This window comes from Pseudophryne corroboree, chromosome 1 (genome assembly GCF_028390025.1).
Source record: "Pseudophryne corroboree isolate aPseCor3 chromosome 1, aPseCor3.hap2, whole genome shotgun sequence".
Taxonomy (NCBI): domain Eukaryota; kingdom Metazoa; phylum Chordata; class Amphibia; order Anura; family Myobatrachidae; genus Pseudophryne; species Pseudophryne corroboree.
Window position 1 is genome coordinate 203953415 of NC_086444.1, and position 288358 is coordinate 204241772.

Sequence of the window (288358 nt, forward strand, 5' to 3'; positions counted from 1 at the left end):
GCCTTTGTCAAGCTGTAATAAGTAGGGGTAAGGACGTTAACCACCTCGGAACATCCTCCCTTATACGTCACCTGCAGCGCATTCATCATAAGTCAGTGACAAGTTCAAAAACTTTAGGCGACAGCGGAAGCAGTCCACTGACCAGTAAATCCCTTCCTCTTGTAACCAAGCTCCTGCAAACCACACCACCAACTCCCTCAGTGTCAATTTCCTCCTTACCCAGGAAAGCCAATAGTCCTGCAGGCCATGTCACTGGCAAGTCTGACGAGTCCTCTCCTGCCTGGGATTCCTCCGATGCATCCTTGAGTGTAACGCCTACTGCTGCTGGCGCTGCTGGCGCTGCTGTTGTTGCTGCTGGGAGTCGATCGTCATCCCAGAGGGGAAGTCGGAAGACCACTTGTACTACTTCCAGTAAGCAATTGACTGTCCAACAGTCCTTTGCGAGGAAGATGAAATATCACAGCAGTCATCCTGCTGCAAAGTGGATAACTGAGGCCTTGGCAGCCAGGGCGGTGAGAAACGTGGTTCCGGTATCCATCGTTAATTCAGAGCCAACTATAGACTTGATTGAGGTACTGTGTCCCCGGTACCAAATACCATCTAGGTTCCATTTCTCTAGGCAGGCGATACCAAAAATGTACACAGACCTCAGAAAAAGACTCACCAGTGTCCTAAAAAATGCAGTTGTACTCAATGTCCACTTAACCACGGACATGTGGACAAGTGGAGCAGGGCAGACTCAGGACTATATGACTGTGACAGCCCACTGGGTAGATGTATTGCCTCCCGCTGCAAGAACAGCAGCGGCGGCACCAGTAGCAGCATCTCGCAAACGCCAAATCGTTCCTAGGCAGGCTACGCTTTGTATCACCGCTTTCCAGAATACGCACACAGCTGAAAACCTCTTACGGCAACTGAGGAAGATCATCGCAGAATGGCTTACCCCAATTGGACTCTCCTGGGGATTTGTGACATCGGACAACGCCAGCAATATTGTGCGTGCATTACATCTGGGCAAATTCCTGCACGTCCCATGTTTTGCACATACCTTGAATTTGGTGGTGCAGAATTATTTAAAAAACGACAGGGGCGTGCAAGAGATGCTGTCGGTGGCCCGAAGAATTGCGGGCCACTTTCGGCGTTCAAGCACCGCGTACAGAAGACTGGAGCACCACCAAAAATACCTGAACCTGCCCTGCCATCATCTGAAGCAGGAGGTGGTAACGAGGTGGAATTCAACCCTCTATATGCTTCAGAGGATGGAGGAGCAGCAAAAGGCCATTCAAGCCTATACATCTGGCCACGATATAGGCAAAGGAGGTGGAATGCACCTGTCTCAAGCGCAGTGGAGAATGATTTCAACGTTGTGCAAGGTTCTGCAACCCTTTGAACTTGCCACACGTGAAGTCAGTTCAGACACTGCCAGCCTGAGTCAGGTCATTCCCCTCATCAGGCTATTGCAGAAGAAGCTGGAGACATTGAAGGAGGAGCTAAAACAGAGCGATTCCGCTAGGCATGTGGGACTTGTGGATGGAGCCCTTAATTCGCTTAACCAGGATTCACGGGTGGTCAATCTGTTGAAATCAGAGCACTACATTTTGGCCACCGTGCTCGATCCTAGATTTAAAACCTACGTTGTATCTCTCTTTCCGGCAGACACAAGTCTGCAGGGGTTCAAAGACCTGCTGGTGAGAAAATTGTCAAGTCAAGTGGACCGTGACCTGTCAACAGCTCCTCCTTCACATTCTCCCGCAACTGGGGGTGCGAGGAAAAGGCTAAGAATTCCGAGCCCACCCGCTGGCGGTGATGCAGGGCAGTCTGGAGTGAGTGCTGACATCTGGTCCGGACTGAAGGACCTGCCAACGATTACTGACATGTCGTCTACTGTCACTGCATATGATTCTCTCACCATTGAAAGAATGGTGGAGGATTATATGAGTGACCGCATCCAAGTAGGCACGTCAGACAGTCCGTACGTATACTGGCAGGAAAAAGAGGCAATTTGGAGGCCCTTGCAGAAACTGGCTTTATTCTACCTAAGTTGCCCTCCCTCCAGTGTGTACTCCGAAAGAGTGTTTAGTGCAGCCGCTCACCTTGTCAGCAATCGGCGTACAAGGTTACTTCCAGAAAATGTGGAGAAGATGATGTTCATTAAAATGAATTATAATCAATTCCTCCGTGGAGACATTCACCAGCAGCAATTGCCTCCATAAAGTACACGGGGACCTGAGATGGTGGATTCCAGTGGGGACGAATTAATAATCTGTGAGGAGGGGGATGTACACAGTGAAAGGGGTGATGAATCGGACGATGAGGAGGAGGTGGACATCTTGCCTCTGTAGAGCCAGTTTGTGCAAGGAGAGATTGATTGCTTCTTTTTTGGTGGGGGCCCAAACCAACCAGTCATTTCAGTCACAGTCGTGTGGCAGACCCTGTCACTGAAATGATGGGTTCGTTAAAGTGTGCATGTCCTGTTTATACAACATAAGGGTGGGTGGGAGGGCCCAAGGACAATTCCATCTTGCACCTCTTTTTTCTTTCATTTTTCTTTGCATCATGTGCTGTTTGGGGAGTATTTTTTTGAAGGGCCATCCTGTCTGACACTGCAGTGCCACTCCTAGATGGGCCAGGTGTTTGTGTCGGCCACTTGGGTCGCTTAGCTTAGTCACACAGCTACCTCATTGCGCCTCTTTTTTTCTTTGCATCATGTGCTGTTTGGGGACAATTTTTTTGAAGGGCCATCCTGTCCAGTAGCGTCACAAGGCGGGTGCGGGGGGTGCGGCCCGCACCCGGGTGTGACACCTGGAGGGGGTGACACCAAATGTCAGCTCCTCCGCAGTGACAGGAGCTCCGAGCCAGGTGCTGCAGTGTGAAATTCCGTTACAGCACCCGGCTCCTGTCATAGCAGAGGAGCCGACAGCACACTGAGACCGTCTCTGGGGGAAGCCCAGCATCTCCGGAGATGCTGGGCAAGCCCCCAGAGTGACGATCCCGGTATCCCCGCGAAGCCACGCCCCCTAGCTGTAAGGCCACGCCCTTTTTTTGCCGCGATCGCGGCAGTACATCAGGGGTGCGCACCGGGTGTCACCACACCTGGTGACGCCTCTGATCCTGTCTGACACTGCAGTGCCACTCCTAGATTGGCCAGATGTTTGTGTCGGCCACTTGGGTCGCTTATCTTAGTCACACAGCTACCTCATTGCGCCTCTTTTTTTCTTTGCATCATGTGCTGTTTGGGGAGTATTTTTTTGAAGGGCCATCCTGCGTGACACTGCAGTGCCACTCCTAGATGGGCCAGGTGTTTGTGTCGGCCACTAGGGTCGCTTAGCTTAGTCACACAGCTACCTCATTGCGCCTCTTTTTTTCTTTGCATCATGTGCTGTTTGGGGACAATTTTTTTGAAGGGCCATCCTGTCTGACACTGCAGTGCCACTCCTAGATGGGCCAGGTGTTTGTGTCGGCCACTTGGGTCGCTTAGCTTAGTCACACAGCTACCTCATTGCGCCTCTTTTTTTCTTTGCATCATGTGCTGTTTGGGGACTATTTTTTTGAAGTGCCATCCTGTCTGACACTGCAGTGCCACTCCTAGATGGGCCAGGTGTTTGTGTCGGCCACTTGGGTCGCTTAGCTTAGTCACACAGCTACCTCATTGCGCCTCTTTTTTTCTTTGCATCATGTGCTGTTTGGGGACAATTTTTTTGAAGGGCCATCCTGTCTGACACTGCAGTGCCACTCCTAGATGGGCCAGATGTTTGTGTCGGCCACTTGGGTCGCTTATCTTAGTCACACAGCTACCTCATTGCGCCTCTTTTTTTCTTTGCATCATGTGCTGTTTGGGGACAATTTTTTTGAAGGGCCATCCTGTCTGACACTGCAGTGCCACTCCTAGATGGGCCAGATGTTTGTGTCGGCCACTTGGGTCGCTTATCTTAGTCACACAGCGACCTTGGTGCACCTCTTTTTTTCTTTGCATCATGTGCTGTTTGGGGACTATTTTTTGAAGGGCCATCCTGTCTGACACTGCAGTGCCACTCCTAGATGGGCCAGGTGTTTGTGTCGGCCACTTGGGTCGCTTAGCTTAGCCATCCAGCGACCTCGGTGCAAATTTTAGGACTAAAAATAATATTGTGAGATGTGAGGTGTTCAGAATAGACTGAAAATGAGTGGAAATTATGGTTATTGAGGTTAATAATACTATGGGATCAAAAAAAATGACCCCCAAATTCTATGATTTAAGCTGTTTTTTAGGGTTTTTTGAAAAAAACACCCGAATCCCAAACACACCCGAATCCGACAAAAAAATTTCGGTGAGGTTTTGCCAAAACGCGTCCGAACCCAAAACACGGCCGCGGAACCGAACCCAAAACCAAAACCCGAAAAATTTCCGGTGCACATCACTAGTAGGTAGCCAGCACTGTCCATGGCAGATAACCACACATTTGTGTTGTCAAAGACACTGGGTTGATATCCTATAACATGGAAAGCTCTATGAGGATGGTTGATGACGCAGTCCACACTAGTACCTGAGTGGAAGCAGGAAAGTGTGAATGCTCCAGCTACTGATGGTCGTACGTAATATATTGTGGTGTAGATGAATTGCAGGTGGTTTCAAAAGCGCAGGGCCGGTTTAAGGCCCTCATAGGCCTTGGGCTAAAAATGTTCAAGGCCTATTAAGAAAAGCAGAAGAGGTGAGGCAAATGCCATGTAGGCATGTAGATCTCTTACACTATCTACCCCAATGTCTCCATAAATATGTAAAATGACAAAAAAAAACTTGTTTGGAAAACAGAAATGCAATTTTAATACTGATTTAATATGATTTATGGCCGACTCTGTGGACAGCTGGTGGCTGATCATCATCGTCATGACAATGGACCTATTTTGATGTGGAGGCCCTATTATTAATTACTATAGAGATGCGCAGGGTGACAGGGGAGAAAGTGAAGGGTACTATAGTGATACTGGGTGATGGGGGAAAATGACAGGTACTATAGAAACGCACATGGTGATAGGGTGACCGGTACTATAGGGGCACAGGGTGGCAGAGGTGACAGGTACTATAGGAGCACAGGGTGGCAGGGGAGAAGGTGACGGGTACTATAGGAGCACATGGTGACAGGGGAGAGAGTTACAGGAGAGAGAGAGTGACAGGTACTATAGGGGCACAGGGTGACTAGGGAGAGGGAGACAGGAGAGAGGGTCACAGATACTATGTTCTATATGTGTTGTATTTTGTCTGAGAGCTGTGGTTATCGGAAACAAATTCCTTGTGTATTATGTACTGATATACTTGGCAATAAAACGATTCTGATACTGATACTATAGGGGCATTGGGTGACAGGGGAGAAGAAGACAGGTGCTATAGGGGCACAGGGTGACAGGATGAGGGTTACAGGCACTCAAAATTCTACACACAATACCCCATAATGACAACATGAATTTTGTTTTTGTTTTTTACAAATTTATTACAAATTAAAAAACTAAGAAATCAAATATACATAAGTATTCACAGCCTTTGCAATGAAGCTCAAAATTGAGCTCAGGTACATCCTGTTTCCACTGATCATCCTTGAGATGTTCCTACAGCTTAATTGGAGTCCACCTGTGGTAAATTCAGTTGATTGGACATGATCTGGAAAGGCACACACCAGTCTATATAAGGTCCCACAATTGACAGTGCATGCCTGAGCACAAACCAAGCATGAAGTCAAAGAAATTGTCTGTAGACCTCCGAGACAGGATTGTCTCGAGGCACAAATCTGGGGAAGGGTACAGAAAAATATCTGCTGCTTTGAAGGTCCCTATGAGCATAGTGGCCTCCATTATCCGTAAATGGAAGAAGTTCGGAAACACCAGGACTCTTCCTACAGCTAGCCGGCCGTCTAAACTGAGCGATCGGGGGAGAAGGGCCCTAGTCAGGGAGGTGACCAAGAACCCGATGGTCACTCTGTCAGAGCTACAGCATTCCTCTGTGGAGAGAGGAGAACCTTCCAGAAGGACAAATATCTCTGCAGCAATCCACCAATCAGGCCTGTATGGTAGAGTGGCCAGATGGAAGCCACTCCTTAGTAAAAAGCACATGGCAGCCCACCTTGAGTTTGCCAAAATGCACCTGAAGGACTCTCAGACCATGAGAAACAAAATTCCCTGGTCTGATGAGACAAAGATTGAACTCTTTGGCGTGAATGCCAGGCGTCATGTTTGGAGGAAACCAGGCATCGCTCATCACCAGGCTTATACCATCCCTACAGTGAAGCATGGTGGTGGCAGCATGATGCTGTGGGGATGTTTTTCAGTAGCTGGAACTGGGAGACTAGTCAGGATAGAGGGAAAGATGAATGCAGCAATGTACAGAGACATCCTGGATGAAAACCTACTACATAGCGCTCTTGACATCCGACTGGGGCGATGGTTCATCTTTCAGCAGGACAATGACCCTAAGCACATAGCCAAGATATCAAAGGAGTGGCTGCAGGACAACTCTGTGAATGTCCTTGAGTGGCCCAACCAGAGCCCAGACTCCCCCGATTGAACATCTCTGGAGAGATCTGAAAATTGCTGTGCATCGACGCTTCGCATCCAACCTGATGGAGCTTGAGAGGTGCTGCAAGGAGGAATGGGCAAAACTGCCCAAAGATAGGTGTGCCAAGCCTGTGACATCATATTCAAAAAGACTTAAGGCTGTAATTGCTGACAAAGGTGCATCAACAAAGTATTGAGCAAAGGCTGTGAATACTTATGTACATGTGATTTCTTAGTTTTTTATTTTTAATAAATTTGCAAAAATCTCCCAAAAACTTTTTTCACTTTGTCATTATGGGGTATTATGTGTAGAATTTTGAGGGAAAAAAATAAATTTATTCCATTTTGGAATAAGGCTGTAACATTACAAAATGTCTGAAAAGTGAAGCGCTGTGAATATTTCCGGATGCACTGTCCCTGTCTCTTTGTACCTATCACATATTCATCACATCAGCCACCTAAATACTACATTATATGGAGTGTGTTTTATTAAACTCAGGCCAAATAAGACTATATTGGACAATGGGGGATATTTGTCAAATCTTGGAGAGAGATAAAGTACCAGACAAACAGCTTCTAACTGTCCTAACACAGCCTGTAACATGGCAATTAGAAGCTGATTTGTTGGTACGTTATCTCTCTCTACTTTATCTCTCACCAAGCTTTGATAGATATCCCTTAATATAGCCAAGTTATTTAATATGTGTGCTTGTCAGAGAATATAAGGCATTTTTATTACAGATTATAAATTGCACATTGATCTTCATCACACAAATTGGAATATATGTTTTTATAACATTATAGGTCGGATTCTATTGCATGAAAAAAAATGACCACAATTTGGGCCTGATTCTTAGGGGCTGATTTATCAACAAGTGATAAAATTTGTGTCAATGATAAAACTATTACGTGGGATAAATTGTGCTCCAGGAAATCAGCTCCCAGCTGTCATTTTCCAAACACATGACAATTAGGAGCTGAACACATGATAGTTTGGAGCTGATTGGCTGGAGCACCATTTATCCTATGCAACGAGTTTTATCACTCTTTAATAAATGGGCCTCTAAGTCGGGCGCACTGCAGATGCATACCTTCCCACATCCGGACCCTCTAAAGCGGGACTCCTTTGCGCTACAAAGACGCACGTCTGAAAAGGTGGTGTAAATAGGGGGCGTGGCTTTGCAGGGAGGCCACGATCGCAAGCCACACCTCCCATTTTCGTCACTGTGGGGTCACTGTGGGGTCATGTGAGTGACAGGAGCTTCCCAACTGCCCCCTCCCTGTGTTCCGAGGGTGGGCCTTCTGGACAGTCCGAAAAAAACGTGACTGTCCCGCGAAAATTGCTATTTTTTACTAAGCCTTGGAGAGATATAACGTGGAGAGAGATAAAGTACCAGACAATCAGCTCCTAACTGCAATGTTACAGGCTGAGTTTGAAAAATGACATGAGCTGTTTGGCTGGTACTTTATCTCCATCCATTTTATCTATCTCCAATCCTTAGTACATAGACCCCTCAGTCTAACTGCGCATGCGTCTGGCTTGTAGATGTACTGTATTTGCACAAAGTGACAGAAGCAATAGTGGCTGCAGCGTCCCACTCAGAATCAGGCTCTTTGTCCCCAAACATCCACAGAAGTTCATATAAACCAGCTCTATAGATCAGAAGATCTCACAATATCTGCAAGTCTTTATAAATATACAGAGTTCATCTACAAATACTGGTTTCAACTTTTAACTGTTCTTACCATTAAGGCTTAGAAAGGGACAAAAATCAGTAAACTCTAAGGTACAAATCAACTAATAAAACATAACAGTCATCATTAAATACATGTCTATCAATGTACGCTGACAAATGGGAACACTAGAATGATAGACTGCTATTGTATGTGCAACTAAATAAGTTTCACATTCCTGTATCCTAGTAACTGCTGTAAACACGGGCAGCCTACTATTGAGAAAGGGGTGTGAAAACTGATGCTGGTCAGGAGAAGGCGAGCCAGTGAATGACATGCTTCCATACAGTATACAGAATCTGTCACCTGAGCAGAAATAAGGGTAAATGTAATTTTGTGCTATTGGAGAACTGTAACTTTTAGAATAAATGACTGTCAGTAAGAGCACTGTCCTTATCTCTGATCTCTAGATAACAGTTCTGCAAACTGGTTAGTTGTGATAGAGATTAGCCAAAGTTTCAACATACAGGGAACATGTTTGGTTACTCTGCTGTCTCTAGGATATCAGTCTGTAAAGAGTGCAGGTAAGGCTCAGTAGGCTGCTGTCAGTGCTACAGTAAGGTAAGACTGTTTAACTATGTAAGTATGTGTAAGTACAGTATGTTTCCTGATAACTGTAAATAATTGTTCTATGGCTATTTTATAAAAACTATGCATGTCTGACTAAAGGCCCATATTCACGGGCAGATGTGGGGAGAGATGTGTGCTGAGCGAACCGTTGAGAACACATCTCTCCCCCCGCTCAGCACAGCGCGATGTGTGGTGAGCGTGCAGGGGGGACGGGGGGATGCTCATTTCACCCAGCGGGTGAAATGAGCGGCCTGCTAGATTGAGCCTGCATGCAGGCCAATCTAGCACCAGCGATAGCGACGCGCGGAGCCACGCTTCACTATCGCTGTGGGCGGTACACACGGAGAGATCATGCTTAAAATCTAAGCAATCTAGTCAGATTGCTTAGATTTTAGGCTGGGATCGATCCGTGAGTACCCCCCTTAACAGTTAGGGGGACATTTACTAAGCAAAGTGGAGAAGTGAGCCAGTGGAGCAGTTACCCATGGCAACCAATCAGCATTGACGTAACATTTATAATTTGCATACTATAACAGTATACAGAGCAGCTGATTGGTTGACATGTGCAACTTCTCCACTGGCTCACTTCTCCACTTTTATCACTGCTTAGTACATGTCCCCCTAAGTTCTTTAAGAGATTTGGGGGTCTATGTACTAAGCCTTGAAGAGAGATAAAGTGGACGGAGATAAAGTACCAACCAACCAGCTCTTACCTTTCATTTTTCAAACACAGAATGTAACATGGCAATTAGGAGCTCACTGACTGGTACTTTATCTCCATCCACTTTATCTCTCTCCAACGTTTAGTACATAGGGCGGGATGTAATGCCGCCCGAGTTTGTCACTCGTGCGGGATGCTGGCCGAACTCGGATGTTTTTAAAAGTTACCTTGTAAGTGACTGCCCCTTTATAAACACGTCCGAGTTTGGCCGGCATCCCGCACGACTGCTGAACTCGAGTGGCATTACATCCCGCTCATAGGGGGTAGTTCTGAGTTGATCGCAGCAGCAAATTTGTTAGCAATTGGGCAAAACCATGGCCCTCATTCCGAGTTGTTCGCTCGGTATTTTTCATCGCATCGCAATGAAAATCCGCTTAGTACGCATGCGCAATGTTCGCACTGCGACTGCGCCAAGTAACTTTGCTATGTAGAAAGTAATTTTACTCACGGCTTTTTCATCGCTCCGGCGATCGTAATGTGATTGACAGGAAATGGGTGTTACTGGGCGGAAACACGGCGTTTCAGGGGCGTGTGGCTGAAAACGCTACCGTTTCCGGAAAAAACGCAGGAGTGGCCGGAGAAACGGTGGGTGTGCCTGGGCGAACGCTGGGTGTGTTTGTGACGTCAACCAGGAACGACAAGCACTGAACTGATCGCACAGGCAGAGTAAGTCTGAAGCTACTCTGAAACTGCTAAGTAGTTAGTAATCGCAATATTGCGAATACATCGGTCGCAATTTTAAGAAGCTAAGATTCACTCCCAGTAGGCGGCGGCTTAGCGTGTGTAACTCTGCTAAATTCGCCTTGCGACCGATCAACTCGGAATGAGGGCCCATGTGCACTGCAGGGGGGGGGGGGGGGGCAGATATAACATTTGCAGAGAGAGTTAGATTTGGGTGGTTTATGTTTCTGTGCAGAGTAAATACTGGCTGCTTTATTTTTACACTGCAATTTAGATTTCAGTTTGAATACACCCCACCCAAATCTAACTCTCTCTGCTCATGTTATATCAGTCCCCCCTGCAGTGCACATGGTTTTGCCCAACTGCTAACAAATTTGCTGCTGCGATCAACTCAGAATTAGGCCCATGGACCCCAAACTTCTGCCTTGTAAGCAAAATCTTTGTAGTTTCAGGTATGATTGGCTCTCATCTGTCATGTAAGCTTTTGTTTATTGCGATAGTGATAGAATACACTAACATTTTATCCGAAGAGAAACTGTGTCACATTATAGGTATTTATATTAAGTCTGACTTTTAAAAATATTTTAAACATTTTTTGTAAATGGGTGTAAGAGCCCCCTGACAATCAGCACTGGATTCTTCCACTACATCAATTTATGTTAACAGTATTCACTCATTGGGGGGAATTCAAATGTTTGAATAGTCGGTTGGGTGTCTGTTTTTTCCTGTATATTAGATAGGAAAAAACACCCACCCACTTTTCAAACAATTGAATATCCCCATTATGTTAACATTAAGAATGTCAACATGGGCAAAATTTTGATATTCGCAAAGTTGACATGACATAATGTCAACACACAGAATGTCAACAGTCAGGCTGCAGTTAGAGCTATGGTTAGCTTTAGATTGTGGTTAAGGTTAGGGATGGAGTTAGGGCTAAAATCACCTGAAAATGCTATATCAGCTGTCTGTTGACAATCACAATGTCGGCATAATGTCCATAATGTCAACATTTTGCAGCACACCCCATTCAACATTAGTGGAATGGCTTACAGTTTAGTGATGTTCGTTAGTCAGAATAAGGATTATAATTTCTGAACAGGAAAAATCTGGACTCTCAGACTTTTTATTTGCCCAAATTAATAAATGCTTCTTCCATGTGACCCTCCCACAAAAAGCTTTTTTGGGGCCGGTTTGGATACTGTTGCCCCATGTACACTAACATCCATCGTTGCTGGTGATTTTCACACTAGTCCAGGCATTCCCAACCACGGTCCTCAAGGCACACCAACAGTGCAGGTTTTAGTGATATCCAGGCTGCAGCACAGATGGTTAAATCAAAATAACTGAGCTACTAATTAAGTCACCTGTGCTGAAGCCTGGATATCACTAAAACCTGCACTGTTAGTGTGCCTTGAGGACCGTGGTTGGGAATGCCTGCACTAGTCACTCAGCAGCATCTGTGTAAGTGCTACTCTATCCATCAGCTAGCTTTAGGACAGAGGTTCTCAAACTCTGTCCTCGGGAGCCCACACAGTGCATGTTTTGCAGGTAACCCAGCAGGTGCACAGGTGTATTAATTACTCACTGACACATTTTAAAAGGTCCACAGGTGGAGCTAATTATGTCACTTGCGATTCTGTGAGGAGACCTGCAAAACATGCACTGTGTGGGCCCCCGAGGACCGAGTTTGAGAACCTCTGCTTTAGGAGGACAACCTGATGTATGCTGCATGGCTGTAATAGTATGCGTCTTCCACTTGTGTACGCTGAGCTGTACGGGATGCTCAGTGTTGTGGACCTTTCCCCAGATTTGTACCTCTCTACAGGTGACACCAATGTGTTTGTCTTTTTAAGTAATGTATTTGTATAGGAATGTATGGAACTCAGTACATTGTGGCTCATCAGCACATTGTGGCTCATTTTCAAGGCACGCATTATAGATAGAGATGAGCGGGTTCGGTTTCTCTGAATCCGAACCCGCACGAACTTCATGTTTTTTTTCACGGGTCCGAGCGACTCGGATCTTCCCGCCTTGCTCGGTTAACCCGAGCGCGCCCGAACGTCATCATGACGCTGTCGGATTCTCGCGAGGCTCGGATTCTATCGCGAGACTCGGATTCTATATAAGGAGCCGCGCGTCGCCGCCATTTTCACACGTGCATTGAGATTGATAGGGAGAGGACGTGGCTGGCGTCCTCTCCGTTTAGAATAGATTAGAGAGACACTTGATTTACTAATTTTGGGGAGCATTAGGAGTACTCAGTACAGTGCAGAGTTTTGCTGATAGTGACCACCAGTTTTATTTATAATCCGTTCTCTGCCTGAAAAAAGCGATACACAGCACACAGTGACTCAGTCACATACCATATCTGTGTGCACTGCTCAGGCTCAGGCCAGTGTGCTGCATCATCTATTATCTATATATAATATTATATATATCTGATTATCTGTCTGACTGCTCAGCTCACACAGCTTATAATTGTGGGGGAGACTGGGGAGCACTACTGCAGTGCCAGTTATAGGTTATAGCAGGAGCCAGGAGTACATAATATATTATATAGTGAGTGACCACCAGACACACAGTGCAGTTTATTTAATATATCCGTTCTCTGCCTGAAAAAAGCGATACACACAGTGACTCAGTCAGTCACATACCATATCTGTGTGCACTGCTCAGGCTCAGGCCAGTGTGCTGCATCATCTATATATATTATATATCTGTCTGACTGCTCAGCTCACACAGCTTATAATTGTGGGGGAGACTGGGGAGCACTACTGCAGTGCCAGTTATAGGTTATAGCAGGAGCCAGGAGTACATAATATTATATTAAAACAGTGCACACTTTTGCTGCAGGAGTGCCACTGCCAGTGTGACTAGTGACCAGTGACCTGACCACCAGTATATATAATATTAGTAGTATACTATCTCTTTATCAACCAGTCTATATTAGCAGCAGACACAGTACAGTGCGGTAGTTCACGGCTGTGGCTACCTCTGTGTCGGCACTCGGCAGCCCGTCCATAATTGTATATACCACCTAACCGTGGTTTTTTTTTCTTTCTTTATACATACATACTAGTTACGAGTATACTATCTCTTTATCAACCAGTCTATATTAGCAGCAGACACAGTACAGTGCGGTAGTTCACGGCTGTGGCTACCTCTGTGTCGGCACTCGGCAGCCCGTCCATAATTGTATATACCACCTAACCGTGGTTTTTTTTCTTTCTTTATACATACATACTAGTTACGAGTATACTATCTCTTTATCAACCAGTCTATATATTAGCAGCAGACACAGTACAGTGCGGTAGTTCACGGCTGTGGCTACCTCTGTGTCGGCACTCGGCAGCCCGTCCATAATTGTATATACCACCTAACCGTGGTTTTTTTTTCTTTCTTTATACATACATACTAGTTACGAGTATACTATCTCTTTATCAACCAGTCTATATATTAGCAGCAGACACAGTACAGTGCGGTAGTTCACGGCTGTGGCTACCTCTGTGTCGGCACTCGGCAGCCCGTCCATAATTGTATATACCACCTAACCGTGGTTTTTTTTTCTTTCTTTATACATACATACTAGTTACGAGTATACTATCTCTTTATCAACCAGTCTATATATTAGCAGCAGACACAGTACAGTGCGGTAGTTCACGGCTGTGGCTACCTCTGTGTCGGCACTCGGCAGCCCGTCCATAATTGTATATACCACCTAACCGTGGTTTTTTTTTCTTTCTTTATACATACATACTAGTTACGAGTATACTATCTCTTTATCAACCAGTCTATATATTAGCAGCAGACACAGTACAGTGCGGTAGTTCACGGCTGTGGCTACCTCTGTGTCGGCACTCGGCAGCCCGTCCATAATTGTATATACCACCTAACCGTGGTTTTTTTTTCTTTCTTTATACATACATACTAGTTACGAGTATACTATCTCTTTATCAACCAGTCTATATATTAGCAGCAGACACAGTACAGTGCGGTAGTTCACGGCTGTGGCTACCTCTGTGTCGGCACTCGGCAGCCCGTCCATAATTGTATATACCACCTAACCGTGGTTTTTTTTTCTTTCTTTATACATACATACTAGTTACGAGTATACTATCTCTTTATCAACCAGTCTATATATTAGCAGCAGACACAGTACAGTGCGGTAGTTCACGGCTGTGGCTACCTCTGTGTCGGCACTCGGCAGCCCGTCCATAATTGTATATACCACCTAACCGTGGTTTTTTTTTCTTTCTTTATACATACATACTAGTTACGAGTATACTATCTCTTTATCAACCAGTCTATATATTAGCAGCAGACACAGTACAGTGCGGTAGTTCACGGCTGTGGCTACCTCTGTGTCGGCACTCGGCAGCCCGTCCATAATTGTATATACCACCTAACCGTGGTTTTTTTTTCTTTCTTTATACATACATACTAGTTACGAGTATACTATCTCTTTATCAACCAGTCTATATATTAGCAGCAGACACAGTACAGTGCTGTAGTTCACGGCTGTGGCTACCTCTGTGTCGGCACTCGGCAGCCCGTCCATAATTGTATACTAGTATCCAATCCATCCATCTCCATTGTTTACCTGAGGTGCCTTTTAGTTGTGCCTATTAAAATATGGAGAACAAAAATGTTGAGGTTCCAAAATTAGGGAAAGATCAAGATCCACTTCCACCTCGTGCTGAAGCTGCTGCCACTAGTCATGGCCGAGACGATGAAATGCCAGCAACGTCGTCTGCCAAGGCCGATGCCCAATGGCATAGTACAGAGCATGTCAAAACCAAAACACCAAATATCAGTAAAAAAAGGACTCCAAAACCTAAAATAAAATTGTCGGAGGAGAAGCGTAAACTTGCCAATATGCCATTTACCACACGGAGTGGCAAGGAACGGCTGAGGCCCTGGCCTATGTTCATGGCTAGTGGTTCAGCTTCACATGAGGATGGAAGCACTCAGCCTCTCGCTAGAAAACTGAAAAGACTCAAGCTGGCAAAAGCACCGCAAAGAACTGTGCGTTCTTTGAAATCCCAAATCCACAAGGAGAGTCCAATTGTGTCGGTTGCGATGCCTGACCTTCCCAACACTGGACGTGAAGAGCATGCGCCTTCCACCATTTGCACGCCCCCTGCAAGTGCTGGAAGGAGCACCCGCAGTCCAGTTCCTGATAGTCAGATTGAAGATGTCAGTGTTGAAGTACACCAGGATGAGGAGGATATGGGTGTTGCTGGCGCTGGGGAGGAAATTGACCAGGAGGATTCTGATGGTGAGGTGGTTTGTTTAAGTCAGGCACCCGGGGAGACACCTGTTGTCCGTGGGAGGAATATGGCCGTTGACATGCCAGGTGAAAATACCAAAAAAATCAGCTCTTCGGTGTGGAGGTATTTCACCAGAAATGCGGACAACAGGTGTCAAGCCGTGTGTTCCCTTTGTCAAGCTGTAATAAGTAGGGGTAAGGACGTTAACCACCTCGGAACATCCTCCCTTATACGTCACCTGCAGCGCATTCATAATAAGTCAGTGACAAGTTCAAAAACTTTGGGTGACAGCGGAAGCAGTCCACTGACCAGTAAATCCCTTCCTCTTGTAACCAAGCTCACGCAAACCACCCCACCAACTCCCTCAGTGTCAATTTCCTCCTTCCCCAGGAATGCCAATAGTCCTGCAGGCCATGTCACTGGCAATTCTGACGAGTCCTCTCCTGCCTGGGATTCCTCCGATGCATCCTTGCGTGTAACGCCTACTGCTGCTGGCGCTGCTGTTGTTGCCGCTGGGAGTCGATGGTCATCCCAGAGGGGAAGTCGTAAGCCCACTTGTACTACTTCCAGTAAGCAATTGACTGTTCAACAGTCCTTTGCGAGGAAGATGAAATATCACAGCAGTCATCCTACTGCAAAGCGGATAACTGAGTCCTTGACAACTATGTTGGTGTTAGACGTGCGTCCGGTATCCGCCGTTAGTTCACAGGGAACTAGACAATTTATTGAGGCAGTGTGCCCCCGTTACCAAATACCATCTAGGTTCCACTTCTCTAGGCAGGCGATACCGAGAATGTACACGGACGTCAGAAAAAGACTCACCAGTGTCCTAAAAAATGCAGTTGTACCCAATGTCCACTTAACCACGGACATGTGGACAAGTGGAGCAGGGCAGGGTCAGGACTATATGACTGTGACAGCCCACTGGGTAGATGTATGGACTCCCGCCGCAAGAACAGCAGCGGCGGCACCAGTAGCAGCATCTCGCAAACGCCAACTCTTTCCTAGGCAGGCTACGCTTTGTATCACCGCTTTCCAGAATACGCACACAGCTGAAAACCTCTTACGGCAACTGAGGAAGATCATCGCGGAATGGCTTACCCCAATTGGACTCTCCTGTGGATTTGTGGCATCGGACAACGCCAGCAATATTGTGTGTGCATTAAATATGGGCAAATTCCAGCACGTCCCATGTTTTGCACATACCTTGAATTTGGTGGTGCAGAATTTTTTAAAAAACGACAGGGGCGTGCAAGAGATGCTGTCGGTGGCCAGAAAAATTGCGGGACACTTTCGGCGTACAGGCACCACGTACAGAAGACTGGAGCACCACCAAAAACTACTGAACCTGCCCTGCCATCATCTGAAGCAAGAAGTGGTAACGAGGTGGAATTCAACCCTCTATATGCTTCAGAGGTTGGAGGAGCAGCAAAAGGCCATTCAAGCCTATACAATTGAGCACGATATAGTAGGTGGAATGCACCTGTCTCAAGTGCAGTGGAGAATGATTTCAACGTTGTGCAAGGTTCTGATGCCCTTTGAACTTGCCACACGTGAAGTCAGTTCAGACACTGCCAGCCTGAGTCAGGTCATTCCCCTCATCAGGCTTTTGCAGAAGAAGCTGGAGGCATTGAAGAAGGAGCTAAAAGGGAGCGATTCCGCTAGGCATGTGGGACTTGTGGATGCAGCCCTTAATTCGCTTAACAAGGATTCACGGGTGGTCAATCTGTTGAAATCAGAGCACTACATTTTGGCCACCGTGCTCGATCCTAGATTTAAAGCCTACCTTGGATCTCTCTTTCCGGCAGACACAGGTCTGCTGGGGTTGAAAGACCTGCTGGTGACAAAATTGTCAAGTCAAGCGGAACGCGACCTGTCAACATCTCCTCCTTCACATTCTCCCGCAACTGGGGGTGCGAGGAAAAGGCTCAGAATTCCGAGCCCACCCGCTGGCGGTGATGCAGGGCAGTCTGGAGCGACTGCTGATGCTGACATCTGGTCCGGACTGAAGGACCTGACAACGATTACGGACATGTCGTCTACTGTCACTGCATATGATTCTCTCAACATTGATAGAATGGTGGAGGATTATATGAGTGACCGCATCCAAGTAGGCACGTCACACAGTCCGTACTTATACTGGCAGGAAAAAGAGGCAATTTGGAGGCCCTTGCACAAACTGGCTTTATTCTACCTAAGTTGCCCTCCCACAAGTGTGTACTCCGAAAGAGTGTTTAGTGCCGCCGCTCACCTTGTCAGCAATCGGCGTACGAGGTTACATCCAGAAAATGTGGAGAAGATGATGTTCATTAAAATGAATTATAATCAATTCCTCCGCGGAGACATTGACCAGCAGCAATTGCCTCCACAAAGTACACAGGGAGCTGAGATGGTGGATTCCAGTGGGGACGAATTGATAATCTGTGAGGAGGGGGATGTACACGGTGATATATCGGAGGGTGAAGATGAGGTGGACATCTTGCCTCTGTAGAGCCAGTTTGTGCAAGGAGAGATTAATTGCTTCTTTTTTGGGGGGGGTCCAAACCAACCCGTCATATCAGTCACAGTCGTGTGGCAGACCCTGTCACTGAAATGATGGGTTGGTTAAAGTGTGCATGTCCTGTTTTGTTTATACAACATAAGGGTGGGTGGGAGGGCCCAAGGACAATTCCATCTTGCACCTCTTTTTTCTTTTCTTTTTCTTTGCATCATGTGCTGATTGGGGAGGGTTTTTTGGAAGGGACATCCTGCGTGACACTGCAGTGCCACTCCTAGATGGGCCCGGTGTTTGTGTCGGCCACTAGGGTCGCTAATCTTACTCACACAGTCAGCTACCTCATTGCGCCTCTTTTTTTCTTTGCGTCATGTGCTGTTTGGGGAGGGTTTTTTGGAAGGGACATCCTGCGTGACACTGCAGTGCCACTCCTAGATGGGCCCGGTGTTTGTGTCGGCCACTAGGGTCGCTAATCTTACTCACACAGCTACCTCATTGCGCCTCTTTTTTTCTTTGCGTCATGTGCTGTTTGGGGAGGGTTTTTTGGAAGGGACATCCTGCGTGACACTGCAGTGCCACTCCTAGATGGGCCCGGTGTTTGTGTCGGCCACTAGGGTCGCTAATCTTACTCACACAGCAACCTCATTGCGCCTCTTTTTTTCTTTGCGTCATGTGCTGTTTGGGGAGGGTTTTTTGGAAGGGCCATCCTGCGTGACACTGCAGTGCCACTCCTAGATGGGCCCGGTGTTTGTGTCGGCCACTAGGGTCGCTAATCTTACTCACACAGCTACCTCATTGCGCCTCTTTTTTTCTTTGCGTCATGTGCTGTTTGGGGAGGGTTTTTTGGAAGGGACATCCTGCGTGACACTGCAGTGCCACTCCTAGATGGGCCCGGTGTTTGTGTCGGCCACTAGGGTCGCTTATCTTACTCACACAGCGACCTCGGTGCAAATTTTAGGACTAAAAATAATATTGTGAGGTGTGAGGTATTCAGAATAGACTGAAAATGAGTGTAAATTATGGTTTTTGAGGTTAATAATACTTTGGGATCAAAATGACCCCCAAATTCTATGATTTAAGCTGTTTTTTAGTGTTTTTTGAAAAAAACACCCGAATCCAAAACACACCCGAATCCGACAAAAAAAATTCGGTGAGGTTTTGCCAAAACGCGTTCGAACCCAAAACACGGCCGCGGAACCGAACCCAAAACCAAAACCCGAAAAATTTCAGGCGCTCATCTCTAATTATAGACTCCACCAGCTGAATGTGCCATTCTATCTGAAGCACAGATGTATCATGTGTTATCATACTTGCCTACCTGAGCCTCTCCATGAGGGAGAAAATGGTCTGCTCCTGGACTTTCCTGATAATGTATGATTGCCATCACCTGTGGTGAGCTAGTTAATTGATAAGAAATGTGTTTCACCACAGGTGATGGCAATCATACATTACCAGGAAAGTCCAGGAACAGAGCATTTTCTCCCTCATGGAGCGGGTCAGGTAGGCAAGTATGTGTGTTTATTAAACTATCACTGGACACTGGAATTCTCCAAGAATTGTCTTTTTTGTATCTTACACGTTGCTTCTATTGGGTAGAAGGATGAACCATTATTTGTCTCTTGCAGGTTAAAGGAGGAGAAATGTCAAGAGAAAACTCTGTACAGCTCATTTCTTACCCCGACAGGTAAGATGTCTTGTGATGTAAACTTTCTGGGTTTGACAGTTGTATATAAATGTAATTGAGCACTGTAAAGATGCATTGTGCTGCAAAGTGACAGACGGTATTATGGGCCTGATTTCACTGTAAGTCAGATGCAAAGTCGCCCCATGTGCAGACATTCAATTCATGGCAGCCAAATTTACTACCTTACGCTTCCCTCAAGGAATTGGTTAGGGAAGCCCTTTCACAAAGATGCAATAGAATATCAGACATAAATGTGGATAAGCACCTGGGATCCAGTGACCATTAAGCAGTATGGTTTAGTCCAGTGGTTCTCAAACTCGGTCCTCAGGACCCCACACAGTGCATGTTTTGCATGTAACCCAGCAAGTGCACAGGTGTATTAATTACTCACTGACACATTTTAAAAGGTCCACAGGTTGAGCTAATTATTTCACTTGTGATTCTGTGAGGAGACCTGCAAAACATGCACTGTGTGGGGTCCTGAGGACCGAGTTTGAGAACCTGTGGTTTAGTGCATACTTGCCGACCTGACCCTCTCTATGAGGGAGAAAATGCTCTGTTCCTGGACTTTCCTGGTAATGTATGATTGCCATCACCTGTGGTGAAACACCTTTCTTATCAATTAACTAGCTCACCACAGGCGATGGCAATCATACATTACCAGGAAAGTCCAGGAACAGAGCATTTTCTCCCTCATGGAGAGGGTCAGGTAGGCAAGTATGGTTTAGTACACAGGTTCTCAAACTCGGTCCTCAGGACCCCACACAGTGCATGTTTTGCAGGTCTCCTCACAGAATCACAAGTGAAATAATTAGCTCCACCTGTGGACCTTTTAAAATGTTTCAGTGAGTAATTAATACACCTGTGCACTTGCTGGGTTACCTGCAAAACATGCACTATGTGGGGTCCTGAGGACTGAGTTTGAGAACCACTGGTTTAGTATAAAGACAGGGAACGAATCATGGGGGTCATTCAGAGTTGATCGCAGCAGCAAATTTGTTAGCAGTTGGGCAAAACCATGCGCACAGCAGGTGGGGCAGATATAACATGTGCAGAGAGAGTTAGATTCAGGTGGGTTATTTTGTTTCTGTGCAGGGTAAAAACTGGCTGCTTTATTTTTACACTGCAATTAAGATTTCAGTTTGAACACACCCCACCCAAATCTAATGGGCCCTACACATGTAAAGATCCGCCGCCGAGCTGCCCGACTGCGGATACGGCCGACGGGGGGGCAGTGATGGGGGGAGTGAAGTTACTTCACTCCCCCCGTCACACGGCTCCATTGAAGTTCAGGCAAATATGGATGAGATCGTCCAATGTTGGCCTGCATGCACAGCCGACGGGGCACCAGCGATGAACGAGCGCGGGGCCGCGCATCATTCATCGCTGGTGCCTCCACGCTCAAAGATATGAACGGTATCTCGTTCATTAATGAACGAGATCGTTCATATCTTTGACGCTTATCGGCCAGTGTGTAGGGCCTATAACTCTCTCTGCACCTGTTATATCTGCCCCACCTGCAGTGCACATGGTTTTGCCCAACTGCTAACAAATTTGCTGCTGCGATCAACTCTGAATTACCCCCCATGTCCCACAAAAACAATGGTGTTAGATTTTAGGAAGGCTGATTTTGCAGAGATGGGGAGATGTGTAAGCGATTAATCGGCAGAGTGGAAGAACTTGGAAGGAGTGCAGGAGAGGTGGAAAAAATTTGAAAGTGCAATACTAAAGGCAACAGACTTTTGTATCAAAAGGGTTAGGAAATGTACCAGGAAAAGGAAGGCGGTGTGGTTTATGAAAAAAAAAGTAGAAACTAGTGTGAAAGCAAAAAATATGGCATTTAGGAAATATAAGCAAACTCAAAGTAATGAATCCAATTAGATGTAAAGGGTGCAAGTTGTCTTTGCCGCAGCGTTTCATCGCCAGCAACGGCACCCAAATTAGCACCCCTCACAGACCAATTATCCAAATTAATTCAAAAGTACTCCCAAGCACTTAGGGGGTGATTTCAACCCATTCGCACTCTGCTTTTTTTCGCAGTCGTGCGAACGGGTCCGAACTGCACATGCGTACGGCCGCCAATGCGCAGACGCGTCGTTGGCCGGCACCAGGCAGCAATGACAACTACGAGGGAAGCGTTCGCAGTGGCGAACGCTAGAAGATTGACAGCAGGAAGTCGTAACTGGGAGGCAACTGCCCGTTTTCTGGAAGTGGTGAGGCAAACACAGGCGTGTCACGGCGTTTGCAGGGCGGGCGTCTGACGTCAAATCCGGGACCTGACAGGCAGAAGTGATCGCAGTGACTGAGTAAGTTCAGAGCTACTCAGAAACTGCACAAACAGTTTGTGCACAGCTCCCCTGCAAAGCATTCGCACCCTTGCTAAGCTAAAGTACACTCTCCCATAGGCGGCGACTATCTGATCGCACGGCTGCAAAAAACTGCTACCGGAATGACCCCCTTAGGGCCATGAAACTGCAAACACTTTTGTGTGAATTCAGGCTGCTGTAAAGTGTGTCTGTTGCCACGCTGACCCGCACATTTTTCGTATTTAATTGGATTGACCCCAACAAAGTGTATCTTGTCAGATGGAAAGAGACTAAAATAGTGATCAGAAGTGTAAAGGCACCAGCTGAAGAGTAAATGGCCCAGTGTGTAGGTAAAGGGGGCAACACTTTTCTTTTTATGTGTAGGGCCAGGATGTAATGGGAGCCGATAATGCTGCCCGGAAAAGTATTGCGCCGTATCGGACAGTACAAACGTGCATCTATTTACCTGAACTCAGGCAATGTAATGGCGTGCATATATTTCCCGTCTTCAGCGTCTCGGATCCGAGGTGTCACGGTTTTTAGACTAGAAAACTTCCGATATTTATGGACCAACCAAAATGTGTCCATAAGTACAGATGGACCAACGCTAGTCATGGCTCTGTCTGTGTGCCTGGGTGCGCCTAACGCAGAGAGCGTCTCTGTCCGGCTGGGTGCGCACGCCCGTGACGGAGACGCGCCCCATTCACTAGAATGGGAGAGTGTCTCCGTTGCGTGCCCGAATGGAGACGCTCACAATGGAAGCATCTCTGTGCACTCCCGGCGTGACTAGGCGGACGGATTGCCTAGTCAAGCCCGGAGTGCACGCCTGCGATGGAGCCGCCTCAGATGAGCACGGCTCCATCTGTATATTAGGACCATAGTGTCAGAGAAAGTCACCCATTGTCCCCCAAAAGTCCCATGATTAAAGCAGCGCACACCCTAAATAATCCCCAGTCCTCCAGGAAGCACAAGCAGTTTATGCTGATTTAAATGATATGCGGTATGGCTATATTCAGTGTGTAATTGAGACTGTATCTAATTATGTTACAGTGTTTGGCTATTGCACACAGAATATAGGCATGCTGCATATCATTGTTTGTGCGTTCTATTTGCAGCACTTCGTTTTAGAAGCAAAACGATGTGAATAGGACGCACAAGCAGCACCTGCTGTTTAAAATTATATGCAGCATGCCAGTGTGTTGTAGCAACTGTATTTGCATACAAAATGTTATTCTACAATGTATTCCAGCCATACACTGTAACATAATTAGATACATGCCACATATCATTTAAATCCGCATAAGCTGCTTGTGTAACTTAGTACATTCATTTGCGTCTGACACATTTGTGTTTAAATTTTTTTTTTAAACAAGTACAGTACGTGTAATATTTGGAAATTATACACAGAATCAGTGGCGTCACAACGTGGGTGCGGGGGGTGCGGCCCGCACCCGGGTGTTACCCTCTGAAGGGGGACACCAAAGTGCCGGCTCCTGCTCAGTGGCAGAAGCTGGATGCTGCAACCCGGCTCCTGTCACAGTGCAGAAGCCAGCACTGCAGATTCAGCAGTCTCCGGGTGAAGCCCGCATCCCCCGGACCCACAATGTGCCGAAAACGGGGTCGGGACGCGAAGCCACGCCCCCTTCCGTGAAGACACACCCACTTTTCACCCGCGACCGCACCGGGTGTTTTAAAAGTAAGTGACGCCTCTGCACAGAATATAGGCATGTCACATATAATTGGATTCAGCTAGAACTGCTTGTGCAACTTAGTACATTTATATGTGCCTCTAATGCACATTTCCCGGGAAAAATAATGTAAAAATGACATGTGGAGCATTTTTACAGATCAAAGATTTTTTTTTCCAAGAGTCAGAATGTATTGAAAAATGTTTAATTATTACAACTGTGCTTGAAAGGTGTACTTATAATTGATTTCTAACATTTTCATAACAAACTCTAAATTCTTTGAGAGTTTTAGAGCTGTTTTGTGTTTGACTTGCAATATCGGACTTCATTACATTGGCCGAGTTGTATACTTAACACGGGCAAAACATCTGGATCCAACTTTTTATCGTGCTCTCTACTTTAGAGCCGAAAGCATCCGAATAACCGCAAACAGGCATTTTGCCATTATCGGCTCCCATTACATCCCGGCCCATAAGTGAAATGAGAAAAGCAGATGGGGGGATAATAAGACTTAGGGGAGAGAATGAAAGTTTGATCGACGGAGACAAGGCAATAACAGATCATCTAAATTATTATTTTTGCTCAGTATTTATCACAGGAAGAAAAATGAGGTAGATACAAGTATATTTAATTACAGAGGAGAAGGTCCTAACAGAAGTCTTAAAACTGAAACTGGAGAAATCAATGGGGCCATATGGGATACATCCAAGGATACTAAAAGAGCTTAAAGGGTGCTGGTAAACCATTAACAGAAATGTTTAACCAGTCACTAGCTACAGGAGTAATGCCAGAAGAATGGGAAAGAGTGCAGGTAGTACGACAGCACAAAAGCGGATGCAAGGAAGAGGCAAGCACCTACCGACCAGTGAGTCTTACATCTTGGCAAGATCTTGACAAACAGATCTTACTGAATTTTTAGACTGGGTGACTAAAATAATAGCTCAAGGAGGGGCCGTCGATGTAGCATATCTAGACTTTATTAAGGATTTTGACACTGTCCCATATTGCAGACTGCTAAATAAATAACTCAAAAGCATGAGATTGGATTCTAAGATATTTGAATGGATAAAAGCCTGGTTTTGCAGGACAGGAAGCAGCGAGTTGTAGGAAATGGAGTGCAGTCTCGGAAGGGAAAGGTTACAAGTTGTGTAACCCAGGGATCTGTACTTGGACCATTGCCTTGTTGGGGACATAGCAAATGGTAGGTATGCCTTTTATGCAGATGACACAAAAATATGCAATAGGGTGGACACACCAGGAGGGGTGAAACAAATGATTGAGGATCTAACGTAAAAATCCAAAAGCTAAATATAGTATTAATGGCATTATAATGGAAACTACAGAGGAGGAAAGGGATCTAGGAGTGACTATTTCAGGTTTAGATGAGCGGTTAGGGTTCCCTGGAATCTGAACTGTTCAGAAGTTCAAGCCAGACGCGAGTCTGAACATTACCAGATACCAGATCGAGTCTGAACATTATCCTTCCAGAGTTGGATTCTTGCAGGTTTTGAATTCCATATAATTGAGCCGGATCTGGGAATCGGCGACATTTCACTACAGTCATGCTCATAGGAGCCGATTCTGTGAATGCTCCAAGCCCAAGCGCCCACGGACAATCAGGAGCACCCACGGAACAAGCCGCTGCCCCAGTTACCGCTAGCCGCTGCAGCCTTTGCAGTGGATTGAGATGCCTTGGGGGCTGCGTAAGCCCTTTCGTACAGTGCAGTGTCAAAACCCCAATAAAAAATGACCGCCACATTTGACCTCTAGCGCCTATTTCCCCGACCGCGGGCATTTTAAGGTTTTTTTACACTGTTATGTACGGAAGCGCTTCCGCAGCCCCCAGCGCCTCTCAATCCACTGTGGGAGGCTGCAGGGGCTAGCAGCAGTGGCGGAACGATCAGCACTGATTGACTCATTAAAGTACTGATTGACTCATTAAAGTATTGTCCACCAGGCAGTCACTGTGGGCCCATAACGAAGAGGGAGGTGGTCCAGCCGGAGCCCGGAGGAGAGGAGGGGGAGCCCTCCCCTTAGGTGACAGCTTCTTCGGGACCAGTACTGCCCCCTTCATTCCCTGTACGCTAATGCAGCGCCACTTTCCTTCCCCTCTAACGTGATTCCCTATAGTCTATGGTGTTTCTCAAACTGCGCCGATGCATCTTAAGGGGTGCTGCAGCCAGGGAGTACAGTCATCATCAGTGAGCATGCCTCTCATGACCAGTTAAATGTACTAAATTTAATGTTTTTTCTTTTTTATAAAACTATAACGCCGGCTGTATGGCTGCCTGCCAGGCAGCTGCGGGGCTGGAGAAAGATGCAGCTTATCACCCAAAGTGCTGCACTGATACCTTAGTGGAGATCAGTCAGTGTATACACGTGGTGTGGAGCTGTGAGTGCTGATGGAGATGGGATGAGCCCCACAGCTGGCCGCTTTCTACACTATGATGAGCCTGGTAATAGTTTCTGTTGCCCCTTCAACCTAGGCCCCAGAGTATGTGCGTGTCTGAATTAGAGATGAGCGGGTTCGGTTCCTCGGGATCCGAACCCCCCCCCCCCCCCCCCCGAACTTCACCCATTTTACACGGTTCCGAGGCAGCCTCGGATCTTCCCGCCTTGCTCGGTTAACCCGAGCGCCCGAACGTCATCATCCCGCTGTCGGATTCTCGCGAGATTCGTATTCTATATAAGGAGCCGCGCGTCGCCGCCATTTTCACTTGTGCATTGGAGATGATAGCGAGAGGACGTGGCTGCGTTCTCTCAGTTTCTGTGCTCAGTGTGCTGCAAATATCTGTGCTCAGTGTGCTGCAAATATCTGTGCTCAGTGTGCTGCAAATATCTACGTTCTCTGCCTGAAAAACACTCCATATCTGTGCTGCATTGTAGTATATAGTAGGAGGACAGTGCAGAATTTTGCTGACCATCAGTATATATATCAGTACGGTACAGTAGTCCATTGCTCTACCTCTGTGTCGTCAAGTATACTATCCATCCATACCTGTGCTGCATTGTAGTTGTGCGCAGTATATAGTAGGAGGACAGTGCAGAATTTTGCTGACCACCAGTATATATATAGCAGTACAGTAGTCCATTGCTCTACCTCTGTGTCGTCAAGTATACTATCTATCCATACCTGTGCTGCATTTTAGTTGTGCGCAGTATATAGTAGGAGGACAGTGCAGAATTTTGCTGACCACCAGTATATATATATATAGCAGTATGGTACAGTAGTCCATTGCTCTACCTCTGTGTCATCAAGTATACTATCCATCCATACCTGTGCTGCATTTTAGTTGTTTGCAGTATATAGTAGGAGGACAGTGCAGAATCTTGCTGACCACCAGTATATATATAGCAGTATGGTACAGTAGTCCATTGCTCTACCTCTGTCGTCAAGTATACTATCCATCCATACCTGTGCTGCATTGTAGTTGTGCGCAGTATATAGTAGGAGGACAGTGCAGAATTTTGCTGACCACCAGTATATATATATATAGCAGTATGGTACAGTAGTCCATTGCTCTACCTCTGTGTCATCAAGTATACGATCCATCCATACCTGTGCTGCATTTTAGTTGTGCGCAGTATATAGTAGGAGGACAGTGCAGAATTTTGCTGACCACCAGTATATATATATAGCAGTACGGTACAGTAGTCTATTGCTGTACCTCTGTGTCGTCAAAGTATACTATCCATCCATACCTGTGCTGCATTTTAGTTGAGCGCAGTATATAGTAGGAGGACAGTGCAGAATTTTGCTGACCACCAGTATATATATAGCAGTATGGTACAGTAGTCCATTGCTCTACCTCTGTGTCATCAAGTATACTATCCATCCATACCTGTGCTGCATTTTAGTTGTGCGCAGTATATAGTAGGAGGACAGTGCAGAATTTTGCTGACCACCAGTATATATATAGCAGTACGGTACAGTAGTCCATTGCTCTACCTCTGTGTTGTCAAGTATACTATCCATCCATACCTGTGCTGCATTGTAGTTGTACGCAGTATATATAGTAGGAGGACAGTGCAGAATTTTGCTGACCACCAGTATATATATATATATATATATATAGCAGTACGGTACAGTAGTCCATTGCTCTACCTCTGTGTCGTCAAAGTATACTATCCATCCATACCTGTGCTACATGTTAGTTGTGTGCAGTATATAGTAGGAGGACAGTGCAGAATTTTGCTGACCACCAGTATATATATATAGCAGTACGGTACAGTAGTCGAATGCTCTACCTCTGTGTCGTCAAAGTATACTATCCATCCATACCTGTGCTGCATTTTAGTTGTTTGCAGTATATAGTAGGAGGACAGTGCAGAATTTTGCTGACCACCAGTATATATATAGCAGTACGGTACAGTAGTCCATTGCTCTACCTCTGTGTCGTCAAAGTATACTATCCATCCATACAGTGCCAGATTAAGGTCCAATTGGGCCTGGAGCTGAAATTTATTTAGGGCCTATTGTATGCTGCTTCAGGGGGTGTGAGCAGTGATGTGGAGGCGTGGCCAGTTCTGTGTGCGCGTGGTCAGCACAGTGGTGTGTGGCCTGTGCCATGGGGTCCGACTTTCACAGAAAACACCTGCAGAAGGCTAATTAGTGCTGCAGATCGCAGTCCCCATTATTATTAATGGGGACTACAATGTGACCCACTATGTACAATGCTAGTTTACACCATATTCAGCTGGAGCAAACTGCTTTATGCCTAGGGAGGCTTAAGGGCCCCATACACCAGAACGATAATGCCCGATTTAATCCAATTTCGACCTTTCGGGCCGATAAATCGGATGAAAAGTGGCAAATCAGATGTGTTTTACATCCGATCCGATGCGCGTTCCCGTGAGCATCGGATCGGAGCCCCTAGGTCGTTAGTGCTGCACTCGTGACATGTCGAATCCTGCAGGCATGGCTGGGACCGCATACGATACATCGGATGCAAAAGGACCACATACGATGTATCGTATGTGATCCTGCCACCTGGGAAGCTGCCGGCCGGTTCAAGGGAAATCGCATCTGACTTTAGCCTCCGACATGTCGCTGTAGTGTATGGGGCCCTTTACTCGCAAGAGAGAGATCATCCAATCCTTCTCCTACAGGTTCCATCCGGATTTGATTGCGGAAACTGACACTGTGCACATGACACTCTGCCTCCCTCTCCCCCAAAACTGACACTGTACCCCCTATCAAATCCAGCTATAGTCATAATTTATACATTTATTAACCAAAACAGTTTATAATTAAACAAATTATTCCACAGAAAGCAAATAAATAAATTCGGAGAAGTCAAGACACAGTGGCCCCCACAGGAAAACACACACTGTCCCCCACAAAAAAAGCAAACCCCCTCCAAATACTCACACATTGTCCACCACAGGAAAAAAGCACACACATTGGGGGGAATTGAATTCAGCATGAGGATTTCTCTGCTTCCGATACTTGCGGTATCCAATAAAAAAAATTGGTCTTCAAAGCTGAAAATCCTGTGATGCGTGAAAATAAAAAGATACTTACCCCTCTGGTAGGTTACCGCGATTCCCAGTGGTCTCGCATCCATTTTCTTTTGGGAGATGTAGTCCTCCAGGGGGATGACACTCACACGGGGTATACACACACACTTACTGGGGGTCATGCACGCATGCTCATGTGCACTAATACACACTTATCGCTGCAGGAGTCCGGATCCCGACACTGGAGGATAAGACACCGTTCAGAAGGTGAGTAATTACAAACTAATTAAGCTAATTGGAAACTTCCAATTGCTTAAGTAGTCCTGGGGTAGGGGGGCACATCGATATGCGAGGGCAATGTATGAACGGTCAGCAACGCTGTTCCGCCACCTGCAGCTATCGATTTTGACAGCTGCAGGTGGCCCATACACCACAGTAGGAACAGAGCTGTCCCTGGCTGTGGAGGCATCCAGATTTCGGGCTGGACAGGAGGAGATCTCGCGTGAGTAGCGAGATCTTGCGCATGCCCAGTGAGCAGGGTGAGGGAGAGAGACAGTGCATCCGCACTAGGCGGATGCGCTGTGGGGAGGCCGGCAGCGATCACCGGAGGGGGGAGTTTTCACTGCCCCGCTTCAGTGTCTGAGATGTTCATACATTTTGGCGCTGCTGCTTCCTGCTTCACCTCAGTAAAGAGGCAAAACAGGAAGCGCTATACCTGTGCGTTAAGTGCGGGTTTAATAAATCTACCCCATTGTCCCCTAAAGGAAAAAAACAGACACACGCTGTCTGACACAGGGGGAAAAAAATAATTAAATAAATTTAAAAAAAATAATATATATATATATATATATATATATACACACACACACACACACACACACATATATACATACACATTCATTGCAGCTCCAACAATATCTTAATTTCACTGCTACCACAGAGTGTAGGAACACCAGACCATTACCCAAATCACATGGGGAGTGCAGTACCCCGGGTTGCTGCTGCAGTCCTTAAAAAACAGTTTAGTAAGAAAAACTTACTACTAGTAAGTATGGGAGGATGCAGACTGTGCACCCACATGACAAATGCACAGTCTACCCACCCCTAGTTACAGCACCCCACATTACCCAATCACCCCCCCCCCCCTACACACACACTGTTCCCCTACTGCTCACACCTTGCACATACAGTGTACACATCCAAACACTGCACATACATACATACATACATACATACATACATACACATACATACATACATACATACATACATACACACACACACTGCACATACATACATACATACATACATACATACATACATACATGCATACATACTACCAGTACACTATACACACACACAGAGCCTGCACACATATACACACTGTACACATACAGCATACACAGTGTAAACAGACAAACACTGCACACATACACAGCTTACTTCACAAGCAGCCCCTGGGGATCTTCTTTCGCAGGCACATGTATAGCATTAGCAGCAGCCTGCTCTGCCTGGGTCCCGTGTAGCTCCGCCCCCTGCTCACAGCTCCTTCTTCCTCCCGGCCTCTCCAGAATCTCAATCTCCCCTCTTAGTAAAAAATATAAACAAAAAACAAGCCTTCTGCGGGGAGGGAGAGAGATGGTCTTATATGCCGCCCTGTGCATGTGGCACCCAAATCCGCCACTGCTTAGTAGTACTACTGTACTTTCCACCTCCTGGGGGCTGCAAAATTGCAACTATGAATGAGCGTGGTTTGGTTAACTGGGGGGCGGGGCTTCTAACAACTGGCAGCATGGGCAGAGCTTCAGATCAGAGGTTGAATGGGAGGGCTTCTAGAGGCTTGTGCTTCAGACAGCCAATGGTGAGTAGGCAGGGCTTCGGTTCAAGATTATACAGCTGTGGGTGAGTGGGCGGGGCTTCCGGCACCCGACGCCAGGGTGGGTTGGTAAAGGCAGAGCTTTGAATTGGCCGGGGGTGGCTGTGCTGAGATTCGGATGGCCGCTGATGGGGACAGGAATTATTTTTTTCCTGTCAACACTGTCTGCAGAGGATCCTGTGGACGGTGGGCCTATTTTCATGGGGGGCCTGGAGCTGCAGCTCCATCCGCCCCATTGTTAATCCGGCCCTGGATGACCTGTGCTACATGTTAGTTGTGCGCAGTATATAGTAGGAGGACAGTGCAGAATTTTGCTGACCACCAGTATATATATAGCAGTATGGTACAGCAGTCCATTGCTCTACCTCTGTGTTGTCAAGTATACTATCCATCCATACCTGTGCTGCATTGTAGTTGTACGCAGTATATATAGTAGGAGGACAGTGCAGAATTTTGCTGACCACCAGTATATATATATATATATATATATATATAGCAGTACGGTACAGTAGTCCATTGCTCTACCTCTGTGTCGTCAAAGTATACTATCCATCCATACCTGTGCTACATGTTAGTTGTGTGCAGTATATAGTAGGAGGACAGTGCAGAATTTTGCTGACCACCAGTATATATATATAGCAGTACGGTACAGTAGTCGAATGCTCTACCTCTGTGTCGTCAAAGTATACTATCCATCCATACCTGTGCTGCATTGTAGTTGTGCGCAGTATATAGTAGGAGGACAGTGCAGAATTTTGCTGACCACCAGTATATATATAGCAGTACGGTACAGTAGTCGAATGCTCTACCTCTGTGTCGTCAAGTATATTATCCATCCATACCTGTGCTGCATTTTAGTTGTGTGCAGTATATAGTAGGAGAACAGTGCAGAATTTTGCTGACCACCAGTATATATATATAGCAGTACGGTACAGTAGTCCATTGCTCTACCTCTGTGTTGTCAAGTATACTATCCATCCATACCTGTGCTGCATTGTAGTTGTGCGCAGTATATAGTAGGAGGACAGTGCAGAATTTTGCTGACCACCAGTATATATATAGCAGTACGGTACAGTAGGCCATTGCTATTGATATATTACTGGCATATAATTCCACACATTAAAAAATGGAGAACAAAAATGTGGAGGGTAAAATAGTGAAAGATCAAGATCCACTTCCACCTCGTGCTGAAGCTGCTGCCACTAGTCATGGCCGAGACGATGAAATGCCATCAACGTCGTCTGCCAAGGCCGATGCCCAATGTCATAGTAGAGAGCATGTAAAATCCAAAAAACAAAAGTTCAGTAAAATGACCCAAAAATCAAAATTAAAAGCATCTGATGAGAAGCGTAAACTTGCCAATATGCCATTTACGACACGGAGTGGCAAGGAACGGCTGAGGCCCTGTCCTATGTTCATAGCTAGTGGTTCAGCTTCACATGAGGATGGAAGCACTCATCCTCTCGCTAGAAAAATGAAAAGACTTAAGCTGGCAAAAGCACAGCAAAGAACTGTGCGTTCTTCTAAATCACAAATCCCCAAGGAGAGTCCAATTGTGTCGGTTGCGATGCCTGACCTTCCCAACACCGGACGGGAAGAGGTGGCGCCTTCCACCATTTGCACGCCCCCTGCAAGTGCTGGAAGGAGCACCCGCAGTCCAGTTCCCGATAGTCAAATTGAAGATGTCACTGTTGAAGTACACCAGGATGAGGAAATGGGTGTTGCTGGCGCTGAGGAGGAAATTGACAAGGAGGATTCTGATGGTGAGGTGGTTTGTTTAAGTCAGGCACCCGGGGAGACACCTGTTGTCCGTGGGACGAATATGGCCATTGACATGCCTGGTCAAATTACAAAAAAAATCACCTCTTCGGTGTGGAATTATTTTAACAGAAATGCGGACAACAGGTGTCAAGTCGTGTGTTGCCTTTGTCAAGCTGTAATAAGTAGGGGTAAGGACGTTAACCACCTAGGAACATCCTCCCTTATACGTCACCTGGAGCGCATTCATCAGAAGTCATTGACAAGTTCAAAAACTTTGGGTGACAGCGGAAGCAGTCCACTGACAACTAAATCCCTTCCTCTTGTACCCAAGCTCATGCAAACCACACCACCAACTCCCTCATTGTCAATTTCCTCCTTACCCAGGAAAGCCAATAGTCCTGCAGGCCATGTCACTGTCAAGTCTGACGAGTCCTCTCCTGCCTGGGATTCCTCTGATGCATCCTTGTGTGTAACACCTATTGCTGCTTGCGCTGCTGTTGTTGCTGCTGGGAGTCGATCGTCATCCCAGAGGGGAAGTCGGAAGACCACTTCTACTACTTCCAGTAAGCAATTGACTGTCCAATAGTCCTTTGCGAGGAAGATTAACTATCACAGCAGTCATTGTGCTGCAAAGCGGATAACTCAGGTCTTGGCAGCTACGGTGGTGTTAAACGTGTGTCCGGTATCCAGCGTTAATTCACAGGGAACTAGAGAATTGCTTGAGGTAGTGTGTCCCCGGTACCAAATACCATCTAGGTTCCATTTCTCTAGGCAGGCGATACAGAGAATGTACACAGATGTCAGAAAAAGAGTAACCAGTGTCCTAAAAAAATGCAGTTGTACCCAATGTCCACTTAACCACGGACATGTGGACAAGTGGAGCAGGGCAGACTCAGGACTATATGACTGTGACAGCCCACTGGGTAGATGTATTGCCTCCCGCAGCAAGAACAGCAGCGGCGGCACCAGTAGCAGCATCTCGCAAACGCCAACTCGTTCCTAGGCAGGCTACACTTTGTATCACCGCTTTCCATAAGAGGCACACAGCTGACAACCTCTTACAGAAACTGAGGAACATCATCGCAGAATGGCTTACCCCAATTGGACTCTCCTGGGCATTTGTGACATCGGACAACGCCACCAATATTGTGCGTGCATTACATGTGGGCAAATTCCAGCACGTCTCATGTTTTGCACATACATTGAATTTGGTGGTGCAGAATTATTTAAAAAACGACAGGGGCGTGCAAAAGATGCTGTCGGTGGCCCGAAGAATTGCGGGCCACTTTCGGCATTCAGCCACCGCGTGCCGAAGACTGGAGCACCAGCAAACACTCCTGAACCTGCCCCGCCATCATCTGAAGCAAGAGGTGGTAACGAGGTGGAATTCAACCCTCTATATGCTTCAGAGGATGGAGGAGCAGCAAAAGGCCATTCAAGCCTATACAGCTACCTACGATATAGGCAAAGGAGGGGGAATGCACTTGACTCAAGCGCAGTGGAGAATGTTTTCAACGTTGTGCAAGGTTCTGCAACCCTTTGAACTTGCCACACGTGAAGTCAGTTCAGACACTGCCAGCCTGAGTCAGGTCATTCCCCTCATCAGGCTTTTGCAGAAGAAGCTGGAGAGATTGAAGGAGGAGCTAAAACGGAGCGATTCCGCTAGGCATGTGGGACTTGTGGATGGAGCCCTTAATTCGCTTCACCAGGATTCACGGGTGGTCAATCTGTTGAAATCAGAGCACTAGGCCACCGTGCTCGATCCTAGATTTAAAACCTACGTTGTATCTTTCTTTCCGGCAGACACAAGTCTGCAGAGGTTCAAAGACCTGCTGGTGAGAAAATTGTCAAGTCAAGCGGAACGTGACCCGTCAACAGCTCCTCCTTCACATTCTCCCGCAACTGGGGCTGCGAGGAAAAGTCTAAGAATTCCGAGCCCACCCGCTGGCGGTGATGCAGGGCAGTCTGGGCAGTCTGGAGCGAGTGCTGACATCTGGTCCGGACTGAAGGACCTGCCAATGATTACTGACATGCAGAGCCATAACTAGACCTTTTGGTGCCCTGTGCCAGAGAAAGAATTGGCGCCCCCCCCCCCCCTAACACCACCACCATTATTTTGTATATGGACATAAGACGCATGCCCCATAGGGAAGGGGTGTGACAAGACTGGTCACAGAGAAAGCACATACTATGATGTCCCGTTCCACATTTTTTATATATATTACAGAAATATAAATAATACACACACATTTATAGACTACTGCAAGAAAGTGGATTTGGACACATATCCTCTTTTTACCAAATTCATGCACTTAACTTGAGAGCTCGTTGTTATTCAGTTACAATAACCTTTATTAAATAACATATTTCAATATACTGCCATACCCAGGATTCAATCCTATAACCTGTTGAATTCTAATCAAACACCCTACTCATTGAGCTATTTGATCCTGCATAAAACCTATGAACACTATATGAAGCTACTGGTACTTTGTAAAAAAATGATCAGCATTGCAAATGAGCAGATCTACATAGTATGCAGCCACACATCTAATCTCTTGCAGTCACACACTGCATAGATCTGCTTAGCTGCAAAGCTGATGATTTTTTCAAAAAGTACAAGGTAAGCTTCAAATAGTTAGAATTCTCTAGCTTAGAATTATCTACCTTTCTAAGCAAGGGCAGATAGCTCAATGAATAGACTGCAATGCCACAGGCAATGGGTTTGAATCCCGGGTATGTCAGCATCTCAAAATGTAATAAAGGAGAGTATGACTTAATAACAAAAAAAATCTCAAGTTGAGTTCATGAATGTTGTATAGGTATTAGTGACAGAAGGGGTCAGTGTAGGAGACAGGGGCGGTCAGAAGATGCTGGGCTTTAAAAAGGGGGGAAGCTGCAAGTGAAAGTAATTAAAACAGATAATTGACAAGTGACACCAACAGCGCCCCCTACATTGCAGCGCTATGTGCGGTGCCCCCTCCGCACACACCTAGTTACGGCTCAACTGACATGTCGTCTACTGTCACTGCATATGATTCTGTCGCCATTGAAAGAATGGTGGAGGATTATATGAGTGACCGCATCCAAGTAGGCACGTCAGACAGTCCGTACGTATACTGGCAGGAAAAAGAGGCAATTTGGAGGCCCTTGCACAAAATGGCTTTATTTTACCTAAGTTGCCCTCCCTCCAGTGTGTACTCCGAAAATAAGAATTTACTTACCGATAATTCTATTTCTCGGAGTCCGTAGTGGATGCTGGGGTTCCTGAAAGGACCAAGGGGGATAGCGGCTCCGCAGGAGACAGGGCACAAAAAAGTAAAGCTTTACTAGGTCAGGTGGTGTGCACTGGCTCCTCCCCCTATGACCCTCCTCCAGACTCCAGTTAGGTACTGTGCCCGGACGAGCATACACAATAAGGGAGGCATTTTGAATCCCGGGTAAGACTCATACCAGCCACACCAATCACACCGTACAACTTGTGATCTAAACCCAGTTAACAGTATGACAACAGAAAGGGCCTCTTAAAGATGGCTCCTTAACAATAACCCGAATTAGTTAACAATAACTATGTACAAGTATTGCAGATAATCCGCACTTGGGATGGGCGCCCAGCATCCACTACGGACTCCGAGAAATAGAATTATCGGTAAGTAAATTCTTATTTTCTCTATCGTCCTAAGTGGATGCTGGGGTTCCTGAAAGGACCATGGGGATTATACCAAAGCTCCCAAACGGGCGGGAGAGTGCGGATGACTCTGCAGCACCGAATGAGAGAACTCCAGGTCCTCCTTTGCCAGGGTATCAAATTTGTAAAATTTTACAAACGTGTTCTCCCCCGACCACGTAGCTGCTCGGCAGAGTTGTAATGCCGAGACCCCTCGGGCAGCCGCCCAAGATGAGCCCACCTTCCTTGTGGAGTGGGCTTTTACAGTTTTAGGCTGTGGCAGGCCTGCCACAGAATGTGCAAGTTGAATTGTGTTACAAATCCAACGAGCAATCGACTGCTTAGAAGCAGGTGCGCCCAACTTGTTGGGTGCATACAATATAAACAGCGAGTCAGATTTTCTGACTCCAGCCGTCCTTGCAATGTATATTTTTAAGGCTCTGACAACGTCCAACAACTTGGAGTCCTCCAAGTCGCTAGTGGCCGCAGGCACCACAATAGGTTGGTTCAGATGAAATGCTGATACCACTTTAGGGAGAAAATGCGGACGAGTCCGCAGTTCTGCCCTATCCGAATGGAAGATTAGATAAGGACTTTTATAAGATAAAGCCGCCAATTCAGATACTCTCCTGGCAGAGGCCAGGGCTAGTAACATAGTCACTTTCAATGTGAGATATTTCAAATCCACCTTTTTCAATGGTTCAAACCAATGGGATTTGAGGAAATCTAAAACTACATTTAGATCCCACGGTGCCACCGGAGGCACCACAGGAGGCTGTATATGCAGTACTCCCTTGACAAAAGTCTGGACCTCAGGGACAGAGTCCAATTCTTTTTGGAAGAATATTGACAGGGCCGAAATTTGAACCTTAATGGATCCCAATTTGAGACCCATAGATAATCCTGATTGCAGGAAATGTAGGAAACGACCCAGTTGGAATTCCTCCGTCGGAACCCTCCGATCCTCGCACCACGCTACATATTTTCGCCAAATGCGGTGATAATGTTTCACGGTGACTTCCTTCCGTGCCTTAATCAAGGTAGGAATGACTTCTTCTGGAATGCCTTTCCCTTTTAGGATCTGGCGTTCAACCGCCATGCCGTCAAACGCAGCCGCGGTAAGTCTTGAAAAAGACAGGGACCCTGCTGTAGCAGGTCCCTTCTCAGAGGTAGAGGCCACGGTTCGTCCGTGAGCATCTCTTGAAGTTCCGGATACCAAGTCCTTCTCGGCCAATCCGGAACCACTAGTATTGTTCTTACTCTTCTTTGCCGTATGATCTTCAATACCTTTGGTATGAGCGGCAGAGGAGGAAACACATACACTGACTGGTACACCCAAGGAGTTACCAGTGCGTCCACAGCTATTGCCTGTGGATCTCTTGACCTGGCGCCATATTTGTCCAGTTTCTTGTTGAGGCGATCTACAATTGGTCTTTCCCAACGGTCTATTAACATGTTGAAGACTTCTGGATGTAGACCCCACTCTCCCGGATGAAGATCGTGTCTGCTGAGGAAGTCTGCTTCCCAGTTGTCCACGCCCGGGATGAACACTGCTGACAGTGCTATCACGTGATTCTCCGCCCAGCGAAGAATCTTGGCAGCTTCTGCCATTGCACTCCTGCTTCTTGTGCCGCCCTGCCTGTTTACATGGGCGACCGCCGTGATGTTGTCCGACTGAATCAACACCGGCTTTCCTTGCAGGAGAAGTTCCGCCTGGCTTAGAGCATTGTAGATTGCTCTTAGTTCCAGAATGTTTATGTGAAGAGACTTTTCCAGACTCGTCCATACTCCCTGGAAGTTTCTTCCTTGTGTGACTGCTCCCCAGCCTCTCAGGCTGGCGTCCGTGGTCACCAGGATCCAATCCTGAATGCCGAATCTGCGGCCTTCTAATAGGTGAGCCTTCTGCAACCACCACAGAAGTGACACCCTTGTCTTTGGTGACAGGGTTATTCGCAGGTGCATCTGCAGATGCGACCCTGACCATTTGTCCAACAGATCCCTTTGGAATATTCTTGCATGGAATCTGCCGAATGGAATTGCTTCGTAAGAAGCCACCATTTTTCCCAGGACTCTTGTGCATTGATGTACTGACACTTTTCCTGGTTTTAGGAGGTTCCTGACCAGATCGGATAACTCCTTGGCTTTTTCCTCTGGAAGGAAAACCTTTTTCTGAACCGTGTCCAGAATCATTCCTAGGAACAGCAGACGAGTTGTCGGGATTAAATGGGATTTTGGAATATTCAGAATCCACCCGTGTTGTCTTAGCACCTCTTGAGATAGTGCTAAAGCTGTCTCCAGCTGTTCTCTGGACCTTGCCCTTATTAGGAGATCGTCCAAGTATGGGATAACTAATACGCCTTTTCTTCGAAGAAGAATCATCATCTCGGCCATTACCTTGGTAAAGACCCGAGGCGCCGTGGACAATCCGAACGGCAGCGTCTGAAACTGATAGTGACAGTTTTGAACAATGAACCTGAGGTACCCCTGGTGTGCGGGGTAAATCGGAACGTGTAGATACGCATCCTTGATGTCCAAGGATACCATAAAGTCCCCTTCTTCCAGGTTCGCTATCACTGCTCTGAGTGACTCCATCTTGAACTTGAACTTTTTTATGTAGAGGTTCAAGGACTTCAGATTTAGAATAGGCCTTACCGAGCCATCCGGCTTCGGTACCACAAATAGAGTGGAATAATACCCCTTTCCTTGTTGTAATAGGGGTACTTTGACTATCACCTGCTGAGCGTACAGCTTGTGAATGGCTTCCAACACCCTCTCCCTTTCGGAATAAACGGTTGGTAAGGCAGACTTCAGGAAACGATGAGGAGGATCCGTCTCTAATTCCAACCTGTACCCCTGAGATATTATCTGCAGGATCCAGGGGTCTACCTGCGAGTGAGCCCACTGCGCGCTGTAATTTTTGAGACGGCCCCCCACTGTCCCCGAGTCCGCTTGAGAGGCCCCAGCGTCATGCTGAGGTTTTTGCAGGAGCCGGGGAGGGCTTCTGTTCCTGGGAAGGAGCTGCCTGTTGGTGTCTCTTCCCTCTTCCTCTGCCTCGTGGCAGGTACGACAAGCCCTTTGCTCTCTTATTTTTGTAGGAGCGAAAAGGCTGCGGTTGAAAGGTCGGTGCCTTTCTCTGTTGGGGAGTGACTTGAGGTAAAAAAGTGGATTTCCCGGCAGTAGCCGTGGCCACCAAGTCTGATAGACCAACTCCAAATAACTCCTCCCCTTTATACGGCAAAACCTCCATGTGACGTTTTGAATCCGCATCGCCTGTCCACTGTCGTGTCCATAAGGCTCTTCTGGCTGAAATGGACATAGCACTCACCCGAGATGCCAGTGTGCAAATATCCCTCTGTGCATCACGCATATAGATAAATGCATCCTTTATTTGTTCTAACGACAGTAAAACATTGTCCCTATCTAGGGTATCAATATTTTCAATCAGGGATTCTGACCAAACTACTCCAGCACTGCACATCCAGGCAGTTGCTATAGCTGGTCGTAGTATAACACCTGCATGTGTGTATATATTCTTTTGAATAACTTCCATCTTTCTATCTGATGGATCCTTAAGTGCGGCCGTCTCAGGAGAGGGTAACGCCACTTGTTTGGATAAGCGTGTGAGCGCCTTGTCCACCTTAGGGGGTGTTTCCCAGCGCGCCCTAACCTCTGGCGGGAAAGGGTATAATGCCAATAACTTTTTTGAAATTATCAACTTTTTATCAGGAGCAACCCACGCTTCATCACACACGTCATTTAATTCTTCTGATTCAGGAAAAACTGTTTGTAGTTTTTTCACACCATACATAATACCCTGTTTTACGGTATCTGTAGTATCAGCTAAATGTAACGTCTCCTTCATTGCCAAAATCATATAACGTGTGGCCCTACTGGAAAATACGTTTGAATTTCTACCGTCGTCACTGGAATCAGTGCCCGTGTCTGGGTCTGTGTCGACCGACTGAGGCAAAGGGCGTTTTACAGCCCCTGACGGTGTTTGAGGCGCCTGGACAGGCATTAATTGATTGTCCGGCCGCCTCATGTCCTCAACTGACTGTTTAAGGGAAGATAAACCATCACGTAATTCCACAAATAAAGGCATCCATTCTGGTGTCGACCCCCTGGGGGGTGACATCTGCATATTTGGCAATTGCTCCGCCTCCACACCAATATCGTCCTCATACATGTCGACACCACGTACCGACACACACCGCAAACTCACAGGGAATGCTCTAATGAAGACAGGACCCACTAGCCCTTTTGGGGAGACAGAGGGAGAGTCTGCCAGCACACACCACAAAGCGCTATATATACAAGGGATATCCTTATATTAAGTGCTCCCTTATAGCTGCTTTAATATATATATATATATCCATTAATGTGCCCCCCCTCTCTGTTTTACCCTGTTTCTGTAGTGCAGTGCAGGGGAGAGACCTGGGAGCCGTTCTGACCAGCGGAGCTGTGACAGAAAATGGCGCCGTGTGCTGAGGAGATAGGCCCCGCCCCTTTTTCGGCGGGTTCTTCTCCCGCTATTTTTCCAGTCAGGCAGGGGTTAAATATCTCCATATAGCCCCTATGGGCTATATGTGAGGTATTTTTAGCCTTGTATAAGGTTTATATTTGCCTCTCAGAGCGCCCCCCCCCAGCGCTCTGCACCCTCAGTGACTGCCCAGTGAAGTGTGCTGAGAGGAAAATGGCGCACAGCTGCAGTGCTGTGCGCTACCTTATGAAGACTGAGGAGTCTTCAGCCGCCGGTTTCCGGACCTCTTCACGCTTCAGCATCTGCAAGGGGGTCGGCGGCGCGGCTCCGGGACCGGACTCCACGGCTGGGCCTGTGTTCGATCCCTCTGGAGCTAATGGTGTCCAGTAGCCAAGCAGCAAATCCACTCTGCATGCAGGTGAGTTTACTACTTTCCCCCTAAGTCCCACGTTGCAGTGATCCTGTTGCCAGCAGGACTCACTGTAAAGAAAAAAACCTAAACTAAACTTTCTCTAAGCAGCTCTTTAGGAGAGCCACCTAGATTGCACCCTTCTCGTTCGGGCACAAAATCTAACTGGAGTCTGGAGGAGGGTCATAGGGGGAGGAGCCAGTGCACACCACCTGACCTAGTAAAGCTTTACTTTTTTGTGCCCTGTCTCCTGCGGAGCCGCTATCCCCCTTGGTCCTTTCAGGAACCCCAGCATCCACTTAGGACGATAGAGAAAGAGTGTTTAGTGCAGCCGCTCACCTTGTCAGCAATCGGCGTACGAGGTTACATCCACAAACTCTGGAGAAGATGATGTTCATCAAAATGAATTAATAATCAATTCCTCCGTGGAGACATTCACCAGCAGCAATTGCCTCCAGAATGTACACAGGGACCTGAGATGGTGGATTCCAGTGGGGACGAATTAATAATCTGTGAGGAGGAGGATGTACACAGTGAAAGGGGTGAGGAATCGGACGATGAGGAGGAGGTGGACATCTTGCCTCTGTAGAGCCAGTTTGTGCAAGGAGAGATTGATTGCTTCTTTTTTGGTGGGGGCCCAAACTAACCAGTCATTTCAGTCACAGTCGTGTGGCAGACCCTGTCGCTGAAATGATGGGTTTGTTAAAGTGTGCATGTCCTGTTTATACAACATAAGGGTGGGTGGGAGGGCCCAAGGACAATTCCATCTTGCACCTCTTTTTTCTTTCATTTATCTTTGCATCATGTGCTGTTTGGGGAGTATTTTTTAAATCTGCCATCCTGTCTGACACTGCAGTGCCACTCCTAGATGGGCCAGGTGTTTGTGTCGGCCACTTGGGTCGCTTAGCTTAGTCACACAGCTACCTCATTGCACCTCTTTTTTTCTTTGCATCATGGGGTAATTCTAAGTTGATCGCAGCAGGAATTTTTTTAGCAGTTGGGTAAAACCATGTGCACTGCAGGGGAGGCAGATATAACACTCATATCACCCTGAGCCAGAGGCGGATTTACTGCTAGGCAACGTAGGCATGAGCTTAGGGCCTGGCAAGTCCCAGGTGGCCCAGGCGGTGATGGAGCAGAGCTGCAAAGTGCCAGAGCACTTTTTCAAAATACATCTGAGCTGGTCAGTCCCAGCAGCTGACAGCACACACTGATTTGACAGCTGCCGCTGTGAGCCAGCCCCAGTGCACGGCCACAGTCTATGTAGTGCCTCTTTCTCTCCTGCACTGTGTTGTGCACGTGACAAGCACGGAGTGTAGGAGAGAGGAGCCCAGGTGACTGGGAAGTGCGCACTGCCCATTGGTGTTTCTATAATGGGTGCAATGTGTGTGGTGCACACAGGCTCCTGGGTCCATGGGGATGGGGAAAGCACACCGCACACACTGCACCCATATTTAATACGTACCTTTCCGAAGTCCAGTGTTGGGTGCTGTAATCAGGGCAAAAATTGCAGTCAAATGTGTAGTAGGCAAATGCCGGAGACTACTGCGCCGTGCAGAGGAGGGGGACCACCCGGAGGTGCAAACGTGCCCCTGGCACTGCCAAAGTGAGTCAAACAGTGAGTGCTGCCTTTAGTCTGTGTGTGGAGCAAAAGCGCTCCACAACCAATGTGTGTCAGTGAGGGGGTGTGTTATTGGGTTTGTCACTGGTAACAGATGGAGGATGTCAGCAGGGGAGGTGGGTGATGTCGGGTTGGGGAGGGGGGGTATGGGAGGTGAGGTGCCTGCCAGCGCAATATGCTCAGACACCAACATCCAGCAGTCGGGGGTGGAGTTGGGGGGGTGATGATTTGGCTTGGATCCTGTGATGTGTAAAAGTGGCTCTGCCTGGCGTAATATATATATTGGGCTGTATAGCCAAAAAAAAAGTAAGAATAACACTTAGGGCGCCTAGCAGCTGGAAATCAGGTGATCTAGTAAGAGGCTCTTCCTACCTCTACCACAAAACATGCACAAAAAACGATACAAGATACCACTTCACCAGTGCTTTGACAGTAGCTTATTGGCATAGCAGGTCCGATTTTCATAAACTGTCTACCCCTTCCTCCGTTGTATTGACACAAGTGTCTTACACACCAATATCACGTCAATCGGGAACCGGGGCATAAGAGAAATATAGAATAGTGTAATATGGTTTAAAAATTACACATTTAATACAACACATTAAAAATTACAAAAAAAGACATCCACAATGAGGCGATATACGGTGAATAGCAGTGTGATTAAGCAATTACCGCAGTGCTCCCGGATGCAGCTGCGGGCCCCTCCTGTATTCCAGTTCGTCTCCTTCACAGCCAGGCAAGTGTACATCCACCGTTACGCACCGGACACCGGTTTCTGAGCACCCACGCGTTCCAACTCTCCTCGGGTCTTTCTCAAGGCTAGCTTGTTTCAGTGCATGTTTCAGTCCACATGGTGGGAGTATTTAACTCCCATAGTCCTATCTGATTGGACCCGGCACATCTGATCCCTATACAGAGTAATTCTACATGTCCGTGATCCTGTGTGCCGAATTTCCGTTCACTAACTCCCGTTGCCATGGAAACCTGAGTATTTCCGGTCAGCTGATCTTATTCTTTCCAGAGAATTAGCTTCGTCATTACCATAGTGATCTAGTCTCCCTCAACATAGAGACCATAATACTTCCGGTCAGCTGTTCTCCTGACGCTCGGCACAGGGCGTTGCTATAGTGATTGAAAACATTCTTATCACACACATCGCTTCTCCCAAGCGCTTATAGATCTTAATCATTTAAATTACAAACAGGTTTCCATGCCGGGATATTAATTGACCTGATGTCATGATCTCACTATAAATAAGGAAACATAAATTAACAATATAAATACACATTTCTAAAAATATCAGATATTTATAAAATGGTGGATCCCCTTCACCAATATATTATAGAAACGACTTCACTTCGAAATCTGTATTCAGACCTCCTGGTTGCAATGTCCCTAGTTCGTAAATGGTCTTCATCTCAGTCTTTGTTAATTGGCTGGCTTGATCTCAACACCGCCAATGTCCCTAGACCCATTTAATATCCAAAAACCTTAAGATAGCAGTTGTCGAACAATTGTGCTTTTTACGGAAATGATTAGAGAGGGCATGAGTCTCAAGGCCCTTGCTAATGTTCCTTAGATGTTCACCAAGGCACACTTTACATGGCCTTGATGTTCTCCCTATGTAGAAAAAGTTGCATTCACGTACACAACATTTTTGGTGGCACATGTTATAAAATCCTTGATTGTAAACACATTATTAATTATGGTTACTTCACTGATTTTACTCTGGTTTTCATTTTCACTTCTTTACAGGCCAGACACGTCATGCATCTATAGAAGCCCTTTGATTTTATACCCCCACATTTTTCTGTAGGTTCGTATGCACTTCTTACCAGGCTATTGCTCGGGTTTGGAGCTTTTCTATAGACGCATTTCGGTTTCTCTGGTAATTTGCCACTCAACACTGGGTCCTTTTGCAAGATTCCCCAGTGTTTGGTGATCATTTTTTCTAGATGTTTGTATTGACTATTGAATGTAGTGATGAATTACCACTCAAACATATTTCTATCCTTATTTTTCTCTACTGATCCCTTTTCTTTTATTTGTAATAGTTTTTTTCTATCTACCATTTCTACATCTTTGATTGCCTTCTCTATTACATTTTCGTTATTCCCACAGGATAAATTTTTGTTTTGCATTTCTTTTGCTTGATTTTGATAGATATAATTCTTGGTATAGTTCCTTTTTGCCCATTTTATTTGGCCAGCAGGGATAGACTGCAACCAAGTTGGATGATGGCCACTATCTGCGATAATATAACTTGCCGAATCAGTGGCTTTGTGAAGTTTCTCGTATATATATTACCATCTTCAATATATAATGTAATGTCAAGAAGATTCAAATGACTCCTGCTATTGGTAAAAGAAAATTCTATATTTAAAGAATTACTATTCAGGTATTCACAGAAATCTTCTAGGGAGGCTTCACCCCTTGCCAAAAGAAGAGCACATCATCTATATAGCAAGACCAAGACACCAGGTTCACCCCAAATTGATGTTCATTCCAAATTTGCTCCTCCTCACAACTCCCCATGAACACATTGGCATAACTTGGGACAAACCTGGTGCCCATCGCTGTTCCCATGTTTTGCAAATAAAAATCTCTCTTAAAGGAGAAGTAGTTGTTTTGCAAAATAAACAAAACAGCCTCCAAAATGAAAGCCTGCAGATTTTTATCCATATTGCTATGTAGTAAAAATTCGCTGACAGCTTTTATACCTTCCTGGTGGTCTATTATGGTGTACAATGACTGGACATCGGCTGTCACCATTATCCAGTTATCCTGCCATTTTATACCCCCTAGTAGTCTTAAAACATCTGTGTATCCTTTAGATGCAATTTGTTGGTAAGGACCAGAGGCTGCAGATGAAAGTCCACAAATTCCGAGAGGTTGGCTGTTACCGAATCTATTCTGGATACTATCGGCTTCCCCGGTGGATTCACAGGGCCTTTGTGAATCTTGGGGAGGACATACAGCATCAGGATGACCGGTTCCTCATTTATTAAGAACTTCCGTTCATTGTTATCCAATACCCCTAAAGAAAAATATTTTCCTATATGACCCTTTAGTTTCTCCAAAGTTATACTTGTTGGGTCAGAATGTAATTTGTGGTATGTTGATCTATCTTCCACTTGTCGTATTACTTCCAACTCATATTTAGTTCTACCTAGAATAACCACGCCTCCCCCTTATCGGCATGTTTTACTATAATTTCCTCCATCCCTTTTAGATGTTTTAGTGCCTCTATTTCTTTGAATGTTAGGTTAGATTTCTTCTCCCAAACTTTCATCTTTTTGATGTCATCATGTACTAGGGTATAGAAGGTTTATATAAACCTTCCCTTTGCGTGTGTTGGGTAGAACACTGATTTAGGCCTGAAAGGGGTTTTATTAATTTATTCTTCTATTAGGGGTGTAGCTGTTTCTTTGCTAAGAAAAAATCTTTTTATGGTCAACTTCCTTATATATTTTTGTAAGTCCACGAATGTGGAAAATGTATTTATTGTATTAGCAGGGGCATATTTTAGGCCCTTCTCCAATACTGAAATTTCCTCCTTTGTCAATAAATGTGAACTTAAATTAACAATGTAGGCTTTACTTTTATCTTCAATAACATTTATAGGTCCCTCCTCCGTAACCTTTTTCTTTTTTAGATCTTTTCTAGAATGTTTATTCTTCAATCGAAATTTTTTTTTTTTTTTTTTTTCCTTTTTGCAGGCTTACCCCCCTCGTTCCCCTTTTTCGTTTGGGCATTATCTGTAGCGCCGTTGAATTTGATTCTGGCCTAAAAACGAAGGGCTTACACTCCTATTCAGCCGATAAAATCTATTTGTCTGTGAGTAGTTCCATCTTGGGGTTTCTGGATAATACTTCCTCCTATTCTTATATGGAACTTCTTCCCATTTCTGATCTGTTTCCTCCCCCCTTATTCTTCTATAGTCTATTCTGTATCTTTCATTCCTTAATTCGGGGTGATTTCTCTGATTTTCCTTGTTTTTATTCCATCTTTGATTCTCTCTATTTACCTTTTCTGAATTTCTATCTCTCCAAGTTAGAGGAGTTTGTTTTGGGGTTGAATATATATCATTCCTCCATCTTCCTTGCTTAATCAAATTACCTTTATTTTGCCCGGTTCTGGAGTTAATTGGAACTTCATCTTTTTCTTTTTCACCATCTTTTGTCTCTATATAGATGTTTCTTGAATTTTAAGATCCCTATTAAATGTCTTTGTTTTACGGTCCACTAATAATTTCAAATTTTTCTTTATACTCATTTCAATGTTTTTTTCTAGATCTTTATTTTCTTGCATATCCATAAATGGTATTGTTGTTTCTCTATATTTAACTATTTCTTCCTCTAATTTACTCAGTTCTTTCCTTCTATCTTCTATAATTAAAGTCATTAGAGAGTAGGAACATTCTTTTAAGATGTTCTCCCAACATTCCTTAAATGCCTCACTGGCTGTTGTAAAAGATGCTGTTTTGCCTTGGGAATGACCTTATGTGAAATATATCTCTCTAAGGTTTCTGTCTCCCACCATATCCTATTTTCCTTTAATATTACATTCTCTAATTTCCTCATTACATTACTTAAATGTTCATCAACAATATCCGGGGATTCCCCTTCATCTCTAAAAGCATGATCTAGGGTTAATTTTCTATTCTCTCTATATTTAAACATTATTGCAGCACCACGTGTAGTTCAAATGAAGAAAAACAACAATGTATAGCCAAAAAGAGTAAGAATAACACTTAGTGTGCCTAGCAGCTGGAAATCAGGGGATCTAGTAAGAGGCTCTTCCTACCTCCACCACAAAACATGAACAAAAAATGATACACGATGCAACCAGGAGGTCTGAGGTTTGAATATAGATTTCGAAGTGAAGTGGTTTATATAATATATTGGTGAAGGGGATCCACCATTTTATGAATATCTGATATTGTTTAAATTTTGTATTTATATTGTTAATTTATGTTTCCTTATTTATAGTGAGATCATGACATCAGGTCAATTAATATCCCGGCATGGAAACCTGTTTGTAATTTAAATGATTAAGATCTATAAGCGCATGGGAAAATGTGTGTGATAAGAATGTTTCCGATTACTATAGCAATGCCTTGTGCCATGCGTCAGGAGAACAGCTGACCGGAAGTATTATGGTCTCTATGTTGAGGGAGACTAGATCACTATGGTAACGACGAAGCTAATTCTCCGGAAAGAATAAGATCAGCCGACCGAAAATACTCAGGTTTCCATGGCAACGGGAGTTGGTGAACGGAAACCCGTCACACAGGATCACGGACATGTAGAATTACTCTGTATAGGGATCAGATGTGCCGGGTCCAATCGGATAGGACTATGGGAGTTAAATACTCCCACCATGTGGACTGCGACAAGCACGCTGAGCTAGCCTTGAGAAAGACCCGATAAGGGTCGGAACGCGTGGGTGCTCAAGAGACCGGTGTCCGGTGCGTGACGGTGGATGTACACTTGCATGGCGGTGAAGGAGACAAACTGAAATACAGGAGGGGCCCGCAGCTGTATCCGGGAGGACTCTTATATTCCCATGCCTTGAAGAAAGTTCTCACCTCCAGCCGATAATTGCTTACTCACACTGCTAGTCACCGGATATCGCCTCATTGTGGATGTCTTTTTATGTAATTTTTAATATGTTGTATTAAATGTGTAATTTTTAAACAGTATTACACTATTCTATATTTCTGTTATTCCCCGGTTCCCGATTGACGTGATATTGGTGTGTAATACAATGGAGGAAGGGGTAGACAGTTTATGAAAATCGGAGCTGCTATACCAATAAGCTACTGTCAAAGCGCTGGTGAAGAGGTATCTTGTATCGGTTTTTTGAGCATATAATGGGCTGTACATGGCATGATGTGTATAAATGGCTCCTCCTGGCATAATGTGTATAATGTGCTGTACCTGGCATAATGTGTATAATGGTGCTGTACCTGGCGTAATGTGTATAGAGGGCTGTACCTGGCGTAATGTGTATAATGGGCTGTACCTGGCGTAATAGACACTACTGTGCAGTGTAATTTAACTAACAGATGCTACTGTGTGGTGTATTGTGAATAACGGATGCTACTGTGCGGTATAATGTATATAACGGACACTACTGTGCAGTATAATGTGCATAATGGATGCTACTGTGCGCTATAATGTGAATAACGGACGCTACTGTGCGGTGTAATGTGAATAAGGACGCTACTGTGCGGTATCTGTATAACGGACGCTACTGTGTGGTGTAATATGAGTAACGGACGCTACTGTGCGGTATAATACTGTATGTATAATGAATGCTACTGTCTGGTATAATGTGTATAACATATGCTACTGTGTGGCGTAATTTAAACAATGAATGCTACTGTGCAGTATAATGTGTATAACGGATATGCTGCTGTGCGGTGTAATGTGTATAATGGACGCTACTGTGCGGTGTAATGTGACTAATGGACGCTACTGTGCAGTGTAATTTGACTAACGGATGCTGCTGTGCGGTATAATATGACTAACGAACGCTACTGTGCGGTGTAATGTGATTAACGGATGCTACTGTGCAGTGTAATTTGACTAACGGACGCTCCTGTGCGGTGTAATGTGACTTACGGATGCTCCTGTGCAGTGTCATGTGGGTAACTTAAGATACTGTGCGGTGTAATGTGGGTAACTTAAGCTACTGTGTGGTGTAATGTGAGTAACGGACACTACTGTACGGTGTAATGTGGGTAACGGAAGCTACTGTGCGGTGTAATGTGAGTAAAGGATGCTACTGTGCGGTGTAATGTGACTAATGCGTGAAAAGTGACCTGTTTGGGCACCCAAACGGCACTTTTTGCAATCGTGCCCAGCACTTTGTCGAGTTCAGCTGCTTTACGCAGCTAAACCCAACCTTTATGGGCGCAATCAGCATGAAAAACAGAAATAATTGAATTTCGCACCCTGCGATCTTCCGTCACTTTAGACAAGATAATCAACTGAATATCGCCCATAGTGTTATGGATTGTTTGAGGAAGGGGGACCCAGAATCGTGTCTTGCTTAGGACCCCATGAGGTCTAAATCCGCCTCTGCCCTGGGCATGTGATTCTAGGTCTTTTGTGTAAACATCAGCATCTATCGACATCATAACTAAGTAATAAGTTATGTTTTATATACCTTATCTTAATGTTCTCCCTGACACATTGCCAGCGGGTAAAAAAAGGTCTGGATGTTCCAGTTTCTCTCATTGCTCTTTCTAGCCTTAACCATGGTGGAAAGTGGAAACAAGCACAGAGGCCGGCAGGTGCCAGTTATGTTATTTCATCTTGAAATTCAAGCGCAGTCAGTTGTGTGCACTCTACTCATACTGCAGATAGGCCATGGGTAAGGTGTGCCAGCTATGCACACCTGTCACACCCAGTGCCCACTCTAATGACTGTGACTCATGGTTCCACTGCTGGATATATAGATATTAGACAGATATAGACAGACAGACAGACAGACAGACATAACATTACCTATATTTCACTGTTTATATATAATTAACTCTTCTAGCACAATTCCTTTGAATTAGAGCAGCAGAAGACCTAACAGTCCAGAGAAGATGATGGCTTTAAAGGCAGGACTGAGTATTTTCTTTCCAATGGGGCAATATCTTTTATGCAGATTCTTGGTTCTTACTATTGTATTAGATACATATGTGTGCTGATCTTTGTATGTGAGTGTTAACTATTAAATTAATATTATTATTATTTTTTTATTTCAGGGGACAATCTTTCTTACCAGCAATCCCAGCAAGTAGAGTAGGGGTCCTAGAAGACAGGGTATTTAACCAGGAAAAGACCACGACCATACTTCTAGACCAGGCCTTCAAGATAAAAGAGGATGTGTCCATGCTGCGAGGGAACCGCGGAACTCAATGGGATGTGATGGCTCAACGGCTGCTTGAAAATCACATGCAGACAATCACGCAAATAGTGAAGCAACTTAGCAAAGATATTGAGGTACAATAATGCAGCCCTGTTCTGAATTATATTAAAATGCAAATAGTTTATTCAGTAATTGCCACTGCCCAGTAACCATCACCTTAGAGGAGGTTAAAAAAGTTGTTTTAATGGGTTAAAAATTAAATGCAGCTTATGGGAATGCCTCCCTATAGTGCTAGTACATGGAAGCAGAATCAGATGTATTACTATAGCTAACTCACAGTCAACACATGATGCTTTAGTCTGACTATGCCTGGCCACATCCTACTCTTAAAGGGAATCTAATGTTGCAGTCACACACCTCTTTATTATCTAACCATGGGGTTCTCAACTCAAGTCCTCAAGTACCCCCAACAGGTTTTGTTGATTTCTTTAGACATGCACAGGTTCTGTAGGCATGCATATAGTCTATGGTGGGAACCTTGCAGTTTGTGGTAGACCACAGGGTTAATTAAGGTCTATCTTGTGGGTGACCTCAATTAACCCTGCGGTCTACCGCAGACTGCAAGGTTCCCTCCATAGAATATACTGGTGATTGCGGTTATAGCTTATATGCTCGGCCCGATTGACTGGCTGTGTGCTCCTGGCCTATCAAGAGAGCGCTATGACAAGGCGCTATCTGATTAGCTGGCGGATCCCCAAGTGACAGGAGTCACGAGGAGACCCACTATTCGGGAAAAGGGGATCCATGTGTGTACTGATAAAGCCTAATATTTATCTTATTGAACACAGTACGCTATTGGCGTATGGAATACCGTAAGGGTACGCACGTTGCGTATCTAACGCTTAGCCGTGGTCGAGACGCACGTTCGCTCACGGTTTAGAGCGTACAGGCAAGCACGCTATAGGCTGCCAACTAACGTAATGATACGCTATCAGCGTAGCGGATGCTAGGGACCACGAGGAGATCACAAGCGGTGCTGACGCTCACAGTGTTAAACCTTTTTAACTATACCATAAACAATGTACATATACTGTAAACCCTTGTGCAGTGATAAGATGTAAATGCAACACAGTGTAACCTTGTTAGTTTAAAAGCTGTATGAGCGTATGTGACGCTCAGAGAACCCCTTAGCAATATAATAAACAGTCAAATACCGGTCTAAGGGTCTAACGCCTTTTAAGGAAATGAATGAACGTTCAATTGCAAAAGAATAATACAATACAAGTTATACACTACCAAGATAACATAAAATACCTAACCAAGTAACTACACATAAAATACAATAAAGATACAATTACTTTAAAATAAGAATTTACTTACCGATAATTCTATTTCTCGGAGTCCGTAGTGGATGCTGGGGTTCCTGAAAGGACCATGGGGAATAGCGGCTCCGCAGGAGACAGGGCACAAAAGTAAAGCTTTCCGATCAGGTGGTGTGCACTGGCTCCTCCCCCTATGACCCTCCTCCAAGCCAGTTAGGTACTGTGCCCGGACGAGCGTACACAATAAGGGAGGAATTTTGAATCCCGGGTAAGACTCATACCAGCCACACCAATCACACCGTACAACTTGTGATCTAAACCCAGTTAACAGTATGATAACAGCGGAGCCTCTGAAAAGATGGCTCACAACAATAATAACCCGATTTTTGTAACTATGTACAAGTATTGCAGATAATCCGCACTTGGGATGGGCGCCCAGCATCCACTACGGACTCCGAGAAATAGAATTATCGGTAAGTAAATTCTTATTTTCTCTATCGTCCTAGTGGATGCTGGGGTTCCTGAAAGGACCATGGGGATTATACCAAAGCTCCCAAACGGGCGGGAGAGTGCGGATGACTCTGCAGCACCGAATGATAGAACTCCAGGTCCTCCTTAGCCAGGGTATCAAATTTGTAGAATTTAGCAAACGTGTTTGCCCCTGACCAAGTAGCTGCTCGGCAAAGTTGTAAAGCCGAGACCCCTCGGGCAGCCGCCCAAGATGAGCCCACCTTCCTTGTGGAATGGGCATTTACATATTTTGGCTGTGGCAGGCCTGCCACAGAATGTGCAAGCTGAATTGTATTACACATCCAACTAGCAATAGTCTGCTTAGAAGCAAGAGCACCCAGTTCGTTGGGTGCATACAGGATAACAGCAAGTCAGTTTTCCTGACTCCAGCCGTCCTGGAACACATTTTCAGGGCCCTGACAACATCCAGCAACTTGGAGTCCTCCAAGTCCCTAGTAGGTGCAAGGCACCCCAATAAGCTGGTTCAGGTGAAACACTGACACCACCTTAGGGAGAGAACTGGGGACGAGTCCGCAGCTCTGCCCTGTCCGAATGGACAAACAGATATGGGCTTTTTTGAGAAAAAACCACCAATTTGACACTCGCCTGGTCCAGGCCAGGGCCAAGAGCATGGTCACTTTTCATGTGAGATGCTTCAAATCCACAGATTTGACTGGTTTTAAACCAATGTGATTTGAGGAATCCCAGAACTACGTTGAGATCCCTCAGTGCCACTGGAGGCACAAAAGGGGGTTGTATATGCAATACTCCCTTGACAAACTTCTGGACTTCAGGAACTGAAGCCAATTCTTTCTGGAAGAAAATCGACAGGGCCGAAATTTGAACCTTAATGGACCCCAATTTGAGGCCCATAGACACTCCTGATTGCAGGAAATGCAGGAAACGACCGAGTTGAAATTTCTTTGTGGGGCCTTCCTGGCCTCACACCACGCCATATTTTCGCCACATGTGGTGATAATGTTGTGCGGTCACCTCCTTTCTGGCTTTGACCAGGGTAGGAATGACCTCTTCCGGAATGCCTTTTTCCCTTAGGATCCGGCTTTCCACCGCCATGCCGACAAACGCAGCTGCGGTAAGTCTTGGAACAGACATGGTACTTGCTGAAGCAAGTCCCTTCTTAGCGGCAGAGGCCATAAGACCTCTGTAAGCATCTCTTGAAGTTCCGGGTACCAAGTCCTTCTTGGCCAATCCGGAGCCATGAGTATAGTTCTTACTCCTCTACGTCTTATAATTCTCAGCACCTTAGGTATGAGAAGCAGAGGAGGGAACACATACACGACTGGTACACCCACGGTGTTACCAGAACGTCCACAGCTATTGCCTGAGGGTCTCTTGACCTGGCGCAATACCTGTCCCGTTTTTTGTTCAGACGGGACGTCATCATGTCCACCTTTGGTATTTCCCAACGGTTTACAATCATGTGGAAAAAACTTCCCGATGAAGTTTCCACTCTCCGGGTGGAGGTCGTGCCTGCTGAGGAAGTCTGCTTCCCAGTTTCCATTCCCGGGATGAAACACTGCTGACAGTGCTATCACATGATTTTCCGCCCAGCGAAAAGTCCTTGCAGTTTTTGCCATTGCCCTCCTGCTTCTTGTGTCGCCCTGTCTGTTTACGTGGGCGACTGCCGTGATGTTTTTCCCACTGGATCAATACCGGCTGACCTTGAAGCAGAGGTCTTGCTAAGCTTAGAGCATTATAAATTTACCCTTAGCTCCAGTATATTTATGTGGAGAAAAGTCTCCAGACTTGATCACACTCCCTGGAAATTTTTTCCTTGTGTGACTGCTCCCCAGCCTCTCGGGCTGGGCTCCGTGGTCACCAGCATCCAATCCTGAATGCCGAATCTGCGGCCCTCTAGAAGATGAGCACTCTATAACCACCACAGGAGAGACACCCTTGTCCTTGGATATAGGGTTATCCGCTGATGCATCTGAAGATGCGATCCGGACCATTTGTCCAGCAGATCCCACTGAAAAGTTCTTGCGTGAAATCTGTCGAATGGAATTGCTTCGTAGGAAGCCACCATTTTTACCAGGACCCTTGTGCAATGATGCACTGTTTTTAGGAGGTTCCTGACTAGCTCGGATAACTCCCTGGCTTTCTCTTCCGGGAGAAACACCTTTTTCTGGACTGTGTCCAGAATCATCCCTAGGCACAGCAGACGTGTCGTCGGGATCAGCTGCGATTTTGGAATATTTAGAATCCACCCGTGCTGTTGTAGCAGTATCCGAGATAGTGCTACTCCGACCTCCAACTGTTCCCTGGACTATGCCCTTATCAGGAGATCGTCCAAGTAAGGGATAATTAAGACGCCTTTTCTTCGAAGAAGAATCATCATTTCGGCCATTACCTTGGTAAAGACCCGGGGTGCCGTGGACAATCCAAACGGCAGCGTCTGAAACTGATAGTGACAGTTCTGCACCACGAACCTGAGGTACCCTTAGTGAGAAGGGCAAATTTGGGACATAGAGGTAAGCATCCCTGATGTCCCGGGACACTATATAGTCCCCTTCTTCCTGGTTCGTTATCACTGCTCTGAGTGACTCCATCTTGATTTGAACCTTTGTAAGTGTTCAAAAAAATTTTTTTAGAATAAGTCTCACCTAGCCTTCTGGCTTCAGTACCACAATATAGTGTGGAATAATACCCCTTTCTTGTAGTAGGAGGGGTAATTTAATTATCACCTGCTGGGAATACAGCTTGTGAATTTTTTCCCATACTGCCTCCTTGTCGGAGGGAGACCTTGGTAAAGCAGACTTCAGGAGCCTGCGAAGGGGAAACGTCTCGACATTCCAATCTGTACCCCTGGGATACTACTTGTAGGATCCAGGGGTCCTGTACGGTCTCAGCGCCATGCTGAGAACTTGTCAGAAGCGGTGGAACGCTTCTGTTCCTGGGAATGGGCTGCCTGCTGCAGTCTTCTTCCCTTTCCTCTATCCCTGGGCAGATATGATCTTATAGGGACGAAAGGATTGAGGCTGAAAAGACGGTGTCTTTTTCTGCAGAGATGTGACTTAGGGTAAAAACGGTGGATTTTCCAGCAGTTGCCGTGGCCACCAGGTCCGATGGACCGACCCCAAATAACTCCTTTATACGGCAATACACCTTTGTGCCGTTTGGAATCTGCATCACCTGACCACTGTCATGTCCATAAACATCTTCTGGCAGATATGGACATCGCACTTACTCTTGATGCCAGAGTGCAAATATCCCTCTGTGCATCTCGCATATATAGAAATGCATCCTTTAAATGCTCTATAGTCAATAAAATACTGTCCCTGTCAAGGGTATCAATATTTTTAGTCAGGGAATCCGACCAAGCCACCCCAGCTCTGCACATCCAGGCTGAGGCGATCGCTGGTCGCAGTATAACACCAGTATGTGTGTATATACTTTTTATGATATTTTCCAGCCTCCCGTCAGCTGGTCCTTGAGGACGGCCCTATCTATAGACGGTACCGCCACTTGTTTTGATAAGCGTGTGAGCGCCTTATCCACCCTAAGGGGTGTTTTCCAACGCGCCCTAACTTCTGGCGGGAAAGGGTATACCGCCCATAATTTTCTATCGGGGGGAACCCACGCATCATCACACACTTTATTTAATTTATCTGATTCAGGAAAAACTATGGTAGTTTTTTCACATCCCACATAATACCCTCTTTTGTGGTACTTGTAGTATCAGAAATATGTAACACCTCCTTCATTGCCTTTAACGTGTGGCCCTAATAAGGAATACGTTTGTTTATTCACCGTCGACACTGGATTCAGTGTCCCTGTCTGTGTCTGTGTCGACCGACTAAAGTAAACGGGCGTTTTAAAACCCCTGACGGTGTTTTTGAGACGTCTGGACCGGTACTAATTGTTTGTCGGCCGTCTCATGTCGTCAACCGACCTTGCAGCGTGTTGACATTATCACGTAATTCCCTAAATAAGCCATCCATTCCGGTGTCGACTCCCTAGAGAGTGACATCACCATTACAGGCAATTGCTCCGCCTCCTCACCAACATCGTCCTCCTACCTGTCGACACACACGTACCGACACACAGCACACACACAGGGAATGCTCTGATAGAGGACAGGACCCACTAGCCCTTTGGAGAGACAGAGGGAGAGTTTGCCAGCACACACCAAAAACGCTATAATTTTATATAGGGACAACCTTATATAAGTGTTTCTCCCTAATAGCATCTTTATATAGATATTTATATCGCCAATTTGTGCCCCCCCTCTCTGTTTAAACCCTGTTTCTGTAGTGCAGTGCAGGGGAGAGCCTGGGAGCCTTCTCTCCAGCCTTTCTGTGAGAGAAAATGGCGCTGTGTGCTGAGGAGATAGGCCCCGCCCCTTTTCCGGCGGCCTCGTCTCCCGCTCTTTAGTGAAGTTTGGCAGGGGTTAAATATCTCCATATAGCCTCTGGGGGCTATATGTGAGGTATTTTTAGCCAGTATATAGGTTTACATTTGCCTCCCAGGGCGCCCCCCCCCAGCGCCCTGCACCCTCAGTGACTGCGTGTGAAGTGTGCTGAGAGGAAAATGGCGCACAGCTGCAGTGCTGTGCGCTACCTTTAGAAGACTGCAAGGGTCTTCAGCCGCCGATTCTGGACCTCTTCTTACTTCAGCATCTGCAAGGGGGCCGGCGGCGCGGCTCCGGTGACCATCCAGGCTGTACCTGTGATCGTCCCTCTGGAGCTGATGTCCAGTAGCCAAGAAGCCAATCCATCCTGCACGCAGGTGAGTTCACTTCTTCTCCCCTCTGTCCCTCGTTGCAGTGATCCTGTTGCCAGCAGGACTCACTGTAAAATAAAAAACCTAAGCTAAACTTTCTCTAAGCAGCTCTTTAGGAGAGCCACCTAGAATTGCACCCTTCTCGGCCGGGCACAAAAATCTAACTGGCTTGGAGGAGGGTCATAGGGGGAGGAGCCAGTGCACACCACCTGATCGGAAAGCTTTACTTTTGTGCCCTGTCTCCTGCGGAGCCGCTATTCCCCATGGTCCTTTCAGGAACCCCAGCATCCACTAGGACGATAGAGAAAAGGGGGAAAGGGGAGAGAGAGAGAGAGAGAGAGATAGAGAACGAGAGAGAATGGCTTATAACAATAAAGACAATATGATTGCAGAGAAACTTACGCACAAAGTGAAACAATCGCATGCGCCTTCTGGATATCCAGCTCCCGATTATCAGCAATGAGAACCGTTGAAGAGAATAGAGAGCTGGCCCAGATCGGCTTGTACTTTTATACACTACACACAATACAGTACAATGGTCCCTATATTCTTATTGTTCATTGGACACAGGAATTCGTCTTCGCATTATAACAAAAGGTCATAGGTTGATTCATACAGGTGGGCTGTGACTATTTCCAACTGCTCAGGTGGGTGGGAAACTAGGTTTCCCGCCGCATGGATAATAAAGTGCAAATAATAGTAAATGTCCATAAACTTCTTATGTCCATAACTATTCGCACGAGCGATTAATCTGCTTCAAACCAACACCGGAATATTGCTAATTAAATACTCTTCCGATGGATACTAAACACCACTGTATAACCCCTGTCTGACCCTTCGTATCAAACAAAGAGGGATCTCTTTGTCTATGAACATGCTACATTAACTAAACTTTCAGATTCTATCAAAGGGACCATAATCTACAAAATACATTATATGGTTAAAATATGTAACGATTGAGTCGCACGCTAGACGCATACAAACTCTACCGTAAATGCGCATACCGTGCGCCTGCGGGTGCACGCAACAGCGAGTATGCGCACGCACGGGAGAGCTCATGCACACGCAGCGGGGACACGCATGAGGTGCAAATATGGCAGTGTGTAGCGTGATATTTTTCTGACTTTGACAGTACACATGGATCCCCTTAAGTGCACTGGTTCAGGATACTTGTGTTTTAATATTTTTTAATCTAAACAGGAGAAAAACAAAACATTTTGTTTCCCCCAGCACCTTGAATAATAGCAGTAACCAAATTTAAATCCCATACAATATCTTAGAATTCAGAGATCTTGGTTACATATATCTACACAAATGTATGTATAAACCCCCAAGCCGCATCAAGGCCTCTCTGTATATATTGGGGGTCACTAGCACTATATCTAGGTGTAGGGTGTGGTGCCCCAAAAATGAGCAAAAGCCAGACAGCCCAGGGCAGCATACCAATGAAAAAACTATAATGTTAATAGATTAGTGTTAAGAAGCCGAAGCTATAGAGAAACATACAAAAATGAGATGTAATTAAAATAAGAAATACTGTAGTGTTAAAGAAATTAGTATGTGATAAGTGTTAATAAAGTATAAGGGTATGCCACACTAAAGCCAACAAGCTCAGCCAATCCAGGGGCACCACATCCCACACCTCCACAACCCCAATCTGGGTCTATGATTAACCAGCAAGGAGCCACATGATAATGGCTCCTTGCTACAATATATCTAAGCTAAGAGTTACCTACCTTGGAGCAACCCCATAATACCAGAGCCGGATTAAGGGGGGGGTCACAGGGGGTGAGTACACCGGGCCCTCCTCCCTAAAGGGCCCCCCAGCTGCAGCTGCTTAGATCCATTTGCCCCTGCTTCCTCCACAGCGTAAACAGTCACGGCCATGCTGCACGAAGGGTTACACTGACAGCTAGCTACAGTAGTAGCAGCTGTCTGGACTGAGGGACCACGCCTCTTCCCAGCGAGGAGAGAGGGACCAGAACTCCGCAGCGACCTGGACAGGAGACTGAACAGACCTCTGCACTGATAAGGAGTGCGGTCAAGCAAGCAAGGTAGTCGAGAGGTGAATGCCCACCCCACACAGTAGTGAGTTCATTGTTACAATCTGCAGCAGTGCAGAAAATAACATCCCCCCCACCCCCATTGGCAATAGAACCCACAGTGGACTAAAACCCTTACAATAGTAACCCCATACCCCCTTAGAAGCAATAAAAAAAGTTTCATAAACCACCCAATCCCCCCCAGTAAAAAAAACAACACTTTTTTTTGTGCACATACCCCACCCTGCAACCAATGTATTTTTATTTATTTATTATTACTTTAACTGTACATTATTCCTCCCCCACCCCTAATTGTTATTGACCCCCCCCTGGAAGTCACCCCCTCTCTACCCCCATAGGCATACGTGACCCTCCCACACATGCAGGGCCCCCCTATTTTAAGTTCCCGGGCCTCCCAAAGGCTTAATCCGGCCCTGCATAATACTCCATACCGCATATCAGGACCTGCATCTCCTAATGCAAAGTCCTTTCTGCCTCACACAACAAATATATATAGTGGCAGATTCTCAATAAGCTTAGTGATATCATTCAGGTGCTCGAAAAGGAGGGGTTTCTCTAAACAGGAAAAAAAAGGAAAAAATATTTATATACAGAGGCCTTGACGCGGCTTGCGGGCTTATACATACATTTGCGCAGATACAGTAGGGAAAAAAGTATTTGGCAGCCACCGATTGTGCAAGTTGACCCACTTAAAAAGATGAGAGAGATCTGTAATTTCATCATAGGTACACTTCAACTGTGAGAGACAGAATCTGAAAAAAAAAACCCATAAAATCACATTGTATGATTTTTAATCAATTTACTTGTATATTCTTGTGGAAAATAAATATTTGGACACCTACCAAGCAGCAAGATTTCTGTCTCTCACAGACCTGTTACTTCTTCTTTAAGAAGCTTTTCTATCCTCCACTTGTTACCTGTATTAATGGCACCTGTTTGAACTGGTGGGGTATCAATGTGTTATGATTCCCAGCACTCCTGACCAGAGGAGATCTTATGACAATAACCAGAGCGCTGGAATGGAATGCTGGTAACGGGAGCAGGAAAGACTAGTTGCCCCTGGCGCCTTAACTCTATTGTCTCACCCGTGCTATCGGAAATCCCTTGCGAGACTATGGTTTCTTGAGCCCTTGGCAGCCACGTTTGAAGGGCGGATTATGTCTGCCCAACTCCGGTGCCCCCCGGTCTTAATGAGAGACAAAGGGAAATCCGAGGCTGGATGATAACAAGAGGACCTCTGACTGACAACAGGCCAGGGGCAACAAGCTAACTAGCAAAGACCTGAAGTATGTGCGGAAAAACCGCCAGGGAAAAGGACAACCAAAAATCCACTTGTCCAATACTCCTACCCAGCACCGCCGGATACCAGAGTGGACCTGTGGAAGCGGAACCCTCCGCAAAATGCTCCAAAATACAAATAATAAATGGTAAAGCGGCCAAGCCGCAACACACGGCAAAGCCGCGACTCACGAACACCACTGGATGTTAATCGGTGATCAGTCAGGACTCCAGGAACAAGATGACAACTTCCGAGTACAGGACTACTGGAGACTGGAACGACCGGATACAGCAAGACTGGAAACAGACTCTCAGCAAACAAGGACAGCATGCAGGAAGCTATTACCGGCGTCTGTGAGAAGCCCTGAGAGTGCATATAAACAGGAGTCCTCCAATCAGCTGCTGACAGGGCTGATTACATAAATGCTGTGCAGCTGCCTTGCTGCACGGCCAGGAAACAGGTGCACAATCATTTTAACTGGACCCAGCAACGGGGAACGCGGTCCGCCAGTGGCGTCCCCGTTGCTAGGGTCCGTGCGGCTCAGTGCGCCCGGCGTCTAGCGTTGCCAGGGAGCCGGCGGCTGTACGCGTACGGCGTCCCTGGTTGCTAGGCGCCGGGCCGCACCGACGAGCGGACCCCGGCGCCTAACAGTACCCCCCCCTTGAGGAGGGGTCAAGGAACCCCTAAAGCCAGGCTTCCGAGGAAATTCCCGAAAAAATGCCCTCTTGAGCCTCGGGGCATGAAGATCCTTATCCAGGACCCAAGAACTTTCCTCTGGACCATAGCCTCTCCAGTGAACCAGAAAATAAAGCCTGCCCCGGGACAATTTGGAATCGAGAACCTTCTCCACCAGGAACTCCTGTTGTCCCTGTACATCCACTGGAGATCTTCCCTGAGAGATCTTCCGAGGAAATCTACTGGAAGAAACGTATGGTTTCAACAGGGAGCAATGAAACGTATTTCCAATCCGGAGAGATCTTGGTAAACGTAACCGGAAAGCAACTGGGTTGACTTTTTTAATAATATGAAATGGTCCAATAAATTTGGGTCCCAATCTAGCCGAGGATTGTCGAAGTCTAATGTTACGAGTCGACAACCATACCCTATCTCCCACCTTAAAAGTGCAAGGACGTCGGAGCCTGTCAGAAAAAATTTTCTCTTGAAAGGCCGCTTTTCTGAGAGCAAGGTGCACTTTTTTCCAAATGGCTCTGAGATGGGAGGTTAAGGTTAGCGAGGAAACTGAGGAATGTTGAAAAAAAGAATTAGCTCTGGGGTGAAAACCAAAAACTGAAAAGAATGGAGACACATTAGTGGAGGAATGACAAGAATTATTGTAAGCAAACTCCGCCAATGGAAGAAACTCGGACCAATCATTCTGGAGTTTGGCTGAGTACAAACGCAAATACTGTTTCAATGATTGGTTAACTCGCTCGGTTTGCCCGTTGGATTGGGGGTGGTAACCGGATGTTAATGACAATTTCATCTTTAATGAAGCACAAAAACACTTCCAGAATTGTGCAATGAATTGTGGACCCCGATCAGAAACAATATCAGTGGGCAACCCATGAAGTCTGAAAACATGGCGGAGAAACAAAACTGCCAATCCTTGGGCAGATGGCAGTCGGGGAAGAGCAATGAAATGAGCCATCTTGCTAAAACGGTCCACTACCACCCATATGACTCGGAATCCGGCTGAAAGGGGAAGGTCTACCACAAAATCCATGGAAATATGAGACCATGGCCTGAGGGGGACATTTAAGGGCATAAGTTGCCCGATAGGCAAGGAACGAGGAACCTTATGCTGTGCACAAACCTGACATGAAAAAAACAAACTCCTTAACGTCTTTAGAAAGACCAGGCCACCATACTGAGCGGGAGACTAACTCCAAAGTCTTCGAGATCTCCGGATGCCCGGAAACTTTGTTATCATGGAACTCAGTCAAAACAGTAGCTCTCAAAAACTCAGGGACGTAAAGACGACCAGCAGGAGTATTTCCAGGAGCTTGGTGTTGAAGCTGTTTTAACTGGGTAAATAAATCTTGTGTGAGGCCTGCCCAAATGACTGAAGATGGAAGGATGGGAGTAACAGGACTTTTATTGTGAACCGGAAGAAAACTGCGTGACAGGGCATCCGCCTTGGTATTCTTGGAACCTGGCCTGAAAGTGATAATAAATTTGAAACAAGTAAAGAATAAAGCCCAACGAGCCTGCCGGGCATTCAGCCGCTTAGCTGATTCGATGTATTGCAGGTTTTTATGGTCAGTCAATACTGAAATAGTATGTGTTGCTCCCTCCAGCCAATGCCTCCACTCCTCGAAAGCCCATTTTATTGCCAGTAACTCCCGGTTACCAACGTCATAGTTGGATTCAGCGGAGGAGAATTTCCTGGACATAAAGGCACAAGGATGTAGTTCCAGAGACTCCGGATCCTTTTGAGATAGGATAGCCCCCACTCCAACCTCCGAGGCATCAACCTCCACAACGAAGGGCAATTCTGGATTGGGATGTCTGAGGACTGGAGCCGAGACAAAAGCTTGTTTCAGGGCCCGAAAGGACAACTCAGCTTCACGCGACCAGTTGGTAGGATCCGCTCCTTTCTTTGTCAGAGCCACAATGGGAGCAACCAGGTCGGAAAAAGAATGAATGAACCTCCTATAATAATTCGCAAACCCTAAAAAGCGCTGAATTGCTTTTAAATTGGTGGGTTGCGCCCAACTAAGGATGGCCTGGAGCTTCTTAGGTTCCATGAAAAATCCCCGAGGGGAAATAATGTACCCTAAAAAAGATACCTCCGTGACATGAAACTCACATTTCTCCAGCTTGGCATATAGATGATTCTCACGTAACTTTTGAAGAACCTGACGCACCTGGGTAACATGTTGTTCAATTGAGTCAGAATAAATCAGGATGTCGTCTAAGTAAACGACCACAAATTTCCCTAGGAAGTCACGGAGCACATCGTTAATGAGGTCCTGGAAAACTGCTGGAGCGTTAGACAAGCCGAACGGCATCACCAGGTACTCGTAGTGACCCGACTGAGTACTGAAGGCCGTCTTCCACTCATCTCCAGACTTGATTCGGATGAGATTATACGCTCCTCTTAGGTCAATTTTAGAAAAAATCACAGCCGAACGCAGCTGATCAAAGAGGACAGAAATCAGCGGCAGAGGATAAGTATTTTTTACTGAGATTTTATTCAGGGCTGTAAAGTCAATGCAAGGTCTAAGCGAGCCATCCTTTTTCTTCACAAAGAAGAAGCCTGCACTTAAAGGAGATTTTGATGGCCTAATAAATCCTTTCCCTAGGCTCTCCTTAACATAATCATTCATGGCCGCAGTTTCTGGCCCGGATAAAGCATATAACCTTCCCTTTGGCAATGCGGCACCAGGAATTAGCTCAATAGCACAATCATAAGGCCGATGTGGAGGCAGAATGTCTGCATTGCCCTTGGAGAACACATCAGCAAACTCTTGGTATTCCACGGGAATGAGTTCAGGAAGGCAGCTGCTATTCTGACTGGAAACGTAATACATTCCTTATCACAGAAGGTACCCCATTGTGAAATCTCCCCCGACCGCCAATCAATGGTGGGATTATGAAAGGCCAGCCAAGGGTGACCCAGAACCACTGGAACTGCTGGGCAATGGGTAAGGAAGAACTCGATTTTTTCAGAATGAAGAGCTCCTACCGTAAGTAGTACAGGGGGTGTACAGAGGGAAATAACCCCATTGGACAGTGGACTCCCATCTAAGCCATGCATGGTGACACACCTACCCAAAGATAACTGAGGAATGCCTAAGGCCTTAGCCCAAGTTAAATCCATAAAGTTTCCTGCAGCTCCACTGTCAACAAAAGCCGACACCGAAGAACTGAGGCTGCCAAAGGAAACTTTAGCTGGGACTAAAAGGGAGTTATTCGAGGAGATAAGCTGCAGACCTAGGTGAACCCCCTCACAATTCACCTGGTCGAGGCGTTTCCCGACTTGTTCGGACAATTACGAGCAAAATGTCCCTTACCCCCACAGTACAAACAAAGACCAGAGTTTTGCCTTCTGGCTCTTTCTTCAGGAGACAGCCGGGAGAGACCCATCTGCATGGGCTCCTCTACGTCCTCAGGAATGGAATATACACATGGAGTTGACCTGACAGGTGCTCCTTTTTCAGCCCTCCGCTCTCTGAGACGACGATCAATCTTAATAGAAAGCTCCATGAGTTTATCGAGAGTCTCAGGAGCGGGATACTGAAGGAGACTGTCTTTTATAGACTCTGATAAGCCGAGGCGAAACTGACTGCGCAGGGCTGGGTCATTCCAGCCACAGTCGTTCGACCAACGGCGAAACTCCGTACAATAAACCTCTGCAGGATTCCTACCCTGTCTGAGAGCGCGCAACTGACCTTCAGCGGATGCCGCTCTATCAGGGTCATCATACAATAGCCCTAAAGACCCAAAAAAGGCGTCTACTGACAACAAGGCCGGATCCTCTGCTTTTAAACCAAATGCCCAGGTCTGAGGATCCCCCTGGAGCAAAGAAATAATAATCCCAACCCGCTGAGATTCAGTACCCGAGGAGATCGGTCTTAAACGAAAATAAAGTTTACAGGATTCTTTAAAATTAAAAAACTCTTTCCTATCACCAGAAAAACGGTCAGGCAAATGCATCTTTGGTTCAGGGACTACCTTCGGGGAAGTTCGCAAAAGATCTTCCTGCGACTTCACCCGAAGGGAAAGATCCTGAACCATCTGAGTAAGTTCTTGAATCTGGCTGACTAAGAGCTGACCAGGATTTGGCCCTAAACCTGTTGGATTCATGAGGCCGATAAACTCTTACAAAACTGAATGAGAAAAAAAATGAAACCCTGTTTAATTTTAAGTTTTGGTGAGGCCGGTAATAATGTTATGATTCCCAGCACTCCTGACCAGAGGAGATCTTATGACAATGACCAGAGCGCTGGAATGGAATGCTGGTAACGGGAGCAGGAAAGACTAGTTGCCCCTGGCGCCCTAACTCTAGTGTCTCACCCGTGCTATCGGAAATCCCTTGCGAGACTATGGTTTCTTGAGCCCTTGGCAGCCACGTTTGAAGGGCGGATTATGTCTGCCCAACTCCGGTGCCCCCCGGTCTTAATGAGAGACAAAGGGAAATCCGAGGCTGGATGATAACAAGAGGACCTCTGACTGACAACAGGCCAGGGGCAACAAGCTAACTAGCAAAGACCTGAAGTATGTGCGGAAAAACCGCCAGGGAAAAGGACAACCAAAAATCCACTTGTCCAATACTCCTACCCAGCACCGCCGGATACCAGAGTGGACCTGTGGAAGCGGAACCCTCCGCAAAATGCTCCAAAACACAAATAATAAATGGTAAAGCGGCCAAGCCGCAACACACGGCAAAGCCGCGACTCACGAACACCACTGGATGTTAAACGGTGATCAGTCAGGACTCCAGGAACAAGATGACAACTTCCGAGTACAGGACTACTGGAGACTGGAACGACCGGATACAGCAAGACTGGAAACAGACTCTCAGCAAACAAGGACAGCATGCAGGAAGCTATTACCGGCGTCTGTGAGAAGCCCTGAGAGTGCATATAAACAGGAGTCCTCCAATCAGCTGCTGACAGGGCTGATTACATAAATGCCGTGCAGCTGCCTTGCTGCACGGCCAGGAAACAGGTGCACAATCATTTTAACTGGACCCAGCAACGGGGAACGCGGTCCGCCAGTGGCGTCCCCGTTGCTAGGGTCCGTGCGGCTCAGTGCGCCCGGCGTCTAGCGTTGCCAGGGAGCCGGCGGCTGTACGCGTACGGCGTCCCTGGTTGCTAGGCGCCGGGCCGCACCGACGAGCGGACCCCGGCGCCTAACACAATGATCTTGAGAACGGTGAGGAATCAGCCCAGAACTACATGGGGGGGACCTGGTCAATGACCTCAAGAGAGCTGGGACCACAGTCGCAAAAGTTACCATTAGTAACACACTACGTTGTCATGGATTGAAATCCTGCAGCGCCCGAAAGGTCCCCCTCCTTAAGCCAGCACATGTCCAGGCCCGTCTAAAGTTTGCTAGTGACCATCTGGATGATCCAGAGGACGATTGGGAGAATGTAATGTGGTCAGATCAGAGCAAAATCAAACTTTTTGGTATAAACTCCACTCGTCGTGTTTGGAGGGAGAAGAATGATGAATGGCATCCCAAGAACACCATACCCACTGTGAAGCATGGGGGTGGAAACATCATGCTTTGGGGCTGCTTTTCTGCAAAGGGGACAGGACGACTGATCTGTATTAAGGAGAGGATGAATGGGGCCATGTATCGTGAGATCTTGGGCAAAAACCTCCTTCCTTCAGTAAGAGTATTGAAGATGGAATGTGGCTGAGTCTTCCAGCATGACAATGACCCCCAAACACATCGCCCGGGCAACTAAGGAGTGGCTCCGTAAGAAGCATTTTAAGGTCCTGGAGTGGCCTAGCCAGTCTCCAGACCTCAACCCAATAGAAAATCTGTAGAGGGAGTTGAAAGTCTGTGTTGACCGGCGACAGCCCCAAAACATGACAGATCTAGAGAAGATCTGCATGGAAGAGTGGGCCAAAATACCTGCTACAGTGTGTGCAAACCTGGTCAAGAACAGGAAACGTTTGACCTCTGTAATTGACAACCAAAGTTATATTACAAAGTATTGAGTTAAAATTTTTGATTGTCCAAATATTTATTTTCCGCAAGAATATACAAATAAATTGTTTAAAAATCATACAATGTAATTTCCTATTTTTTTTTTCTTTCAGATTCTGTCTCTCTGATGGAAATTACAGACCTCTCTCATCTTTTTAATCTGGTTGCTGCTATTATTCAGGGTGCTGGGGTAAACAAAATGTGGTTTTTTTTCCTGCTTAGAAAAAACCCTCCCTTTCAAGCACCTGAACAATATCACTAAGCTAATTGAGCACCTGCCACTATATATGCAAGTATTTTTAAGTGTGTGTGTGTGTGTGTGTGTGTGTGTGTGTGTATGTGTGTGTGTGTGTGTGTGTGTGTGTGTGTGTTAATAAAATTTTACTTTCACAGTGTGTGTGTGGGTTTATTGTAATATTTCTTTTGTTGTGGAACTACAGGTACCAGCGGGCCCTTTAATGCCCCACATGCTGGTACTTGTGGTTTTTCAAGTACCAGCATATGGGGAGGCTTGCTGGGACCTATAGTTCCATAGCAAAAGACAATATTTATTTTTTCTTATTTTTACACTATTTACGGCTGTCAGCCTGGCACCCACCATCTACGGGTGCCAGGGATAGCCTCTGGCTTTATCCCTGGCCCTTGGGTGCCTAGAGAGCGACCCCTTTGTTGTAGGGGTCCCCACTTCCCCAGGGAATCCCAGCCTGGGGTGATGCTGCGGCCACAACGACCTATATAAATTTGTCCCCCAGCTGTGGCATTACCTCCCTGGCTAGTTTAGCCCGGTGTTTGTTTCAAAAATACGGGGGGACCTCTACTTCCCCCCCCCCCCCCCCCCCAAGTATTTTTGTAACCAGGACTGGTCCAGGAGCCTGGCGCTGGTTCATATTATATGGGGAACCCCTAAACATTTTTACCCCCGTATTTTAGCAACCAGGACCGACTCAAAGAGCCTGAGGCTGGTTATGCTTTGGGTGGGACCTGAACGTTTTTTCTTTACTGTTTTTTCTTTACTTTTACAGGCAGAAGCATGCACAGATCTCACTGATCTGTGCATGCTTCTGTCAAACTCACCTACCTGAACCTGGTCTATTTTTAGACTAGTTTTTGCTTTGGTAATGTTTTGTGTGCGAGTTACAAACTCGCATTGCATTATATTGCCTGAGATCTATCTGTTGTATTGGAAAACATCTGGATGTGTGAGTTTTCAGTAAGGTCAGAAATGTGCGAGTTTACTCACATTCGCACCACATTACATTGGTCAAGTTTGCAAAATGTGTGAGTTTAGCGCTAAACTCGCACATTTGTGCAAACTCGCACTCCATTACATTTGGCCCTCAGAGTGGGATAAAGTTGAGAGAGATAAAGTACCAACCAACCAGCTCCTGTCATTTTTCAAACACAGCTTCTAAAGTGACATTCACAAGCTGATTGGTTGGTACTTTATCTCTCTCCACTTTTCACTCTCCAAATGTTCATGCATATGTCCCAATAGAAGACAGAGAAAGTAAAACTGGTGTTTAAATACTATGACAACCAAAATCGAAAAGTAAGAGAAGATTCAATATACAGTATACACTCCCCAGTATGATGGGAGGCTGTTTAGCACTAATAAGTGTAATGGTGAGTTACACATGAAATAAGATACAAACATGTAAAGTAACCTGCATCTTCCAGTGTTTCAAATTAATGTGCAAAGAGATTCTAAAACCAGTGACTAAATCAAATAGGGCGATACAAATTGCTTGTTCTATTTATTCTGACCACTTTTAGGCCCATATAAGTTGTATGATCAGGGAAATAAAAACAAGAACAGACAAAACCATTGTGCGTAATCCTTAAAATCAGTATCTTGCAATACACGTATCTTATAGCCCCACTGACACAGATTGCCTAAGAATGCATGGAGAAACCAGTTATCTCTATCACATATATCGGAATGCGCAGATTCTAAAATTATTTTCTTTTTTGAAAAAATTATTTTAATGCATAAATATCAATAAGAAAAAAGAAATCAAAACAGCAGGTATGTAGTAAGTAGCAAACATACAATATGCATAAAATTGAAAAGCTTATCTGACCACCACCCGAGTGGGAATACAGGCCTTGTGGCGGGATTCTGACCACTGGTATTTCCACGGCTGTTGGGATTCTGGCATCTGGATCCTGAACGCTGGGATTCCAACAGCTGGGTTATTAGTTGCATCCCGGCCAACATAATGGAGGCAGGTTTAAGGTAATTTGTCCCAATGTTTGATAAATGACAGTTAGGAGATGATCTGCTGGTACTATATCTCCATCCACTATATCTATTTCCAAGGTTTAGAACATAGACCCCATAGATCCTATGTACTAAGAGATATATTTACTAAGCATTAGAGAGTGATAAAGTGGAGAAAGATAAAGTACCAACCAACTCCTAACTGTTATTTTTCAAACACAGCCTGTAAACTGGCAGGAGCTGATTGGCTGTACTTTGGGGCAGATGTATGACGCTGCAGTATGGAGAAGTGGCATCAGCGCAAGTTATGTCACTGATACCGCTTACCCCCCCCCCCCCCCCCCCCCCAGTGTACTAAAGCAGCGGTTTAATACAGGAGCACTATCTTTAAGATAGCACATTGATGTGCAGGGCGAAGTAAGAATGGTCAGTAGCACTGAATGCTCCAACACCTGCAGCTATCGATTTCGACAGCTGCAGGTGTCGTCGCCCCAGTGACACCTATTACCTGGCTGTTGCGGCCAGGGGTGTAGCGAGGGTGGCTCCAGTGGAGCGCAAGCTCCGGGCGCTGGAAAAGATAAAGGGTGCGCAACCGACTGACAAACCCCCTTTCTCCGTCTGCTATACCATGGGCTGCTGTACAGGCAGCCACAGAGCAAGAGGAGGAGAAGCAGAGGGGCGGACACTGATTCGGACTCGGAGACTAGGTAGGGTACAAGGCAGACCAGAGGCGACAGCAGGAGACACTAACAGCCAGCACATGCAAGAGCTCTGCCGCCCTCTTATATGTCTCACTGTCTGCTTGTAGCTGTGTAGCAGGGTTATTTCTGTTCTGCAATACTACTCTATGCCCCAGCTGCTGCAGCACCTCTCTGTATCCAGATGCTGCAGCACCTCTTTCTGCCCTAACTGCTGCAGCACCTCTCTCTACCTCGGCTGCTGCAGCACCCCACTCTACTCGGCTGCTGCAGCACCTCTCTACATTGATGCTGCAGCGCCTCTCTCTGCCCCAGCTGCTGCTGCAGCACTTCTCTCTCTGATATAAGCGTCTCTACTGTGGCATAATGTGTATAAGTGGCTCTGCTGTGGCATAATGTGTATAAGTGGCTCTGCTGTGGCATAATGTGTATAAGTGGCTCTACTGTGGCATAATGTGTATAAGTGGCTCTACTGTGTTGTAATGTGTATAAATGGCTCTACTGTGGCATACTGTGTATAAGCGTCTCTACTGTGGTGTAATGTGTATAAGCGTCTCTACTGTGGCATAATGTGTATTTGCGTCTCTACTGTGGCATAATGTGTATTTGCGTCTCTACTGTGGTGTAACATGTATAAGTGGCTCTACTGTGGTGTTACCTGTATAAGCGGCTCTACAGAAGTGTAACATGTATAAGGGACTCTACTGTGTGTCGTAAAGTGTATAAGGGGTATTACTGTGTAGTGTAATGTAACGGACACTACTAAGTGGTGTAATGTGAATAACGGACTATACTGTGTGGTGTAATCTGAATAGGTACTATTATGTGGCCAAGCCCCTTCCCCATGAAGCCACATCCCCATATTTTGGTGCGCGCTTTCAATGCGCACTGTTCCAATATTAAACATAGGGGGGTGCCCAAATGAAACTTTCACCCTTACCTCCACAAGGTCAATTTAAGATTTTTAAATATTTTTTCTTTTCAAATGTAACATGCCACCACATGTTGGCCAGGCCCCCAATTCAGTACAGGGGAGGGGGCGCCAAAGCATACCCTTGCTCCGGGCACCACGGTACCTAGCTACACCTCTGGTTGCGGCGGGTGCCGGCTCAGGGTTTCATGTGAGATCTTGTGATAGTAGTGAGATCTCGGGGCATACGCACTGGAGCCGGTCAGGCAGGGAGACACAGAGCATCAGCACTAGGCTGATTTGCTGTGGAGCTGAGAGGGTTAGCCGGAAGGTGAAGTTTTCACTGTCCCGCTTCAGCAAATGAGATGTTTATATATCTTGTTGGTAATACTTCCTTCTTTGCCTCGGTAAAGAGGTGAAGCAAGAATCCCTATAGCGGCACGATTCATGCCACATAATACATCTGCCCCTTAATCTCTACGTACTTCTTCACTCTCCAAGTGTTGATGCCTATGTCCCAATGTTTGAAAAATTACAGGTAGGAGCTGGTTGGTACTTTATCTCTGTCCACTTTATCTCTCTCCAATGCTTAGTACATACACCTCTTATCTATATTGCTGGGTCAGTAAATATCCCACCTGCTCCACCGGCAAAATCCTCAAAACATGACCTGTTGGGAACATTTTAGGAATGAGAACTACTTATCTGACAACTTATATGTGAACATCGACCTGAGGAAACAGCATTGACACCTTCAAGATGAATCTATCTGGCTGTGTCTGTGCAATGTCTGCATTCATACATGTCCTTTTCTACCTAATTGTCAAATGTCACAGACAGACTTGTGATAGCTCTAGCTTTGTGTGCTGCATGACTGCAAGATATCATTCACCAATAGCTTTAAATGTAGCTAATGTATGAGTTAAAGTATTTCACCAGTAAAAAACAGTAACCTTGCTGACATATTGCTCTTTTAAAAATGTTCTGATAAATGACATTATATACAGTATATATATATATATATATATATATATATATATATACACACATATATATACATACAGTGTATGTATGTATGTATATATATATATATATATATATAGATCCAGCAGCAGCCGGCACTCCAGTTAAGCAGATAATGCTGCTCCGGTGCCAGAACCAAAGATATATATATATATATATACTGATGATGTATTACAAATTGGGATATTGCATTGTCTAACTTAATCGTCTTTAGTACATTTCTTGGCACAACAATTTATAATGATTCCAAATGGATGTGACAACTTTAATATACATTAAAGTTCTGGTTATTTACAAAGGAGTACATTACTAAGAAAGTATTCCGTGTATTACGATCACTAGGTCATAACTGTGAGCCAAAGATAATAAGAATTAGCAAATCATGTGCTTTTATGAGAATCATTTATTAACACTTGTGATAGACACTTTTCTAGCACATGACAATAATGATATGACTGATGGATAGTGATTCTCATTGATGGAGGTTTTTCTTTTGCACTGTTGTAGGTTTTGGAAAATGAGATACGGGCCAGGGATACAGTGAGCACAGGAACAAGCTTTGCCGTACAAAGCCTCGACAGGAAACATCTTTCCGGAATAGGTGACCTGCGTGGTCGTGTGGCCAGGTCTGTATTGGTGGATGAGCTTTAAGAGACTGCATAAGTAAGATCAGGGCCCAGGGGGTGTCTGTAACCCTTTTCTAGAGCTGAAATACAAATTGGTTATGTATAATATGATGCATGCTAATGTCTAACGCTGCATATGTGTAGACTGTTATAGGACAGACTATGGGGGTAATTCCGACTTGATCGTAGCAGAGACAGTTAGATTTGGGTGGGGTGTGTTCAAACTGAAATCTAAATAGCAGTGTAAAAATAAAGCAGCCAGTATTTACCCTGCACAGAAACAATATAACCCACCCAAATCTAACTCTCTCTGCAAATGTTATATCTGCCACACCTGCAGTGCACATGGGGGGTCATTCCGAATTCATCGCTCGCTAGCTGTTTTTAGCAGCCGTGCAAACGCTAAGCCGCCGCCCTCTGGGAGTGTATTTTAGCTTAGCAGAAGTGCGAACGAAAGGATCGCACAGCGGATATAAAATATTTTTGTGCAGTTTCAGAGTAGCTTCAGACCTACTCAGCACTTGCGATCACTACAGACTATTCAGTTCCGGATTTGACGTCACACACCCGCCCAGCGTTCGCCCAGCCACGCCTGCGTTTTTCCTGGTACGCCTGCGTTTTTTCGAACACTCCCTGAAAACGGTCAGTTCACACCCAGAAACGCCCACTTCCTGTCAATCACTCTGCGGCCAGCAGTGCGACTGAAAAGCTTCGCTAGACCTTGTGGTAAACTACATCGGCCGTTGTGAAAGTACGTTGCGCGTGCGCATTGCGCCGCATACGCATGCGCAGAAGTGCTGTTTTTTCATCATCGCTGCGCAGCAAACATTTTCAGCTAGCGATCAACTCGGAATGACCCCCATGGTTTTGCCCAACTGCTAACAAATTTGCTGCTGCGAACAGGTCTGAATTACCCCCTATGTCCATACACTGTACCAGCAATATGCATGTATTGGTGAAAGGTAAAAGTCACAGTTGGCCTATAATAAGGTAAAATGAAGCGTCTGTCTCATGTGGCAGGCTTTGGATGGGAGGCAAAGGAAGGGAATAAAAAATATGTCTAATTTTCCCAGTGATTAAGCGTACACTATGCTAATGCAAAACATATAATCGTTTTATGGTACCAGAGGAAACATTAGGTCTAGGCACACCCAGGTTCCCAAAGGCCACAACTGGATGACTCCTGCCGATCTGCACATAGTCCTGCCACTCTGCCAATGGTCGTAAATTGTCTGCTTTGGTTTTACATTTTGTTCACTGCTGAAATTGATACATTTTGGCCATGTCTTTGCAGTTAACAAGTAAAGACAGTTTTATGTAACTTTAAAGAGCAACACAATAAAGGGCATATTCATCATGAAAAAATTGTACAATGAGAATTTTTAATTTTCAATTCTCATTGTGTTCTCACAAAATTTTTCATGATTCATCATTGCCCATGAGAAAATTATCACTTCCGAAAAACTGGTCTTTTTGAGAAGTCAGTTTTTTGGAAAGTAATAACTTTCCAACTGAAGCAGCAGCACCTCATCCCCCCCCCCCCCCCCCACCTCCTCTCATATGTGTCCCAGCCGCTCTCCCCCTCCGCGGGCAACTTACATATGTGTGCCGGCCAGCCACTGCCACCCCACCCCCGCGTTTCCACCTTGTGTTCCGGCCACCGGCTCATGTGTCTCTCCGGCTGCAGAGTGATTTCTGCAGCCGCGGCGCTCCACACCACAGGACACTATCCCGGGAGCACCTCCGCCAGTGCTGGCACCTCTTATTGCTGCCCGCTGCAGAAAGCACACTGCAGCCGGGGCCCCCCTCTTTCTCCTGTCACTAGCACCTTGTTACAGGGGGCCGCCCGGCTGCACACATCACACTGCAGCCACAGCCCCATGCACCTCCCCACTGCCGGCACTTGTTACAGGGGGGCGCCCGGCTGCACACATCACACTGCAGCCACAGCCCTCTGCTGCTCCCCGCTGCCGGCACTTGTTACAGGGGGGCCAGTAGCGGATCTTGCCACGGGCAAGCAGGACTTTTGCCCGGGGCGCCACCTTCCGGAGGGTGCCGCACCAGGGCAAGATCCGCTGCTGCTGTGCCTCCCGCTGCCCCCCGCTGCTGCTGGCCGCTGTGAAGGGAAACTAGAGTTTCCCTTCGTGGAGAGGTCCTTTACTGTGCGGTGCGCGATGACGTCATCGCGCACCGCACAGCAAAGGTCCTCTCCACGAAGGGAACTAGACGCTACGCGTCTAGTTTCCCTTCGTGGAGAGGACCTTTGCTGTGCGGTGTGCGATGATGTCATCGCACACCGTACATTAAAGGACCTCTCCACAAAGGGCTTCACAGCGGCCAGCGGCAGCGGGGAGCAGCGGGCTGCGGGGGGGACATTTCAGAGCGCTACAGTAGTCTGCACAGGGGGCGTAAATGACCACGCCCCTGTACGAAGCCACGCCCCCATTGCCACCCGGCGCGCGCAAAGCCCCAGATCCAGCCCTGAGGGGGGCGCCCAGCTGCAGAGATCACACTGCAGCCATGGAATCTCTCCCCCCCCCCCCCCCTCCTTGCGGAGTGTAGAAATTGTGATATTTTAGTGATAATGAATATGCCAAATCTGGAAGTGGATCCATCACCTACACACATTGGAGACAGATATTTTATGGTGTGAACCAGCATTCTGGAATGCAGTCTATGAACCAGAAATAAGGGAAGAAGAAGGGACAGCAATTGGCATTTGCCCTGCGCCAAATGGATAGGGGAGAATTAGTAAACTGCAGATATTTGTATCATTTTAATCCCATGCATAAGGCTACATACACACTGGGGCTGGTGCCAAAAGAAGCATCTGCCAGCGATTGTACCTATGCAGATTTGTGTAATTCTGGCACTAGTGGTCACTTGCACCTGGATATGTGGAGCGGGGAGGGAAGATGCGGCATGGAGATGCATTTACACCTGTGAAATCTGTGTCACTGTGTCATGTGCAGGAAGCTAGATATACGTTTCTTCAGCATATTGTGTTTTGTGTGTGTGTCTGATATTCCAAATTAGGCGAATGAGTGCTTTCTGGATATTGTAGAGTAGGAAGAGGACATCTATTCTATATCTGGAAGAGGTACGTCTATTTAGGAAACATGTATTTGTGCCCAACCATGAGAGAATCAAGTGGCACCAGGAAGTCTTCTTGCATATTGGGGAATATGTGAAGACCCAAAATCTTTTTGTTGTTGTTGTTGTCGCTTGTAGTTGAAATTTGACTTAAGAATTTCAGCATGTGACGGGGGAAGGGCGGTGGGGGTTAATTGATTCTGATTTTCTACAGTTGATTTTTTTATTCATATATTTCACTGACAATAGAACATAATCACCCGCATGCCTACTGTGAGATGCTGGTGGTTTGATCACCGAGGCAGACACAGGGAGGAGATAGAGCCAGACAAAGCTGTCTATTATAGATAGGCACCTTATTAGAAAGAATAGCATTCATTACATATGAGCACAACTGATTTGTTAAATAAGAAATGCTGGTCCTGGTATGGTATTGACATTAACTATGGTGCATATCTGGTGTTTGACTTCCTGGGAACTTCTTTACCTCTAAAGCAGTTAAACAGATCACACGTTAAGTGATAGCCAGACATAATTGCCTCTCTTCTTGTTTCGGATCACTAGTGTGGTGTGGTGTGATACCGTGTACAGTGAATTTCAGGAAGATGTAGATTTTTTTACAAAGAGGATTTCTGTAATGTAGATTGGATATACCCTGTTTAGTTTAATGTTGGCAAAGAGTTTTCTACTTTTGAGACTGTTGAGTCCTCTTACACTGAATGAGAAAAGCCTAAGACTCACGTGCTGTGTTCAGAAAAGAAGCTTGGTATATACCCGGATCTTGGGGGCACTGTAACCAGAAGGTGGAGTGGGTAGGTAAATATTATTTGTCTGTATTAGATTTGGAGAGGGCTGGGAGGGCAGGATGGGGATGTTTGGCCATTGGGCATTAAAGGCCAAGATCTGTGTTGCTGACAGTGGGAAGATGCTGACTAAATAAATATACAGGTCAGCAGGAGGGCAGAAAGCTTTAGGGGTATGTGGCGAAACAAAGCAGCTTCTCGCCACATGGGTCATAAACAGTTGCGAACAATAAGGGCAATCTTGGAGACATGAAAGTTTAACACCAGGGTTAGTAGAATTACAAAACTGTTAATGGAATAAAGTGTTTAAGTGTTGGGGAAAATGGAGGAGTGAGCGAATGTTAGCTTATCAAAGTGTAAAATATTTCCTGGAAATCACTAAACAAGGCAGCAAACGTAAATAGTGTAGACAGAATAAAAAACCAAAATCATGGCCATACAAATAATACAGTAGGTACTTTCATCTGTCTATTCAAAACAAATAGACAGACCAGAAGGCCCCCAGCCCCATCAGACAGGCCAGAGAGCCCCCTGCATCATCAAACTGGCCAGAAGACCGCCAGCACCATTAGACAGGCCAGTGGTCCCCAGCACCATCGGACAGGCCAGCAGATCCCCATCACCATCAGACAGGCCAGCAGACAGCCAGCACCATCAGACAGGCCAGTAGGCCTCCAGCGCCATAAGACAGGCCAGTGGCCCCCAGGACCATCAGACATCAGACAGGCCAGTAGGCCCCCAGCACCGTCAGACAGGCCAGCAGGCCCCCAGCACCATCAGACAATATCTGAGGTTGAACCCTCTGATACTGAAGATACTGATACGAGGGAATTATATTCCAGAAATATTAATTCTCAATCCTTTGCTGCCTCCTCTTCGTCCTCTTTTTTAGAGGACATCAGTGGTAACCCCTGTGGATGCTCCGCAGGACAAAAACGAGGCGGAGCAGGAGGAAGAAAAGCAAGAGGGAGATGAAGATCCCCACAACCAAACCGTTATCCACCCAGATGGAAGAAATAACTGAATTACCTTTGTTCACTCTTACAATCATTAACCTACTGTATCCTTGCATACATTGACTCCAGATCAAATTTCAGTCCTGAAAAAAGGTATCTCATTTTCCCCAACCCCTATGTTTGATCGCTTTAAATGGGAAACTAGTCTTCGACTATTTGGTCATAAATTATTATTAATCAAACATTTTAGTAAGAGAGATCGGGATACAATGCTAGAAACCACATCCTTAGACACATTGTCCCAGCAAGAAAATGAGGCCCTTGAGATTCTGGAAGAACTCCCAGATGAACAGGAAGAACCTACTGATGAGCAGGCTTCACAATAAAAGCGACCAATATGCAAAAACAAGTCTACATTTTTTCCTTCAGAACAGTCATGTCCAGAGATTAAGGTTTTTCTCAATCTCGTCGCACAGGATTTCGATAAACTTTATAAACAATAAAAGCTCCATCGCAGAAAATGACTAATCTAACAAACTCCCAGAGAAATGCCTTAAAACATATCCAAGGATGGGATGATGTCCTTATAAAATCATCAGACAAAGGCGTAAATATTGTGATCTGACCCAATGATCTATACCTTAAAGAAACAGGTTGCCAATTAAAGGATACTTCTTGCTATAAAACTACCTTATTTGATCCCACACAAAATTTCTAAACAAAATACATGAGAATCATTGACAGATATCTGCAACTTGGTACCATCACTAAAATAGAATGGGACTATCTGAATACAATACATCCCCAAACACCTACCTTCTACTTACTGCCAAAAGTACACAAAAATCTGACAAATCCACCGGGGAGACCTATAATATCTGGAAATGAAGTGGTCTCCTAGAAAAATCCAACTGCTTTTTAGATGTACATCTTAGACATCATGTCCTAACTCTCCCCTACTACATCAAGGACACCACAGGTGTCAATTTGACAGTCAGGAAGGCCCTGAGCACCATCAGACAGGCCAGAAGGCCCCCAGCTTCATTGGACAGGCCAGAAGGCTCCCAGCTCCATTGGACAGGCCAGCATGCCCTCAGCACCATCATACAGGCAAGCATGCCCAGGGGTGTAAGTTCATATCAGACACCCGGAGGTGGAACAGAATAATGGTGCCCCCCCTCCTCACTTCCACCACCAACACACACAGCCACATATGCGCGCACACACACACAGCCACATATATACATAAACACACAGTCATATATGCACACATAGTCACATATATACATACTTACTTACATAGCTACATATGCGCACACACACACACACAGCAAACATGGTACATTGTACAAAAGATTTAGAATTAGAGCAATTTGAAAAAACACACAGGAACAGTTAAAGATAAAAATTCTAGGAAGCACATTATATGCAGGGTTGGTGCAGATATTTTTTGGTAATAACTTCCACAGGTTGTCCATTTCACCCACAAAAGGTACCAGGTGAGGCAGCCATCTTCAGCATACTACATAGGATTACCCTGGGTGGAATAGGTTATGCCTAAAGAGAATGGGTGGTTGCAGCGACCTAACGCTAGGAGTGGGATCCCAACATAACCGTCAGGTCCATGTATTTTTCATTCCATCCACGATTGTGTACCAGGTGAGGCAGCCATGTTGTGGAGCACTATGAAGGTTACACTTTGAGAGATAAGGGCCTATACAAGGACCTCTCTGCCCTGACTGCGGATTAACAGTGATAGGAAAGTGATGAACCAGTATGTTGACAGTATTTGAGGCCCAAAGCACTACTCACTGTGCTGCCAACACCCAGTCTTGTTTAACATACAGTATATACTGTAACAGTGACCTGGAACACTACAGGGGTTGTGCAGGTATCAGGACTATGAGAACCTGTTGTTTGCCACTGCCTATATAGTAATACTTTCACAGAGTGTCATGTATTATCTTTGGGCACAATATACTGCTACACTCTTCTCTAGAGCCCTGGGCCGCACAGAGCCATGGAATGCCGCTCACTCAGACTCCCCTGGGGACCCGCACACACTCCGCTCCCTCTTACTTATATCCAAACAGCCCCCCCCATGCCTACGGGATGCAGCACCTATCCCAGTGATGAGAGCAAGAGGACGCTTATTCCCGCATCCACAGCATGCCATCCAGCCATGTCACTGTGCTACAGGATACAGTACAGCACAAGACTGCGGTGGGGAAGGAGGCTGGATCGGTTGGCTCTGTGTGTGGGAGCCGGGCTGACGGGGCGGGCACTCTGACACTGCTGGGTAACCCCGCCTCCCCTGACACGGATTAAGAGCTGCTGAGCTGCTCATCGCTGCGCGGCTTGACTGGCACACAGTGACAGTGGCTGAAGTGAGCAGAGGCAATGGAGAAGGAGCCCGGCGGCAACCAACTCCGTAGGCTCCGGTACTTCCGCCACTGAGCATGCCCCCAGTGCTATCAGACAGGCCAGAAGGCCCCCCATTTCATTTGATATGCCAGAAGGCCCCTAGCTCAATTTGACAGGCCAGAAGGCCCCTAACACCATCAGACAGGCCAAAAGGCCCCCAGCATCATCAGACAGACCAGAAGGCCCTTTGCACCATTTGACAGGCAGAAGGCCGCCAGCATCATCAGACAGACCAAAAGACCCCCAACTCCTTCGGACAGGCCAGAAGGCCCCCAGCTCCATCAGAGAAGCCAGAGGACCCCCAGCACCATCAGACATGCTAGCAGGCCCCCAGTGCCATCTGATATGCCGCGGGCCCCCAGACCATCAGACAGGCCCTAGGGCCACCAGCGATATCTGAAACGCCAGTTGTCAGCCAGCATTTTCAGACATGCCACAGGGCCCCCAGCACCATCAGACAGGCCAGAGGGCCCCAGCACCATCTGACTGGCCTGAGGACCCAAGCAACAATCAGACAATTCAGAGAGGCCCTAGCACTTACTGATAGTCCAGTGGGCCTCCTGCACCACCTGACAGGCCAGCAGTCTCCCAGTGCCATCTGACAGGCCAGCAGGCCTCCAATGCCATCAGATAGGCCAGAGGCCCCCAGCACCGTCAAACAGACCAGTGGGCCCCCAGGCCATCAGACAGGCCAGAGGACTCTCAGCACCATTGGACAGGCCAGTGGACACTCGGTGCTATCAGACAGGCCAGTGTGCCCCCAGCACCAACGGACAGGCCAGTGGGCCCCCAGTGCCATCTGCCATCTGAATGGCTAGGGGACCCCCACCACCATATGACAAACTAGAGGTCCCCAGCACCATCTGACAGGCTATTGTGCCTCCAGCACAATCTGACAAACCAGAGTACCCCAGCAACAATCGACAGTCTAGAGAGGCCCCAGCACTTTCTGATAGGCCAGTTGGCTTTCTGCTCCATGTGACAGGCCAGAAGGTTCCCAGTACCATCAGACAGGCCAGCTGCTCTTGGCAGCAAATGAGAAGCCTACACCCCAGTAACAACTGAGAGGCCAACACCCTCAGCATTATCTGAGAGGTCAGCACCCCAGCACCATGTGAGAGGTTAGTGCCTCCAGCACCATCTGAGAGTCAATGCCCCCATTACCATCTGAGAGGCTAATGCCCCCAGCACCTTCTGAGAGTATCATCTCAGAGACCACTGCCCCTTTAATAGTTATTATAACCCCCATTCTGTTTTGACTGGGTAGTAAGTTAAGGGTATGATTTCTCTGCCCCCCGTTTCAGTTGAAATAAAAGTTTACCCCTTTTTTGGATTTCTATGCCTCTGTGTTATTTCAATTATATTGTAGGTTGCATTATGTTAAATGCCATTGTCCAGAAAGGATGGCCAAACTAAATCCTCAAGGCCCCCTAAAGCTCAAAGAAATATTCTATTATCTGTTTTGAAGGTGACAACTGACAACATAAAAAAATTATTTGGAATAAAATATTCTCTATTCATTTCAATTGAAAACATACATATAAGATAATAACATGGCATTTCAAAATATAGAAAAGAATGGGAGGAAAGAAAGAGGGCTAAGTAAAAAATTGAGAATCTAAAGTACTGAATTCACAAATTAATTATATTCACAAATTGAGTCAATAAAAATGTATATATGTTAATTGCACCTTTATTCATTTATTAAAAAGAAAACAAAGGAATGTTATATTATTGTAACTTTGAGATTTTAGTATATAGCAATTCAAATGTAACCATATTCCTCAGAGTGTGTAAGGACCGTACTACTACTATCCCGATATCTATTACGTTATGTGGTACACCGGGGTGGTGAGGTATAATGGATGTGTTGAGTACAAATTGGGCATACCAAGTTCTTGGCTGTGCCGTAACTAGACATTTTAGTGCTGTGTGCAAGAAACGGCATCGGTGCCCCACCCCCCTCCTATTTAAAACAGGGCCAGTGCATGCCATAGACGCGTGCCAAAAATATAGGGGCATGGCTTCATGGGGAAGGAGTGTGGCCACAAAATAATACCAATTCATATTACGGTGCATAGTAGTCTCCATTATTCAAATTACACTGCACAGTAGCGCCACTACATCACGTAGATCCCCTTTTACACATTACATCAGGAAGAGTCCACGTTTTACACATTACGGCAGGCAAAGTCCCCTTTTACACATTATGGCAGACAAGTCCCCTTTTACATATAACGGCAAGTAGAGCCTCCTTTTACATATTACGGCAAGCAGAGTCCCCTTTTTACACATTACAGCAGGTAGAGTCCCCCTTTTCACACATTACGGCAGAGTACCCTTTTACACATTATGGCAGGCAGAGTCCCCCTTTTTACACATTACGGCAGAGTCCCCTTTTTTCACATTACGGCAGGTAGAGTCCCCTTTTTTACACAATACGGCAGACAGAGTCCCCTTTTACACATTACGGCAGGTAGAGCTGCCTTTTACACATTACTGCAAGTAGAGCCTCCTTTTACACATTACGGCAGGCGGAGTCCCCTTTTTACACATTAGGCAGGCAGAGTCGCTTTTTACAAATGACGGCAAGCAGAGTCCCCTTTTCACACATTACGGCAGGCAGTGCCTCTTTTTACACATTACGGCAGGCAGAGTCCCCTTTTTACACATTACAGCAGGTAGAGTCACCCTTTTTACACATTACAGCAGACAGCGTCCCCTTTTACACATTACGGCAAGTAGAGCCTCCTTTAACACATTACGGCAGGTAGAGCCTCCTTTTACACATTACGGCAGGCAGAGTCTACTTTTTACACATTACGGCAGATAGAGTTCCCCTTTTTACACATTACGGCAGGCAGAGTCCCCTTTTAGACAATACAGCAGGTAGAGTCCCCCTTTTACACATTACCACAGACATATGTGTTGTGTGCCACTTAGTTACATCCCTGGATAAATAGGTAGATAGATAGATATACACTGCACCCCCCCTCCCTCAGCCATTTAACGACAACTGGTAAAAGCTTCTGTCACTACTACTATGATGCTTTACTATTAGTCATTGCTAAATTGCATTAAGGGCCTATAAGGAATGATTGGTAAAGCATACAGATAATTTACTCAGGGAGAATAAAACACAGGTCCCATAACTGTCAACTGAAATGTGCTTAAATGACACCAGGGGCCTAATTCAGACCTGATCGTAGCAGCAAATTTGTTAGCAGTTGGGAAAAACCATGTGCACTGCAGAGGGGGGCAGATACTGTATAACATGTGCAGAGAGAGTTAGATTTGGGTGGGGTGTGTTCAAACAAATCTAAATTGCAGTGTAAAAACAAAGCAGGCAGTATTTACCCTGCACAGAAACAATATAACCCACCCAAATCTAACTCTCTCTGCACATGTTATATCTGCCACACCTGCAGTACACATGGGGACTAATTCAGACCTGATCGCTGCTGTGCATTTTCGCTCAGCAGCCGATCAGTTCTGAACTGCGCATGCCAGACAGCTGACGGCCATCTCAGCCCTGCGATCGCCTCTGCCTGATTAGGGGGTCCGCCGTTTTAGGGGTGTGGTCTGGGCAATGCAGGCGTGCCCGGACCATGCGGGGGACGGGCTGTTGTGGCCCCGTGACGTCACATGCAGCTGCTGCGACCCGGACAGCAAGGAGCTGCGCTGGTAGGGAGCTACTCAAGTACAAAAGCATCGCTGCTGTGTGATGCTTTTGTACTTGTGTGGCAGGGCAGAGCTAGACATGCGGGGCGGACTAGCCCTGTGCTGGGCGTCCCCCCGCATGTCTGAGTTACTGATCGTAGCTGCTATAATCAGGTCTGAATTACCCTCAAAGTTATTTCAGATAATCAGCATGTAAGAGGTTTAAATCAAAACTTATAAACCTATGAATAACTACAAACTACACATGTGAATAACTGTGTAGTATGGGCTTATACCATACTAGTATTATTTTTAGAGATGAGCGGGTTCGGTTTCTCTGAATCCGAACCCGCCCGAACTTCATGTTTTTTTACACGGGTCCGAGCGACTCGGATCTTCCCGCCTTGCTCGGTTAACCCGAGCGCGCCCGAACGTCATCATCACGCTGTCGGATTCTCGCGAGGCTCGGATTCTATCGCGAGACTCGGATTCTATATAAGGAGCCGCGCGTCGCGGCCATTTTCACACGTGCATTGAGATTGATAGGGAGAGGACGTGGCTGGCGTCCTCTCCGTTTAGAAATTAAAATAGATAGGAGAGTGAGAGTGAGACACTTCATTTACTTACTGGAGCTTAGGAGGAGTTATACTAGTGACTGATGACCAGTGACCTGACCACCAGTGCAGTCTTATAATTTATTATTATTTAATAATCCGTTCTGTTCTTGTTCTCTGCCTGAAAAAAACGATACACAGTGACTCAGTCACACTCACATACCATATCTGTGCTCAGCCCAGTGTGCTGCATCATCTATGTATAATATCTGACTGTGCTCACACAGCTTAATTGTGGGGGAGACTGGGGAGCAGTTATAGGTTATAGCAGGAGCCAGGAGTACATATTAAACAGTGCACACTTTTGCTGCCAGAGTGCCACTGCCAGTGTGACTGACCACTGACCACTGTGACCAGTGACCTGACCACACTGACCACCAGTATAGTATATTGTGATTGAATGTCTGCCTGAAAAAGTACACTCGTCGTGTGACTTGTGTGGTGTTTTTTTATTCTATAAAAATTAAAAAACTCATTCTGCTGACAGACAGTGTCCAGCAGGTCCGTCATTATATAATATATACCTGTCCGGCTGCAGTAGTGATATATATATATTTTTTATATCATTATTTATCATCCAGTCTATACTAGCAGCAGACACAGTACGGTAGTTCACGGCTGTAGCTACCTCTGTGTCGGCACTCGGCAGTCCATCCATAATTGTATACCACCTACCCGTGGTTTTTTTTTCTTTCTTCTTTATACATACTACATCTCATTATCATCCAGTCTATATTAGCAGCAGACACAGTACAGTATGGTAGTCCACGGCTGTAGCTACCTCTGTGTCGGCACTCGGCAGTCCATCCATAATTGTATACCACCTACCCGTGTTTTTTTTTTTTTTTTCTTCTTTATACATACTACATCTCATTATCAACCAGTCTATATTAGCAGCAGACACAGTACGGTAGTTCACGGCTGTAGCTACCTCTGTGTCGGCACTCGGCAGTCCATCCATAATTGTATACCACCTACCCGTGGTTTTTTTTTTCTTCTTCTTTATACATACATACTACATCTCATTATCATCCAGTCTATATTAGCAGCAGACACAGTACAGTACGGTAGTCCACGGCTGTAGCTACCTCTGTGTCGGCACTCGGCAGTCCATCCATAATTGTATACCACCTACCCGTGGTTTTTTTTTTCTTTCTTCTTTATACATACTACATCTCATTATCATCCAGTCTATATTAGCAGCAGACACAGTACAGTACGGTAGTCCACGGCTGTAGCTACCTCTGTGTCGGCACTCGGCACTCGGCAGTCCATCCATAATTGTATACCACCTACCCGTGGTTTTTTTTTCTTTCTTCTTTATACATACTACATCTCATTATCAACCAGTCTATATTAGCAGCAGACACAGTACAGTACGGTAGTCCACGGCTGTAGCTACCTCTGTGTCGGCACTCGGCAGTCCATCCATAATTGTATACCACCTACCCGTGGTTTTTTTTTTCTTTCTTCTTTATACATACTACATCTCATTATCATCCAGTCTATATTAGCAGCAGACACAGTACAATACGGTAGTCCACGGCTGTAGCTACCTCTGTGTCGGCACTCGGCAGTCCATCCATAATTGTATACCATCTACCCGTGGTTTTTTTTTTCTTTCTTCTTTATACATACTACATCTCATTATCATCCAGTCTATATTAGCAGCAGACACAGTACAGTACGGTAGTCCACGGCTGTAGCTACCTCTGTGTCGGCACTCGGCAGTCCATCCATAATTGTATACCACCTACCCGTGGTTTTTTTTTTCTTTCTTCTTTATACATACTACATCTCATTATCAACCAGTCTATATTAGCAGCAGACACAGTACAGTACGGTAGTCCACGGCTGTAGCTACCTCTGTGTCGGCACTCGGCAGTCCATCCATAATTGTATACCACCTACCCGTGGTTTTTTTTTCTTTCTTCTTTATACATACTACATCTCATTATCAACCAGTCTATATTAGCAGCAGACACAGTACAGTACGGTAGTCCACGGCTGTAGCTACCTCTGTGTCGGCACTCGGCAGTCCATCCATAATTGTATACCACCTACCCGTGGTTTTTTTTTTCTTTCTTCTTTATACATACTACATCTCATTATCATCCAGTCTATATTAGCAGCAGACACAGTACAGTACGGTAGTCCACGGCTGTAGCTATCTCTGTGTCGGCACTCGGCAGTCCATCCATAATTGTATACCACCTACCCGTGGTTTTTTTTTCTTTCTTCTTTATACATACTACATCTCATTATCAACCAGTCTATATTAGCAGCAGACACAGTACAGTACGGTAGTCCACGGCTGTAGCTACCTCTGTGTCGGCACTCGGCAGTCCATCCATAATTGTATACTAGTATCCATCCATCTCCATTGTTTACCTGAGGTGCCTTTTAGTTGTGCCTATTAAAATATGGAGAACAAAAATGTTGAGGTTCCAAAATTAGGGAAAGATCAAGATCCACTTCCACCTCGTGCTGAAGCTGCTGCCACTAGTCATGGCCGAGACGATGAAATGCCAGCAACGTCGTCTGCCAAGGCCGATGCCCAATGTCATAGTACAGAGCATGTCAAATCCAAAACACCAAATATCAGTAAAAAAAGGACTCCAAAACCTAAAATAAAATTGTCGGAGGAGAAGCGTAAACTTGCCAATATGCCATTTACCACACGGAGTGGCAAGGAACGGCTGAGGCCCTGGCCTATGTTCATGGCTAGTGGTTCAGCTTCACATGAGGATGGAAGCACTCAGCCTCTCGCTAGAAAACTGAAAAGACTCAAGCTGGCAAAAGCACCGCAAAGAACTGTGCGTTCTTCGAAATCCCAAATCCACAAGGAGAGTCCAATTGTGTCGGTTGCGATGCCTGACCTTCCCAACACTGGACGTGAAGAGCATGCGCCTTCCACCATTTGCACGCCCCCTGCAAGTGCTGGAAGGAGCACCCGCAGTCCAGTTCCTGATAGTCAGATTGAAGATGTCAGTGTTGAAGTACACCAGGATGAGGAGGATATGGGTGTTGCTGGCGCTGGGGAGGAAATTGACCAGGAGGATTCTGATGGTGAGGTGGTTTGTTTAAGTCAGGCACCCGGGGAGACACCTGTTGTCCGTGGGAGGAATATGGCCACTGACATGCCTGGTGAAAATACCAAAAAAATCAGCTCTTCGGTGTGGAAGTATTTCAACAGAAATGCGGACAACAGGTGTCAAGCCGTGTGTTGCCTTTGTCAAGCTGTAATAAGTAGGGGTAAGGACGTTAACCACCTCGGAACATCCTCCCTTATACGTCACCTGCAGCGCATTCATAATAAGTCAGTGACAAGTTCAAAAACTTTGGGCGACAGCGGAAGCAGTCCACTGACCAGTAAATCCCTTCCTCTTGTAACCAAGCTCACGCAAACCACCCCACCAACTCCCTCAGTGTCAATTTCCTCCTTCCCCAGGAATGCCAATAGTCCTGCAGGCCATGTCACTGGCAATTCTGACGATTCCTCTCCTGCCTGGGATTCCTCCGATGCATCCTTGCGTGTAACGCCTACTGCTGCTGGCGCTGCTGTTGTTGCTGCTGGGAGTCGATGGTCATCCCAGAGGGGAAGTCGTAAGACCACTTTTACTACTTCCACCAAGCAATTGACTGTCCAACAGTCCTTTGCGAGGAAGATGAAATATCACAGCAGTCATCCTACTGCAAAGCGGATAACTGAGGCCTTGGCATCCTGGGTGGTGAGAAACGTGGTTCCGGTATCCATCATTACTGCAGAGCCAACTAGAGACTTGTTGGAGGTACTGTGTCCCCGGTACCAAATACCATCTAGGTTCTATTTCTCTAGGCAGGCGATACCGAAAATGTACACAGACCTCAGAAAAAGAGTCACCAGTGTCCTAAAAAATGCAGCTGTACCCAATGTCCACTTAACCACGGACATGTGGACAAGTGGAGCAGGGCAGGGTCAGGACTATATGACTGTGACAGCCCACTGGGTAGATGTATGGACTCCCGCCGCAAGAACAGCAGCGGCGGCACCAGTAGCAGCATCTCGCAAACGCCAACTCTTTCCTAGGCAGGCTACGCTTTGTATCACCGGTTTCCAGAATACGCACACAGCTGAAAACCTCTTACGGCAACTGAGGAAGATCATCGCGGAATGGCTTACCCCAATTGGACTCTCCTGTGGATTTGTGGCATCGGACAACGCCAGCAATATTGTGTGTGCATTAAATATGGGCAAATTCCAGCACGTCCCATGTTTTGCACATACCTTGAATTTGGTGGTGCAGAATTTTTTAAAAAACGACAGGGGCGTGCAAGAGATGCTGTCGGTGGCCAGAAGAATTGCGGGACACTTTCGGCGTACAGGCACCACGTACAGAAGACTGGAGCACCACCAAAAACTACTGAACCTGCCCTGCCATCATCTGAAGCAAGAAGTGGTAACGAGGTGGAATTCAACCCTCTATATGCTTCAGAGGTTGGAGGAGCAGCAAAAGGCCATTCAAGCCTATACAATTGAGCACGATATAGGAGGTGGAATGCACCTGTCTCAAGCGCAGTGGAGAATGATTTCAACGTTGTGCAAGGTTCTGATGCCCTTTGAACTTGCCACATGTGAAGTCAGTTCAGACACTGCCAGCCTGAGTCAGGTCATTCCCCTCATCAGGCTTTTGCAGAAGAAGCTGGAGACATTGAAGGAGGAGCTAACACGGAGCGATTCCGCTAGGCATGTGGGACTTGTGGATGGAGCCCTTAATTCGCTTAACAAGGATTCACGGGTGGTCAATCTGTTGAAATCAGAGCACTACATTTTGGCCACCGTGCTCGATCCTAGATTTAAAGCCTACCTTGGATCTCTCTTTCCGGCAGACACAAGTCTGCTGGGGTTGAAAGACCTGCTGGTGAGAAAATTGTCAAGTCAAGCGGAACGCGACCTGTCAACATCTCCTCCTTCACATTCTCCCGCAACTGGGGGTGCGAGGAAAAGGCTCAGAATTCCGAGCCCACCCGCTGGCGGTGATGCAGGGCAGTCTGGAGCGACTGCTGATGCTGACATCTGGTCCGGACTGAAGGACCTGACAACGATTACGGACATGTCGTCTACTGTCACTGCATATGATTCTCTCAACATTGAAAGAATGGTGGAGGATTATATGAGTGACCGCATCCAAGTAGGCACGTCACACAGTCCGTACTTATACTGGCAGGAAAAAGAGGCAATTTGGAGGCCCTTGCACAAACTGGCTTTATTCTACCTAAGTTGCCCTCCCACAAGTGTGTACTCCGAAAGAGTGTTTAGTGCCGCCGCTCACCTTGTCAGCAATCGGCGTACGAGGTTACATCCAGAAAATGTGGAGAAGATGATGTTCATTAAAATGAATTATAATCAATTCCTCCGCGGAGACATTGACCAGCAGCAATTGCCTCCACAAAGTACACAGGGAGCTGAGATGGTGGATTCCAGTGGGGACGAATTGATAATCTGTGAGGAGGGGGATGTACACGGTGATATATCGGAGGATGATGATGAGGTGGACATCTTGCCTCTGTAGAGCCAGTTTGTGCAAGGAGAGATTAATTGCTTCTTTTTTGGTGGGGGTCCAAACCAACCCGTCATATCAGTCACAGTCGTGTGACAGACCCTGTCACTGAAATGATGGGTTGGTTAAAGTGTGCATGTCCTGTTTATACAACATAAGGGTGGGTGGGAGGGCCCAAGGACAATTCCATCTTGCACCTCTTTTTTCTTTAATTTTTCTTTGCGTCATGTGCTGTTTGGGGAGGGTTTTTTGGAAGGGACATCCTGCGTGACACTGCAGTGCCACTCCTAGATTGGCCCGGTGTTTGTGTCGGCCACTAGGGTCGCTTATCTTACTCACACAGCTACCTCATTGCGCCTCTTTTTTTCTTTGCGTCATGTGCTGTTTGGGGAGGGTTTTTTGGAAGGGACATCCTGCGTGACACTGCAGTGACACTCCTAGATGGGCCCGGTGTTTGTGTCGGCCACTAGGGTCGCTTATCTTACTCGCACAGCTACCTCATTGCGCCTCTTTTTTTCTTTGCGTCATGTGCTGTTTGGGGAGGGTTTTTTGGAAGGGACATCCTGCGTGACACTGCAGTGACACTCCTAGATGGGCCCGGTGTTTGTGTCGGCCACTAGGGTCGCTTATCTTACTCACACAGCTACCTCATTGCGCCTCTTTTTTTCTTTGCGTCATGTGCTGTTTGGGGAGGGTTTTTTGGAAGGGACATCCTGCGTGACACTGCAGTGACACTCCTAGATGGGCCCGGTGTTTGTGTCGGCCACTAGGGTCGCTTATCTTACTCACACAGCTACCTCATTGCGCCTCTTTTTTTCTTTGCGTCATGTGCTGTTTGGGGAGGGTTTTTTGGAAGGGACATCCTGCGTGACACTGCAGTGACACTCCTAGATGGGCCCGGTGTTTGTGTCGGCCACTAGGGTCGCTTATCTTACTCACACAGCTACCTCATTGCGCCTCTTTTTTTCTTTGCGTCATGTGCTGTTTGGGGAGGGTTTTTTGGAAGGGACATCCTGCGTGACACTGCAGTGCCACTCCTAGATGGGCCAGGTGTTTGTGTCGGCCACTAGGGTCGCTTAGCTTAGTCATCCAGCGACCTCGGTGCAAATTTTAGGACTAAAAATAATATTGTGAGGTGTGAGGTATTCAGAATAGACTGAAAATGAGTGGAAATTATGGTTTTTGAGGTTAATAATACTTTGGGATCAAAATGACCCCCAAATTCTATGATTTAAGCTGTTTTTTAGGTTTTTTGGAAAAAAACACCCGAATCCAAAACACACCCGAATCCGACAAAAAAAATTCGGTTAGGTTTTGCCAAAACGCGGTCGAACCCAAAACACGGCCGCGGAACCGAACCCAAAACCAAAACACAAAACCCGAAAAATCCGGCGCTCATCTCTAATTATTTTCTGTTAAATTGTGCTATTTTATATACATATTTGTGTGTGTGTGTGTGTGTGTGTGTGTGTGTGTGTGTGTGTGTGTGTGTGTGTGTGTGTGTGTGTGTGTGTGTTTGTAGTGTTTGGTGTATATATTCATATAACTTTCTTGCAGAATAGGAGAAAATAAATGTGAATTTTATATTTGTATCACTCTCATCGGGGCCGTTACTTTCTAGACAATTTGGCAGTTTCTAGACCAGGGGTGGGCAATTATTTCAGCTGGGGGGCCGCTTAACACTTCCAGCGAATATTCGAGGGCCACATACAAAATATCTTGTATATACAATATCTATCACAAAAATGCTGTTAGATTTTGATTAAAAAATATTTTATTATACGAAGCAAACAGAATAAGAAAATGAACACTGATACAATATAGAACACAGTAAATGTCTAGGTAGGAGTAAAAGGAACAGAAATGGAGGAAGAGGAGGAGAAGACAGAAAGAAGACAGAAAACAAGAGAGAGAAAAAATAACAAACACTCAAGCCTTCGTACAATCAAGTGGAGTGTTCGTTTAAAAAAAAAAAAAACTAACAATCAAAGGTGGAATTAACAATTACATAAAAGAGTCAGTGAGATGATTGAAACCTCTGATGCGCATTAACCAGAGAAGCGAAGTCAGGCATCATCTCTGTTGTCGCAATCCGAAGCACAGCTGCAAGGTGCTCATCATTCATGGAAGATCTGTGTTTTGACTTGTTAAATTTCATCACAGAAAATGCCTGCTCGCATATGTAGGTTGAACCAAATAGCACAAGCATCTTCCGCGCATGAGCCTTGATCTTTGGAAAGTTTTGACCATTGAGAGAGGCATAAAACCGTGGAAGAGGTTCTGATTTGAATTGCTCTTTAAGCAAAGCATCACACTGCAGGTCAATAAGCTCAAGTTGAAGATCACAAGGAGCATTGTCGACATCAAATGTGAAAGGTGAGGAGACCAAAGATAAATCTTTTTCTATTGTTTTGAAATCATTGAATCTCCGTGAAAACTCCCCATGTAAATCGAGTACTGATGATGCATATTTTTCCAGATTTTCATCTGAAACAGCAACTTGATGCAAAGTGCAGAAATGAGTGAACTGCTTGTTCCTTAAATGACGGGAGAAAAGCAGCAATTTGGTCATAAATGACTTCACGCTGAAATGCAGATCATGAGCAAAAAGCCCCTTCCCTTGCAATCTTAGATTTAATTCATTCATGTGGCCCATAACATCAACAGCAAATGCGAAATCAGATAGCCAATCCTTATTTTTCAGCTGGGGAAAATCGGGTTCTTTTCCTTTCATGTTTAGAAACACCCCAATCTGCTCTCTCAGCTCCCACACTCTTTTCAAAACATTCCCCAAGCTAAGCCATCTCACATTGGTATGATACAGGATATCTGTGTGCTCAGCATCAGTCTCCTCTAGCAGAGCTACAAATTGTCTGTGATTTAATCCTCTTGCGCGAATGTAGTTGACCACTTTTGTAACTGTGTGCACAACGTTGCTTAATTTTAAAACACTTTTACAAAGGACCTCTTGATGTATGATGCAATGTAGAAAGACAATTTTGAGTTCTGGATACTTTTCACTGACTTGGTCTTGAATTCTTTTTAGCAATCCAATATTTTTTCCTGTTAGATTGGGGCTTCCGTCAGTTGTCACACCAGCCAATTTTTCCCACTCCACTCCAAGTTTGGATACACACTGATTTACAGCCTCCAATAAATCCTTTCCAGTTGTTGTATCTTTCATGGACTGCATTGATGCCAGTTCTTCTGTAATATCAAAATTTTCATTGATACCTCGAATGAAAATCATCAACTGGGCTGTGTCTTTGACATCACAACTTTCATCCAGTGCTAACGCAAAATATGACATATTGTTGACTTTCTTTTTTAATTGCAGTTCCATATTCTCGGATATGTCCTCGATGCGCCTCACAACAGTTCGCCGTGACAAGCTAATATTTTCAAACATTTTTTTCTTGTCTGGGCACAATATTGCAGCAGAGTCAACCATACATTCCTTTATAAATTCTCCTTCGGTGAACGGCTTACTGTTCTTGGCGATTTTGTGTGCTATTAAATAGCTCACCTTTGTAATTCCATCCTGTGCAGATGACAATTTTGTGAAAAATGTTTGCTCTTTTTGGATTCGAGCAACCATCTCATTGGCTTTCTCCAATTTGTCTTCAGCAGATAAATTTTTATACTTCAAAGCATGCTTTGTCTCGAAATGGCGATTTTAAATTATATTCTTTGAATACTGCCACGGATTCCTTGCAAACTAAGCACACTGCTTTTTCACCACAAGGAAAAAAAAATATTTAGGAGTCCATTCTTTGTTGAATTTTCTGCATTCACCGTCTATCTTTCTTTTCTTTGTGAAACTCATTTCTTAGTCTGTTGATTTTAAATCAAAATCAAAATTTAGGCAATAAATATAAACAAGACACACAGTGGTGCGCACTACTGACATCTGTATGATGTTTTTATGTTCTCCGATGTTTGTATGGCTTTCCTCCCACACCACAAAAATATACTGGGAGGTGTTGCGGAATTCATACTGTAAGCGTCAAAAGGGAGGGGACTGATATGAATGACAAATATTTATAGGAGTAAGTCCTGGGCTGCGCAGAGACTGCACAAAGTAGATTTTTGCAGCTCTTCGTACACATACGATCGCACACTTGCATAGGCGAATTTACACTCCCCCTGGGGGCGGCGACTACCCGAACGCAGGACAGCAAAATTAGCAGCACAGTGATCAAGTCTGCATCAGCCCTTTAATCAGCAGTTGCAGCAAAATGCATATGCAACCAACTCAAAATAAGACCCGTTATAGGGCCCAAGTCAGACACGATCACTGCTGTGCATTTTTGCACAGCAGATGATTGGCTTTGAACTGTGCATACACTGCAATGTGCAGGCACGTCAGTCTGCAGCGCCGGGATGGTGCGAACAAAGCGATCGCACAGGCGATCGCAAGCCGATTGACAGGAAGAGGACGTTTGTGGATGGCAATTGACTGTTTTAGAGGAGTGTCCGGAAAAACGAAGGAGGCACCAGGCATTTCGAGGGAGGGTTTCTGACGTCGGCTCCGGCCCCGATCATCGCAGCGGTTGAGTAAGTCCTGGGCTGCGCAGAGACTGCACAAATTTCTGTTTGTGCAGCTCTCTTGCACATGCGATCGCAACCCCGGCACAGCGATTACCCCCTCCCCCTGATCGCAGCAGTGCAAAAATCGCCTGCTAGCGATCAGGTCTGAATAAGGCCCATAGTTATGTATATAACTATAAAAACATAGTACATATAACTATAAAAACACACACACCACAATACAATATACAATACATACATAGTACATACATACATACATAGTAGAAGACATCGTTTTTTTTGCAGGCACAATACATATGTCCAATAAACACAGTGATCCAGTAATAAAAAAAAAAAAACACGGGGCTGAAAACAAACAGCACCCTGTGTAATGCTGCAGCCTCAAACACCCCCCCCCCCCCCCACCACCACCCCTGGACCCATATAGCAGTCTATCTTCCCCTCTCTCCTAAACCTATATGGCAGTCCCTACCCCCCTTTCCCCACCCTCCCCTAAACCTATATAGCAGTCCTTACCCTCCCCACCCCCACTCCCCTAAACCCATACAACCATTTTTAACTCCCCTCCCCATAACTTATAGGGCAGCTTTATCCAGGGGGTTTACCTATTTTACCCCACTGTCAGTGGTGATCCGCGCTGCTGCTGCTGATCGTACTTCTCCCCGCTGGCCGCCGCCGTTTCTTCTCCCCGCTGGCCGCCGCCGTTTCTTCTCCCCACTGGCCGCTTCGTTCAGCTCTTCAGTGCCTGCCCAGCGTCGCCCCCCGTGACGCCCAGCGCATGAGATGGAGGAAATCCCGGTCAGCTGACCATGTGACGTGACCGGGATTTCCTCAGCGGCGCCGCGTCTGCGAGCAGTGCAATGACAAGCGGCCTGTCGGGCCGCTTGTCATTGCACTCTGGTGGGGCACAGCGGGCCAGGCAGGATCGGTCCGCGGGCCGCATGTTGCCCACCCCTATTCTAGACAGTGTGAACAGAAAAAAATGCCCCCCCCCCCTCCATAGACATTCAAAATATACCCTCACCTGACCACCAATAGATATAAAACAACAATTTTGTGCACGCGCTGCCAGGGTGGGGGCATGGCGTCTCTAAAATGGGCATGGTCTCACTTAAAATGAGCATTGCCTCACAGGAAAAGACTATCTTACACACCAGTTTTTAACCCTGCAACAACAGACCTCGGCCACCACAGGAGAAAAAAAAAGATACCACCATATTAAGCCCCATACAGTAATGCACCTTGCACCGTATTATGCCCCCTGCACCATATTATGCCACACACCGTTGCCAGGGGTTTCATGCGCTTGGTGTCATGGCCGTTGACAGGGGTTTCATGCACTGGGTGTCATGCTTGTTGCTAGGGGTATCATGCGCTGGGTGTCATGTTTGTTACTAGGGGTTTCATGAGCTGGGTGTCATGCTCGTTTCCAGGGGTTTCATGCTCTGGGATCCATGCTTGTTGCCAAGGGGAATGCTTTTTGCCAAGGGGAATGCCCGTTGCCAAGGGGGATAATAAAGAATATCCACTGGCAGGCACTAGCCCGCCAGCACTGATAACACGCTCCCCCTCCTCCCTCTTCTCGAGTACTCCATTCGGCGGTGGAATTTCACGGAATGGCGCGGTTGCATCGTGACGCAACCGCGACAATCCATGAAAATTCGCACCCGACTGGAGTGATAAGAAAGAGGAGGGAACAGGTGGAGCAGAAAGGGGACAAAGTGCTGCGGCGGGCGTCCCGTGTGGTTGCACAGCTCGTCCGCTGCAAGAAACGGTACTGACTCTCTTCTCTGTAGTCTGCAACTTTCACATTTGGGGGAGGGAGGACCCTCCTCTGCTCAGAGTGGGCAGCAGAATAAGATAGCGCAGTTAAACCATCTCCTTTGCAACTATGAATAAGTACAGCTGTTACACACATACACACACTGCCATATACTGTATGCACGTACACATTCACAAACTGCCACATGTGCGCACACACACACACACACACACACACACACACACACACACACACACACACACAGCCACATATACACACAAAGCATGTGTCCCAAACCCTAAGCTAAGTGTCACGTCTTAACCTCCTCTATGCACCAGAGGCCCAGATTTATCAAGCCTTGGACAATGATAAATTACACAGTGATAAAGTACCACCCAATCAGCTCCTGTCATTTTCAAACACAGCCTGTATCATGACAGTTAGGAACTGGTTAGTTGGTACTTTATCACCGTGCAATTTATCACTCTCCAATGCTTGATAAACCTTTCAGTCCCTTCTTCCAATTTCACCTGTTTCTCCCAAGTCACTGCTAACCAGCATGAGAGGCAGCGGCGGAGGGGAAGGGGGGTGTCCATGCGGGAGACAGGCAGCAGGGCTGTGGGGAAGTGGGTGTACTGCCTGACACTGCCACTGCCACACCCAGCCACTGACCCAATGAGTGCTGCTCAATAAACTGTAGTGGCTGGTCCGTGCACCAGAGGCAGTGGAGTAGGTCAGGGTACCCCCTTTAGACCAGTCGCCTGGCAGACCAACTCCATTGTCTCCGGTACTTCCACCACTGCCTGAGATACTCTCTTGCTATACCAAACTCTGGCAGCATATCTTGAAGGAGTATAACACTATGGGTGGAATTCAATTGTTTGAAAAGTCAGTTGGGTGTCTGTTTTTTTCTAATTGACAGGAAAAAAACAGACACCCAACTGACTTTTCAAACAATTTAATATCCCTCTTTGTGTGTGATTTGTATATAACAGCTGGAATATTCTCACCCTAATGATCTTTTCCTCAGTGTCAGACTCTTCCTCCAAATGCAGCCACAGCAATGAGGGTGGATAGCAGTCCAGATTTCTGAACCTAATCATTTTCTCTCAGCTCTGCTTACCACTGACACCCCAGTGGCTTTGCTGGAAGTCACTGTAAAGGTTTCTGCTCTGACTCTTGTATTAATCTTGTAGTGTCTTCACTCCGCCCTGATGTCTCCATCTCACAAGATGGCCGCCAGAGCTGTTCTCACACTTTCCTCAGACCAACTGCCACTTACCAACTGTCGTTTCTCTTCTACCAGTTGTTGCAGGCCTTCCTGCTGACCAATCACAGGGCTCCTCTCTGCTTGTGCTTGTGCAGTAAAGCACAATGTTAAGTGGCAGCTGTAATACCTCAATTATCGTGGGTATTACATTAGTAGTATCAGGGCCGTAACTACGTGTGTGCCAAGTGGGCTTGGCACACAGCGCAGTTGCCCTGAGGGCGCACGGCCAGCGGCATGTAATGAGTCAAATTGACTCATTACATGCCGCCTCTGCTGTGTGCTGTGTGCTGTGTGCGCCGCGCTGTGGAGGGAGAAGAGGACCAGCGCCGGGCAGCGGAGAAGGAGGAGGAGGGAGGGGGAGCAGGGAGCCGCAGCAGCGCTATGTCATTGGTAGTAAGCGCCGCTGCAGCATCCCCCTCTCCTTCTGTATTGGCTGCCCGGCGCTGCTGTGGATGCTGGGATGCGGTTCCTCCATCCCAGCATCCACAGCAGCGCCGGGCAGCCAATACGGAAGGAGAGGGGGATGCTGCAGCGGCGCTTACTACCAATGACATAGCGCTGCTGCGGCTCCCTGCTCCCCCTCCCTCCTCCTCCTTCTCACCTCACTGCCTGCACCGAGGGAGCTGCACGAGGAGCCTGACTGCCAGCAGGGAGATGGTAAGTATATCTCTCTTTCTCTTTCTCTCTCTCTCTCTCGCTCTCTCTCTCAGGGGGTCACCGTCTGCCGCAATGTGTAAAAATGGGGATGGCTGCCGCAATGTGTAAAAAGGGGGACTGGCTGTAAAAAGGGGGCCTGGCTGCCGCAATGTGTAAAAAGGGGGCCTGGCTGCCGCAATGTGTAAAAAGGGGGACAAAAGGGGGCCTGGCTGCCGCAATGTGTAAAAAGGGGGACTGGCTGCCGCAATGTGTAAAAAGGGGGACTGGCTGCCGCAATGTGTAAAAAGGGGGACTGGCTGCCGCAATGTGTAAAAAGGGGGCCTGGCTGCCGCAATGTGTAAAAAGGGGGACTGGCTGCCGCAATGTGTAAAAAGGGGGACTGGCTGCCGCAATGTGTAAAAAGGGGGACTGGCTGCCGCAATGTGTAAAAAGGTGGCCTGGCTGCCGCAATGTGTATAGAGGGGGCCTGGCTGCCGCAATGTGTAAAAAGGGGGACTGGCTGCCGCAATGTGTAAAAAGGGGGCCTGGCTGCCGCAATGTGTAAAAAGGGGGACTGGCTGCCGCAATGTGTAAAAAGGGGGACACTGTCTGCTGTAATGTGTAAAAAGGGGGACACTGTCTGCTGTAATGTATAAAAGGGGCTCTACCTGGTGTAGTGGCGCTACTGTGCAGCGTAATTTGAATAATGTAGACTACTGTGCACCGTAGTATGAATTGCTATTATTTTGTGACCACGCCCCTTCCCCGTGAAGCCACGCCCCTACAAATTTTTCACGCGCCTGCGGCGTGCACTGCCCCTATCTTACATGGGGGGGGGGCGCCACTGTAGTTTCTTGCACACAACGCTAAAATGCCTAGTTACGGCACTGAGTAGTATGTCTACATAGTAAGATTAGCTATCATTTAGTTAACAAGATGTTACTGTAATTTGGAGATTCTGGTGTCTGTGCTAAGGTCTGGAGAGAGATACAAGGCCAGATGTACTAAGCCTTAAAAGTGATATAGTGGATGGAGATAAAGTACCAGCCAATCAGCTCCTAACTGCCATGTTTGAGGCCTTGTTTGAAAAATGACAGGAGCTGATTGGTTGCTAGTTTATCACTCTCCACTTTATCACTTTTCGTGGCTTAGTACATTTAGCCCATAGTACCAACCAACCAGCTCCTGTCATTTTTCAAACACAGCCTGTAACATGGCAGTTAGGAGCTGATTGGCTGGTAATTTATCTCTGTCCAAGGCTTAATACAGTACATAGACCCCTCTATTACTGTATGTAGCGATTCAAAGATACCTACGTTTGTCAATGTATACCACTATATATCCTGACTTAATGGGGGAGATTCAAATGTTTGAAAAGTCAGTTGGGAGTCTGTTTTTTCCTATCTAATAGATAGGAAAAAACAATCTAATAGATAGGAAAAAACAGACACTCAACCGACTTTTCAGACATTTGATTCTCCCCCAATGTGTTAATTAATTAATTTATCGGTAAATCTGCTACTGCATCTGGCCACACACCTTGTGCACCCCACTTCTTCCAAACATTATAAGGATGTGAGAAAAAGAAAACTTTTTCAAAATGACTTTCCCTTACATATCATTTCTTCCTCTAGCCTTCAGGTGGTGGAGTAGGCTTTTATGTGGTGGAGATGGTCCTGGAACAGGAAGATATAATATAGTTGCATCTTACCCAGGTGCACTTCTATGCCTACTATCAGTGTACATTTCCACAAAATAGTGTCAAATATTGGCAATGCTGTGGTGTCACCTAAAATGTGGGGTTGGGTGTAGTCAGGGCTGGACTGGCCCGCAGGGCCACGGGGAAAATCACCGGTGGGCCCACACTGCCCAGGGGCCCCTCCATCTCTAGGGATCAGGTTCCAGACTGTGTACTTGAATTATACATCATATATATGTTACCTTATACTGCACAGGACTATTGTGTATTTGTTACAGTGCATTGCTGTTATTAATCTGGTACATTAGCATGCATGCACTAGCAGTATTTACTATACATATTTTAAGGGACACAGTCCATGCATTCTCTCATGGTTAGGTAAATCAATGTGGTGGATGGCCACACCCCTCTGTAGACTGGCCACACCCCTTAACATGGGCCCGTACCACAGCATTCTCCCGGTGGGCCCTTCACGCCCCAGTCCGACACTGGGTGTACTCTAAGTGAAGGTTCTAGTCATGGGGTCTGGTGCAGAGGTGCACGTAAATTATGCCCAGCTGTGGAGGCTTGAGTTATAATCTATTTAATTTATTCCAGTGAATGGGTACGTAGGTCCATGGCCTACAATGCTGTTACGAAGGCCCATGTAACACTACAGGACCTAGAAGGCCGTCATGTCAGGCAGTTTACTGGTGTCAGGACTCCCTGGGACCAGACGTGTCCCACATTAAAATATTCTTTTTGGACATTTAACTGCTCAAACCCAATTCCTATAGCACCATGGTAAGCAGGCTAGGACTTTGTCTCACTATGACAGGGGAACCCCACGTTATAGTGTGATCAGACTGAGGCTGTCATAGCCTCGTTCTGGTCATGCTCCCCCCTTCCCCCCCATCATTCTGCATTAGTGTTGAGCAGTCCAAATCATGAGCGCTGGTGCCTGATTCACAGTGTATCCTGATACGGCCACATCCTTAAAAATATTTTAATGCTAGTGCTACAGAATCATGTATTGCAATTTTTGTGGCCAGCATTAACATGTACATTAGGGTCGCACATTGCTACATACAGTATGAGCCCACTGCTGTTATTTTCTTACTACATGAAGCCATTGGGCTGAGCTTTGCCCCTTCATAAATGTAAGTGTAAAGTACATAGAAAACTTGGACACATTTTGACAGGAGGTTGAAGCTTTAATGGGAAGCAAAATGCTGATTTTTCTATTTAAACTGCTGACACGCAGAATTGTTCTAAATTGATAAAAAGGAATTTGAATAAATAAGCTAACTGTCATTAGTGCTGCCAAAGCTGGAAGCGATGCTTGCTGAAATTATTCCAGAGTAAAACCATCTTGCAAAATTAAGATTTAAAGCAGTGGGCTCAAGAAGCAGAACTCTATTGATTGGTTCTGGGTTTGACTATTAAAGGTTATCTAAAAAGTAAAAACAGTTATTTGTCAAGCCATTGTATTGACACCTTTTAGCAGGGCAATGTGATTTGTAGGCTATGGCATTATATCATTCATTCAGTGTTTTAGGTACCCACAGAATGTTGGCACTCTAGGTGGGCACAGGGTTCGGCTACTGGGAGTGCCAGCACTCTCATATTTGGCAATAGTGTAATACATTTGGTAATCAAGTTTCTGTAGCAATCATTGCTATTAAGAGGGTACTTTTTCAAAATGGGGTAAAATTACTATTATTCGTGTTGCAGCCCATTTCAGCCGAGATCCGCATTATCGCCTATGGTGGGAACCTGTGGTCTGCAGTAGACTGCAAGGTTAATTGAGGTTCCCACCATAGGAGATAATGGGGATTTATTTCCCTATTACAGCCTATGCGCTCCGCTTGATTGGCAGGCCGGGAGCGCACAGCCAATCAGGAGAGCACTATGATGTGGCACTCCTTGATTGGCTGGCAGGTCCCCCAAGTGACAGGAGTCACGAGGGGTCCCGGCTTTCGGGGAAAGGTGATCCATGTGTAAACATGGACCCCCCCCCTTTAGTGCTTTTTACTGGGATTTTTGCCGTTTTTATTTTTAAATAAACCCTGTGGATGCCTACTTGGAACGAAGAGGACAGATCTACACTAGATTAGGTGAGTATATATTTTTTTATGTACAGGTACCTGTGGATTCTATGTTGACAAGGGGACGAGGGGCTCTGTGGGACACTAGGTAAGTATGTGTGAGTGTGTAAGTGCACATGTATAATTAATTAAAGTTGTACTTTCACGGTGTGTGTGTGTGTGTGTGTGTGTGTGTGTGTGTGTGTGTGTGTGTGTGTGTGTGTGTGTGTGTACTGTCTTTATTGTAAAGTTTCTGTTACAGGTGGAGCTAAAAGGTACCAGCAGGCCCTTTATGCCCTGCTTGCTGGTACTTGTGGTTCTCCAAGTACCAGAATACGGGGCAGGCTTGCTGGGACCTGTAGTTCCACAGGTAAAAGACAATATTAATTCTTGTTTTACACATGGGCTATCAGCCTTCCATCCACAGCCCACAGATGGCAGGTACAGCCCTGGGCTTCATCCCTAGCCCTTGAGTGCCTGGAGGGGGGGACCCCTTTATTGGGGGTGTCCCCATTCCCCAGGGAGCCCCGGCTTGGGTGACTAGTTGGGGAGGTAATGGTACGGCCGCAGGGACCACTATAAATGTATTCCCTGGCTGTGGCATTATCTCCTTAGCTAGTGGAGCCAAGTGCTTGTTTAAAAAATACAGTGGACCCCTACGTCCTTTGTCTCCTGTATTTTTGGAACCAGGACCGGTCCAAGAGCCCGGTGCTGGTTGTTAAAATACTGGGGAACCCCTGTGCAATTTTTCCCCAGTATTTTATCAACCAGGACCGCCTCAAATAGCCCGGAGACCCAACGCAGTTTTTTTTGTTCTATTTCACATACTTTTATACAGAGAAGCATGCACGGATCTCATTGATCTGTGCATGATTCTCCAAACACGCCAGCCAAAAGCAGGTCTATTTGAAAGTTCAATTACTGTACAAATTCCATGTTTTTCCAGCAGTGTTTGGCTATTGTCGCCAGTGATTACGAATTCTTAGTAAATTTCTGTGTTGTATGAGGTGTATGTGAAAAAACAACCGTGTTTGACCGATGGTCTGTTAATTCATATTTGTGTGGACAGCAGTGTATCTCGATACGAATTGCCCCAACACTGCCGCTATTTGTGTTTAGTAAATTTCCGCGTTTCATTTTCATATGAAAATGCAAACTTGAATCAAATCGGGACCTTAGTAAATTTCCACCTATGTGTCTGTTATACAACCATATTTTGGGATGAATCTGAAGATTACATAGTAGTGGTGGATACACGTGTCCTCACTTGCTGGTTGTCTATATGACATATGGTGCAGATACCCGGCATGACTGAGATGCTCCCAGAGGAGTAGCATACCGTATTTTTATTTAAACTTAGCGGGGTAAATGTACTAAGATGGGAGCTCTATTTAAGATGGGATGTTGACCATAGCAACCAATCAATCAGATTCCAGGTATTACCTTCTAGAAGGTGCTAGATAAATGGGAAGTAAAATATGATTGGTTGCTATGGGCAACATCCCATCTTAAATAGATCTCCCATCTTAATAAATTTACCCCAGCATCTTGGTCACATCGCAGATACAGCAACAAGCCGCTCACAGTGCACCAGAGACACTGGTGCACCAGAGACACTGGTCTGGGAATTTAATGGCTCAGCAATTGGTGTTACACACGTACAAAGTCATACCGTATATACTCGAGTATAAGCCGACTTTTTCAGCACTTTTTTTTGTGCTAAAAAAGCCACCTCGGCTTTTACTCGAGTCAGCTTTAGTGCCAGATATGCCCCACAGTGCCAGGTGTGCCAGATATGCCCCACAGTGCTAGATACTTACCCTCCATCGCTCCCGCGCTGTCTTCTGAAGGAGGGACACAGAGAGCGCAGCGCGCGGCTCTCCTGTGTCCCTCCTGCATCACCACCGGCACTTCCTTTAACACACGCCGCTGCCGCCGAAGATGCAGGAGGGACACAGGAGAGCCGCGCGCTGCGCTCTCTGTCACTCCTTCAGAAGACAGTGCGGGAGCGACGGAGGGTAAGTATCTAGCACTGTGGGGCATATCTGGCACACCTGGCACTGTGGGGCATATCTGGCACACCTGGCACTGTGGGGCATATCTGACATATCTGGCACTGTGGGGCACATCTGGCACTGTGGGGCATATCTGGCACATCTGGCACTGTGGGGCATATCTGGCACTGTGGGGCATGTCTGGCACATCTGGCACTGTGGGGCATATCTGGCACATCTGGCACTGTGGGGCATATCTGGCACTGTGTGGCATATCTGGCACATCTGGCACTGTGGGGCATATCTGGCACTGTGGGGCATATCTGGCACTATGAGGTCTGTGTACGGGTAGAGCTGCATTTCCCACCCTAGGCTTATACTCGAGTCAATAAGTTTTCCCAGGTTTTTGTGGTAAAATTAGGTGCCTCTGCTTATATTCGGGTCGACTTATACTCGAGTATATACGGTAGTTGAAGCACAACGGAACTCGGTGGGAAGAAAAGCCGCGGTCGCTGCATCTGAGTCCTTTATCAGCCTCTATTTCTGCCTAACTATAGTTTTCTTCAACAAAACTTTGAATATTTCCAGGTCATGATGGTTGATGAGCTTTGTGTTGTCAGCTATGCAACCTGATACAATATGGGAATCCTGCCTTTACTGAAAGTGTCATTGCTCATGTTTGACTTAACTATTAAGCCAGCATCCATCCACATCTGGATTCTAGTGAATTCTGCAATATTGCTGTAGACTTTAAATATTAATAATCATGCAGTATTTATTTTTACAGGAAGGCCCTTACGTTGCTCTACCAAATGTCAAATAACTCTAATATAAGTGCCATATATGATAGTATCAGTGTAGTGTGAGGTGCTGGCACAATAAATTTGTACAGGCTGACTGGATGCTATAAGCTATAGGGAGGGTTTCACTGGCAGCGCGGCTGCTGCATAGGCCACTACTGGTACAGTAAGCAACACCCAAATGCCGCTCCTTGCACTTATGTGGGTACAAACAATGCAGAAGGGTGTCCCTTTGTTAAAAGCAACTTTGACCCTATATCTTTTAGTGTATATCTAGCTCATGTGGCAGATCAGTGGCTGTTAAAGGGATTAAAGTGGTTTAATAGGTCACAATACAAAAGCAAATCAGTGTAACTCAATCATATAAAAACAAAAGGGAACCAGTCACAAGGAGAGGATGCCAATAACAGATGGGTCTTACCCAACCTCCCAAAAGGCAGCCTGTGCCCTGCTCCTTTCTCCTGGCATGAGGTTGAACTGGGAAGTGACCCTCTTCAGCCTCTTACATTGCCATGGCCAGGAGGATCTTAGAGATTTCAGTATAGAATGTGCTGGTCTCATCACTCACCACATCATCCTCCCAGATAGGCGCTATTGCTGTACAGCATCCCAGACCTGCAGACTTCCTTATTTTCTGGCTGAAATGCGCCAATGAACAGGTTTGATTAGTGACTAACAATAATAATAGTAAGGATAAAAGCCCATTACTTAATACTTATCTGTCTGTGGAAGTAGTCCGTGAGCGATTAAAAAAAATTAAGACTAACAAATCTCCTGGTCCAGATGGACTTCATCCTAGGGTTCTCATGGAGCAAAACGTTGAAATAGCAAGGCCACTGTATCAGATTTTCACTGATTCACTTACATCAGGCATGGTGCCAAAGGACTGGCGTATAGCAGAGGTAGTCCTATTATTTAAAAAGGGTATTAAACTTAATTCTGGTAACTATAGACCTGTTAGTCTGACATCAATAGTGGGGAAACTTTTGGAAAGTATACTATGGGACAGCATACAGGACTACTTGGAGAACTCCCATGGTATTAATAAGAACCAGCATGGTTTTGTCAGAAACAGGTCATGCCAAACTAATTTGATTAGCTTCTATGAAAAAGTAAGCAACAATCTTGACCAGAGTAACGCAGTAGATGTGCTATAGCTGGATTATGCAAAAGCTTTTGACACAGTGCCTCACAAGAGGCTGATTTTCAAATTAAGGGAGCTCAGTATAGGAGGCACTATTTGTACATGGGTGAGTAATTGGCTTGATAACAGGGTTCAGCGAGTGGTGGTTAATGGGATGTTTTCCACCTGGGCTAAATTAATCAGTGGAGTACCGCAGGGTTCTGTGCTGGGGCCACTATTGTTTAACATATTCATAAATGATCTAGGAGAAGGACTAAAAAGCACAGTTTAAATTTTTGCAGACGATACTAAAATATGTGGGGTAATCAAGTCATATGTGGATGTGGAGTCTCTTCAGAGCGATTTAATTGAACTTGCATTTTGGGCAACGAAATGGAGCATGAGGTTTAATATGGAAAAATGTAAAGTTATGGACTTTGGGGCTAAGATAAACATGCAACCTATCAATTAGATGGGGAAAATATAGGGGAAACGGTATTAGAAAAGGATTTGGAGGTGCCCATTGATAGTCGATTTAGCAGCAGTACACAATGTCAAAGTGCAGCAACAAAGGCAAATAAGGTGTTAGCATGCATTAAGAGGGGAATTGAGACATGAGATGAGAGCGTAATCCTGCCACTGTACAAATCATTGGTACGGCCGCATCTTGAGTACTGTGTACAGTTTTGGGCACCACACTATAAAAGAGACATATCAGAAGGGATACGGTCATTAGGTCGACAAGACTTAGGTCGACATTAATTAGGTCGACCGCTATTGGTCGACATGCATTATGTCGACATGGTCACTAGGTCGACATGGTCATTAGGTCAACATGTACTAGGTCGACATGGAAAAAGGTTGTCATTAGTTTTTCAATTTTTTTAAAATATTTTTAACTTTTTCATACTTTAAGGACTACGACTGGGAATAGTAACCTGTGCCGAGTGCAACGGTAGCAGAGCGAGGCACATTGCCCGAAGCATGGCGAGAGAAGCGAGCCATGCGAGGGGACACGGTGCACTAATTGGGGTTCCCCGTCACTTTAACGACACCAAAAAAAGTTTTAAAAAAAAACCCTCATGTTGACCTTTTCCCATGTCGACCTAGTGCATGTCGACCTAATGCCATGTCGACCTAGTGACCATGTCGACCTAATGCATGTTGGCAAATAGTGGTCGACCTAATGACTGGCGACACTGGGCACTAGATTGTGAGGCCACGGGTCATCCCTAGCACCAGTTTCGGCACACTGGGCACTAGAGTGTGAGGCCGCGGGTCACCCCTGTCACCATTTTCGATACACTGGGCACTAGAGTGTGAGGCCGCGGGTAGCATCTGGCACCAGTTTTGGCACACTGGGTACTAGATTGTGAGGCCGTGGGTCACCCCTGGCACCAGTTTTGGCACACTGGGCACTAGAGTTTGAGGCCACTGGTAGCCCCTGTCACCAATTTAGGCACACTGGGCACTAGATTGTGAGGCCGTGGGTAGTCCATAGCACCAGTTTTGGCACACTGGGCTCTAGAGTGTGAGGCCACTGGCACCAGTTTCGATACACTGGGCACTAGAGTGTGAGGCTGCAGGTTGCCCCGGCACCGGTTTCAGCACACTGGGAATTAGAGTTTGAGGCTACGGGTCAAGCCCTGTCACCAGTTTAGGCACACTGGGCACTAGATTGTGAGGCTGCGAGTCACTCCTTGCACCAGTTTCGGTACACTGGGCACTAGAGAGTGAGGCCGCGGGTCGCCCCTTGCACCAGTTTCAGCACACTGGGCACTAAAGTGTGAGGCCGCGTGTCACCCCTGGCACCAGTTTCGGCACTCTGGGCACTAGAGTGTGAAGCCGCGGGTAGTCCCTGGCACCAGTTTTGGCACACTGGGCACTAGATTGTGAGGCCGTGGGTTGCCCCTGGCACCAGTTTTGGCACACTTTGCACTAGAGTGTGAGGCTGCGGGTAGTCCCTGGCACCAGTTTTGGCACACTGGGCACTAGATTGTGAGGCCGTGGGTTGCCCCTGGCACCAGTTTAGGCACACTGGGCACTAGAGTGTGAGGCTGCGGGTCGCCCCAGTCACCAGTTTTGGCACACTGGGCACTAGAGTGTGAGGCCGCGGGTAGCCCCTGGCACCAGTTTCGGCACACTGGGCACTAGAGTGTGAGGCCATGGGTAGCCCCTGGCACCAGTTTCGGCACACTGGGCACTAGAGTGTGAGGCCACGGGTAGCCTCTGGCACCAGTTTCGGCACACTGGGCACTAGAGTGTGAGGCCACGGGTAGCCTCTGGCACCAGTTTCGGCACACTGGGCACTAGAGTGTGAGGCCGCGGGTAGCCTCTGGCACCAGTTTTGGCACACTGTGCACTAGATTGTAACATAGTAACATAGTATCTAAGGTTGAAAAAAGACAATTGTCCATCGAGTTCAACCTATTTGTGTTCTCCTATGCATGACTATTTTGTATAAAATTTTGACTGAAGTTGATGACTGCCGTTCCGATTAACCCCTCTTTTTTATAATAACCATAGTGCGTGACTATGCCCCGTGACCCTGGATATCCTTATCCATTAGGAATTTATCTAACCCATTCTTAAAGGTGTTGACTGAGTTGGCCATTACAACTCCCTCAGGCAGGGAATTCCAAACACGTATCGTCCTTACCGTAAAAAAGCCTTTACGCCGTATTGTGTGCAATCTCCTCACCTCTAACCTGAGCGAGTGTCCACGAGTTCTCTGTGTTGATCTAACCAAAAACAGGTCCTGCGCAAGATCTGTATATTGTCCCCTTATATATTTGTAAATGTTGATCATGTCCCCTCTTAATCTCCTCTTTTACAGTGTAAACATGCCTAGTCTTGCAAGCCTTTCCTCGTATTCCAGCGTCTCCATACCCTTAATTAGTTTGGTCGCCCGCCTTTGAACCTTTTCTAGCTCCATGATATCCTTTTTGTAGTAAGGTGCCCAGAATTGTACACAGTATTCAAGGTGCGGCCTCACAAGTGATTTATATAACGGGAGTATAATACTCTCGTCCCTAGCATTAATTCCCCGTTTTATGCATGCTAATATCTTATTAGCCTTCTTTGCTGCAGTCCTACTTTGGGTACTACTGCTTAGTTTGCTATCTATGAGGACACCTAAGTCCTTTTCCAGTACAGAATCCCCTAATTTTACCCCATTTATACCCCTTTTCCACTAGCTGTTTTTACCCGTGTTTTTGCACGGGGGCGCGCATCAACACGGATTTTTAGTAGGTGGAAACGGGTCAACACGGGTTGAGTGACCCGGGAATCCAACCCGGCTATTTACCTGGGTAGAACACGGTAATGACACGGATAGCGGTGCAGTGGAAACGGTCATTACACGTGTTTTCAGACCCGAGTAACGCTCTGAGACGCTGATTGGTGCTTCTGGGGCACTGGAAGATGATGTCATCCCTGGGAGACACGCTGGGCACATGCAGGCATTGAGGCAGCAAACAAAACACTCTGAAGTCGCGCTGGGTACATACAGATCTTTTTATTGCAGCAGCTTCCAAACAAACAGACAATATACAGCAGCAGAAGCTCCAGCACAGCAACATGGCTAGCCATATCTGGTCAGACACAGAGATCAAGGAGCTGCTTAATATTCGGGGAGAGGAAGAAATAAGAAGGCAGGTGACTGGAACAGTTAAGGATGCTATCGTCTACAAGAACATATCCCTTATGCTGGCAGAAAGGGGCATCCAAAAAACCCAGCAACAAGTCGTTAACAAATTGAAGGCACTACGCAGACAATTCACCAAAGTACACGACCATAACCGCAAGAAAAGTGGTGCTGGGCGTATGGAATGGCCATATTATGACCTATGCTATAGTGTCTTCGGCAAAACTGCGATAACAAATCCCATAGCATTATCGTCATCCAGCTCTGCCAGTCGCCAGATGTCAGTCGACGAGGACTGTGACGAAACACAGCACAGCCTTCCCAGCTCACAATGCAGCCCATCATCCCCGCTGCTTATATCGGACAGCAGTTTTGAAGACTCGACCGTCAATGATGATTCCATCAGTGCCACTATTGAGGGCGTACCACAGTCTCAGGCGGAGACGTCGCAACCCCCCAAGACCACGACTTTGCGCTCAAATAGTAAGTATTACCATTACAAATACAGTTGCAGCAGTCCCTATATGTAAAGGCATGGTAATGTTGCAGAGTATAGCTAGTGTGCAGGTGGGAGAAGGCCACAAACACGTATATGCTACCACTGCTATTTTTTAATAGAATCATGGTAATGTTGCAGAGTATAGCTAGTGTGCAGGTGGGAGAAGGCCACAAACACGTATATGCTACCACTGCTATTTTTAAATTGTTGCTTACATTCTGTTTCATCTCCTTCACAGTCTACAACGTTCCACAGCGGAAAAAGAAACTGAACAAAACAGAACAAACGGTCAAAGCAATGAAGTCCATTATCTTGGATCACCTGCGTGAGGCAGATAGTGAGCTCAATGCCCAGGAAGATGCACGGCTTGAGAGATTCCTTGCGTCAGAAAAAGAAATGCATCAAACTTTTATGAGTCAGTTAATGACCATGCATGATAGGCAGATGACATTTTTTGAACGCACGTTTGCACGTACCATAGGGAATACCACACAAACACAACAGCAAGACACAGCCTACCCACAGCACCCATATGGTCCATACAACTATGAGCCTCCCTCAAATCCCCCAACACAAATCCCGCAGTCCTCAGAATTTCGGGTATATAGACAACTGCCCTAGAGCAGCGGGTTATAAAACAATGTTTGTGTTTTAAGGTTATGTTTGCACTGTATCCTCAACCCTGATACCTACAAATGCAAACATTATTTTGATTTTACAGAGTGCCCTGTTGGCACTTTAAAGTTTTATAGTGTTACCTCAGAAAATGGGCAGTGGGATCCAGATATTTGGGCTACCTTTTTATATTGTTACCTCAGAAAATGTGCGGCAGTGCGATCCAAATATTGGGGGTGACCCGATATCTGCCAAACCAAACATTAGGGTTTTTTTTATACAGAGTGCCCTGTTTGCACTTTACTCTTTTACCTCAGGGCAGGTGTCTTCACCATGTGGCCCTCTAGCTGTTGTGGAAACACATAGCAACACATGCTGGTACATGTTGTTCCACAACAGCTGGAGGGACACATGTTGAAGACCCCTTGCGTTATGTGGAATTTTACATGTTTGCACTAAAATATTTTATAATGTTAACTCAGAAAATGTGCGGCAGTGCGATCCAAATATTGGGGGTGACCCGATATCTGCCAAACCAAACATTAGGGTTTTTTTTATACAGAGTGCCCTGTTTGCACTTTACTCTTTTACCTCAGGGCAGGTGTCTTCACCATGTGGCCCTCTAGCTGTTGTGGAAACACATAGCAACACATGCTGGTACATGTTGTTCCACAACAGCTGGAGGGACACATGTTGAAGACCCCTTGCGTTATGTGGAATTTTACATGTTTGCACTTAAATATTTTATAATGCTACCTCAGAAAATGTGCGGCAGTGCGATCCAAATATTGGGGGTGACCCGATATCTGCCAAACCAAACATTAGGGTTTTTTTTATACAGAGTGCCCTGTTTGCACTTTACTCTTTTACCTCAGGGCAGGTGTCTTCACCATGTGGCCCTCTAGCTGTTGTGGAAACACATAGCAACACATGCTGGTACATGTTGTTCCACAACAGCTGGAGGGACACATGTTGAAGACCCCTTGCGTTATGTGGAATTTTACAGTGACATGTTTGCACTTAAATATTTTATATTGTTACCTCAGAAAATGTGTGCCAACTGTTTAAAAGGAAAAATATAATAACAACTTTTGAACCAAATTTTTATAACTGAAAAAACGAAATAAACAAAAATTGTTTGCACACAAAAACTTGTCTGTTTTCTCTACTGCAACATTGTTTGAAGATTAGCTGCAATGGTGGCCCTTATGCACTCGCTGGCAGCGTCATGCCCCCCCACCAAGCCTGGTGCATTATGTACAGTGACCCCCGCCCCATGATCATGTACATTCCACTCGGGGAGAAAGTTTTCCTTTTGTATCTCACATATGTTATGGAGAATGCAGCAGGCCGCTACTATATCTGGCATTATTTTCAAGTCCACATCATTCCTCTTCATGAGGCAGCGCCAGCGTCCTTTTAAACGCCCAAACGCATTCTCCACTGCCATACGGGCTGAACTTAGGGCATGGGTATATGATGTCTGTTCGGGGGATAAGTGAACATGCTGGGTGTAGCCCTTCATTAGCCAGCGCTGTAATGGGTATGCTGCATCACCAATGAGATGGACCGGGATGTCCACACCATGGCCCTCATTCCGAGTTGTTCGCTCGGAGTTTTTCATCGCATCGCAGTGAGAATTCTCTTAGTGCGCATGCGCAATGTTCGCACTGCGACTGCGCCAAGTAACTTTACTATGAAGAAAGTAAGTTTACTCACGGCATTTTCATCGCTCCGACGTTCGCATTGTGATTGACAGGAAATGGGTGTTACTGGGCGGATGCACGGCGTTTTAGGGGCGTGTGGCTGGAAACGCTACCGTTTCCGGAAAAAACGCAGGAGTGGCCGGAGAAACGGTGGGAGTGCCTGGGCGAACGCTGGGTGTGTTTATGACGTCAGCCAGGAACGAAAAGCACTGAACTGATCGCACAGGCAGAGTAAGTCTGAAGCTACTCAGAAACTGCTAACTCGTTTGTAATCGCAATATTGCGCGTACGTCGGTCGCAATTTTAAGAAGCTAAGATTCACTCCCAGTAGGCGGCGGCTTAGCGTGTGTAACTCTGCTACATTCGCCTTGCGAGCGAACAACTCGGAATGAGGGCCCATGTACGATCACCGATTTCTGTTAATAAAACATTAATATTATTACAGGGGTAAAACTTGACTATTGGTTTATGGGCGAACATTAGTTTAAGTAGTAAATAATCTTACCTCTCGAGGGAAAAGCCATCCACCAAGCTTGTCCTCAGCAATACTGTAAAGATCGGAGTTGGCGAGAACCCTTGCATCATGTGACCGTCCGGGCCACCCTATGAAGACATCTGTGAAACTAAAAATAAAGGTTTATTCATTATCATAAAACAGGCCAAGCCTATTTCAAACACATTAGTGAAACAGTGCTTACCAGTATTTGTGGTCCACTACAGCTTGCAGAACAATGGAATGCCAACCCTTACGATTGTAATAGTCTGCTGGGTTGTCATGGGGGGCGATGATGGGGATGTGGGTCCCATCTATGGCACCAGCACACTGTGGGTAGCCACGCTTCTTAAACCCTTTTATAGTCTCATCTAGCCGCTGTCCTTGTGGCAAGGAAATAAAGCGATGGTACATGGTATCCAGCAATGCCCGCGTGACCTGGTAGACAATCTTGCAGACCGTGCCAATCCCTACTCCAAATAAACTGGAAACTGTGCGATACTCTCCAGGGGTAGCATACCACCAGAGAGCAATCGCTAATCTCCTGGCTGGCTCAATGGGCTTACGGAACCTGGTGGTCTGCATGGTTATTGCGGGGGACAGTAGTTCCAAAACATACTCGAATGTAGCGCGAGACATCCTGAAGTTTGACATCCACTGCTCCTCCTGATATGCTAGAATAGTCTGCATGAATGCTTCCCCATGTCTGCGATCTCTCATCCACATTCTTCGGCTTGGTGTACAGTTCATTGTTATTAAAGAAATAACAACAGTGGATGATATACGCGCTCTCCTCCTTTTCAAATATTTGCGTCGATAGTAGAGATGAGCGCCTGAAATTTTTCGGGTTTTGTGTTTTGGTTTTGGGTTCGGTTCCGCGGCCGTGTTTTGGGTTCGAACGCGTTTTGGCAAAACCTCACCGAATTTTTTTTGTCGGATTCGGGTGTGTTTTGGATTCGGGTGTTTTTTTCAAAAAACACTAAAAAACAGCTTAAATCATAGAATTTGGGGGTCATTTTGATCCCAAAGTATTATTAACCTCAAAAACCATAATTTACACTCATTTTCAGTCTATTCTGAATACCTCACACCTCACAATATTATTTTTAGTCCTAAAATTTGCACCGAGGTCGCTGTGTGAGTAAGATAAGCGACCCTAGTGGCCGACACAAACACCGGGCCCATCTAGGAGTGGCACTGCAGTGTCACGCAGGATGTCCCTTCCAAAAAACCCTCCCCAAACAGCACATGACGCAAAGAAAAAAAGAGGCGCAATGAGGTAGCTGTGTGAGTAAGATTAGCGACCCTAGTGGCCGACACAAACACCGGGCCCATCTAGGAGTGGCACTGCAGTGTCACGCAGGATGGCCCTTCCAAAAAACCCTCCCCAAACAGCACATGACGCAAAGAAAAAAAGAGGCGCAATGAGGTAGCTGTGTGAGTAAGATTAGCGACCCTAGTGGCCGACACAAACACCGGGCCCATCTAGGAGTGGCACTGCAGTGTCACGCAGGATGTCCCTTCCAAAAAACCCTCCCCAAACAGCACATGACGCAAAGAAAAAAAGAGGCTTTTTACTGATATTTGGTGTTTTGGATTTGACATGCTCTGTACTATGACATTGGGCATCGGCCTTGGCAGACGACGTTGCTGGCATTTCATCGTCTCGGCCATGACTAGTGGCAGCAGCTTCAGCACGAGGTGGAAGTGGATCTTGATCTTTCCCTAATTTTGGAACCTCAACATTTTTGTTCTCCATATTTTAATAGGCACAACTAAAAGGCACCTCAGGTAAACAATGGAGATGGATGGATTGGATACTAGTATACAATTATGGACGGGCTGCCGAGTGCCGACACAGAGGTAGCCACAGCCGTGAACTACCGCACTGTACTGTGTCTGCTGCTAATATATAGACTGGTTGATAAAGAGATAGTATACTCGTAACTAGTATGTATGTATAAAGAAAGAAAAAAAAACCACGGTTAGGTGGTATATACAATTATGGACGGGCTGCCGAGTGCCGACACAGAGGTAGCCACAGCCGTGAACTACCGCACTGTACTGTGTCTGCTGCTAATATAGACTGGTTGATAAAGAGATAGTATACTACTAATATTATATATACTGGTGGTCAGGTCACTGGTCACTAGTCACACTGGCAGTGGCACTCCTGCAGCAAAAGTGTGCACTGTTTAATTTTAATATAATATTATGTACTCCTGGCTCCTGCTATAACCTATAACTGGCACTGCAGTAGTGCTCCCCAGTCTCCCCCACAATTATAAGCTGTGTGAGCTGAGCAGTCAGACAGATATATAATATATATAGATGATGCAGCACACTGGCCTGAGCCTGAGCAGTGCACACAGATATGGTATGTGACTGACTGAGTCACTGTGTGTATCGCTTTTTTCAGGCAGAGAACGGATATATTAAATAAACTGCACTGTGTGTCTGGTGGTCACTCACTATATAATATATTATGTACTCCTGGCTCCTGCTATAACCTATAACTGGCACTGCAGTAGTGCTCCCCAGTCTCCCCCACAATTATAAGCTGTGTGAGCTGAGCAGTCAGACAGATATATAATATTATATATAGATAATAGATGATGCAGCACACTGGCCTGAGCCTGAGCAGTGCACACAGATATGGTATGTGACTGAGTCACTGTGTGCTGTGTATCGCTTTTTTCAGGCAGAGAACGGATTATAAATAAAAGTGGTGGTCAGTCACTGGTCACTATCAGCAAAACTCTGCACTGTACACTACTGAGTACTCCTAATGCTCCCCAAAATTAGTAAATCAAGTGTCTAAACGGAGAGGACGCCAGCCACGTCCTCTCCCTATCAATCTCAATGCACGTGTGAAAATGGCGGCGACGCGCGGCTCCTTATATAGAATCCGAGTCTCGCGATAGAATCCGAGCCTCGCGAGAATCCGACAGCGTCATGATGACGTTCGGGCGCGCTCGGGTTAACCGAGCAAGGCGGGAAGATCCGAGTCGCTCGGACCCGTGAAAAAAAACATGAAGTTCTGGCGGGTTCGGATTCAGAGAAACCGAACCCGCTCATCTCTAGTCGATAGGTAGCCCTCTCTGCAAAGAATTGAGCTCTCCTTCTCCAGCTCTGCAGTAGGTAGCACAAGGTGAAAAGCTGCATCAAGCTGTCTGTAGCAGAAAGCAGCAGTAAACTGCAAACAGTCTGCGACTCCATGCTAGACACAGCTACTGCACCGGTGTCCATTGCTGCAATGCTGTGAGCAGGCCCCACCCCTCCCTTTTGGTCCTTTTGATGACATCATCTTGATGAGACAGTAAAAAGTCCATTTGTAATGACAGCAATAGGCTTTTACAGAGCTTACCCGGGTTAAGTGGAAACAGATCAGACACGGGAATAACCCGTGTCGAAGTGTAGTGGAAACGGGGGAGCCGACACGGGTTGTAGCCGTGTTAAACATCCCGGATCGGACACGGTACGTAGGTGGAAAAGGGGTATTAGTAGGTAGGTGTTATTTTTGTTCTTGTTACTACAGTGCATTACCTTACACTTGTCTGTATTGAAGCGCATTCTCCATTTTGCTGCCCAAGTTTCTAATTTAACTAAGTCATTCTGAAGCGACTCAGCATCCCCCTCCGCATTTATAACTTTACACAATTTGGTATCATCTGCAAAAATTGACACCATGCTCTCTAGACATTCTGTTAGGTCGTTAATGAAAATATTGAACAGTAGCGGTCCTAATACTGAGCCTTGCGGCACACCACTTAGCACTTCAGTCCAAGTTGAAAAAGATCCATTAACCACAACGCGCTGCTCCCTATTATCTAACCAGTTTTTGACCCAAGTGCATATTGTGCTTCCTAGCCCTGATTCTAGTAGCTTGTAGATAAGTCTCATGTGTGGTACAGTATCGAACACTTTGGCAAAATCTAAAAAGATTACATCCACCTCTTTACCCTTATCTAGGTTTGCGCTTACTGTTTCATAAAAGCCAAGTAAGTTGGTTTGACAGGATCTGTCCTTCATAAACCCTGGCACCAGTTTTGGCACACTGCGCACTAGATTGTGAGGCCGCAGGTAGCCCCTGGCACCAGTTTCGGCACACTGGGCACTAGAGTGTGAGGCTACTGGCACCAGTTTTGGTACACTGGGCACTAGAGTGTGAGGCCGCGGGTCGCCCCTAGCACCAATTTCGGCACACTGGGCACTAGAGTGTGAGGCTGCGGGTCACCCCTGGCACCAGTTTCGGCACACTGGGCACTAGAGTGTGAGGTCACGGGTCACCCCTGGCACCAGTTTTGGCACACTGGGCACTAGAGTGTGAGGCCGCAGGTAGCCTTTGGCACCAGTTTCAGCACACTGGGCACTAGATTGATAGGCCGCTGGTAGCCCCTGGCACCAGTTTCGGCACACTGGGTACCAGAGTGTGAGGCCGCGGGTAGCCCCTGGCACCAGTTTTGGCTACCTGGGCACTAGAGTGTGAGGCCATTAGCACCAGTTTCGGCACACTGGGCACTAGAGTGTGAGGCTGCGGGTCACCCCTGGCACCAGTTTCGGCACACTGGGCACTAGAGTGTGAGGCCGTGGGTAGCTCCTGGCACAAGTTTCGGCACACTGGGCACTAGAGTGTGAGGTCACGGGTCACCCCTGGCACCAGTTTTGGCACACTGGGCACTAGAGTGTGAGGCCGCAGGTAGCCTCTGGCACCAGTTTCAGCACACTGGGCACTAGATTGATAGGCCGCTGGTAGCCCCTGGCACCAGTTTCAGCACACTGGGCACTAGATTGTGAGTCCGCGGGTAGCCCCTGGCACCAGTTTTGGCGCACTAGATTGTTAGGCTGTGGGTCACCCCCTGGCATCAGATTTGGCACACTGGGCACTAGATTGTGAGGCCGCGGGTAGCCCCTGGCACCAGTTTTGGCACACTGAGCACTAGAGTATGAGGCCGTGGGTTGTCCCTGGCGCCAGTTTCGGCACTAGGGTGTGAGGCCACGGATTGCCTCTGTCACCAATTTCGGCACACTGGGCACTAGAGTGTGATGCCTCAGGTCGCCCCTGGCACCAGTTATGGCACTGCCTTATAGGCCGTGAGAAGTATAAAATGACAATGAATACAGTGAACTCAGGTAAAGAGCTTAATGGGTTTTCCTGTGAATTTGCAGATGCTTTTTCTGTATATTTCTAAATATTTGGAATAGATGGTTTACATTACTAATACAGTTGTATGTCATTTAATAAACATATATACGTAAAATTGATCTGGAGTAAATATTAAAGTTTTGAGTTGGTTTTAGTGTGTGATAGCTACAGATAAGTACAGTACACGGGTGGTGATCATGCAAAAATGGGAACTTCATCACTATTACTATGTGCAGAGGATATCTTACGTGTCATCGCACTCCGCATAGTCTAGAACTGAGCGCACAGAAGTATGGCCAACATCTGCACTTGCAACTAAGAAGGTGTAACTGGGCATGTAAGGGGGCATTTCTACTGGGGCAAAGCTAAGTGAGGGCATGTCGATACAATTGCGATCTTTTCAGCATTGGACGTAAGTATAAATACACCTGTTTTCAGGCATTACATTTGCTAGCTGCTGCAAGTCTGCACTGATGATGATTACAGGTATCAAACCAAGGGTAAGATGTACTAAGCCATGGAGAGAGATAAAGTGTAGAGAGATAAAGCACCAGCCAATCAGCTCCTGTCTTTTTTCAAAGACAGCCTGTAACATGGCAGTTATGAGCTGATTGGCTGGTACTTTATTTCTCTCCAAGGCTTAGTACATCTTACCCTATGGGTGGTATTCAAATTATATATCACTCCCAATCTCCTTTCTGAAGTGATCCCCATTATCGCGCATGTTGCGCCAATAGTAATCAGGTTTAGCATTAAGGGTTGGGCGCCGATATGATGATACCACGCCCGTCTGCAGAAACAGAACAGATGTGGAAGGGGGTGAAAAGAATGTAATACCGCCCTAAGTGTAGGAATTAGGGGGGTCATTCCGAGTTGATCGCTCGCTAGCTGTTTTTAGCAGCCGTGCAAACGCTAAGCCGCCGCCCTCTGGGAGTGTATCTTAGATTAGCAGAAGTGCGAACAAAAGGATCGCAGAGCGACTACAAAAAAAAATTGTGCAGTTTCAGAGTAGCTCCAGACCTACTCCTAGCTTGCGATCACTTCAGACTGTTTAGTTCCGGATTTGACGTCACAAACATGCCCTGCGTGCGGCCAGCCACGCCTGCGTTTTTCCAGCCACGCCTGCGTTTTTTCAATCACTCCCTGAAAATGGTCAGTTGACACCATGAAACGCCTTCTTCCTGTCAATCACTCTGCGGCCAGCACTGCAACTGAAAAGCGTCGCTAGACCTTGTGTGAAACAACTTTGGCAGTTGTGAAAGTACGCATGCGCAGAAGTGCCGTTTTTTTGCATCATCGCTGCGCAGCAAACATTTTCAGCTTGTGATCAACTCGGAATGACCCCCTAAGTTCATAGCTACGGTGTATGAGTGGTGCCATTGCACAGGGTGGATGGCACAATCGATACCCCATGGCACCTGCATGTGGCTTACATGGTGCCTTCTAGCACTGCTGCTAAGCTGCCTAGAGCATCCAAGGATCTCTGGGCAGGAACCTTGCAGCCTATGGAGCTGCCCAGAGCATTCTTAGAATGCTCTGCCTAGAGCCTGAGGCCACTCTCACTAGGTGGGATGTCATGGCATCACAGGTTTAGGAGGCGTGGTCGGTATAAGAAGGCATAGAGCCCTGTTCTGGCCCTAGTAGGGGGATGGTATCAGAATCCCAGTGCTTGAGATGCCAGTAGTCAGAATACAGACACCTGGTAAGTAAGTACAATATTCTAAGCCTCCCGTCTACCCCCTAACCCTAATCTTCCCTCCCCGCAGCCTAACCCTAACTCTCCCTTCTTAGTACCTAACCCTAACCCTCAGAGCCGGCCCTAACCAATATGATGCCCTAGGCAAGATTTTGGCTGGTGCCCCCTAGCACCGCCGCTAGTTCTGCAGGAGATGCTTGGCATGAGTCAGCTGGTAGCTCTGCTAACGTTGGGCGCCTTTTGTTTATGAAAATGCATCATATTATTTGCATTACTATGTAGCTAGGATGCACAAGCAGCTTCTGCTGATTAAAATGATATGCAGCATGCCTATATTCTGTGTGCGACTGCGGCTGTATCTGCATATGAAATGCTACATTACAGTGATTTCCAGGAATACACTGCAATGTAGCATTTCATATGCAGATACAGCCGCAGTCACACACAGAATATAGGCATGCCACATATCATTTTAATCAGCAGAAGCTGCTGGTGTCCCTAAGCATACCAAATGCCCTAGGCATTTGCCTAGTTTGCCTATGCCTAAGGCCGGCTCTGCTAACCCTCCCTATCCACAGTCTAACCCCCTCCCCTTAATGTCTAACCCTAACTCTTCCTTTTTCGTACCTAACCCAAACCCCCCTCTGCTTCCTAACCATCCCTTTAGGGCCTACACCTAAGCCCCCCCCCCGAAGCCTAACCTTGCCCCTCCTCGTCATTGTTATGATCGGGATGCCGGCAGTCAGGATTCCGTCATCATCATTGTAATCGATGTCAGTATCCCGGTGTCAGTCTTGTGAACAGTGTCAGGATCCAGCGTCGGTATTCTGACTGCCGGCATCTACAACTCCAGTATGGTAACCAGATTCCCCTGTAGGAATAGGTATGGGATGCACCGCAAGATGCTTTCCTATAATTGATGCATCTTCTCCTGCACAATCAAATCTAGTTTTCACTGATCGGTCACATAGCTGCAGTACCTGTACCCAGGGCGGGATTAATAATGGGGCAGATGGAGCTGCAGCTCCAGGCCTCCCCATCAAACACTGCCACCTGACATGATGATACAGTATAACAGGGGTCTTCAACCTTTAAGACAGTGTGGGCCACATAAAAAAATGAAACGAAGCCGAGGGCCACTAAGCTATACTGCGGTATTTAGAATCTAAATTTTAATTTATGATTGTAATGAGACCTTTTCTAGACTCATAAGACCATAAAAAAGACTTCAAAAGATAATTATTGTAATTTAATGAATGAAACATGGTCTACTTTACCTTTGTTATTATAATAAGTTCATATCAGTGGGAAACTTGGCATTGTTTTTGCTTGGCCAGCTTGTCGATGTTGGCATCAATGTTAGAAGTCGCTATGCGCAGAGTATTCTCAAGATGTTGGTCTGTAAGCACTGAACTGGACTCATACGGCAGTATCACTGGACTGGTGGGTATAATGTGGGCATGCTTTCACAATATTGCTGCTGTCTGTCTGTGATGGGGGGAGGGAGGGTATGATAGCGCCTATGTCAAGACATAGGTGCTATCATACCCTCCCTCCTCCCCCATCACAGACAGACAGACAGCAGCATTGTCAAAGCATGCTCCCTGCCATCTCTGCTCTTAATACTTAATACACCCCCTGCTGGGTCCCCCGCCACGCCCCCTGCCCTCAATACTAATTTATTCACTGCCATGCTCAGGCTGCCGCACCACCGTCCCCGCCGCTCCCGCACGCCGGGTTCCTGCACTGCCCCCTGCCCTCAACACTTATACACTTTTATTCTCCTGCCGCAGCCCCCCCCCCCCCCCCCCCCGCGCGCGCCGGGTCCCCGCCGCACACAGCCATGCTCAGGCTGCATACATGCTGCCGCACCCCCTCCGCTCCCGCCCGCCGGGTTCCCGCACTGCCCCCTGCTCTCAATGGTAACTTGCCGCACCCCCCCCAGCCGGGTCCCCGCCGCTCTCACCCACCTATTCAACACTGCAGGCGGAGGGAGACACAGGGAGGGAGACACAGTAAGGGTGACCAGACCACTGACCAGCCTAAGAGGAGCTACTCCCCTTCTTCACAGGCAACCAGTGACAGTGCGGGGGAGTCACATGACTCCGGGAAAGGGAAAAAAATTTTTTTGTTTTTTTTTTGTGTTCATATGTGCGCTGCGGGCGGGCGCGTCGGCGGGCCATGGAAACCATAGCAGCGGGCCACCTGTGGCCCGCGGGCCACGGGTTGAAGACCCCTGCAGTATAATATGCAAAATAATAACAGTAAGTAGGTATCATCAAATGCGCACACTGCCAAAGCTGCCTATAAAGAGGACACACATAAGGAGAACCTAACTCCTTAACTAAACTAATGAAACCAAAATTTGTAATGTCCTTTCTATTGGCACTTATTATTGAAATCAGTCAATATATCTTTAAATTATACATTCTGTCAATCATGCAGAGGCATTCGCATCACTGAGATGCAAATGCATCTCCTGGGCCGCACACGCGCAGAACAAGTGCTGCACGTGCGTACTGGCCCAAGAATCGTCAGTATGTGATCACTGAATAGGGTCTATAGTGTAGTACGTGTAAGTGTTTTTAATCTGAACATGTAGTTGTTGTTTTTTTTAAGTAAAAAGGTATAAAAAACACATAAAAGATAAGCATTTCACAAGATGGTGTGAATAAAGGTGCAATTACCAACTGTGCATGAAAACCAATATAAATTAGCTCTCTGTATAGATGTTTAAAGAAATACCTGTGGGTGTCCTGGATCACAACCACAGCATAGCTCCAAGTCAGGCAATGGATCCAGAATCCTTCACCGGCTCCAGAATCCTTCACTATCTATCGGATAGTCCACACAAATGTCAGCGCGTTTCTGGGACCTTTTTCAAGGCCAGGAATAGAGTGCGAGATGCATCATCGCTTGGAGAGTGCGAAAATGGAGAGCGGAAAAGTAACAGCCAGTCAGCTTCTAACTGTCATTTTTCAAGCACAGCCTGTAACATGACAGTTAGGAGCTGATTGCTGATTGGCTGGTACTTTTTCTCTCTCCATTTTATCACTCTCCAAATCTAACCAATCATCTGTAGTATAGGTAATTTCGCTATACACAACACAACTGCCTAAACAGGGCTGTCTTCAGTGCGGCACATCCCCGCACCAATCCAGGGCAAATGCAGGATTTCTAGAGTGAGGTTTCAGTAGCGCACGCAGGGGGGGTTTCTGGTTGCACAGAAACCCCCCCTGATGGACTGAATTTGCTTTTTAGAGACGGAGACACATATTTTAAAGGCCGCGACTGCGACCGCTTTCGCGATCGCAGCAGGGAGCTCTTGCAAAGTCTCCCTACAGCGTCTTTCAGTGAGTTGGAGCTGCTGCTCATACACTGCATCTCCATTTCTCTGCTGCTGCTCAGTGTGCCCATATGTATTGCAGCATGCGGCTCCTACCCGGTGACTGACTGCACGCTGACTGTTCTCCTGCGGTGACCGCTGACTGCCTGTCCGTGCGGTCCGCTTTTCCTGGGGTTTTGGGCCAACTGTCTCTGCATGCCTCTAGTAGTACCCCTCTAAGCTCCCTGTTTGTGTTGCACGGTGGTAGTACATATGACCCAGCTACAGCACCAGCATGAGGCATAACGTCAGGGGATCACATATGTAAGTGTTCTTATGTGTTTATATATGTGTCTGTAGGTGTTTATGTTTTTGTGTCTGTAGGTGTTTTATGTTTTTGTGTATGTTTGTATGTACAGTATGTATGTGTTTGTTTGTATACTGTATGTAAGTGTGCATGTGTATATGTTTGTGTTCTATATGTGTGTATACGTATGTGTTCCTAGGGTGTGTGTGTGTGTGTGTGGAACCCACCCTTTCCCACCTTTAGATCCTACGTTTGCCTCTGACAAACATCTGGAACCCCCCCCCCAGGAAAATCCTGCGTTTGCCCCTAGGTTTCCAAATGCAATCTACAGTCTCCCACTCTGCAAAACATTGGAGCAAGTGCGGGAGTATGAGGGAGCAGTAGAAGAAACAGTACTGACCCTGGAACATATATGTACACATAGTCTTTTTAAACACTTGATAGTGTATGTAATACAGTATTAATAATTAACACTATAGATGGTCTAGGATAGACTGTATCAAACATATTTAACTAATCTAAATAAAATAAGTGGTCAGTAAAAGGTTACACATACATCATAAATACACAACCATAATAGAACCAGTAGAGACAGAACTACACTTTCTAAGCACACATTATCCCACCTCATGCCTCTTCTTCCTGGCAGCTACTCTCAAAATACTAATGCTCATTACTTCCTTTCAAAACAATAGTAATGATTGCCCCCGTTCAAAATATAAAAAATGTATTCTATTCACATTTTATGGTATATTTATGGTATCAGCAAGGGCGCAGCTACCATAGGTACAGGCAGTGCAGCTTCTATGGGGCCCAGAGCTGGGATGGGCCCACCTTCCCTGTCACAGTTACATGCGTTATATACAGGGGTGTAGCTACCATAGGTGCAGGGAGTGCACCTGCTATGGGGCCCAAAGCTGAGAGGGGCCCACCTTCCCTGTTAAAGTTACATGTGTTATATACAAGGGCGTAGCTACCATAGGTACAGGCAGTGCAGCTTCTATGGGGCCTAGAGCTGAGTGGGGCCACCTTCCCTGTCACAGTTACATGTGTTATATACAAGGGTGTAGCTACCATAGGTACAGGCAGTGCAGCTTCTATGGGGCCTAGAGCTGGGAGGGGCCCACCTTCCCCGTCACAGTTACATGTGTTATATACAAGGGCGTAGCTACCATAGGCACAGGCAGTGCAGCTCCTATGGGGCCTAGAGCTGAGAGGGGCCACCTTCCCAGTCACAGTTACATGTGTTATATACAGGGGTGTAGCTACCATAGGTGCAGGGAGTGCACCTGCTATGGGGCCCAAAGCTGAGAGGGGCCCACCTTCCCTGTTACATGCGCTATATACATTTTTCGTCATTGGGTGGTACGTAGGGGTCCTTTCAAACTTTTTCCTTAGGTCCTGCAATATATCTAGATACGCCCATGGACCTGCTCATTGTAGTGTTGTATAAAATGAACTGCAGGGCATTTTAATGTTATAAAATATTATGAACCGGGGCATTAATGAGGTACAATATGAGCAGGGAGCACTATATATCATAATGTGAATTGGGGGTACTGTGCAGCATAATGTGTACTGGCAGCTCTGAAACGTGACATAAGGTGGACATAAGCACTACTGCGATTCATAAAAGAAACTAGGGCACTACTATGGGGCATAATGTTAAATAAGGTTCTACTGTGGTTCAGAAAATGAACTAGGGCACTATTATAGGGCATAAAATTAACAACTGCTGCAGAGAAGTGTCTTTCTAGAAGGATTGGGACAGGAGCCCCTTCAAAATGTTACTATTGGGCCCACAAAGTTCTGGCTTCTCCCCTGGTCCTTTTTACATAGATTCAGACACAGTAGCAAAAAGATGTACAACTGTTGCACATCAAATTGATCAGTGTAAGCTAGCAATGTAGTTTTGTCACTACTAGGTGTTTTAATTATGCAAAAAAAAAAAGCTTGGCCGAGTTGTGTGGATCCGGGAGGGGCGTTTGGTGTGACTGAAGGGATTCAGTATGATATCCCAGCTGTCGGGGTCAGGAGGCCAACGTCGGGATCCCATAGCCGGAATACCGGCAGCGAGGGCAACGTGTTCCCTCACGGACACGCTGCGCTCGCCACGCTTCGGGCCCGGTGGCGACCTTTAGTGGGGATTCTGGCCGGTGGTCGGGATTCCAGCGTCCGTATCTTGACAGTCGGAATCCCGGCAGCCGGCAAAATGAATGCCTCTCGACTGAAGCAACAGAAAGAAGGGGCACTTCTGTATATGAAAGTGTATTTGGTCTTTGGGGGTGAGCGTGAAACCCATAGAGATCTGAGGTGGCAAATACTAGTCAGGGGCTAGAGACTATATAGACTATACTCTATAGAGAGTAGGAGGCCTGTGTGCAGACTCCGTCTGCGCCCCCTCCTCTCTAGCTGGCAGCACTGTAGGCTCTGGGCACTAGGGTCACTAGGGGACCCTAGCGCTGTCCCAGAGTTTATAGCACATGTGCAAATCTCTGGGAAAAATGACCACTGCGCCATTTACCGGAGATTTGATTAGCAATGCTGCCGCCTGCGGGGGACTCCGGAATGGTGAGTATTTAAAGATGGATATGTGATACCCGCGTTCGGGGTACCCCTTCTGCAGTTAAACCAGTTGCAGATGCACTGTGCGGATTAAAATCCTTTTTACACTGGTTGCTAAGCAACTATGGCAACCAGGAGAGGAATATGTATAGCACTAGGACCCTGGGCTTTCCATCAGGATCCCTGCAGAGCGGGAAGCTGGGAGCGCTCTGATTGGCCGTGTTGTGTGGGGAGAGAAACAGGAAGGAGAGCTGCAGTGAGCAGACAGAGAGAGCATGGCTTTGGAACAGGAGGCAGTGTGTCATGCGTGGGTGTGAAGAGCTGTACGCGGAGGTCTGGAGGCGCGCTGCGCTGGGAGAGACTGGGCATCGAGAGACGGCTGTCATCCTGAAAAGCAGCAGTGAGAAGTGACCGGCAGGAGCTGGCAACAGCAGCAGATAATGCAGGTACTCTACTTCACCCCAGACAGCCCCCACATATGGGCACCCAGACCAACAGTGATCACCCTGACAGCTTGCAACATCACAGCCCCTTGGGACAGATCACAGCAGGACCCTATGTACAAGGAGAGGGACATGTGGGATTTATTTGAAGCTGCCTGCCATTGTACCAGAGAGAGCCTTAAGGGATAGGGTTGTGTGAGACCCTCTGCTTCCCCTTACCACTGCAATTGCAAGGAAAACACGAAGTGACACTTATCCCTAGACTGTTTGAGCTGCAGCACAATGTGTGTGCCAGGATTGGGTCATTTGCTCTGTGACCCACTGTATGTGAAATGACTTACTCCACAGCGCCCTCTATTTGAAGCATTGCTATACTGTGATATGACTTGCTCCACAGCGCCCTCTATTTGAAGCATTGCTAGACTGTGAAATGACTTACTCCACAGCGCCCTCTATTTGAAGCATTGCTATACTGGGATATGACTTACTCCACAGCGCCCTCTATTGGAAACTGGTGCTATACATGGCAAGTAGCTGCTCCACGGCACCACCCGTTGGATTACAAATACTGTGCACAGTGCGAACTCATTCTACAGCACCCCCTGTAGGACAGTGATATAGCTGGAACATTTTGTCAGCAGCATAAACTGAACATATCCAATCTAGCGACATCTAGTGACCCGTCAGTATAACGCATGCATACTCATGAAACAGCTGTATAAGACGTCTGAGTGTTGAAATTCTGAAATGCTCTTGTGTTAATGTTATGTTATACTTTTAGTATGTGACTAAAAGTATCGTGGCTTATTGAATTGCACTGAACTCTACTAAGAGGTGAATTTAGTCACATGGACCAGTGACTAACCCTGTCTATAATAAATCTTTGTTACTGTATCCCACCGTAGTGGTCCTTTCACCTTTAAAAGGGGGGTGTTGACTATACTGGGGTATCCCCGTCCCTTCTGCCCAGGTCCTACGCAGCCTTCCCACGCAGATTCCGCCTGACGTCGCGACAAGCAAGAACCGAACGACCAGAGAGGCCACAACTGGACAGGCGTGAGACTGCAGGTACGCTTAGCCACCTATCACACTTGGCGTCCGCGAACAGGATACGAGCAAGATGACGGATCCACAGGTTCCCGCTACTCCCATGCTACCACCGGCACTCGGACAAGGAAACACGACCACCATGGCGGCATCACCGTTGACTATGCCATACTATTTTGGAGCACCATGGTTACCAACGTTTGCAGGAAAACAAGTGCCGGGTTCGAGTACGTTCAAAGAATTCAAAGACAAGATGTACTCCATGTTCCGCCTGTACTCACTAACCGAAGAACAGAAAATAGAGATCGTTATGGGTCAATTGACGGATTCGGCACTACGGGAAGTGAAAGCATGGGAAGACAGCGAAAAGAAGACCGTCGAAGGGATCTTTAAGAAGCTGATGACCATATTCGACTGCGAGACCATAGCGGAATTAAAGAGCCGCCTTTATGCGAGAAAACAAAGACCTGACGAATCACTGCGAGACTTCGCGCTGGCCCTACAAGAAGCTGCAAAGGCTATACGGGCCCTGGATGAACGAGAAGTCGAAGGGATAGATAGAACGTTAACAGACCTGTTTGTAGAAGGGGCAAGAGGAGAGACGATTCGCTCTCAAATGCGCATGGAGAGACGACAGCAACCAGGGAACTCCTTCTCTGAATTCAAAGAGACAGTGCTGCATATCCTTGGGAAAAATCAGAGCAACAATGTCGCGAAAGATGCGTCTTCAGAGTGGAGTGAAGATGACAGCTACAGAGAAACCGCACTGCCCGTGAAGTCAGACGGACTAGCCCAAGTGGGAGCGGTTCTCCAGCAAGCACAAGCCCCACCGGGACCAGATCCTATGGAAACGCTCAATCAGAGGCTGACGGAGATGATATTGAATCTCTCCCAAATGAGCCAGAGATTAGAAGAGCTCGACAGGGACCAAGATTGGAATAGACACAGAGAATGGCGTCAAGAGCAAGATTGGCAGAGTCGTTCTCGCTGGGACGTAGTAAGAGAATCGGGCCGACGATTGACCGATCAATTCCATGCTCCGAAAGGCACTGTATGTCAACAGACCTCCGAAAGAGTGGAGAAAATAGATCTACCATGGGAGGAACGACCCAGAAAAGCAGGACCAAGACTGGTGTGGCAGAGTCAAGTCGGAGTGATGGGTGTACCATCTGGTGGGGATGATCGAAGAACCAGAACAAGAAAGACGACAGGCCAAGTATTGTGGTTTAGTGCAACGCGTGGTTACGGCTTCATAAGGAGAACAGACACTAAGAGAACCATATATGTTCACTATACGGGCATTCAGAAGACCCATCAGAACAATTACTTCCGAAGCCTAGGAAGCGGGGAATGGGTCGAATTTGAATTGACCAATGGAAAAAGGGGCGTTAAGGCCATCAACGTCACAGGTCCTAATGGCGTTCCAGTGCAAGGCAACAGACATGCCAGAGAGCGTAACCGGTATTGGCGCTGTCCACGGTATAGAAAGCCTCCACTCTACTACCAGCAAGACTACTGGGACAGCGGAAGCAGAGAGGAACCAAGAGACTGTAATAGTGAGACCGGTAGACCTAACACCAATCCTCCTCGACCTGAACGGATACCCCGACCACCCGAACCTGAAGTCCCAAAGCAAAGGAAAATGCTGGACACAAGCGAGAGACCGGTTGCGAAAGGTCAGAGTGAGACAGTGCAGCAGTGCCTTCAAAATGTGATAAAGCCTCGGATTTCTCCTCAACCAAAACGAGAGTACATCCCAAAAAGGCAAGACGCAGATTACCGTGCAGCAAATTTCGAGCAAACAGATGCCGGTGCGACTGACCAGAAAAGGGACACTGAAGCAGTGGTCCACATGGCCATGACAAAGATAGTGGAACCCGTGGAATCCAGAAGTCCGGAGCCAGCAATGCCATCGTCTGAACCCAAGCCCCAGGCACTGCAGGCAGAGACCCCACAGGCAGCTGAGAAGGCTGAGGCCCATTCCACGGAAGAGAAGCCTGTAATGGATAGTGAGTACAGGACCATAACGGGAGAAGAATTCGCCTTCAGGATACAGCAGGCTATACGAAGATCAATGAGATGCGATAAAGGTGCACCACATGCTCGTTGCAGATCGCACGCCGTGATATAGAGTACCACCCATGTACACCATTGAAGAACCCGTACCGCAGAGGGATCGGAGTCCTGTGGCGGAGGGATGGGGTCCCTGGGATGGACATACCCTAGCTATTTAACAAGAGTAAAAGTAGAAAGGTATAACTGTTCAGGTTTAACTTGTTGGCATCTAATTATTTGCATGTATTTGGAGTTCAAAGACTGTGGTGTAGGACTTTAATCCATTACAGTATGCGTGGGGACACGCATAATTTCAGCAGGCGAACATGTGATACCCGCGTTCGGGGTACCCCTTCTGCAGTTAAACCAGTTGCAGATGCACTGTGCGGATTAAAATCCTTTTTACACTGGTTGCTAAGCAACTATGGCAACCAGGAGAGGAATATGTATAGCACTAGGACCCTGGGCTTTCCATCAGGATCCCTGCAGAGCGGGAAGCTGGGAGCGCTCTGATTGGCCGTGTTGTGTGGGGAGAGAAACAGGAAGGAGAGCTGCAGTGAGCAGACAGAGAGAGCATGGCTTTGGAACAGGAGGCAGTGTGTCATGCGTGGGTGTGAAGAGCTGTACGCGGAGGTCTGGAGGCGCGCTGCGCTGGGAGAGACTGGGCATCGAGAGACGGCTGTCATCCTGAAAAGCAGCAGTGAGAAGTGACCGGCAGGAGCTGGCAACAGCAGCAGATAATGCAGGTACTCTACTTCACCCCAGACAGCCCCCACATATGGGCACCCAGACCAACAGTGATCACCCTGACAGCTTGCAACATCACAGCCCCTTGGGACAGATCACAGCAGGACCCTATGTACAAGGAGAGGGACATGTGGGATTTATTTGAAGCTGCCTGCCATTGTACCAGAGAGAGCCTTAAGGGATAGGGTTGTGTGAGACCCTCTGCTTCCCCTTACCACTGCAATTGCAAGGAAAACACGAAGTGACACTTATCCCTAGACTGTTTGAGCTGCAGCACAATGTGTGTGCCAGGATTGGGTCATTTGCTCTGTGACCCACTGTATGTGAAATGACTTACTCCACAGCGCCCTCTATTTGAAGCATTGCTATACTGTGATATGACTTGCTCCACAGCGCCCTCTATTTGAAGCATTGCTAGACTGTGAAATGACTTACTCCACAGCGCCCTCTATTTGAAGCATTGCTATACTGGGATATGACTTACTCCACAGCGCCCTCTATTGGAAACTGGTGCTATACATGGCAAGTAGCTGCTCCACGGCACCACCCGTTGGATTACAAATACTGTGCACAGTGCGAACTCATTCTACAGCACCCCCTGTAGGACAGTGATATAGCTGGAACATTTTGTCAGCAGCATAAACTGAACATATCCAATCTAGCGACATCTAGTGACCCGTCAGTATAACGCATGCATACTCATGAAACAGCTGTATAAGACGTCTGAGTGTTGAAATTCTGAAATGCTCTTGTGTTAATGTTATGTTATACTTTTAGTATGTGACTAAAAGTATCGTGGCTTATTGAATTGCACTGAACTCTACTAAGAGGTGAATTTAGTCACATGGACCAGTGACTAACCCTGTCTATAATAAATCTTTGTTACTGTATCCCACCGTAGTGGTCCTTTCACCTTTAAAAGGGGGGTGTTGACTATACTGGGGTATCCCCGTCCCTTCTGCCCAGGTCCTACGCAGCCTTCCCACGCAGATTCCGCCTGACGTCGCGACAAGCAAGAACCGAACGACCAGAGAGGCCACAACTGGACAGGCGTGAGACTGCAGGTACGCTTAGCCACCTATCACAGATACACCTATTGTAAATATGACAGTGGTACTAGTACTTACAAAATCAAATAAATCTGCCCACACACAAAGTGATTCAGATGGTCAATTTGGTTCTTTTAGACCAAATAAAATACTAAAATCTCAGCTTGTGTTTGTCCTAATTAGATCTTGGTTGTGACTGGTAAAACATGTGACTGAGAGATGACATGCTTACAGAGTGTGTGGTTATCACCAGTCAGCCATATTAATGAAGCCCTACAGGTTCCCAGCATCAAACAGTCTGATCGGTCACATTTTTTCCATTTACTGTATGTATGGGTTCATGTATGGGCATCCAAATTAGGACATACATAGGACAACACAGGACATAAATTGTAAGGCTCAGGCTGCTAGACCTAATCTAACTGCATAGGGGCTTTGCGTCGGGATGTAGTTGGCATCTCGACAGTTAGGATGCCGGTGGTCAAAAGATCTTCTATACAGAATTAGTAAGCAGGGCACATAAATATAAGCGTTTAAACAAATTAATTTTAAAAATGGAACTTAAAATATTTTCCCCTTGAAATAGAGTAAATGCAGTTTCTGCCAATAGGCCTAATTCAGACTTGGGCACTAATGCGGCCTTAATGCAGTTTGACGTGCACCGCATCACTGCTCTGTGGTCATTTACATTCCAGGCGCATTCCCGTGGTGTTCCGTGGGCAAGGTGGGCTGCACAATGAGCATTTTTGCGAAGTTTTCTCCAATTAAAAAATGGTGGCAGATCGCCTCACAGCGCAGCCAATTAAATTGCGGACGCATTGTGAGGCGGCACCACACATGTTGGGTGGACTTGCCTTTTGCTGGGCGGCCCCAAGCATGTGAGAAGATGGACGCAGATCTTGCGTATGCAGCAATCTGCGCCCTTCTCTGAACAACCCCCAATATCCTTCTATTGTCAGGAGTTTTATGAAACAAAAATGACAGTAAAATCAAGGCTGAGTGTGAAATTGATAGACTGAATGTGACAGTAGATCATGCTGTATAGGAGTGACATAAGGCTCTATGGGGTAGATGTATTCTTGTCATTATAGAGAAGTGGTATCAGTGCATTATAGAGAAGTGGTATCAGCGCACGTTATGGTGCCCCTGTCCATATTGGCGCTGCTGTCTACAAGATAGCACGCTGATGTGGCAGGCAATGTATGAATGGTCAGTTGCACTAACCATTCTGACACCTGCAGCTATCAATTTTGACAGCTGCAGGTGTCGTTGCCCATACACCACAGCCAGGATTGAGCTATCCCTGGCTGTTGAGGGTGCCGGCTCCGGGCTACATGTGAGTTCTCGTGAGACTTGTGAAAGCCAGCTTGAGGGGAGAGACACAGTGCATCAGCACTAGGCAGGCATCGGCGGAGGAGGCGAGTTTTAGTATTTTCTACTTCGCCTTGGTGAAGAGGCGAAGTGGGAAGAGTGATACCGGCCAGAGCAATACAGAACCTGGCTGAGCTCAGGTACTTTTCAGGAGGCGTGGTCTAATTACAGGAGGTGTGGTCATGCACCCTTAGAGAAAAATAAAGAAAATATAGTACTTTGAGCGCCTCCCAGGCCACACTGTAGCCTAGCACACAGCAGCGTGTACTGGAATGAGGAAAAGAGTTGCCACTGCTGCTGCCAGGTAATGGGGAAGGGGAGACGGGACCTAGGCTCCTCCATCAGTCCTGGGTCTAGGTAAGTATTACCCCTTCCTCGGCACTACTGATATCATACATTTACCCCAGTGTTTGAAAAATGACAGTTAGGAGCCTGTTGGTTGGTACTTTATCTTTGTCCACTGTATCTCTCTCCAAGGCTTAGTACATAGACAATGGGCGTCTTAACAGAGGAAGAGGCCCATGTCCAACTCCCTCCTTCCGGACCCCCTCCTATGCAGCTCTCCCCAGTGTATGCACTGATATGAACAATCAAGCATAATTGTCCTTATAGTTACAAACGTCTTATTTTGGGGAAATATAATCATCTGATGAGTTCCAGAATTTGAAGCCACTGTGGGGGTCATGTACAATAGGCAACTGTAAAGTCAAGCAAAACATGCAACTGCTTTGTGTACTAAGAGATGGCATAGGGGGTGCAGATTTCACATGTAAAATAGGATCAGTTATGTGTAACTAGTACTAGGGAAGTTAGTTCATTCTAGTAGCCAGCAGGCAAGATAGTTGTTGCCCCCCCCCTACCCCCCTCACCTCTCACATTTCAGGGTGGGTGCCCTGTGAGAGGGAGGACTGTGGCACGTGCCCCCTTGGGCTTCCTGCTTATTTCTACTCTGGGGCGCATAAAGCAGCACCTGTATTTCCACCTCTGACTAGTACATTACAAGACCTGAGAGGCAGGGCAGCTTCCTTTACTGTTTTGGATTTTATTTATTAGTAATTTATTAGTAGTAATAATAATAATAATAATAATAATAATAATAATGTAGTTATTTGTTTTTGCATTCAGGTGTGACGCCAGCATAGCTAAATTGTCAGGTGATTTAATGACAACGAAGCAGGAACTGCACACACAGGAGAAGGAGATTCGGAGTATCAGCACCGCACTGGAAGCACACGTGAAGCAGTTAGACTTTAAGGTTAGAATTGTGCCTTCAAACAGATTTCCCACAGTAACACAATTCCAATAAGGGAGCAAATCCATTAGCGGTGATGGGCGAGGGGTGCCGGTGTTATGACCGTTTCTATGTCACCTCGCAACCATCAAGGTCTTTCTCCAAGCCGGTTTTATATGTATTCCTTTACATCCAGTGCTGGTTTCTGTTTTATTTATTTGATACACACTATTTGGAGCTATTGACCATCCCCACACCAGCTGCTGTGCACAGCGCACTTGGGAACACTTCTCTTCTTCCTTTTTCTTATAGTGTAGGATATGCTCTGACCAAAGGCGCCACAACGTTCTTAGGTGTGGGGGGGGGGCAAGATATAATTGATGATTGTCACCTCCTCAGGGACAGCTGGACTTACACGCCACAATTTTATATATAGATATCGCTTTCTATCTATATTTCTAGGATGAAGGTGGAGCTAAGGAGGAAGAGGGGACAAACAAATGAAGTGGGAGGTAGGAAGGGCGCAGGGCTGATCCCAGAGGCCGGCCAGCCCACATTAAACAGCCATACACAGAAGGGGCTGGAGCTGGGTGCAGGAGGGCCTTGGAGGTGGGCGGAGAAGGGCTGTGAGCAGGGGGGAGGTGGAGCAGTTGGGATGGGGATTATTTGCATTCTGACACTGCCCATGGTAAGCCTAGATGGCGGCTGCACTTGCTTCCCGTGACTCAGTACATTTACTGGCACCGTTCAAATATTTTGGAAGGGGGCCAAGTCACCCCCTTGCCTTCCCTGCTCCAATACCTATGGCTCTGACTTATTGTGACTATTACACACTAGAAAAAAAAAGTAAAAATGAAATTCAGGCCTCTATATAACGGCTAATCTCATCTGGTCCCCTATTCCTCTGGCTGCTGCCTCTAATTATGCAGCGACTTATTTGTAGAATGAATGTGATTTCAGTCAGGTACCTGTCTACGATCGGAGTGAATAGGACACAGACAACTGTTGTGTTTTCCTATATTCACTAAAGTTTATTGGCTGTGTGCCCCTTTTTATAAAAGTTCCATTAGTAAAAAGACAAAGAAAAACACTCTGAGCTTGCTTAAACATTTGCCCAATAGGAATACTGTATGCATTTATCATTCTCTTATCTAAAGCTCATTGTAGCTTGCTGAGCTCATGTAGCGCTCTGATCACCCATGTACCACTGTGTAACAAGTTTTAGCCTTAAAATGTTCCGCCAAATCTCTAATAGTTAGCTGATAGCACTATGTTTTGCATTTTTACTTTAGGCGTGTGTGCATTTCATTCATCATATTGCTGAACTACACCTTACTGAAATTTTCTATCTTACTTATGATTAACAACCTAGTCCTATGTCATGTTCACACAAAATGGAGTCATGTTTAATGGATACAGGAGAAACTCGCTAAATAATTGACTTTTCCTTAGTGAAGTTTGAGTCATGTAATTATTGCATAATTAAGGGAGCTAAATTTAGTGCGACTCAAGGCTTACACTAAAATATATATAACACATTATAAAGCAATTATTCCGCAACATCAAATCTATTAAATGATTGTGTATATACAGCATATATGAACCTGAATTTAATCTCTTTGACTATCTAGTCTTATTTCCTTGAGACTACTGTGTTGTGAAGGATTCTGCATCCTAAGCTAGTCATCTTTCTCACGTCATATTAATATCAGGGAGACTGAGAACATTCCAATTTCATAGACCTATATCATGCTGAATAGTTAGTTGCTTTTGTGATGTTAGTGTATTAGAATGCTTAATATTTGTACTTTGTAGACACTCCCTTACTAATATGTGTAAGCCTGAATCTTCAGTGATGGTCCCTGGGACCAGGGGGATGCTGGGAAGTGGGTGGTCCAGTGTGCAGTGTGCCTGGAGTTGGTGATTAAATAAAACAGCACAGCAGTGAACTCACATGTCTCTGTGTCTTGATGACTGGATTTACAAACATATGAACAAAACATGGTGTCAGAAGAAGTTTAACTTGGACTGCTCTCAGAGTGTGAAAGAATCTTGCAGAAGTCTGTAAGGCTGTGTTACTCAGTGTCTGCAAAGCCTGCCGTGTGCTCCTCTCTTCAAACAGTGAGTAACCATGGATAAACTGGCTCCTCCAACAGGCATGCTGATGTCTGGAAACTTGTCTGAAAACTGGAAAAGATTTAAGCAAAGGTTTAATATATATCTTGCTGCATGTGGAGCTGATACAGAGGCTGACAAAACGAAGGCATCCATTTTCCTCCATGTGATAGGAGAGGATGTGCTGGACATTTATAATAGTTTTCAGTTTGCTGAGGGGCAGAATATGGTGCTATCTTCTATAATGCAAAAGTTTGAAGATTACTTTGTGCCAAGGAAAAATGTGATATATGAAAGATATACGTTTTTCACATGTGATCAGAAGTCTGTAGATGGATTTGATCAGTATGTTACAGAGCTGCAATCACTCAGTAAAACCTGTGAGTTTGGGGATTTAAAGGATTCACTGATTAGAGATCGTATTGTCTGTGGAATACCTGATAATGGACTCAGAGAGAGACTGCTGAGAGAGCAAGACCTAACACTAGACAAGGCAGTGACTATGTGGAGATCTGCAGAAATAACTAGATTTCAAGCCAAAACGTTACACAAGGAAGCTGATGTACATGTAGTGCAGAAAACAGAGCCAAGCAAACCTCCATTCTCAAGAATGAAGCAGTCTAAGCCACAGTCTAATAAGGAAATGTGTAGTAGATGTGGAAATGCTCACAATCCTAAAATGTGCCCGGCTTATGGTAAAACCTGCATGAAATGTGGTAGACTTAATCACTTTGCCAAATGCTGTAAAATGAAGTGAAGGTTCCAAAAGTCTGATGGATGAAGAGATAGAAGCCTATGTTAATTTGATCGTAGCTTCTCTACCAGTGTCTCTTGCAAGACAAGAACAGATTAGGAAACTGAGACAGATGACACAATGAAAGTGTTGAAAGATATCATTCTGAAAGGTTGGCCAGCAGAAAAACATGCGTGCCCGCTGTCTATCCATGATTATTGGATGTACCGCAGTGACCTTACAGTTGTCGATGGTATTATTTACAAAGGCAATAGGTTTGTCATACCTGCACGACTAAGAAAAACTATGCTGTGCAAGATACATGAAGGCCACTTAGGAGAAGAAAAATGTAAGCAGAGAGCGCGTGAAGTTATGTATTGGCCAAGAATGAACCAAGACATAGCACAGACTACAGCTACATGTGAATTATGTCTTACGTATAGACTGAAACAACAAGTCGAGCCACTGAGTCCTCACGCAGTGCCAGAGAGACTGTACCAGAAAGTTGGCGCAGATTTGTTTGATTGTAATGGGAAAACGTACATTGTCGTGACTGATTATTACTATAACTACCCTGAGGTGAAGACACTACATACAACTACTAGTAAAGCCGTAATCAATTGCATGAAGTCAATCTTTGCAAGCAGCGGTGTTTTAAGAGAGGAGGAGGCCCGGGTGCAGCCTCCTCCGTTCAGGCCCCCTCCTCTCTGCCGGCAGCGGAGCACTAGAGCGCTCAGACTCTACTGCGCATGCGCAGATCCCCGGGAAAATGGCGCGGAAGCCATTTTCCCTGAGATTTCTCTACTGCGCATGCGCAGATCTCCGTGAAAATGGCCACTGGGCCATTTTCACGGAGTTTTAACACAGCCGTGGACATCGTTGCGGGACTCCGGAGGGGTGAGTATTCACAAAATGGGTGCAGCGCGTGCGGTGGGGGCCCCCACTGGACTCAGGGGCCCGTGTGCACCGCACACACTGCACCCATTATAGAAACACCAGTGTTTGCAAGGCATGGTGTTCCTATGGAAGTGTTCACTGACAATGGTCCTCAGTTTTCCAGTGCTGAATTTAGACAATTTGCTGATGAGTGGGAATTTGTCCATACTACGTCAAGTCCCCACTATCCACGCTCAAATGGGTTGGTGGAAAGTTCAGTAAAAACTGTAGAGTCTCATGAAAAAAGCTCAAGAAGGTAAAGAAGATTTCTACAAAAGTCTTTTAATCTACCGCAGTACACCTTTACAGAATGGACTTTCTCCTGCACAAATGCTGATGGGAAGGAGGATTAGAGCAAATCTCCGGATACATGATGAACTGCTTAATACACATAACTCAGCGTTGGTCAGACTGAGTAAGGAACGTCAACAGGCGAAACAGAAACTGTTCCATGACAGGCGAGCAAAAAGCTTATCTTATCTAAAATCGGGTGACCAAGTCCATCTCAGAGATCACGAGAAAGGTATTTGGGTGCAGAAAGGTATTGTGCAAGCACAAGTAGCACCAAGATCTTATACTATACGTACAGAGCGTGGAACGGAAGTAAGAAGAAATCGGGTGGATTTAAGATTTCAACCTAACCATAATGAAGACAACATCATCTGACATGTATGATGATCCTCATAATGGTGAACAAACCACGATTCTAGAAAGGTCCAACATGGTCGATGAAACACAGACTGTGTATGAAAGACCCAAAAAGGAAATACGCAGACCTGAGAGACTCATTGAAACGTGTTAAATGATGTTCTTAATATGACGTTGTTAATTGTTGCATTGAAGCGTACAGGGCTTATCTTTAAAGAAAAGAGGATGTGATGTTAGTGTATTAGAATGCTTAATATTTGTAGTCACTCACTTACTAATATGTGTAAGCCTGAATCTTCAGTGATGGTCCCTGGGACCAGGGGGATGCTGGGAAGTGGGTGGTCCAGTGTGCAGTGTGCCTGGAGTTCGTGATGGAATAAACAGCACAGCAGTGAACTCACATGTCTCTGTGTCCTTATGACTGGATTTACAAACATATGAAAAAAACAGCTTTAATCATCTGCAGCTTTGAAGCACCATAGGTTAGTAAATCTACCACCTGGAACTCTTCTTACCATGTTTCATGGGATCTGGAAACATTATAGTTTAGATGAAATAATAACTTAATAAAACAAAATAATTGTATTAAAAAAATAACAACAGAAACAAAATACAATAAAAAATGGATATACTGCATAATTTATTTATTTATTAACAGTTTCTTATATAGCGCAGCATATTCCAATGCGCTTTACAATTAGAACAACAGTAATAGAACAAAACTGGGTAAAAACAGACAGACAGAGGTAGGAAGGCCCTGCTCGCAAGCTTACAATCTATGGGGAAATAGATATAAAAAGATAAATAATGAAGCCAAATATATAAATGTAATACTCGATAAAGCGATGTAAAGTGCCTGATATAGGGAAGATACAGCAGTGTCTATTATAGTATGGATTTTCAATACATGTGACCTATAATTAAAGCCTGTTTTATGTGGCAGTTATATAATATTCTGGGAATGAAGCATTAGCTGCAGACGTCACACAGCCAGTCAGGAATATTAATCAAGAAATCCTCTTGGATGGACATCTGCCCGCTTTAGTCACCTACAATATATAATTGCTGCCAATAGCTAACAGAAGGCAAATATGTCAAAATTCCTTCAAGCTGTCAACTAGAGTATGTCAGACAAACTAGATATGTAATATGAGGACTTTTACTAGGCAGGATAGCAACACGAGAGAGAAAACACATTCAGGTCTTCTCATTCCATATTAATGTATTCTCAAAATTCCACATGTCAGCTAATAGAGGCAAACTACTGTACTGTACTGTACTGTATGTTTCTGGAGCAGGGCTGGGGTTTAATACAGGTTAAATGGGGATACTAGCTGCACAAGGACTGCAGAGATTCATACTGTACTTGATGTACAAATAAGGAGATTCAGATTCTCTTCATTCATATCCTACAATTATCAACCTTTTATCACCTGGGTACCCCCTGGCAGGACATTTGCATTATTTGAACAGTATGCTACATATTTAAAATTGACCAGACAACCAAGGGCATACTCACCATATAACACCACCGAGGGGCATATGTGTCAAATCTTGGAGAGAGAAAAGTGGAAAAAGACAAAGGTTACCCCCCAACTGATTTTGTGTGACTGTCCCATTTTTCTGGCACTGTCCCACCCACAGTGTCCTGGTGTGTGTGTGTGTGTGTGTGTGTGTGTGTGTGTGTGTGTGTGTGTGTTATTTCTCTCTCAGTGGCTTCACCTGGTGAATAGATGCTGTTTGCATGCGTACAGCATCTATTCTGTGGATAGTGGGACTAGGGCCATGGCCAGCAGCTCCCAGAGCACTCAGTGTCCCCCCCATACGTATTGATGAAAATGGGGTGTATGGCTCACGGACGCTGCATTTCCTGATAAGCCATGACCCCTGACATGAGGCCATGTCCCCCTTTTTATGAAGAAGTTGGGGAGCTGATTAGTTGGTACTTTATCTCTCTCCACTACTGGTGTATGTATAATAGGCACAAGGTGTGTGGTGCACAGAGTCCCCTGGTTCCAGGGGGTTCACACGCCGCACAATCTGCACCCATATAATTATGCTTAACGCAATGTTCCCAGAGACCTGCTCTGCGCAGTAGACTCTAGCACTCTGGAGCCCTGGCACACCTACGTGCGGGATGCCGGCATTTTGATCCATGTCGGGATCCCAGCGTCAGCATTCTAGTGTCGGTATTCCGTCATCGGTATTCCGACTGCTGTCATCTCGAACGCTGGTTTGCTGACTTTCTGGGATAGAGTCATTTAGCTGCAAAGTTCCATCCCAACCTCTGGCGCAACTATAATCAGTGGTGCAGTTACATTTTACCTGGGCCCAGGACTGTTGGATGGTCATTTTACCCCGGACCCGCCCTCCCCTTCCCCATTGTAGAGAGAGTCTGCACGGCGCCTAGGTGTGGGGCGAGAGAGCAGCTGCCTGTCTCCCCAGCGCAGCACACAATCAGTGTGTGTGCTGGGCTGGAGAGAGAGGCTACTGCAGCGGCAGTTGCTCCTCTACCTCTCTGCATGATATGCGGGGGGAGGGGGAGGTGGTGGGGAACACCTCCCTGCATTGGCCACTCCCTCTGCCATTACCAGAGCCCAGCACAGCTGCCGGCACCCCTGACAATAATCAGAGGCGTCAATGATTAAAGCGACACCCGATGCAGGAGGGGACATGAAGTGCGCACCAACAAAAAGGGGTGTGGCCCTGCTGGAAAGTGGCGTGACTTCTTGGGGAGAGGGGGTGGTCTCAAAGCCTGGACCCCTGTATCGTCACTCCGTAATGTCACAGTGCAGCACCCTGTTCCTGTCACTGAAGAGGAGCCAGCACTTTGGTGTCACCCGGGTGTGAGCCGCACCCCCATTGTAACGCCACTGACTATAATAAAGGTGTTATACACATACAGGTGCAAGTGTGAGGGTCCCCTGCCCTTTTTTTATTTATCAGTAATTTATATAGGGAACATTTATTCCGCAGTGCTTTACAGAGAATACTGTAGTGTAGTCATTCAAATCAGTCCCTGCCCTAATGGAACTGATAATCTATATTACCTATTACAGCTAATTCATTTTTGGCATAATCCAATTAACCTACCAATATGTTTTGGATTGTGGCATTGTGGGAGGAAGTCAATGCAAATACGGGGAAAAGTACCAACTCGTCACAGATAGGCCCTTGGTGGAAATTAATGTCCTCAGTGCTGTGATGTAGTAATGCTAACCATTATGCCAACTGTGTTTCCCATATTTTGTGTATCATGTTACAGGCTGTGTTTGAAAAATCACAGTTAGGTGCTGATTGGCTGGTAGTTTATCTCTTTCCAAGCTTTGATAAATCTCCCCCTAAGATTTAATGTTGAGATAAAAGACAATGAATGGCACGGTGCAGAAAGACTTATAGCAGCACATACAGTAAAAACAGTTTGTAATTTGTGTATTTTATTGTTTCTCTAACGTCCTAGTGGATGCTGGGGACTCCGTAAGGACCATGGGGACTAGACGGGCTCCGCAGGAGACATGGGCACTTTAAGAAAGAATTTAGGTTCTGGTGTGTACTGGCTCCTCCCTCTATGCCCCTCCTCCAGACCTCAGTTTGATACTGTGCCCAGACAAGCTGGGTGCTTTTCAGTGAGCTTTCCTGAGTTCGCTGAGAGAAAGTATTTTGTTAGGTTTTTTATTTTCAGGGAGCTCTGCTGGCAAAAGACTCCCTGCATCGTGGGACTGAGGGGAGAGAAGCAGCCCTACTCTCTGAAGCTAGGTCCTGCTTCTTAGGCTACTGGACACCATTAGCTCCAGAGGGATCGTACGCAGGATCTCACCCTCGCCGTCCGATCCCAGAGCCGCGCCGCCGTCCCCCTCGCAGAGCCGGAAGACAGAAGCCGGGTGAGTATGAGAAGCAAGAAGACTCCAAATCGGCGGCAGAAGACTCCGTTCTTCACTGAGGTAACGCACAGTACTGCAGCTATGCGCCATTGCTCCCACACACCTCACATACTCCGGTCACTGTAAGGGTGCAGGGCGCAGGAAGGGGGGCCCTGGGCAGCATTTGGAACCTCTTCTTGGCAAAAGTAAACATATATACAGTTGGGCACTGTATATATGTATGAGCCCCCGGCAAGAAAATGCATATTTAAGCGGGACTGAAGCCCGCCGTCCAGGGGGCGGGGCTTCTTCCTCAGCACTCAACAGCACCATTTTTTTCTCCACAGCTCCGCTGAGAGGAAGTTTCCCAGGCTCTCCCCTGCAGATTCACGGTAGAAGAGGGTAAAAAGAGAGGGGGGGGGGGCATATAAATTAGGCGCAAAAACACAATATAAACAGCAGCTACTGGGTTAACATTAAGTTACTGTGTTATTCCTGGGTTATAGCGCTGGGGTGTGTGCTGGCATACTCTCTCTCTGTCTCTCCAAAGGGCCTTGTGGGGGAACTGTCTTCAAAAAGGGCATTCCCTGTGTGTGTGGTGTGTCGGTACGCTTGTGTCGACATGTCTGATGAGGAAGGCTATGTGGAAGCAGAGCGGGAGCAAATGAATGTGGTGTCTCCGCCGACGGCACCGACACCTGATTGGATGGATATGTGGAAGGTTTTAAATGATCATGTTAATTCCTTACATAAAAGTTTAGAAAAAGCTGAAGCCTCAGGACAGTCAGGGTCCCAACCCATGCCTGATCCTATGTCGCAGAGGCCGACAGGGTCTCAGAAGCGCCCACTATCCCAAATTGTTGACACGGATACCGACATGGATTCTGACTCCAGTGTCGATTACGATGATGCAAAATTACAGCCAAAATTGGCTAAATCCATCCGTTATATGATTATAGCAATTAAGGATGTGTTGTACATCACAGAGGAAACCCCATTCCCTGACGGGAGGGTACATATGTATGGGGAAAAGAAGCCACAGGTAACCTTTCCCCCCTCACACGAGCTAAATGAGTTATGTGAAAAGGCTTGGGAATCTCCAGATAAAAAACTGCAGATTTCCAAACGGATTCTTATGGCGTATCCTTTCCCGCCAACGGACAGGTTACGCTGGGAATCCTCCCCTAGGGTGGACAAAGCTTTAACACGCTTATCCAAGAAGGTAGCCCTGCCGTCACAGGATACGGCTACCCTCAAAGATGCTGCGGATCGCAAACAGGAGGTTACCCTGAAGTCCATTTATAAACATTCAGGTACCTTACTGAGGCCGGCGATTGCGTCGGCCTGGGTGTGTAGTGCTGTAGCAGCGTAGACGGACACCCTGCCTGAGGAACTTGATACCTTAGACAAGGATACTATATTATTGACCCTGGGGCATATTAAAGACGCTGTCCTATATATGAGAGATGCTCAAAGAGACAGTCTACTGGGTTCTAGAATAAATGCTATGTCAATTTCTGCCAGAAGGGTCCTGTGGACTCGGAAATGGACAGGTGATGCCGACTCAAAAAGGCATATGGAGGTTTTACCTTACAAGGGTGAGGAATTGTTTGGGGAGGGTCTCTCGGACCTGGTCTCCACAGCTACTGCTGGAAAGTCAAATTTTTTGCCATATGTTTCCTCACAGCCTAAGAGAGCACCGTATTATCAAATGCAGTCCTTTCGATCACAGAAAAACAAGAAAGTCCGAGGTGCGTCCTTTCTTGCCAGAGGCAGGGGCAGAGGAAAGAAGCTGCACAACACAGCTAGTTCCCAGGAACAGAAGTCCTCCCCGGCCTCTACAAAATCCACCGCATGACGCTGGGGCTCCACAAGCGGAGCTAGGCCCAGTGGGGGCACGTCTTCGAAATTTCAGCCACAAGTGGGTTCACTCCCAGTTGGATCCCTGGGCAATAGATATTGTGTCTCAGGGATACTCGAGGAGATGCCCCCGCACCGATACCTCAAATCGGCCCTGCCAGCTTCCCCCCACGAGAGGGAAATTGTGTTAACTGCAATTCACAAATTGTATCTTCAACAAGTGGTGGTCAAGGTTCCCCTCCTTCAACAAGGAAGGGGTTATTATTCGACCATGTTTGTAGTCCCGAATCCGGACGGTTCGGTCAGACCGATATTGAATTTAAAATCCCTGAACATATACCTGAAAAGGTTCAAGTTCAAGATGGAATCGCTGAGAGCGGTCATCGCAAGCCTGGAAGGGGGGGATTTTATGGTGTCTCTGGACATAAAGGATGCATACCTTCATGTCCCCATTTATCCGCCTCATCAGGCATACCTCAGATTTGTGGTACAGGATTGTCATTACCAATTTCAGACGTTGCCGTTTGGTCTCTCCACGGCACCGAGAATATTTACCAAGGTAATGGCGGAGATGATGGTACTCCTGCGGAAGCAAGGAGTCACAATTATCCCATACTTGGACGATCTCCTCATAAAAGCGAGATCAAGAGAGCAGTTGCTGATCAGCGTAGCACTTTCTCTGGAAGTGTTACGGCAACACGGCTGGATTCTAAATATTCCAAAGTCGCAGTTGGTTCCTACGACTCGTCTGCCTTTCCTGGGCATGATTCTAGACACAGACCAGAAAAGGGTTTATCTCCCGATGGAGAAAGCTCAGGAACTCATGACACTGGTCAGGAACCTATTAAAACCAAAACAGGTGTCAGTGCATCACTGCACTCGGGTCCTGGGAAAGATGGTGGCATCATACGAGGCCATTCCCTTCGGCAGGTTCCATGCGAGGACTTTTCAATGGGACTTACTGGACAAGTGGTCCGGATCACATCTTCAGATGCATCGGTTAATCACCCTATCCCCCAGGGCCAGGGTATCACTCCTGTGGTGGCTGCAGAGCGCTCACCTTCTCGAGGGCCGCAGATTCGGCATTCAGGACTGGGTCCTGGTGACCACGGACGCAAGCCTCCGAGGTTGGGGTGCAGTCACACAGGGAAGACATTTCCAAGATCTGTGGTCAAGTCAAGAGACTTGCATTCACGTCAACATCCTGGAACTAAGGGCCATATACAACGCCCTACGTCAAGCGGAGACCCTGCTTCGCGACCAACCGGTTCTGATTCAGTCAGACAACATCACCGCAGTGGCTCATGTAAACCGCCAAGGCGGCACAAGGAGCAGAGTGGCGATGGCGGACGCCACCAGAATTCTTCGCTGGGCGGAGAATCACGTAAGCGCACTGTCAGCAGTGTTCATCCCGGGAGTGGACAACTGGGAAGCAGACATTCTCAGCAGACACGACGTCCACCCGGGAGTGTGGGGACTTCATCAGGAAGTCTTCGCACAGATTACAAGTCGGTGGGAACTGCCACAGGTGGACATGATGGCATCCCGCCTCAACAAAAAGCTACAGAGGTATTGCGCCAGGTCAAGAGACCCTCAGGCGATAGCTGTAGACGCCCTGGTGACACCGTGGGTGTTCCAGTCGGTCTATGTATTTCCTCTTCTTCGTCTCATACTCAAGGTGCTGAGGATAATAAGAAAAAGAGGAGTGAGAACAATACTCATTGTTCCAGATTGGCCAAGAAGGACTTGGTATCCAGATCTGCAAGAAATGCTCACAGAGGACCCATGGCCTCTTCCTCTAAGACAGGACTTGTTGCAACAGGGGCCCTGTCTGTTCCAAGACTTACCGCGGCTGCGTTTGATGGCATGGCTGTTTAACGCCGGATCCTAGCAGAGAAAGGCATTCCGGATGAGGTAATTCCTACGCTGATAAAGGCTAGGAAGGAAGTGACAGCTCAACATTATCACCGTATATGGCGAAAATATGTTGCTTGGTGTGAGGCCAGGAATGCTCCTATGGAGGAATTCCAGCTGGGCCGTTTCCTTCACTTCCTACAGTCCGGAGTGAATTTGGGCCTAAAATTGGGTTCCATTAAGGTCCAGATTTCGGCCCTATCCATTTTCTTTCAAAAAGAGTTGGCTTCTCTACCTGAAGTTCAGACGTTTGTAATGGGAGTGCTGCATATTCAGCCCCCTTTTGTGCCTCCAGTGGCACCTTGGGATCTTAACGTGGTGTTGAGTTTCCTGAAATCCCACTGGTTTGAACCACTCAAAACGGTGGAGTTGAAATATCTCACGTGGAAGGTGGTCATGCTATTAGCCTTGGCTTCGGCTAGGCGTGTGTCAGAGTTGGCAGTTTTGTCACATAAAAGCCCCTATCTGGTTTTCCATGCGGATAGAGCAGAATTGCGGACCCGTCCACAATTTCTGCCGAAAGTGGTTTCATCTTTTCATATAAACCAACCTATTGTGGTGCCTGTGGCTACTACTGACTTGGAGGATTCCGAGTTACTTGATGTGGTCAGGGCTTTGAAGGTTTATGTTGCCAGAAAGGCTAGTGTCAGGAAAACAGAGTCGTTGTTTATCCTGTATGCTTCCAACAAGCTTGGTGCTCCTGCTTCAAAGCAAACTATTGCTCACTGGATCTGTAACACGATTCAGCAGGCTCATTCTGCGGCTGGATTGCCGCTGCCAAAATCAGTTAAGGCCCATTCCACTAGGAAGGTGGGCTCTTCTTGGGCGGCTGCCCGAGGGGTCTCGGCATTACAGCTTTGCCGTGCGGCTACTTGGTCAGGTTCAAACACTTTTGCAAAGTTCTACAAGTTTGATACCCTGGCTAAGGAGGACCTTGTGTTTGCTCAATCGGTGCTGCAGAGTCATCCGCACTCTCACGCCCGTTTGGGAGCTTTGGTATAATCCCCACGGTCCTTACGGAGTCCCCAGCATCCACTAGGACGTTAGAGAAAATAAGATTTTACTTACCGGTAAATCTATTTCTCGTAGTCCGTAGTGGATGCTGGGCGCCCGTCCCAAGTGCGGAATTCTTCTGCAATACTTGTATATAGTTATTGCTTCAATAAGGGTTATGTTATGGTTGCATCAGGGTTGACCTGATGCTCTGTTGTTTATCATACTGTTAACTGGTTGTTTTCACTTGTTATACGGTGTGATTGGTGTGGCTGGTATGAATCTTGCCCTGGATTACCAAAATCCTTTCCTTGTACTGTCAGCTCTTCTGGGCACAGTTTCTCTAACTGAGGCCTGGAGGTGGGGCATAGAGGAAGGAGCCAGTGCACACCAGAACCTAAATTCTTTCTTAAAGTGCCCATGTCTCCTGCGGAGCCCGTCTATTCCCCATGGTCCTTACGGAGTCCCCAGCATCCACTACGGACTACAAGAAATAGATTTACCGGTAAGTAAAATCTTATTATCTTGCTCTATGGCAGCTATGCTTATAGGGGGTTATTCAGAGTTGTTAGCAAACCAAAAAAGCACACTAATGGGTAAAACCATGTTGCACTGCAGGTGGGGCAGATGTAACATGTGCAGAGAGATTTAGATTTGGGTGGGTTACAGTATATTGTTTCTGCGCATGGTAAATACTGCACTTTAAATTTCAGTTTGAACACACCCCACCCAAATCTAAATCTCTCTGCACATGTTACCCCCCCCCCCCCCCCCCTCCGCCCTTCAGAGCAACATGGTTTTGATCATTAGTATGCTTTTTTTTGGTTTGCTTACAAGCCTGAATAAGGCCCATAATGCAGTTTTCGTTGTGTCAGTCACTATAATAAAAATGCATTTGTACATGTAACATCTGACAGGTGACCCCCTGTATGACATCACATACTGCTGAATTCTAAAATAATGCACAAAAATATTTTATAAACAACATATTTTATCAAACAAAACACGTGCTCCATGATGATGTTATTACGCTTGACATAGCATCGTAAACAGCCTCAAATTGGGAGCTTCAGCAAACTGTACAAGCGCATAGAGCTATTGTTGGTCACATCTCACTGAACTGGGCGTTTCTGGGTGGCAACTGGGTGCAATGTTGCAGTTTGTGTTGCAAATGTGTCTGTGCCGCGCACTTTCCGCACCACCCTGTTTATGGCCCTGGTGGCATGGAGCTGGTAATGGGTGTGTAGCTAGCGTTCTGTGTTATACTAAGGTGTGCATACAGCTATGGGATGCTTGTCTCAAATGGATCCCTTGCGCCCAGCATGGCATGGGTCAGGTACAACTGCCAGTACTAATAATGATGGCTGTGGCTGCAGACAGAACAACAGTGGGCGCTTGAAGCTGTTGCATTCTCACATTAGTGTATAGTAGTAGATTTGGTTTCTGCAGCTTCCTGCAATTACAGCACTTTGCACCTCACTCAGAATCAGGTTTATGACCAGTTTGACACTGTTTCCCTAAACAGAGACGTATCGCCAGCGTTGTGTGGGAGTGCCAAAGCCAGGGTATTCATCTTCCGACAGAGATTTCCTGGACTCGGCGACAGAGCTGCACCGGCTGGTCTGCGTAAACTCATAGGTCACTCAGCCGGCCGATGATGTCACATGGATCCAATGCTGCATCCTCGGAAGCACCCCCACATATAGTCGGCTCAAAACGAAATTGGTACTTAGAGACATGATAAGTGACCCTTCATCTTTCATTTCCCCACTTGCTTTATGGGGATTTTTTTTTAATGCCGCTGACTGCCAACTGCTCATAAGGTCAGCTGACACCCCTGCACCTTATCTTCCAAACACTCTGCAGATGTCAGACTCTCCATAGTACAGCAATGTGTCATACTTTACAGGCCATTACAAATCATTACATTTCCTAAAATATAGCAACTATCAAACATTAGGATGGAGACTGCTAAAAAAGAAATCCTTCGATGTAAAATTCAGATGAATGTTCTTAACACCTGAGCAGTGATTCATACTGTGAGCTTAGCAGAGCTAATTAGGAAATCAGCAGAGTACAGAGGACACTGACTTATTACTGATGCTTAGTTTTCTCAGAGCCATTTCCTTTTAATTACTGTATGTATAGCTGTGCAATAGGATTGGCTGGGTCAGCAAACAGGCAGATAAAGAGACAGTACTGTGTGCTAAATAACACAGCAGATGGAACTTTGGGGCTTATTTAATAACAAGTGATATTCTTTTTATCTATAAACAAATGGGCCTAATTCAAACCCAATCGCTGCAGCGGCAGCGATCGTAGCCTGATACCCTATGATACTGATACTGTCAGTTTGTATGATCTTTATTGCTACAGTACATGACAATATGGTGGCCATAGAAACGTGTTATAATTTCTAGCTTGCCTACCTTGATAAAGGCGGCGAAGTTCCATCTTCTGCAGTGCAGTGGTTTATTGAATTTTTACATCTGTATGGTACGGATTCTCCCCCTTTTGTTTGTTTTTAGAATGAAAGCTCTTGTTTGCAACTGACTATTCCATTATAGCTTTATATTTTTATTCCATAGTAAATTCATGCCATTGAGGTCCAATCCTGAAATGGACCCTAGAAGATTAAAGAAACCTTTATGAGCTTTCCATTATTCTGTTTTGTGTAAGCATACATGTAAGAGTCTGCACCGTGTGTATTGCCCATCACATTCCGGTGATATACCGGAAGTGGTGACTCTGAAGGGGACATGTACACCATCCTCCTATTATTGGCCCTCATTCCGAGTTGATCGGTCGCAAGGCGAATTTAGCAGAGTTACACACGCTAAGCCGCCGCCTACTGGGAGTGAATCTTAGCTTCTTAAAATTGCGACCGATGTATTCGCAATATTGCGATTACTAACTACTTAGCAGTTTCAGAGTAGCTTCAGACTTACTCTGCCTGTGCGTTCATTTCAGTGCTTGTCGTTCCTGGTTGACGTCACAAACACACCCTGCGTTCGCCCAGGCACTCCCACCGTTTCTCCGGCCACTCCTGCGTTTTTTCCGGAAACGGTAGCGTTTTCAGCCACACGCCCCTGAAACGCCGTGTTTCCGCCCAGTAACACCCATTTCCTGTCAATCACATTACGTTCGCCGGAGCGATGAAAAAGCCGTGAGTAAAATTACTTTCTACATAGCAAAGTTACTTGGCGCAGTCGCAGTGCGAACATTGCGCATGCGTACTAAGCGGATTTTCATTGCGATGCGATGAAAAATACCGAGCGAACAACTCGGAATGAGGGCCATTGTTTGGACACTTGTGGGGTGTTGACCATCCCAATGATATGACACTATTGCATGTTTTTATCTTTACTTGTATGTTATGAACTGTATCACTGGACCATTTGCCAGCTGGAATAATCCAACATTGTTTTTATAAATATTTATTTGTGTAAGTTGGTGACTTATTTGTGACCTATGCTGCTTTGTAGTGCAGTGCCATAAGTTTGTTTATCTGTATTATATCATTCGTTATAAATATGCCCCTTTATTTCTTATTATTAATATGCACAAGCATATTCTGTTGCGCTTCACAATTGTGGCCAAATTGTAATAAAACAAGACTGGGTATCAGACAAAGAGGTAAGAGGGCCCTGCACGCAAGCTTACAACCTGTAACCTGAACTTTGGAACTGGATTTTATTAATGCATGATATGCAGCAATGATATAAAGTGGCAGTTTAAAAGACAAAACAAAATAAAACAAAACACTTTACTGTCATGTAACTAAATTAAAGACATAACTATTTTTCAACTCTTATGTAGAATCATGTTTATTAATATGCTTTATCTCAATTTTGTTTTCCTCTACCCCCAAGCCCATCTCCGCCAATCATCCATATCAAATTATGAGACAGAGAACCATGCTTAACTGCATGGCAAAACTTGCATTTGTGCCAGGTTTGAGTATAAAGCTGCATTCTTGGTTCACAGATAAGGGTTTTGTAAGTACAGAGCTGTCCGTTATGAAATCATTTGTATAAAAATTATAATAATGGGCGTTTAAAAAAAACAAAATCCCATGCAAGCTACTTATTGAATTGTACAGTAATGGGATATGGGATGGATATTCAGCATTTGACTTCCATCTTTTATAATCCCTAATCAGATAGTTTTATCCTAGTGGTACGTGTAGAAAGTAAACCTCTATCTAAAGCGAGTTGCATGCAGCTCCAGTGCTATGTTAGCTTGCAGAGACTGTGATCTCTCTTCTCTTGAGTGCTCTGAGTAAATGGTGCATATTTAATATAAGGACTCATCTACTGTTCCCTCTTGAATTTTTAGGTAATGCAGCTAGTAGGCAAAATGGAAACATCTATTTCTGAACAGAACAATAAAGTGAAGAGTGCCGAGGGGGTGCAACGCCATGAGATTCAACTTCTTGATTTCAAGTAGGTATTTTAATTATATTACTTCAGTCAGTCCGCCAGTCAGGCCAGGACAGAGAGAAATGCTTTTATCTGATAACTGGCTTGGCACTAAACAAGAGACTGAATCAATGCACAATACAAAAGCAGAAACGTAGAGCGTCTGTGCCAAGTGCATCACTTACTGTTCCATTAAGTGATAAACATTTGTTATGCTGCAAGCAGTGGAATACCCCAGTATGTCATGCACCCATTAGCTACATAAACTGAAGTAAAATAGTAATAATAATAATAATAATTATTATTATTATTTTATTTATATAGTGCTCTTTCTCCAACAGGACTCAAGGCACTTTACAGGTATCAAAAACAATGCACATAGGTGGTCATTCCGAGTTGTTCGCTCGCAAGCTGCTTTTAGCAGCAGTGCACACGCTAAGCCGCCGCCTACTGGGAGTGAATCTTAGCTTAGCAAAATTGCGAACGAAAGATTCTCAAAATTGCGAATAGAAATTTCTTTGCAGTTTCTGAGTAGCTCGGGACTTACTCTGCCACTGCGATCAGTTCAGTCAGTTTCGTTCCTAGTTTGACGTCACAAACACACCCAGCGTTCGCCCAGCCACTCCTCCGTTTCTCCAGCCACTCCCGCGTTTTTCCTAGAAACGGTAGCGTTTTTTCACACACTCCCATAAAACGGCCAGTTTCCGCCCAGAAACACCCACTTCCTGTCAATCACATTAAGATCACCAGAACGAAGAAAAAAACTTGTAATGCCGTGAGTAAAATACCAAACTTCTTAGCAAATTTACTTGGCGCAGTCGCAGTGCGAACATTGCGCATGCGCAATTAGCGGAAAATCGCTGTGATGCGAAGAAAATTACCGAGCGAACAACTCGGAATGACCACCATAATACAGAGGATTTGAGTAATACAGCAATAGGTCAGCAACACAGACATAAAAGAAAACCTTAAGCACACAGAAAGCATAATGCAGGATTGTCCTAGGCATTTTGGGTCCTAACTTCCAAGGGTTGTGTATTCCACCCTCACAAGGTACCAGGTGCGGCAGCCATCTTGGGCGCACAGCATAGGATTACCCAGGGTGGAATAGTCTACCCCTAGAAGAGGTGACACAAAATGGGGGTGATTTCAGAGTCCTACAGTTCAGAGTAGGGTTCCATCAAAACCACCAAGCCCATGTATTTTTCATCCCATCCACAAGTGTACCATATGGGGCAGCCATGTTGGGCGTACTTCGAAGGTTACACTGTGGGAGGTGAGCCATACAAGGGCCCAGTGCATATATGGGAAAACTGACACTTACAGTATGTAGTAGTATGATGTACCCCGTATGTAGGGCGCAATGGCAGGGTGTGCAATCAGTGGAGGTAAACATTACAGGAAAAGCACACGGTGCGTGGAAGAGAGGGGAAGAAAAAAAAACAGGGGGGTGGGGGCAGTGGCGGAACAAGCAAGCGGTGGGCCCAGGTGCAACAAAATGCTTTGGGCCCCCCCCCCATCCCATCCAAGTCCACCCCATGGGCAGTGCGCGCCGTAGGCGTGGCTTCGTGGGGAAGGGGTGTGTCCACAAAATAATACCAATTCATAAAACGGTGCACAGTAGTCTCCATTCTTCAAATTACGCCGCACAGTAGCACCACTACACCAGGTAGAGACCCTTTTACTCCTTACAGCGAACAGATTCCCCTTTTTACACATAACGGCAGACAGCGTGCACTTTTTACACATAACGGCAGACAGCGTGCCCTCGTTACACATAGCGGCAGACAGCATACACTTTTTACACAATGGCAGACAGCGTGCCCTCGTTACACATAGCGGCAGACAGCGTGCCCTCGTTACACATAGCGGCAGACAGCGTGCACTTTTTACACATTACGGCAGACAGCGTCCCCATTTTACACATTACGGCAGACAGTGTCCCCATTTTACACATTACGGCAGACACCATACACTTTTACACATAACGGCAGATAGCGTGCCCTTTTTACACATTACGGCAGGCAGATTCTACCTTTTTACACATAGCGGCAGGCAGATTCCCCATTTTTATACATAGCGGCAGGCAGATTCCCCATTTTTATACATAGCGGCAGGCAGATTCCCCATTTTTATACATAGCGGCAGGCAGATTCCCCATTTTTATACATAGCGGCAGGCAGATTCCCCATAGGGAAGGGGCGTGACCACATAATAGTGTCAATTCACATTACACCACACAGTAGTGGCGCTTATACACATTGCACCAGGTAGAACCTCCTATGCACACTGATCCAGGTAGATCACGTCATACACTTTGCTCCAGGTACAGCACGTCATACACTTTGCACCAGGTACAGCACGTCATGCACTTTGCACCAGGTACAGCACGTCATACACTTTGCACCAGGTACAGCACGTCATACACTTTGCACCAGGTAGAGCACGTTTTCATACACATTGCCGCTAGGTAGAGCACTTTATCATACACAGTGCACCAGGTAGAACACGTTATACACACTGCGCCAGGTAGAGCACGTTATCATACACATTGCGCCAGGCAGAGCATGTTATCATACACATTGCCGCTAGGTAGAGCAAGTTATCATACACATTGCATCAGGTAGAGCATGTTATCATACACATTGCCGCTAGGTAGAGCAAGTTATCATACACATTGCCGCTAGGTAGAGCAAGTTATCATACACATTGCGTCAGGTAGAACACGTTATTATACACAATGCGCCAGGTAGAGCACATTTTCATACACATTGCGCCAGGTAGAACACGTTATTATACACAATGCGCCAGGTAGAGCACGTTATAATACACATTGCACTAGGTAGAACACGTTATTATACACAATGCGCCTGGTAGAGCACGTTATTATACACATTGCACTAGGTAGAACACGTTATTATACACAATGCGCCTGGTAGAGCACGTTATTATACACAATGCGCCTGGTAGAGCACGTTATTATACACATTGCACTAGGTAGAGCACGTTATTATACACATTGCACTAGGTAGAGCACGTTATCATACACATTGCGCCAGGTAGAACACGTTATCATACACATTGCGCCAGGTAGAGCACGTTATCATACACATTGCGCCAGGTAGAACACGTTATTATACACAATGCGCCTGGTAGAGCACGTTATTATACACAATGCGCCTGGTAGAGCACTGAGGCACATTGCAGTAACCACTCACTTATCACCTCCAGTTGCACGAAGGAGCCGTTTGACACAAGTGGTTCCGCCCCCAGCAGCAACTCACTGACACTCACCATTTTTTCTGACAGCACAGTGCAGTGAGTGCACTGGCACAAGTAGCCAGACTGCGCCTGTAGTAGCCGCAGCCTGGAGGAGCTCTATGTGAAATCGCAAGCAGAGGCTGTTCTCTGGCAAGAAGGAGCTCGTCCAATCGCTTCCCCTGACGGGCTGGCCACTGCTAAATATACCGATAATCAGTTCCAACTGTGTCAAAGTAGTGGAGCCCCAGGTGCAATGGGAAAGTCAGTGTCACTGCACAGTTGTACTGATTACTGGTATATTTAGCAGTGGCCAGCCCGTCAGGGGAAGCGATCGGAGGAGCTCCTTCTTGCCAGCCTCTGCTTGCGATTTCACAGATAGCTCCTTCATGCTGCGGCGCAGGCTGGCTACTTGTGCCAGTGCACTCACTGCACTGTGCTGTCAGAAAAATGGTGTCAGTGAGGCCCTGACACTCTGAGCGGCCTCACATTGCACACACGGAGCTTGCAGCCCCCGGACATCCCGCATCTGCACCAGCTACTCCAGTTGAAGCGGGGCGATGCAGCACTGTCTACTGCTTACCTACAGCGGGAGCTGCGCAGCCCGGCCGGCTCCTGCTGGAAGGTAGTTGTCGGGTCTCGGTGGGGCGTTGAGCGGGTCCCGGGTAGGGGGGTGGCGGCGGGCAGATCCGGAGCTGTACTCCCAGTCGCAGAGGAGGGTGCTGGCGGCAGAGCGGCAGTGGAGCCGGATGAGCGGGGCCAGTCTGTCAGCCCTGCAGCACAGATTCATGTGCTGGCGGGGAGCAGGATTCAAAGCGGGAGATGCTGCAGGCTGTGATTGGATGGAGACTACAGGAGGTGATTGGCCGAGGAAACAGCCAGTCACCTCCTGCATTCCGCTGACAGGCTTAACACATGCAAACACATATTCAGATGAGCGCGTCCTGTGGGACCCGCTCATCTTCTAAATGTGAGTCCTGGGCGGCTGTTTCTGGGTAAAATACGCGCCATAGCGCGTTTTTGCGATCACTGACAATAATGCACATGACACAATATGCACACACCGTAATGCCCCCTACACATTATGCCACACACTGTAATGCCCCCGACACATTATGCCACACACCGTAATGCCCCCGACACATTATGCCACACACCGTAATGCCTGTGACACATTATTCCACACACCGTAATGCGTGTGACACATTATGCCAGGAATCGCAATGCCCGTTATACATTATGCTACACACTGCAATGCCCCTGATACATTATAGCACATACAATGTCTGTGACACAGTATGACACACACCACAATGATCCTGAGACATTATACCACATACCACAATGCCCGTGATATAGTATACAACACACCGTAATGCCTGAAACATTATGACACACACCGCAATGTCCGTGATACATTATGCCACACACCGTAATGCCCATTACACATTAAGTTCTACAGTAAGGCTTCCAATTACTTTTAAATTACCTGCTTGTTGCCAGGGGTTTCATGCACTTGGTTCCATGCACGGTGCCAGGATGTCATGCTCGTTGCCAGGGGTTTCATGCACTGGGTGTCATGCTCGTTGCTAGTGGGTAGTGCTTGTTGCTAGGGCCGTGCTCCCAGTGCCACATATGCTCCCAGTGCCAGATATTCCCCCACAGTGCCAGGTATATGCACCCAGTGCCAGATATTCTCCCACAGTGCCAGATATCCCCCCCCAGTGCCAGGTATATGCCCCCAGTGCCAGGTACATGCCCCCAGTGCCAGGTACATGCCCCCAGTGCCAGTTATATGCCCCCAGTGCCAGGTATATGCCCCCCCAGTGCCAGGTATATGCCCCCAGTGCCGGGTATATGCCCCCCCAGTGCCAGATATTCTCCCACAGTGCCAGATATTCTCCCACAGTGCCAGATATTCCCCCCCAGTGCCAGGTATGTGCCCCCAGTGCCAGGTACATGCCCCCCAGTGCCAGTTATATGCTCCCAGTGCCAGGTATATGCCCCCAGTGCCAGATATTCCCCCCCAGTGCCAGGTATATGCCCCCAGTGCCGGGTATATGCCCCCCCAATGCCGGGTATATGCCCCCAGTGCCAGATATTCCCCCCCCCAGTGCCTGCTTCCCCCCCAGTGCCAGGTATATGCCTCCAGTGCTGGGTATATGCCCCCCCCCCCAGTGCCAGGTATATGCCCCCCCCCAGTGCCAGGTATATGCCCCCAGTGCCAGGTACATGCCCCCAGTGCCAGGTATATGCCCCCCCCCCGTGCCGGGTATATGCCCCCCCAGTGCCAGGTACATGCCCTCAGTGCCGGGTATATGCCCCCCCAGTGCAAGGTATATGTCCCCAGTGCCAGATCTGTCCCCCCAGTGCCAGGTATATGTCCCCAGTGCCAGATCTGTCCCCCCAGTGCCAGGTAAATGTCCCCAGTGCCAGATCTGTCCCCCCAGTGCCAGGTATATGCCGCAGTGCCTGCTCCCCCGGCCCCCCTCTATGTGTTGGAGGGACACGAGCGCATCGCGCGTCTCTCCTGTGTCCCTCCTGGCTCTCCCCCCGGCCGGTCTAATGAAGGAAGTGCCGTTCGTGAGCCAATCAGAGCTCACGAACGGCACATGCTTCCTTAGACAGCTGGGGGAGAGCCAGGAGGGACACAGGAGAGACGCGCGATGCGCTCGTGTCCCTCCAACACATAGGGGGGGGAGGGGGGGCCGGGGGAGCAGGCACCGCAGCAGGGAGGGAGAGGAGACCGCAGATTGACATGCGGACGTTCGTCCGCATGTCAATCTGTTCTAAATGCCGGCCGGCGGCTGTGGGCCCCTGAGTGCGGCGGGGCCCCAGTGCAATGCACTGCCTGCCCCGCCAGTAGTTCCGCCCCTGGGTGGGGGGATAGACAATTGCAAGTAAACAGTGGCAGAAGGAAAATTGGGATAACATTATTTTGATAAGATCATAGTACGGGTGGATATGAGAATGTGGGGGGGGGGGGCACACTCAGGAGCAATGTGGATGTCCCTGCTGAACCTGGTCCTGGTGCTCTCCCCCCACAGTACCCTGCTCATCTTGAGGGTTAGGCCCGGGGACAGACCTGATCTTCTCAGCCGGAGAGGTGGTAAGCCTGGTCCTGGAGATCTCACGGTAGAGTTGAAGAAAGGCCACATAATGATCCTGAGTTTTGTGGTTGTAACGCCGTCCTTCTGTTATATTGTTGGTTTGTTTTCCTTCTGTTTTCCTTCAGTTTAACACAGGTATAACAATGCTATTGATTTTAGCTGCCACTTCATATATTAGGCACTGCAGCGTCCTAAGGGACTGACGTCCTGACCCATACTGAATAAATAAGACTACAGACACATGTTCATCCTGAGTACAACCCCCTCCCCCACACAGCAAACGGTGTTAATCAAATCTAACAAATGTAAGCTCAGTAAACCCCACTCAATCACTGTAAGTTTTTCAGCATAGTACAGATATAAATCCACTTAAAACAGCTTTCTAAACTTTTAACCATGCAATGTAATGTGAAAAAGTCTTCAGTATTTACCTGTTGACGAAAAGGAGAGACAGGAGTCAATAAAAGTGGACATGTCACCTACACACAGAATATGCTGTCATTTTGGATTCAGTATTCACAAGGTTGCAGCTTATCAATTTTCTATATAGACGGTTATTTTGTGGCTGGACTGATGTTTATCAAAACACTAGGCTGAGATATCAATCAGTGGCCTAGAAAATTGATAAACTGCAACCTTGTGAATATTGAATCCAAAATGACAGCATATTCTGTGTGTAGGTGACATGTCCACTTTTAATTAGTACTGTACTTTTAAAGTTCTATGTGCATTGTAAGATTGGGAAGATGAAGTCTAGTTAATCTGCTGTATTTTAGTACATTTATACATATATGGAATAGTGGTGTACGGCAGTGGTTCTACAGGTTCACGCTGGGACCTCTCTGACTCCACTGACAAGGAATTGGATGAAAGATCGTATATTATTATTTTATTACCAGTTATTTTTTATTTATTACCAGTTATTTATATAGCACACACATATTCTGCAGCGTTTTTTACAGAGAATATTTGCCCATTCACATTAGTCCCTGCCCCAGCGTAGCTTACAATCTATGTTCCCTGCCACAAGTACATGCACACACATACACACACACACACACACACACACACACACACTAGGCATAGGCGTTTCTATAATGTGCCTGTGCGGTGCACACAGGCACGTGTCCAGGAGGGCCCAGACCCCACCCATATTGTAATACTTACCTCTCCGGAGACCAGCGCAAGGGCGCTGCAGCAAAAAAATCACATCCAAAATGGCCACTGCGCATGTGCAGTGCTAATTTTGTCTCTGGAAAATGGCGAGCGCCATGTTCCTGGAGACCTGCACATGCGCAGTGCTAATTTTGTCTCTAGACTGCGCATGTGCAGTAGACTCCGGCACAATACCGGAGCCTACAGTGCCGTGGAGAGGAGGGGGCCCATCCGGAGTCTGCACACAGGCCCCCTCCTCTATTAAGACACCCCTGATACTAGGGTTCATCTTTGTCGGGAGCCAATTAATCTACCAGTATATTTTTAGATTGTGTGTGGAAACTGGAGTACCTGGAGAAAACCCATGCAAGTACGGGGAGAATATACAAACTCCCCGTAGTTAGGTGCGTGGTGGGATTCGAACACACATCCTCAGTGCTGTGAGGCAGTAATGCTAACCATTACACCATCCATACTGCCATATTATAGAGGTACAGGAGAAGTATCAGAGGGAAGGATTTATTAGGAAAGGGGATACAAATTACCACAGTAAATTATTCAGAGGAACAATCTACATACTTTTCCACAAGATGTTACCTTATTAGTAAGTAAATAACGTACAAAAGCAGTAAACATGGTAATCTTACACTAGGTTTATTCAGAAATACCACTATGCAATCAAATATACTGGAATGAACAGATATTTCAATAAACTTATGACCCTTACGCTCTTATTTTTCCCCCCAGCTAATGAGTTCTCTGTGAATAACCCCCTGATGGGCCTTATTCAGATGTGAATGAAGCTGCGTTGCATGTCACAAAGTACCAATGTTCTGCGCCGGACCAATATTGCCCATGTGCAATACGGGTTAGTGACGGAGAACGCAGGTCTGATGCCATCTGGGGGCAAGGAGAGGGCGGCGACTGCCTCTGTTCCCCAAAACGGAGGTGTGTCGCTGCCATTCTGGGGGATGGATGAAACCAGGATCTCCGTGGGAGGATGGAGATTTTCTGGCCTTTTTGTTGTAGTTGCGACAGCAGGTTTGCGTGATCCCATGATTGGTTGGTACTTCATCTCTCCAGGTTTGATACATCTACCCCTATGATTGCTAGATCTCCTGACTTAAACCTGTTCTAATCAATACTTGCCTACTTTCCCGGAATGGCCGGGAGACTCGCGAAAATCAGGTGGAACTTATGGCTGCCCAGAGTAGTTGGCAAGTCTCCTGGTGCCAGCTTCCACTGCCTGCAACCCCCCAGCAGCCATCCCCACCCCCCTGCAGCTGCGAAAGTGGGCTGTGTTAGGGGCAATGACGCGATTCACGCCGAAACGCATCATCATAGCCCAGCCCCCAGTTTTACAATGCCGGTAATCTGGATATTTATGGTGGGAGCAGGGCAGCGATCATCTAACAATAGCTGATACTGTACCCACACTGAAGATATCTTTGCTGGCAATAGTGAGACCTTGGAAGTTCCCTTGTTTAAAGTACAAATAAATTAATAATAATAATGTGTGTGTGTTTTCAAACAAACTTAATGAATACTTAAAAACACCTTTGTTTTTAGACCCTCAACCTCCATTTCACCATATATCATACACTTTTTTTTTCATATGTATGGAAGAACTAACCAGTTAACTCTGGGGATACACTAATTCATACTTGCCTACTCTTCCGGAACAGCCGGGAGCCTTCTGAAAATTGGGTGGCACTCCCAGCCGCCCAGAAAAACAGGCAAGTCTCCCGGGGCAGCCTCCAGCCCCCTGCTTCCCCCATTTGTTCAACGGAAGTGGGCGGGACAATGATGTGGTTCATGCTGCATCACGTCGTCGTAGCCCCATCCACCAATTTACAATGCCGGTAATCTGGGTATGTACAGTGGGGGCGGGGCTGCAATTATGTGATTGCGCCTGCTCACCGACCAACTATGCCAATGCCACACACCAAATTGTGCCGACCTGGCTGCCCCCTCCCGGAGGGACAGCTAAAGAGTCGGCATATATGTTCCAATCTCTGTTCCTCTAAATTACTTAACTCTTCATACTCAAAGGGGGTCATTCTGACCCGTTTGCTCGCTGCGTTTTAACGCAGCAGAGCGAACGGGTCCCTACTGCGCATGCGCCGTAGTGCGCCGGTGCATGCCAGACGGTCGAAGGCCGTAGCAGGGATGCGATTGTCTCTGCCTGATTGACAGGCAGAGGCGATCGCTGGGCGGGAGGGGGCAGAACGGCGGCGTGTGGCCGCCGTTTCATGGGTTTGGTCCAGCCAAGGCAGGCGTAGCCGGACCGAATGGGGGGTAGGCCGCAGCGGCTGTGTGATGTCACACGCAGCTGCTGTGGCGCGTGGAGCGATGAGTAGCTTCCGGCCAGCACGCTAAAGCTGCGCAGGCCTGGAGCTACTCTTGAAGTGAAAAGGCATCGCCGCTATGCGATGCCTTTGCACTTCTGCGAGGGGGGGCCGGACTGACATGCGGGGCGGGCTAGCCCTGTGCTGGGCGTCCCCCCGCATGTCGGGGAAGAAGATCGTAGCTGTGCTAAATTTAGCTACGATCAACTCGGAATGACCCCCAAAATTAGGCTGGGACTGGCTTTTAATGACTGCTATTACTCTCACTGTTTCTATGCTGTCTGATCAGTATTTTTTTTTTTAAATTAGCGTTCCTAGATTTATAAGACTTAATTCATTCTTTGTCTGACAAACGTGCCCACCAATTAATAATACAAATGAAGGCTCCATTTTATTTATTATTTGTACTTAGACTTGGTGGTTTACTTGAAGATATCCAGGGCCAAATCCAAAATCAACACAAGTGGACAGAATCCCAGCTAGAAAAATCATCTGAAGAGCAGTCTCGGCACATACAACAGTTCCTTGATAGAGTGACAGAAAAAATGGTAAGTAGCACTATGTATCATTTATAGTATGTAATTGGCACCTTGACTCCCAATACAAGTGTTAATTTAAGCTGTATGGAAATAGTAATCTTTAGAATAAAATCATTATTTTAACAGTTCTAAAGCCATTTATTGGGGTGAATGGGATATGTCCTAAAAAGTCACTTTCAGTGTGGGATGTGGCCTTACAGTAAATAACTTGGATGCTTTATCCTTTTGCTCTGTCCAATACTGATATACTTTGATCAACTGATTCTGGAGCTAATGCGGAGGGAATGAGCAAATCATAAAAAGGAGAAAAAAAAAAAGCAAATTTGCACCTTTGGTAAAACAATATTGAAGGTGGAGGGCACTATCTCTATACACATTGGGCAGTGATCAAGCAGTGGTTCCAGTCTGTGCATGGACCAAACCAAATAAGTAGCATCCGGTATTTGTACTTCTGTTAACTATGAACTATTTCTATACTACAGATGCATCATCTATCCAGGTTTATGGTGATCGTTGATTATAAAGCTCAGAATTTCTGTGTATACGGCATGTACACCCAGAGATCCACACACATACTGTAGCTGCAATTACCATACTTTTTTTTCCAGGTGGGTCTCTCATTGAGATCTCTATTATCTAACCCCTGCACTGAGATTTTCTAATCCTCAAAAGCAGCTACTACTTATTGATAAGTGTGTACCCCAGGGCCGGATTAACAATGGGGCGGATGGAGCTGCAGCTCCAGGCCCCCCATGAAAATAGGCCCACCGTCCACAGGATCCTCTGCAGACAGTGTTGACAGGAAAAAAATAATTCCTGTCCCCATCAGCGGCCATCCGAATCTCAGCACAGCCACCCCCGGCCAATTCAAAGCTCTGCCTTTACCAACCCACCCTGGCGTCGGGTGCCGGAAGCCCCGCCCACTCACCCACAGCTGTATAATCTTGAACCGAAGCCCTGCCTACTCACCATTGGCTGTCTGAAGCACAAGCCTCTAGAAGCCCTCCCATTCAACCTCTGATCTGAAGCTCTGCCCATGCTGCCAGTTGTTAGAAGCCCCGCCCCCCAGTTAACCAAACCACGCTCATTCATAGTTGCAATTTTGCAGCCCCCAGGAGGTGGAAAGTACAGTAGTACTACTAAGCAGTGGCGGATTTGGGTGCCACATGCACAGGGCGGCATATAAGACCATCTCTCTCCCTCCCCGCAGAAGGCTTGTTTTTTGTTTATATTTTTTACTAAGAGGGGAGATTGAGATTCTGGAGAGGCCGGGAGGAAGAAGGAGCTGTGAGCAGGGGGCGGAGCTACACGGGACCCAGGCAGAGCAGGCTGCTGCTAATGCTATACATGTGCCTGCGAAAGAAGATCCCCAGGGGCTGCTTGTGAAGTAAGCTGTGTATGTGTGCAGTGTTTGTCTGTTTACACTGTGTATGCTGTATGTGTACAGTGTGTATATGTGTGCAGGCTCTGTGTGTGTGTATAGTGTACTGGTAGTATGTATGCATGTATGTATGTATGTATGTATGTATGTATGTATGTATGTGCAGTGTGTGTGTGTATGTATGTATGTATGTATGTATGTGTATGTATGTATGTATGTATGTATGTATGTATGTATGTGCAGTGTTTGGATGTGTACACTGTATGTGCAAGGTGTGAGCAGTAGGGGAACAGTGTGTGTGTAGGGGGGGGGGGTGATTGGGTAATGTGGGGTGCTGTAACTAGGGGTGGGTAGACTGTGCATTTGTCATGTGGGTGCACAGTCTGCATCCTCCCATACTTACTAGTAGTAAGTTTTTCTTACTAAACTGTTTTTTAAGGACTGCAGCAGCAACCCGGGGTACTGCACTCCCCATGTGATTTGGGTAATGGTCTGGTGTTCCTACACTCTGTGGTAGCAGTGAAATTAAGATATTGTTGGAGCTGCAATGAATGTGTATGTATATATGTGTGTGTGTGTGTGTGTGTGTGTATATATATATATATATATATATATATATTATTTTTTTTAAATTTATTTAATTATTTTTTTCCCCCTGTGTCAGACAGCGTGTGTCTGTTTTTTTCCTTTAGGGGACAATGGGGTAGATTTATTAAACCCGCACTTAACGCACAGGTATAGCGCTTCCTGTTTTGCCTCTTTACTGAGGTGAAGCAGGAAGCAGCAGCGCCAAAATGTATGAACATCTCAGACACTGAAGCGGGGCAGTGAAAACTCCCCCCTCCGGTGATCGCTGCCGGCCTCCCCACAGCGCATCCGCCTAGTGCGGATGCACTGTCTCTCTCCCTCACCCTGCTCACTGGGCATGCGCAAGATCTCGCTACTCACGCGAGATCTCCTCCTGTCCAGCCCGAAATCTGGATGCCTCCACAGCCAGGGACAGCTCTGTTCCTACTGTGGTGTATGGGCCACCTGCAGCTGTCAAAATCGATAGCTGCAGGTGGCGGAACAGCGTTGCTGACCGTTCATACATTGCCCTCGCATATCGATGTGCCCCCCTACCCCAGGACTACTTAAGCAATTGGAAGTTTCCAATTAGCTTAATTAGTTTGTAATTACTCACCTTCTGAACGGTGTCTTATCCTCCAGTGTCGGGATCCGGACTCCTGCAGCGATAAGTGTGTATTAGTGCACATGAGCATGCGTGCATGACCCCCAGTAAGTGTGTGTGTATACCCCGTGTGAGTGTCATCCCCCTGGAGGACTACATCTCCCAAAAGAAAATGGATGCGAGACCACTGGGAATCGCGGTAACCTACCAGAGGGGTAAGTATCTTTTTATTTTCACGCATCACAGGATTTTCAGCTTTGAAGACCAATTTTTTTTATTGGATACCGCAAGTATCGGAAGCAGAGAAATCCTCATGCTGAATTCAATTCCCCCCAATGTGTGTGCTTTTTTCCTGTGGTGGACAATGTGTGAGTATTTGGAGGGGGTTTGCTTTTTTTGTGGGGGACAGTGTGTGTTTTCCTGTGGGGGCCACTGTGTCTTGACTTCTCCGAATTTATTTATTTGCTTTCTGTGGAATAATTTGTTTAATTATAAACTGTTTTGGTTAATAAATGTATAAATTATGACTATAGCTGGATTTGATAGGGGGTACAGTGTCAGTTTTGGGGGAGAGGGAGGCAGAGTGTCATGTGCACAGTGTCAGTTTCCGCAATCAAATCCGGATGGAACCTGTAGGAGAAGGATTGGATGATCTCTCTCTTGCGAGTAAAGGGCCCCATACACTACAGCGACATGTCGGAGGCTAAAGTCAGATGCGATTTCCCTTGAACCGGCCGGCAGCTTCCCAGGTGGCAGGATCACATACGATACATCGTATGTGGTCCTTTTGCATCCGATGTATCGTATGCGGTCCCAGCCATGCCTGCAGGATTCGACATGTCACGAGTGCAGCACTAACGACCTAGGGGCTCCGATCCGATGCTCACGGGAACGCGCATCGGATCGGATGTAAAACACATCTGATTTGCCACTTTTCATCCGATTTATCGGCCCGAAAGGTCGAAATTGGATTAAATCGGGCATTATCGTTCTGGTGTATGGGGCCCTTAAGCCTCCCTAGGCATAAAGCAGTTTGCTCCAGCTGAATATGGTGTAAACTAGCATTGTACATAGTGGGTCACATTGTAGTCCCCATTAATAATAATGGGGACTGCGATCTGCAGCACTAATTAGCCTTCTGCAGGTGTTTTCTGTGAAAGTCGGACCCCATGGCACAGGCCACACACCACTGTGCTGACCACGCGCACACAGAACTGGCCACGCCTCCACATCACTGCTCACACCCCCTGAAGCAGCATACAATAGGCCCTAAATAAATTTCAGCTCCAGGCCCAATTGGACCTTAATCTGGCACTGTGTACCCAGCATTAGGTCTACTGCTTATTTATATCAATTTGATTACAATATTAGATACTGTATTTATTTTTGCTAAAACATTATGCATATGTTGCAGTGTTTGGGTGGAATGCAGTTCATTTACCGGCTGTCACAATCCCGGTGGTCAGGGGACAGACGCTGGAATCCAGACAGCTGGCGGAATGCTGCCGGTTGGAACCCCAACCAAAGCCCCGAGTTCCCACTCGGGTGGTGGTCCACACCACCAGCCGAGGCAAGGCGAGTGCAGTGAGCCCGCGATGGGACTCGATGCGCTCGCCGTAGGGGTTCCGGCTGTAGGTCTCCTGACCGCCAGAATCTCAGAACATGGTGGCCTTACCCATGCTAATACTATAAGTATATTAAAATAGTTTATGCATTATTTTCAATTACTACATACTGTATGTGCACACACATTACAGGCAAATTCATGAATTTGTGTTGAGTAACATTATTTATAGTGTAGCGTTGCTTGTTACAGGACAGATAATTAACTGGCTTTGCTGCATGTGAAATATGTAAGCATAACTATATTATATACTTATGCTTAAATATCCTTTCACAAATATATAGAACACCTTACTTATAAAGCGAGTGATGGTGCCAAAGAAAGCCAACAGCAAGGACTGGATTGTTTAGAAGATCTAATGAAACCCACCTCAGCTGCTGGGACCAGCGAGTTCAGCAGTTACCAGCAGTGTTGCCATCTCATGCTGCCAGACATGGGAAACAAGTGTCCCAACTCCAGCAGCAAGTATGTTGGTAATGAAAAGCTCTGGCCTACATCCAGCTTCTCCAAGCTGGTAGATAACTACAAGAGCAAGTGACAACCATCTCTACAACCAGAAGTGGAAGGCGGTTCAGTAAAGATAAATGGTGAATGGTGGTTCAAGTTGTCAGCATCTGCCTCTAAGATTTCTATTTTGACTGGTTAATAGCCAAAAAGGACTGGTTACCACAAGCAGCTACAACTGTTATTACAGTATTAATGGATCAAGGGTTCTTCACTACCAAAGCAGCTGGGTGACTTCTGAGAGCTATATGTAACCCCCCCATCACACTGCTTAGTGTGGAGTGGGGACATCTTCTATTCTTTGAAGTATGGCACTAACTTGGAGGATCAGCAGCCGGCTCCTTTACAGAAAAGAAACTAACTGCAGGCTGAAGCCCCATCAGGACAACAGCTTCAGATGGTGCAGGGGGTGTCGCAGTCACAACCACCACACTGAATAAGTGACATTATGTCACTCACTGATGAAGGTACCTTCTACACCCTGGCACTGTAGGCCAGGCCTACTGGTTGTGCTAGCCCTGGCCACACCTCTTATATTGTAAGCTCATTTGAGCAGGAATATTTTTAGCTTTAGTTTCATGTCATTGTATATTATTATTCCTATCAATATACTGTACAGGACCGGGTAATATGTCAGTGGCTCAATAATGGATGATAATAGTAATAAATGGACATGGTAAGAATGTAAAGCATAAAAAGGCAGAAATACATCAGATGCACAAGGGTTGATGACGAGCCATACAGATTGCCTCCTACTCTTGTTTACATTAACGCTAAAGTACTGTAATACACTTTGCCTAATTAATGATATCTTTAACGGTACTGCTTGTTCTTTTAATGACACATTTCTGAGAACAAATAACTCATTATAGCTAAGATCACTTGCTGATGTAATTTAGTGGATTAAAACTGCATCTTCATAATGCATCATAAACAGACTTATTTCACTAAGTGCATTGTTGTCACTTACAATACAATAGATATGCCATTATTTAAATACAACCACCTAGTAACTGCATTGATCAGATGTGCCAAGATTCTGAAAACAAAGCAATTAATGAGAATCCAGAAAATGCCATAACCACTTTAATTTTCTCATCAAACGTTGGCTCAGTTTTCAGCAGTGAACGGCCAATGTCCTGAGCAGTAAAGGTGCCTGTTGCGCAGCAGTTGTCTGACACACCAATGGCTGTTTAATCAGACAACCCCAAGTACAAAGTACCAATAACACTCCGCAGTCTGTGGTGTTGTACACAAGTGTATTTCTAATAATTTGTCTCAGCATAAAAGAATATTTAGCAATCTGTAACAATATATTTTAGTCATTTGTAGGTAGTTGATCATGTGACTTTAAACAACATGGTATCCTAATTTACTTTTTCTCAGAATTTCATGAATCTAACCTACTGTAAGTATGTTTTGACAGGAAGTAACAGAAAAGAGACTACAGGAGAATGTACACCACCTTAATGTGAAAGTTGACAACACTGATCTGGTAGAAAGGCTTGAATCTAAAATCAACAAGATGAAATATGCAGCAGACAAAATGGCTGCCAGAATCACAAAACTGGAAAGCCAAATCTGGAATGAGATGGAGAACATGAAAAGTGAATACAGAGCAGGCAAGTCATTCTCACTGCTAGCTGTACAGTAGCTATTTCACTAGTCACCTACCACTACATTTAATTCAGTGAGGTAAAAAAGAACATTGGTATTTAATTAAAAACAAAGGTTTACAGGAATAACTGGCATGCATTTTAATGAGTGTGTGGGAGGTGGGATAATAAGTGTTCTTTGTAATAACATTGTTGGAAGAGCAGAAAAGTGTTGTTGAGATCAAATATAGGAGGTTCTCAATTTTCATTCTCTGCTAAATGAATGTATAAACTACAACCATACAGTACTTTTCTGGGCAAAAAAATGAATCCACTGAAAGATGTCTTGCATTTCTGTGTATTAGGCATAATGTAATTTCTATGACGGGATGTAGTTATGTGACCGGCGGTCACAACACCTCCCCCTACATCGTGCCCCCTTAGAATCCTGACAGTCGGCATGACGACTAGCAGGGAGTATTCACACTCGTAGGTGTTCACGACACCCATAGAGTGGGAATAGAAACTGTGGAAAGGTCGCCACCAAGCCCGCAAGGGGCTTGTTGCACTCACCCCCACCGGCATTCCGCTGCCGAGATACCGGCGGAAGTATGCTGACAGCCGGTCACGCTTACCCAACCCTTTATGACTAATGCAAATATTATGCTGATAATCCTAGATTAATGTGCCATTGTATGTATTTTATCAAATACTAGTTACCAGTCCATCCAAATGACGGAACAACATAACAGTAAATTCAGCTTTGACGGCTGTTCATGCCCGAATGGAGTAACAGCTGAATTGCTCCATCAAGTGCCATCTAGTGGACACCAGCGTGCAAAACATTTGAATTCTCCCCAGAGCAGGGAGAAGCAGCATTAGCCATTTATTACACAGGATTCTTATTTGAAGATATCACTGGGGTCTGCCCTGGAAAGCTGCTGGAGATACAAATACTTGGCTTTTGGACTGCATGGTTCCATATGACCTACAAAAAAGCATGGGTGTAGCTATAGTAGCTGCAGGGGGTTTCACTGCTATGAGGCCCAGAACCCTCATCTCTGGGGCCTAACTCAGCTGCACCCAGGTCATAAAGTTGTCTACTAGGTTCCTGGAAAAAAACTAAGCACTGTGTGGCATGTGTTCTGGCAACACTACAATATGGCGTGTTGTTAAGTGGGGGCACTTCAATGTGATATAAAATTAACTGGGGGTACTGTGTTTTAATGTGAACTAGGGCACAACTGTAGGTCATAAAATGAACTAGGGCACCATTATGGGGCATAAAATGAATAACTGCTGTTGAGAGGGTGTCTATAGAAAGGGGAAGGGTCCCCTTCAAACTGTTGCCATTGAGCCCATATAGTTCTGGCTATGCCCCTACTAACAGGTATAATATATAGTGGCCTCCTTCTACAATTTCAGTACCAACCTTTAATGTTTGACTGCAGATGACTTGAAAAATATGCTTAATTTTTCTGACGTCCTAAGTGGATGCTGGGACTCCGTAAGGACCATGGGGATTAGCGGCTCCGCAGGAGACTGGGCACAACTAAAGAAAGCTTTAGGACTACCTGATGTGCACTGGCTCCTCCCACTAAGACCCTCCTCCAGACCTCAGTTAGATTCTTGTGCCCGGCTGAGCTGGATGCACACTAGGGGCTCTCCTGAGCTCCTAGAAAGAAAGTATATTTAGGTTTTTTATTTTACAGTGAGATCTGCTGGCAACAGACTCACTGCAGCGAGGGACTAAGGGGAGAAGAAGCGAACCTACCTAACAGGTGGTAGTTTGGGCTTCTTAGGCTACTGGACACCATTAGCTCAAGAGGGATCGACCGCAGGACCCGACCTTGGTGTTCGTCCCCGAATTCGCGTCGCCGTCCCCCTTACAGAGCCAGAAGCATGAAGAGTCCGGAAAATCGGCGGCAGAAGACTTCGGTCTTCACCAAGGTAGCGCACAGCACTGCAGCTGTGCGCCATTGCTCCTCATGTACACCTCACACTCCGGTCACTGATGGGTGCAGGGCGCTGGGGGGGGGGGGGGGGGGGGCGCGCCCTGAGGGCAATATATGACACCTTGGCTGGCAAATCTACATCATATATAGTCCTAGAGGCTATATAGATGTAAAATTACCCCTGCCAGTATTCCAGAAAAAGCGGGAGAAAGTCAGTTGAAAAAGGGGCGGGGCTTCTCCCTCAGCACACTGGCGCCATTTTCTCTTCACAGTGCAGCTGGAAGACAGTTACCCAGGCTCTCCCCTGTAGTTTTCAGGCTCAAAGGGTTAAAAAGAGAGGGGGGGCACTAAATTTAGGCGCAATATATGTATACAAGCAGCTATTTGGGGAAAAATCACTCAGTTATAGTGTTAATCCCTGCATTATATAGCGCTCTGGTGTGTGCTGGCATACTCTCTCTCTGTCTCCCCAAAGGACTTTGTGGGGTCCTGTCCTCAGTCAGAGCATTCCCTGTGTGTGTGCGGTGTGTCGGTACGGCTGTGTCGACATGTTGGATGAGGAAGGTTACGTGGAGGCGGAGCAGAGGCCGATAAATGGGATGTCGCCCCCTGTGGGGCCGACACCTGAGTGGATGGATAGGTGGAAGGTATTAACCGACAGTGTCAACTCCTTACATAAAAGGCTGGATGACGTAACAGCTGTGGGACAGCCGGCTTCTCAGCCCGCGCCTGCCCAGGCGTCTCAAAGGCCATCAGGGGCTCAAAAAACGCCCGTTACCTTAGATGGCAGACACAGGTGTCGACACGGAGTCTGACTCCAGTGGCGACGAGGTTGAGACATATACACAATCCACTAGGAACATCTGTTACATGATCTCGGCAATGAAAAATGTGTTACGCATTTTCTGACATGAACCCAAGTACCACATCAAAGGGGTTTTATTTTTGGGGAGAAAAAGCAGCCAGTGTTTTGTTCCCCCATCAGATGAATGAATGAAGTGTGTAAAGAAGCGTGGTTTCCCCCAATAAGAAACTGGTAATTTCTAAAAAGTTACTGATGGCGTACCCTTTCCCGCCAGAGGATAGGTCACGTTGGGAGATATCCCTTAGGGTGGATAAGGCGCTCACACGTTTGTCAAAAGGTGGCACTGCCGTCTTAGGATACGGCCACCTTGAAGGAACCTGCTGATAAAAAGCAGGAGGCGATCCTGAAGTCTGTATTTACACACTCAGGTTATATACTGAGACCTGCAATTGCCTCAGCATAAATAGGGCTGCTGCAGCGTGGTCTGATACCCTGTCAGATAATATTAATACGCTAAGACAGGGATAATATTTTGCTAACATTGAGCATATTTAAGACGTTGTCTTATATATAAAGGATGCACAGAGGGATATTTGCCGGCTGGCATCCAGAATTAATGCAATGTCCATTCTGCCAGGAGGGTATTAGAAACCCGGCAGTGGACAGGTGATGCTGCCTGTAAAAGGCACATGGAGATTCTGCCTTATAAGGGTGAGGAATTGTTTGGGGATGGTCTCTGGGACCTCGTATCCACAGCAACAGCTGGGAAGAATATTTTTTACCTCAGGTTTCCTCACAGCCTAAGAAAGCACCGTATTTTCAGGTACAGTCCTTTCGGCTTCAGAAAAGCAAGCGGGTCAAAGGCGCTTCCTTTCTGCACAGAGACAAGGGAAGAAGGAAAAAAGCTGCACCAGCAGCCAGTTCCCAGGATCAAAAATCTTCCCCCGCTTCCTCTGAGTCCACCGCATGACGCTGGGGCTCCACAGGTGGAGACAGGTGCGGTAGGGGCGCGTCTCGGGAACTTCAGGGACCAGTGGGCTTGCCCACAGGTGGATCTCTAGGTTCTGCAAATAGTATCACAGGGATACAGGCTGGAGTTCGAGGCGACTCCCCCTCGCCGTTACCTCACATCAGCCTCGCCGGCTGCCCTCGGAGAAAGGTAGTACTGGCGGCAATTCACAAGCTGTACTTCCAGCAGGTGAAAGCAAGGTACCCCTCCTTCAACAAGGCCGGGGTTACTATTCCAAAATGTTGTGGTACCGAAACCAGACGGTTCGGTGAGACCCATTCTAAAATTGAAAGCCTTGAACACTTATATACGAAGGTTCAAGTTCAAAATGGAATCGCTCAGGGCGATTATTGCAAGCCTGGAGAATTTCATGGTATCACTGGACATCAAGGATGATTACCTGCATGTCCCTATTTACCCTCTTCACCAGGAGTACCTCAATATTGTGGTACAGGATTGTCATTACCAATTCCAGACGTTGCCGTTGGTCTGTCCCCGGCACCGAGGTATTTACCAAGGTAATGGCCGAAATAATTATCCCGTGTTTGGACGATCTCCTTATAAAGGCGAGGTCCAGGGAGCAGTTGTTCGTCGGAGTAGCACTATCTCGGGAAGTGCTACAACAGCACGGCTGGATTCTGAATATTCCAAAGTCGCAGCTGGTTCCTACGACGCGTCTACTGTTCCTGGGTATGGTTCTGGACACAGAACAGGATAAAAAGGGTTTCTCCCGGAGGAGAAGTCCAAGGAGTTGTTGTCTCTAGACAGAGACCTCCTAATACGTATACAGGTGTCGGTGCATCAATGCACGCGAGCCCTGGGAAAGATGGTAGCTTCTTACGAAGAAATTCCATTTGCCAGGTCCCATGCAAGGATTTTCCAGTGGGATCTGTTGGACAAGTGGTCCGGGTCGCATCTTCAGATGCATCGGCGGATAACCCTGTCTCCAAGGGTCAGGGTGTCGCTGTTGTGGTGGCTGCAGAGTGCTCATCTTCTAGGGGGCCGCAGATTCGGCATACAGGACTGGGTCCTGGTGACCACGGATGCCAGCCTTCGAGGCTGGGGGGCAGTCACACAGGGAAGGAACTTCCAAGGCTATGGAAAAGTCAGGAGATTTCCCTACACATAAATATTCTGGAACTGAGGGCCATTTATAATGCCCTAAGTCAGGCTAGACCCCTGCTTCAACACCGGCCGGTGCTGATCCAGTCAGACAACATCACGGCGGTCGCTCATGTAAACCGACAGGGCGGCACAAGAAGCAGGATGGCGATGGCAGAAGCCACAAGGATTCTCCGATGGGCGGAAAATCATGTGTTAGCACTGTCAGCAGTGTTCATTCCCGGAGTGGACAACTAAGAAACCTCCACCCGGGAGAGTGGGGACTTCATCCAGAAGTCTTCCAAATGATTGTACACCGTTGGGAAAGTTACAAAGATATTGCGCCAGGTCAAGGACCCTCAGGCGATACCTGTGGACGCTCTGGTAACACCGTGGGTGTACCAGTCGGTTTATGTGTTCCCTTCTCTGCCTCTCTTACCCAGGGTAATGAGAATAATAAGGAGGAGAGGAGTAAGAGCTATACTCATTGTTCCGGGTTGGCCAAGAAGAGCTTGGTAACCAGAACTCCAAGAAATGATCTCAGAGGACCCATGGCCTCTGCCGCTCAGACAGGACCTGCTGCAGCAGGGGGCCTGTCTGTTCCAAGACGTACCGCAGCTGCGTTGACGGCATGGCGGTTGAACGCCGGATCCTGAAGGAAAAGGGAATTCCGGAGGTAGTTATCCCTACGCTATTTGAAGCTAGGAAAGAAGTGAACGCAAACCATTATCACCGCATATGGCGGAAATATGTTGCGTACTGTGAGGCCAGGAAGGCCCCAAAGGAGAAATTTCAGCTAGGTCGATTTCTGCACTTCCTACAGTCAGAGGTGACTATGGGCCTAAAATTGGGTTCCATTAAGGTCCAGATTTCGGCTCTATCGATTTTCTTCCAAAATTGAACTGGCTTCACTGCCTGAAGTTCAGACTTTTGTTAAGGGAGTGCTGCATAGTCAGCCCCCGTTTGTGCCTCCAGTGGCACCGTGGGATCTCAACGTGGTGTTGGATTTCCTGAAGTCGCATTGGGTTGAGCCACTTAAATCCGTGGAGCTATAATACCTCACGTGGAAAGTGGTCATTCTGTGGGCCTTGGCGTCGGCCAGGCGTGTATCAGAATTGGCGGCTTTGTCATACAAAAGTCCTTATCTGTATTTTATATGGATAAGGCGGAATTGAGGACTCGTTCCCAATTCCTTCCTAAGGTGGTATAATTTTTTAATGTGAACCAACCTATTGTGGTGCCTGCGGCTACTTGGGACTTGGAGGATTCCAAGTTACTGGATGTAGTCAGGGCCCTGAAAAGTATATGTTTCCAGGACAGCTGGAGTCAGGAAAACTGACTCGCTATTTCTCCTGTATGCACCCAACAAGCTGGGTGCTCCTGCTTCTAAGCAGACGATTGCTCGCTGGATCTGTAGCACGATTCAACTTGCACATTCTGCGGCTGGACTGCCGCATCCTAATTCTGTAAAAGCCCATTCCACGAGAAAAGGGGCTCTTCTTGGGCGGCTGCCCGAGGGGTCTCGGCTTTACACCTTTGCCGAGCTGTTACTTGGTCGGGTTAAAACATTTTTGTAAGAGTCTACAAGTTTGATACCCTGGCTGAGGAGGACCTAGAGTTTGCTCATTCGGTGCTGCAGAGTCATCCGCACTCTCCCGCCCGTTTGGGAGCTTTGGTATAATCCCCATGGTCCTTACGGAGTCCCAGCATCCACTTAGGACGTCAGAGAAAATAAGATTTTACTCACCGGTAAATCTATTTCTCGTAGTCCGTAGTGGATGCTGGGCGCCCATCCCAAGTGCGGATTGTCTGCAATACTTGTTTATAGTTATTGCTTAACTAAAGGGTTATTGTTGAGCCATCTGTTGAGAGGCTCAGTTATATTTCATACTGTTAACTGGGTATAGTATCACGAGTTATACGGTGTGATTGGTGTGGCTGGTATGAGTCTTACCCGGGATTCAAAATCCTTCCTTATTGTGTCAGCTCTTCCGGGTACAGTATCCTAACTGAGGTCTGGAGGAGGGTCTTAGTGGGAGGAGCCAGTGCACACCAGGTAGTCCTAAAGCTTTCTTTAGTTGTGCCCAGTCTCCTGCGGAGCCGCTAATCCCCATGGTCCTTACGGAGTCCCAGCATCCACTACGGACTACGAGAAATAGATTTACCGGTGAGTAAAATCTTATTTTCTGTCAATGGCTACGTGTCTACACCCTTTCCTTTGTCTAGGGGTACTAGGCAGGGGGGTCCCTTGTCACCCTCATTATTTGCTATAGCCATTGAACCGTTGGCCTGTTTTATACGATCAAATCCAAATATATTAGGGTTGCAAATACATGATAGAATTGACACAGCAAATTTATGATAAATATCAACAGGTAATATTGACATTACCCAGGTTCATGAGTGGATTGGCCCAGCAGGATGCCGGGACGGTTTGCCTGTCCTCTCCTTACTAAGCATGCCCCCCTCCATACACACACACACCGGTCTGATTCATAATCATTCACATTGGAGTCCATACTCGGATGATGTGTACCTGGCATAGTGCTGGTGAAAGTTTCAATGGTGCGACCGACACATAACGCATGATAGCAGCATCTGTAGACACAGTGGATGTCTCAGTCCTTGCATGATCACACACATGTACACCAGGGAAGTGCACTGTAGTAGCATTAGTATAAAGTTAGATGCACCTGCAGAAAAAGATGTAAGGAAGTCTGCAACTGCGTCCAACTCAGAATCAGGCCCTATAAGGAGGGATCCCGCCCCCTTGACATACCCCACACGGTCAACAGACCCTGCCCCCATTAGGGTTGCTTCCATCAATTTTCAGGGCTGGTTTTCCATCCCAATCCACCCCTGCCCAGGTTGCTGACAATTAGTACCTGTGACCATGTTTAGAGCTAGCCACACACACTGCCTGGTGTGACTGGATCAATTTGCCATTGTACCATATAAATACAGGCCACAGTATGAATACTTCATGCCAGAGTTTCACAGACTCCACCATTAGAGTCCAGCTTTTAGGTATATCAATGCTTGAGTGCAGTTGGTTAAATCTAATTGATTGAGGTACTAATTACTGTAAGTGGCACTGGTACAGTAAAGGAAAAATGTGAATAGTCCCAAAGCGCAAAAATGGGTATGGGTCGACCAAACTTAGGTCGACCACTGAAGGTCGACATGTACTAGGTCGACAGGTGAAAAGCTCGACATGAGGTTTTTCACTGTTTTTGGTGTCGTATTCTCCGTAAAGTGACGGGGAACCTATATTAGTGCACTGTGTCCCCTCGCATGGCTCGCCAGATTACCGTTCCAATCATAGTCCACGTGGATCGTTAAGTATGAAAAAAATCCGAAAATTAAAAGAAAAAATATGTGAAAAACTCATGTGGACCTTTTGACCTAGTACATGTCGACCTAATTGCATTGTCGACCTTCAGTGATCGACCTGAGTGTCGACCTAAGGACGTAACTCGCAAAAATAAATTAGAAAATGCAGCTGCCTGTAAAAAAGGGCTACCTTACCCTAGTACATGAAATATATAAAAACAGTATACAAGAAATAGCACACAATCCTATTCCAACTAGGATAAAAAAGAAACACCCTCCACCATAATCATCACTATGGGGTATATTCAATTGAAGTCGAAAGCTGCCGTCTGTCGAAAAGACGGCAGTTTTCGACTTTTTTAGGTCGGAAGGGGTTCCGACCTATTCAATATATTCGACAAGTCGAGGAATTCGACTTGTCGAAAAGCATGTTGATCGGCGGAATAGCTGCCGATCCACGTGCTTGTGTCAAAAAACGGTCGGTTTTGGCCCCCTTTTCGACCATCTCACTTTGAATTTAAAAAAGTCGACGTGAGATGCGGGAGCAGTGACGGGGAGAGCCGCGGGCAGCCAGACGGGGAGAGGAGGATGTCACAGCCGCCGCTCACAGCAGCGTCCACCCGGCTAAAGCAAGCGAGACCTCGTTTGCTGGAGACGGGTGGACGCTGCCTTGGGCGGCGGCTGTGATGCGGGGCCATAGAGAGAAGGGATGGGGAGAGGCAGAGAGACGAGGGCAGACAGGGGGAGAGCAGCGGCTATATAGTTGCTGCTGTAGCGCTGCTCTCCCCCGTCTGCCCTCGGCTCTCCCGTCTAAGCTCCTGCATCTCAATTCGACATTTATTTTTTTAACTTCAATAGTTTTTATTGAGGGGAAAAACAATTTTTATGGGGTACAGAGAAAAAAAAATCTTTGGTACTAGGATCTATAAAGGTGGATCTGTCATATTGCAACGAGAAACACAAGTTCTAGCTCTATAGGCTAAGGCAGTTAGATAGGAGGAGAGGGGAGGTAGGAATGTAAATAGAACCTGATGTTAACCTCGGTTGAGAGGAAAAGAACATATATCTACATTATTACAGGAGAGAATCCCACTAAGCAGAGTATCCAAATTGTTACACATTAACCGGGTGTCCAATTAGACTACAATGAGGCGGGCCACTTAAAGATGGGTTGTGGAAGTGTCGGAATCCATCGCCAGTGGTAACAAACTGCTGCCACAGGGACCATCGTGTCGCGGGAGAGAGGGCTGTGTTGGAGGGAGGGATATATTCGGTTTCCATAAGGAAGTGGTGATTCGTTTTACAAATAACTTTTAGCAGAGAAGGGGGCGTAGGTTGTTTCCACAGCTGAGCCAGGTTGGCGCGAGCAGCAATTAATATGTGGCCTAAGACATATCTGCTAGAGGGGGAGACAGAGGGAGGGACAATATGTAGTAAGGCTAGGGACGGGTCAGGGGTGAGATGAGTGGTTAGAACTTTATTGATCAAGTCAAACACTTCGGACCAGTATTTGGTAATTACTGGGCAGGACCAGAATATGTGGTAAATGTGACCTACAGATCCGCATAGTCTCCAACACTTATTGCTACAGGAGGGCCAAAATCTGTGCAGTCGGTTGGGGGTCAAATATAATTTGTGAATTAGTTTTATATGAATTTCAGTGTGATTCAAGCATTGGGACATGGAATAGGAAGCTAAAAAAGTAAGTCGCCATTCAGTCGGTGTCAATGATCTGCCTAAATCCAGTTCCCATTTTAATTGTGTGTTAGATTTGGAAGGGGAAATAGGAGTGATCAATAGTTTATACCAGAATGTGATATCACCTTTACTTACTGTAGTGTTTGTTGACGGCGGGGTAATAGGCATCGATCTCCACCAGTGTGCAACTTGCAGATAGTGGAAGAGTTCTGAGGCGGGTAGGGAGAACTTTGATTGGAGAGTTGGGAAGGGTGATAGAAAAAGCCCGTTGAGTAGATTACTTAGACATAATATACCTGCTTTTCTCCATCTAGATAGATTTAGATGGGTACCATCATTGTGAGTGTAGTGAAGGAAATCTGAGTGATGGAACAGGTAGGGGACAGTAGTGTGGTGGATAATTTGTCCCAGGTTTTAAGTGCAGCTTGTGTGGATGGAAGTAGGTTTGCAAAGGCAGGTCTAAACGCCTTAGGAATGCGGAATAGATCTGCCGAAGGGAGTGAGGGAGCTCGAACTTGTTCAAGCTCGACCCAACTCAAGTGAGTATTAACATCGAAATAATATTTAAGGGAAGCCAGAAGAGAAGCTTCTTGATATAGGGAGATATTGGGTAAACATAGCCCTCCTAAAGCCCTCGGGAGAACCATTTTAGAATGAGCTAACAAGGGTGGTTTTGAGGACCAGACATATCTAGACATTATGGAAGAACAGGTCTGGAGGGCCTTTTTTGGGAAATTATATGGGATCACGCGGAACAGGTACATTAGTTTGGGTAGGAGAGACATTTTGAATGTGGCCATACGTCCAAGCCAGGAGACCTCATATGATGCCCAGGATTTCGTTGGGGCCTCTAGTGTCTCTAGTAGAGGGGAAAGATTGGCAGTAAAAACATCAGGAGTGTGAATAGGGATGTTAATACCTAGGTATTTTATCGTACGTGTCCGCCAATTATATGGAAAGGAGGATTGGAGGCCTGGTAAGGAATGGGATAGGTTGATGGGTAGAGCGTCTGTCTTTGTGGTGTTGAGCTTATAGTAAGAAGCTAAACTGTAGGTATCTAAAATAGAGTGTAAGAGAGGAAGAGTAGTGACGGGATCAGAGATGAAAAGGAGAACGTCGTCCGCAAAAAGACTTAATTTATGGCGGGAGGATCCAAATTGTAAAGCTGGAAATTTGGGATTGTAATGAATTGTAATGGCTAGGGGTTCAATTGACAAAATTAATATTAAAGGGGATAGGGGGCAACCTTGTCTGGTACCATTTGTAATTGGAAAAGAGTTGGATAGGAAGCCATTGCTGAACACTCGGGCCGTTGGAGAGCTATACAATGCTAAAATAGAGGTTAGGATACAATCTCTAAAGCCAAAGCGGAGAAGAACTTCACGCATGTACGTCCAATTCAGTCTATCGAAGGCCTTCTCGGCATCCAAGGATAGCAAGAGAAGACCCTGATCTTTAGAGAGTGAGTCAATCAAGTTAAAGACTCTACGTGTATTGTCTGATGCTTGTCTTCCTGGTACAAAGCCAATTTGGTCGGAGTGCACCAGCAATGGAAGAAATTGGTTGATACGTGTTGCAATCATTTTAGCATAAAGTTTGATGTCACAGTTAAGCAGTGCGATAGGGCGGTAGTTATGTAAGTAGGCAGGATCTTTGCTGGGCTTGGGAATAGTAACTATTCGTGCTTCCAATAGTTCTGATGGGAGAGTGCCGTGTTCCAAGAATGTATTAAAAAGGACAGTCATATGGGGGGAAAGAATATCGTGGAATAAAAATCAGTAATAAACCCATCTGGGCCTGGGGCCTTGTTTCGCAGAGAGGTTTTAATAGCTGTGGAGACTTCAGCCGTAGACCATGGGGCATTAAGTATAGATAATTGCTCCTGGGTGAGAGTAGGAAAAGAAAGATTGTTCAGAAAGGAAGAAATAGAAAGAGAGGTAGGTTGTGGGGTTGAGAAGTCAGTTAGCAAATTATAAAGTTTGGCGTAGTATTGCGCAAATTGGTTTATGTCATGTCTCTGGGGTTTAGGATCTTTCGTTTGGAGGGAGAGTAGATGGATTTAATCTCATTTCTGGCTTGTTGAACTCGCAGTTTACGGGCTAACATTCTACCAGATTTGTTACCCAGGAGATAGAACTTTTGCCTCATCCTATTCAATGCTGATTGGGTACGGGTGAGAAGTAGTTTTTGGAGTTGACTGCGAACATTGGAGATTTCTTCTTTAAGAGTTCTAGAGGGATGGGCTATGTTCTTTGATTCGAGGTCTATCAGTTCAGCTTCGAGTTTCGACTGTAATTGGAGGGCTTGTTTTTTTAGGGTAGCACCTGCTTGGATAGCAGCGCCCCGGGTAACAGCCTTAAAGGCACACCAGTGGTTTATAGTGGAGGTGTCCAAGGGAGAGTTAGTAGCTAGATAAGAGTTTATGGAGTCAAGAATAATTTTTTGGGACAAAGGATTATTTAGAAGATAGGGATAAAGACGCCATTGTTTAGCGGGGTTTCGGGTTTCATGGAGGTTCCATTTCCAAAGAACGGGGGCATGATCAGACCAAGTAATCGGCAGGATGTCAACGTCCTTAGTTCTCTGGAGAGACCATTTGTCACATAAAAGTAAATCTATTCTAGAATAGGAGTTGTGGACTAAGGAGTGGAATGTATATTCCGGTCCCGAGGGGTTATGAGTTCTCCAGACATCGTATAGATCAAATTCTGTGAGTAAATTGCGGAAGGCTAGAGAGGGGCCCGATTGAGCGGATGGGATGGGGTGGGGGGTCGATGAGATTTGTCCAATTTCCGGTCTAAGACTAAATTATAGTCACCCAGAACCACCAGGGAGCCCTTAAGTGATTTACTTATCATGAGAAACAGTTTACGCAAAAATGGTACTTGGTTAGAGTTAGGAGCATATAAGCATACTAGTGTAGCAGGTTTGTCATCTAATAGACCTGTAAGAATCAGGTAACGACCACTTTTGTCTGAGATTTGAGAGTGGAGGACAGAAGAGACATTTTTGCTAAAGAGGACGGCCACCCCGTTACGTTTGAACGGGCCATTTGCATAATATCCTACGGGGAAGTTACTGTTTTTAAAAAGGGGAGGGTTAGCAGAGGAGAAGTGGGTTTCTTGTAGTGCAACATCATCTGCTTTTTGTTGGTGGAAGAAAGAAAGGGCCAATCTACATTTGTTAGGTGAGTTCAGTCTCTTAACATTGAGAGAGAGAAGGTTCAGCATTGGAAACACATATCGAGAATGAGAGAAAGAAATCTATTCTGAACATAGCTAATGGAAAGGTACCAAAGAGCAGAGTACCGCTGTAAATGGAGAAATAAAACAAGTCTGGAACACTGAGTGGGAGGGGGCATATGGTGGATCGGTGAAAAGGGTTTAAACCGTGGATTGAGGAGGGAAACAAAAAAAAAAGTCCGTTGGACCTGCATGACTACTGCAGGGAAGGGAAAAATATAGGAACTTGCAGTAGTACAGAAAAAGTTGGAGGCGGGCTGACGGAGCAGGCACCGCCACTCTAGTATATCAACAAGGAAATGGAAAAAAATAAATAAATATAAACATGTAGAGTAAATCTCACAAAATAGCAGATGAGAGTATAGGGGCGGTAACATATAGTCAACAGAGAACGTCACCAAGACACAACAGTGCCCCTGAGTGAGAAAATAAACCTAGGCATCCGCTAACAGATATTATGAGATAACAGTTATAGAACAACAAGTGAAAGAGCAAACCTGTAACATATAGACCTAGATAAAAGTCAAAAAATTAGGTAGACAACATTATCAAAAAAGCCTTCCCCTCTCAGTAGAAGGGAAGAGGTCCATAACTTCTGAGAACCAAAGGAAAATTTGAAAGGACCCTGTATGGCAGTCCAATAGCTCAGGTGTTCGACCATTCCTGACAGATAGACGTAGCACGGGATGGTACAGGCGTCTTTTGAACAGTGATGTCCCAATCTGACAGCAATTTGACTCCGGCATCCAGGGAGGAGATGACATAGGTTGAATCCTCATAGGTGATTATTAATTTAACTGGGAATCCAGCGGTACTGGATATCATGGGACCTAAGAGCGAGAGAAATAGGCACAAAGGCACGCCTCTTTGCAATGGTGGCAGCGGAGAAGTCCTGGAATATTTGAAGACCTCCGACCTCCTAGGGTGTCTGAATTTTTGGATTCCCTGGCGGCTCTCATGATGCGTTCCTTAACAGTAAAGAAATGTACACGGAGGAGGGTGTCTTTAGGAAGGTCAAAGGGGAAATGATGCGTGGTCTAGGGAGGCGGTGGATACGGTCAATTAGAAGCTCTGTGGAATCTGCAGCGGGTAGGAGTTTCTTAAATAAAGCAGTGGCATAGGACTCTAATTCAGAGTTGGTAACCGAGTCAGGGATGCCTCTGATCTTGATGTTATTGCGTCTCGATCTGTCCTCCATATCCGCTAGCTTAGACTTAAACTGGTCCAGATCTTGTTGTTGGCGATCGTGGGAAGAGATTAACTCATTATGGGAGGCGAGTAGTTCTTCCACCTTGCGTTCCAAGTGATCAGTCCTGTCACCTATTGCCACCAACTCGGTCTTGACCTCGCGGACGGCAGAGGTTAGATCTTTAGAAAGTTCTGACTTGAAAGCAGAGAGGATTTGACAGAGGGATCTCACGGTGAGAGGTGCATCAGATTCACAATCAACACCCGAAACTGTAAGTGAGGAGGAGAGAACACTCGACACAACAGGATTCGGCATGAATGGTGGAGAGGAGACGCTTTGTAAAGGGGAAATTTGGAGGGGTTTCTGGGGGGGGAGGAGATTTTGGGAGGCACTGGGTCTTTGTTCTTTTTAGGAGGCATTTCTCGTTGTCAGGTTTGTATCCAGATAGCAAATAAAAGGCGCACCTAGAGGACCGGGTCCAATCAGAGAATAGATGTGAAACAGGGTTGCTCGATCACTTTGGCAAGAAGTACATGTCGGTTAGGCAAACATGAGTGACGGTGGGAGGAGTGAGGAGCACTCACATTATGGGGATTGCACGGTTATGAGGCTGCAGGCCCGTAGTGTTGGTAGCTTTAAATTATGGTCAGGAGCGTAGGCAGAATTAAACCAGCACACACAGCTACACCGCAACAGGGGCGTGGATATATTCTACAGGGATAGCAGGCTAAAGGCGACCAGTGCCCTCCTTCTTCTGGGCCTCAGCTGAATCCCCGGTGGTGCAAGCTGTGAGCAGCCACTCTCCCTCTCAATGCCCCCCAGTGGGTGACAGTTAATGCGCAGATCCCCGCTTTATTAGAGTGTAGGGGAGTAGTCAGCAGTCACACATCGCCTTGGGCGTTTGCAGTAGCAGGCAGGGGGGGATAGTTGTCATCCCTCTGTGCCGCCTACGCGTCTCCGGCGGGCAGACCCTATAGCCGTAGGCCCCGGCTTCCGGGTCTCAGGGGAGCCGTATGGCGAACAGGTCGGAGGGTGTATCACCGCAGGGTCACAAGAGGGCAACTACACAAGGACACTGGAGGGATGAGTGGGAGGTACGCGATGGTGCTGGGATGGTGGGCTGTGTGGGAGGCCGTGAGTCAGACAGATCGCGGGATGTACTGCCAACTGTGCAGGGCCCTAGGAGGGTAGGCACCCAAGCACACTGGGGGGGAGGCGAGTGAAGATAGTGGGGATCATGGGCTGTACGGCAGAATCAATTATATTACAGTTCCACTCACACTCTGTCTGTGAGCACAAAGATGGCCGCCGGCAGGTACACAGGCAGAGGGTCTCACATTGCAGCTGCGGCTCTGGGGAGCACACAGTGGATCTTCGTTGTCCTGAGTGTGCCCGAGGATCTGGGGCCGGCAGGAGGAGGTATGTTGGAGGTCACAGGCGAGGGGGTGAGCAGCTACGGGTCCCGTTTCGGCCGCGCTCCGGTCCCGAAGCCCGGCTCTGGGAAAGCTTCAAACTCGAGGCCCCGGCTTCAGAACGGGATGTAGGCCTCAGTCACAAAAGAGCCGAAAAAGACACCCGGCGGTATCCCCGAGCACAGACAGCTGCCCACAGCCGTGGGTAGAGCTGAATAGGGCGGTTTTAGATGTACGGGCCTGCAGTAATAAGCAGGTTTAATGCACAATTATCTGGAGCTCTGGTGCAGCACTTCCTCACACAGCAACGTCCAGGCCACGCCCCCCCCAATTCGACATTTTTTAAAGTCGAATTGATAATGCATTAAATAGCCCAGGCCGGATCCATTCCGACAAATGAATGTCGGAATGGATCCGTCTTCAATTGAATATACCCCTATATGCATTGGTGGGGGGTGTTTCTGTGAATACCAAACATATTGCACCAGATTTCTTATTTCTGTTTACCTTTGAGGAATTCCGCTTTGACAGACGCTGGATTCCACATATGAATAAGGAACTGATAAAGAAAAAAATCGGGTCATACTTTCTTATTTGATGGACTAAAGGACTAAGTACTTTTTTATCCTAGTTGGCACTGGTACAGTATTCGTTATCTCTGCATGTCTATTATTATTTTTTTGCCTTCATTGTTTATCTCAAGAGTTATCAGAGTATGGCTGGTATCCAGTTAGCTGTGGTCATTTACCGTAGCTAATATACTCAGCCGGGGGCAATCCAATTTGCCAAGATACGTGGCTCAGGGAGTATGAGGCAGCCAAAGCATATTCTGCAATAAGCAGCCGTCGGAGCCCCGATAACACGGGGGATCAGGAGATTAGCCCCGATCCCATGTGTTATCCATGATTATGGGTCCTTTTCAGACGATAAAAATGTCCTATAACTGGATAGCGTGATAATGACCATCGGTAAAAATCGCAATACGAGTCTGTTTTTATTGGCAGAAAAAGGATTGCACCTAATACGGTTCTGGTATATATGTTTTTGGGGAATTGAAATTATAAGTTTACCAGTGTTAATGGAAAATGAGCTGTGTGTATTACTGTATAAAGTGGGATGCATATACAATGTTTACAATTATTTTTCAACATGCAATGTCTTTATGAACAGGATTCCAAGCGATACAGGAATCTCTGAATTCCCTTCAACAAATCCAAGAGTCAAAAGTGAAACTAGAGAGTAAAAAAGTTCAGAAAGACATCAAGCAAATCCGACGAAAGATTGTGGAAATAAATGACTGCTGAGATCACCTTCATACCAATATGATTACATTATAGTATTTACATCAACTGATCTTAATGTTTGCATACTGAGATGCCTGGGGGTATATTTACTAAAGGTCGATTTTGTTTTAGTTCGATTTTAGATCGATTTTAAACAGATTTTAATTGATATTGGGCTTCCAGGGTTAAAAAACACACATTTACTAGCAGATGATTTTTTATATACATTTTGAAATGTTAGTAAATGTGTGTTTTAACCCTGGAAGGCCAACATTGATTAAAATTGATTTATAATCGATCTAACATAAAAAATAAATAAAAAAAATCGCCCTATAGTAAATATACACCCTGGTGTGGAATTCCAATTAAAGACATAACTTTTACTTGCCATTTTGCATCTTTTTTTTAAGCTATTAATGAAAAAGAAACAAATGAATGTCTACTTTAACTAGTGGTGAAGGTTAGAGCCACGGATCCTCTGTGATGAGGGGAAAGGGCAGCCAAAGTGTTCTAAGGTGGCAAAGACGTCAGTGGCCGCATAAAGCCCATAATTATGTGGGTCCCAAGGACCCATCATTAAAATAAAAAAGTGCTTAACTGTCCTCCCTTCTGCTCCACAAGTTCCAGAGTGCCCTGGTTTGATGGACAGTTTTAGCAGAATCCGTTTGTAGCGGAAGACAGCGCTGTTAATTGGGCGAGGGCATTTCTGTGAGACCCGGTCAATTTTTTTTGAGCCGCAACGGCATTTCAAACCATTGGACAGAAGCCATCGATGATTTGTGTGTTGCACATGTGCAGGCTCAGCCAGCGATATTATACCATTGAAGGTGAAAACACTTACAATTGGCCTCTAACCATTGATGGTAAACAATGCCCTAGCTCAGTGGTTCCCAAACTTTTTGGAGCCACAGCACCCTGGAGTATCAGAATTGGGCAAAAGTTTATTATTGCGAAATTCAGATTTTTTTTTTTTTTTTTAAGTAAACTGTGTTTTTATGTCATCCTTAGGATCAGTTATGTGGTGAGAGACATATAATTGGAAGCCACAAGCACTGTTTTTGCCTATTTCATTGACCATAAATAATTTGAATTGGTCCTGGACCACCAACCCAGGGCACCCCTGCAAGTACCCTGAGGCAGCCCAGGGTGCCATGGCACACAGTTTGAGAACCACTCCCCTAGCTGTCATTGTCGGATAAAATGCAGGCTTTAGCACATAAGTCCAAACCCTGGACGTTAAAACCAGGCCAGACCTTGTACACCATTCCCAAAAACCCAACTCAAGCATAAGACTGCTTTAAACGTTTACTGTATTATTGTGAAATACCAGAGTATTGTAATGAGACAGACCAACATGATCATCACTCCTGACAACCTTCAGCTGGTAGTTAAGAATCAGTATGAGTGATGAAGATAGGACATGCTACAGAGAATACATTTATATAAAGGCTGAAGGACTGTACATTTATTTAATGAATATATTAGATCACTGTGCCTATGCAAATTAGTAGTTAATCCTAATACTTTTCCACAAATCAGTAGTCATTAAAAATGTCACATTATGTTATTTACGGTTATTACTGTACAATAAATTTTAGACATTTCTTTTGTAAGTGACAGACTGTAGGACAAGAGGAGACACTGAGCTATCTATGCTGTAAGCTGGAGAACTGTAAAATGAATTTAGCGGAGACCTTAATTGTACCAATGCTGAATTATATTCACAAAGGAAAAATGCAATTCCTTAGGGAATTTGGGAACAACTTACCCTTTACTCACTGCCCCTCCTTATAGCAATTTTGTAAGGGTCCATAATGATAGGACTCTGCATTGCTTACCTTGCAATCAGTGCTGGGAGAAGACACAAGTAAGTATCTGAAGGTGGCTACAGACTCATATGGCCCACTGAAAGTGAATACGGCCTATGGCACAGTCCTGCCTACGGCTTTGGACCCACACAGCATTGGAAGCCATTTTATCTGTATGCCTATAAAATGACTGGGCATAACAAATTGGCAATACTGGGAGTGTCAAGGAAGTGGGGGAATAGACTTCACTATAAAGTTTAAATATTACAAAAGCTTCATGCTGTTTGTTATACTTGCTCCTTAAGTACAAAATTCAGCATATTAAAGTGCAAGAAATGAAAGCTATTTCATAGTAACAGTGACTGTTACTATGAAATAGCTTTCATTACTTGCACTTTAATATGCTGAATTTTATACTTAAGGATAACAGAATACAATAAAACATGATACATTTGTTACTTACCACTGTAACTAACTTCCCTACTCATTTTGTTAATGTTAGTTTAGAAATATAGCTGTGCTTCAGTATTATGTAAATCTTGAGTCATATATTCATTATGAGGTAAAAGAGGGAAAGCAATACACATGAATAGAGATATTTAAGTTTACAGCGATTGAAAAAGATGTACAGATGCGTCATCAATACATCCAGCAGCACGAGATGCATGGCGTGAGTGAGCCGCAAGGTTCCCCGCAACTCTGCTAACATCAAAGTCTTTTTATTTGCCGAAAATGCGTCCTAGCGGCAATGCAGTGCGGCACACGAGGAGGCTGTACGGATTTATTTGACATGACACCTGTAGACAATATCTGTGGTAGCTGTGTCTGTATACGGAGCAGAACAGAACTTGTATTGGAATAAAGCTGCGTCCACTACATTGTAGCACTTCGTATACAGAATCAGAGACTCAGTCGCACACAGATATACAAGTGTCATATCAAACTAATCAGCAGTCTTCTTATGCGTCCCAGTCGCATTGCGAATAAGAAGCATTTTCTGCAAAAAAGAAGCCTGATGCTAGAAGATTCTCACACGACCTGGCAGCAAAGATATACTGTATGAGGACACATCTATATATACTATTTTATGCATTAAATAGACCTGATCGAAAAATGATCAATAATTTTTTGCATGCTCCCTCTGGCTATCTTCCCCCTTTCTCTCCCCTTTTTCAGTTATTGTTAACATTAGCATTACTGTATCTTTGTTTAATTTTTTTCAATAAAGTATTTTTATTGACACAGCATAATAGCGTATAGAGTCATAAAATGACAGGACCGAAGTATAGAGGTAACCCATAGAATGTAGACACAGTGTGATAGCTTATACATAGAGATATAATAAAATGCATCTGGATATATTACTGTGAAAGGCAGAAACTGCACAGTATCATGTCAAACTAAAGGAGAGGCAATACAGCTTACACACATACCAAATGGCATCATTTCCATAAACCCTATTCATCGTACATAGAAATATTCCTTAATTTTTTAGATTTTACAAAGCTAGAAATAACTAAGTAACCAAACTATCCCCCCTCCCTACAATAATAAAAATATATGTATAGATTGATAATGAGTGGTGTGCACAAAGGTGTGCAAACCATCAGATCCAACGAACCAGTCTCAATCACAAACCCCATAATGACATACAAATCTATATTTGATTTTTGTGATCCAAGATATCTCAAATGCATACCGTATATACAATACCAGCAACAATTGGACAGTGTAAAAAATAGAAGAGTTAGGATTTAGACAAGTTAGACCCTGGTTATGTAAGAGGAGTCCATCCACCTGGCCCAAATATTGTGAAACTTGACAATAGCTCCACGAGACATATATGTGAATCTTTCATGCTCTACGGAATCGTTAACTAGGGCTATCCACGCCCTGAAAACAGGGCCTGTCTGCGCAAGCCACGAGCGGGCTATGCAAACCTTGGTCAGGGCACACAGGTTTTGAAAGTATTGTACATCAGGGCCGCTAAGTGCCTCTCCAACTTCAGCCCCCAACGTACATGCCATGGGCGTGAGTACATCAGCAGGGATGCCTGTAGATATTCTAGCATCCTTAACCTGGGTCCAAAAACTGTAGACCATCGGGCACTGCCACAGTAGGTGCCTAAAGGAGCCACTGGCCGTGTTGCATTTAGAACAGGAGTCAGAGGACAGTCCACCAAACTTGACTAACCTAACAGGGGTCAGATAGGTTCTATGTAGAATAAACAGTTGTATCTGTTGGAATCTAATAGAGACAGTGGCCCTGCGTGAAAACATTCTGGTTGCGTCCCACTCTTCATCACTAAGCGGATCAAGGTTATCCTCCCAGCGTCCTTGTAACCCAGGGAGATCGTCTTTTTTTTTTGTATAATCTGTTTTTATTGAAAAGAATACAGACTTGAACCAGCATGTAAATACATATAAACATCAGTCAACGGCATAATAAAGAGTCGCACATAAACCTAAGCAAAATAGAAGCCGTGTGTTCAATTTATCCAAAGTCTGCACTATCATTTTTAAAATAACAAACATCAAAGAACACTAATACAGAACAAGAAAGAGAAGATAACAGAGAGGAAAGGTGACCGAGCCGAGAATATAGAGAAGAGGAGGGAAGAATAATAAGATTTTACTTACCGATAAATCTATTTCTCGTAGTCCGTAGTGGATGCTGGGACTCCGTAAGGACCATGGGGAATAGCGGCTCCGCAGGAGACAGGGCACAAAATAAAAGCTTAAGGATCAGGTGGTGTGCACTGGCTCCTCCCCCTATGACCCTCCTCCAAGCCTCAGTTAGGATACTGTGCCCGGACGAGCGTACATAATAAGGAAGGATATTGAATCCCGGGTAAGACTCATACCAGCCACACCAATCACACCGTACAACTTGTGATCTGAACCCAGTTAACAGTATGATAAACGCAAAGGAGCCTCTGAAAAGATGGCTCACAACAATAATAACCCGAATCTTTGTAACAATAACTATATACAAGTATTGCAGACAATCCGCACTAGGGATGGGCGCCCAGCATCCACTACGGACTACGAGAAATAGATTTATCGGTAAGTAAAATCTTATTTTCTCTGACGTCCTAGTGGATGCTGGGACTCCGTAAGGACCATGGGGATTATACCAAAGCTCCCAAACGGGCGGGAGAGTGCGGATGACTCTGCAGCACCGAATGAGAGAACTCCAGGTCCTCCTCAGCCAGGGTATCAAATTTGTAGAATTTAGCAAACGTGTTTGCCCCTGACCAAGTAGCTGCTCGGCAAAGTTGTAAAGCCGAGACCCCTCGGGCAGCCGCCCAAGATGAGCCCACTTTCCTTGTGGAATGGGCTTTTACTGATTTTGGCTGTGGCAATCCTGCCACAGAATGTGCAAGCTGAATTGTACTACAAATCCAACGAGCAATCGTCTGCTTAGAAGCAGGAGCACCCAGCTTGTTGGGTGCATACAGGATAAACAGCGAGTCAGATTTTCTGACTCCAGCCGTCCTGGAAACATATATTTTCAAGGCCCTGACAACGTCAAGCAACTTAGAGTCCTCTAAGTCCCTGGTAGCCGCAGGTACCACAATAGGTTGGTTCATGTGAAATGCAGAAACCACCTTAGGTAGAAATTGAGGACGAGTCCTCAATTCCGCCCTGTCAGAATGAAAAATTAAGTAAGGGCTTTTATATGATAAAGCCGCCAATTCTGACACACGCCTGGCTGAAGCCAAGGCTAACAGCATCGACACCTTCCATGTGAGATATTTTAAGTCCACAGTGGAAAGTGGTTCAAACCAATGTGACTTTAGAAAACTCAACACCACATTGAGATCCCAAGGTGCCACTGGAGGCACAAAAGGAGGCTGTATGTGCAGCACCCCTTTTACAAATGTCTGAACTTCAGGTACTGAAGCCAGTTCTTTCTGGAAGAAAATCGACAGGGCCGAAATTTGAACCTTAATGGACCCTAATTTTAGGCCCATAGACAGTCCTGTTTGCAGGAAATGAAGGAAACGACCCAGTTGAAATTCCTCTGTAGGGGCCTTCTTGGCCTCACACCACGCAACATATTTACGCCAAATGCGGTGATAATGTTTTGCGGTTACGTCCTTCCTGGCTTTGACCAGAGTAGGGATGACTTCTTCTGGAATGCCTTTTTCCCTCAGGATCCGGCGTTCAACCGCCATGCCGTCAAACGCAGCCGCGGTAAGTCCTGGAACAGACAAGGCCCCTGCAGTAGCAGGTCCTTTCTTAGAGGTAGAGGCCACGGTTCGTCCGTGAGCATCTCTTGAAGTTCCGGGTACCAAGTCCGTCTTGGCCAATCCGGAACCACGAGTATAGTTCTTACTCCTCTCCTTCTTATGATTCTCAGTACTTTTGGTATGAGAGGCAGAGGAGGGAACACATACACTGACTGGTACACCCACGGCGTTACCAGAGCGTCCACTGCTATTGCCTGAGGGTCCCTTGACCTGGCGCAATATCTGTCCAGTTTTTTGTTTAGACGTGACGCCATCATGTCCACCTTTGGTTTTTCCCAACGGTTTACAATCAGGTGGAAGACTTCTGGGTGAAGTCCCCACTCTCCCGGGTGAAGGTCGTGTCTGCTGAGGAAGTCTGCTTCCCAGTTGTCCACTCCCGGAATGAATACTGCTGACAGTGCTATCACATGATTTTCCGCCCAGCGAAGAATCCTTGCAGCTTCTGCCATTGCCCTCCTGCTTCTCGTGCCGCCCTGTCTGTTTACGTGGGCGACTGACGTGATGTTGTCCGATTGGATCAACACCGCCTGACCCTGAAGCAGAGGTTTTGCTTGACTTAGGGCATTGTAAATGGCCCTTAGTTCCAGAATGTTTATATGAAGAGACGTTTCCAAGCTTGACCACAGGCCCTGGAAATTCCTTCCCTGTGTGACTGCTCCCCAGCCTCTCAGGCTGGCATCCGTGGTTACCAGGATCCAATCCTGAATGCCAAATCTGCGGCCCTCTAGTAGATGAGCACTCTGCAGCCACCACAGGAGAGACACCCTTGTCCTTGGCGACAGGGTTATCCGCTGATGCATCTGCAGATGCGATCCGGACCATTTGTCCAGTAGATCCCACTGAAATGTTCTTGCATGGAATCTTCCGAATGGAATCGCTTCGTAAGAAGCCACCATTTTCCCCAGGACCCTCGTGCACTGATGCACTGAGACCTGTCCTGGTTTTAGGAGGTTCCTGACTAGCTCGGATAACTCCCTGGCCTTCTCCTCCGGGAGAAACACCTTCTTCTGGACTGTGTCCAGAATCATTCCTAGGAACAGTAGACGTGTCGTTGGAATCAGCTGCGATTTTGGAATATTTAGAATCCACCCGTGCTGACGTAACACTACCTGAGATAGTGCTACTCCGACTTCTAACTGTTCCCTGGATCTTGCCCTTATCAGGAGATCGTCCAAGTAAGGGATAATTAAAATGCCTTTTCTTCGTAGAAGAATCATCATTTCGGCCATTACCTTGGTAAAGACCCGAGGTGCCGTGGACAATCCAAACGGCAGCGTCTGAAACTGATAATGACAGTTTTGTACTACAAACCTGAGGTACCCTTGGTGAGAAGGGTATATCGGGACGTGGAGATAAGCATCTTTGATGTCCAGAGACACCATATAGTCCCCTTCTTCCAGGTTTGCTATCACTGCTCTGAGTGACTCCATCTTGAATTTGAACCTTTTTATGTAATTGTTCAAGGATTTCAGATTTAAAATTGGTCTCACCGAGCCGTCCGGCTTCGGTACCACAAACAGCGTGGAATAATACCCCTTTCCTTGTTGCAGGAGGGGTACCTTGATTATCACCTGCTGGGAATACAGCTTGTGAATGGCTTCCAAAACTGCCTCCCTGTCGGAGGGAGACTTTGGTAAAGCAGACTTCAGGAAACGACGAGGGGGAAACGCCTCGAATTCCAGTTTGTACCCCTGCGATACTACCTGTAGAATCCAGGGATCCACTTGCGAGTGAGCCCACTGCGCGTTGAAATTCTTGAGACGGGCCCCCACCATATCTGAGTCTGCTTGTAAAGCCCCAGCGTCATGCTGAAGACTTGGCAGAAGCAGGGGAGGGCTTCTGCTCCTGGGAAGCGGCTGCATGGTGCAGTCTTTTTCCTCTTCCTCTGCCCCGGGGCAGAAAAGAATGGCCTTTTGCTCGCTTGTACTTATGGGAACGAAAGGACTGAGTTTGAAAAGACGGTGTCTTTTTCTGCTGATGTGGAGTGACCTGGGGTAAAAAGGTGGATTTTCCAGCCGTTGCCGTGGCCACCAGGTCCGATAGACCAGCCCCAAATAACTCCTCCCCTTTATACGGCAATACTTCCATGTGCCGTTTGGAATCCGCATCCCCTGACCACTGTCGCGTCCATAACGCTCTTCTGGCAGAGATGGACATAGCACTTACTCTTGATGCCAGGGTGCAAATATCCCTCTGTGCATCACGCATATATAGTAATGCATCCTTTAAATGTTCTATTATTTTCCAGCCTTCTATCAGCTGGTTCTTTGAGGGTAGCCGTATCAGGAGACGGTAACGCTACTTGTTTTGATAAACGTGTGAGCGCCTTATCTACCCTAGGGGGTGTTTCCCAACGCGCCCTAACCTCTGGCGGGAAAGGATATAATGCTAATAATTTTTTAGAAATTAGCTGTTTTTTATCGGGGGAAACCCACGCTTTTTCACACACCTCATTTATTTCCTCTGACTCAGGAAAAAATATTGGTAGTTTTTTCTCACCCCACATAATACCCTTCTTTGTGGTACTTGTAGTGTCAGAAAGGTTCAATGCCTCTTTCATTGCCGTGATCATGTAACGTGTGGCCCTACTGGACATTACGTTTGTCTCGTCACCGTCGACACTAGACTCAGTATCTGTGTCAGGGTCTGTGTCGACCCACTGAGGTAACGGGCATTTTAGCGCCCCTGACGGTGTCTGAGACGCCTGGACAGGCACTAATTGATTTGCCGGCTGTCTCATGTCGTCAACAGTTTTTTGCAAATTGCTGACATTATCACTTAATTGTTTAAATACAATCATCCAGTCAGGTGTCGACTCCCTAGGGGGTGACATCACCAACACAGGCAACTGCTCCGCCTCCACATAATTTTCCTCCTCATACATGTCGACACACGCGTACCGACACACAGCACACACACCGGGAATGCTCTGATAGAGGACAGGACCCCACTTAGCCCTTTGGAGAGACAGAGGGAGAGTCTGCCAGCACACACCCAGCGCTATATATATATATACAGGGATAACCTTATATAAGTGTTACTCCCTTATAGCTGCTGTTAATATATTTATTTGCTGCCAAACGTGCCCCCCCTTCTCTTTTTTACCCTGATTCTGAAGCAGGACTGCAGGGGAGAGTCAGGGAGCCGTCCTTCCAGCGGAGCTGTGAGGGAAAATGGCGCTTGTGTGCTGAGGAGATAGGCTCCGCCCCTTCACGACGTCCTTATCTCCCGCTTTTTTGTGTAAAATGGCAGGGGATTAAAATACATCCATATAGCCCAGGAGCTATATGTGATGTATTCTGTTTTGCCACCTAAGGTATTCTGTTATATTGCGTCTCAGGGCGCTCCCCCCCCAGCGCCCTGCACCCTCAGTGACCGGAGTGTGAAGTGTGCTGAGAGCAATGGCGCACAGCTGCGGTGCTGTGCGCTACCTTAGTCTGAAGACAGGATGTCTTCTGCCGCCGATTTCACCGGACCTCTTCGTCTCTTCTGGCTCTGTAAGGGGGACGGCGGCGCGGCTCCGGTGACCCATCCAGGCTGAACCTGTGATCGTCCCTCTGGAGCTAGTGTCCAGTAGCCTAAGAAACCCGATCCACTCTGCACTCAGGTGAGTCCGTTTCTTCTCCCCTTAGTCCCACGATGCAGTGAGCCTGTTGCCAGCAGGACTCACTGAAAATAAAAAAACCTAACTAAACTTTTATTCTAAGCAGCTCAGGAGAGCCACCTAGATTGCACCCTTCTCGGCCGGGCACAAAAATCTAACTGAGGCTTGGAGGAGGGTCATAGGGGGAGGAGCCACTGCACACCACCTGATCCTTAAGCTTTTATTTTGTGCCCTGTCTCCTGCGGAGCCGCTATTCCCCATGGTCCTTACGGAGTCCCAGCATCCACTAGGACGTCAGAGAAATGTGAAATGAATCGATAGATTCAGATAAGGTAGTCCAGGACATCCACTAAATAACCAACAATAGATTGATTCCCCTCTCCCATCTCACCTCATAGAAGAAATATAAGTTTTGTACAACTCAGAGGTCTTATATTCTATCCATGGCAACCACATAGCTATAAACTCAGACCGTCTATCCCCAGCACTCAATAATATATCTTCCATATTCATGTAATAGTCTAGTCTGGCGAACCAGATATACCGTGTTGGAGGACTAGAGGATCTCCACAGCCTAGGTCTGTATGGCATCTCCAGCAGGCAGGGGAGATAGACGGGGAAATGGCATGGAGGAGGGTAGGGTGTCTGTACCATCTCATCAGAATCTTATATTGTGTTTCTCTAACCTGTATGCATATGGAACTCTTATGGGCTTTCATAAAAATAGAGTCCCAATCTCTGTCTGAGAGTGAGATGTTCAGATCTCTTTCCCATTTCTGGGTGAAAGGAGGAGTGGTCAAGGAGTCAGACGCACACAGAAGCCTATACAGGGTGGACACAGTATGCACAGGGTTTAGGGGTGCAACGCACATTTTTTCAAATGCGGTCAGCTCTCGGGACGCCCGACGGTACATATTATCCGTGTATAGGAAGTGTCGAACCTGCAAGAACTTCCAGAAGTCCGCCTGCGGGATCTCCCATTTCGCTCGAATCTCCGAAAATTGTTTAATCCCGGACAGGTAAACTAGCTGACCTACCCTAAAAAGTCCCTCCAGTGCCCAGTTTTGATAATACCCCAGAGAAAGGCCAGGTGGAAAAGTCGGGTTGCTCAAAAAGGAGGTAAGTGGGCCAAGGACAGAGGAGATATATGATCGTCGTCTTATCCCTTTCCAAAAGGATAGCGTAGGGGAAACAGTCGGGTGTGGGTGCCGAAGTTTAGGAAAGGTCGGGAGCCAAGGTAAAATTTCAGGGTACAGCTGAACACATAGGCCCTCCAAGACCACCCATTGTTTAACCTCCCGGCTCCTGGTCCAGTCCAAGACCCTGTTTAAGAGGATTGCATGGTAGTAGGTTTTAATATCTGGGAGTTGAAACCCACCTTTTTTAGGCGGGCGAATCAAAACGGATCTACTAATTCTGGGCCTCTTACGGCGCCAAATAAATTGTTGCATCAGGGATCTCACCGTCCGGAACCAGGAGTCCGGGATTCGAATTGGTAAGGTCTGGAGGAGATAGAGCAATTTGGGTAAAGTGTTCATCTTTACAACATTGATTCTGCCTAGCCACGAGAGATTATGGTATTGCCACCTGCAATAATCATTTCTAATGGCTTGGAGAATAGGGTGGAAATTCAGGGACAACAGACGTGATAGATCACTGGAGAGTTGGACTCCCAGGTATGTAATGTGGGAGTCTCTCCATATAAATGGGAAAGTGGATTTCAAGTTAGTTATGACCGGTTGAGGGGTTGAGATATGAAGGGCATAGGATTTAGATGTGTTGACTTTAAAACCTGAAAGTGAACTGAAAGTGTCCAGTTCACCCATCAGGTAAGGAAGTGAGTGGGCTGGTTGTGTGACAGTCGTCAGTCATCTGCAAATAGAGCAAGTTTATATTCTACCTTACCTACTTGAAGCCCCTTGATATCATCATTCGCTCTAATAGCCCTGGCCAAGGCTTCAATACAAAGAACGAAAATCAGGGGGGACAAGGGGCAGCCCTGTCTCGTTCCGTTGCTTATAAAGAAATTGTCAGAGAGGGTCCCATTAACCCGCACCTTAGCCGACGGCTGTGAATAAAGTGATAGTATTCTATGGAGGGCCCGTGGACCCAACCCAATGTGCTCCAACACCGCCCTCATGAAGTCCCAATTTACTCTGTCGAAGGCCTTTTCGGCGTCTGTAGACAGCAACACAGTAGGTGTCCTGCCGCTAGAGGCCAGGTGTATAAGGTTGATGAGTTTTGTCGTATTGTCTTTTGCTTCACGACCAGGGACAAAGCCCACCTGGTCGTTGTGAATGAGTGATGGGAGAAATTCATTCAACCTAAGAGCCATCAATTTCGCAAAGAGTTTGAGATCCAAATTAAGCAAAGAGATAGGTCTGTAGCTGGAGCACACTGAAGGGTCCTTTTCCTGTTTAGGGATCACAGTAATGTGGGCCTCTAGGGATTGTCGGGAGAAGTGGGTTTCGGCGGAGATGGAGTTAAAGGCCTGTAATAATCTGGGGGCGAGGGTCTCCTTAAATGTCTTATAATAGGTGGCGGTAAAACCGTCCGGGCCCGGACTCTTCCGCAGGGGTGTGGTGGAAATGACGTGTTCCACCTCTGTCAAGGTGAAAGGTGCTTCCAGGGAGTCACGATCGGAGATCGACAACTGAGGGAGTGCCACTTTAGCCAAATATTTCCTGGATCTCAACATATTAGAAAGGGAATCATGGGCCGGAGAAGGGTCACCTAGATTGTATAAAGTATTATAGTAATTTTTAAAGCATGCTGCAATTTCCGGAGTCTTAAAGCATATGGAGCCCGCGCTATTTTTCATTGAGGGAATGAAAGAGGCCATTCTCTGGGATCTAAGTGCCTGTGCCAGCAGGCGTCCCGGCTTATTTCCCCACTTATAGTATTTGCTATTACATTTACGCAAAGAGGCTTGGGTTTTATTGTTGAGGGTTGTCCGGAGGTGCGTCCGAGCTTCGGACAGCTCCACCAAATCAGAGGGAGACAGGGAAGATTTGTGGCGGGCCTCTAAGGAATGAATTTTATGCAGTAGTGTGGTGATTAGGGCCAGTCTATTTTTCTTCACAAAGGAGCCTAATTGAATCAATTTACCCCGTATAACACATTTGTGGGCCTCCCAGATCGTGATTTTGGATAAATCCTCTGTGTCGTTAATGGCAAAATAATCAGATAACGCCTTATCTAGTTCTGATTTGCAATACTCATCGTATAGGAGGGATTCATTAAGGCGCCAAGTCCAAGGACCAGGGGTTCGGGAGGAGGCTGAGAGAGACAGAGATATCGGGGCATGATCTGACCAAGTAATGGAACCAATAGAGGCATCCACTATTAAGGGGAGGTGTTTATGACTCAAAAATAAATAGTCTAGGCGTGAGTAAACCTGATGTGGGTGCGAGAAGAATGAGAAGTCTCTGTCAGTGGGATGTGTGACCCGCCAAGAGTCAGCTAGTTGATATTCGTGGAAAACCTTCCTAACTTGTCTATGTTTCTGTTCAGAGAACTTAGAGGCTGGCGGGGAAGTATCAATGGATGGGTCCATAGACCAGTTTAAGTCACCTCCCAAAACTACAATACCCGTCATGAGGGCTTCAAGTCGGGGAAGCTGGGACCGAAAAAAGGACAGTTGGCCCTGGTTTGGAGCGTAGAGGGCTATGAGAGTGTACGCCTGAGAAAATATAGTGCATCGGACCACCAGCAATCTCCCAGGGACTAATTTATGGACAGAGACATCAGTAACTTTGAGGGCCTTAGAGAAAAGTATAGCGACCCCTTTAGATTTACTTTCAGGGTTGTTGGAGTAGAAAGCAAGGGGGAATCTATGATTTACCAAAGAGGGCCTGCGAGCGGAGATCTTAAAATGTGTCTCCTGAATTAGAGCCACATCCACTCCGTCTGATCGCAGCGTCCTAAATAATTGGGACCGTTTCTCGGGGACGTTAAGACCTTTGGCATTAATCGAGGTGAATTTAATTATACCTGGGGAAGACATCAAATCGTATCATAACACACGCTAGCAGAGCATTCGGACAGGTCACCAAAGAAAATAAAAATAAAAAACAGTGCAGAAGAGAAAAATAGAGAAGAAAACAAGGCACAGAAAATAAGAACATCATGAACAAAAAAAACACCCGCAATGGGAGAGCAGGTAAGTATATATACCAGCATCCCCATAGGGCACATCGGCCGTGTGCGGGACCGGGGCAAGGGAGTCACCCCTATAGGCACCACATCTGTTGTGAACATTATAAGGAAAAGATAAGGTACTAAGAGAAAAATCATAGCAAACATTAGTATTAACCGGTAGCTACAACTAACTATCTCCCAGTAAAGTCTTGATACTAATCTGCAGGTTTGTAGATAAAACCGGGAGAGACACAGTGAAACAAAGCAATAGTGACGTAAGGCCACATAGGACGTGTCTCCACCGGCATGTCATAGTTGGAGTGTTCATCCCACCTGAAGAAGACCAAGAGGATCAATTGGCAAAGCAGTGATGAGCAATATCTTCAGGTAGGGGAGGAATCCTGGCATGTGGGAGGGAGTTTTGAAGATTTCTTCTGAGAGCCACCTACAACTTGCCATGGCGCTCCACTCCCCGCAGGTTGGGGCGGATGCAGATCCGGGAAGATGAAGTCCCAGTCCGAGATCTTCAGGGGTGGGAGACCTAGACCAGAGCAGAAAGTGGGTAGATCAGATGGGGTATGGAGGGTGTGTAACTTTCCCGAAGCTGATACTTGTATGCTGAAAGGGAAACCCCATCGGTACTTTAGTTGTCGCTTGCGGACTTCCTCCGTGAGGGGGCGAAGAATCTTTCTTTGTTGTAGCGTATGCCAGGAGAGATCCTGAAAGATGGAAATTGGTTCGCCATCAAAGACCAAGTCATCCAGGCGACGCACTTTATTCATAATTTCCTCCTTTTGAGAGTAATAATGCAGCCGACATATGACGTCTCGGGGTCGGTCGGAGGGGAGCCCTCTCGGTTTGAGGGCGCGATGTGCTCTGTCGAAGGTTATGGCGTTAGCCGGATCCTTGCCCAGAATTGTGTTGAATATTTTCGTCAAGGCATCTACTAGGCCTGTCTGGGGGACGTCCTCAGGGATACCTCTCACCCGGACATTATTCCTCCTACCTCTGTTGTCCAAATCATACACACGGGTCCGCAGCGATCGGATTTCATCCGACTGAGCTTTAATGACATCTGTTAAGGATCCCATAAAGGCATCTGCAGAGTCACGGTGGTCTTCCAGGGTGGTCACCCTATTGGAAAGCTGTGAAATATCTTGTTTGATAGATGCCAGCTCTCTTCGCATGGTGTCTTGGAGGTCCTGCTTAGTTGGGAGCGTTTTCATAAATTGCAGGATGTCTTGAAGAGCGGTATCGCCGCGGGCGTGTGAGGCAGGTTGCTCCATCGCTGATGGGGAGGCAGAGGAGGCGGAGTGACAGGAAGAAGGGCTTGAGGGGGAGAGGTCTCCAGAAAGCCTTGCGTGAGTAGGTTGTAGGAACGATCTCATTCCCGGTTGGGTTGCGGTCTCCTTGGAATGTGTAGTATTACATTTCTTTTTCCCGGATCTGACCATGTTTAGAGGAGGATAGGTTGATAAATGATAGCAAAAGATTGCGTGCACATAAGCCCGGTGCTGCTCAGTACGCTATGAAGTGCCTACAGCATGGTGACTCCCAGTGGAATGGCGCTAGAATGCCATTAATCAATTTCCGTCATTGAGATATCGAGCACACAGTGGGCATCGGATACCGCCCCCCCAGGGGTTTGGGGGCAGGTGCTGGACCTCCGTATCACCAACTCCCAAAAGGTGGCCCAAGGCACTTTGCAAATTCTGTCAGTCAGATATAAGGGCACTAGAGTTACAGATATGGGATCTTGTATATGGGTGAGCCACTAGGGGGAGCTCCAGCCCAAGATATATACTTCATAAGGCATGTCCACTGTAAAATGAGAGATGGGCCAACAGTGAAAAATAAATGTATAGAACCAAAGCCAAAGTCTATAATGTAGAGTATTAGAGAGGTAAATAGCCCTCCAAGAACCTCTCCTCAGGCTGTGGGGCACAATGGGGAGGGGGCATTAAGAGCACCGGGGTCTGTAGAAAGGGCTCACCCTATTAATGGCAGGCTCCAGACCGCAGCAGGGTCCTCCACAGGCAGCAGGAAGATGGCCGTCCGGAGTGAGCTCTGGGGAAGGCGACTGCAGCCGGCCGAGTCCCCACACACCGCAGGTAGGTCTCGGGAGTGGTTGGGGAAGGCCCCAAGAACGATCGCCCCAGGTCTGTGCTGGGCGCTGCGACGGCGTCCCGCGCCGTGTCCGGGGATTAGGGCCGGGACTGCCACCGGCGGGTGAGGCCGCAGTTGTTGTGCGAGCCGCAGGAGCTGGATGTGGGGATGACGGGCGGCAGCATGGGCTGTATGCGGCAACCCCCCAGCGGCCGTAGAAGCGGTGAGCCGCGGCCGGGGGTCCGAGGTGAAAGAGGCGTCCGGATCCTCCACCGGCGCCGCCAGTGGGTGGTTAGGGAAATCAAGTCCCCGGCCTCCAGATGGAGAACAGGCCGCAACCCGCAGAGGGGTAGAAGACCCTTCCCGGCTCCGCGAACCTGGCTCCCGGGGCAGGGGGAGTATATAGGCTCCAAGTGGGGCAGATATGGGAGCAATATGTGGGGTTTGGGCCACTTTAAAGGGGTCTGTTCGCTGTGATTTGTAGGAGCTCACCCAGATCCTGTGTGCTCCCTTTGGCAGCCAAGCCACGCCCCCGGAGATCGTCTTTATGGTGGTTATTGACCAAAAAAGAGTAGGCCAGGGAAATAGACCTAGCCCGACCTAAATTAACAATAAAAGTTTTCAAAGGAGAGGGAGTAAGGACTGGTGCTGTATCCCTGAACTGGACCTGGAGAGCGTGCCTTAGTTGTAGGTATCGATAGAAAAAGGTTTGTGGTAGATTAAATTAATCTTTCAGCTGTTGGAAAGATTAAGGGCACCGTTGCAGTATAATTGACCAATCGCAACAATTTCCTCAGTCCCCCATACCTGACGGCCAGACAGAGTATCTAACTCAGGCAACCAGCTGGAATGCCAGAGGGGAGTGTCAGCATCGAGCTCATCGGACTGAGAGTCCCAACCTCCCAACAAGCCTGAAGAGCCTGAGAAAAAATGGGCGGTGCATGGGGAAACGATGTGCCACTAAGAAGTGCTTATAAAGGAGTATAACTCGGGGCCACCCCCTGCAGCAAAGTGACAGAGAGAGAGAGCAGATCACTATCACTAATCCAAAATCCTATGTGGGCTAGCTGGGAGGCAAAATAATAGAGCTTAAAATGAGGTAGTGCTAGACCACCATGTATTTTGGGTCTAGTGAGTGTATTGATACTAATCCTGGGATGTTTATTGGCCCAGATAAGGGATGAAAGAATACTGTTCAACTTTCTAAAAGAGGAGGCTGGGATATAAATTGGGGATTGTTGTAACACGTATAAAATTTTAGGTTGCACTATCATCTTAATAAGATTTATTCACCCAGTTACCGTAAGAGGGAGTTTACACCACGCTTTGGATTTATCTCTTAACCAATCGACTAACGGTAGTAAATTATTAGGGAGAAAATCAGCAGAGTCGTTGGAGACTATTATCCCCAAATATTTGAATTGATCAACCCAACGCAATGGTAAGGGCACCTCAGGTTCAGAGGGAGAAGGACCACGCAAGGGCATTATAGAGGATTTAGCCCAATTAATAGTCAAACCAGAATATCCACCAAAAGCCTCAATAACATCTATAACAGCTGGCATAGCAGTCCCACAGTCACGTAAAAATAATAAAAGGTCATCTGCATAGAAGGCTGCTGTGTCAATTCTATCATGTATTTGCAACCCTAATATATTTGGATTGGATCGTATAAAACAGGCCAACGGTTCAATGGCTATAGCAAATAATGAGGGTGACAAGGGACACCCCTGCCTAGTACCCCTAGACAAAGGAAAGGGTGTAGACACGTAGCCATTGACAGAAATCCTGGCCGCCGGTCTTCAATACAATAGTCAAACCCATTTAATGAAGGTGGACCAACACCCATGCAGCGCATGACTTCCCATAAGTATAGCCACTCAACGGAGTCAAACGCCTTAGTGGCATCCAAAGAGACTAACAGAGTTAGATTCCCCCATATGATCGACCTGGAGATGAATAAAGAGCCGCCTTAAATTAATAGAAGCGGACATTTCTGGCATAAAACCGGTTTGATCCGAGTGAATTATAGAAGTGATCACGTTATTAAGGCGTATGGCTAGGATTTTTGCTAGTATCTTAGCATCAGTAGGGATCAGGGAAATTGGTCTATAGGAGTCGTGGGACCGAAGATCCTTACCGGGTTTCGGCAACACCACTATAATAGCCTCGGACATAGAAGCCGGGAAAGTGCCAGCCTCAAGGAGGTCTTAAATAGTTTCAAAAGCCTGGGGACAAATGCTGCAGAATGTTTTTTGTATAATTCAATCGGTATACCATCGGTACCCGGAGCTTTACCGCACGGAAAGGATCGGAGTGCCCCGTCCATCTCATCTAATGTTATGGGGGCTTCCAAGAAATCCCTAGCTTCTAAGGTCAATGTATGCAGGGTCAATCCCGGAGAGGAATGACTGTATTTCCGGTACAGAATATGTTACGCGAGAATGATATAAACCTCTATAAAATGCGAGAAATTCATCCGCAATATCAGACGTGGTATGTACCCCTCTGCCCGACTCATCTACAAGTTGTGCAACAGAGGAAGTGGGGCAGTCGTAGTGAACTAGGTGAGCAAGGTAACTACCCGGTCTATCAGCATTCATATAACAATTATGGGATCTAAAAAGGAGACTGGGCAAGTTTCGGTCATTTATTTGAGAAAGCCATGCTGTACACACTCTATCCCAGTGGGATCTAGAGTCAGCCAATCCATCCGCCAAATATTGACTTTCCAATGAAGAACATTCAACTTCAAGCTCAGCCTCCCCTTTTCCTAAAATGTAACTTTAAAGAAGCTATTCTCTGAATCAACGTGCCCCTCATATACGCTTTAAACGAATCCCATATGATGTCCACAGGGGCAGAGCCCGCATTGTCACTAAAATATCTATCCCACATAGCCTCAAGATCAGTATTAGCCTGCAACTGAAGGAGCCATGACGGATGAAGCTTCCAAAATGCCTGGCCCCTCTGGCCCCCTATGTCTACTGTCAGGAGCAAGGGAGAATGGTCAGACACCCTTCTGGTTTTGTATTGGACGTCGCCGATTCGAGGCAACAGCGAAGGAGACACCAATGCAAGGTCGATACGGGAAAAAGTATGATGGGACTGAGAGAAGCAAGAAAATTGGCTAACATTAGGAAATTAAATCTCCAAATATCGATTAGACCCATAGTATCTACAAATTTTGCAAACCCAGAAGGGCCGCTCCCCAGGCCAGTCGCAGGCACAGCCCTCCATTTGTCCAAATGAGGATCCATAAGGTTATTAAAATCCCCCATGCATATAACAGGGGTGTCAGGGGAATTTGCTATAAAGGAAGCTGCTAGTTTCAATACACCGTAATTAAAAGGAGGTGGAATATATACTGCAAGGATAAAAAAGGACTGGGAGTGTAGTTTACAATCTAGAAATACGTATTTACCATAGGGATCAGTTTTCACTGCATTTAGTACAAAGGGCACAGATTTTTTAATAAGCACTGATACTCCCCTAGAGTAAGAAGTTTGGGAGGCATAATAGACCCAGACCACCCATGGCCTGCGCAGAGACAAGAGTTTACTGACCTCTCAGTGAAATTCAGTAAGACATACCACATCTGAGTTGTACTGTTTTATCAACTTGAGAACAAGTGATCTCTTAATCCTGTCATTAACCCTGCAGACATTCCACGTAAGGAAGTTCAAACTAGGCATATCCGAAGGTCAAAATCCTGGACAAACAGATTGCACAAGGCACCGTCTTACAGCTATCAAGCCAGGTTAGCCATACTGTCATGCTGGGAGTACATAACCATATCAATAGACGAGACATCCAAGTAATCAAAATAAATATATCAGTAAATAAAAATAAAAACAACACAATGGTAACCCAAGGTACCTCAGAACAACCCCCCACCCCGTATACCACCCCCAACCTTGGCATACTTGGAGCCCTAACTGCAAAAAGAACCCACAAACCAACTAGTCAATAGCTGACAAGAGAGCAGTAAGAGTGAACAACCGTCCCTCCGAGCAGCTATATAAAAATTAAATAAAACTAGATGCAAGAAAAAAGAAGAAAAGGTAGAAAGCGGGAGCAATGTATGAAGAGACCACCAGAGCAAGAGAGCTCCACGGGTACATTTAGTCAACAAACAATATGCGGCCGTTTCCCTGGCCATACTGTAAAAGAACAAATAATAAAAAGCATAGAACCAGTTATCCATACATTGCAATATAAAACATTAGAAGTAGCGGCATAATAGTGCGAATACGGGCAGGTTGCACTGAACTGCTGTACACAATGAGACAGCAGCCACGAATCAGTCCGGATCCATTTGTCGCCCACTCGGGTCATAGTGATCCAGCCAAACAGAGGACTCACGTGGGGAATTGAAGAATTTGGATTCTCCGTCGACAATTACTCGAAGTTTGGAAGGGAACAGCATGGAGTATGATAAATTCATGTCTCGAAGTCTGCACTTCACCAGGCCAAATAAAGCTCTGTCCTTCTGGACTTCAGCAGCAAAGTCCGGGAAAGCAGCAATCTTCACCCCGTTTCTGGTCAAAGGGCCTTTAGTATGTCCCAAACGCAAAACAGTGTCCCTGTCTTTGTAATGTAAAAATTTTGCAATAAAGGTGCGAGTGGGTGTACCAGGTGGCGGAGGGCGATTAGGAATTCTATGAGCCCGCTCAACTGCGAAATGCGTAGTGAAGGATTCCTTGCCGTAGAATTCTAGGAGCCAGCATTCCAGAAACGATTCCGGGGAGGAACCCTCTTTCCTTTCCGGCAGTCCCACAAAGTGTATATTATTTCTGCGGAGGCGCCCCTCCATATCCAGGAGTTTAGACTGCATGGTAGCGACTTGCTGAGATATATTGGAAACAGTAGAGTTTAGAGGAGTGTAGGAATCTTCCAGGTTCGAGACGCGAGTTTCCACTTCTTCGACTCGTTCCCGTATACGTTGTACATCCTGTCTCAAAAGTGATAAATCACACTGTACCCTCTCAATTTTGTCAGATAATCTCTTCTCACTATTCGATATGGCCTCCAAGACCTGTTGCAGCGAAGCCTGAGACGGAGCCGCAGAGTCCTGTGAGAGATCAGAGTCATGCAGGCCAGCATTGGCAGGGGGAGGAGATGCTGTTGTCCCTGCATTCCTAGCATACTGCTTCAGTTTGGCAGCAGCAGTATTTGGAGGATGATTCTTCCCCATGTTAACACAAGGTGGGGATTATATATAATTCAAAAGTCCTGTGACAGTGAGAGAAATGCTGTTTGGTAGGGTGCAGGACTGTAACAGCAAGCAGGGTGAGCCTGAAGGTGCTCCCACGCCAGATAGGAATCAAAATGGCCGCTGCCCACACAGCTCCCAGTCCCCCAGAGTACCTTAACGGAGCAGCCAGATCAGGAGGGCAGCACAGCTGGGTGAAACGTCTAGCCAGGCGCCTGTCAGATGCTCCCTGCAGCCCCTGTGTGAGTGTGGAGCCAGAGAGCCTCAGCGCGCCGACCGGAAGCCGGGGAGAAACCGAAAGTGCGGGAGGACCGAAGCTCCGTGCGTATTGCAGGGCCGCACAGGACGCCGGCCGGAGCACGCGCACCAGTGGTCCGGGCGGGCAGCAGCAGCATCTGGGGAGCACAGGTGGGGACAATAGCAGCGGGAACCGGGCTCAGGATGGGTATAAAGGATGTGGGACCCGGGAGCTCACACTACCCACTTGCCGCCGTGGCCACGCCCCCATCTTTGTTTCATTTTTATTATTGTACATTTTGGTAGATTATCACTTTTCCTTCTCCACAGAGTGTTTATTTCTCTTTATGTATGTAGCCTGTTCATTCCTCTTATTCTATACATTAGTTATTGATGCCCGTGGCTGATTTTTAGGAGGGTCTTTTATCAGGAGGTGTTACAGTATGTGTTGAGTTTGGGAAATGACAGAAGGATTTGGAGACTACTGATGGGTATTATGACGTTACCCTCCGGAAGTAACACCACTGACACAGGTAAGAGGTCATAGTTCATCGCAACTGTCATTACATTTCAACATAGTGACATAAGTTTTTTTTTATTGTTGCAAATGCAAAGTAAACATCTTTGGTTGGCAAAAATGTGTTCAACGCAGTAAATTTTATTAAGCAGTGCACTGATCTATCACAAAGTAACAGATTACATTATGGCATGATGTCTTTTAAATGATGGTGGGATCCACAAAATTGGACTCTATGAACTTTTGGACAGCTGACTGTGGAGTTCCAGGACTCTGTCATCATCGTTAGCTTTGGCATTTTGTAAAAGCACCTGAATAAAATACAAAAACAGAGATGAATAGATAAGATGTGATATAGACACAGATGTGTCCTCATACAATCCCTTTCTGTGCTCCAGGTTCGGGCGTCTTTTTTCTCAAAAAATGTGTCTTCCTTACAACAAAATGCAACTAGGACCCATTGTGAGACTTAAGGCCCCCATACATCAGCAATCACAAAAAGACAATTTGCAGATTTTTTGCATAATGCCCCAATCGACTGCTGATGTATGTCAGCCTTAAGCTGATTAATTTGATATGCAATACTTGTACAGTATATCTGTGTGCAATTGAGTCTCTGAATCTGTACACAGAGTGCTACAATATAGCAGCATCAGCTTTTTTCCAATACAAGTTCCATTCTGTTCTGTATACAGACTCAGTCGCACACAATATACAAGGTTCATATAGCAAATAAATCAGCACAGTCTCCTGGTGTGTCCTGGCCACATCAAAAACACAGTTCCAGCACTTAAAGATGACCAATGCTAGCAGGCTAGAAGAATGAAGATACAGCCTGTGTAATATATGTATACAATAGGATTTTAATACCTACCGGTAAATCCTTTTCTCTTAGTCCGTAGAGGATGCTGGGGATGCTTCAAGAACCACGGGATCCGCAGGAGACATGGGCACACTATAAGACTTTGAATGGGTGTGAACTGGCTCCTCCCTCTATGCCCCTCCTCCAGACTCCAGTTATAGGAACTGTGCACAGGGAGACGGACATTTCGAGGAAAAGGAATTATTTAATTATTTTAAAACTAAGGTGAGATACATACCAGCTCACACCTCAAACACGCCGTACAACATGGCATTCAACAACAACGCATGCAACGGCATGGCCAACAACAGTCACAGATTGACTGAACTCAACGCAACATGAGCGTAACCATAACCAAACTGCAGATACAGCCCGCACTGGGACGGGCGCCCAGCATCCTCTACGGACTAAGAGAAAAGGATTTACCGGTAGGTATTAAAATCCTATTTTCTCATACGTCCTAGAGGATGCTGGGGATGCTTCAAGAACCATGGGGTTTATGCCAAAGCTCTAGAACGGGCGGGAGAGTGCGGATGACTCTGCAGCACCGATTGACCAAACAAGAGGTCCTCCTCAGCCAGGGTATCAAACTTGTAAAACTTTGCAAAGGTGTTTGATCCCGACCAAGTAGCAGCTCGGCAAAGTTGTAATGCCGAGATCCCTCGGGCAGCCGCCCAGGATGAGCCCACCTTTCTGGTAGAATGGGCTTTCACCGATTTCGGTAACGACAATCCTGCCGTAGAATGAGCCTGCTGAATCATATTACAAATCCAGCGCGCAAAAGTCTGCTTAGAAGCAGGAGCCCCAATCTTGTTGGGAGCCCACAGGACAAACAGAGCCTCTGTTTTCCTAATCTGAGCCGTTCTGGCGACATAGATCTTCAAAGCTCTGACCACATCGAGAGACTTCGATTCCGCCAAGGTGTCAGTAGCTACTGGCACCACAATAGGCTGGTTCACGTGAAATGATGAAACCACTTTTGGCAGAAATTGCTGACGAGTTCTCAACTCCGCTCTATCAGCATGGAAGATTAAATAGGGGCTTTTGTGAGACAAAGCCGCCAACTCAGACACCTGCCTTGCGGACGCCAAGGCCAACAACATGACTACTTTCTAAGTAAGGAATTTTAACTCAACCTTGCGCAAAGGTTCAAACCAATGTGATTGCAGGAACTGCAACACCACATTAATATCCCACGGTGCCACAGGAGGCACAAATGGAGGTTGGATGTGTAGCACGCCTTTCACGAAGGTCTGAACTTCTGGAAGAGAGGCCAATTCTTTCTGAAAAAAGATCGACAAGACCGAAATCTGTACTTTAATGGAGCCTAACTTTAGGCCCGCATCCACACCTGCTTGCAAAAAATGGAGCAAACGCCATAGGTGAAATTCTTCCGTAGGAGCCTTCTTGGATTCACACCAAGACACATTTTCTCCAAATACGGTGGTAATGCTTTGCCGTTACTTCTTTTCTAGCCTGTGTGGGAATGACTTCACTGGGAATACCCTTTCGGGCTAGGATTTGGCGTTCAACTGCCACGCCGTCAAACGCAGCCGTGGTAAGTCTTGATACGAACACGGCCCCCGTTGTAACAGGTCCTCCCGAAGAGGAAGAGGCCAGGTATCTTCGATGAGCAACTCCTGAAGATCTGGATACCAGGCCCTTCTCGGCCAATCCGGAACAATGAGTATCGCCTGAACTCTTGTTCTTCTTATCATTTTTTATCACCTTTGGAATGAGTGGAAGTAGAGGGAACACATATACCGACGGAAACACCCACGGTGTTACTAGGGCGTCCACCGCTATCGCTTGAGGGTCCCTTGACCTGGAACAATATCTCTGAAGTTTCTTGTTGAGGCGGGACGCCATCATGTTTACTTGAGGAATTCCCCAACGACTTGTCTCGATGAAGACCCCACTCTCCTGGATGGAGGTCGTGTCTGCTGAGGAAGTCTGCTTCCCAGTTGTCCACTCCTGGAATGAAGACTGCTGACAGAGCGCTGGCATGTCTTTCCGCCCAGCGAAGAATCTTCGTGGCCTCGGCCATCGCCGCTCTGCTCCTTGTTCCGCCCTGGAGGTTTATGTACGCCACTGCTGTCACGTTGTCTGACTAAATCAAGACAGGCAGACCTCGAAGAAGATGTTCTGCTTGCAGAATGCTGTTGTAAATGGCCCTTAATTCCAGAATGTTTGTGTAGACAAGCTTCCTGGCTTGACCACTTTCCCTGAAAATTTCTTCCCTGTGTGACTGCTCCCCAGCCTCGGAGGCTTGCATCTGTGGTCACCAGGATCCAATCCTGAATCCTGAACCTGTGTCCCTCCAGAAGGTGAGAACTGTGCAGCCACCATAGAAGGGAGATTCTGGTCCTGGGAGATAGAATTATTTTCCGGTGCGTGTCCAGGTGAGACCCGGACCACTTGTCCAACAGGTCCCACTGAAACACCCTGGCATGGAACCTGCCATACGGAATGGCCTCGTAGGCCGCCACCATCTTCCCCAGCAATCGAGTGCATTGAAGAACTGACACCTTTGCTGGTTTCAGAATCTGTTTTACCATGTTCTGTATTTCCAGAGCCTTCTCCACTGGTAGAAAAACTCTCTGCAATTCTGTATCCAGAATTATACCCAGTAACGACAGTCGTGTCGTCGGATTCAACTGTGATTTTGGCAAATTTAGGAGCCAACCATGTTGTTGCAGAATCGTCAGTGAAAGGGCAACATTTTTCAGCAATTGCTCCTTGGATCTCGCCTTTATGAGGAGATCGTCCAAGTATGGGATAATTGTGATTCCCTGCTTGCGCAGGAGCACCATCATTTCCGCCATTACTTTGGTGAAAATCCTCGGAGCCGTGGACAGACCAAACGGTAACGTCTGAAATTGGTAATGACAATCCTGAACAGCAAACCTCAGGTAAGCCTGATGTGGAGGAATGTGGAGGATATATGGGGACATGCAAGTAGGCATCCTTTATGTTGACCGACCCCATAAAATCTCCCTCCTCCAGACTGGAGATCACTGCTTGGAGAGATTCCATCTTGAATTTGAATTTTTTAGAAAGAAATTGAGTGATTTTAGGTTCAGAATCGGTCTGACTGAGCCATCCGGCTTCGGGACCACGAACAGGCTCGAATAAAAGCCTTCCCCCTGTTGTGACGGGGGTACCGTGACAATTACTTGATTTTGACACAACTTTAGTATCGCAGCGTATACTACCTCCCTTTCTATAAGAGAAGCTAGCAAAGCCGATTTGAAAAATCGGTGAGGGGACACGTCTTGAAACTCTAATCTGTATCCTTGGGTTACTATTTCTACTATCCAAGGATCCAGGTCCGAGTGCACCCAGACCTGACTGAAAAGTCTGAGACGTGCCCCCACCGGTGCGGACTCCCGCAGCGGAGCCCCAGCGTCATGCGGTGGATTTGGTAGAAGCCGGAGAGGACTTCTGCCCTTGGGAACTTGCCACAGCCTGTGACCTTTTTCCTCTTCCTCTCGCAGCAAGGAAGGAGGACCCTCGTCCTTTTTTGAATTTATTGGGCCGAAAGGACTGCATCTGATAGTGAGGCGTTTTCTTCTGTTGTGCAGGAACATAAGGTAAAAATGACGACTTACTCGTGGTAGCCGTAGACACCAGGTCAGTGAGGCCGTCACCAAACAGGACACTACCGTTAAACGGTAACGACTCCATCGCCTTCTTAGAGTCAGCGTCAGCATTCCATTGATGAATCCACAATGCTTTCCTTGCTGAGACTGCCATGGCATTGGCCCTTGATCCCAAAAGGCTAATATCCCTTACAGCTTCTTTTAAATATGCTGCAGCGTCCCTGATATGACCCAGAGACAAAAGCACGCTATCCCTGTCTAGGGTACATATCTCAGATGACAAGTTATCTGCCCATTTTTCAATAGCGCTACTCACCCATGCCGAAGCAACGGCAGGCCTGAGTAGCGACCCCGTAGTGACATAAATGGATTTTAGTGTATTTTCCTGCTTACGATCCGCAGGATCTTTTAGGGCTGCCGTGTCAGGAGACTGAAGCGCCACCTTTTTGGATAGACGCGACAAAGCTTTGTCTACCGTGGAGGTTGACTCCCACTTTTCCCTGTCCCCAAATTGAAACGGATATGCCACTGGAATTCTTTTGGGAACCTGTATCTTCTTGTCAGGATTTTCCCAAGCCTTTTCAAAAAGCGCATTCAGTTCATGAGAGGGAGGAAACGTTACCTCAGGTTTCTTTCCTTTATACATACAGACCCTTGTATCAGGGACAGCAGGGTCCTCTGTTATATGCAACACTTCTTTTACTGCCACAATCATGTACTGAATGCTCTTAGCCAGTTTTGGATTTATTCTGGCATCACTATAGTCGACTCTGGAATCAGAGTCAGTGTCGGTATCTGTATCAGCTATCTGGGTAAATGCACGCTTCTGTGACCCTGAAGGGGTCTGAGCTTGTGACAATGCATCCTCCATAGATTTCCTCCATGTCTGGTTCTTAGACTCAGATCTATCAAATCTCTTAGTCAACCGAGTCACATTTGCATTTAAAACACTGAACATATTTACCCACTCATCCGTCGGCGGTGCCGACACGGTCACTCTCACAGTATTTTCTGTCCCCACTCCAGCCTCCTCCTGGGAAGAGCACTCAGCCTCAGACATGTCGACACACACGTACCGACACCCACAATCACACTGGGGCTATAGGAGACAGACCCACAATAAAGCCTGTAAGAGAGACACAGAGGGAGTTCTGCCAGCTCACAACCCAGCGCCTATCCCGGTACTGAAGCGAGTAAAAAGACTGCCAAGACCTGTTAGCGCTTTATATATAAATATAAACAATTAGTACCAAATTACTTGTCCCCCACCGTTTTGCACCCTGCTACTTGTACAGCAGTGTGGGAAGCCAGGCTCAGCGTTCTCTGCAGCTTCTGTGAAGAGAAAATGGCGCTGGTCAGAACTGTGAGGGCTAAGCCACGCCCCCTACATGGCGCGCTTCAGTCCCGCTTAAATTTTATATTTATACTGGCGGGGGTCCCGTAACTAGTGCCTAGGCACTGTTTTTACTTTTGCCAGTGCCATTTGAGGGTCCAATGCTGCCCAGGGCGCCCCCCCTGCGCCCTGCAGTGCCATGTTATGTGTGGGAGCATGGCGCTCAGCGCGACCGCTGCACGGTACCTCAAATGCCGTCTTTTGCCGTCACTGAAGTCTTCTGATCTTCCTATACTCACCCGGCTTCTGTCTTCTGGCTCTGTGAGGGGGGTGACGGCGTGGCTCCGGGAACAAGCAGCTAGGCGCACCAAGTGATCGAACCCTCTGGAGCTAATGGTGTCCAGTAGCCTAAGAAGCAGAGCCCTTGAACTCAGGTCTGCTTCTCTCCCCTCAGTCCCACGATGCAGGGAGCCTGTTGCCAGCAGGTCTCCCTGAAAATAACAAACCTAATTAAGTCTTTTTCGGAGAAACTCTGGAGAGCTCCTCAGTGTGCATCCAGTCTCACTGGGCACAGAATCTAACTGGAGTCTGGAGGAGGGGCATAGAGGGAGGAGCCAGTTCCCACCCATTCAAAGTCTTATAGTATGCCCATGTCTCCTGCGGATCCCGTCTATACCCCATGGTTCTTGAAGCATCCCCAGCATCCTCTGGGACATATATATATATATATATATATATATATACATACACACACACACATATACACACACACACACACACACACACACATACTAGCTGAATACCGTGCTACGCTATGGAATTTCAAGTATAATGCCAATCTTTGTACGGCTGCACCTCCGGACGGGCCTTCCCCGGATTGATGCTGTCAAAAGGCTGGCGCTGAGGAGAACAATCTGCCTCCTTCTCTGCCCTGTCCCACTTCTGCTGCGCCCGCTGTATGTTAAATATGTAAGGTTTGCAGGGATAGGCTGACTCTATTACAAAGGGCCCTAGGTCTCTGTTTAGCTTTTCGCTCTCCTTAGGGCTCCCCCTTTTAGGTAAAAAGGTAAAGATTTTCGCACAACACTTAAGGTCACTGGGAGAGTTGTCTGTACCCTTTACACAGCAGATAAGCAGTTGCTGACTATCAAGCTTTCCTTTAATGTATTTAAGAGGCAAAATATCTTTCTCTCCTTTCCTCCTATTGCTCTCTGAGTGGTTCGGCAATGTTTAGTTCAAGTGACAGGTTAACCTCTGATAATTGAGACACTGGGGGTAATTCTGAGTTGATCGCAGCAGCAAGTTTGTTAGCAGTTGGGCAAAACCATGTGCACTGCAGGGGGGCAGATATAACATTTGCAGAGAGAGTTAGATTTGGGTGGGTTATTTTGTTTCTGTGCAGGGTAAATACTGGCTGCTTTATTTTTACACTGCAATTTAGATTTCAGTTTCAATACACCCCACCCAAATCTAACTCTCTCTGAACATGTTATATCTGTTGTGTTTTCTGGAACCAAAAATGATTGCTTACTTTTGATAACGGGCAGATGTATTAAGCCTGGAGAAGTGATAAAGCAGTGATAAGTGTAAAGGTGATAATGCACCAGCCAGTCAGCTCCTAACTCTCATTTTTCAAATCCGTAATGATTGGCTGGTGCATTATCACCTTGCACGTATAACTTCTTAGGGGTATATTCAATTAAAGTCGGATCCATTCCGACATGTATTTGTCGGAATGGATCCGACAACCCCTATTCAATCACACCTGGCTGCCGCGGGGGGACAGCCGGCGGCAGCCAGAGATCAGCGCGCAGTAGGATGTCACTCACCCGCCCAACCTCACGGCAGCTTCCACCCGGCTCCAGCAGCGTGCTGGAGCCGGGTGGAAGCTGCCGTGAGGTCGGGCGGGTGAGTGACATCCTGCTGCAGCGCGCTCCCTGTATGCCCGCCGGCTGTCCCCCCGTCTCCCTGCGGCTCCCCCTCGCCTCCTCTGGGTCCATCTCATTCCGACATCATTTTGATGTCGGCTTGAGATGGTCGAAAAGGGGGCCAAAACCTGTCGGATTTGGCCCCGTTTTCGACATCAACACGTGGATCGGCAGCTATTCCGCCGATCCACGTGCTTTTCGACAAGTCGAATTTATCGACTTGTCGAAAAATTTTGCTAAATATTGAATATGTTGAATCAGGATTCAACCAAAAAAAGTCGAAAACTGCTGTCATTTCAACAGACGGCAGTTTTCGACTTCAATTGAATATACCCCTTAATCTCTTCTCCAGGCTTAATAGATCTGCCTCATAGTGACATACTGTACATATATTATTTCATTTATGTGCTGAAAGGGAACACATGTTAAAAGAGCAAAAGATATATTTTTGATGTCCCTTGTTTTTTTTAAGCAGTACTGATAGATGTACAGGATGTTGGGCACTGGATGAAAGAACTCCAATAGTTGCGGCATATACAAGAGATTCTGGGCCTGATTTGCACGCTATGGTTATGTTCACTCAGTTGAGCATTTTATTTTGTAATTGTGCATGTGTAAAATCCTTCTAAAAACTGGTAGGGCGTTGTTACGAATGAGACGGACGGTAACAGGAGCGTGGCAGAAAACAGATGGGTGTACCTGGGCAGAAACCGGGAGGTGGCTAGTAGTGCATGCAAAAATGGTTAATTCAGTGGGCGAATTATGCGAGTATCGCGTACATATAATGTATGCACAACTGTAAGTGTAGGAAGCCAGTCACATGGAGAAGCTGCTCCTGCTATACGGCTGCTGCTCGATTCGATGGTGTAACCGATGGTAACATATAAGGATGTACTAATCGGTATTACAACGTGCACGGATGCTAAAAGTGTGCATCTCAGTCCTTAACCAGTGACGTGCATTGAGGTGAACAGCAGGGGAGGCACACGTGGGGATGGGTCTGAATGCCGAGAGCCTGTCTTACCCCCTACTCACTGTAACTCTCCCCTCACTATACTAAGCTACATTGTCCATTGAGTCTCCTACCTGTATCCCTGTGACTTCTCTTGCTGCTGCTGACTGAGCTTTGACTACAGTGCACCTCCTGGTCACATGACATATCCAAGTGTTCATCAGTGCACAAGGAACACTCCCTAGAGAGCTAATACCTCTATTAGCTCCCTTCCTGCGCAACGTTACTGCATATGGTGTGGCCCTGCCCCCATCTATGCAAAGTAGTGTCTGACTGTAGAACAGAGGCAGAGCTTTTGCTGCCTCATCTCTCCTCTTCCTGCAGCTCCAGGGATCTCCACAAAGCTGGTATTAGCTATAAAAAGGATTACAATAAACAAAGATGATGTTTATGTTATAAATATCTTCTTTGTATGAATACATGACAGGGAGTATGACAGAGGAGGCTCTGCTACTAACAATGCTTTTGTATCCCTTGTCACGGAGAAGAATCACTCCTCTTTGTGGTTTATATGAACACACACAACCTATCCACAATTTGCTGGAAGACTTCTGGGTGAAGGGATCAGATACCGGGATTATTCCAGTCTTGTGAGGATATCTGCTTCCCAGTTTTCTATCCCAGGAATGAATACTGCCCTGATGTCTAGAGTGGTCCACTCCTCCTGATGACAGGGGCATGCCACCACTGGCACTGTCTGACTGGATCTCGCTGGCCTTTCCTAGTAAGATCTGTGTCCTCTGACTGAGTCCCAGCACATTTATTATGACACGCTTTGACTCTTCTGGAGCCTAAAGACCCTGCAAGCTGCCTAGAAGATTGTCTTCTGTTGTTACAAAGGTCCAATCCCAAATAGTGAAGGAACAAGCCCTGTTTTGTGGTTGTCGCACATCAGAGAAGTGACTGATGTTTATTTGGAGACCGTTTGATGATGTGGCTGATCCAGAAGATAGTGAGACTTGTTAGCAATTAGTTTGGATCTGGCACACTCAAGTGAAACTGTGCAAACTGCATTTCTCACAAAAGTGGATACTGTCTCTGGTACATGAGCCTGCAGCAAGACAGGGAGCCTACAATGATTGTCCAGGTTTGGAATAACAGTACCACCACTGGATCTGAGAAGATCAGCTATTACTGCTACGACCTTTGTGAATATCCTATTGTTGTGGTCAGGCCAAAGGATAGAGCTGGATACTGAACATGATGGGACTAAATGAAATATCTGAGAAGGTACCGGCACCTGCTATACTCGTGAGACCGTCCCATCAAATTTGCTGTTTTACTGAAATTGGGATGCATAGATAAGATTCATGTGGCCTAGCTATGCTTTAGAGAATGATGATAAAGCAGTAGGAAAGGTGTGGGTGGCTGCGGGGTGCCTTGTTCCTCCTCTATATATTATATTTTACTTACCCTCGCAAACACACTTTTATTCTTATTTTTAAGAGAGTGGAAGGGAGGTTAAAACTGACATCAGTTAACTGTGATTAAATCATCATCAAAATACAATAAGTAGTTGTCAGGTTACTGGATGCGCTTGTCTATGGAAGTTTTGACGCCTTAGAGTTACACTGGTAATTAATGTTTTTACATTAGTGACAAGAAAGGATCAATCACTAAGCCAAGAACAGAGACTTACTTCAATTAACTGATCATCATTTTTGGCATGTAAATGTCTTAGGAGATACCAGCGAGCGACAGAAGCTACTGTCTCACTGCATGTGCCCTGATAAACCACTTTCTCCAAAAGCTGACGAGTTTTCCTGGGTGAAGAAGCAACAAAAAAAGCAAAGACACTGATTATTGATAAGATCCAAGTTACTTTGAAATCAGCAATTTCCACAATTAATAATGCCGCTAAGATTTCTCAAATAAACTATAAAAGTTTGACCCCACCCCACACAATCACAAATGTGTCCTCATACATCTTTGCTGCAGTTGTGCCAAACAGCCCCTCTTGGCATGCCAGGTCACGAGAGAATCTTGTAGCAACGGGCGCCATTTTTTTGCCATAAATGCATCTTCGTTGCAATGCAATGCAACTAGGACTGTGCTGATTATTTTAATATTTGACACTTGTATATCTGTGCAAGAGTCTCTGAATCTGTATACGAAGTGCTACAATGTAGGAGCCGCAGCTTTTTCCAATATAAGATCTGTTCTGCTCCGTATACAGACTCAGGCACACACAAAGTGTCCTATATCAAATGAATCTGCAGAGTCTTCTCGCACGTCCTATTGCGTTGCGACTAAGACGCATTTTCAGCAAAAAAAGATGCCTGATGTTAGCAGAGTTGCACAGGACCTGTCGGCTCATTTGCGCAGGCATCTCACGCTGCAAGGGGTGTTGAGGCTAGATACATGAGGACACATCTGTACTTTATTTAATTAGAAGCAACAAAAGGTACAAATAAAAGGAAAAGAACAGCAAAATAGTGCAAAAATAAAAGATGTGCCTGTACCCAAACAATAAACGTATTTTAAAAACGGCATTTAATAAAAATAATAAAAGTAATCTCAATTGTATACTTTTTTAACAATACACCAAAACCATCCACTGGCTACAAGATCACGTGGCCCAAACAGTAATTTATAAATGCCACCATGAGTGATATTTACATTTAAGAACTGATAATTACAGTATATGGAGCCTACCTCAAACCTCCAGGCTGCAAATATATCACATAAGAGTAATTTTGTGTTTCAAGTTTGTTCCAGCTCTAACATTTCTTACACAAATGTCTGCTTAATATAAATTATGCATTTTATTTCAAGTTGATTAAAAAAAATATCTTGTGAAAATATTTTTTTCTATCCCACTGAAAACTGTCAGTGAAAAATCTAATTTACTGCAATGCATCTAAGTATGTGCCAGGATAATATCACAGATGGCTGGCGCAGGGGTGCACGTTCCTTCTAAACACTAGAGCGCCGACAGCCAACTGCTCGCACACAAATATCTCTAGATCTCTACAGTATAGGGACATGGAAGGCAGTGGTCAAGAGCAGGAATCACTAACACCTAAGAAAACAGTTAAACGATGACTATGCTCCTTACAGGGCATACAAATATGATCTCTGGGATTATTCATCACTGTCCTCAAAGGCAATGCCAGACTTAAATCAATATTGCAATATTCTGAATGAGAAGCATCAACCTGAGCACTCTTCTTTAAAAGCACTATGGTCTTTCCCTACTACCATAAAATGAATCTCAAATTAAAGCTGGTGATTTGCCATCTTCTCTTAAACAGACGCATTAAACAGCATAGAATTTGACAGCAGATAAGAACCACTTGGCCCATCTAGTCTGCCCGTTTTTCCTATATTTTTATCTTAAACCTTATTTGATCCTTATTTCTTTGTAAGGCTATCCTTATGTCTATCCCATGCATGTTTAAATTGCTATACTGTCTTAGTCTCTACCACCACTGATGGGAGGCTATGCCACTTGTCCACTACCCTTTCTGTGAAGTAATTTTTCCTCATATTACCCCTGAACCTCCCCCCCTCCATTCTCAGTGCATGTTCTCGTGTCCTATTACTTCTCTTCATTTGGAGAATGTTTCCCTCCTGGACTTTGTTAAAACTCTTGATATATTTGAATGTTTCTATGATGTTCCCCCTTTCCCTTCTCTGCTTCAAACTATACTTATTGAGATTTTTTTAGTCTTTCTGGGTATGTTTTGTGATGTAGGCCATGCATAATTTTAGTTGCCCTTCTTTGTACAGTCTCTAATGTATTAATATCCTTTTGAAGATATGGCCTCCTGAATTGAACACAGTAATCTAGATGAGTCCGTACCAATGACCTATACAGTGGCATTATTACTTCTTTTCTTTCTGCTGCTGATTCCTCTCCCAATGCAGCCAAGCATCTGACTAGCCTTCCTCATTGCTTTGTTAAATTGCTTTCCTGTCTTTAAGTCACCTGAAATAGTGACTCCTAGATCCCTTTCCTCCTCAGTAGTTTCCAGTATAGTGCCATTAATACTATATTTAGCCTTTGGATTTTTGAGACCCAAGTGCATGATTTTGCATTTTTTGGCATTAAACAGTAATTGCCACACTCTTGACCATTCCTCCAGTCTACCTAGATCCTCAACCATTTGTTTTATGCCACCTGGTTTGTGTACCCAATTGCATACCTTTGTGTCATCTGCAAAAAGGCATACTTTCCCTTTAATGCCATTTGCAATGTCACCAATAAAGATATTAAAAAGCACTGGTCCAAGTACAGATCCCTGCAGTACTCCTCTGGTAACGTTTCCCTCCTGTGAATGCACTCCATTTACCACAACTCTCTGTTTTCTATCCTGTAACCAAGATCTTATCCATTCAATAATCCTAGTATCCAATCCCAAACTTCCAAGTTTATTTAGCAGTCTGCGATGTGGAACAGTGTCAAAAGCCTTTCTAAAGTCTAGATAAGATATATCCACGGCTCCACGTTTATCCATCACTTTAGTCAAAAAAGTCAATAAGATTTGTTTGACATGATCGCCCCCCCAGTGAATCCATGCTGTTTGGGATCCTGTAAATTGCTGGATTTGAGATAATCTACAACTCTTTCTTTTAAGAGTGTTTCTATCAATTTCCCTACTACTGATGTAAGACTCACTGGTCTGTAGTTGATTGCCTCTTCCTTGCTTCCACTTTTGTGCAGTGGGACTACGTTCGCTCTTTTCCAGTCCTCTGGAATTACTCCTGTAGCTAATGACTGGTTGAATATGGTGCTACCAGCACCTCTTTAAGTTCTTTTAGTATCCTTGGATGTATCCCACCTGGCCCCATAGATTTGTCCACTTTCAGCTTTGAGAGTTCTTTTAGGACCTTCTCCTCTGTAAATGTATTTGTTTCATTTTTCTGAATATCCCTGCAACTTAACTGTGGTCCCGTCCCCTCTCTTTCAGTAGTGAATACTGAGCAGAAAATTATTATAAAGATGATCTGCTATTACATTGTCTCCCTCAACAAGACTCCCAGTCTCTGTCTTTAGTTTTATTATTCCGTCTTTTGTTTTTCTCCTTTCACTTATATATACCTAAAAATAAGTTTTGCTTCCTTTACCCACTGACTGGGCCATTTTCTCCTCAGCTTGTGCCTTTGCACATCTGATTACCTTCTTAGTCTCCTTCTGTCTAACAAGGCATATCTCTCTGTCTTCATTATTTTGTGTACGCTTATACAGTATTTCCCAGAAGCCATCTTTTTTGCTTTCGCAATATTTGCTACTTCTTTCGCAAACCCCACTGGATTCCTTTTCCTTGTGTTTTTCCGAACACTTTTGATACAAAGGTCTGTTGCCTTTAATATTGCACTTTTTAATGTTTCCCACCTCTCCTTCACTCCTTCCAAGTTCCTCCACTCTACCAAAGAATCGCTTACACATTTTCCCATCCCTACAAAATCGGCCTTCCTAAAATATAACACCTTGGTTTTTGTATGGGATGAGTCAGTCTCTGTCTTTATGCTGAACCATACAGCTTGATGATGTCAAAGTCAGAAAAATATCTCTATGCACACTACCATATTTGCACCTCACACAGGTCCGTGCTTTTGTTATAATGCGAAGCCGAATTCCTGTGTCCAATGAACAATAAGATTGTAGGGACCATTGAATTGCATTGTGTGTGGGGCATAAATAGGCAGGCCGACCATATCCAGTTCACTCTCTTCAACGGTTCTCATTGCTGATAATCGGGAGCTGGATATCGAGGCGCATGCGATCGTTTTCCCTTGTGCGTAAGTTTTTCTCCGTAATCATACTGTTTCTCTCTTGTTATTGTGGGCCAATCTCTCTCATTTTCTCTCTCTCTCTCCTTCTCTTTCTCTCTCATTTTCCTTTAAATTGTATTGTATTTCCTGTGTAGTTATCTGGTTAGGTAGTCTATGTTATATTGTAGTGTATGACTTGTATTGTGTTTAACTCTTTTGCAAGTATAGCATTCATAATATATATTTTAGGCGTTGGACCCTGAGTACGGTATCTGTGTGTTTCTTATAGTATTAAGTATTCTCAGAGCGTAGGTGACGCTCAAACAGCTTTTAAGGTAATAAGGTTATACTGTGTTGCATTTACTCTCTAACATTACACTAAGGTTTTACTGCACAATACACTGTTTATGGTTTAGATACAAAGGTTTAAAATAGTGAGCGTCAGCTCCGCTGGTGATCTCCTCGTGGTCCCGAGCGTTCGCTACGCTATAGCGAATCATTACTTTAGTTAACAGCCAATAACGTGCCTGCCTGTGATCTCTTGGCCGTGAGTGAACGTGACGCTTGAGCGTCTCGATCACGGCAAAGCGATTGTTACGCAACTAGCGTACCCTTACGGTACTTTATACATAAATAGCGTACAGTGTTCTTAGACCTCATAAAGGGTATTATATACGATAAATATTTAGCTTTATCAATTGGCGGCTCGCCCTGTCCTTCACATATCTGCACTAGGTAATTTCAGCAGACATTATCCAGCAGCAAAGGGCGGGAGATCATATTCCTCGTAGTGCTGTTTGGATAAGCGTCTGCTTCTCTTAGTAAAGGGTGCTGAAGGAATCCGGGAACCGGAGGTAAGAACAAAACAATAGTGTCTTTTTAAAACTGTTTATTTTTCTGTCTTGCGTACACACGCACGCACACATATATATCTGCATTTCCTTTTCATTGGTGTATTTTCGTATGTCACTCTCCTGTTTGCCAGTTCTATAGTTGATAAACGTATAAATTGTGTTACGGTGGATCTTTGCTTTGCGTACACGTGTCTCTAACAAAAGACTGAGACTTGCGTACGCAATCCAAGGGCCGACGCACGCAGCGTATATTACGCAACGGAGCGTACGGGTACGCCCACGTAACTCAAATCACAAGTTTTTTTTCTCTCCTCTCAACGCGATAAGTAGCGCCACGCGGTAAATAACGCCAGGCGATAAATCGCACAAAATTTTTTTTTTTAATTCCAAATTTAAATTAATAGATCCTTCTCCTAATTTGTAACACATCTGGTCTAAAGAGACATTTCTGCGCAGAAATAGAAACAAAAGTGTATATGCGGTGAGTGAGTGTTTGTTTTTACAATTTTTAAGGTTGAACCACAAGAAAAGTCGAGTACTCGTGAGGTACATGCGTGTAAGTGACGTACATGGTGGCTAGGGAGGCATCCCTGGTTAAATATACAATTTGAGCATTAGAGTGTAGCAGACCAGGAGGTCATACTGTAACAGACCAGGAGGTCATAGCAGACCAGCAGGTTCAGGTACAGCAGACAAGGAAGTCCGCTATACAGTCCACAGGCACAACACCAAGAAAGGGTTGGTGCAACACCCATATAGGCCATATAAGCTCTGGCTGAAGGAATTCGCAGCCGAAATTTTCGATTCCACTGGTCGCTCAGTACATAAGATTAGTTGCTTGTGTACTAAACGATTGTACCGCACGTAATTGTGTGCATTAGTAAACCTGACCGGTACTATTTGTGTACGAAGGTCATAAACGCTATTTGTACATTCTAACGTGATTTGTGTAACTTTTTTTATTTTAAGGGAAGTTCGCTGCTCACTCAGGAACTATCCAGCAACCAATAGTTACTGGAAAGAGTAAGTGTTCTTCGGAGCACCCTCACAGGTTCCAGTAAATAGAGGTTCAGGTCGCAGGGGCCCTAGGTCGAGTACGCCAGCACCATATCGGTGTGATCAGGTCGTATTGGTCGGCGTGGGCGAGTGAGTGGGGTACTCGGTAAACCGCCACCGTCAGCCTATTTTGGACATTTGGTTTGCATAAGGGTTGGTTAAATAAAGCAACACCTTCGAACTATGGGGGCCACTTGTTCAGGTAGGGGGCGATCAACCTCGGTTCGGGTTGATTCAGTGAACCGACCAATTGGGTCGGCAAGGTATGTAATGTGTGAGAAATACGGAAGTCACACAGAAGCTTTATGTGATGAATGGGAGAGAATGACAGTACATGACGGGGAAAAATTCCCAAGAGTAGGTAGCTTCAGCACAGAAGTGTTAACGAATTTAAGGAGAAGGATATGTCTCATTAAATCAACAAAGAGACGAATCAAACATTACGATTATTTGCAGTTGTGGCAGCAGGAAGGTGACATACAGAGAGGATTGGCTCAGGCGGCGGGATCTGGCTCAATCAGAAAACTGATAGCCACGGCCCCACCGCCACCATACATATCAGGAGAGAAATTGGTTGCGGAGAATGACGCACTAAGGTGTAACACACAAACACTTAGCAACTGTATAAATGTTAAAGATAATGTTAACCAATTAACCAACGCAAGTATTAACCCGTGCAAGTTGTACCCTGTTTTGAACTTTCCTCAGGAGTGTGATCAAGAAGACGAATCGGCAACAATTTCAGCGCTCTCTCTAGCAGCCACCATAGCAGAGACCACAGTAGGCACAGCTCCACCCACGAGATTAGTAACAAAGGCCCCTAGCGGAGGGATAGGTGAGGTCGTGTCTACAGGTAAGTACGGCACCATACACTATGCTGAAGCCATTTCACCACAGGCTGTAGAACCCACACAGAGTGATGTTGTTAGAGTTAATCCTGTTAGGGTAATAGCTGTTCCAAATGGGAAAACTGACACAACAGGGGTCACCCCTGTGAGGAACATTGCCATGTATAGCCCATTTTCCAGAATGGAATTAAGGACCATCGTGTCTGAATTCCCTGACCCTAGAAAAGATTTAGTTGCCAGTCAAAAATACATCAGAGACTTAGGTAACACTGTAGAGCCCAACAATAAAGACTGGCAGATATTGCTGAGAGCATGTTTACCCTCCAATGTTGATGCAACTCAATTTTTAGCTGATTGCGGATTAGATCAGGATGTACCTCTTACAGATGTGTACAACAAAGACAATGTAAAAAGAATAAACTTACAGTTAAAAGAATATTTCCCAGCGGTAGTCAGATGGAACAAGATATTCTCCATTAAACAGAAGGAGTCAGAGACAGCTGCAGAGTATTTTCACAGAGCATTATCAGAAATGGCAAAATACACAGGCATAGAGGACATTAAAACAAACATAAACCATCGAGAAGTAGCAGTATCGGTACTGATGGATGGTTTAAAAGAGTCATTGAAGACTAGGGTACAGACCACACAACCATGTTGGCGAGGTCTGTCTGTGGCTACTTTGAGAGAGGCTGCTATTGATCACGATAGGAACATCACCAGACACAGGGAACAACAAAGTGATAAGTTAATGGCCGTAAGTATACAGGCCCTGACCACAAGGCAGCCTTTGTTTGTATCACCAAACCCTGTGGGTAAGTCAAGTGTGGTTACTTGTTATTCTTGTCATAAACAGGGACACATGGCACGAGATTGTAGAGTAAAGAATGTACGAAACTCATACCAACCCCCTAGACAACGACACGACACACGACATTGGGAGCAAGGTCCGCAGAAACGGAGTTATGAGCCACATGCAGGGGAAACAAAAAGATACCCCCCAAACAGAGATTGGCAAACCTCTGGTAGTTCCCAGCTAACTCCCTCACAAGTAGTTGCTGCCAGCGGGATTCAGGGAGGTCACCATACCCAATAGGGGTGTGGCCATACCTGTAATCTGCAGCCAGTAAAATTGATTGCAAGTCTTGGAAGTGAACCAGAAATTGCAATCAATGTAGCTGGTAAATCATTAAACTTTCTTGTAGACACAGGGGCGGCCAAATCAGTGATAAATTCGACAGTGGGCATGAGGACCACTGGTAGGACAATTCCAGCCGTGGGAGTAACAGGAGTAGTCCAGCATTACCCTGTTAGCAAACCAGCAGAGATTACAATAGGGCCTTTACATACCAAGCATTCCTTTTTGCTGGCTGCATCGGCACCGACCAATCTCCTGGGAAGAGACTTACTGTGTAAAATGGGGTGCGTCATTTATTGTACTCCTGAAGGTGTATTCTTGGACATACCTGAGAATCACGCTCAGGAAGTATGAGACATGTTAGACTCCCCGTCAAAATTAATGTCACATACCACTATGACAAATAGGACTCCCTCCCAAGTAGAAGAAATGACATCTCAGATACCAGAGTCACTTTGGACTAAAGATGGACAGGACACTGGATTAATGGCAAACGTAGCTCCGGTAGTTGTACAAGTAAAAGATGGTAGGATAGCTCCAAAAATCCCACAGTACCCTCTGAAGCCAGAGGTGGAGTTAGGAGTTTACCCAGTAATAGAGCGCTTGCTACAACAGGGCATTCTGGTAAGAACGTCCAGCACTGCTAATAGTCCCATCTTCCCTGTGAAAAAGAGTGGGGGGAGGGGTTACCGGCTAGTGCAGGATCTAAGGGGGATTAACAAAATAGTTGAGAGTCAGTTCCCCGTAGTGCCAAATCCAGCTGTCATCCTAATGCAAATCCCTCCCACTGCGAAATTTTTCACTGTTATTGACCTCTGCTCCGCTTTCTTTTCGGTACCTCTGCACCCTGACAGTCAATATTTGTTCGCATTTACATACAGAAGAGTCCAATACACATGGACTCGATTACCACAAGGATTCATAGATAGCCCAAGTATATTTTCTCAGGCTTTGCATGATTGTTTACAGTCTTTCCAACCAGTGAGTGGATCAGTATTAATACAGTACGTGGATGATCTACTACTGTGTTCTGATTCATTGGAGGCATCCCTGAAGGATACGAAACAGCTCCTGTTTCATCTTTCAGACACAGGACACAAGGTTTCCAAAGACAAGTTGCAATTATGCCAAACTAAGGTAAAATATTTGGGACACTGTTTAACACAAGGACTGAGACACCTGACCGCTGATAGAATTCAAGCAATTAGAGACATGACTCTGCCACAAACCCAGCAACAAATCAGAACATTTTTAGGAATGTGTGGGTATTGCCGTAATTGGATCCCAGGGTTTTCCATTTTAGCGTTACCTTTGCAGGAAATGGTCTCCTCAAACAAACCTGATCGGATTTCGCATACAGACGAGTCTGAGGCAGCATTTGAGAGACTTAAACAGTGCCTAACGCAGGCACCAGCATTAGGTATGCCGGACTATGGGAAACCCTTTGAACTATACGGAACAGAAAGTGCTGGTTGCGCGGCAGGCGTACTAACCCAAAAGCACGGTGATGCCAGCAGGCCAGTAGCATATTACAGCGCTCAGCTAGACACGGTAGCGCGATCCCTCCCCACATGCTTGCGAAGCGTTGCTGCGATAGCATTGCTAGTAACGAAAAGCGAAGACGTCGTGCTAGGTCACAACCTCACAATTCATACACCGCATGCAGTGTCAGCCTTGTTAAATTCTGCCCAAACCAGGCACGTCTCATCAGCACGGTTTACAAGATGGGAATTGGCACTAATGGCCCCCGTAAACATCACCATAAGGAGATGCAGTGCATTAAATCCTGCAACATATCTCCCAAGTGTGTCTGGACAGACCCAAAGGGTGGAGGATGAGAGTACTGGGGAAGGAGGAGTTAATACAAAGGAAGACACTCATGATTGTATAGAATATTTGACCCAAAATTTTACCGCAAGGCCTGACATCAGTGACAACCCACTGGAAGATGCAGAACTTACGTTCTACACGGACGGTAGTTGTCATAGACAGTCAGACTCGGGAGACTTGTGTACTGGATACGCAGTCGTAGATGACCAAGGCACCATAGAAGCGGAACCGCTAGGCCCACCTCACTCAGCCCAGGTTGCTGAACTGGTCGCCCTAACCAGAGCATGTGAATTGGCTAAGGGCAAATCAGCCAATATCTACACCGATTCTAGATACGCATTCGGGGTAGTCCATGATTTCGGAGCCCTATGGCGCCTCAGAAATTTCATGACGGCAGCTGGTACACCGGTAGCGCATGCAGCTCACATAAAAAGGCTTCTAACAGCGATACAGGAACCCGACAGAGTGGCTGTTATCAAATGTAAAGCACATACATATAGCCAAGACCCAGTATCGCTTGGTAACAGTCGAGCAGACGAAGCAGCTAAGTTAGCAGCTGCTACCCCCAGACAGACAGACACCACACAACTGATGGTATTTAATACCATCAACACACAGAAGTTGTGTGAGATGCAAAATTTGTGTTCCACACAGGAAAAGGCAGTCTGGAAGGCAAAGGGATATGGCCAGGAGTCCTCAGGACTCTGGACGGATGGACAAGGTAAACCGGTGGCCCCCAGAACATACCTTCCATGTTTGGCTGAGGCAGCTCACGGGCTGACTCATCTAGGCAAGGAAGGGATGTGCAAGTTGGTAAGAGCATATTGGTGCGCCCCAGGATTCTCCTCTCATGCGAGTAAAAGAGCCATGTCATGCCTTACCTGTTTGAGAAAGAATATTGGAAAGGCAATACCTACAGAACCATCCCATATCCCACCTGCCGGCGGCCCTTTCCAGGTAATACAGATTGACTTCATTCAATTACCCCCTTGTCGAAATTTGAAATATGTACTTGTTTGTATAGATGTTTTCTCAAATTGGGTCGAAGCATTTCCAGCGGCCACAAATACCGCTATGTTTACTGCGAAGAAAATTGTGCAGGAATTTGTATGTAGATATGGTATCCCTAGAATTATCGAAAGTGATAGGGGTACCCATTTTACAGGTGATGTCTTTCAAGGAATGTGTAAATTGATGGGAATTGATAGCAAGCTGCACACTCCATACCGTCCACAGGCGAGTGCGAAAGTGGAAAGAGTGAACAGCACTATTAAAAATAAACTGAGTAAAGTGATGGCAGAGACAGGATTGACATGGCCAGAAGCTTTACCCATTGTACTGTACAGCATCAGAACCACTCCCAGGTCCCCTCTTAATCTGTCTCCCTTTGAAATCTTGTTTGGTCGACAACCGCATGTTATGATTAACCCTCAGGATGATTTGAAGTGTAACAATGAAGTAACTGTAAAATACTTGATTAACATGAGTAAACAGTTGAGGAATCAAAATGATAATCTGAAGTTAGTGATTCCTGATTTACCAGATAGTAATTGTCATGACATTGAACCTGGGGATTATGTAATGATACGGAATTTTCTACGCTCAGGTTGCCTTATTGACAGATGGGAAGGACCATACCAGGTCTTATTGACTAGCACTACAGCATTGAAGGTTGCTGAGAGAGAGACTTGGGTTCATTCGTCCCACTGTAAGAAGGTCGTTGATCCAGAGAAGTCCTGTGATAAGGAACAGACGGTAGAGGTTGTATCACTAGAGTGTCTGTTCCAGGAGGACTAAGGCGGCACCTGAGCATCGAGAACCACAAGATCAAAAGCAGTTGTCGATCCCCTGTTCCCTTTTATTGTTTTTCTCCACTTCCCATCCCCTCTCCCTCAAATTATTTTTCCCCCCTTCTCATTCTTCTTAGTCTCCTCCTAAGATGGACTTGCCCCAAGAGACTGTGATCCGGATTTTCCTGTTGACCATGATGTTGACCAGAGCAGTCTGTTCCGGCGAGAGTACCATGGAGGTCGAGAGAGGTTCTGGAATGGGTTCTGATGATAAAGATGGAGGCGTAGTTTTCCAAGAACAACTTAACCAACAAGTAAAGGCGAGTATCAGAAAACGATCCGATAGCATTGACCATAGAAGGAATTGTGAAGGATTGTTAGCTGAAGAAAACTGTATCTGTAGGCTCTGTAACAATGTCATTGAGGATGGGTGCATTAAGAAATGCCAATCCAGTTTTAATATCCATATGGACCGGCATCCATTGAGTGACTATCACTCCTTAGTGGGTAATGTGTTTAACAAAACGGATTGTTGGGTATGCTCTCAAGTACCTCAGGGTCATAGCAAATCAGGGCTAGTACCATTTCCTTTAACGATAGAGGAGGTACTTGAGTTAAATGGTGGGAGACCGGTGGACCGGAGGTTTAATATCTCCAGCCCTCCTAGTTTGAAGCTCCACCAATACCATGTGGATAGGTCCCTATTATGTTTCAACATCTCCAATCCCCGAAAGCCGGGAAATTGGGAAGTGTCATGGAGTAACCACACCATGACCTTTTCGCATAGAGCAGATAGAATGCCTACAGATACAGAGCTTGTACGCCACATAGCCAGTAGAGGAAAATCTTTCCGGTATAGGTATACCTTAGGAAATAGGATTACTAAAGTTGGAGAGGTATCACCAGGATACTGTGCACATATCGTACAACCTGATACGTGTACTAAGCAGATGGAAGAATTAGGGTTAGGAGATTTCACATGGAAGGTGTGTAACATGGTTATGTCCTACTCCGTCCCATATGTTCTCCACGATGATGCATATTTCATATGCGGGAGAAAGGCGTACAAGTGGCTTGCCCCAAACTCTGAAGGATTGTGTTATATTGGAAAAGTACTGCCTGAAGTAATGACTGTATCACATGACAAAATGAAAGACATACACCGTGGTGCCCAAGCTCCTTATACTCACACCCATTACGAGCACGTTGTTAAAAGGCACCTGATAGAGAAGACAGAGCATCCGGCCTCTGATCTGATAAGTGAATCCACCGGGATTCAATTCTTAATCGCGTTAGATTTCACCCGCACCGCTAGAGGAGTGCTGAATTATAAATACATTTCTGCGCTCGCCAATTTGTTAGATAATATCACTGAAATGTATGATGACACGTTTAGGTATACTGGAAGAGAACTTCAAGCTTACAAAACAGAACTGGTACAGCATAGAATGGTTCTCAATTACCTCACAGCAGTGACAGGCGGATATTGTGTCACACTGGCAACACAATACGGCGTGAAATGTTGCACATATATTACGAATAGCACCGAGGATCCGGTCGAGGTCATAGACCAAAAGATGGACGATATTCTCCAATTGAAGTGGGAATTTCGCAGGAGACACAATCTCACTCTTGCTGCTGTAGGTAATGAGCTGACTGGTTGGGTGTCATGGTTGAACCCGCGAAATTGGTTTTCTGGTTTAGGAGACTGGGCTCAAGGAGTCATAATGGATGTTGGGAAGTTTCTCCTATGTATCTTAGGTGTTGTCATATCGATTGGATTGATATTTAGATGCGGTCAGGCTTTAATGAAGTGCAATCATCGTACTAGGGTAATGAGTTTAAGGAGTGAGGAAACTGTAATTAACCTGGACTTGATTTATGACCCAAATGTAGAAACAATGATGTGATGAAAATGCGATTTCTACGGTCCGTTTCTTTCACCTGTTTTTCCGTTTTCTCCAAGGTAACAAGACCCACTTGGACGAGGAATTTGATGAGCCGATATACAGACAACAGAGGGATTAAAGAAGAAGTTTGACAACCTGATACACAGATTTTTGATGAACTATGCCATGGATCCCCAGTTTCCCTAGAAATTTTAAAATTACGCTAGCCCAACACTTTTGTAAATCTATGGACATTGACAGCTTTTGCTCGCACCTTATGGGCAAAAGCACAAAGAAGACTGCATTCAACAGACACCAAACAAGACCTCAATCGACGACTGTACATTTACCTGACATAGAATACCACCGCATTTACCGTAATTATGTCTTTTCTTCATTTCTACAACCCTCAGGTAATGACACACATAGTCGATAGGGAATACAGGCACAGATATCAGCAATCACATATCTCCCCCATTCATGTATCATCAACTAAAATGTGCTCCCCCATTTTGTTACAACCAAAGCCAAAAAGAGCTCGGTAAAGTTTGACAGCCCATCCACAGACCCGTACCACGGGATAAGAAGGAATTCACATGTATACTTCGCAATACCTCGAAGCTTGATTTAAAACACGTACGGCACGATGATACATGACCCCCAAGCACGGATTCATACACACGTTTCTGCTATCTCACTAGGTCATACCCTTTTCCTACCATCTCCTCTCCTCCCTTACCCAACCATGTAAATGTATTAACCCCTAACATATATTTTTCTCCTTTTGAAATGTTTTCAGGAAGTGGCAGTTATTGTTGACTGCCAAAGGGTGGACTGTCAAAGTCAGAAAAATATCTCTATGCACACTACCATATTTGCACCTCACACAGGTCCGTGCTGCGCATGCGTACGCTCTCCCGTACGTGCGCATACTCACAGTCGCGGGCACCCGCAGGCGCATGGTATGCGTATTTACGGTAGAGTTTATGCGATCGTAGCGTGCGACTCAATCATTACATATTTTCACTATATAGTGTATTTTGTAGATCATGGTCCCTTTGATAGATTCTGCAAGTTTGGTTAATATAGAATGTTCATGAACAGAGAAATCCCTCTTTGTTTGATACGAAGGGTCAGACAGGAGTAATACAGTGGTGTTTAGTATCCATCGGAAGAATATTTAATTAGAAATATTCCGGTGTTGGTTTGAAGCAGATCAATCGCTCGTGTGAATAGTTATGGACATAAGAAGTTTATGAACATTTACTTTATTTGCACTTTATTACCCATGCGGCGGGAAACCCAGTTTCCCTCCCACCTGAGCTGTTGGAAATAGTCACAGCCCACCTGTATGAATCAACCTATGACCTTTTGTTATAATGCGAAGCCGAATTCCTGTGTCCAATGAACAATAAGATTGTAGGGACCATTGAATTGCATTGTGTGTGGGGCATAAATAGGCAGGCCGACCATATCCAGTTCACTCTCTTCAACGGTTCTCATTGCTGATAATCGGGAGCTGGATATCGAGGCGCATGCGATCGTTTCCCCTTGTGCGTAAGTTTTTCTCCGTAATCATACTGTTTCTCTCTTGTTATTGTGGGCCAATCTCTCTCATTTTCTCTCTCTCTCTCCTTCTCTTTCTCTCTCATTTTCCTTTAAATTGTATTGTATTTCCTGTGTAGTTATCTGGTTAGGTAGTCTATGTTATATTGTAGTGTATGACTTGTATTGTGTTTAACTCTTTTGCAAGTATAGCATTCATAATATATATTTTAGGCGTTGGACCCGGAGTACGGTATCTGTGTGTTTCTTATAGTATTAAGTATTCTCAGAGCGTAGGTGACGCTCAAACAGCTTTTAAGGTAATAAGGTTATACTGTGTTGCATTTACTCTCTAACATTACACTAAGGTTTTACTGCACAATACACTGTTTATGGTTTAGATACAAAGGTTTAAAATAGTGAGCGTCAGCTCCGCTGGTGATCTCCTCGTGGTCCCGAGCGTTCGCTACGCTATAGCGAATCATTACTTTAGTTAACAGCCAATAACGTGCCTGCCTGTGATCTCTTGGCCGTGAGTGAACGTGACGCTTGAGCGTCTCGATCACGGCAAAGCGATTGTTACGCAACTAGCGTACCCTTACGGTACTTTATACATAAATAGCGTACAGTGTTCTTAGACCTCATAAAGGGTATTATATACGATAAATATTTAGCTTTATCAATGATCACTGGATCCCAGGTTTTCACCCACTTTTACGTCCGATATTCTGTTTCCATTTGTAAGTATTAAGTCTAATATTGCATCTTTCTGAGTGGGCTCCCTCACCAATTGGTGCGGGGATGCTCCCGGAAGGGAATTAAAAATAAGATTTTACTTACCGATAAATCTATTTCTCGGAGTCCGTAGTGGATGCTGCGGTTCCTGAAAGGACCATGGGGAATAGCGGCTCCGCAGGAGACAGGGCACAAAAAGTAAAGCTTTTCCAGATCAGGTGGTGTGCACTGGCTCCTCCCCCTATGACCCTCCTCCAGACTCCAGTTAGGTACTGTGCCCGGACGAGCGTACACAATAAGGGAGAATTTTGAATCCCGGGTAAGACTCATACCAGCCACACCAATCACACCGTACAACTTGTGATCTAAACCCAGTTAACAGTATGATAAGATGGCTTCCTTCAACAATAACCCGAATTAGTTAACAATAACTATGTACAATTATTGCAGATAATCCGCACTTGGGATGGGCGCCCAGCATCCACTACGGACTCCGAGAAATAGATTTATCGGTAAGTAAAATCTTATTTTCTCTATCGTCCTAGTGGATGCTGGGGTTCCTGAAAGGACCATGGGGATTATACCAAAGCTCCCAAACGGGCGGGCGAGTGCGGATGACTCTGCAGCACCGAATGAGAGAACTCCAGGTCCTCCTTAGCCAGAGTATCAAATTTGTAAAATTTTACAAACGTGTTCTCCCCTGACCACGTAGCTGCTCGGCAGAGTTGTAATGCCGAGACCCCTCGGGCAGCCGCCCAAGATGAGCCCACCTTCCTTGTGGAGTGGGCCTTTACAGATTTAGGCTGTGGCAGGCCTGCCACAGAATGTGCAAGTTGGATTGTGCTACAGATCCAACGAGCAATCGTCTGCTTAGACGCAGGAGCACCCATCTTGTTGGGTGCATACAATATAAACAATGAGTCAGATTTTCTGACTCCAGCTGTCCTTGCAATATATATTTTTAATGCTCTGACAACGTCCAGTAACTTGGAGTCCTCCAAGTCACTTGTAGCCGCAGGCACTACAATAGGCTGGTTCAGATGAAATGCTGACACCACCTTAGGGAGAAAATGCGGACGAGTCTGCAGTTCTGCCCTGTCCGAATGGAAAATCAGATATGGGCTTTTGTAAGATAAGGCTGCCAGTTCTGACACTCTCCTGGCCGAAGCCAGGGCTAGAAGCATGGTCACTTTCCATGTGAGATATTTCAAATCCACCTTTTTTAGTGGTTCAAACCAATGAGATTTTAGAAATTCCAAAACCACATTGAGATCCCACGGTGCCACTGGAGGCACCACAGGCGGCTGTATATGCAGCACTCCCTTAACAAAGGTCTGGACTTCAGGGACTGAAGCCAATTCTTTTTGAAAGAAAATCGACAGGGCCGAAATTTGAACCTTAATAGATCCCAATTTGAGACCCATAGACAATCCTGATTGCAGGAAATGTAGGAATCGACCCAGTTGAAATTCCTCCGTCGGAGCACTCCGATCTTCGCACCACGCAACATATTTTCGCCAAATTCGGTGATAATGTTGCACGGTTACTTCCTTCCTCGCTTTAATCAAAGTAGGAATGACTTCTTCCGGCATGCCTTTTTCCTTTAGGATCCGGCGTTCAACCGCCATGCCGTCAAACGCAGCCGCGGTAAGTCTTGAAACAGACAGGGACCCTGCTGAAGCAAGTCCCTCCTTAGAGGTAGAGGCCACGGATCTTCCGTGATCATCTCTTGAAGTTCCGGGTACCAAGTCCTTCTTGGCCAATCCGGAACCACTAGTATCGTTCTCACGCCTCTTTGCCGTATAATTCTCAATACTTTTGGTATGAGAGGCAGAGGAGGAAACACATACACCGACTGGTACACCCAAGGCGTTACCAGCGCGTCCACAGCTATTGCCTGCGGATCTCTTGACCTGGCGCAATACCTGTCCAGTTTTTTGTTGAGGCGAGACGCCATCATGTCCACCATCGGTCTTTCCCAACGGGTTACCAGCATGTGGAAGACTTCTGGATGAAGTCCCCACTCTCCCGGGTGAAGATCGTGTCTGCTGAGGAAGTCTGCTTCCCAGTTGTCCACTCCCGGGATGAACACTGCTGACAGTGCTATCACATGATTCTCTGCCCAGCGAAGAATCCTTGCAGCTTCTGCCATTGCACTCCTGCTTCTTGTGCCGCCCTGTCTGTTCACATGGGCGACTGCCGTGATGTTGTCCGACTGGATCAACACCGGTTTTCCTTGAAGCAGAGGTTCTGCCTGGCTTAGAGCATTGTATATTGCTCTTAGTTCCAATATGTTTATGTGAAGAGACGTTTCCAGGCTCGTCCATACTCCCTGGAAGTTTCTTCCTTGTGTGACTGCTCCCCAGCCTCTCAGGCTGGCGTCCGTGGTCACCAGGATCCAATCCTGTATGCCGAATCTGCGGCCCTCCAATAGATGAGGACTCTGCAACCACCACAGAAGAGACACCCTTGTCCTTGGAGACAGGGTTATCCGTAGGTGCATCTGAAGATGCGACCCTGACCATTTGTCCAACAGATCCCTTTGGAAAATTCTTGCGTGGAATCTGCCGAATGGAATTGCTTCGTAAGAAGCCACCATTTTTCCCAGGACTCTTGTGCATTGATGTACAGACACCTTTCCTGGTTTTAGGAGGTTCCTGACAAGCTCGGATAACTCCTTGGCTTTTTCCTCCGGGAGAAAAACCTTTTTCTGAACCGTGTCCAGAATCATCCCTAGGAACAGCAGACGAGTTGTCGGCATTAACTGGGATTTTGGAATATTCAGAATCCACCCGTGCTGTTTTAGCACTTCTTGAGACAGTGCTAATCCCATCTCTAGCTGTTCTCTGGACCTTGCCCTTATTAGGAGATCGTCCAAGTATGGGATAATTAATACGCCTTTTCTTCGAAGAAGAATCATCATCTCGGCCATTACCTTTGTAAAGACCCGAGGTGCCGTGGACAATCCGAACGGCAGCGTCTGAAACTGATAGTGACAGTTTTGTACAACGAACCTGAGGTACCCCTGGTGTGAGGGGTAAATTGGAACGTGGAGATACGCATCCTTGATGTCCAAGGATACCATAAAGTCCCCCTCTTCCAGGTTCGCTATCACTGCTCTGAGTGACTCCAACTTGAACTTGAACTTCTTTATGTACAGGTTCAAGGACTTCAGATTTAGAATAGGCCTTACCGAGCCATCCGGCTTCGGTACCACAAAAAGAGTGGAATAATACCCCTTCCCTTGTTGTAGAAGAGGTACCTTGACTATCACCTGCTGAGAGTACAGCTTGTGAATGGCTTCCAAAACCGTCTCCCTTTCGGAGGGGGACGTTGGTAAAGCAGACTTCAGGAAACGGCGAGGTGGATCTGTCTCTAATTCCAACCTGTACCCCTGAGATATTATCTGCAGGATCCAGGGATCTACTTGCGAGTGAGCCCACTGCGCGCTGTAATTTTTGAGACGACCCCCCACCGTCCCCGAGTCCGCTTGAGAAGCCCCAGCGTCATGCTGAGGCTTTTGTAGAAGCCGGGGAGGGCTTCTGTTCCTGGGAAGGAGCTGCCTGTTGCTGTCTCTTCCCTCGACCTCTGCCTCGTGGCAGATATGAATAGCCCTTTGCTCTCTTATTTTTAAAGGAACGAAAGGGCTGCGGTTGAAAGGTCGGTGCCTTTTTCTGTTGGGGAGTGACTTGAGGTAGAAAGGTGGATTTCCCGGCTGTAGCCGTGGCCACCAAATCTGATAGACCGACTCCAAATAACTCCTCCCCTTTATACTGCAAAACTTCCATATGCCGTTTTGAGTCCGCATCGCCTGTCCACTGTCGCGTCCATAAAGTTCTTCTGGCCGAAATGGACATAGCACTTACCCGTGATGCCAGTGTGCAGATATCCCTCTGTGCATCACGCATATAAAGAAATGCATCCTTTATTTGTTCTAACGACAGTAAAATATTGTCCCTGTCCAGGGTATCAATATTTTCAATCAGGGACTCTGACCAAACTACCCCAGCACTGCACATCCAGGCAGTCGCTATAGCTGGTCGTAGTATAACACCTGCATGTGTGTATATACTTTTTTGGATATTTTCCATCCTCCTATCTGATGGATCTTTAAGTGCGGCCGTCTCAGGAGAGGGTAACGCCACTTGTTTAGATAAGCGTGTTAGCGCCTTGTCCACCCTAGGAGGTGTTTCCCAGCGCTCCCTAACCTCTGGCGGGAAAGGGTATAATGCCAATAATTTCTTTGAAATTATCAGCTTTTTATCAGGGGCAACCCACGCTTCATTACACACGTCATTTAATTCTTCTGATTCAGGAAAAACTATAGGTAGTTTTTTCACACCCCACATAATACCCTGTTTAGTGGTACCTGTAGTATCAGCTAAATGTAACGCCTCCTTCATTGCCAAAATCATATAACGTGTGGCCCTACTGGAAAATACGGTTGATTCGTCACCGTCACCACTGGAGTCATCGCCTGTGTCTGGGTCTGTGTCGACCGACTGAGGCAAAGGGCGTTTCACAGCCCCTGACGGTGTTTGAGTCGCCTGGACAGGCACTAATTGATTGTCCGGCCGTCTCATGTCGTCAAACGACTGCTTTAGCGTGTTGACACTATCCCGTAGTTCCATAAATAAAGGCATCCATTCTGGTGTCGACTCCCTAGGGGGTGACATCCTCATATTTGGCAATTGCTCCGCCTCCACGCCAATATCGTCCTCATACATGTCGACACACACGTACCGACACACAGCAGACACACAGGGAATGCTCCTAACGAAGACAGGACCCACTAGCCCTTTGGGGAGACAGAGGGAGAGTTTGCCAGCACACACCAAAAGCGCTATATATATCAGGGATAGCCTTATAATAAGTGCTCCCTTATAGCTGCTTTGTTATATCAAAATATCGCCATAAATTTGCCCCCCCTCTCTGTTTTACCCTGTTTCTGTAGTGCAGTGCAGGGGAGAGACTTGAGAGCCGTCCTGACCAGCGGAGCTGTGAGAGGAAATGGCGCCGTGTGCTGAGGAGATAGGCCCCGCCCCTTTTCTGGCGGGCTCGTCTCCCGCTATTTAGAGAAATCAGGCAGGGGTTAAATATCTCCATATAGCCTCTGGGGGCTATATGTGAGGTATTTTTAGCCTTTATATAGGTTACATTTGCCTCCCAGGGCGCCCCCCTCCCAGCGCCCTGCACCCTCAGTGACTGCCGTGTGAAGTGTGCTGAGAGGAAAATGGCGCACAGCTGCAGTGCTGTGCGCTACCTTTAGAAGACTGCAGGAGTCTTCAGCCGCCGATTCTGGACCTCTTCTGACTTCAGCATCTGCAAGGGGGCCGGCGGCGCGGCTCCGGTGACCATCCAGGCTGTACCTGTGATCGTCCCTCTGGAGCTTGATGTCCAGTAGCCAAGAAGCCAATCCATCCTGCACGCAGGTGAGTTGACTCCTTCTCCCCTCAGTCCCTCGCTGCAGTGATCCTGTTGCCAGCAGGAATCACTGTAAAATAAAAAACCTAGCTAAACTTTTTCTAAGCAGCTCTTTAGGAGAGCCACCTAGATTGCACCCTTCTCGGCCGGGCACAAAAATCTAACTGGAGTCTGGAGGAGGGTCATAGGGGGAGGAGCCAGTGCACACCACCTGATCTGGAAAAGCTTTACTTTTTGTGCCCTGTCTCCTGCGGAGCCGCTATTCCCCATGGTCCTTTCAGGAACCCCAGCATCCACTAGGACGATAGAGAAATGTCCCTACTTCTAATGAAACTAGCAACATTCCACCCTCACGTTATTGATATCGTCCCTTAAAGGCTGACTAACAATTGCGGTCATAAATTACATTTCATCCAAGGTTTTGATATTGCTGCATCTCTCCACTATTGACAGCAGGTTACTTGCAATGATCTATACAGTATATTTCTGTAATTGATGGGATGTACTACTCTATTTCCAGTCGCATTAAGGGCTGATAGTTCAGTAAATCGTTTCACTGCAAGAGCTACAGATCACGTTATTGTCTCCCAGAGCCCTTCTTCACTCAACTTTCCTTGGTGAATAATCACTTCAATAATTTAATACTAGCCTTAAGGCAGCAAATCATCGCATAGTGTATACTTATGAAGATATAATATCCATGATGTCTGAAATATTCCACTAGTTGGTATTTAAAGGAGCATTGGGCAAATAAAAAGAATGTGACGTAGAAAAAATCCTCCCCTGGGATTTATTCATAAATGTCTAAGGTCACCGTGCAATTTCTAAGCGAAAAAAGTCACCTTGAAACAGGAAATTATGAGGTTAATAACAGATGTAATTGACACATAGGGTCAAGCAAAGGAGTCATTATTAGAATGATAACGTCAAATCCGCTGTATTACTAGTTTTTCACATTACATTTCCAGTTACTAAAGCGCAAGTAATTAATCACAAAAGGCCCTATTTACCCACATACAGTATGTATTGTTTGTGCATGGAAAGAATTAGACCAAAGTAGTTAGATTTTATCAGACAACAGCATAACTGAAATAATTATTTACATAAAATTGAACAATAAAAGTAACTCTTGATTCTCAATAATCATTAACATATATAATATAACATATATAGGGGTCTATTCATGAAGCAGTGAAAAGAGTGGAGAAGTGAGCCAGTGGAGAAGTTGCCCATGGCAACCAATCAGCTGCTCTGTATGATTTTATAGTATGCAAATTATAAATGTTACTTCAATGCTGATTAGTTCTTCTCCACTGACTCACTTCTCCAGTTTTCACTGCTTCATGAATAGACCCCATAATGTGGAAAACTCCATCACTCACATGACAATTTGTATTCAGTACTTCTAACATTAACACTTTCCTGCAACAGTTGCACAATGTCTAGTTAGCAACAACAAGGAAATCAACAGTTTATGTAATAGACTGCACTTCAACACATTCCCGGAAGGTACGGCATGGCTTGCAGGTCTTCACTGACTGACACTACACAGACTCCGTGATTCTCCCTCCCATTGTTTCCATGTTAATTATGGTATGGTGTTTTTTCATACCTGTTGTCTGTCTCCCAATCCCCCTCAGTTTCCCTTTCCTCTGTTTCACCTCCCCTGGTTCTCAAAGTCCTCTCTGGTTCCCTCTTGTATCCCACTTCTATGTTTCTCAAACCGGAGGGCCAATGAAAGCACTTTGGGTGCCCTGCACCTCGGAATACAGAGCCCACACTTTTGGAGATGGCACTCCCATCCAGTCCAAAGGCATTGAGAAGCGGGATGTAGCTATGACACTGGCGGCGATGTAGTTATGTTACCGGCAGTCAGGAGTTCGTTTTGAAAAAGCTGCCGGGAGCAGTGAAATGTGTTAGGTTACCACAGACCTCTTTTGGGATTACATTCAGCACCTTCTGGACCAACCTCCTGCAACTGGACGCCGTTCTTTGGAAATAGAAACCACCGGTTCCTTGGATTGTACTAGTTATTGTCACAGCTCTTGTGAGGACTCTGGACTAAATAATCCCAGTACAACAACCCTCCAGTGACTCAGTTACACCTATCCTTAGACACATATAATAACCGGGACTTTGCACTTTGGCGGACAAGGAGGTATTATACTAGGAACGGATAAACTGCATTTGTGCTGCTTGAACACCCTGTATGTGAGGTCTTTTTATGTATGTTCTATGAGATTTTTTTTTAATTAAATGTGTTATTATTTAAAGATTGATACTGTGTTTATGACGTTTCATCAATAAGCGCTGCTACATTTATTGTATATGTTTTTTCTGGTATTAAGGGACCGACTATCCCTATATTAGCAGCAGCTTTATTTGCCAAAGCAGGTCTTGACATATGCGACAGTATATCACAAATTTACTAGCAGTATTTAGTATATATATTTATCAATAGGCTCAGATCTAATGGTTAGACAAAGCAATGTGGTGGTTGGCCACACCCTCTCTGGAGACTAACCACACCCCTAAGTGTAGCCCCTACCACTATATTTCCTCGGTGGGCCCTTCATGCCCCAGTCCAACACTGTACGGGATATTTTCCTGTGTGATAAGACCACGTAAGTTCTTATGATTATGTGGGAATCCTACTAGGGAGCTTTATATCTATTCTGACATATGGCAAAAACTCACAGGGCCTGTATCCGAGTCATACACTAATGCATACCCAGCAGAATGTATGCCCAAATGCCCATCTGTGACTTTATGCAAATGAAGAAACAAACTCAATGGTCAATCACCAACTACATGAATATTGAATGGAGTCAGGCCCACGATGACCATGACAATGTGCATAAGCAAGTCAGAGATTGATTTTAGGCATTGTAAGCAGCCTATTCAAGCCTGTGTGCAATGGCTAATATTGGGAACGAAGCTGTATACAGCACACTGTATTATTAAATAAGACAGATGAAGACTTTGAAAATACATAATTAAAAATAACATAAGAAAAAAATTACACACTATAATAGTTTTCAGAGTAGATAATGGGCATGTCCTGACCATAACTGACTAGTTACTTTTACTCCTGCCAAAAACAATGGATCATCCATTCCATGTTTGGAACCCACAAATTACTTTTACCTTGCAATTTATTCTTCATATGCAATTTTACAAATTCCCCACCACTAAGCTGCCATGTGTCTATCTCCCAAAGGCCTAAATCCTGACGAGCAGCAGGCGGTCACCAAGGCCTTTGCACTGAATCTATCCCATTGATTGGCAAAAAAAGCAGATTTCTCAGCAAGGCTTCAAACCTGATCATGTTTCAGCCCCCCCTCTTCAAATTTATGTGGCCCATTCCCAAACAACATCTCATCTGAATAATTTCCAAGACCAGTGAGGAAGTCTCAAATGTATGTACACCACCACCCAGGGTCCTGCACTGAGGGATAACAGCTACACAAAGGATGGCCCTCTTCGTGATCGAGTGCAGCAAATCCCTTTCCTGCAGCTGGCTGCCCTGCACCTACTTTCCCAGGGGGCTGAAACACCTCTAGTTTCCAGGCTATTACCCTGGCTGTTGGGCCTCCGGTGAGTGGTCCGAGGCTGGTCCCAATCCGATGGTCACAGGATGACAGTGACCAGGCCCCCCAGAGATGGTCCCAAGCGCCAGACATCTCCAGCGTAAGCTGAGCGATGCCATCAACATACAAATGTAGCCACACTCATTGTGACTGTGCCTAGTCGCAACTGCGACTAGGTTGCTGCGATGTGTGCGTATGGGTATATTCGCACCCACGACCCATGCGCATTGCACTGACAGGCCGCAAGTGCGAATAGGCGCAGTCAGTCACTGCCACGATACGTATGCATATACAGCAAAACAAAAACAAAGTGACTGTCTTAGACAACCAAGAAGAATGCACCAGGCTCCAGTGGTTGCTGACAAAACTGAATTCCCTGGCAAGTAATGGGGGAATAAAGGGAGAGGAGCTTGTGCTTTTTGCCAATAAATTTAAAGTGCTCAAGCTGTTAATGCACTCTTTACCCCAGTATCCAGCATCGCCCAGTTGGATGCTAGAGTAAACATACTGTAGGTTAATTGGTGAATTACGTAATCTGTGCACAGTACTGCGTTATAAGATTGGATACATATAAATAAAAATAATAATAATAATAATAATAATAATAATAACAATGATCACCAAAGATGGCAGTACTTGATTCTGGCATTTCAACCATGAGCCTAACAGGAAGCAAATAACCCACTAAATAGAATATATACAGTAGGTGTGTTAGACGTCAATAACTAATGCATAAGAATTATGCACTACTTCAGGAATAATAAGTATATCTGCACATTAGGCCATTACAATATATTACTGCTGGCAAATTCTCTACACTTTCAGCTTCAGAAAAGGAAAGCATTAAACTGCCTACAAGAGTAATAGGAATGGCCACTACTTTTTAGTGCTCAAATCATTTCAACAGTATCTCCTGTACAATTTATATCACGTTATATAACTTGCGGGGTTACTGACTAAAATATCTACTTTGCAAATCAGCAGCACAACCGGCATCCACTTCAGCAAGACTGTTTAATGAAATCTTGTATCTCAGACAAACGGTGGAAGATAATGAATCTGGTAAATGACTAGTCTTGGAACTACAAGCAGTAGGCATTAATCTGTGTAGGTCTTTGAAGTTGCACACTTGGATAATTGATTTAAATGAAGTCACTTTCCGCATGCCGCAGAGGAAATAATGTGGGTCATTCTACGGTATGTTCTACAAAAGCCTCTTGAGTCAGCAAATGAACAGAGAAGGAAAGGGGTAGATGAAGTGCCTGGGATACACATGATAAATGAAGGTGCCACAGTTCATAAATTCACAGTAAATAATGGTGCCATCGGAGGTATTTCTAGCGTTACTTTTCTTTTCTTTGTTTGGTATCTGTATAAGAAAGTAGGCTGAAGATATGATTTGTGCCAGGAATGCTTCATTGCAATTCACTGCAGCACTATCTGATAACTTATTACCCTAGACAGTAAATGAATAATTGTAAAGCTGACAAAACACTTTTTAGAAAAAGCAAAATACACTTGAAGCTCATCTATCTAAAACTGAACGAAAATAATTTCTCTCAATATTATATTCTAATATCTGCTGCATAGTCAATTACGACTATATAAGGGGATTTATTACCTTATGGTTACATCCCTATTCTGAAGGCCGTGGGAGACAGAAACATATAGTACTTGGGGGTAATGCTTAAACAGGAGGCATGGTAGTTTAATAAAAAAATATTTTCTCTTGTGCTAGTACCATCCCTAGTGCAATATGGCATCCGTTTACACACAGGAAAGGTGAAAAACCCTGGAACTGTAAACCTGAGCATTTACACAACAAACCATAATATCACAAAAGAGATCCAGGGTGGGTTAGTCTGTGTCCCCAACTGCCTTCAGAGAAAATGGTTCATTGGCAGGTTAATATATGGTCTTATGCTTCAGTCATACAGGGTATACAGGAAATGCTATGGGGATGTCTCAAAGCATCCAATCAGGGTGGTAATGAAAGCCTAAGGCAACCACTGTTGACTATTCTCAGAGAAGCTATTGGTAAATGTATGAAGCAGTGATAAGAGTGAAGAAGTGAGCCAGTGAAGAAGTTGCCCATGGCAACCAATCAGCTGCTCTGTATAATTTTATAGTATTCAAATTATAAATGTTACTTCAATGCTGATTGGTTGCCATGGGCAACCTCTCCACTGGCTCACTTCTCCACCCCTATATCCATGTAGGATGTTTGGATTCCTCTGACAGAAAGGCAGAAACAGAGCTGGCAGTACATAGATAATGTCTTCTACATTTTATTAGAACCTGTTAAAAGACAGCCAGCCTTCCAGCACTCGTCACCTAAGGTAGATCCAGTGGGTCATAGGAGGCGACTGAAAAGCCATTATTGTCAAGTTCAGATGCCAGGCTTGATCTCAGGCAAGAGGCCAAAGCTTTCAGAAGTGTAAGCCTGTAAGAATCAGGCGTTTCCTGCATCATCTTAAAAAGTTTGTCCCAAAGTGATATCAGTAAAGTAGTGTTATAGGCATGTACAATGAAGAGTAGGGATAACTGTACAGAATTACCCACACCTTCAGTTAAAAAAGCTTATCAGCATTTTACAGAATTTAAAGTAACATTTTAGGAAGAAGGAAATCCTCAGAAATCACAGATGCCTGAACGTTATAACACATCCAGTCTCAGAGTGGAAAGGTCTGTTACAGCCTGAACAACATCAGTGTCAGACACAGCCTGTAACTAAGGGGAGAGATAGGGTAAGCTCTCACTTGCTCTCACAATCTGTCTACTGTCTGCAACTTCTTTGTCAACCTCGTACGTAAGTCCATTGTTATATAGGATTTGTTATTCTGACTACTATCTGACGCTGCAATTTTGTGGAGCTTCACAAATAAACAATGTGATGAATTCATAAAGGAGACAGGAGGATTCAACCTGACCACCACCGGAGGTACACTTCTCTCCATTAACCTAAAGAGTGCTTCAAAAGCTACACAACATTAGAAGGGATATTTCCATGTCTCATTTATGCTCATACAATATTAAAGACAATAGTGATGTCAATAGTCACTCATATGCATAGCTGTGCCATGTCAATAATGAGAAATCTAAATATTGCAACAGCCAATACAGAATAAACTGTACAATTGAGCCCAATGTATCACACTGTCAGATTAGCTGCATGTATACAGTAAGGATAGAAGGAGGTATTACCCACACTCAGACTAACACAATATCATTCCTCCCAACTGCACTGATTCCAGCGGGACACTCCCGCTATTCGGACACTGTCCCGGCTGTCCCACAGAAGTTGGGGGAGCCCTTGACCATCCGCTGCTCTGCGCTAGCATAGCATAGCAGCGAGTGATCCCTGAAGAGATACCATGCAGGCATCTAATCGGTGCAGGGAGGTGAGTCATTGACTGCCCAGCTGCTTGAGGAGCACTGGGCATGCCTCCAAAATGACTGACACGGGTCCGTGGTGTTAGGCTATGCCCACTCACCTCAGACCATGCCCCTTCCCAAGCTAGGCCATGCCCCCTTTTCTGTTTCCAATGTATGGACCATAAAACTTGGAAGGTATGCAATATATAGAAACCCCTTAAAGATATGAACTACCCCAGAAATGATCAGAAGAGAAGCAACAAATTCAGAAAATGGACTGCAAAACACCAACACAAAAATCAGAAGCAGCATTTTATAGCCACTGCTATTATCATGTAGATCTTTTTATTTGTAACCCAAAGGAGATTTATCAAAGCTTGGAGAGAGAGAAAGTATACGCCAATCAGCGCCTGGCATTTTTTCAAGTCTGCTGCCCACCAATTGAGTACCAGAGTAGTAAGGGGCCTATGTTCTTTTCTGGTTAATTGATGTATATACCTAGAAGCAATCGACGAAACCTATTTCTGATGCAGAACGCACTTCTGCGTTAAGTCAAAATTACTTGTGTATTGTATATATTGTATGTACTTTATATAAGATACACTTGGGATGAGATGCATAAGTGGATTTGAAAGCATTTTATTAGACTTTATTATTTATTAGCAGTTTCTTATATAGTTCAGCATATTCCGTTGCGCTTTACAATTAGAACAACAGTTATAAAACAAAACTGGGCAAATATAGACAGACATAGAGGTAGGAAGGCCCTGCTCGCAAGCTTACAATCTATAGGGAAATAGGCATTGATACACAAGGATAGATGCTTCCTATTGCATAATGGTCCACCAGATTGCTCTTAATGGGTTGTATGATATGATCACCCAGCAATGTTGGAAGACAAAATATTATTAGACGTCACTCATTTTATCAACCAAATATTTCACAATTCCTTTTACACATTATCATTTGCTACATTGTGCTGAATGTGTTTGACTGAACCCTTTCTAGATAGTTTCAGTTTACCAGCTGTGACATATTTATAACTGGAAATGCAATTTAGCATTGTGAAAAATTGCATTAAAAAGTTAATTTAAACATTTTGAGGATGTACAAATGACAATGACCAATGCCAGGGGGTATATGTACTAAGCAGTGGCTTTTTTCTTCCCCTGCATTTTTAAGCCCACATTTTAAAAGGTCAATGCTTTTAATAGCCAAACACCCCTTGTTTTTGCTATTATAGCATTCTAGGTTTTGGGATTAAAAAGCAATGGGTGTAGTAGGGTATGCCGGCGGCCGGGCTCCCGGCGACCAGCATACCGGCGCCGGAATCCCGACCGCTGGCATACCGACAGCTAGGCAAGCGCAAATGAGCCCCTTGCGGGCTCGCTACGCTCGCCGCGCCACGCTATCTATTCTCCCTCCAGGGGGGTCGTGGACCCCCAAGAGGGAGAAAAGGTGTCGGTATGCCGGTTGTCGGGATTCCGGCACCGGTATACTGTGCGCCGGGATCCCGTCAGCCGGCAAACTGAAGACCACCCAAAAGCAATGCCCTATTAAATTCCAGGCTTAAACATTCCGGGAAGCAGTGTCTGCCTAGTAAATAAAACTCCAGGTGCTAGACAGGACTATTTATCTTATGACATAAGTGCGACAATTTAGTAGAAATGCGCTGACATTTTAATACATTTGCCTTGCATTTACGCTGTTTGCACATAATTCAGAAAATAAGATTTTACTTACCGGTAAATCTATTTCTCGTAGTCCGTAGTGGATGCTGGGGACTCCGTAAGGACCATGGGGAATAGACGGGCTCCGCAGGAGACAGGGCACTCTAAGAAAGAATTAGGACTACTGGTGTGCACTGGCTCCTCCCTCTATGTCCCTCCTCCAGACCTCAGTTAAAATCTGTGCCCGGAAGAGCTGACAGTACAAGGAAAGGATTTTGGAATCCAGGGTAAGACTCAAACCAGCCACACCGTATAACTTGTGATAACTTACCCAGTTCATAGTATGAACAACAACAGAGCATCAGATAAACCTGATGCAACCATAAAATAACCCTTATTTAAGCAATAACTATATACAAGTATTGCAGAAGAAGTCCGCACTTGGGATGGGCGCCCAGCATCCACTACGGACTACAAGAAATAGATTTACCGGTAAGTAAAATCTTATTTTCTCTAACGTCCTAGTGGATGCTGGGGACTCCGTAAGGACCATGGGGATTATACCAAAGCTCCCAAACGGGCGGGAGAGTGCGGATGACTCTGCAGCACCGAATGAGCAAACACAAGGTCCTCCTCAGCCAGGGTATCAAACTTGTAGAATTTTGCAAACGTGTTTGAACCCGACCAAGTAGCTGCTCGGCAAAGCTGTAATGCCGAGACCCCTCGGGCAGCCGCCCAAGAAGAGCCCACCTTCCTTGTGGAATGGGCTTTTACAGATTTTGGATGCGGCAATCCAGCCGCAGAATGAGCCTTCTGAATCGTGTTACAGATCCAGCGAGCAATAGATTGCTTTGAAGCAGGAGCACCCAGCTTGTTGGATGCATACAGGATAAACAGCGAGTCAGTTTTCCTGACTCCAGCCGTTCTGGCTACATAAATCTTCAAAGCATCTAGTAACTTGGAATCCTCCAAGTCACGAGTAGCCGCAGGCACTACAATAGGTTGGTTCAAATGAAAAGATGACACCACCTTCGGCAGAAATTGCGGACGAGTCCGTAATTCTGCCCTGTCCATATGGAAAACCAGATAGGGGCTTTTACATGACAAAGCCGCCAATTCTGACACACGCCTAGCCGAAGCTAAGGCCAATAGCATGACCACTTTCCACGTGAGATACTTTAACTCCACGGTCTTAAGTGGCTCAAACCAGTGAGATTTCAGGAAACTCAACACCACGTTAAGATCCCAAGGTGCCACTGGTGGCACAAAAGGGGGTTGAATATGCAGCACTCCCTTTACAAACGTCTGAACCTCAGGAAGAGAAGCCAGTTCCTTTTGAAAGAAAATGGATAGGGCCGAAATCTGGACCTTTATGGACCCTAAGTTTAAGCCCATAATCACTCCCGACTGTAGGAAGTGAAGGAAACGGCCCAGCTGGAATTCCTCTGTAGGGGCCTTCCTGGCCTCACACCAAGCAACATATTTTCGCCATATACGGTGATAATGTTTTGCTGTCACGTCCTTCCTAGCCTTTATCAGCGTAGGAATAACTTCATCCGGAATGCCTTTTTCCGCTAGGATCCTGCGTTCAACCGCCATGCCGTCAAACGCAGCCGCGGTAAGTCTTGGAACAGACAGGGCCCCTGTTGCAACAGATCCTGTCTGAGAGGCAGAGGCCATGAGTCCTCTGTGAGCATTTCTTGCAGTTCCGGGTACCAAGTCCTTCTTGGCCAATCCGGAACAATGAGTATTGTTCTCACTCCTCTTTTTCTTACGATTCTCAGCACCTTGGGTATGAGAGGAAGAGGAGGAAACACATAAACCGACTGGAATACCCACGGTGTCACTAGTGCGTCCACAGCTATCGCCTGAGGGTCTCTTGACCTGGCGCAATACCTTTGTAGCTTTTTGTTGAGGCGGGATGCCATCATGTCCACCTGTGGCAGTTCCCATCGATTTGTAATCTGTGTGAAGACTTCCTGATGAAGTCCCCACTCTCCCGGGTGGAGGTCGTGCCTGCTGAGGAAGCCTGCTTCCCAGTTGTCCACTCCCGGAATGAACACTGCTGACTTGACCACAGCCCCTGGAAGTTTCTTCCCTGAGTGACTGCCCCCCACCCTCGGAGGCTTGCATCCGTGGTCAGCAGGACCCAGTCCTGTATGCCGAACCTGCGGCCCTCGAGAAGGTGAGCACTCTGCAGCCACCACAGAAGAGACACCCTGGCCCTGGGGGATAGGGTGATCAGCCGATGCATCTGAAGATGTGATCCGGACCACTTGTCCAACAGATCCCACTGAAAGGTCCTCGCATGGAACCTGCCGAAGGGAATGGCTTCGTATGACGCCACCATCTTTCCCAGGACTCGCGTGCATTGATGCACCGACACCCGTTTTGGTTTTAAGAGGTCTCTGACCAGAGTCACGAGCTCCTGGGCCTTCTCCTGCGGGAGAAACACCTTCTTCTGGTCTGTGTCCAGAATCATGCCCAGGAAGGGCAGTCTCGTCGTAGGAATCAGCTGTGACTTTGGAATATTCAGAATCCAGCCGTGCTGTTGTAACACCTCCCGAGAGTGTGCTACGCTGATCAGCAACTGCTCTCTGGATCTCGCCTTTATGAGGAGATCGTCCAAGTATGGGATAATTGTGACTCCTTGCTTTCGCAGAAGCACCATCATTTCTGCCATTACCTTGGAAAATATTCTCGGTGCCGTGGACAGACAAAACGGCAACATCTGGAATTGGTAATGACAGTCCTGTACCACAAATCTGAGGTACTCCTGATGAGGTGGATAAATGGGGACATGCAGGTAAGCATCCTTTATGTCCAGAGACACCACAAAATCCCCCTCTTCCAGGCTCGCAATAACCGCCCTGAGCGATTCCATCTTGAACTTGAACCTTTTCAGGTAAATGTTCAGGGATTTTAAATTCATTATGGGTCTGACCGAACCATCCGGTTTCGGAACCACAAACATTGTGGAATAGTAACCCCTTCCCTGTTGAGGGAGGGGAACCTGTACCACCACCTGCTGGAGATATAATTTGTGAATTGCCGCTAACACTACTTCCCTTTCTATGGGGGAAGCTGGCAGGGCCGATTTGAGGTAACGGTGAGGGGGCATCACTTCGAATTCCAGCTTGTATCCCTGAGACACAATCTGCATAGCCCAGGGATCCACCTGTGAGCGAACCCACTGGTGGCTGAAATTTCGGAGACGCGCCCCCACCGCTCCTGGCTCCACCTGTGGAGCCCCAGCATCATGCGGTGGATTTAGTGGTAGCCGGGGAGGACTTCTGTTCCTGGGAACTAGCTGTATTGTGCAGCTTCTTTCCTCTACCCCTGCCTCTGGCAAGAAAAGACGCACCTCGGACTTTCTTGCCTCTTTGCGACCGAAAGGACTGCATTTGGTAATACGGTGCTTTCTTCGGTTGTGAGGGAATATATGGAAAAAAATTTGACTTCCCAGCCGTAGCTGTGGAAACTAGGTCCGAGAGACCGTCCCCAAACAATTCCTCACCCTTATAAGGTAAAACCTCCATGTGCTTTTTTGAGTCGGCATCACCTGTCCATTGCCGAGTCCACAGGACCCTTCTGGCAGAAATTGACATTGCATTTATTCTAGAGTCCAGTAGGCAAATGTCTCTCTGGGCATCCCTCATATATAGGACAGCGTCTTTTATATGCCCCAGGGTCAGTAATATAGTATCCTTGTCCAAAGTATCAAGTTCCTCAGACAGAGTATCTGTCCATGCTGCCACAGCACTACACATCCAGGCCGACGCAATTGCCGGCCTCAGTAGGGTACCTGAATGTGTATAAACGGACTTCAGGATACCTTCCTGCTTCCTATCCGCAGGATCCTTTAGGGAGGCCGTATCCTGCGACGGCAGGGCCACCTTCTTAGATAAGCGTGTCAAAGCTTTGTCTACCCTAGGGGATGATTCCCAGCGTAACCTGTCCGTTGGCGGGAAAGGATACGCCATCAGTAACCGTTTGGAAATCTGCACTTTCCTATCAGGAGAATCCCAAGCTTTTTCACATAACTCATTTAACTCATGTGAAGGGGGAAAGGTCACTTCTTGCCTTTTTTCCCCAAACATATAAACCCTCTTGTCAGGGACCGGGTTTACCTCTGAAATGTGCAATACATCCTTCATAGCTATAATCATGTAGCGGATGGCTTTAGCCATTTTAGGCTGCAACTTTGCATCATCGCCATCGACACTGGAGTCAGAATCCGTGTCGATATCTGTGTCAACAATCTGGGATAGTGGGCGCTTCTGAGACCCTGACGGCCTCTGCGCTGTAGGATCAGGCATGGGTTGAGACCCTGACTGTCCCAAGGCTTCAGCTTTATCCAACCTTTTATGCAAGGAGTTTACATTATCATTTAACACCTTCCACATATCCATCCAATAAGGTGTCGGCGCCGTTGGCGGAGACCCCACATTCATCTGCACCTGCTCTGCTTCCACATAGCCTTCCTCGTCAAACATGTCGACACAATCGTACCGACACACCACACACACAGGGGACGCTCTATTTGAGGACAGAACCCCAACAAGGCCTTTTGGAGAGACAGAGAGAGAGTATGTCAGCACACACCCCAGCGCTATATAACCCAGGAATTACACAGTAACTTAGTGTTTACCCAGTAGCTGCTGTATTAGTGAATTTGCGCTAAATTTATGTGCCCCCCTCTCTTTTTACCCTCTTTCTACCGTGATTCTGCAGGGGAGAGCCTGGGGAGCTTCCTCTCAGCGGAGCTGTGGAGAGAAAATGGCGCTGGTGAGTGCTGAGGAAGAAGCCCCGCCCCCTCAGCGGCGGGCTTCTGTCCCGCGATTTTGTGAAAAATAATGGCGGGGGCTCATGCATATATACAGTGCCCAGCTGAATATATGCTCTATTTTGCCAGGAGGTACTCAATTGCTGCCCAGGGCGCCCCCCCCCCCCTGCGCCCTGCACCCTACAGTGACCGGAGTGTGTGGGTTAGTGTGGGAGCAATGGCGCACAGCTGCAGTGCTGTGCGCTACCTCATATGAAGACAGGAGTCTTCTGTCGCCGATTTTGATGTCTTCTTGCTTCACTCGCCGGCTTCTGTCTTCTGACTCTGCGAGGGGGACGGCGGCGCGGCTCCGGGAACGGACGACCAAGGGTGAGTTCCTGTGTTCGATCCCTCTGGAGCTAATGGTGTCCAGTAGCCTAAGAAGCACAACCTATCCGCAGTTAGTAGGTTTGCTTCTCCCCCCTCAGTCCCACGTAGCAGAGAGTCTGTTGCCAGCAGATCTCTCTGAAAATAAAAAAATCCTAATAAAATACTTTCTTATTCGCAAGCTCAGGAGAGCTCACTAAAGTGCACCCAGCTCTGACCGGGCACAGATTCTAACTGAGGTCTGGAGGAGGGACATAGAGGGAGGAGCCAGTGCACACCAGTAGTCCTAATTCTTTCTTAGAGTGCCCTGTCTCCTGCGGAGCCCGTCTATTCCCCATGGTCCTTACGGAGTCCCCAGCATCCACTAGGATGTTAGAGAAATATGCAAATGTCTCTGCAGTTCAGCTTCTAACATCTAATTCTGTATGTAGACTATTTAGTAGTCATTAATGCTCTTAGTACATAACTAGCATTTGCCCGCGACTTCGCTCACGTGGACATCTCAGCGGATGCTTGCGGCTACTAATTCGTGAGCAAGCCATGTAAAGCTGCTCATGGGAGAAGCAGCTAATCCTGAGATCTACTCCTGCAGCCCTGAGTTTTTGCCCCTGTAACGTGTTGATCATCACAGCAAAGTGATGCTTACAGGAAACTGCAGGCGCTTGAACTGAAAAGGAAAATTGTTGGGTATAAGGGGTATATGTGGTATAAACACAGTCTAACATACTGTACACCACATACCTTTAGAATCTCTGCATCAATTACAGTAGGTTCCTCTGCAGAGCAGTCACTTTAAGTTGGGTTACGTTGCATAACTTGGACGGAGTCCAGTTCTGCAGAAGCATGAATGGAACATCAACTTTCAGTGCGCTGAGTGTCAAGCGTCTGGTTTTTCCTTTATTGCTCCTCTCTCTGATGTCACATCAAGATCATACATACCTGAGTTTTTTTTTTAGGTCACTATAAGCTATACAATAGTGAAAACGCAATCGAAGTTCATCCAGTAGTTTTGCGTGATGCCGGAATGAACACACAGACAGACAAAAATTCTATTTTTTTTTTATCTTCATCTCCATAGTTCATAAACAGTCCATGGAAGTATATTAACAAAAAAAAACTGCTATGTACAGACACAACCCTTACAGTTTTATTATTTGTTTAGATATATAATGCTAAAATGCTGTTCATGTGATCTCACTGGAATGATATTGGATTATAAGAAGAAACACTTGCAATGAGTATCTGTGTATTACTCACCGCGACCCCTTTGTACTGAACTGCAGAATACCCTGAAGTAGAATGGCCAATGGACAAGAGGTCATTTTCAAAACTTCACTTGTGGCCTCCTGCAGGAGCGCTGGCCAGCGAGTATCGGGAATCTTAGCCTGAATGAAGCAAAATTTCAAAAGATCTTTACAGTGCATTCCTAATTGATCTTCCTCAGTCTGAAAATCAATGCGCCAAACCCAAACCTACTTCCATGACATGACGTTATCACCGTACCCCTCAAAACGTTGGCGATGAATTACAAAACCTTACTTATTGAACCACTCTCATAATATCATTATATTTTTCCAGCAACTGACTGAATATTGTCCAGGAGATAGAGGAAAAACACAGAGAAATACATACGGTACATTACAACTATGTTACAAGAAAGCAAAACAGATAAATATTCTTGCGCGAGCCCAGTCATTATACCATCTCAAAACACTACAGTTTAACTAGCATTTTATATTAGAACTAAATATAATCTGTTTTTGTTTTACATATATAAACTAGAAAGTTTTACATATATAAACTGGAAAGCCTAAAAGGAGCAAGACAGGGGAACAAAATCGTATGGCTGTCATTCACTATAAATAATTTATAAAATCTTGGATAACTCGAGTAGACACTTGTAATTAAAAGTTCAAACAGTTGATGGTCTACTAGTTCCTGTGAGCGCTCTTGTAAAACCTCTCTTTCCTACTGTAAAGGTGTATGTATACATTCTCTGCTACAAAGGGGATCAGTACTAAATCCCACTGAACGGGATCCGGGCGGTCGAAATCCCGACGCCGGAATCCCGACCACACAATCCCAACAGGGGTGGCGAGCGGAACGCAGCCCCTTGCGGGCTCGCTTCACTCACCACGCTGCGGGCACGGTGCCTCGCTACGCTTGGCCCACTATTATATTCTCCCTCTATGGGTGCTGTGGACACCCACGGAGGCAGAATATGTCGGGATTGTGGTGGTCGGGATTACGGCGTCGGTATTTCGACCGCTGGGATTCCGTCCGGCGGGATCTTGACCGCATCCCCTACATTGATAAGGGTACAGATAAGATTCAACAGATAAAATAGCAGGAGGGTTTAAACAAGACAGACAATGATTTCATGCACCTACAGTATTAAATAAACAATGCCAGAGATGTCTGTTACAAAATGACAGTGTGGGACAGTATGGGTTACAATCTATGGACTTGTAATGCAGTATAACATTGTGTAATCAGAAATGTAAATGTCTGAACCTTGTAGAAATAACCACACTGAAGAATCGCTATAATTTATTATACAGGTTGAGTATCCCATATCCAAATATTCCAAAATACAGAATATTCCGAAATACAGAATTTTTTGAGTGAATCTGAGATGAAACCTTTGTTTTCTAGTGGTTCAATGTACACAAACTTTGTTTAATACACAAAGTTATTAAAAATATTGTATACAATGACCTTCAGGCTGTGTGTATAAGGTGTATATGAAACATAAATGTATTCTGTGCTTAGATTTGGGTCCCATCGTCATGATATCTCATTATGGTATGCAATTATTCCAAAATACAGAATTATCCGATATCCAAAATACTTCTGGTCCCAAGCATTTTGGATACGGGATACTCAACCTGTACAATGTACATAATCTCTAAGTTGTGAAAGTGTTTTTGTTGCCTAAATTGAGATGCAATAACAGGTAAAGCCCATGTAATCTAATGTCTTAGGCTAGTTTTCTCTATATATTTGTGCTGCAGCTCAGAGACAAGCATAGGATGTCCTATACATTTCCAGAGTCTCTCCCAGTTCAGTTTAGTCCACTAGCTAACTGGTGAAAGGCAAAGGTAGAACACAACATGCAAAAATTCTACACATGCTCCTGCACTTGCAATCAAACCTACAATAAGTGGCTGCTGGACCGAGCATAGAACGGAGTGCTGGATCACGGCAGGGACTTACCATACAAACTCTATTAGCAAGAAGAGCTAATCGCAGCAGACTTGAGAGTTTCCCAATCCAGTCCCCATGTTGAGATGCCAGCTGTAAACTCTTCCTGTAGCACATCTCTGCCCCCATCATCAAGCCTTGGGACTGGTACACCTCAGCCAACCACTGGAATTAGAGCAAAGCACAATGTCACCCCAGATGGAAACACACATAGGCAATGTATATATTGAGCATTTTGAGCCTAATTCAGTAAGGATTGCAAATTCTGCTAATTAGCAGAATTTGCAATCCTTCTGTTAGCGCCCAGCATGCCGACCGCCGCCTCCCCCACTTCGACAAGTAGAAATTAAGGTTGCCATGTATTCGTTGTGGCGGCCATGATCACGCCCCCACAATGCTCTGTCTCCGCCCTGGAAATGGAGTGTTGCCACCCCGCCCCGTGTGACCGATTCTGCCTGATTGACAGGCAGAGGCAATCGCATTTTCTGCCCCCCCCCCTTACCCCCCGCAGAAAATGGGGACGCATGCGGTTGCGATCTATTGTACTGGTCTGCTATCACACCTGCAAAGACAGGATGTAGGGTTCCTGTAACTCAGGCATTCCCAACCTCACAAAGCATCAATCACCCCCTCTCGTTTCAAAACTAGTTGATGTTGGGTGAATAATAAAGGACAAGACCAGACACGGTTACTAGAGATGTGTCCTCATACACCATTGTTGAAGTCGCACCAAACAGTCCATCTCAATGCACCAGGTCTGTAACTAGAAAAGGCTATTTTACTGCCAGTAAAAACTGCATATCCCTAGTGAAAGTTGTGCCTGCTAATAAAAAAACACAGGGAATAAAAATCTGCTGTACAATATAATGTATGTACTTTTTTTGTTAACTACCTATCAGGGTATAAGAAATTATATAAAAGTAGTATTGTAGAGATGAAGGCAGAAATTGATAAATATATTTCATTATACGTGTATTCAATGCATTGTATATATATACACAACAGTGAAATTACTGTATGGTTTCTAATACAAAACATGAGTCACAGTCTTTCTGAACTTAAATAATAAATATGATGTTGGTACTCATAGCTTCGCTGATGAAACAAAAAGTTTGCTGTATGTCACAGCTGTGCAGAGCCAGTGTGGGCTGGAAGATGAATCACTAAGAGGGAAGTTTTATCAACAGCCTCAAATTAATTATTTCGCAAACTACCAAGGACAAGTGCCTTACATGGAAATCTCTTCCGCATAGCACTGAGAAGTCCATACTACAGATTACTATCTTGTCTGGTCAAATCATATGGCTTCTGATAACTGTGGCATTTCCATCATCATATTTGTGGCTACCCAATGACAGCAATCTATCGGCATGTGTGCGATCATTTAATAATTCTATTTACTGTGCCCAATATGATCCAGTTGCTCAGGTGATCCATCTGGATCTCTCCAAATAGGTCTCCACATAAGTGATCAAATTATGAACGGGTTGGGTTTCATATGCTGGCAGTTGGGATGCTGGCGGTCAGAATACCGACCGTGGCATCCCGATGGGGAATATCCCTTCCCCCCCAAGCCTAAACCTAGCCTCCAAGCCCCCCCGTGGCTTACCTCTCCGGCTGCCTGGCTAACATTGTGATCCTAGTTGGGATGACGGCACCGCACCGGCATTTTGAGCAGTGTCAGAATTCGACTGGTGGTATTCCAACCGGATCCCTGATGAACCACGATTCATTTCTTGGCTCTAAGCAAGCCACCTAATATGCTTGTGCAGAACTGTATTTGGGCAGCTTTACTGACCAATAATTAACCAGACAGAAACCTTACATTTTTTTATGTTAATCTTAGCAGATTGTAAAATTATAATTTGGCTAGCGACTATCCACTACCGTGAAATAATCTTATCTGACTACTAAAACTCAGGGGGTTATTTTCAGCTTAGATCGCTAAATTGCAAATCGGCTGCGCACGCGCTGCAACCGCATTGAGGGTGCGTGGGCTTTCACAATGCAATCACATGCTGACATAATGCAATCACATAGTGAATGACAGCCGGCGGACGTTCGGGTGCGGCAACGCGGCGTTGGTGGAGTGGTGCGGGAAACCCCGCCTACATATGCAGCCTGGCTGCATATGCAGGGGGGTTACCGCTGTTGACCGATGTATCTCAATTTCTGTGATGCGCTCGCATTTGAAATGCAATTGCATCACAGGGCGGTGCTACACATGCTTGGCGGCCCTTGCCTTGTGCAACGATTTCTCTCAGTAGCAGGTTTGCGTTTTTAGCAAAACTGCTACTAAAGCTGCTAACCCCCAAAGTATCAGAGGTAGGAGTTTCTATTTTTGTGGACCTCATCTATCCCCAAACTTCATGATACCCACTCTTAATTCACTTTCTTTCAGAGGATCCCACTGCAAAGTGAGTAACAGGAAGTTGGCGTTTGGGGTGGTAACGGGGGTAGCTAACCGTACACAGGCGCGTCATTTCTGTTCAAACACCTTTCAGTGAACGTGTATAAATTACCCATTGCGACCTGTGTTGATGCTGGAGAGCCCTCGGTGTGTAGGAGACTTGTTCAGCCCTAGACTGCTCAGACTCATTCAGGGTGGGCTGCAATGCAATTGCGAATGGCAAAAGATTGCAACAACCACAACTGAATCAGGTTCACAATTACACTATTACAATTATATTTCTCTGACGTCCTAAGTGGATGCTGGGGACTCCGTCAGGACCATGGGGAATAGCGGCTCCGCAGAAGACAGGGCACAAAAGTAAAAGCTTTAGGATCAGGTGGTGTGCACTGGCTCCTCCCCCTATGACCCTCCTCCAAGCCTCAGTTAGATTTTTGTGCCCGGCCGAGAAGGGTGCAATCTAGGTGGCTCTCCTAAAGAGCTGCTTAGAGTAAAAGTTTTGTTAGGTTTTTTTTTATTTTCAGTGAGTCCTGCTGGCAACAGGCTCACTGCATCGAGGGACTTAGGGGAGAGAAGTGAACTCACCTGCGTGCAGGATGGATTGGCTTCTTAGGCTACTGGACACCATTAGCTCCAGAGGGAGTCGGAACACAGGTCTCACCCTGGGGTTCGTCCCGGAGCCGCGCCGCCGACCCCCTTGCAGATGCCGAAAAGTGAAGAGGTCCAGAAACCGGCGGCAGAAGACTTTTCAGTCTTCATAAGGTAGCGCACAGCACTGCAGCTGTGCGCCATTGTTGTCAGCACACTTCATAGCAGCGGTCACTGAGGGTGCAGGGCGCTGGGGGGGGCGCCCTGGGCAGCAATGATAGTACCTTATTCTGGCTAAAAATACATCACATATAGCCCCTGGGGGCTATATGGATGTATTTAACCCCTGCCAGGTCTCAGAAAAACGGGAGAAGAAGCCCGCCGAAAAGGGGGCGGGGCCTATTCTCCTCAGCACACAGCGCCATTTTCCCTCACAGAAATGCTGGTGGGAAGGCTCCCAGGCTCTCCCCTGCACTGCACTACAGAAACAGGGTTAAAACAGAGAGGGGGGGCACTTATTTGGCGATATGTATATATATAATAAAATGCTATAAGGGAAAAACACTTATATAAAGGTTGTCCCTGTATAATTATAGCGTTTTTGGTGTGTGCTGGCAAACTCTCCCTCTGTCTCCCCAAAGGGCTAGTGGGGTCCTGTCCTCTATCAGAGCATTCCCTGTGTGTGTGCTGTGTGTCGGTACGTGTGTGTCGACATGTATGAGGACGATGTTGGTGAGGAGGCGGAGCAATTGCCTGTAATGGTGATGTCACTCTCTAGGGAGTCGACACCGGAATGGATGGCTTATTTAAGGAATTACGTGATAATGTCAACACGCTGCAAGGTCGGTTGACGACATGAGACGGCCGGCAAACCAATTAGTACCTGTCCAGGCGTCTCAAACACCGTCAGGGGCGTTAAAACGTCCTTTTACCTCAGTCGGTCGACACAGACACAGACACGGACACTGACTCCAGTGTCGACGGTGAAGAAACAAACGTATTTTCCTTTAGGGCCACACGTTACTTGTTAAGGGCAATGAAGGAGATGTTACATATTTCTGATACTACAAGTACCACAAAAAAGGGTATTATGTGGAGTGTGAAAAAACTACATGTGGTTTTTCCTGAATCAGATAAATTAAATGAAGTGTGTGATGATGCGTGGGTTTCCCCCGATAGAAAATTATTGGCGGTATACCCTTTCCCGCCAGAAGTTATGGCGCGTTGGGAAACACCCCTTAGGGTGGATAAGGCGCTCACACGCTTATCAAAACAAGTGGCGTTACCATCTCCAGATACGGCCGCCCTCAAGGAGCCAACTGATAGGAGGCTGGAAAATATCCTAAAAAGTATATACACACATACTGGTGTTATACTGCGACCAGCGATCGCCTCAGCCTGGATGGGCAGCGCTGGGGTGGCTTGGTCGGATTCCCTGACTGGAAATATTGATACCCTTGACAGGGACAGTATTTTATTGACTATAGAGCATTTAAAAGGATGCATTTCTATATATGCGAGATGCACAGAGGGATATTTGCACTCTGGCATCAAGAGTAAGTGCGATGTCCATATCTGCCAGAAGATGTTTATGGACACGACAGTGGTCAGGTGATGCAGATTCCAAACGGCACATGGAAGTATTGCCGTATAAAGGGGAGGAGTTATTTGGGGTCGGTCCATCGGATCTGGTGGCCACGGCAACAGCTGGAAAATCCACCTTTTTACCCCAAGTCACATCTCAGCAGAAAAAGACATCGTCTTTTCAGCCTCAGTCCTTTCGTCCCCATAAGGGAAGAAGACTGCAGCAGGCAGCCCATTCCCAGGAACAGAAGCCTTCCACCGCTTCTGCCAAGTCCTCAGCATGACGCTGGGGCCGTACAAACAGGTGCGGTGGGGGGTCGTCTCAAGAGTTTCAGCACGCAGTGGGCTTACTCGCAAGTGGACCCCTGGATCCTACAAGTAGTATCCCAGGGGTACAGATTGGAAATTCGAGACGTCTCCCCCTCGCAGGTTCCTGAAGTTTGCTTTACCAACGTCTCCCTCCGACAGGGAGGCAGTATTGGAAACAATTCACAAGCTGTATTCCCAGCAGGTGATAATCAAAGTACCCCTCCTACAACAAGGAAAGGGGTATTATTCCACACTATATTGTGGTACTGAAGCCAGACGGCTCGGTGAGACCTATTCTAAATCTGAAATATTTGAACACTTACATACAAAGGTTCAAATCAAGATGGAGTCACTCAGAGCAGTGATAGCGAACCAGAAAGAAGGGGACTATATGTGTCCCTGGACATCAAGGATGCTTACCTCCATGTCCCAATTTGCCCTTCTCACCAAGGGTACCTCAGGTTCGTGGTACAAAACTGTCACTATCAGTTTCAGACGCTGTCGTTTGGATTGTCCACGGCACCCCGGGTCTTTACCAAGGTAATGGCCGAAATGATGATTCTTCTTCAAAGAAAAGGCGTCTTAATTATCCCTTACTTGGACGATCTCCTGATAAGGGCAAGGTCCAGAGAACAGTTGGAGGTCGGAGTAGCACTATCTCAAGTAGTTCTACGACAGCACGGGTGGATTCTAAATATTCCAAAATCGCAGCTGTCTCCGACGACACGTCTGCTGTTCCTAGGGATGATTCTGGACACAGTCCAGAAAAAGGTGTTTCTCCCGGAGGAGAAAGCCAGGGAGTTATCCGAGCTAGTCAGGAACCTCCTAAAACCAGGCCAAGTGTCAGTGCATCAATGCACAAGGGTCCTGGGAAAAATGGTGGCTTCTTACGAAGCGATTCCATTCGGCAGATTCCACGCAAGAACTTTTCAGTGGGATCTGCTGGGAAAATGGTCCGGATCGCATCTTCAGATGCATCAGCGGATAACCCTGTCTCCAAGGACAAGGGTGTCTCTTCTGTGGTGGCTGCAGAGTGCTCATCTACTAAAGGGCCACAGATTCGGCATTCAGGACTGGGTCCTGGTGACCACGGATGCCAGCCTGAAAGGCTGGGGAGCAGTCACACAAGGGAAAAAATTTCCAGGGAGTGTGATCAAGTCTGGAGACTTCTCTCCACATAAATATACTGGAGCTAAGAACAATTTACAATGCTCTAAGCTTAGCAAGACCTCTGCTTCAAGGTCAGCCGGTATTGATCCAGTGGGACAACATCACGGCAGTCGCCCACGTAAACAGACAGGGCGGCACAAGAAGCAGGAGGGCAATGGCAGAAACTGCAAGGATTCTTCGCTGGGCGGAAAATCATGTGATAGCACTGTCAGCAGTGTTCATTCCGGGAGTGGACAACTGGGAAGCAGACTTCCTCAGCACGACCTCCACCCGGGAGAGTGGGGACTTCATCTGGAAGTCTTCCACATGATTGTGAACCGTTGGGAAAGACCAAAGGTGGACATGATGGCGTCCCGCCTGAACAAAAAACTGGACAGGTATTGCGCCAGGTCAAGAGACCCTCAGGCAATAGCTGTGGACGTTCTGGTAACACCGTGGGTGTACCAGTCGGTGTATGTGTTCCCTCCTCTGCTTCTCATACCTAAGGTACTGAGAATTATAAGACGTAGAGGAGTAAGAACTATACTCGTGGCTCCGGATTGGCCAAGAAGGACTTGGTACCCGGAACTTCAAGAGATGCTCACAGAGGACTCATGGCCTCTGCCGCTAAGAAGGGACTTGCTTCAGCAAGTACCATGTCTGTTCCAAGACTTACCGCGGCTGCGTTTGACGGCATGGCGGTTGAACGCCGGATCCTAAGGGAAAAAGGCATTCCGGAAGAGGTCATTCCTACCCTGGTCAAAGCCAGGAAGGAGGTGACCGCACAACATTATCACCACATGTGGCGAAAATATGTTGCGTGGTGTGAGGCCAGGAAGGCCCCACGAAGAAATTTCAACTCGGTCGATTCCTGCATTTCCTGCAAACAGGAGTGTCTATGGGCCTCAAATTGGGGTCCATTAAGGTTCAAATTTCGGCCCTGTCGATTTTCTTCCAGAAAGAATTGGCTTCAGTTCCTGAAGTCCAGAAGTTTGTCAAGGGAGTACTGCATATACAACCCCCTTTTGTGCCTCCAGTGGCACTGTGGGATCTCAACGTAGTTCTGGGATTCCTCAAATCACATTGGTTTAAACCGCTCAAATCTGTGGATTTGAAATATCTCACATGGAAAGTGACCATGATGTTGGCCTTGGCCTCGGCCAGGCGAGTGTCAGAATTGGCGGCTTTGTCTCACAAAAGCCCATATCTGATTGTCCATTCGGACAGTGCAGAGCTGCGGACTCGTCCCCAGTTTCTCCCTAAGGTGGTGTCAACGTTTCACCTGAACCAGCTTATTGTGGTACCTGCGGCTACTAGGGACTTGGAGGACTCCAAGTTGCTAGATGTTGTCAGGGCCCTGAAAATATAGGTTTCCAGGACGGCTGGAGTCAGGAAAACTGACTTGCTGTTATCCTGTATGCACCCAACAAACTGGGTGCTCTTGCTTCTAAGCAGACGATTGCTAGTTGGATGTGTAGTACAATTCAGCTTGCACATTCTGTGGCAGGTCTGCCACAGCCAAAATATGTAAATGCCCATTCCACAAGGAAGGTGGGCTCATCTTGGGCGGCTGCCCGAGGGGTCTCGGCTTTACAACTTTGCCGAGCTGCTACTTGGTCAGGGACACACCCTGGCTGAGGAGGACCTGGAGTTCTCTCACTCGGTGCTGCAGAGTCATCCGCACTCTCCCGCCCGTTTGGGAGCTTTGGTATAATCCCCATGGTCCTGACGGAGTCCCCAGCATCCACTTAGGACGTCAGAGAAAATAAGAATTTACTTACCGATAATTCTATTTCTCGTAGTCCGTAGTGGATGCTGGGCGCCCATCCCAAGTGCGGATTGTCTGCAATACTTGTACATAGTTATTGTTACAAAAATCGGGTTATTATTGTTGTGAGACATCTTTTCAGAGGCTCCGCTGTTATCATGCTGTTAACTGGGTTCAGATCACAGGTTGTACAGTGTGATTGGTGTGGCTGGTATGAGTCTTACCCGGGATTCAAAATCCTTCCTTATTGTGTACGCTCGTCCGGGCACAGTATCCTAACTGAGGCTTGGAGGAGGGTCATAGGGGGAGGAGCCAGTGCACACCACCTGATCCTAAAGCTTTTACTTTTGTGCCCTGTCTCCTGCGGAGCCGCTATTCCCCATGGTCCTGACGGAGTCCCCAGCATCCACTACGGACTACGAGAAATAGAATTATCGGTAAGTAAATTCTTATTTTTACTATTTTATCACATTTAACAACTAAGGGGTCAATTTAATTAGGTGCGAGTTTGTCTTACAACAGCCGCACTTTCCGGCAGCCTAAACTTGCTCAAAAGTGGCCACAGCCCTATCTGGCCAAAAGGAGTGCGAGTTTGGGTGCCGTTGCCGATGTTGAAACATAGCAGCAATGGCAACTTGTATCCTAAGTGGATTGACCCCTAAATGTTACCAATTTATAGCTTTTATTATTTACTGGTCAAATTTCTATTCTGAAGGTACCCACTTATTACTATAAGAAAGAATTTATCCCCCCCAATGTGTGTACTATATAAAAACAACTGGCCCTTTGGGTTAATTGTCCTTAATTTAGGCATTTTCCATGTCCTCAATAGTTAGAGTAACATATTTACATATAGAGATGTGTCTCTCTGTACAACCACACCACTGTTTGCAGTTTGTCTCTCTGTTTGTTCATCCACTAACAATGTTTTTTCATCTTTTCCTCTTAGTCTACAGAGCAGTTGACCTTTGGCAAGTATAGGTAGGTATAGGTAAGTAATCTACCCCTCCCATTAGCCATAGCTTCCAGTGGGGATAGATTTAGGCTGCGGGTGGGGAGAGGTTAGGGTTAGGCTGCAGGTAGGGTGGGTTAGGCAGTGGGGGCAGAGGTTAGGATTAGGCACCTCTGCGGGAGGGTTAGAGTTAGGCACAAAGAGGGAGGTTAGGTTTAGGCTGCGGACAGGGAGGGTTAAGGGGGTGGGGAGAGGGGAAAACACTCCTTACTCACCCCTGTCGGCCTTTTTTGCACGGCGATCCCGGCGTTGATATTACGACCAATGGGATCCCGTGCGCCGGGATATCATACTGATCCCCCTATTAGTACACCTCTTAATGCCCAGAGGGAAGGGCAATCCTGAGGCCATGGTTCCCCAGAGGTTTCCCCCCAAGGGGTTTTTTCCTCTTCTGAGTGCTGAAGGATGACTCTTTGTGAGTCCAGAGGTGTAGCTTTTATGCCATAATGAGTACCAATCTCATGCCCGTCCCTGCAATGTATAAGAAGTAAAATAATCGCTAATGTGATCACTTTATTTCTGGGTTTAGACCTCGGCTGCGCTACTTCACATGTGCAACCATCAGACTGCGTATGTGAGAACAGACCGTAATGCAGAGGGATCCCAAGGATCCTTCTCCTGGGAAGAATTGCATAATGTAGCCCACGGGATACATACGCCATTTAGAAATGGCATTAGCTGCCGGGCCAAGCTCAGAAATGCTTTGCATTCTGGAGCTTGGTGAGTTTCACAGTTTACCAACTGCCGTAGAAACTTTTGGTGGCTGCTTTGCAAACACAATAGGAGGAATGCAGCAGATATCTTCAATATCTATTGCAGCCCCCAATACATACATTCAGGGGCTGTTTAATATTTGTGGGCAGCCTCCAAAACCGACTGTTTTCTGAGATGTCTCGCAAATATTATTAGTTAAATATTCTCCATAATAATTTTTTTCTATTTTAGCATAAACTAAAAATGTTTTATGTATTAATTGACTGAGTCTCTGTTTTTTATTGCATGCTAATTTCACAGGGTCCGAAAATTATTACTGATAAGACGGTCACTCTACTGTCCTGCTTGTGCTCCTGACCTGCTGTATAGCAGCCATACAATCGTATTTTATATACAGCACTCTTGGGGAGATGTATCAAGCCTTGGAGAGAGAGAAAGTGGAAATGTCCAAAGCACCCAATCATCTTATGTCACATATCCAGCCAGCACAGTGCATGAAATTATACCTGTAGTTAGAAGCATCATTTGCTTTGGGAAAATACCCAACTTTATCTCTCTCCGTGGCTTGATACATCTCCCAGAAAATATCATGTCTCCCTTTCACTTAATTAACAAGTTAACTTAATAATTGACAATGTCTTTGTCTTGGAAACAGGGTAAGAAATTCACAGGATAAGATAATGTTAAAAAGGGTTTCCATCTTCCGATAACTTTCTGATGGCTTGTCAATACCCTCAAAGTAATAATTTACTTTGATTAATCATTCACGTTTCCTCTATGCCAGACAAGGGCGGATTGGGAACTGAAAAGTGGCCCTGGAAAAATATGAAAAGTGGCCTCAGCAGAAAGATTGTGTCACAGTGGGTGATCTCACCAGTAGGTGAGGTATTGTACTGGTAGGCAGAGTCAGCACACCAGGGTGACAAGTAGACACATTAAATGATTATTACTACTTAATCCAACAGCAGGGAATTTCAGAGATTAGCACCGACTTGGTAAAAGATCACTATAAAATAGATCATTCTGACTGGGGTCTCATGCATTATTAAACACCCACTGATCTCACATTTTTCCTTGCGGTGTAGAAGAAAAAATAAATCACAATGTCTCTGTCTACCATTTCAGTGAGAGGTATTCAATGCAAGGAGCATCCCAGTGACCACCATACAATGCCCATAGCAACCAACCAGGTTCTAGCTATCATTTTATAGAATATATTTGATAAATGATAGCTAGAAGCTCATTGGTTGCTATGGACAACAAACTCTTTAGGTTTGCTACATCTCTCCCTTGCCCAGCTGAGCACATATCAGGCACTTATAATAGTGCCCAAATCTCAGGTTTTCTCTTGCACCTCCAGGTTGTAATGCTGGTAGGACACGATGTGCCGGAGTTCCTGAACTTGCATGGCTCAGATTAGGCCAAAGATAAAAGAAAAAAGTAATGTTACAGAACAGTGTTATTAGCTAATAGGGGGAGATATTTGGTTACACATATAGAGCCTGATTCTGAGATTTCCATAAATCTGATGTTTAATGATCTGCACATGAGCAGGCACCACACTGCACACGTACAGATCTGGTCCCGCAACATCCTGAGCAACCTTCAGATGCAGCAGCGCATCACGGAATCCTGGGTTACTTTTTTACTCAATACACCTCATGTGGCTTTTGCATAATTCTGCAGAGGTGCCATTAGCGTCCACCTCTAAATCAGCACCATATTTATATAAAGGCAGGGGCGTGAGTAGAACTTTTGTGGGTCCCATAGCAACAATTTAAAGACATAGGGGCAGAGGGGTGTAGTATGGTATGCCGGCGGCCGGGCTCCCGGCGACCAGCATACCGGCGCTGGGAGCCCGACCGCCGGCATACCGACAGTGTGGCGAGCGCAAATGAGCACCTTGCGGGCTCACTGCACTTGCCACGCTGTGGGCACGGGTTATTCTCCCTCCAGGGGGGTCGTGGACACCCACGAGGGAGAATATGTGTTGGTATGCCGGGTGTCGGGATTCCTGCGCCGGTATAATGTGCGCCGGGATCCCGACATTCGGCAACGTGAAGACCACCCGGGCAGAGATAGGAAGCACGGGCATAGGGACAGATAGAGAGGCGGCAGGGACGTAGGGACAGATAGAGGCAGCAAGGACCTAGGGACTAATAGAGAGGCAGCAGGGACGTAGGGACAGATAGGCAGCAGGGACGTAGGGACAGATAGAGAGGCAGCAGGGACAGATAGAGAGGCAGCAGGGACAGATAGGCAGCAGGGACAGATAGAGGCAGCAGGGACGTAGGGACAGATAGAGGCAGCAGGGACGTAGGGACAGAGAGAGGCAGCAGGGACGTAGTGTTGCCATATGGGTAATTGTCCGCACTTAGTATGCTATTAGGGCAATAGATATTGTCTGAATTAAAATATAATTCATTATAAATAGGTGATGTAACCATACTGAATAGTATAGTGGATATATATAGTAAGGAATAGATATGAAATAAGTTTAAACATATAAGTTAAATGTCTAGATGATTTAGGAAATAATGTTTTGTATATGTGTGCATATAGATATACTATATTTATTTGTGTTTTACTGCAAGATGGTGAAACATAGTATAGGGAACAGGTTTATTCTGCTCTAGCCATAAATAAGGCTAGAGAGGTCACACTATAACAAAGAATGCATTTATAATCAAATGGACACTGGAAACCACAGGTGTACATTTAGATCAGAATCAAGATTTGCAACACCTCTGGCAATTATAAAACTAGCTGGTCAATGGTCCAGTTGTAGGTCAGATCATGGGTCATAAAACAGTAGCTTACATTAGCTACTACAAAAAGAGATCACGGAGGTCATTCCGAGTTGTTCGCTCGCAAGCGGATTTTAGCAGAGTTGCTCACGCTAAGCCGCCGCCTACTGGGAGTGAATCTTAGCATCTTAAAATTGCGAACGAAGTAATCGCAATATTGCGATTACACACCTCGTAGCAGTTTCTGAGTAGCTTCAGACTTACTCGGCATCTGCGATCAGTTCACTGCTTGTCGTTCCTGGTTTGACGTCACAAACACACCCAGCGTTCGCCCAGACACTCCTCCGTTTCTCCGGCCACTCCTGCGTTTTTTCCGGAAACGGTAGCGTTTTTTCCCACACGCCCATAAAACGGCCTGTTTCCGCCCAGTAACACCCATTTCCTGTCAATCACATTACGATCGCCAGAACGATGAAAAAGCCGTGAGTAAAATTACTAAGTGCATAGCAAATTTACTTGGCGCAGTCGCAGTGCGAACATTGCGCATGCGCATTAAGCGGAAAATCGCTGCGATGCGAAGATTTTTACCGAGCGGACAACTCGGAATGAGGGCCCACATCCATTGATAAAACATGCTTCAGGCAAACAAATATTGTTACACTTCAAATAACCAAAGGAAGGTCTTTGATGTACAGTATAAGGAAAGGACACGTTTTATGGTACCATGCCTGCTTGAGCAGAACAATCCAACTTGGTGCAGAGCATGTTTTATGACACCTTGGAATTTAAATGGAAAACCTATAATTATCTATTCCATTGGAAACTGTGAGAATATGCTAGTTTGAATTGGTAAAATATGGCATAAAAAGAGGCAGGTCTGATAGTTAGGGGTTAGAAGGAAGGAGAGTCAGGAAGAGAAGAAGTCAGGAGGAGGAGAAGTCATGGAGAAGATGCAGAAGGAATGATCCTTGGGATGGCAATCATGTACTTGCAAGTATACACTTTATGTTAGTAATTGAAACTGTTTGTGAAACTTATGTCATGTTGTTTTATGTTATATAACTAAGGAGGCATAGATAAATATTAGTATATATATATCACTACTGTGTATATCTTATTCTGTACGATTTGATCTGCCTGTAAATAAATAATCATATAAAAGGAGCAGTAATATTCAAGCTTGAACTCTCTTTAAGGAATCTTAACTTCATAATTTCATAAGTCATATGTATAAGGACTGTATATATTTATCAGCCAATTAATTTGTAAGCCTGACATAATATATTTGCAGATATACATGATAAACGCATATTAATTACAATAGATCCATATATTAAATATCATATATGATATAGTAAATATTAATATTCCTAAATATGATTCCATAAATCAATAGTAGGGACTAATAGAGAGGCAGCGGGGACGTAGGAACAGATAGAGAGGCAGCAGGGACGTAGGGACAGATAGAGCGGCAGCAGGGACAGATAGAGAGGTAATTGCAACCAAGGCCAGCAACAGAAATCTTGGGGCCCACAGTACAGTGATATCTCTGGAGCCCCCTTAGATTTGATATACTGTATTCACAGTATAAATAAACAAATTTCAACAGCAGCACTCAGGAATAAAACACACGACAGCCACTTTCAGCAAACATTTCAAGAGTGGATGCACACTTGTACCACACAGTCACTGTGTGTGTGAGAGGCTCCTGTCATTCTGAGACCGCACCCACATCGCCTACAGCTCACTGCCTTACTTGGACAAGGTGGCTTACAACCCTTCTGGGCACTAAGCTGCGTATCCTTGAGGCCCCTCTGATCCTTGGGGCCCGGAACAGGCGTCCCCTTAAACCCCCCCTGCCGCCGACCCTGAACGCTCACCTGGTGCGCTGTATAAACTGATCCCTACATTAGGTAGAAATGTGAACACAGAAAATTATTTGCTCAGCATCTCTGACGCACACAAAGAAAAGCACAGTTCAGAGTTCTACACAGCTCTTTCTGAAAAAAATAAATAAATAAATATTACAACCAGCGATAGAGTTGGGACACACAGCACTATACAAAAAAAAAAAAAAGAATTTACTCACCGGTAATTCTATTTCTCGTAGTTCGTAGTGGATGCTGGGAACTCCGTAAGGACCATGGGGAATAGACGGGCTCCGCAGGAGACTGGGCACTCTAAAAGAAAGATTAGGTACTATCTGGTGTGCACTGGCTCCTCCCTCTATGCCCCTCCTCCAGACCTCAGTTAAGGAAACTGTGCCCGGAAGAGCTGACACAACAAGGAAAGGATTTGGAATCCAGGGTAAGACTCATACCAGCCACACCAATCACACTGTACAACTTGTGATAACCATACCCAGTTAACAGTATGAACAACAACTGAGCCTCAGTAACAGATGGCTCATAACAATAACCCTTTAGTTAAGCAATAACTATATACATGTATTGCAGAGAGTCCGCACTTGGGACAGGCGCCCAGCATCCACTACGGACTACGAGAAATAGAATTACCGGTGAGTAAATTCTTATTTTCTCTGACATCCTAGTGGAAGCTGGGAACTCCGTAAGGACCATGGGGATTATACCAAAGCTCCCAAACGGGCGGGAGAGTGCGGATGACTCTGCAGCACCGAATGAGCAAAGGCAAGGTCCTCCTCAGCCAGGGTATCAAACTTGTAGAACTTAGCAAACGTGTTTGAACCCGACCAAGTAGCAGCTCGGCAAAGCTGTAAAGCCGAGACCCCTCGGGCAGCCGCCCAAGAAGAGCCCACCTTCCTTGTGGAATGGGCTTTTACTGATTTAGGATGCGGTAACCCTGCCGCAGAATGAGCTTGCTGAATCGTGTTACAGATCCAGCGCGCAATAGTTTGCTTTGAAGCCGGAGCACCCAGTTTGTTGGGTGCATGCAGGATAAACAGCGAGTCAGTTTTCCTGACTCCAGCCGTCCTGGCTACATAGATTTTCAAAGCTGATACCACCTTTGGGAGAAATTGGGGACGAGTCCTCAATTCTGCCCTGTCCATATGGAAGATCAGATACGGACTTTTACATGACAAAGCCGCCAATTCTGACACACGCCTAGCTAAAGCCAAGGCCAACAGCATGACCACCTTCCACGTGAGATACTTTAGCTCCACGGTCTTAAGTGGCTCAAACCAGTGTGATTTCAGGAAATCCAACACAACGTTAAGATCCCAAGGTGCCACTGGAGGCACAAAAGGGGGCTGAATATGCAGCACTCCCTTAACAAACGTCTGAACTTCAGGCAGTGAAGCCAGTTCTTTTTGAAAGAAAATAGATAGGGCCGAAATCTGGACCTTTATGGATCCTAATTTTAGGCCCATAGTCACTCCCGACTGTAGGAAGTGCAGGAATCGACCCAGCTAGAATTCCTCTTTAGCGGCCTTCCTGGCCTCACACCAAGCAACATATTTTCGCCATATACGGTGATAATGTTTTGCTGTCACGTCTTTCCTAGCCTTTATCAGCGTAGGAATAACTTCATCCGGAATGCCCTTTTCCGCTAGGATCCGGCGTTCAACCGCCATGCCGTCAAACGCAGCCGCGGTAAGTCTTGGAACAGACAGGGCCCCTGCTGTAACAGGTCCTGTCTGAGAGGCAGAGGCCATGGGTCCTCTGAGATAATTTCTTGTAGTTCTGGGTACCAAGTTCTTCTTGGCCAATCCGGAACGATGAGTATAGTTCTTACTCCTCTCTTTCTTACTATCCTCAGTACCTTGGGTATGAGAGGAAGAGGAGGGAACACATAAACCGACTGGTACACCCACGTTGTCACTAGTGCGTCCACAGCTATCGCCTGAGGGTCCCGTGACTTGGTGCAATATTTTTTTAGCTTTTTGTTGAGGCGGGACGCCATCATGTCCACCTGTGGCAGTTCCCAACGATTTACAATCTGTGTGAAGACTTCTTGATGAAGTCCCCACTCTCCCGGGTGGAGGTCGTGCCTGCTGAGGAAGTCTGCTTTCCAGTTGTCCACTCCCGGAATGAACACTGCTGACAGTGCTATCACGTGATTCTCCGCCCATCGAAGAATCCTTGTGGCTTCTGCCATTGCCATCCTGCTTCTTGTGCCGCCCTGGCGGTTTACATGGGCGACCGCCGTGATGTTGTCTGACTGAATCAGTACAGATTGGTTTTGAAGCAGGGGCTTTGCTTGACTCATGGCGTTGTAGATGGCCCTTAGTTCCAATATATTTATGTGTAGAGAAGTCTCCAGACTTGACCACTGTCCTTGGAAGTTTCTTCCCTGAGTGACTGCCCCCCATCCTCGGAGGCTTGCATCCGTGGTCACCAGGATCCAGTCCTGTATGCCGAACCTGCGTTCCTCGAGAAGATGAGCACTCTACAGCCACCACAGCAGAGACACCCTGGCCCTTGGGGACAGGGTGATCAACCGATGCATCTGAAGATGCGATCCGGACCATTTGTCCAACAGATCCCACTGAAAGATCCTTGCATGGAACCTGCCGAAGGGAATTGCTTCGTAAGAAGCCACCATCTTTCCCAGGACTCGCGTGCAGTGATGCACCGACACCTGTTTTGGTTTCAGGAGGTCCCTGACCAGAGATGACAATTCCTGGGCCTTCTCCTCCGGGAGAAACACCTTCTTCTGTTCTGTGTCCAGAATCATTCCCAGGAAAACCAGACGCGTCGTAGGAATCAGCTGCGACTTTGGGATATTCAGAATCCAGCCGTGCTGTTGCAACACTGCCTGAGAGAGTGCTACGCTGACCAACAACTGCTCTTTGGACCTCGCCTTTATGAGGAGATCGTCCAAGTACGGGATAATTATAACTCCCTTTCTTCGAAGGAGTATCATCATTTTGGCCATTACCTTGGTAAATATTCTCGGAGCCGTGGAGAGACCAAACGGCAACGTCTGGAATTGGTAATGACAGTTCTGTACCACAAACCTGAGGTACTCCTGGTGAGGTGGGAAAATGGGGACATGCAAGTAAGCATCCTTGATGTCCAGCGACACCATATAATCCCCCTCTTCCAGGCTTGCAATAACCGCCCTGAGCGATTCCATTTTGAACTTGAACTTCTTTATATAAGTGTTCAAGGATTTTAAATTCAGGATGGGTCTCACCGAACCGTCCGGTTTCGGTACCACAAACATTGTGGAATAGTAACCCCTGCCCTGTTGAAGGAGGGGGACCTTGATTATCACCTGCTGGAGGTACAGCTTGTGAATTGCCGCCAGTACTACCTCCCTTTCCCTGGGAGCAGCTGGCAAGGCTGATTTGAGGTAACGGCGAGGGGGAGTCGCCTCGAACTCCAGCTTGTATCCCTGAGATACAATCTGTACAGCCCATAGATCCACTTGTGAGCGAACCCACTGGTTGCTGAAGTTTCGGAGACGCGCCCCCACCGCACCTGGCTCCGCCTGTGGAGCCCCAACGTCATGCGGTGGACTTAGTGGAAGCAGGGGAGGATTTTTGTTCCTGGGAACTGGCTGCCTGGTGCAGCTTCTTTCCTCTACCCTTGCCTCTGGCCAGAAAGGATGCTCCTCTGACCCGCTTGCCTTTCTGAGACCGAAAGGACTGCATTTGATAATACGGTGCTTTCTTAGGCTGTGAGGGAACCTGAGGTAAAAAAGTCGACTTCCCAGCAGTTGCTGTGGATACGAGGTCCGAGAGACCGTCCCCAAATAATTCCTCACCCTTATAAGGCAAAACCTCCATGTGTTTTTTAGAATCAGCATCACCTGTCCACTGCCGAGTCCATAATACTCTCCTGGCAGAAATGGACATTGCATTAATTCTAGATGCCAGAGGGCAAAAGTCCCTCTGTGCATCCCGCATATATAAGACGACGTCTTTTATATGTTCGATGGTTAGCAAAATAGTATCCCTGTCGAGGGAATCAATGTTGTCTGACAGGGTATCAGTCCATGCTGCTGCAGCACTACACATCCAGGCTGAAGCAATAGCAGGTCTCAGTAGAGTACCAGAGTGTGTATACACAGACTTCAGGATAGCTTACTGCTTTCTATCCGCAGGATCCTTTAGGGCGGCCGTATCCTGAGACGGCAGTGCCACCCTTTTAGATAAGCGTGTTATCGCCTTGTCCACCCTAGGGGATGTTTCCCAACGTAACCTATCCGTTGGCGGGAAAGGGTACGCCATCAGTAACCTCTTAGAAATCACTAGTTTCTTATCAGGGGAACTCCACGCTTCTTCACACAAATCATTTAATTCATCAGATGGGGGAAAAGTCACTGGCTGCTTTTTCTCCCCAAACATAATACCCCTTTTGATGGTAACCGGGTTAATATCAGAAATGTGCAATACATCTTTCATTGCAGTAATCATGCATCGGATGGCTTTTGTAGACTGTACATTTGTCTCATCCTCATCTACACTGGAGTCAGACTCCGTGTCGACATCTGTGTCTACCATCAGAGCTAGCGGGCGTTTATGAGCCCCTGACGGCTACTGAGTCACCTGGGCAGGCGCGGGCTGAGACCCCGGCTGTCCCAAGGCTGCTGCGTCATCGAACCTTTTATGTAAGGAGTTGACACTGTCGGTTAGACCTTCCACATATCCATCCAATCAGGTGTCGGCCCCGTCGGGGGCGACACCACATGTATCTGCCCCTGCTCCGCCTCCACGTAACCCTCCTCATCAAACATGTCGACACAGCCGTACCGACACACCGCACACACACAGGGAATGCTCAGACTGAGGACAGGACCCCACAAAGTCCTTTGGGGAGACAGAGAGAGAGTATGCCAGCACACACCACAGCGCTATATAACACAGGGATTTACACTGCTAATAAGTGATTTTCCCAATAGCTGCTTGTTTGTATCGATTTGCGCCTAAATTTATGTGCCCCCCCTCTCTTTTTAACCCGTCTTGTACCTGGATACTGCAGGGGAGAGCCTGGGGAGCGTGCTTCCAGCGGAGCTGTGAAGGGAAAATGGCGCTGGTGTGCTGAGGAAGAAGGCCCCGCCCCCTCAGCGGCGGGCTTCTGTCCCGCGTTTTCTGTAACTTAATGGCGGGGTTTTTTACACATATACAGTTAACTGACTGTATTATGTGTATTTTTTTTGCCAAAAGGTAATATAATTGCTGCCCAGGGCGCCCCCCCCAGCGCCCTGCACCCTACAGTGACCGGAGTGTGTGGTGTGCTGTGGGAGCAATGGCGCACAGCTGTAGTGCTGTGCGCTACCTTAATGAAGACAGGAGTCTTCTGCCGCCGATTTCATCGTTCTTCTGTCTTCTGGCTCTGCAAGGGGGACAGCGGCGCGGCTCCGGGAACGGACGATCAGGTCAGGCCCTGTGTTCGAACCCTCTGGAGCTAATGGTGTCCAGTAGCCTAAGAAGCACAAGCTAGCTGCAAGCAGGTAGGTTTGCTTCTCTCCCCTCAGTCCCACGTAGCAGTGAGTCTGTTGCCAGCAGATCTCACTGAAAATAAAAAACCTAACAAATACTTTCTTTCTAGCAAGCTCAGGAGAGCCCACTAGGAGCACCCAGCTCTGGCCGGGCACAGATTCTAACTGGGGTCTGGAGGAGGGGCATAGAGGGTGGAGTCAGTGCACACCAGATAGTACCTAATCTTTCTTTTAGAGTGCCCAGTCTCCTGCGGAGCACGTCTATTCCCCATGGTCCTTACGGAGTTCCCAGCATCCACTAGGACGTCAGAGAAAAATTACAACAAGCGACATCACTATGTCACTGCAGGCGTCAGTCACCTGTCTCCGTGGCTCTCTTTGCATAGTAGTATCGCCAATGGTTACATAAGTACTTGTGCAGCACACACTGGGGGTAGTTCAGACCTGATTGTTCGCTAGCTATTTTTTGCAGTCCTGCATTCGCATAGTCGCCGCCCATCGGGGAGTGTATTTTAGCTGTGCAAGTGTGCGATCGTATGTGCAGCCGAGCGGTACAAAAAGATCTTGTGCAGTTTATGAGTCGCCCAGAACTTACTCAGCCGCTGAGACCACTTAAGCCTGCTCGGGGCCGTATTTGACGCCCTGCTTGGACACGCCTGCATTTTTCCAACCACTCCCAGAAAATGGTCAGTTAACACCCACAACTGTCATCCTTCTTCCTGTTGACACCCTTCTTACTGTCAATCTGGCTGTGCGAATGGATTCTTTGCAAAACCCATCGCTCAGCAACGATCCACTTTGTACCCGTGCGACGCGCCTGTGCATTGCGGTGCATACGCATGCGCAGTTCTGACCTGATCGTAGTGCTGCAAAAAACGCTAGCGAGCGATCAGGTCTGAATTACCCCCATTGTTCAGTAAGTTCCGAAAATCAATTTCTGCAGTGTGCTCACCCAATGCTAACATGCCTTACAAATGAACGCTGCGCCCCAGGATAAATGTATAAAGTGATCACACACTGAAACTAAGAATGACAACACAGAAAAAGATCTGCTTGCATTGAAATGATTGTGCATCTCTGACGCACACAACCTGCAATACCTTTGGGTGGTAGTCATGTGACGGCCGGTCGGCTGACCGACAGTCACATGACCTCCTCCGTGAGCCCGACGGCTCACTATCCCGATGGTCGGCATGCCGACCAACAGGGACTATTTCCACTCGTGGGTGTCCACGACACCCATAGAGTGGGAATAGAACCCGTGGCGACCGCAGGTCGCCACCGAGCCCGCAGCGTGGCGAGCGCAGGGAGCCCGCAAGGGGCTTGCTGCACTCGCCCCTCCCCGCCGGGATCCCGGCGTCGGTAAGGTGACCGGCGGTCAGGAGACCGCCGGTCACCCGTACTACACCCATACCTTTTACGGGGTGTATTAAATAAGAGTCGGAAACTGCCGTCTTGTCGGAAAGAGGCAAGCCTCCCGCTGCTCCCCCCGCCTGATCTTCCCACCGGCCACCTCACGCTGCTCCCCCGCCTGCTCTCCCCGCCGGCCACCTCACGCTGCTCCCCCCGCTGGCCGCCTCACGCTGTTACCCCCACCTGCTCTCCCCGCTGGCCGCCTCATGCTGCTCTCTGCTCCCCCGACCGCTGCTGTCAGTGCACCCGGTAGCCGCTGACAGCAGCGGCAGGACAGGACACAGGGAATGGCCAAATCCGACAGTCGGATTTGGCCGCTCTTTGAATAGGGGTTGTCGGGTCCATTCCGACAACTGCATGTTGGAATGGACCCGACTCTTATTGAATATACCCCTATGCATCACTATGCAAATATGATGCACAAGCAGCTTCTGCTGATTAAAATGATATGTGGCATGCCTGCATTTTGTGTGCGAGTGCGGTTGCATCTGCATATGAAATGTAATGATTTCCATTAAAACACCGTAACGTAGCATTTCGTATGCAGATACATCTGCAGTCTAACACTGAATATAGGCATGCCGCATATCATTTTAATCAGCAGTCTGCTTGTGCATCCTACTACCCGACATTACCAGAGCTGCCCGGGAACTAACAGCTCACTCACGCCAGGTATCTCACGATGCATACACAATGCTGACAAGCCTTACAAATAAACATGCCTTCTGGTTCCCTTCCCCAAACCAAACCCAGCATGAGCCATTCATTTTAATAGTGTACCGGCCATGTTGTGTTTGTCATTTACTATGCAGTGCACCCAGCCTGTAAACTCACAAGTCTCAAGAGGATGGGATTGGTGGTGGGGAGGCTGCCTATTAAAGCAATTGGGAGGTCAAGGAAGAAGTACAGTAAACACAGTCTCAAAGATAACACTCTTGTAATATGAAAAGCCTCACTTGTATTGTATATCTGTGTAAAAAGTAGCAACCACAGCTTTTTTTCTAATTTTCCCAAAACAAGTTCTGTCATGCTTCATATACAGAGATAATTGTGGACAGGAAAGAAGACTCTTTTGTGTAGTGACCAGTGGTGCAAGTGTGTGGGTACGGGTGGGTACGGCGTACCCATAAGAATTTAGCCGTGGGTACGCCGTACCCACACCGACGGGCCGCCGTTCCTCTTCCCTCCCTCCCTCTGCTGCTCCCCGCCGCTGATGTGAGGGAAGGAGAGCGCAGCCTGCGCCTCTCCTTCCCCTCAGTCTCCGGCGGGTGTCTCAGTTTATTTCAGCGCCGATCCGTGAGCCAATCAGAGCTCGCGGTGCGAGCTCTGATTGGCTCACGGATCGGCGCTGAATTAAACTGAGACACCCGCCGGAGACTGAGGGAAAGGAGAGGCGCAGGCTGCGCTCTCCTTCCCCTCACACAGACAGGACGGCAGCGGTGAGCAGGGGAGGGTGGGGGGGGGATGTTATACCTGGCACTGGGGGATATCTGGCACTGGGGGATATCTGGCACTGGGGGGGGGGGCATTTATATCTGGCACTGGGAGATATCTGGCACTGGGGGGGCATTTATATCTGGCACTGGGGGATATCTGGCACTGGGAGATATCTGGCACTGGGGGGGCATTTCTATCTGGCACTGGGGGATATCTGGCACTGGGGGGGGGGCATTTATATCTGGCACTGGGGGATATCTGGCACTGGGAGATATCTGGCACTGGGGGGGGGGGGGGGCATTTATATCTGGCACTGGGAGATATCTGGCACTGGGGGGGGGGCATTTATATCTGGCACTGGGGGATATCTGGCACTGGGAGATATCTGGCACTGGGGGGGGGATTTATATCTGGCACTGGGGGATATCTGGCACTGGGAGATATCTGGCACTGGGGGGCATTTATATCTGGCACTGGGGGATATCTGGCACTGTGGGGGCATTTCTGTATCTGGCACTGGGGGGCAATGTATATTTGACACAGTGGGGGCATTTGTGTATCTGGCACTGTGGGGCAATGTATATCTGGCACTGTGGGTCAATGTGTATCTGGCACTGTGGGTCAATGTGTGTCTGGCACTGTGGGTCAATGTGTATCTGGCACTTTGGGGCAATGTGTATCTGGCACTGTGGGGCAATGTGTATCTGGCACTGTGAGGCAATGTATATCTGGCACTGTGAGGCAATGTGTATCTGGCACTGTGAGGCAATGTGTATCTGGCACTCTGGGGAAATTTGTGTATCTGGCACTCTGGGGGCATTTGTGTATCTGGCACAGTGAGGCAATGTGTATCTGGCACTGTGGGGCAATGTGTATCTGGCACTGTGGGGCAATGTGTATCTGGCACTGTGGGGCAATGTGTATCTGGCACTGTGGGGCAATGTGTATCTGGCACTGTGGGGCAATGTATATCTGGCACTGTGGGGCAATGTGTATCTGGCACTATTGGGGTCATACGTGTATCTGCCCCTCCCCCCATATTTGTATCACGCCCCCATTTTCATTGGCCACGCCCCATGTGGCATTTGGCCACACCCATTTTTTTTTGCACGCGCGCCTTCGACGCGCGCACACAGTACCCGGAAGACATTTTTTCTACTTGCACCACTGGTAGTGACACTCCACAAGCTGTACATGGATGCCATTGTGGCAGGAACTGTACCGCCCCCTGTGCCTTGCACCCTTGATTGTGGCACTGTTCGCACATACTGTGTACACCCTAAGAAGATTCCATAAACATCTTGGCTGCTGCATATACAAAACATGCAGTCTGCAACAGGGCAGCCACCTGCTGGTCACAGAACAAACTCTCTATGGGACTCACATGCCAGGCAGTATGCAAACTTGAGTTAGACATCACAGTCTTCTGGAGCTCCTCCAGAACCGACTCGGATAATGCAGCTTGAGACTGTAACAGGTGTCTGACCTGAATTTTCCTTAACAGCATAAATAAAGATGGCTGGTCTGGGAAGTTTTGTAATGCCTGAAAAAAAATGTTAAAAAGAAAACTATTACAAAAAATACATAACCTACTGTAAGCACAGAATATTATAGGCAGCATATATTCTGTGTATGACCTAAGCCGGCCATACACCTTAAGATTTACTGTCTAACCAACCAATCGAACTCGCTGGTTGGAACGAAAATCTGCTAGATGTCCAACTTCTCCAGTATTCCCCGATAGGATGAATAAGAAAAGAGGATTTTTATGCTTGTGTTAAATTCTTTTTTCTGAGTCCACCCTTAAGGCTCCTATTCTTCTTAACGTTTTGATGTTTGACATTGTACAACAGTGTTATTTTCTTCTTTGTTGTTCAATTCTTTCTATATTGTCCTGTGCAATTTGAATAAATATAATTGAGTATATGCATTAGCTGGGTACAGAGTAGGAGGTGCTACAGATTTAAGTGATTGAACTCCTGGATCCACACTCAGTATCCCAAAGTCTCCTATGTCCCACAATGAATGCAGAGAAAAGCATAAAATTAAATTATAAACAGCCTCTTATGGGCACAATTTATTATTACATGCACAGTAATGGCAATGTACTAACCCAGGGGTGTCAAACTGTCTTGCTTGTTTCTTCTAGTTTTTTTTTATTTAAGGGAAGGGATCTGGGAGTATATTGTTGAATAGAAGTTATACGATCTTATTATTTCTGGAGCCACTAAGTGTAAAGAGTTTAGTGTTATCTGGGGGGGGGGGGGGGTCCTGTTCAAAGAATCTCCCTCCTAGTTAGGCCATACTAGTGGGACTTGTTGTTTTCTCGGGTGGTTTCCTTCTCCCTCCCTTCTTGTAAGTCTATACTGTATATTAGTTTTACTTTCTCTTTGTGGAAGGTATTCAATTAGCCACGGCATATTTACCCCACTGTGTATTCAATTGTGGGCTGTTTTCGGTTGTTTTTAAAGGCATTTTCGCCAATGCCTTTCACTTTTTGTTTTTTTTTGGTGAAAAGGCATTGGCAAAAAATGCCTCAAAATCGTCGACAAACGGCAGTGTTTTTGCCAGGATAGGTGCGAAAACATGTGGATTCACCGATCCACGGTTTTCACTCCTGCCGAATGATACTCCTAGGCGAAAGAATAGGATTTTGGTTACCTACCGGTAAATCCTTTTCTCGTAGTCCGTAGAGGATGCTGGGGTCCACATTAGTACCATGGGGTATAGACGGGTCCACCAGGAGCCATTGGCACTTTAAGAGTTTCAGTGTGTGGGCTGGCTCCTCCCTCTATGCCTCTCCTACCAGACTCAGTCTAGAAACTGTGCCCGAAGAGACGGACATCTTTGAGAGAAGGATTTAACACAGATAGTGGCGAGATTCACACCAGCTCACACATACAAGGCACATCAAGCTAACTTAGCTTGAAAACTTAGCAACCGCTGAGACGTTACTTACCAAGTAATAATACATTACTCAACTAAAACAAAGTTGTACTGAACTAAAGAACGATAGCAGGAAAACGAAGCGCTGGGCGGGCGCCGAGCATCCTCTACGGACTACGAGAAAAGGATTTACTGGTAGGTAACCAAAATCCTATTTTCTATACGTCCTAGAGGATGCTGGGGTCCACAATAGGGTATCCGTTTGGATGGTCGATCATGTTATGGTCGACAGCCATTAGGTCGACATTGACATGGTCGACATGGACACATGGGCGACACATGAAAAGGTCGACATGGGTTTTTCACAATTATTTTCTTTTGTGGAACTTTACGATCCACATGGACGACGATTGGGAACGGTAATCTGTGCCGAGTGCAGCAGTAGCGGAGCGAGGCACCTTGCCCGAAGCATGGCGAGCAAAGCGTGGGGTTCCCCGTCACTTTACGCAAAAAACGACACAAAAAAAGTAAAAAAAACCATGTCGACCTTTTCATGTGTCGGCCATGCCAATGTCGACCAATAGTGGTCGACTGAATGACTTTCGACCATAACATGGTCGACCATTCATACCGGAACCCCACATTAGTACCATGGGGATGTACCAGAGCTCCCAGAACGGGAGGGAGAGGGCGGAAGCTCCTGCAGAACTGATTTACTGAACTTCAGATCATCAGAAGCCAAAGTATCAAACTTGTAGAACTTTGCAAACGTGTTCGACACAGACCAAGTTGCAGCTCGGCGAAGTTGTAACACCGAGACACCCCGGGCAGCCGCCCAGGAAGACCCCACCTTACAAGTAGAGTGGGCCTTAACAGTCGTAGGACACGGCAATCCTGCCATAGAATACGCATGCTGGATAGTGAACCTGATCCAGCGAGAGATCGCCTGCTTAGAAGCAGGACACCCAATTTTCTTGCGATTAGACAGGACAAACAGAGAGTCCGATTTTCTGTGACGAGCAGTCCTCTTCACATAGATTTTCAGAGCCCTTACAACATCCAAGGACTTTGATGAAATTGAGGAGTCAGTAGCCAGGTTGGTTGATATGAAATGCCGACACAACCACCGGAAGAAACTGCTGACGTGTCCGGAGCTCAGCTCTATCTTTGTGGAAGATCAAGTATGGGCTTTTACAGGACAAAGCCCCCAACTCAGACATACGTCTAGCAGAAGCTAAGGCCAACAACGTGACAGCCTTCCATGTAAGAAATTTGACCTCAACCTCCTGTAGAGGCTCGAACCAGTCCGATTGGAGGAACTGCAACACCATGTTAAGGTCCCAAGGCGCCGTAGGCGGTACAAAGGGAGGTTGGATGTGCAGAACTCCCTTCAAAAAGGTCTGAACCTCAGGGAGGGCAGCCAATTATTTCTGGAAGAAAATGGATAGGGCCGAAATCTGGACCTTCACAGATCCAAACCTCAGGCCCATATCCACACCGGCTTATAGGAAGAGGAGAAACTGTCCCAGTTGAAACTCCACCGCAGGAAAATTCTTGGACTCACACCAAGATACATATTTTTTCCAAATTCGATGGTAATGTTTAGACGTTACTCCTTTCCTAGCCTGTATCAGGGTAGGAATAACCTTGTTCGGAATGCCCTTTCGAGCTAGTATCAGGCGTTCAACCTCCATGCCGTCAAACGTAGCCGCGGTAAGTTTTGATAGGCGAATGGCCCCTGCTGCAGCAGGTCCTCCCGAAGAGGAAGAGGCCTCGGCTCTTCTTGCAGTAGATCCAGAAGATCCACGTACCAAGCCCTTCTTAGCCAGTCTGGAGCAATGAGGATCAGTTGAACCCTTGTTCTCCTTATGAGCTTTAGAACTCTTGGGATGAGTGTAAGTGGAGGAAACACGTACACCGGCTGGAACACCCACGGAGTCACTAGGGCGTCCACCGCCACTGCTTGCGGGTCCCTCGACCTGGAACAATACCGCTGAAGCTTCTTGTTGAGACGAGAGGCCATCATGTCGATCTGGGGTATGCCCCAAAGATCTGTTGCCTCCTTGAACACCTCCGGATGGAGACCCCACTCCCCTGGATGTTTTTCTGCCCAGAGGATGATTCTTGTTACCTCTGACATTGCAGTTCTACTCGTCGTTCCGCCCTGTCGGTTTATGTAAGCCACTATTGTCACATTGTCCGACTGTACTTGAACGGCCCGATTCCTCAGAAGATGGGCCACTTGGAGAAGACCGTTGTAGACGGCTCTTAGTTCCAGAATGTTTATTGGCAGGCCGGCTTCCTGACTTGACCACCTTCCTTGGAAGGTTTCCCCTTGAGTGACTGCGCCACAGCCCCGGAGACTTGCATCCGTGGTTAGAAGGATCCAGTCCTGAATCCCGAACCTGCGGCCCTCCAGAAGGTGAGGTAATTGCAGCCACCAGAGGAGTGAAATCCTGGCCTTTGGTGACAGACGTATGCTCTGGTACATGTGTAGATGGGATCCCGACCACTTATCCAGGAGATCCAGTTGGAAAAACCGAGCATGAAACCTCCCGTGCTGCAGAGCCTTGTAAGATGCCACCATCTTCCCCAGAAGGCGAATGCACTGATGAACCGACACCCGGGTTGGCTTCAGGACATCCCGGACCATTGTTGGTATCACCAACGCTTTTTCCTCTGGAAGAAACACCCTCTGCACTTCTGTGTCGAGGATCATTCCCAGAAAGGACAACCTCCTGGTTGGTACCAAATGTGAGTTTGGAAGATTCAGGATCCAACCATGTTCCCTGAGAAGCTGTGTCGTGAGAGCTATGGACCGTAACAGCTTCTCCTTGGACGATGCCTTTATCAGCAGATGGTCCAGATATGGAATTATGTTCACCCCCTGTCTGCGGAGGAGAACCATAATTTCCGCCATCACCTGTGGAGAGGACGAATGGTAGGGCCTGGAACTGAAAATGACAGTCTAACAGTGCGAATCGAAGATGAGCTTGATGCGGCAGCCAAATCGGAATGTGGAGGTACGCATCCTTGATATCCAGGGATATCAGGAATTCCCCCTACTCCAGACCTGATATCACTGCCCTTAGAGACTCCATTTTGAATTTGAACTTTTCCCATTTTTTCCTATCCTCTACCGGGAAAGGAAATGCCACCAGAACCCTTTAGGTATCTGGAATTTTTTATCCGGGTTTTCCCAAGCCTTTTCAAAAAATAAGATTTTAAACCTACCGGTAAATCTTTTTCTCGTAGTCCGTAGAGGATGCTGGGGACTCCGTAAGGACCATGGGGATAGACGGGCTCGGCAGGAGACATGGGCACTTTAAGAAAGACTTTAGGTCTGGGTGTGCACTGGCTCCTCCCTCTATGCCCCTCCTCTAGACCTCAGTTAAAGAAACTGTGCCCAGAGAAGATGGACAGTACGAGGAAAGGATTTTTGTTAATCCAAGGGCAAGATTCATACCAGCCACACCAATCACACCGTATAACTTGTGTATCAAGTAAACAGTTAACAGTATGAAAAAATAACGTAGCATCAGTCCAACCTGATGGAACTATAACATAACCCTTATGTAAGCAATAACTATATACAAGTTTCGCAGAAGTAGTCCGCACTTGGGACGGGCGCCCAGCATCCTCTACGGACTACGAGACAAAGATTTACCGCTAGGTTTAAAATCTTATTTTCTCTAACGTCCTAGAGGATGCTGGGGACTCCGTAAGGACCATGGGGATTATACCAAAGCTCCCAAACGGGCGGGAGAGTGCGGATGACTCTGCAGCACCGATTGAGCAAACAGGAGGTCCTCCTCAGCCAGGGTATCAAACTTATAGAACTTTGCAAAGGTGTCTGACCCCGACCAAGTAGCAGCTCGGTACAGCTGTAGTGCCGAGACCCCTCGGGCAGCCGCCCAAGACGAGCCCACCTTCCTAGTGGAATGGGCCTTAACCGATTTCAGTAACGGCAATCCTGCCGTAGAATGCGCCTGCTGAATCGTGTTACAGATCCAGCGAGCAATAGTCTGCTTTGAAGCAGGGCCGCCAACCTTGTTGACTGCATACAGGACAAACAGTGCTTCTGTTTTTCTGATCCTAGCCGTTCTGGCCACGTAAATTTTCAAAGCCCTGACCACATCCAGGGACTCGGAATCCTCCAAGTCACGTGTAGCCACAGGCACGACAATAGGTTGGTTCATATGAAAGGATGAGACCACCTTAGGTAGGAATTGAGGACGGGTCCGCAATTCCGCTCTATCCATATGGAAAACCAGATAGGGGCTTTTATGTGATAAAGCCGCCAATTCCGAAACTCGCCTAGCCGAAGCCAAGGCTAACAACATGACCACCTTCCAAGTGAGATATTTCAACTCCACTGTTTTAAGTGGTTCAAACCAATGTGACTTAAGGAAACTTAACACCACGTTAAGGTCCCAAGGCGCCACCGGAGGTACAAAAGGAGGCTGAATATGCAGTACTCCCTTCACAAAAGGCCAATTCCTTTTGAAAGAAAATGGATAAGGCCGAAATCTGAACTTTAATGGAGCCTAATTTTAGGCCCAAATTCACTCCAGTTTGTAGGAAGTGAAAAAAACGGCCTAGATGGAATTCTTCCGTAGGAGCATTCCTGGCCTCACACCAAGAAACATATTTACGCCATATTCGGTGATAATGTTTAGATGTCACGTCCTTCCTAGCCTTTATCAGCGTAGGAATGACCTCATCCGGAATTCCTTTTTCCGCTAGGATCCGGCGTTCAACCGCCATGCCGTAAAACGCAGCCGGGGTAAGTCTTGGAACAGACATGGCCCCTGTTGTAACAGGTCATGTCGTAGAGGAAGAGGCCACGGATCTTCTGTGAGCATTTCCAGCAGATCCGGATACCAGGTCCTTCTTGGCCAATTTGGAACAATGAGAATTGTTCTCACTCCTTTTTCTTATTATTCTCAATACCTTGGGTATGAGAGGAAGAGGAGGAAACACATAAACCGACTGGAACACCCACGGTGTCACCAGGGCGTCTACTGCTACCGCCTGAGGATCTTTTGATTTGGCGCAATACCTCTGTAGCTTTTTGTTGAGACGGGATGCCATCATGTCTATCTGGGGCAGTCCCCACTGACTTGCAATCTGTGTGAAGACTTCCCGGTGAAGTCCCCACTCCCCTGGATGCAGGTAGTGTCTGCTGAGGAAGTCTGCTTCCCAGTTATCCACTCCCGGAATGAACACAGCTGACAGTGCGCTTACATGATTTTCCGCCCAGCGAAGAATCTTGGTGGCTTCCACCATTGCCACCCTGCTCCTTGTGCCGCCTTTGCGGTTTACATAAGCTACTGCGGTGATGTTGTCTGACTGGATCAGAACTGGTTGGTCGCGAAGTAAGTTCTCCGCCTGACGTAGGGCGTTGTATATAGCCCTCAGTTCCAGAATGTTGATGTGAAGACAAGTCTCTTGACTTGTCCAGAGTTCTTGGAAGTTTCTTCCCCTTGTGACTGCTCCCCACCCTCTGAGGCTCGCGTCCGTGGTCACCAGGATCCAATCCTGAATGCCGAACCTGCGTCCTTCCAAAAGGTGAGCACTCTGCAGCCACCACAGGAGAGAAACCCTGGCCCTGGGGAACAGGGTGATCCGCTGATGAAATTGTAGATGTGATCCAGACCACTTGTCCAATAGGTCCCATTGGAAAGTCCTTGTATGGAACCTGCCGAAGGGAATGGCCTCGTATGTTGCCACCATTTTTCCCAGGACGTGAGTGCAATGATGCACAGACACTTGTTGTGGCTTCAATAGGTTCTTGACTAGAATCATGAGTTCCTGAGCCTTTTCTATCGGGAGAAAAACCTTTTTCTGGTCTGTGTCCAGAACCATGCCCAAGAAGCTCAGACGAGTCGTAGGAACCAGCTGCGACTTCTGGATATTGAGAATCCAGCCGAGTTGCTGTAACACCTTCACTGAAATAGGCCCTACACACTGGCCGATTTTCTGAAAGATATGAACGATCTCGTTCATAAATGAACGAGAACTCGTTCATATCTTTCAGTGTGGAGACTCCAGCGATGAACGATGCGCGGCCCCGCGCTCGTTCATCGCTGGTCTCCCGTCGGCTGTGCATGCAGGCCAATATGGACGATCTCGTCCATATTTGCCTGCACTTCAATGCAGCCGTGTGACGGGGGGAGTGAAGAAACTTCACTCCCCCCGTCACTGCCCCCCCGCCGCCGGGTCGCATCGTCAAATGAGTAGGGCCCCAAAGTGACACACTGTTCAGTAACTTCTCTCGTGATCTCGCTTTTATGAGATCGTCCAAGTAAGGGATAATTGTGAAAATCCTCGGGGCCGTGGAAAGCCCAAACGGTAACGTCTGAAATTGGTAATGACAATCCTGTACAGCAAATCTCAGGTACGCCTGATGAGGTGGATATATGGGAACATGAAGGTATGCATCCTTTATGTCCAGGGATACCATAAAATCCCCCCCTTCCAGGCTGGCGATGACCGCTCTGAGCGATTCCATTTTGAACTTGAACCGTTTTAAGTATAGGTTCAGGGATTTTAAATTCAATATGGGTCTGACCGAACCGTCCGGTTTTGGAACTACAAACAGGGTGGAGTAGTATCCCTTCCCTCTCTGAAGTAGGGGAACTTCGACCACCACTTGTTGAAGACACAATTTGTGAATAGCATTTAACACTATCTTCCTTTCCAGGGGAGAAGTCGGTAGAGCCGATTTGAAAAACCGGCGAGGAGGCACCTCTTCGAATTCCAGCTTGTATCCCTGAGAAACAATTTCTATTGCACAGGGATCCACCTGTGAGTGAACCCAGATGTGGCTGAAAAGTCGAAGACGTGCCCCCACTGGGGCGGACTCCCCCAGCGGAGCCCCAGCGTCATGCGATGGATTTTGCAGAGGCCGGGGAGGATTTCTGTTCCTGGGAACTAGCTGTGCAGCTTTTTACCTCTGCCCTTACCTCTGGCAAGAAAGGATGATCCACGCACTCTTTTGCTTTTATTTGAACAAAAAGACTGCATTTGATAATGTGGCGCTTTCTTAGGTTGTGAGGGAACATAAGGCAAAAAATTCGAGCTGTGGAGACCAGGTCCGAGAGACCTTCCCCAAACAATTCCTCCCCCTTGTAAGGTAAAACCTCCATATGTCTTTTTGAGTCGGCATCACCTGTCCACTGCCGGGTCCAGAGGACTCGTCTAGCAGAGATTGACATAGCGTTTATTCTGGAACCCAGTAAACTAATGTCTCTTTGAGCATCCCTCATATATAAGACAGCATCCTTTATATGGCCTAGGGCAGGCCTGGCCAACCTGTGGCTCTCCAGATGTTGAGAAACTACACATCCCAGCATGCCCTGCCATAGTTTTAGCATTCCCTAAGAGCAAAACTGTGGCAAGGCATGATGGGACTTGTAGTTTTACAACAGCTGGAGAGCCACAGGTTGGCCAGGCCTGGCCTAGGGTCAATAAAATGGTATCCTTATCTAGGGTTTCAATCTCCGCCGATAAGGAATCTGTCCATGCTGCAA

General features: G+C 46.4%; 2 protein-coding genes across 10 annotated transcripts in view; one reads left to right on the forward strand and one right to left on the reverse strand.

Annotated features, from left to right (window-relative positions):
* Positions 1–7821: 7821 nt before the first annotated feature.
* Positions 7822–185389, forward strand: FAM81B (family with sequence similarity 81 member B). 6 transcript variants are annotated; one of them, XM_063964023.1, is made up of 11 exons: positions 7822–8309; positions 8446–8578; positions 8667–8780; positions 19621–19679; positions 50713–50950; positions 72759–72877; positions 133704–133833; positions 151207–151313; positions 161573–161708; positions 167806–168001; positions 184889–185389. In XM_063964023.1, exons 4-11 carry the CDS (start codon positions 19636–19638, stop codon positions 185020–185022), a joined length of 1104 nt encoding a protein of 367 aa, XP_063820093.1. In that variant the 5' UTR covers positions 7822–8309; positions 8446–8578; positions 8667–8780; positions 19621–19635; the 3' UTR covers positions 185023–185389. The 6 variants fall into 6 exon arrangements, with proteins under 6 accessions (XP_063820093.1, XP_063820094.1, XP_063820095.1 ...); XM_063964024.1 differs by lacking the exon at positions 8667–8780 and having other exon boundaries at positions 7823–8309; XM_063964025.1 differs by lacking the exons at positions 7822–8309; positions 8446–8578; positions 8667–8780 and adding an exon at positions 8796–8817.
* A 21615-nt stretch (positions 185390–207004) lies between these two features.
* The window catches only part of SKIC3 (SKI3 subunit of superkiller complex), a 441476-nt gene continuing 360122 nt past the window's right edge, over positions 207005–288358 (reverse strand). For all 4 annotated transcript variants that reach the window (XM_063964031.1, XM_063964029.1, XM_063964032.1 and 1 more), the window contains exons 37-41: positions 279322–279480; positions 255451–255603; positions 253492–253619; positions 217260–217383; positions 207005–207194 (exon numbers count right to left, since the gene is read on the reverse strand). In XM_063964031.1, coding sequence (XP_063820101.1) covers positions 207117–207194; positions 217260–217383; positions 253492–253619; positions 255451–255603; positions 279322–279480 — 642 coding nt within the window. In that variant the 3' untranslated portion in view covers positions 207005–207116. The remainder of the gene's footprint in view (positions 207195–217259; positions 217384–253491; positions 253620–255450; positions 255604–279321; positions 279481–288358) is intronic.

Bases quoted from the DNA above. Each gene is read 5' to 3' on its own strand.
- FAM81B (XM_063964023.1), top strand. From the start codon at position 19,636: ATGTCAAGAGAAAACTCTGTACAGCTCATTTCTTACCCCGACAG. The intron at 19,680-50,712 runs GTAAGATGTCTT...TTTTTATTTCAG, and splicing joins CTCATTTCTTACCCCGACAG to GGGACAATCTTTCTTACCAG. The intron at 161,709-167,805 runs GTAAGTAGCACT...ATGTTTTGACAG, and splicing joins ATAGAGTGACAGAAAAAATG to GAAGTAACAGAAAAGAGACT.